This window comes from Enhydra lutris, unplaced genomic scaffold (genome assembly GCF_002288905.1).
Source record: "Enhydra lutris kenyoni isolate GAN:26980312 unplaced genomic scaffold, ASM228890v2 scaffoldscaffold30, whole genome shotgun sequence".
In the NCBI taxonomy this organism is placed as follows: Eukaryota; Metazoa; Chordata; class Mammalia; order Carnivora; family Mustelidae; genus Enhydra; species Enhydra lutris.
The window spans coordinates 19,359,661-19,638,787 of record NW_019154114.1 but is presented as its reverse complement, the minus strand read 5'-3'; the positions used below and the strand labels follow the sequence as shown (position 1 = coordinate 19,638,787).

Genomic DNA, 279,127 nt, shown 5'->3' with positions numbered 1-279,127 from the left:
GCGGGAAGCAGGGTACATACCAAGAATAAGTGGTGCGTGGCTTCAAGCAGAAAGTGGTGAGAGGTCCCCAGCTAACCCGGGAAGGCGGGCTAGGCTGCCTGGAGAAATGGACATGCAAGGAGTGACACAGTGGGTCAGCCGTGGTAATGGCAGGGGCAGGGGGGGGTGCGGGGAGGGGGACGTGAAGAGAGCTTTCAAGGCGCAGGGACCAGTGTGTACAAAGACCAGAGAAAGTGGGGTGGGAGGGGTGCTGCGGTGTAAAGAGACCAGGGACAGAGAGGGGTGAGCAGCAGATGGATTCCATCGTACAGCAGCTTGCAGATCGCGCGGAGAAGCTGGGGCGCCATCGTGAGGACAGGGAAGCCACTGGAGGAGAGCGGCACAGCTGGATTGGCGTCCCGAAGTGGTGGCTGCCGCAAGGAGACAGAGTGCGTAGGAGACCAGAGGCAGAGGCTGCCCACACTGAGTGCAGTGTGTGTGCAGATGGGACAGATCCGAGAGACCAGGAGGGAAAATCTACAGGACTCGGTGACTAGTCACGTGTGAACAGAGCGAGACGGAGACAAGGGAGACACCTTGGTGTCTCGTTTACACATTGGAAGACAGTGGTGCCGTTTAGTGAGGGAAAGTGAAGATGATCCAGTGTTGAACGTTGAAAATGGGTCTGGAGTTTAGAAGGTGAGGGGTTGGAGATGTAGACTGAGAATCGGTAGCTTCTCGGTGACCGCTGAAGCCGGGAGAGCAGGTTGTACAGGGCAGCGCGTGGAATGTGGGGGAGCTGTGCACAGAAGCATGGGAGCTGTCGCTTCTGCGGGGTGGATGGAAGAAGAGTTGGCCAGCTGGCCCAGGAGTAGCCAGAGGGGCGAGGTGTATTGCTTCAAATCCATTTAAAATCCTATCAGAGGGACACCTGGGTGGCTCAGTTGGTTGGGCAGCTGCCTTCGGCTGGGGTTGTGATCCCGGCGTCCTGGGATCGAGTCCCACATCGGGCTCCTTGCTCATCGGGGAGCCTGCTTCTCCCTCTGCCTCTGCCTGCCATTCTGTCTGCCTGTGCTTGCTCTCTCTCCCTCTCTCTCTCTCTGACAAATAAATAAATAAAATCTTTTAAAAAAAAAATCCTATCAGAAATAGCTAAGCATCTTAAAGACAAACTTGAGCCTCAGGTGGGATCGTCAAGTATTACTAGTGCTTTTCATTCTTAAGCAGCCTTCACGGGGTGAAAGCGTATGTTACTGTTAGAAGACGTAAACGCAGCCCTGGAGGGAATTAGACGGACAAACTATAGGCAACTGCCTTGGAGTCGCTTTATGTGAATTTTCCCCGAGGAGCAGAGCTGCCTCCCAAACCACTTACCCAGGGAGGGAAGATGCCCAGAGGAGGCCACGACTCTTGAAATAGCCGCTGCCGTCAGGCTGTCAGGAGGGAGAGGGGCACCGCATGAGGCCCTGTTTCGGCCTTGCTCCCGTGTCCCTCCACTTCGCCCTGACCCCCAGCTTGTAGCACTTCCCCCAGACATGCCCATCAGTGTTCAAGGCTCCCGTCCGGCAAAGTTAAGTCTAAACTAGATTCTCTGCAACAGCTTTTTTTTTTTTTTTTTTTTTTTTTTAAGTGAAGCCCAACTCAGGGCTTGAACTCACAACCCTGAGACCAGGACCTGAGCTGAGACAAAGGGTCAGACACGTAACCGACTGAGCCACCCAGGCGCGCCCTCTGAAAAATTTCTACTGGGCGAAGGTGTTTAGGTTTGTGCTGTTCAGCGTGCGACTTAGCAGCGCTATAACCTGACGGCAGTGAAGAATCTCGGCATGCGGAGCCGCACTTTATCAGTGTGTCAGCTGCGGCAGATGGGATTTTACTAAGGTTCTAAACCCATGAAACTATACAAGTGAGGCTTTATTCTCATGGCTTTTTTCTATTCAGGGAGTTTCATATTGTAGTTATTTTTAGTAAGTGGGAAAGACTCACCTGATATGCAGCCCATAAAGGGCAGCATCAGATTCCTTTGAAAAGCTTTTCATTATAATTTTCCACTTAAAATCCTTGCATTTCTGAGTGCTTTTCGTTTTGTTTTAAGTACTTATGCCTGTTATTTATCCTTATAACCCTTTGACGTAGGTAGTGATGGAATTATTTCTAATAGCAAAAATCCATAAAATGTTAGCAGGAAAATTAGCATAGATCTGCTGTTTCTGTAATCCCTTTTTGTCCTTTCCCCCCGTTGATTTCCCAGTTCTGTGGAGCCGCTTCTGATTACATTCTTCCGAGATGACTTTCTTATTTGCCATTTGGTCTGATCACCTTGATTTCGGCCCAGGATTCTTTCTGCTGCCTCCTTGCGTGCCTTCTCTGTGCTCATTTGCATGGGCTACTGTCCTCTAGCTCTTCCCTAGCCCTGTTTTCTCTCCAGAACGTTGACATTGACATGCTAGCCAGGGAGAGGGAGACGGCTGCTCGGGTCCTCGTTTCCGTTCTTCGCTCCGACTTCACCCTCTCCCTGTTGTCTTCAGAGCTCTTTCATGGCTTCAGCTCCTGCCCGGGCCATAGAAAAACCAGTCTCCCACTTGAGAAGGAGCTTTTCTTCTAGTGAATCTAGCCGGCCCCTCCTTGGCTCCCGAGACCTGCTTGCTGTGCAGACGGCGAGGCCCTCAGACACCCTCAGCTTATGAGTGGCACGTGCGGGAGGGACGCCCTCCTCCTCCGAGTGGCTCTTATCAGTTCTCTCTTACCTGCTTTGTGGCAATGGCATAGTCGTATGAGGTAGGTAATAGTACTCTGCAAATTACACGTGCAAATGCAGGCAAGTTTGCAGAGAGGAGCTGTTTTCTTTGTGCAGAGCTGAATGGGGAGTGAACGAGTAGGGCCCGGTGCCTTTCGCAGTTCTCCTGTGTACCCAAGATGAAGCAAGCCAGACAGGCATTGGGCAGAGGGTGGCAGGTTTGTGCACAGTAGAAGTGTCCTTCTTCCCTCTGGAAGGTGAAAGAAACTACAAAGCAAATGTGAAGTTAGTCCCTGTAGCAGTCAGTTGTAGTGAGTTGACATCAGGTTTCAGGGTGCTGTCCCGAACCGTGGTCTTCGTCTGGATCGTTCACAGGATGTGTGGCAGGAGAGCAGGGAACATGGGAAATGGATCTACAGAGAACAGAGGGACAGCTGCTCAGTTCCTTTGCCGTGACCTGTCCCACTTGGGCATGAACTGGCTTGACTGAGCAAGCTGCCTCTCAAACCCACTAAAGCTTTTCATTAATGAGCCATTTGGGCTTTCTGCAGGAGTCTGGAGCCCCTTGAGCCCTGCCCACCCCATCCTTGCCTCTCTCCGCTCACTCTGCTCGCTGTCTGGCCACCGACTTGTACCACACTCCAGGTCACTCTCACCCAATAAGGTCTGGCTCCGTTTCTGAAACCGCCAAAGAGAATGCTTCCATCTAGTTAAAAACTTGTTCACGCAACCTCTCTGCAGGCTCTGGTACCTGATGGGAGCCCTTAGTTCTACATGCACCCTTTGGTGTTTTCCATTTTTCATTTGTGCGTCTATCTGGACAGCTGTGGACAGGCCGTACGCGTCTTTTGGGGCACCTGGGTGCCTCAGTCATTGAGCCTCTGACTCTCGGTTTCAGCCCAGGTCATGATCTCATGGGTTAGGGGATCAAGCCCCACAGTTCCACACTCAGTGGGGAGTCTGCTTGGGGAGTCTCTCCCTCTGCCCCTCCCACTGCTCATGCGCGCTCGCTCACTGTCTCTCAAATAAATAAGTCTTTTAAAAAAAAAAAAAAAACTAAAATAAGCACCTTTACAGTTAACTTGGTTGTCCTTGTTTGAATCATTCAAAAGTTTTAAAACCAAGCCAGAGCTTTTATGACCTGGTTTGCTTTTAGGGCAGGCTCTTCAGAGAGTTCTCCTGGAAGTTCAAGGTCATGACGCCATTTTTCTGCTGGAATTGGTTAGGTCCTTATGTTTGTCACAAGAATCACCTTTACATCACGTACTTTGTGTGCTCCCTGAGGACAGATGCAGGGTGGTACCGTGTGCCTCTGCTGGGGGACAAGTCCCCTACTGTACCTCCCTCCCAGGAAGGGATCTAGGAGCAGCTTGGAGTGCTTACTAAAGACAGCTCCTGGAGTGGTCAGAACGGCAGCAGCAGCGAGTAATCCGCAGAGTAAATGTAGCTGCAGTCAGCCAGAAGTGGTCCCCCAACACGTCTGCATCTTAATGCTCGGAACCTGGGACTCTGCGACCTCACTTGGCAAAGGGACTTTGCAGATGAGATTAAAATAAGGACCCTGAGGCAGGGAGATGAACCTGGATTATATGATGGGCCCCTTCCTTCTTAGAAGGAAGCAGGAAAGGCAGGATCAGAGAAAGGAGATGTGACTAGGAAGCAGAGGTCAGAGTGATGCGGCCACCAGTCAAGGAATGTGGGTGACCTCTAGAGGGTGGACGAGACAAGGAGTGGATTCTCCCCTAGAGCTTCTAGAAGGAATCAGTCCTCCTGACTCGTTTATTTATTTATTTATTTTAAAGATTTTGTTTATTTGAGAGAGGGAGAGAGCACAAAAGAAAAAGCAGACTCCCTGCTGAGCAGAGAGCACCATGCTGGGCTTGATCCCAGCACCCTGAGATCAGGAACTGAACTGAAGGCAGACACGCTTAACGGACTGAGCCACCCAGATGCCCTTATGCTGACCCATTTTAGACTTATCTTTAGTTCTGACTCTGGATAAAGGTACAGGCCTCATCAGAGAGCCAGGAGAGGGATGCCCAAGTGGTCAGCGAGGACACACTCAAGAGGCTGGTCTTTGAGTAGAAGCAAAGGCTGAGAGGGCTACACTGAAGGGGAGGCTGATCTTTGGGGTTTGAGGTCAGGGAATGCGGCAGATGCCAAATTTTAGAGCCAGGCTATGCCCATTGGTGCTGCAAAGAGACAGGTTTAGAGGAAAAGGAAAGAAATTGCCACGGTAAGCAGCAAGAGAAAGTTTCTGGAACCTGTTCCTTTAAGAGGTGATGGAAGCAAAATGCAAGTGATTTGGAAGTAATTGGTAACAAAGTTACGGTGAAAGAGCCATTGTAAATATTGTGGAGACATAGCCCTAATCTTTTGGGTGGGTGACCAAAACCTGTAATTGGTTCAGTGAGCCTTGGTTTTGACCCAATATGGTAATTTGTGAGCTCTTAGGAGGCCAGAATTATTATTCTGATCCTTGTGTGAGCCAGGGAACCTTGGACTATAACCCTCTTGTGAAGTCTGCTGTTAGTCATAGGGAACACTTTGCCTGAGCCCCAAACTAGAATCGGAGAAAAAAAAATAATACAGCCATGTTTTTTGAAAAAGAAAAGTATTTTTAACTAGTTAATTTGCTCTGAAAAACGAGGATCAATTTTATTTTCTCTTCTGCAGACTGAGAATAGAATTTATCGCAGTATATTATTAAAATTCCATTATGGCAAAAACAGGATGACATTTTGTTGTTTTTAATAATGGCATTAGACCTGCAGGAAGTTAAATCTGATGCGGGAAGAGTGGCATTATAAAACAGACAAACGCTTTGACAGGGAGTTGAGTGGAAGAGAGTGTGTTTGTGCATGCCTGTGTACACACCCATGTACCCGTTTACCCCATACACTAACATGAAGTGTTTCTGTGGTTTGTTGCTAGGAACACAGAAATTTAAATACAACATAAAAAGACTTGGTTTGGGGCGCCTGGGTGGCTCAGTGGGTTAAGCCGCTGCCTTCAGCTCAGGTCATGATCTCAGGGTCCTGGGATTGAGTCCCGCATTGGGTTCTCTGCTCGGCGGAGATCCTGCTTCCCCCTCTCTCTCTCTCTCTGCCTGCCTCTCCATCACTTGTGATCTCTCTCTGTCAAATAAATAAATAAAATCTTTAAAAAAAAAAAAAAAAAAAAGACTTGGTTTCAAGAGACCAAGGTCCCCATTCTGGTTCTGCTCCGTGGCTATGCAAACTTAGGACACCTCTAGCTTTAGTTTGCTTATCTGTGGAGGCTTGACCCCAAGAGCACAAGGGCTGCTCAAGCCCCAGAATGCCTCCATTCTTTCTGTCTTAAGAGCAGGTGGGTAAAGATGGCCCCACCTCCCCACGGTGCCACACCTGCACAGTGTGTGTGGGCACCGCATCCCCCCAGTGAGGCCACACTCTCCTGTTTTCTGTGGCCTCCCACAGACCATAGACAAGCTGGTGTGACCTTTCTCCTGGAAAAGAGGACTCAGAGATTATACTGTCTCTTGTCCCAGCATTGGGGTTATGGGGGTGGGGCCAAGGTCTCCTGTGTTTATTAAGAGGTGACATTTAAGGGACGTCACTCATCTTTTCCTCCCAATTTCCGTTTCTCTTTCAGATTGATTCATGGTGCAAAGATAATAGCTACGTGATTGCCGGTTATTATCAAGCTAACGAACGAGTCAAGGATGCCAGGTATGTCCGTGCAAAAACCCTGTGGTCTGAGAGAATGATCGCGCGACAGACAGTCTCTGAGGTGCCTTTTGACCTTCTGTAGGTTCCGTGAGAACAAAACCCCTTCCCGCGTTCTGTGCTTGTTTCTGGTATTTGAGGGGAACTGTGTTGTGGATAATTCCAAATAACAGAAATCCTATCAGTTACATTAATTTGGGATTGTGTTTGTATCTTCTTTATTTTGCTTGCAGGGAGTTCATGCAATGAAGGCAACAGTCAGGGGCCTCTGATTCCTGTCCCAGCTAGGAATGGTGTAGGGCAGAACATTAGGAAAGAATACTGCTCTCTTTGGGGACAAATAAAAACTTTTAGATTTGGTGCTCTTGGGGTCTGATACTGTGAGGAAGATGTAATGGGGGCAGCTTCCTTCACATGGGCTTCTGGTTCTCACTGAGCAAGGCTGAGGACTTGGTGTGCTTTCTGCCTTAGTCTCTGTCTCACCGGAAAAACCGATGCCACACTGGAGTTCGGATGGCTTGGGAAGGGCTCCTCATTGGTTGTAACCTAAGGTCCGGCCGTATGCGCACACGGAGGGTAGTGGTGTGACAGAAGGCGGTACCATCCCCGGGCCCGAAGGGACAGGGAAGGAGGAGTGTGGCAAAGAAGTCCACATCAAAGGAAGCAGTGCCTCTTGGTTTAGGGCCACAGCCTGCAGCCAGCCTGCTGTGTATGACCTGTTAGGGAAAGCCCCAGAAGAGTCACTACCCTGACCTCCCTGGGATTTCCGCCAGCCGGAAGCCAGGAGCAGATAGGAGGTCCCCCGCATGGCACTCTCCTGCTCTCCCCACGTTGTCAGATAGCGCCGGCTGACTCCCGAGTCCGGGCGTCCAGGGGCTGCAGTGGAGGGTCCCAGACCAAAGCCCCATCTGGAGTTCTGCGCAGCTGCTTAGTGCGGGCGAGAGGGCGGACTCGGTAGTGTGTTTGGAAATACACGGTGAGCTGGTGCCTAAGTGCTGGTAAGGACGAGGAGCCGGTGCCCGGGGCAGAACTCGGAGGGAGGCAGGGTAGCTAGCGAGGTGCTGGGCTCTACATGGCCCCGTTAAAGCCCCTGCTTAGACGACCACACATGGGGCCTCTGTGGTCGCGGGACCCACCGCTCCCACTAGGACCTCTTCTCCGTTTGCTGCCATCCGCCTCCCATGTGTGGACGACTCCGTCTCTGACCTGGAGCCTATGCCCAGGGCCCTTGTCGGTGCTGGTCTTTGCTACACGGAAGACTGACCCCAGGCCAGGCTCTGCTGGGCAAAAGCTAAACACCGTTGGCCTTTGCCCTCAGGTTGCTGGAGGGACCATGAAAGATGCTGCCGGCCCAGCACTCTGCCGCCACGCAGGGCCACGTGCCCTGAGGCGGGTGCAGAGGCTGTGACAGCAAGCACAGTGAGGAAGTCCTCCCTTGGGACCACCAGAGAAGCCCTCAGGGAGGGCTGTCGTCTGAATGCCCAGGAGAGTCTTGTCGGGTGCCCGTGTGAGGAGCAGGAGGGAAGAGCGTCCGGAGAGGGGCTGCGTGCCGCGGACTCCGGGTGGACGTAGGAACGTCACTTCGTGTGTTTTTTTGGGTTTTGTTTTTTTTTTAAGATTTTATTTATTTATTTGACAGAGAACACAAGCAGGCAGAGAGGCAGGCAGAGAGAGAGGAGGAAGCAGGCTCCCCGCCGAGCAGAGAGCCCGATGCGGGGCTCGATCCCAGGACCCTGAGATCATGACCTGAGCCGAAGGCAGAGGCTTTAACCCCCTGAGCCACGCAGGCGCCCCAGGAGCGTCACTTTGTGAGCAGTGGGGAGCTGTCCTTGGAAGGAGGGTTCCCTGAGCCGAGCAGTTCTTAGCCGCTCTTGCAGAAAGACGAGCGGACCAGGCAGGAGGTAACGGCACCAGTTTGTCAGGTGTGATACCCCCCTTTCCACCCGCTTCTCCCCAAAGCCCCACCTCACATGGGCGCCCCAGACGTATGTGCGTGGCTCTCACGTGGGTGCCTCATTTGGCTCATGCTACTCCCATCTTCCTGCCTCTGTTCAGACCTCGTTCTAGCCCAGCCCAGAATTCTCCTACCCAGACAGCATTTTCGTGCTGCTCGGAACTTCTAGACTTTTCTGGTACCTTCAGCTGCTCTGCTCAGGAGCTTTTGCATTCCCCCATCACTTTGTTTATCTACCTACTAACAGCCCATTGCCAGGTCTGTAGGGGAATTAAACATGAGCTGGGGACAAGAGTGCCCGATCACCCTTGAGTCCCTTCTGGTGAGTCCCTGCTGGATGTAGGGGCTCAGTCCTCAGGACGTGTGGGCTGTTGCTGTGTTAGGATTTACTGGCGCTGTCCTGTCTAACCCTCCCAAGGACACTCAGGTGAAGAAAGTAGCCGGAGATGGTCACTGCACAAAGGCCACACAGCTCAGAAGCTCAGGAGCTGAGATTATACTAATTTCCTCCACTAGTACTATCTGCCTCTGCCTAGAAAACCTTCACTTCTCTCTTCAACCAGACTTGGCTAAAAATTTCCTCTTTTTTTAGAAATATCAGTTGATTGGGACGCCTGGGTGGCTCAGTCGGTTAAATGTCTGCTTTTAGCTCAGGCCATGATCCCAGAGTTCTGGAATCAAGCCTCGCATTGGGCTCCCTGCTCAGCAGGGAACCTGCTTCTCCCTCTCCCCACTACTCCCCCTGCTTGTGTGTGTGTGCACGCGCTCTGTCAAATAAATAAAATCTTTAAATATATATACATATATATTTATAAGTGAGACCTATAGATAGATAGATCAACTGATTAACAGTGTCTCATAGCATGAGCCTTAAAACCAGGTAGACTTGGATTCAAATCATAGGTGACTTACTAGTTTACCTCTTGGGCCTCAGTGGTCCTATCTGTGAAATGGTAGTAAAAGCCCATGCCTCAGAAGTTGGTCTTGAGGACAAAGTGAAGCAACATAAACCGTCTTTAGCTTCGTGCTTGGTTCAAAGTACAGGCTGGTACTATTACTAGTCCTGTGTATACTTTTTTCAAAAAAGGATCATTCAAACAAACTATTGGGACTACACCAAAATAAAAAGCTTTTGCCTGGCAAAGGGAACCATCATCAGAACAAAAAGGCAGGCTAGTAAGTGGGAGAAGATGTATGGAAATGATATATCCCATAAGGGGTCAGTATCCAAAATATATAAACGACTTAAACAACTCAACACACAAACAAACAAACAAAAATGGACAGAGGATCTGAATAGATGTTTTTCCAAAGAAGACATGCAGATAGCACAAGAGACTTGAGACAGGATGGTCAGCACCACTGATCATCAGGGAAGTACCTATCAAAACCACAATGAGATGTCACCTCCCTCCCGTCAGAATGGCTAGGGTCAAATGCACAAGAAATACCAAGCGTGGGTGAGGACGTGGAGAAAAATCATCTGCACTGATGGTGGGAATGCAGCCTCTGTGGGAAACAGTGTGGAGGGTCCCAAAAGTTAAAAATAGAAATACCCTATGATCTACTAATTCCACTAATAGATAATTAACCAAAGAAGATGAGAATGAAAACACTAATTAGGAAAAATATATACACCACGGTGTTCGTCGTAGCACTGTTTCTAACAGCCAAGACATGGAAGCAGCTCCTGTGTCCGTCCGTAGATGAATGGACCTGGAAGACACAGCGTGTGTTTATGTAGACTAGGACTCAGCTGTGAATCAGTAGGAGATCTGGCTGTCGTTTTCCAAAACACGGATGGACCTACAGGGCATTAAGCTAAGTGAAATAAGTCAGACAAGAGAAAGACAATACTGTATGATTTCCCTTACATGTGGAATCTAAAAAACAGAACAGTTCTTGGAGTGCCTGGCCAGCTCAGTCGGTGGAATGCACAGTCATGAGTTCGGGCCCCATGTTGAGTGTAGAGATTACTTAAAAATAAAAACCTTTGAGGGGCGCCTGGGTGGCTCAGTGGTTTAGAGCCTCTGCCTTCAGCTCAGGTCATGATCCCAGGTCTTGGGATCGAGCCCCACATGGAGCTCTCTGCTCAGCAAGGAGCCTTCCTCCTCTCTCTCTGCCTGCCTCTCTGCCTACTTGTGATCTCTGTCTGTCAAATAAATAAATAAATAAATAATCTTTTTAAAAAAATAAAATAAAAAATAAAAATAAAAACCTTTGAGGGGTGCCTGGGTGGCTCAGTGGGTTAAGCCTCTGCCTTTGGCTCAGGTCATGATCCCAGAGTCCTGGGATTGAGCCCCACATCGGGCTCTCTGCTCGGCGGGGAGCCTGCTTCCCCCTCTTTCTCTGCCTGCCTGTCTGCCTACTTGTGATCTCTCTGTCAAATAAATAAGTAAATAAAATCTTTTTTAAAAAATAAATAAAAGGGCGCCTCGGTGGCTCAGTTGGTTGAGCGACTGCCTTCGGCTCAGGTCATGATCCTGGAGTTCCGGGATCGAGTCCTGCATCGGGCTCCCAGCTCCACGGGGAGTCTGCTTCTCCCTCTGACCTTCTCCTCGCTCATGCTCTCTCTCACTGTCTCTCTCTCTCTCTCTCTCAAATAAATAAAATGTTTAAAATAAATAAATAAATAAATAAATAAATAAATAAAAAATAAAAATCTTTGAAATAGACATGAGAAATTCATTAAATTAAAAAGACTCTTAACTGCAGAGAACAACCTAGTGGTCGCCAGAGGGGAGGTGAGTGTGGCATGGGGGAAAATAGGTGAAGGGGATTAAGAGGTACAAACTTCCGCTACAGATGAGTCACAGAGATGAAAAGTACAGCATAAGAAACGTAGTTTTTAAAAAAAAAAAGGTCAGTGAGCTTTTTATGTTATAAAAAGAAATGTAAGGTGCTTGTAACAGTTTCGCTTGCTTGCTAAACTCTAGGTCATTGTGTCAAGTTTTATTGTAGCACTTCCTAATTGCGGGGTTTGCTTTGTGATTTGCATATCATGTGGGTGGATGTCAGTACCAGGCACAGCACCCTGGTCTGAAGTTAGATGCTCAGTAAAAAGCTTTTGGGTCAGGATTGGTCAAGCAAATGCCTCGCTTCGTGCTAGTTGGGAGGGGGAAATGGACAAAGCAGTCTCTGCCTCCAGGCGCCCTCAGTATTATTCGACCGCTGAGGCTTCACAGGAGCAGAGTTGATACAGCCTAGTAAGCAAAGTAGTGACCTTACTGTCATAACGTGACAGTCCTACATTAGGAATGCGGTTAGGATTGGGAGAGGCCAGTATTTGAGACAAAGTGCTTTAATACCAAAAAATGTAGACAAAATTGGCAGTTCTTTCAAATACTTTTTCAGTTTATTAACTATCTTATAAACTCTTTTCAAAAGAGTACATTTCAGGGGTGCCTGGGTGGCTTAGTTGGTTAAGCGTCTGCCTTCAGTTCAGTCATGATCCCAGGGTCCTGGGATAGAGCCCCAGGCAGGCTCCCTGCTCCGCGGGAAGCCTGCTTCTCCCTCTCCCACTCCCCCTGCCTGTGTTTCCTCTCTCACTTTGTCTCTCTCTGTCAAATAAATAAATAAAATCTTTAAAAAGGAAAAAAAAAAAAAAAAGAATACATTTTAGAGGTACCTGGGTGGCTCAGTCAGTTGAGCATCTATCTTCATCTCAGGTCATGATCCCAGGGTCCTGGGATAGAGCCCCACATTGGGCTCCCTGCTCAGCAGGGATCCTGCTTCTCCCTCTCCTTCTGTCCCTCCCCACACCTGCTCGTGTTCTCTCTTTCTCTCAAATAAATAAAATCGTTTTTAAAAATTTTAAATTTGAGTTCTTGGGCATCTAAAGTGGTAGTTCTTGTTTTTGATGAATGTTTCTTGACACCTTTCATGATAAAAGTCACTGGCTACCATAATCATCATAATGTTAGGATGATAGTTTTGTAAGTTTCTTTATGGCAGATGCTTTATGCAAATGCTGACTTCTTTTCCCTTTGCACCTGAGGTGTGAACGAGCTAGGGACAGGAGTATATGTTGTCCACATTTTGTGGAAGAATAGGTGGGCTCCAGTCCTGATTGTTGCCTTTGCCGTCTGAGCCGCGGGAACTGTGTGCCTCCCGGCTCCTGGGAAACACAGTGTAGCTCTGCTGTCTCTTGCACACCTTTCCATGGTGGCCTGGGGGACAGGAACCCCTGGGGCCCTTTCTCTTTGAAGCTGCTTTGTTGTTTCGTTTTTCCTAATCCTGTAGACTTACAATCAGCACATCACTACAGATTCTCAATTTTGAACATGAAAATAGAATACTTAGATAAAATAATTCTTTTTCATAAAACACTATTAATCTGCCCTTTTTTTTTCCAGCTCAGTCACTGCGTAATTGTATAGTGTGCTTCCTTAAGTAAACCCACAATTATCAATGTGTTTTTATGGCCGTTAAAATATACTTGGCTCAGTCCTTGCTTCAAAAAGCAGAGGCTCTCATTGTGCTGGGAAGATAAGATGCACGAAAAGTCAACTGTGTGCGGAGGAGTAGGTGTTAAAGCACTTTAGAAATAAACCGGGCTTAGAGACAGGACAAACGGGCCCCCTCGGGGGCAGTGTGGCAAGAGCTCCCACAGAGGACAGTGTTTTCTGGGCGTGAAAGATGGGAAGCGATGCAGTCAGCAGAGACCGATGTGGGAGGGCGCCCCAGCAGGGAACAGTGGCAGTGAGGGGAGGGGCGTGTGAGGGAGACCGTCTGTAGACCGGCCCCCGGAAATTAAAGACGCACAAGACTGCGTCTGTGAGCAGGGGCGGCGGCTAGGTCCGCAGGGAGACGGGCCTGGCTCTCCCAGGCTGAGACCATCACGAGCAGTGGAGGCCGGCAGGGAACAGGGTAGAAGCTTCATTTCAGGAAAATTGATCTAAAGAGAGTTTTCAGGATACATGAACTAAGAAGAGCCCAGAAATTGAGACCGGTTAGGAAGCCATTTTGGAACCCCAGGTATGGAGCGAACACCTGAACACAGCAGATGGCAGGGTGACCCGAGGAGGCTGAGGCAAGGAGCGGGTCTGCAGCCCCGCCGGTGTACGGCCCTGAGAGGGGCCAAAGACGAGTAGCAGATCCCAGAACCTACAGCAGCCCGGCCACAGGGGGCTCTGGGTGGGTGACCAGGGAGGGTGGGGGTGCTTGGCAGGCCTCCAGGGTACTGCCCCTCGAAGGTAAGGGGCAGGCGCCAGATTGCACAGTGCGGTGACCAAGTGGCGCCAAGGGACCAGACTGTCAGTGTATTGAAGTATATCAATAAAATATATTAATAATATTAATATATTAAAGTTTAATCAGAAACATGGTTGAGGGGCGCCTGGGTGGCTCAGTGGGTTAAAGCCTCTGCCTTCGGCTCAGGTCATGATCCCAGGGTCCTGGGATCCAGCCCCGCATCGGGCTCTCTGCTCGGCGGGGAGCCTGCTTCCTCCTCTCCTTCTGCCTCCCTCTCTGCCTACTTGTGATCTGTCTGTCAAATAAATAGATAAAATCTTTAAAAAAAAAAAAATGGTTGAAAGAAGAGAGATTGGACAGGGGCTAGAGGGAACCAGTTAAATAATGTTTTTCCTAAAAAGAGAAAGACTGGCTCAAAATTTAGCACCAGAGCAGGGGCCACTGGGAGGAGAGAACATAAAGGAGGCCCCCAAGGCGGAGGTGTGCATGAAGAGGCCTGTGGATGCCAGGAGGCCTCTGCCTGAGATGGATTGAAAAATAGCCGGTGGGAGGGGGGCCCCTGGGGGGCTCAGTCATTCAGCATCTGCCTTCGGCGCAGGTCATGATCCTGGGGTCCTGGGATTGAGTTCTGCATCGGGCTCTCTGCTCCGCACAAAGCGTGCTTCTCCCTCTCCCACTTCCCTGCTCGTATTCCTTTCTCTCTCTCTCTCTCTCTGTCAAGTAAATAAATAAAATCTTAGAAGAAAAATGGCTGGGGCGTGGGGTAGCACAGGGATGGTGTGTGAGCCTGTCTGGTTCACCTTAATGGACTTAAGGTAGCAAATCATTTATCGAGGTTGGGGTGGGCCAGAGCCTGTGATGGAGGGCTGGCGAGTGTGGAGAATATTTAGAATGGCCTAGGAATTTTCAAAATTAAAAGTCAGATGGCTTGATTGCCAACGGTTAAGAGGTGGACAGAGTCCCTTTGCCAAGTGTGCGATGGTGCAGGTGGTCCAAGAGGTGTCTAGCCTGGAGCTCAGAGTGGGAGTGTGCAGCGGGGAGCTGCGGCCTCGAGGGGTGCTCTCCATGGGGTGCAAGAGGCTTTCTGTTTAGAAGGTGCCTCTGCTGGGGGCACCTGTGGGGCTCAGTCGTTAAGCATCTGCCTTCGGCTCAAGTCATGGTCCCAGGGTCCTAGGATGGAGCCCTGCATCGGACTCCCTGCTTGGTGGGGGGCCTGCTTCTCCCTCTCCTACTCCCCCTGCTGTGTTCCCTCTTTCGCTATGTCTCTCTCTGTCAAATATAAATAAATAAATAAATAAATAAATAAAATCTTTTTTTAGAAAAGATGCCTCAGGGTGCCTGGGTGGGTTAAAGCCTCTGCCTTAGGCTGAGGTCATGATCTCAGGGTCCTGGCGTCAAGCCCCCCATCAGGCTCTCTGCTCAGCAGGGAGCCTGCTTCCTCCTCTCTCTCTGCCTGCTTCTCTGCCTACTTGTGATCTCTCTGTGTTAAATAAATAAATAAAATCTTTTTTAAAATTTTAAAAAATAAATAAACGAATAAAGATGCCTCTTCTGGAACACACTGACGTGCTTTGCACCATGCTTCCCGTCGCCCTTACGGCGTTCGCTTTCCTTGGCATAAGGTCACCTCTGACGGTCATGAGCGCACAGGTGAGGGGTGCCGCCCTTAGTGGCGGTGCCTGTGAGCCCCGCCCTGGGGAGACAGTGCAGGGCGGCCGAAGCTGGCTCGCAGTCCACTCACTGCCACGTCTTTTGCAGTCCAAACCAGGTCGCAGAAAAGGTGGCCTCCAGAATCGCCGAGGGCTTCAGCGATACGGCTCTCATCATGGTGAGTCCCTCTTGGGTGCGGTGGTGTTCTCAGTTGCCAGGACGGCTGCTGAGTGTCCGTCCTCTCGCTAACATGGAGCTTGAGCCCATGAGCCATCTTCTGTGCAGGGGCTCCGGCAGCCCAGTGCTGCCCTCTGTGGTCTCCCCGCTGCAGATCCGGGCTTGCTGAATCCCAGGCTCGCTCCATGTCTCCACGGCTGGGGGAGGGGTTCTGTGCCAGCCACATCAGCGCCGCTTGGGAACTTGTCAGAAGTGCAGATGCTCGGGTCCCAGCTGGCTGCTTCAGTAAGCTTCCAGATGATTCTGACGCACTCAAGCGCGAGGGCCACTGAATTAGCCGACCGCCCACAGGGAAGGAAGAAGTCAGGTAGACGGTAGCAGACATCAAAAGCCTTGTTAGACGGGCTCCGTTCAGACAGGATTCGAGCAGGGAGAGAAGTAGTACTGAGAAGCTCTGCTGTCGTGGAGACCCTGTAGCCCTGCGTGTGTGCTGCGTAGCGCACGGTTAGCCTCGGACCACACACATCAGATTTGCAGTGTCTGCGCCGCGGGGGTGCGTGCGGCCCTGCGGAGCCGGGCCGGCCGCTGGCTCTTTGTTAACCATGTTCACGAGTGCGTCCTCTGTCTTGTGCACAGGTAGACAACACTAAGTTCACGATGGACTGCGTGGTGCCTACGATCCACGTGTACGAACACCACGAAAACAGATGGCGGTGCAGGGACCCACACTAGTGAGTGCCACGTTCTTGCGATGACCTGTGTGCGGCATGGGGCTGGGGGGGGTGCTGTTCCCGGGTACCCAGCGCCCCCAGGAGGCTGGCCCTGGCCTTCTGCTTTTAAGTTGGCACATCCTCCGGGGCAGTGTACAAACTGCAGAAATCCTGCGTGCTCCCCGGCTCCTGAGAGAGCCTGAGTGTTACTCCCGGGGCTTCTGCTCCCCGCCCCGGGGCGCCACTCTCAGGCACTTGCTTTGGTCATGTATAATCACCACCGCCCTCCAACATCTCCAGATTTTCCTCTGGAGGGGGTCTCTTTCGTGTCTTAGCCGCGCTGCGTAGTCTGCATACACATCTGTGTGTTTGAAACCTGCGTGTTTGCTACCATTCGCGTTGTTCTCCGTTATACCACTGTGTGTGCGGCCGGTTTTCTGTTTCCTCTGTTGGAAAGCCGCCTGTTTTTCACTGAGAGGCTGATGGCTCCTGTTTCACCTCGTAGTGATTACTGTGAAGACTGGCCAGAGGCCCAGAGGATCTCCGCGTCACTCCTGGACAGCCGGTCCTACGAAACTCTTGTGGATTTCGATAACCACCTGGATGACATTCGGAATGACTGGACAAACCCAGAGATCAATAAAGCTGTTCTGCATCTGTGCTAGGGAGGGGTTTGGTGACTGCTCTCTGCATTTCCACTACACTGAAGAAGAAAGCTATTTTTAAATGTAAATAAGATCTCTCCTAGCCTGTGTGGAAAGCTGACAGTTTTCAGAGGTGGCACATGCCCTGACAGAGGGCAGACTGTCCATCAGCTGTCTTTTTAATGCAGAGTCTAGAAGAGGTGCAGACTGTCCCATCTGACCATCCCTGTGGAGTCCTTCCCACTTGTATGTTGCTCTGATCTCCAAATCAAAGCTGTTTCTGCTTGTCCAAGATTGTTCCTATTAAACAGTTTTAACTAACCTTTTACAATCTGGAGAGAATACTTTTTAAGGCTTATGAACTACATTTTAAAGAAAAAAAGGAAAAAGCCCAGATCTTATACTTGTGTGTGTGTTTGTGAGTTTTCATCCCATCGGGTTCGTGTCGTCCAGTCCTGGGCCTGGGTGTGCACGGCTGTGAACAGAGCCGCTCCGAGCCGGTAGGGCTCATGTAGCTGTCGCGACCACACAGTGGGAATAATGCCACTGTTGCCTGAGAAACCTTCATCGTTAAGGGTAGAAACAGCGCCGCTGGTAACAGAAACTTGGATGGGCACAGAGAGTAATGCTTCTCAGTCAACCAGAAAGCTTGTAAACCTGTGGAATCAAAACAGGGAAAACGGAATTGTGTTAAGATGGTCTTTAAAAGGCAAAAATCAGTCCCAGCTCCTAACTCACTTCATGCTTATCTTAAATGATTCTAACCTGTCCTCAGAATAATTTTTCTTCTGTATTTGAAGCAACAGAAGCCAAATAAAACTTAAGACTCCCCGAGTTTCACAGAGCACTCTGTAGTTTGTATGGTCGGAACCCTGGGTGAGGCTTTTAAACGCCCTCCTGGGAGATCATGGGGAGACTTGGTGGTTCTGCTGCATTTTTTCTTTCCTAGATGAGTCATTTCCTCCGCCCTTTCTTCAGATACGTCTTCCCCTTAATTTTTGAAGCTGGTGTTACTTTGTGTGCTGACACGGTTGGAGGGGTGACGGGTGGACGTGCTCTCTCTTCCTCACTCCCCGCCTTGGATGCCCGGCCCATTCCAGATGGAGCGTGGTGAGCGGTCTCGCTCCCACTGGGCTTGTGTGTGTTTCAGAAAGGGAGAAGGATGGCCTCCAGCCTTTACCTGGATTAAATGCTGTTTTCCTGGATTAAACCGATTAAACGAGCCTGTGCTCCCTGCAGCTCCTGGTCAAGGAACGGGCAGAGCCATTCCGAATGAAGGTGTGGCTAAGGCCAGTTTGCAGGCGTTGCGTTTTGAAGACCCACTCTTGTTTCCCCTCACTTTCACCTCTCCCCGGGATTCTTGTACTTGCTTGTCCCACACGCTTTCCAGGAGCGCTGTGCCACCCTCCGGTTCAGATTTCGGCCTAGAACCAGGCCCCCTTTCTGTGGCTGAGTCGGGCATACGTTTTCAGAAGAGCACGAGTTAAATATTCCAAAAGGAAGAATGTATCCTTAAAAAAAACAACAACCAGGGGCGCCTGGGTGGCTCAGTGGGTTAAAGCCTCTGCCTTCAGCTCAGGTCATGATCTCAGGGTCCTGGGATCGAGCCCCGCATCGGGCTCTCTGCTCCGCGGGGAGCCTGCTTCCTCCTCTCTCTCTGCCTACTTGTGATCTCTGTCAAATAAATAAATAAAATCTTTAAAAAAAAAAAAAAAAAAAAGACAACAACCAGATTTCCAAAGCGCGGATGCCACCTCCTATATCCTTGTGAAAACAGCAGAAGCCTGGGCTCCCTCCCGCTCACCTCCAGGGCCTCACTGTGGGGTCTCGGGGCCCTCAGGCTCCCCGGCCTTGAGAACCAGCTTCTTGTTTCCCTCCCAGGGATAAACGTGAGAATCTGCCAGGTAGCTGCGCATTCAGAGTCCTCCTCTGCCTTTTGATAGAAAAGACTTAAAGAACTGGCACAAAGTATATTCCTAAGTAGTTCTTTCCCACTTGAATCGAAGGGATGGGGTGGGGTGGGGGGTAGAACTGCCCCTTAGCCAGCCACATGCTTCACGTCATTTAGGTGGACCTTGTCTCTTCCACGACCCCCATCCAGTAAGAAATGAGAGGGACAGATAAATTATTAACGGATGTAAATGTCATTTCCATTTCTAATCACGGTGGCGTTTAAGAACGGAGGACACTGAAAGTGGAAAGTCGTGGAGGACTTCCCACATGACAAAAGCAGCCTGCTTGCTAGGGGGAAGTCAGCCTGGCTCATTCCGATTAAATTAGGTTGATTTAGAATGGAAAAGAACTTGAAGATCTTGAGCAATTTAAATGTTCAAGTCCGAGTTCCGGGGATCTGGTATTTTCAAGCCACCGTGGTGTAGAAAGTTCTCGTGTAATTAGCCGTGATTGAACAGCCTATTTCTTGGATATTCCTGGAAAGCCCGTTATTCCCGCATACGGTGACTCCTAGGTACAAAAGAAAAATACTGGCTTCTAAAACTGCCCCTTTTCGGTGCTGTGTCCGTCTTACCCCCGTGGCTCTTTCATAACATCGTGGCAGGTAAGACGCAAGAAAAGTCGTCACCAGCATCCGTCTCTGTACCCTGTGGACGTTTTAGCCGCTTCAGTGAGGAGAGCTGAGGCTAAAGGTAGACTTCTGTTTTACTGATCTGGCATTCCTTGACGCTCTGCATCAACTCCTGCCTCTTAAACACAGGATTGTTTTCTCCCAATTCCGGAGAAGGCCTGGCAGAAAATGGCTCTGCTCCCCCTGCCAGCTCTGAGATAGGCAGCGTAGTATCTGACTTCGCTTCCGTGTGCTTCAGATCCCAGGGGGTAACGCGAGTATTTTTATCTTCATAATTCTGACTTGTTTCTTCTTAAAATGCGTAAGAGACCTTCTGAATGGGACGCGAAACGTGATCGGCTTTGCCATTTCTCAGAATAAATAGCTATCTTCCAAGGATGCTTTTTTCCCTTAAGGATGAACATCATGGGGCCGATGTTTCCTTGCCGTGCGGTCCGAGGGTTCTTCCGCAGAATACGAGACCTCGTCGGCTTCAGAGCGGCGCACAGCTTTGTGCTTGGTCTTCCGCTTTCAAAGCAGTGTCACAGGAGCTGTCAGGGCATCCACCTGAATGGGACCGGAGGACACCTCTGGCCCGAACTGGTGTTGCCTTGCAAAGCAGAATAACGTCCTCTGCTCAGTGCTGTCCAAACAACGTTCCAGACACCACTAATAAGCCCGTAAGTAGCGGCATTTCAGAATGATGGCAAAGTCCCATGGCAAGGCTCTTGGCCTGGCCCGGCCCACAGTCGCCGGGGAGTCTGTCCCAAGGCAGGACACTGGCCGGTTTTCCAAGGGCCCTGGGTGCACCTCTGGCACTGGGGGTCCAGGGAAGCCCAAGGTAGACAGGATTCAGTGCCCTCTGGGTCCCCCGCTCCATAGCGGCCTCATTCCTGAAGAAGAGTTGCTCGTTTCTCAGCACTGGGTTTTCTCAAAAAGGGGAATCTTCCTGTAGCCTCCAGCAGTGCCTCCTCCCCGCTTCTCCGGTAACTCCAAAATGCAACGCGGGGAGAGGGGGGCGCTGATGGGAGGAGCTGGGGGGGGTCCCCGCTGATGGGAGGAGCTGTGCAGTAGGGAGTCGCCACCGGGGCCAGGTGTGAACGCCAGTGTCACCGCCTCAGCTCTGCGGCCGTGAGCGCATTGTCTCTCGTGTCTTGTCTGAAACAGGAGGTGATAATGCTTGTCTGCAGGAACGGCGTGAAGAGCGGAGGGAAGAACGCATGCGCTTGTGCTCCGGGCGGGAGGCGTTAGGGCTCCACCGGAGGGAGTTCTTCGCTGCTAATTTTGTAACCATTCCAGGCCAGCCCGAGAGGGAAGGAAGTGCTTACTTCTAGTAGACCTCCAGCGCATGGTCACTGAATGACGGAGTGAATGAATGAAAGCATCTCTTCTCAAAAGACAACCACAGCTTCCATCTCTGCAACCCCTTTCCTTTACATGCACCTGCCCGGCCACCCTGTGATGCCTCAGGGCCTCGTCTGCATTTTACAGGCGGGAACCGGGGCCCAGGCACACAGGAGCATCTACCTGAGACAGACCAGAGGGAAGGGGAGGGGAGGCAAGGGCTTCAGGTGCGGCCGCTCGCCTGGGAGACCCCTTTCCCAGTTCCCCTCGGCTTCCTGCCCCAGCCCCGGGGTTAACATTTTCCTCCTTACTGTGACGTCAGTGTTTGCTCCCAGCAGAAAATCAGGAAGAAATGTAATCACTCCCTTCCACCATCCTCCTGCCCCCGTCCCCTCCACAAAGGCTGGGCAGAAAGCAGTCTGATCTGCAGAGGTCACTTGGGCATCTTTAATGTTCTGGATGTTGAGATGAAAAGAACCTTAAAGGAGCTTTTAAGAGGTAGAACGTGTAAATACAAGTAAAATATTAGGAAATGTGTGCAGATCCCTGGCCCCAGACCCCCAAGCATTCTTTTTTTCTTTTTTTTTTAGGATTTTATTTATTTGAGAGAGAGCTAGCATAAGCAGGGGGGAGGGGGAGGGGGAGAGGGAGAAGTAGACTCCTCGCTGAGCAGGGAGCCCGATGATGTGGGGTCCCCCGATCCCAGAACCCCAGGATCATGACCTGAGCTGAAGGCAGACACTTCACCCACTGAGCCACCAGGCACCCCAACCGCAAGCATCCTAATTCATTGCGATTCCGAGCCCAGAAGCTGACATTTTTAGCCAGGAGATTCAGGCCATGGTTTTAAAAACCCTAGTCTCTGACCAAAACATGTGCTTTACCGAGAAGAGTTTCAGATCCCCAGGAATGCAGCGGTTCGTGCAGCGGTACCCAGGCAGCCGAGGCACGGGACCACGTGGCTGACCTCTGAAACTGCTGAATGGGGAGGGCGGACGCTGCGAGCCTCACTGCTCCACGGGGCTCAGGCTGGCTGAGCGGGGCTCCTGAGTGAACTCCGTCGCAGCAGGAGGCGCTTTGATTTTTTTCTCTTTTAAAATGTGCTGCACACGGAATGCACAAAATGTGCGCGTCACCTTTTTTTTTTTTTTTAAAGATTTTATTTATTTATTTGACAGAGAGATCACAAGTAGGCAGAGAGGCAGGCAGAGAGAGAGGAGGAAGCAGGCTCCCCGCTGAGCAGAGAGCCCGAGGCGGGCCTCGATCCCAGGAACCCGGGACCATGACCTGAGCCGAAGGCAGCGGCTTAACCCACGGAGCCCCCCAGGCGCCCACAAAGCGTGCGTGTCACTGAGCACTACAAAACAGATTGATGCGGGACTCCCAGCTTTTGAACAAGCTCAGAGCCTGAGACCCAGCGTGGTAGAGCAAGGTCAGTCTTCCGGTTCTGCCCTCTGAGGTGTCTTACACGTATTTAATTTTCCAAGCTTGGTCTTGAATCGGTCCTGCACTTCCCGCTTCAGGAGGCAGCTTCATAGCCTGTGCCCCAGGAGCCCTGTCCTGGTCCCCGCGGATCAGGACATGCCCACAGAGACCTGCTGTACAACAGCTCAAACAGTAAAAGGGACAAGCCGAGAAAGCAAAGTCATCTGAAGTCTCATCATTTTCTGAGTAGCCTTCTCATCACCTCTCCCTTGATGTCAGAGCTCTGTATTTTGGAATTCTGAAGCCCTAGATATAAATTTATTGAAAGAGATATGCCGTGAAACCCCTTTACAAGATTGTAAGTCATACTTTCCAGACTACTTAAACACTTCCTTTCTGGAACCCGTCCATTGCCCACTTACATTCGTGTGCTAAATCTTCTGTATCCCCATCTCAGACATACTTGGCAAGAGTTTTTTTTTCCAACATGACGTCTATTGAAGTACAATGTATACAGAAAAGAGTACAACTCACAAATGTGAGGCTCAGTGCATTTTCACAAAGTGAAAGAAGTAGACAGGCTCCTGTAACCACCACCAAGCTCAAAACATAGTCTCTCTCTTTTTTTTTTTTTTAAGATTTTTTTTTTCATTTGACAGAGAGAGAGAGAGAGAGAGAGAGAGTGGGAGAGGCAGAGGGAGAAGCAGGCTCCCCACCGAGCAGAGAGACCGATGTGGGGCTCTATCCCAGGACCCTGGGATCAGCACCTGAGCCGAAAGCAGACACTCAACCAACTGAGCCACCCAGACGCCCCTCAAAACATAGTCTCTTGGGGGCAGCCGTGGCTCAGTCAGTTGAGCGTCTGACTCTTGATTTCAGGTCAAGTCCAGTTCATGATCTCGGCATGGTGGGATCAAACCCCACATGGGGCTCTTCAGTCAACGCAGAGTCCGCTTGTCCCTCTCCCTCTGCTCCTTCCCCTGCTCACACCCTTTCTCAGATAAATAAAATCTTAAAATAGAGAGAGAGAGATATAGAGGGCGCCTGGGGGCTCAGTCAGTTAAGTGCCTGCCTTTGGCTCAGGTCCGGTCACGATCTCAGCGTTGTGGGATCGAGTCCTGCGTTGCTCTGCCTGCTTGTGTCTCTGTCAAATAAATAAATAAAATCTTTAAATATATGTATATAGATATAGAGACAGAGAGAGAGAGACTCTTTAGACCCTTACGGACACCCAGGAGTCCGTCCCTCGTGCCCGCGCTGGGGATTAGGACCGCCTGGTTTTTGAGCTTGGCAGAAATGCAAGTTGACTGTGCATATTCTGATTGTGTCAGATCCGCTCACATCGTTGTGTGCGGCAGTTTTCACCCATTTCTGTGTAAATAACAGTATCCAGGAAGCCACTGCAGATGCATTTCCCTGTTGAGGGACATTTGGGTCCTTCCACACTTCCTGATACAGACACGGCTGCTGACACTCTCGTGTGGGCCTTTCGCACGTGTGGGCGCACGTGTCTCTCGGATCACGCGTAGCGGCGAACCTGGCATCGGTGCGTGCCTGCTGCCTTCTAGGACGTTCCGCCTGTCAAGCAGCCTGTCCGCAGTGTGGGAGCAGTCCCCTTCCACCAACACGGGCTGTTGCCCGACTTCATTTTAGACATTTCCGTGGTATAGGCCGGTGTCTCCCGGATTATTGGTCTAAATATGAAAAGCAAAATAATACAGCTTCCAAGAGGTCACAGAAAAATAACTTCTGACCTGGGCTTGGCAAACCTGTTTAAACAAGACATACAAGTCAGTTGTACTGCATTGAAGTCAAGAATTTCTGTTCCAAAATCATCATCAGGGCAGTGAAAAGGGAAGCCCCAGGAGAAGATATATATAATACAGTCGCCGCACAAAAAAAGTTAATATATGCGTCCATATACACTAAAAATTACAGATCAGTTTTTTAAAATAGTTTGACAACCCAGACTGATCAGGCACTTCCCAAAAGAAGATCCCGAGGGGGCCAGTAAGCCTGTGAAAATGTGCTCAACCAGTGTCACCAAGAAGCAGATTGAAAGCACGAGAGCCCGTCTCTTAATGGGAAGAAAATGTCAGGAAGCAGAACCCTCTAGGAGTGCACAGGTCAGTTCCCCTGGCTGTCCCAGGACAAGCTCACACAGCCATGGCCCGGGGTCAGAAGCCGTCCAAAGACACAGCTACCTCCCGCTTCTTTGGTCCTGGGGTCACACACACTCAAGACTCAGCTTTTTTTTTTTTTTTTTTTTTTTAAGAATTTATTTATTTATTTGACAGAGAGAAATCACAAGCAGGCAGAGAGGCAGGCAGAGAGAGAGGAGGAAGCAGGCTCCCCGCTGAGCAGAAAGCCCGATGCGGGGCTTGAACCCAGGACCTGGGATCATGACCTGAGCCGAAGGCAGCGGCTTAACCCACTGAGCCACCCAGGCGCCCAAGACTCAGCTTTAATACGTCACCCAGGCAAACAGGGAGCGACAATGACAGGGTGCGGGCCTCAGCTGGGTTTCTGCTCCCGACATAGGATGTCTGCCTCTGCAGATCTTCAAGGAAGACTGCTTGTGCGGCCTCCCACCTCGTCCTGCCCCACAGCTCCAAGCTAGTCTTTCCAGAGTGGGATTGTTCTTTTAATCGCCTATAATGCCGGGAATTTACCCAGCGCCTGCCTTCTGAGGAGCTCAAAGTCATTTGCAGATCCTGCTGGTAAAATGGCTGTCCCGTGGTCAGGCTCTCCGCTAAATTACTTCTGTGCTAAGAGGTAGTTTTCACTGCAGCTCCTCGACAGTCCCAGAGACCTGGGGCGCCTTTATGAGCAGGCTCTGTGCTGGCTGGAGACCCAGGAGGAAGGCACTGTTCGTCCACGCTCTGCGGGGTTACCCAGGAGGGGTGGTGATCTCCATCATCACGGGAGCGAGCGTGGCGATCCAGGTGGGCTGGCACACCTGCAGACCCAGCCATGTGCGACGCCACTGCTCACGCCTGGGCAGAGGGAAACTGAGGCAGGGCTGATCCCAGGCGAATTCAGGGAGGCTGGAGGCAGAGAAGAGGCGGGTGTGTTTCGGTTGGGGACCGGGAGCATGAAGCAGATGGGGAGAAGCCCAAGACCCCAAAAGTAAGTTAGGACTTAGCTGCGTATTTTCTCCCTCTCAGCAAGGGATCCCATGGCTTCCTTGCCAATGCATCTCCCAAGCAGCCCCACGCAGGCAGGGCCTCGGGTTCCCTCCGGACCCCTCCCTTCCAGAGCCAACCCTCTGGGGAAGGTGGAAGCCACGGGCAGAGACATGTCCCTGGCGGATGCCCCCTGAGCAGGCAGCAGGGAGGGGCAGCCCCAGGAGTTTGGGCCCAGAGAAGCGGGGCAGGCATTGGTGAGTCAGGAGAAGGAAGCGTTCTTTCGTGCAGTTTCCCTCCGTGCTGGTGACCAAGAAGCTCCCTGTGGTAAGAGAAAATGTGGGATCTCTTCCTGCCCCCTCCCACTTGGTCTTTTATCTCCCAAGAAGCTGCCAGCAACCGCTCCAGCTTGCTGAACCCTGGGGCACCCAGACCCACTCCAGACCCCCCGAAATGCGGCAGGGAAGAAGCCTGGAAAAAATGCATCTCAGACAAGCCCCCCCGCCCCCCAGCAGAGCCTGGCTTTCTGCCTCAGTGTCCTTGGGTTAATTTGGAGATGGAGGAGCACCAGGTAAGCCTGAGCTGGATCAATCTTGTCATTTATTGTCCCCAGTCCCCCAGAGCCATCAGCTGGGGCAAGACCTCTGCAGCACCCCAGACAGCTCAGCCCAGGCTCTGGTTTGCTGAGCCACCGGGGAAGGAGCACCCCAGGCTGACAGCCACATGGTGGCTCACCCCCGCCACCACCGCCCCTGCCCCCGCACCCTCCCGGGACCAGGAGAACTGTTTGAGAGGTGGCACACTTAGCTTTCTTTAGGCAGAAACTTCCAGTGCCCCAGGGCAGGCAAAACCTCCCCAGCCTCCCTGTCAACTAAGAAGAGGAGGTGCGGCCACAGGGCCTTTCCTGGGGGCCTGGCTACCCAGCAACCCAGCCGCGGACAGGATACAAAAGCCCCAAACACAGGACCTCCTTCCGGTGGCGCCCATGCAGGAAGTATCTGGTCGCCGGTTAGCAAGCTGGGTCGGCGTTGGCTGGGCCTCCGCTGCCGCCGCCGTCCGGGGCTCCTAGGACAGCGACTTCCACCCCAGCTGAGGTCACGGGGGCCGAGGAGGCCGAGGCTGGGTTGGATGACCCTCCAGGCCTGACCGAGTCTGGGCGGTAGCCACCTTCCCCTGCCTCCTGTCGGGCCCCAGCAGGTGCTGGCCGCATCCTGGAGAAGACAGAATCCCAGAAGTCTGGACCAGTCTGGAGAACTGCCACAAGGCCGTGTCCCTCCTGTTCCAGAGACGCCTCGGGGCTCCCTCGAACCCCGAGGCCTTGGGTTCGACTTTGCATCAGCTCCTGTCCCCCAGGTCAGCTCTCTTATGCCTGATGTGGCCTGAAGCGTAGCAGAGAGAGCGGAGAATGAGCAGAGCCCAAGCCCAGCCATCGGCGGCATCTCCACCTGAGGAGGCCCAGCCCAGCGCGCCGTTTGCTGAAGCACCAGGACCGCAGGGCCCCCCACCACCACGGGGCGCCCGAGGGGCTCAGTCAGCTAAGTGGCTCCCTTCAGCTCAGGTCCTGATCCCAGGGTCACTCTTTCTCTCAAAAATACATACATACATACATACCTAAAATCTTTTTTTAAGATTTTACTTATTTTTTTGACTGAGAGGGAGAGTACAAGCGGGGAGAGTGGCAGAGGGAGAGGAGAAGCAGGCTCCCCGCTGAGCAGGGAGCCTGATGTGGGGCTCGTTCCCAGGACCCCTGGATCATGACCTGAGCTGAAGGCAGTCGCTTAACCGACTGAGCCACCCAGGCGCCCCATAAATAAAATCTTTAAAGAAAAAAAAAAAGGATTGCGGGGCCACTTGAGGAGCTCTAGGAAGGGAAAGTCACCAAGGCGCCCACAGCCCCCTCAGGGCCTGCCTGGACTGATTCACGGGTCCTCGAACACTGAGGCTTCCCATGGGTACCAGAAGACCCTCTGTCTGGCCCCTCTCCAGACCGATCTGCCTCTGTGTTTCTCAGCGTAGGGCTGGGGTCTGGGCCCTGGGCTGCGGAATGGGAGCACGCTGCCCGCCCCCGCAACAGCCCCCCCGCCCCCCGCCAGCCACTCCACTGCCTCGGGCTCTGGGGCTCATAGCGGCTTTAATTCCAGGAACGCTCTCCTCCTAAGGGCTCAGAGCCTTGTGGCGATGCCTCCATTCATACTCCAAACGGCTCAGCTAAGCGGCAGCCTGGGAAGCGCACTGGGAAAAGACACGTCTACTCACTGCCTTCCCAAAACTGGCATGGCAGGTGGGTTCGGCGCCCCGCAGGCCTGAGCAAGCGACCTTGGCTTGTCCTTGGCCACGGCTTCCTGGACATCCCTGCTCTCAGCCAGGCTGGTCTTCACTACCACTGGCCACAGCTGGGGGCCATGTATGAAGTCCTTGGGGCTCTGTGTTTCCACGCACTCATCTGCTCTCTACCCTGGCCTGTTTTGGGTCAAAGCCCCCAGGCCAGGATCAGGTTGCTCTCTCGCCCTGGCACTGCTTGTCCGGCATCTCCGGTGGCCATCCTTGGAGCCCACCACCATCTCCCACCCCACATCCAGGTCCCCCTCCCGCTGCCGGCTGTGTTCTGTGCTTCCTCCCTGAGCTCTGTGTGGCCCGTTTCCAAGTGCAGGCCCACAGGCAGCCTGCTCACGAGGAGAAACCCTCCCTTCTGGGCTGGCAAATCATGGGGTCAACCTTCGTGAACCAGTGTGGTTGATATACCCAGACTCGGGCACTCACTGGGCCCTGAGGCAACTCACCCCACTTCTGATTGCCAGAAATTTCCCCCTCTGTTATACATAAACCAGTCCCCTTCTAACCCCAGTGTCAGCCCCCAGGGCCCCACAAGAGTCCCAAAGCCACCTTCCCAGGAGAGCCTTTCAGAAATGGTGACATCCTCCACCTCCCCCCCCCACCCTTCCCCCATCGTGGTTTTGATTCCCTTCGCCACATGGGTTCTATCTTCAGTCGGTCCATCCCTCTATCCTTAAAGCCAGGAACTGGGGATAGGAGCCAGGGATTAATTGCACAGAGTAAGCTTCCGAAAGTCACGGGGGCCACTGGGAGGTCTGAGCTTAAAAATAATTTCCCTTCTCTGCAAAGTCCAGGCATTTAGTCCAAATGGGCAGAGTCAGGAGAGGGCCAGGCCAGCAGGGGACAGGGAGCAGCCACAGCCCAGATGGCCATCCCAGAAGAGCGAGCCGCTGTCCCCAGCCTGAGATGCAATACGGCCACTGATCTTTTCTCCTAGAGGTAAGGGGGGTGCTGCTGGGGGCCTTGCAAGGGGCTTGGAGGGAAACACAGCCTCGTCCCCCTGCCCCATCTCCAGACCTCTCCAGGTTTTGGAGAGGGCCCCTCTTTTGTCCTCACTCTGCAACTTCCCATCAGTATTTAACACCACCTTCTGGGTGCTGAGCAGTGTGCCAGGCACTTTCCTGGAGCTCTTCTCATGAATTTTTAAACCTGTGTTTTTATTTTCTTATAACGGAAGCCATATATATATATATACCCCTGGGTTTTGGGTTTTTGTTTTTTTTTTAAAGAAAAGATTACAGAAAGTTGTGCCAGAGAAAGAAGCCGGGGTGCCTCTCCTCTCACCCCAGCAATCCACAGTTCAGTGGTAGCCACCCCAACTTAAATTAAAGGAGACAGGAGTTCAGTGGCAGGCAGAAAAGAAAGTTTATTTTCCTCTCTCTGTCGGCTGACTGTGCCCCGGAAGGAAGACGATGCTCACTGTTTGCACGGACGCTTGGCTGGTAGAGGAGAGCCTGCTGCCTGGGGGGGGACCTCCAAGCCTTCCGAGTTTCGTCTTAAGGTGGCAGGGAGGGGGCACCTGGGTGGCTTAGTTGTTAAGTGTCTGCCTTCGGCTCAGGTCATGATCCCGGGGTCCTGGGTTCGAGCCCCACATCGGGCTCCCTGCTCAGCAGGAAGCCTGCTTCTCCCTCTCCCACTCTCCCTGCTGGTGTTCCCTCTCCCGCTGTCTCTCTCTGTCAAATAAATAAATAAAATCTTTAAAAAAGAAAAAAAAAAGGCTGCGGGGAAAGGTGACTCCCTTCCCACCCCAGTGAAGGCAGCCAGACCTTCCAGGGGCGTGAGCAGCTCTCTGGGGTCCCAGGGCACCTTGCAGGGGGACCCAGGACCCTCTGTGCACACCCTCATCCCGCTGAATATTCTTATGGCTGGGGACACACAGGTGGGGCCGCTGGTGGCCACGTCCTCAGCAGCGTTTAACTTGGTGTTAACTTGGTGCACACCTTTCAGCTCGGTGTGCTCGGAGGCCCCTAAAGTCTGCGGGCGGCTCTCCGGTCTCCAGGCTTGTGCGTTCCGGGGGAGTCATCGGCAGCCAGAGCGGGCACCACCTGCCACTCCAGGGCTTAGCCAAGGACCCCAGCCTGGGGCACGACGGGGCACCCGCAGACTTGAGAAATGGTTTCAGTCTCTGGAAAAGGAAAGTAAATCAGTGCTGACGAGAGGCAGTATGTGGGGGGGGGGGGGTGTGAAAAAGCCCAGCTTGAGAGTGGCAGGCTGAGCTCAAATCCCAGGTCCGCCGTGAACCAGCCGATACCGCTGGGCCACTCGGTGTCCTCACCTGTGAAATGTTCTCGTCCTTTGGCCAGGTCATTTTTTTAAAGATTTATTTATTTATTAGAGGGACAGCGTGCAGGTGAGCGTGGGCAGGGGAGGAGCAGAGGGAGAGAATCCTCAAGCACACAGCCCCGGCGCAGGGCCCGATCCCGGCACCCTGAGATCAGGACCTGAGCCGAAACCAGGAGTCGGCCACTCACCCGACTGAGCCACCCAGGGGGCCCTAGCCCGGTTTCTTAGTGCTGGGCACACAGCAAGCATTCGACGAACATTCACGACCTGTTGGTTCGCCTTCTGGCCACAGAGACATGGCCACACGTTTACTCCACCTGAGCTCGGGGACACGGGGACTCATACCCTCTTGGAGGTGTGGAGATGAAAGTGCAGGGAGGATGGGTGACCTTCGCAAGGCCATTCTTTAATTCACTCTCTAGTTCAGAGGGCTTCAATTCTTTATTATGAAATATCTGAACTACGGGGAACACGCTCTCGTGCACTCTTGTACTCAGCACATAGGAGCCTCTTGCTGTCTGCCGTTGCTGAATTTGTTAAGAGTTAAAATGTCGAGCTAAGTCCCCTCTGTCCTCCTCTACCCCTGTGGGACTCACCCACTCCTCTGAGGCTGGGGAGCGTCCTTCCCCGGAGCCCGCTCGCGTCGCCGTGTGAGCTTGTCTTTCCAAAGTGTCCCGGTCCACATCCCACCATCCCAGTTTGCGTCTCCCCGCTCAGTAAGCCTTCGAGTATTTCCCGCGTGGACGCCCCCAGGTCTGGTCCTTTCCACCTGGCCGCCGTGCGACCGCCCATCAAAGGAGCAGGTCGTTTGGGAACGTGCCGCAGACTGTCTATTCATTCTTCTGACAGACAGCAACTCCAGGGTCACAGTTTCACCTGCGACGCTAAGTGAACACCTTCATGCCTGCCTGCTGCCGCCCGCTCGTGTGGGTCTCCCAGGACACAGGCCCCCCCCAGGGCAGTGGCTGGGTGGCAGGGGACGAGCCTCCCCAGATATAAGTAAGGAAGCGTTCTCAGCGCTCCAGCCAGAACCAGCTCCTCCCAGTCGTCTGTCGGGCGGGCACGCGGTGGCGTCACCCTGTGGTCCAGTGTTTAAATGCTGGCCAGCACCTGCGGCTTGCCAGGGTCCAGGCATCATTACCAATGGACAGAGCAAGGACCAGAAACCCTGTTTCCTGAGCCCACATAGAACACTCTGGACTGACCATCTCTACCCTGGCAACCTGTAGCACCTCCCAGCTCTGATCTACATAATGGGCTCTTTACATCCCTCCGCCCCCTGCCCCCGCCACAATGCCACTGGGCCGTGAGCCCCTCAGGAGTGTGACTATTTGTTGTAGCTCTAGATCTGTGCTGTCCAACACAGCAACTGGCAGCCACGTGTGGCTCCCGAGGACTTAAAATGTGGCTCGTTTTTTTTTTGTTGTTTTTTCTTTGTTTTTTTTTTTTTTAAGTAGGCTCCATGCTTGGCATGGATCCCAGCACGGGGCTTGAACTCATGGCCCCGATATCAAGACCTGAGCTGAGATCAAGGGTCGGATGCTTAAGCGACTGAGCCACCCAGGCGTCCCTGAAATGTGACTGCTCTGAACGGAGACACACTCTAAGTGTTAAATACATTCCAGCTTTGGAAGACCAAGTACAGAAAGAGAGTAAAGCCCCTGATTAGTAGTTTGTGGATCGATGGTGCGGTGAGAGGGTCGTTTTCTGATAAACCGGCTTAAGTGAAATGAGTCCTTCAGACAGATGTTGCCTGTGTCTCTTTTACTGGTCCTGACAAGGCGCTGGGAAACCTGTAGATGGCAGCTCTGCTGTAAATGAGCTGTCGGGGTGTCAGAGAGACGGCCAGCCCTCCTGCGGGCGCCCAGGCGAGGCTGAGGAGTGAGTGCACCAAATCAGATGCTGTCTGTAGCCAAGCCCCCAGGTGCTCACACGGTGCAGAGGCTGGGTCCTTCCCTGAGCGCTCTCCCTTGCTCCCTGCCCCTCCTGCCCCCGGGAAGAGCGGAGCGGGCCCCAGGAGACCCACTGCCTGGGAGAGAAGCCTGGGCTCCGCTGGGCCAGTCTCCCCCAAGCAGCCAGGCCATGTGACAGCCCTACCCTGCTGGCACTGTTCCCAAGCCCACAGGAGGCCAGGACCACACTGTGGAGGGTTGCAAGCCAGCTGCTCCGCCTGCCCAAGACCTCACGAAAGAAGAATGCCCCTCGGCCCGGTGCCCAGGCCCTGCCCTCCATGGGACCACTTTGATGCCCTGAAAAGGTTAACTTTGAAGCTGCTGCTGGAAGGACCGAGCCAGGGGGTCTTGAACAAAGAGCCCTAAGGCTTCCAGCTCTGGGCTCCCTGCAGTTACCCCGAGTGATGGGGGGCCCTGCTCTGAATTGTCAGGGATTCCCCTCTCCTTCCAAAGATGTGCAGAAACCTCACCCATCTGGAATCTTTGGGAAGAAATCTATGTCCCTTGAACTTTCAGGGGACTGACTGCTACCCCGGTGGACACAGTGCTTACACATATTTTAATGGTTTTACGTGGGAAATATTTACCAATGACATTGATCCTTTTCTCTATGACAAATGGTGACCATTAGGTCCAAGGCTGGACAGCTGAATGGTGACACCCTCAGGCCCCACGAGCATGGAAGTCTGTCCTTCTGCTGTCCCCTGTGGCCACATTTCCTGGGCCCCCGTCTGCTTTCCAGAGTTCTTCTCTCTCCTCCTCTGCTGCCAGAGTCTCCGTCAGCTCCTGCTGTATCGGGCCATCTGCCGTCCGCATCCTTCCCTGACCTCACTCTGTCCCCCAGGCCGTCTAGATCCCCGTTGAAGTGACCCCGACCCCGCTAAGCTGGAAAAGCCGAACTTACTCATGTGTGTGTAAACTAGGGCCTCGATCTCACCTCTGGCCCCTGCGCGGTCTTCGGCACAGGGCTTTGGGGTGCGGACGGGCAAAGGCCCCAGACGTGCCCGCAAACGAGTGGCCTTACTGTCCTCGCCAGCACACACTGGTACATGAACTAGGGTGTCGGTCAGGAGCAACAGTTCCCTGCAGATGGCAAAGCGCCGTCCTTCTGTCTACCAGATGGTTCTCAGACCTGCTGTTTGCCTGAATCGGGCAAAATCAAAATCAGTTCAACAAAGCAAACTCACCTATGGGCTAGAGGAGGCACAAGACTGGGAGCTGTCCTTGATCCCTCTGTCCCCACCCGTCCACCGGCCACAGATCCTGTCCCCGTCCCTCACCCAGAGATGCCCCCCTGTCCCCACCTGTCCACCGGCCACAGATCCCATCCCCATCCTCCACCCAGGGACGCCCCCCTGTCCCCACCTGTCCACCAGCCACAGATCCCAACCCCGCCCTCCACCCAGGGACGCCACCTCTGTCCCCACCCTGTCCACTGGCCACAGATCCTGTTCCTATCCCCACCCAGGGACTCCTCCTCTGTCCCCCATCCACTGGCTACAGATCCCGTCCCTGCCCCCTCATCCAGGGACGCCCCCTTCTGTTTCTCCACACTCAGGACCTCAACCCCAGCCCGGGTTGGGGCCTCCAAACCTCCCACTTTATGAGGTTTCACCCCAGAGCCCAGTGTGCTGATGAAAATCTCCCCCGCACCCACCATCAAACACCATTGGCCCCGGAGGTTTGGTTTGGTTTGGTTTTTTTAAGATTTTATTTATTTACTTGAAAGAGAGAGAGTGAGAGAGCACAGGAGTGGGGTGAAGGGCAGAGGGAGAAGCAGGCTCCCCGCCAAGCAGGGAACCCACCACAGGGTTCGATCCCAGGACCCCGGAACCAGGACCAGAGTCGAAGGCAAAAGCTTAACCAACAGAGCCACAAGTGAACTTTTCTTACCCTCTATTTTGCAGCTTTTTCTTACGTTAGAACCTATGGGGTTTGGTTTTTTTTGACATTGAACCTTTGGACTGAGTCATCCGTTCTCCATTTTCAGTTTCAAAAGGGACTAAGGGTGTGAAGTGGAGAGGGTCCCAGGCCCTCACTGATGGCCAGCAGCCCTGGTCCCTGGAGTCCCTCCAGGTGCCTGGAGCTCGGCCAGACACAGGCAGAGCCACGTCCCCCGACCTCGCGAATGAAAGGACGGGGCACCCCTGGTCCTCGGCACCCGGAGAGACGTGAAGAGCGGGTCTCTGCTATGGCGGCAGAGGGACTGTACTGGTGGTGCTTTCTGTTCCCTTCCTCCCTGGACCCGCTCCTCAGTCCCGGGCCTCCCCACAGCCGAGCGCAGCCCGCCCCCCAGCACGCCTCTCTGACCCGTCCAGTCCCCTGCTGCACACTCCATTGTCAGGAACGCCATCCTCCCGGACACACCTCCAGGCCCCCACGGGGTCTGGCCCCTCCGACCTCTGGCCACAGCTCTGCTGCCCTCAGCCCCTCAGCTCCTCCCTGGGACTCCTGATGGCCTTCAAGGCGGGGCTGTCGCCCCGTCCCTGCCATCTTCCCACAGAACACCTTCTTGCCTTGTCCCTGGACCCTGCCATCTGCCCCTCCTCCCGTGAACTTGGCTCCTGTGCCCCCCATCACACGAGCCACCATGATGGCCGAGCTCTGCCCCACTGGCCCATGGTCTCCGTGAGGCAGGGGCTTCCTTGTTCCCCAGGGCACCGGCGCCTGTCAGAGGACGGCCTTACTGTGCGACACGCAGTAAGGAATGAGAGAACGAACGTGGCTAGAGTGTGGGCAACAGTAGACTTGATGCCAGATCCCACAAGTGTCCCTGGAGCCCGAGTCCTTGTCAGAGGGACTGTCTTCCGCAGACTCCCCAGGGTGCCGGGCAGTGCTCCTGCCTCCGGTCTGCAGTCCCCCACCTCCCCGTCCTTCCATTCCCCTTCCTCCCTCTCTACCCTCCTGCCTGTTCTTCTAGGGCCCACTCTCTGTCCTCTTGCCTCCTGCCCACTGGTGTGAGGGCCCCGGCCTCCCCTCTCCATCCTGCGGGGCCCTTACAAAAGCCTCAGAGCCCCACCACCGTTCTCAAACCTGCTGGCCGCCTGGTCATTCCAGGCCCCACGTTCCCAGGGGAGCGGGCTGCTGCCTCTTCCGAGGTGTTTCCGTGTCCTTGTGGCATTACAGGTAACGAGGCGTCACTTACATCCCAGAGAAGTCACCTGTTCCGGCATGCGGTTCCATAACCGTCAGTAAGTGTCCAGCCCTACCTGCCCAGCGGCAGCCCTCCTCATTCTCAGCCCAGCCCAGTCTGTGTCCTGTCTCTGCACACCTGCCTGCTCCGCACGACTCAGGTGAATGGACACACGCAACCGGAGCCCTTTCCTGTCTGGCCTCTCGCACCGGGCATCACGGTTCTGAAGTTCAAGCGCGTTGTGGTGTGAGTGGGCGCCTCCTCCCTCCCTGTCTTCGCTGTGCGCGGCCCCCCGACACTGGGAGGCCGCCTGGGCGGTTTCCACTTGTGCCTGCTGTGGATACAGCCTCTGGGGACCTGCGTGCACGGGTCTTTGCGTGGACGCAGGCTTTCGTCCCACCTCTCCGGAGGAGTCGGTGGGGTCTACGGTAGATGAACGTTTCAGTTTTTAAGAATCTTCCCAGATATTTTGCAGCGTGGCCGCGTCGTTTCACGTCCCCAGCAGTCCGGCCAGATCTCCTGCACGTCCTCACCAACATCCGACATCTGCCGTCTCCCTGTATTATCGTCACGGCAAACCTGGTGGCCCCTCCTCGGGGGTTTGACTGGCCTTTCCCTAACGACTCATGACCTTGAACTTTTTTCCAGGGCTTCCCATCCGTATGTATATCTTTGGTGGACTGTCTTTTCAAATCTTTTTTTAATTTGATTTTTTAACTTCAGCGTAAGTTCTTGAGTTCCTTGGCTCCTTGTTCCTGAGTCCAAACCCTTCTTTTTATGCTCAGTCCTTTCTCAGGTACGCGATTTGCAAATACGTCCTTCCCGTCTGTAGCTTGTCCACTCTTTATAACGGTGTCTCTTGAAGGTTCTGATTTTGGGGACGTGGCCATTGTTTCTCGTGACTTTCTGTCTCTGTGGCCGCCTGGGCTCTCGAAGGCCAGCTTTCTGCCCTGTCCCCGACGGGCAGTCACGATCATCCCTGGTTGGGAGGGGAGGGTGACAATTGTGCCCTCGTGGTGACTGTCACCCACAGCGTGCGTGGAGAGCAAAAGAGGGACACCTGACAGCCATGCACAAACCCGGGCTCTGCCACCCCCAACCCAAGACCTGGGGGGAGTGAGGCACTGGTACCCTCAGCCCCTCGCCTGGACGGGGTTGGGGGGGTGATTACAGTGTCTGTGTCAGACGGCCACTCGGCTTACCATGGTGCCCAGCACGCAGCCAGCACAAAGCATGCATTATCTCGGATTTGTCTGGTTCTCTCAGGTGTACAGCGGCCTTACGTGCACCCTCACGTTTGACCCTCCTGCAGGCCTGGGAGCCAGCGCTGCCCACCCCACCCGTCTCCTGCAGACCCGCTGCTTTGCTCCTGCGCCTGACAGCTAGCCATGGCCTCGTCAGGGCGACTCTCATCTACTCCCCCATCCACTGGGTGAATTCCAGAGGCCCCGTCCATCCGTTCCCGCGGCCCCCACGTCCAACATCCCGCCGCACCGTGCAAGCACACACGCACACAAAGCTCCTCCAGAGAGAAAGAACCACCCGCCGCCCCCTCTGTCCTGGAGGGTCCTGGTGCAGGGGGCCGGCCCTCCCGCTCTCCAGCCGGGCATCCCCAGCCCACCTCTCCGAACCCCGTTTCCTAATCTGTAAAGGGGGACGTCAGGGCCCGATGTCTGGGAAGGTGCCTTTGGAGGCAAGCCCGCGGAGGCAGAGGGGAACAGCAGGCAGGACACACAGCAGGGAGGGCCAGCCTCTGGCAGGTAGGGACGAGAACGAGGGTTGGGAGAGGGACACAGGGCCCCGACTATCTGTAGCACCAGCACCAGAAACTCGAGCAGATAAAGCGAGTTGTAGGTGTACATTTTCTCAGCCTGAATGCTTGGTTTGGGCCTTTGGGATAATCTGTCAATCGCAGCAGGCTGAAGCGAAGCTTACGGAAAGCAGGAGCCCAGATCGTGTCTGTCACTCGGTAGAAGCTTGTCTCTGCTCTCTGTTGCCGCGTAACAAAATGTCCCAAAACGAACCAGCTTAAAACAAAGCCACTTTATATCTCCTCCCAGTTCTGTGGGATGTGTGGGCTCGACCGGTTGGTTCTCAGGCAGCTCATGACACCGGCTGGGACTGCGGTCACCTGATGGGGATTTGCCTCTGTCTGGATGGTGACCAGATCCCTGCAAAGCCACCTGTGACCGGCTGGTGCTCCCAGCAGGCAGGACAGTTGGGCCATAGTGACGGGAAGGCCCGAGCTTTGTAGACCACGTGTGGGGTCTACTAGGAGGCCAGTCTGCAGGAAGCCCCACCGGCCCACCCTGCTGCCCCATCACAGGCTGTCCAGAATGGGAATGATGTCCATCCCTCCCTCCTCACCCCTGCTGATCCTCGGGCCTGCCCTGGTGTCTCTCCTGGACCAGAATGTGTCCAGGACGACCATCATGCCTGCTCTCCTCTTTGCTGCCTCTGGCCCCGTCTCCTGATGCGGCCCGATGTCCCCATTGCCACCGTCCTCACTCGACCTGCCACTTTATGACGGCAGAGGAGGGATGCAAACTAGCCAGGCCACGGAGACAGGGTTGGGCACAGGATCCTCAGAGAGATCCTGTCCCCTGCAGCTCCCCCAGGCCACTGTGCTGCTTTGGCATTATGGCAGAGGACTTCCCTGGGGGGGTGCTCCAGCATCTGCTTCTTTACTGAGGACTTGGGGTTCCTCAGTCACTCATTCGAACCCCGTCGGTTCTGAAGTGCGGAGCACTGCACTGGGCCCGGGATAGGACAGTCCGCAAAGCGGACCCGGTTTCGGCCCTCTGGGGCCTTACTTTCCAGAGACAGACAGACCTTCAGCGAGCTCGCCAGGGAGCCCAGGACAGGACGCCGGTCCAGGCGCCAAAGGGACACTTGCTCAGGGCTCTGAAAGTCAGGAGGGGTCTCTTGGGGCAAGGGCAGGGGGGGGAAGGAGACGTTTCAGGAGGAGGACGTTGTCTTACAACTCGGGTCTCTTTTCTGGTCCCGTGGCTGTTCTACATCCTCTGCGGACCAGCGGGTTCTGCACTGAGAAGGGAGGGCTTTGGGGGACAGGTGTCGGGGCCCTGACTTCCCCACAGACCCGCCGGGCCCACACCTAAGGAATCCACACGTGGCCCGCAGCACCTGCCTCTTCCCAAGGCTCCAGGTGATGCTGCGCTGCCCTGGCTTGGTCTCTGCGGGCTCACGGCCTCCAACCCTGTCTTCACCTGCTGTCAGGTGGGGGTGCAAGGTGAGCCCTCGGAGCCCGTCTCTCCTCCCAGAATCCCAAGGCCCCACCCACCAGCTTCCCATGACCCACCCCCACCCCCAAACCAAGTTCCTAGAAGTGGTCACCTCACTTGGCTGCCAGGAACACCATGTCCAAGTGGGCTCTCTCTCTTTTTTTAAAACAAAAAGGGGTTTTTGTTTGTTTGGAAAAATGTCTTTTTTCCAAGATTTATTTATTTAAGCAATCTCTACACTCAACGTGGGATTTGGGCTCATGACCCCAAGATCCACCAGCTGGGCCTGCCAGGCGCCCCTCTGTTGGAAAAGCGAACACACACAAGTAGAGAGTCTCCACGTGACATCGATAGTCACCCACATTTCCCATCACTGCTGTCTCTCTCCTCCCTCTCTCTTCCGTCTGTAAATTTTCCTGGACACTTTTTGTTTTCTAAGATTTTACTTATTTATGTGAGACAAAGAAAGAGAGTGAGTGCATGAGCTGGGAGGGGACAGAGGGAGAAGCAGACTCCCCGCTGAGCAGGGAGCCCGACACGGGTGATCCCAGGACCCTGTCATGACCTAAGCCGAAGTCAGACACTTCACCAACTGAGCCCCCCAGGCGCCCCCCAGAGAAAGGCTTTTAAAAGCATGACGATACCACTGTCACATCCGCTCAAATTAGTAATAATTTATGAATAGTATCTAATACCCAGACTGTGGCCCCTTTTCCGACATTACCTCACATGTACCTTTTCACAGTGCGTTTCTTCAAACCAGGACCTGTACACATTTCACCCCCTATACTCGGCTGATGTGTCCCCCACATCTCCAGTCTTCCATGTGGGCTCTGAACACTAGATTCGAGGTTCTCCGTGGGAACAGCCAATTAAGGCCACCTGGGAGTTTTTAATTAATTAATTAATTTGAGAGCAGGTGCATGCCAGGGGGAGGTGCCGAGGGGGAGGGAGAGAATCTCAAGCGGGCTCCATAGCCAGCACGGAGCTGATGGGGGACTCGATCTCATGACCCCTGAGATCATGACCTGAGCCAACATCGAGTGGGGCGCTTCACCGACGGAGTCACCCAGGCACCCCAGGGTCGCCTGGGAGCATTTGCAAAACACCCATTCCGGGGCTCTCCCTCGCTCTGGCCAGGTTGGGACCCCTGGGGTGAGCCTGGGCCTGAGCGTTTGCTCTCTGCATTTTCATTCACTTACTTGTTACGCTTCACCCCACCCCTCCCCGTGACCCCATCTGGGCCAGCTGCCAGGACTGGGAGCTACTGGAATACTTGCACCCCCAGCGGGTAGGTGGCAGTGACTGGTCGTCCCAGCTTGGGGAGGCGGGGGGATGCTAGTGGTCTCCAGTGGGTGAAAGCCAGGGGCGCTGTGGTAGCCCACAGCGCCCAGGACAGCCTCCACGACAACGAATGAGCCAGCCCCGGACAGCAAGCACAGACTCTGAGAAATCCTGACCTTGAAACACAGCCCCCACTGTTCTCAGCGGACTGAGGACTCCTGGGGGAGGAAGCGAGTTAGACAGGATTCTTTCCATCCCTCCATTCGTCATCTCAACCCATAGAGTTGTCACCTGGCTGCCTCCCATTGGCAGTCCCCCCCTCCCCCGCCAGCTCCTGAGATGGCGGCTCCACCATCCTCTGCCTGCTTGGGGCTGCCGAGCCCGCTGGCTGGGTGACCTCTGAGATCCCTATCCCCCAGGCTCCGGGAAGTGGACAAAATAGGTGTCTCCTCCTCGCAGGGCCGTCCTGAGCAGGTGGTAACATGGGGGTCACGTGCCTAGGGGGCACTCTCAGTGACAGCCCGCTTGCCACGGTACCCGGGCGTCTGGCACGGAGTAGGTGCTCAAAAAGCATGTGTAGAAACAACAAATCCCCATTTGTCCTGGCAGAAGCGGAAGCCCAGAAACAGGCTGATCTCACAACCAGCACCGAGCATTCGTTCGGCCTGCTGAGGACTTCTCTGCCTCCACAATGCCGGAACCAGAACCTGGGGGCTGTGCCCGCTGTGCCAGGGCCTTCCCCACCCCTCTACCACCACCATTAGAGGAGACGATTCAGAGCAACCCTGCCCCACAGCTCACAGCCAGGACGCAAGACCCTGGACAGTCCACCATCCCTCTGAGGGTGGGGAGTGGGGACCCTTGGAAGGAGCATCCGGTCCCTAACCCTGCCCCCTTTTGTCCTTCTTTTGGGAGGGAGGGGGGACATGACACATCTTCCACCTGTCACTCCTGACTTGATACAAAAGATTGGAACATTTTTAGGAATGACTCAGAGGGAGAACACACACATAGGGTGCTCACTCTATTTCCTGTAACTCAGTCCGTTCCTGCTTTGCCGAGGGAGTGCCACTGTCCTGCTCGGTGACTCGGTCTCCCCTTCCAAGCCTCCAGAATTACACACAGCACAGGGTGTGGAGACCTTGTGGGCGTGCGGGGTTTCCGACAATGACGCGAAGAACCGGCGGTGGGGGTCGTTCCCCCTGGCTAGCTGGGCGGCTGGAACCTGCGAGGTCCCTCCACACGCCCCTCTTGGTGCACCCGGGTTGACCTCCAGAAGTGGAGCTGAGGGCCAGACCCTAACACCAAGGAGGCTGCCTTTCAACCACGAAGGCCATCGGAAACCCCGCCACTCTCCCAAGACTGAGGGGTGGGGTGGGGGGCATGTTGCTTACTTTTCCCCAGGGCAAGCCCCCCACCCCGGCAGGGGATGATGGGGCCTCCCACTTCTGGCCTCCCCTCCCCGCAACCCAGCGATGGGGCCCTCTCATCATAGAACCCCGGCGCCCCTTCCCACCCCACCAGGGCTGGGGCGCACGGCCTCAGGGAGCCTGGCAGGCAGCCCCGGGGAGGGGCCCGAACTTTCCCCGGGCCCCACCCTCCACCTCCCCACTAGGCAGGGCGAGAGGAAACTGAGGCGGGAGGCCGGAGGCGCGGGCGCCGGGCGCGCCCCTGGCACGATCCCCGGGAGGCGGCGGGCGGGCCTGCTCCGCCCCCGCGCCCGGCCGGTGCAATCCAGCGCCCGCGGGCGGGGCGGGGCCGCTGGCAGCACCGCCCCGAGGGGCCGGGCGGGGGCGGCAGGAGGCGTGCGCGCGGCGGCGGCCCGGAGCGCCGGCCGGGGCGTAGCGGGGGCCCCGTGCACTGCCTGGCCCGGGCCATGACCCCCGCTGCTCTCTCTTGCAGGCTCGTCGCCCCGGCCCCCGGAGCCCGGCCGCCGCCGCCGCCGCCAGCGCCCGGGCGGGTCCCGTGCGCCCCGGGCGCGGCTCCGTAGTGAGCCCCCAGCAAGCGGTGAGTGCCCCGCGCCGCGCGCGCCCCGCTGCCCGGCCCGGCGCGGCCCGCCCACCCCTTCCAGAGGACGCCGCGCTCCCCGAGAGTCCGAGCAGGCGGCGTGCACGCCCCGCCGGTTCCGGCGGCGGGAAGGGCGCGCCCGGAGAGGCCAGGGCGTTCCGGGGGTGGCGGGACACCCTCGCGGGCCCGGGCGTCCCCCCAACTTCTCGCGGACTTTTCTGCCGAGAGGCGGATTTGGGGAAAGTTGGGCCCAGAGCCCCGGCTGTGTTGCGCCTTACCCGGGGCCGGTGGGGGTGTGTCCGCGCGTGGACGCCTCTGGTCCCCCACTCTCCACTCGGCGCCCCGCGCTGTCACGAGCTCCTCGGGAACGGGCCAGACCGCCATTCCTGAGAGCTGGAAAGGAGCCCGGCCGGGGTGGGGGCAGGGGGCCTCGAGAGGAACCATTTCCCCTCTATGGAGGCTTTCAAACTATATTATTCATGAGCCGCCTCACTTAGGAGCCCCCTGGCCTCCCAGGGCATCAAAGCAGGTTTGCAACCGCAAAGGGCGACCAGTGTGAACGCACGCGCGACTTCTCCCGGCCGGCTGAGCTCAGCGGAACTGGGGGAGGCTCTTGAGACCCGGGACCCGCCGGCCCGGCCGCGTGTGGGGCGGGGTCAAGGGCGGTCAGCCTCGGCGCCTCTGTTGGGCCGCGGTGGAACCGCGAGGAGAGTCAGTCCCCACTGCCTTAGCAGCCGGAGGGTCACGGAGGAAGGGCAGGTGGAGGCACTTCTGAGAGAGTGGAGCCTTTGTGGCACAACACCCTATCTTGCAGATGGGGAAACTGAGTCTCCGAGAAGCTGAGCTAGATTAGCAGGCCCTGGAGTTTCCTGCCCCACCGCCAGGAATGCCCTCGCCTATCCAGGCCACACCCACCTTGGGTTCTTTGTCCCACCCTGGGTACCGGTTCCGGATGGATGGATGGATGGATGGATGATTGGTTGGGAGGGAGGGAGGGAGGGTGGCCTGCCGTGTATTTATGGAAAGACTTAATCCCTTCCCAAGCCCCAAGGAGGCTGAAAGCTTCACCACCTAATCTCCTCTCCCTGGAAGCCCTTCCCTTGCTTGTGGGGTGCCACTCAGTGGGTACTGAGCCGGAGTTTAGGTCACCTCTGAGGCCTGGAGCTGGGAACTTGCCCTTGGTGGCCGTGGGAAGGGAGTGATGCTCTCTAATGTATCCCCAGCACCTGCGGTCCCTATCACCTGCCTGGCCCCTTTTCATCCTCTGACCAAGGAGTGGTGTTGTCCCCATTTTACAGATGAGGACACGGAGGCTTGTAAAAGTCATGGGGTGGGTAAGTGGCAAGGCCAGGCCTTGAACCCTAAACCCTGACAGTGAATTGCTCTGGAATATGGCAGGCCTCTGGGACCAGCAAGTGCAACACCTCCCCCCATTAAAGCTTTATGCACGTAACACATGGGACTATGTGCACATGAAGAGTGTACGGCAGATCCGGAAATAGGAAGTCCCCAGGAATGTCCTCCTGCCCCTCCCAGCAGCGGTCTCCCTCAGGTGCCAGCAGTGGGCCCCACGTCTCCCACAGGCCGTGCCACATCCAGAAACCCTCAGGGGGTGAGCTGGCGGGTTCTCTCTGACATGGGCTGGTAGTCTGTGGGTCCTATCGTCAAGGCTGCTGTGAAAAACAATTGCATGTTTTGGGGGACACCTGGCTGGCTCAGTCAGAAAAGCATGTGCCTCTTGAGCTCAGGGTGGTAAGTTCGAGACCCACATTGGGTGTGGAGCCTACTTTAAAAAATTTTTCTCGAAGATTTTATTTATTTGACAGAGAGAGAGAGATTGAGAACAAGCAGGGGGAGCAGCAGGGAGAGGGAGAAGCAGGTTCCCTGCTGAGCAGGGAGCCTGATACGGGGACTCGATCCCAGAACCCCGGGATCATGACCGAAGCCGAAGGCAGACGCTTAACTGACTGAGCCGCGCAGGCGCCCCAATTGCATATTTTTAAATTAACCCTGTGGAGAATTAATCGTTAACTTGCCCTCTAAGAGCATACCCCGTATTTTTAAATAAACATTTGTATGGACATAGAACACGAAAAGCTACACAAACCATAAGGTAAGCATCGAGCTTGATTATTACACAGAGGTTCAGAGCAGGCAGTGAGCAAGTATTTTGCTCAGAGTTACATGGTCAGTCACAGGGAGGCCAAAGCTGGACCTCAGGTGGCCCAGGCCCCTTCTCCAGGACACAAAAATAGGTGGGGATCTCACGGGGCGCCTTTGCCTCCCTGCCCCCCATCCTCTGTGACTTCCTGTTGGTGAGCCGCTGTGGGGGAAGCAGCTGTCCCCGCTTCCCCCCTCCCCTCCCTAGGAGCTGAGGAGCTCGCAGCCTCCTGCAGGTCCGTGGGCTAAGGTCAGGGAGATGCTCATGTTTGCACTCCGTGTACCCGGATGGGAGGCGTGTTAACACTTGTAGCATCTGTTCCCGGCACAGACCCTTTGGCTGGAATTGCAGGAATTCTAATCCTGTTACAAAAAGCAAGTGCCTTTTCTAAAAAAGGACGAAAACCAAGATGTTCCCTGTGCCGACTAGGAGCCCAGGGTGGCCAGCCCGTCAGAACCGTCTTCCCCCTGTTTGCAGTGAGGAAACAGGCGTGGAGAGCTGGCCCACGTCCCCCAGCTGCGAGTGGCACCTGGACCCATCCTCCCTTGGCCGGTCCACCCACCTAGGCCAACGGTCACATTCCTCAGTTCTGATTCTTCACCCCGGCCCTCTGCTTGGGCTCCAGTGAAGTCTTTGTTCTGTTCAGTGAGTCATGACCTCCAGGGGATCTTTCCGATTCCCTCTAGGACGGTACTCTGCAGAGATGGAGACCGGCTTCCAGCTGGACCCGGCCTTGCACTCACGGTCCCTCTCCGGGCCTCCCTGTCCTCATCTGGGAAGCCCACGTGAGCACCCAGACCACCGCTGTGGAGAGCTGCCGGATTTCGCAGATAAAATATAGGATGTACCTGGCATGCGACTCTCACTCTCGAGGTCGCGAGTTCAAGCCCCACATTGGGCGCAGAGATTACTTAAAAATAAAATATTTTTTAAAGATTTTATTTATTTATTTGACAGAGAGATCACAGGTAGGCAGAGAGACAGGCAGAGAGAGAGGGGGAAGCAGGCTCCCTGCTGAGCAGAGAGCCTGATGCAGGGCTCGATTCCAGGACCCTGAGATCACGATTGAGCTGAGGGCAGAGGCTTAACCCGCTGAACCACCCAGGCGCCCCGAAAATAAAATCTTAAAAAACAAACAAAACAGGAAGCTGGACACCCAGCTAAGTTTGAATTGTGGGTTCATGAAGGATTTGGGGGTCTTAGTATGTCCCATGCAGAAACTGGGCACTGGATATTTTATCTGGAGCCTTTTATCTCTGGCCCCCTCCAGCTCTAGACGCCTATGACTGCCTCCAAGAAAGACGGGCCCTCACACTCCAGAGCCCAGCCTCTCTGGTGCACAAAAGTAGTGCCTGAAGGGAGTCAGCCTGCCCCGGGGGCCAGCCTTCAAGAAGCCGGGTCTCCCCACCGTCCCTCGGTGGTTCTATGCCACGGACTGGGTACATCGCCGTTACTGTGTACTTAGTGCAGAGAATAGTTCGGCTTCCCTTTCTCTGCGCCGCAAACGTGTGGGAGGTGAGCTGGGGCACTCCCACCGCTGTGGGCTGGTGGTTCCTTCCCGAGTGCTCTGAAAACTGTCGCAGACAACTCAGCCGAGTGTGTCCCTCCCCTGGAGATGCTCAGGCTTTTAGAGAACGCGCGTGGTGTGCAAAGCAGCTGACGCGCGTCTCTCCCCCATCTCTCTCAGAGGCTCGGCAGGGAGGCAGACCCCGAGGGAGGAGGTGTGTGTCATTGCCCTCCCTGCCTCGGTAGGACCCCGCAGTGGCCCCTTGGCAGTAGGGGTGCAAGAAAGAACCTGTTCAACTTCAAGCTGTTGTGCAAATAATCAACAATCTGAGATTTCAAAGGGAACATCGAGGAAAGGGAGGTGTTTCACGCTCCCGCCCAAGTGTGAAAGAGGGAATGTTTATACCTGAGCTAGCGGTTCCCTGGGCCTGGCGGCGCTTGCCCGTCTAGCCACGCGAAGGGGGTGGACCCCTCCCACGAGATCGCTTCCCTCCCACTGACTCTCTTTTTCCTCATCGCAGAAACCTGTAAGTTCGTACCGAATGCGCCCTGCGCTGCCCGGGTCGAGCTTCCTGGCCCCCTCCGTCCCCCCGCCCCCGTCTGTAAAATGGGGAGGCAGCGGTGATGTCTCTCTCGGGACATTTTTAGGGTGGAGGGGAGTGATTTTTATAATAATCTCGGCCCAGGACTTGGCCTCTTAAAAGCCTCAGGGAGATGGATATCTGTGGGCTCTCACGGCTGTGATGCTGCCGGCGAGGGAGCTGGAAGTGGGAGCGGCCTCACTCCCCCCCAGTCAGGCCTCCATTCACCCAGCTGTAGAATCAGGCTTCGGGGACTCCCCTTCCGAAGGGCTCGCCCATTCATGGGGCCCTCCCCGCAGTCTCTGCCCAGGCTGGCCGCCTGCCGGTAGCCCCAGCAGGGAGGGTGTGGAGTGGATCACCTATGGGAGTGTCTCCTCCTGACCCAGCAGCCCAGAGCGGGGGCCCATGACGTGGGACACCCCTAAGGCAGTGCCTTCACAGGAGTGCTTGGGGACAGGACCGTCCCCCAGGCAGGGTGCCTAATATTTGACAGGTGAGGACACGGAACCTGGGGGACTGAACTTCAGCACCTCTGGCTCAGAGATGGCAGTGACTTGCCTGAGGTCACACAGCTCTTGGACCCTAGTTCTTCCTTGTTCCTCTGAGCCACTCCCCGCCTGCTGCCTCTGTCCTGTCCTGTGGGGAGGGAGAGGCAGGGTCAAGGCCTGTGTGCTGGGATGAGGAACGCCGGTTTGTGACAATTCTCCATTTGGGATTTTTAGGAAGCAGACACAGAGTCGCTGCACACCACATGACCCCTTGATGTGAGCTGGCCTGACCGCGCAGCTTCTTGTCCCTGTGTCCCCTGAACCCAGGCTGCAGCCAGTGCTGCTTCCTCCTCCTCCTCCTCCTCCTCCTCTCGCTTCCTTGATCCGTCTTCATTTTCTCTAAACCTCCCTCTCCCCTTCCTCCCTCCCTCCTTCCCCTTCCTCCCCCCATCCTTCCCCCCTTCTCCCTTCCTCCTTCCCCTTACTCCCCTTTCCGTCCCTCCTCCTTCCATCCTTCCCTCCTTCCCTTTGTCCCTCTCTCCTTCCCTCCTTGAATGTTCTGAAATGGGTATGTTTCAAGTCACGAGATAGCTTTACAGACAGCTGTCACTTCAGGACAACCCTTGGGGAGGTGGTGCTCCTGGCAGAGAATAGCCCAGCCTCCCCCCTTCCCCCTGGCCGCATCAGAGATGTCTCTAGGGAAATAGGGTCTGATGCACCAGACGGTGGTCTGGGCCACCACTGGGGAGGCGGTGGGGTCGGGCACAGAGGCTGCGGACCCCTGTTGCTGCCTGTGTCTGCTCTTCTTTCCTTGCGTGACTTCTCTTGAAGTAGTTTCAGGCTTCCAGAAAAGTCGCAGGAACACTGAGGGCTCCTCCAAGTCCTTTCCCAGAGATGAAGCTTAGCCACATTTGCCTTAGGGTCTCTGCGCCTGCACACACATATGTTGATTTCCTAGCTGACCTGTCCGAGTCGGGCTGCAGGCACAGTGGCCCTTGAGCCCAGACGGCTGGGCGTGTGTGTCGCAGGAGCCACAAAGGCCTCTCACAAACGCAGGCCGATGACTGAGATCCGAGCCCTGAAAGGTGACTGCATCCGGTCACCTCATAGACAGTTGTCTTTCTTTTGACTATTTTAGTATTAGTCTTTTTTTTTTTTTAAGATTTTACTTATTTTTTTGAGAGTGCAGATTAACTATCCTCCCTGCGCCTCTGTTTCCCCCTCTGTGGAATGGGGATGGGGAGGGTCCCAGCCTCTAGGGGCTGTTGTGAGCATTGACTGACCAGGAATCTCCGTCTGGGGCTGTGATGGGCACACAGTGAATGCTCAAGAGATAACACCGTTAGTCCTACGGGACTGGCCATGGGCTCTCTTTTCCTCCAGCCTGGCCCCTCCTCTCCCCCTGAAGATACCCCCTCCTTGGTATCGAATCCCGCCCATGATTAGGATCCCCTTGGGAGCTTTTAAAAAATCCCAGTGCTAGGCCCATACCCCAGGCCCATTAGCCTAGAGTCTCTGGAGTGGGACCCAGGCATCTGTATCTTTTTAAGGGCCCAGGCGAATTCGCGGGGTCATAGGAGACAGTGCTCAGGGTCGCTGCAGTGGTTATGGACAACCCCTGGGTCTTGTTTTGAGATGAAGGTGCCAAGCCTGCAGGTGGGGCGGGGCCTGCGACCCTGGCATCTCTCACAAGCTCCTGGTGGTCCCACGCTCCGGTCCCAGGACCACACTGCAAGGAGTACGCCCCTGGAGAAAGGCCCCAGCTGGAAACCACTGCCCGTCTTCCCTCTGTGGCTGGTGTAAATAATAGCATCGGACACTTCTCGGACTGGAGCTCTGTGCCCTCCTGATCGTTCCGTCATCCTGCTGCTGAGTGAGACTGCCAAGACCATCATCCCCATTTTATTTTTTTTTAAGATTTTTTTTACTTTGTTTTTTTTTTAATTTATTTGACAGACAGAGATCACAAGTAGGCAGAGAAGCAGTCAGAGAGAGAGAGAGGAAGGGAAGCAGGATCCCTGCTGAGCAGAGAGCCTGATGCGGGGCTCGATCCCAGGACCCTGAGACCATGACCAGAGCCGAAGGCAGAAGCTTAACCCACTGAAGCCACCCAGGCACCCCTAAGATTTTTTTTAAATTTACTCATTTGACACAGAGAGAGAACACAAGCAGGGGGCGTGGCAGAAGGAGAGGGAGAAGCAGGCTCCCCGCTGAGTAGGGAGCCCAATGTGGGGCTCCAGCCCAGGACCCTAGGATCATGACCTAAGCCAAAGGCAGAGGCTTAACCATCTGAGCCCCCCAGATCCCCCAGCATCATCCCCATTTTAAAGATGAGGCAAATGAAGCCTGGGTTGGTTGAACAGCCCATCCGTGGTTACCCGGCTAAGCCGGGCTCTGGTCCAGCCAGGAGGGCACTCAGCTCCATGGCCTGCAGGCAAGTCAAGAGACACCCCACACCGTCTGTCCCTCTCCTGCCCTGTCTCTCTCCCCTCCCACCTCCCACTCATTTGTGCTCTCTGCCTTGTCCCCAGTCCCCCAGCCCATCTCCTAAGAAATGCGTCCAGGCCCCTGCCTTCCTACCTGTCCCACAGACCCAGCCTGGGTAAAACTGGAGCCCTCACCCTGGGTTTCTCCAGGCCAGCCCCTCCTGGTCCCTCCAGCGCCCGAGCCTGTGTGCCTCCCAGACTCCCAGCTGCTTCTCCACACCCTCACTGTCCCCCCACCGCCCGCACTGCTCCCCTACCCCACACACCCCATCTTCCATCCTAAGGCTCCATAATTTCTGGCCCAGAATGCGCTTCTCCAACCTTAACAGACACACGACTCCCGGGGGGCCTTGTTAGAATACCGATTGTGGCTCAAGGCTTCTGGGTGTGCCTGAGATGTGGCATTGCTAACAAGCTCCCAGGGGGCCCGAGGCTGCCGGTCCAGCAGCACCGCCCGTGTATCGAGTTCCTGGGGGAACCCCAGCATTTCCTAGCCACAGATGCCGGCCTCTGGGCAGGACAAGGAGAGCACAACGTGGGGCCTCGCTCACACACCCATGGTGGAGATCCAAGGGGCTTCCCTCATGGCCACCCTCCTCGCCTCTCCCCCAGGCAGCCTGGCACACAGGCAGCTCCCTCCTCTTCCCCAGAAGGGTGTGCAGAGCCTCACAGGCCCCAGACCCGGGTTGGGGCAGCCCCGGGGTTGGAACCCCCGCTCTTTGAGCCTTGATTTCCTGTCTGTGAGTGAGTAGCACGTCCCGGGGCTGGAGCACACAGGTGCCAAACACTGTCAGCCTCGGCCCGTTTTATCCATCGCTCGGAACGCTCAGGGGGATCCCATTGCTGGCCGACTGTGGGGACAATTTTAACTCCCATGGACCGAGGCCTTAGTGCCCTTAATCGGTTAGATGTCCAAATGCATTTTTAAATGAGGGGCGGTGCCCTGATAGCAGGTGAGCTCACCACGTCCTCCTGCTCCTGCTTCTGAAGCCAGCCACCCCTGTGGCCCCAAAAGAAAAGGCCAGGTCAACCCCCGACCACACCCTCACCTCGACCGCACCCCACCCTCCAGATCTCCCGTTGATGCAGCTCTGAGGCGCCAGAAAGTTTTTTCCACCAGCACAGACTCATCTTTGAGCCAACTCAGCGCAGATGTAGTCAGCACGCACCCTGACCTCACCAGGCACTGGAGGCTTCTCTCCCCGCTATTTCCTGTTGTGTACCAGTGGGCGGGGGTGGGGCGGGGGCCAGCTGCACATGGCCAAGACCAACAGGCCCCCTCTCTCTCCACAGGCCCACAGAGGTGCCGCCATGGGGCTCAAGCTGTCCTGCCTGAAAGGTAAGGGGGAGAGCTTCCCCACCAGCATCTCTGGGGCTGGGAGAGGGGTGGGGAGGGGGAGGCATGAGGCTGGAGAGAGTAGGAGGATCCACCCTGGAGAGGGAGGGGGCCACCGCTTAAGGCAGCATCTGTATACAGCAGGTGCCTTATAAAGGCTTGCTCTGACTCTGAGCGCCCCTGCAGGCCTGCTACCACTGACATAGCAGGTCGGGCCTGCTGGGGACTGGGGAAGGCCAACAGGGAGAAGATCTAGAAGGACACCAGGTCACTGTGGAATGTGGTAGGTGTTGGCAGAGGGAGCCCAGACACCTGTCCTGTGCCCTAGACCCTCCTGGCCAGCGTCTAGATGACCCAGGGGCACTGCAGACCAACGTGGCCCCTACAGAGACCTCTCCCCTTGACGCCCATTATTCAGGGAGAAATGCTCCCTAGCTGGAAATCTGGGAGTCGTTCTGGTGGCCCCTCGCCCAGGTGTGGCATGCTGGCAGCGCTGACTCACCTCCTGGATGTTTGGGAGGTGCCCTGGCCCTGGCCCTTCGCTGCAGGAGGTCAGGGGCGCGGGAAGGTGCAGGCCAGAGTGAAGGACCACGCTGTGTCCCGCTGCTGGGATGGGTGAGCTCAGCAGAGGCCCGGTGGGCCCAGTTTACGGATTATGCCCCGCCCCCTTGGCCAGGGGGCGGGGCATCTTGATGGACAGTTCCTCCAAGACAACGCACGAGTGCGGGGCAGCGGTTCCCCTGGAGAAAATCAAGGTGTCGTGGGCAAGGTGGGGATGGGATGCTGGAGAGCCCTAGGCAGCCCACGCCCCTCCAGGGCCTGGCCCCTCTGAGGCCGCAGGCTGAGTCCCCACGGGAGTGGGGGCATTTGTTGGGCCGGCATCTGTGGGGGTGGAGGGCCTGCAGTTGCCTCTGGACGGAGCCCCTGGTGCTCCAGGACCCTCATCCCTTGGACTTCGCGGCCGGTTCTCCCCGGCGCTGGGCACAGAGTAGGCATTCAATACAAGCTTTTTGTTTTGGTTTTTAATCGTGGTGAGATATGTGTCACATAAAATTTGCTGTCTTTACCATTTTTAAGTGTACAGCCCCCAGACATTATGTACGTTCATGTTGTCGCCCAGAGGTCCCCAGTGGCCACCTCCAGACCTTCTCTACTGCCCCCGTCCCACACCAACGCTCCACCTGCCCCCCCGCCCCCCGCCAGCCCCACCTCCCTCGTCCTACCTTCCGTCTCTGCGAATTTGCCTACTCCAAGGGGCTCCCATGCGTGCAGTGATACAGTAACTGCCCTTTCGTGACGGGCTGATTTCACTCAGCATAACGTCCTCAGGGTCCGTCCCTGCTGTAGCAGGTGTCAGAACAGCCTTCCTCTCCAAGGCTGACGTCTGTTCCCCGAGTGTATGGACCTCCTGTGGTTGATCATTCACTCCCTGTGGACACGGGGCTGCCTCCACTTTTGGCTGCGGGGACGGGACGTCTTTGACGAGTCAGCCAAGGCCCTGGAGGAGCGAAGGGCTGGAATGTCGCTGGGGCAGCGAGGTTTGCTCACACGTTTGCACCGCAGCTCGTCAGGGCCTGTCCCCTGCCCTGGGCTGCCAGCCCTCTGCCCACACCAGCCTCACCCAGCCCTGGCCTCCGGAGGCCGCAGGTCTCTGGGGTGTGACAGGAAGGGGGAGGGAGTGGGGGAGCGCAGGGAACCGAGCACTGGACCTTCTCTCTGTGCTTCACCAAAACGACCCAGGCCCACCAGCCCAGAGCCCCAGACCCTCCTCCTCCTCCCAGAAGGGACAGGCCAGCTACAAAGGGCACAGTGCCCCACGGCCCGTTCCCTGCGCACTGCTGTCCACATTACCTTCTCGGCCCTCACGCCCGCAGGTGTGGTGTTTCCCCGCGGTGGGACTGTGACTGTCTGGGTGTCCCTGGTCTGTGTCTTTCCATGCTCTCTAACGCCTGTGTCCCATCCCGCCATGAGTGGGTCTCTGGGTGGTTTCCAGTTTGTTGCCTTTGTACATCGTGCCGTTTTGAACATCTTTGATTTCTGATTTGTTAAATTAGTATTTCTTTGGGATAAATCCCAGAAATCAGAAGGACCCAGTCAAGTTGTTAGAATACATGGTGAGTTCTTCCTGGGGTCTCAGCCGGGACAGGACCCTGTTCTGCGCCTATTCTGTGTGGATCCGTTCCCCTGTCTCCGCGACACCCAAGTGAGTCCCCCCAGGATCCCCAGTTTCTAGATGAGGACACTGAGGCACAGAGAGGCAGTGCCATTGGCCTGAGGCCACACAGCCGGGACCCGGTTTGATCTGAACCCCGGGTGGGCTCGTTCCAGAGGCCTTACTCCAACCACCATTGGTTTGGCCTCTGCAGAAGGTAACATTTTAAGTTGACATTTGAAACAGTTGCTGTAGCCAGAAACGTTATCAACACGTTCTCATTCAGCTTCACAGTCTAAGATGGTGTCAGAGTTTCCTGGAGCTGCTGTAACGAATTACCCCAAACTGAGGGGCTTCGAGCAACAGAAATGCGTTCCCCCACGGCCTGGAGGTTATGCGCTCTAACCACGCTGCCTCTCAAGGCTCTGAGCGAGGGTCCTCCCCGTCTCTCCCCGCTCCTGGGGACTCCGGGCGCTCCCAGGCATGTGGCCACGTCCTCCTGGGTCTGCCTCCGTCCTCACACGGCCTCTTCCCTGTGTCTCTCTGTGTCCTTTCTCTTAAGAAGACACCAGTCTTGAACTTACAGCCAGCCTTAAATCCAGGGTGATCTCATCCCCAGATTCTTTTTTTTTTTTTTTGTAAAGATTTTATTTATTTATTTGACAGAGATCACAAGTAGGCAGAGAGGCAGGCAGAGAGAGGAGGAAGCAGGCTCCCTGCTGAGCAGAGAGCCCAATGCGGGGCTCGATCCCAGGACCCTGAGATCATGACCTGAGCTGAAGGCAGAGGCTTTAACCCACTGAGCCACCCAGGCAACCTCATCCCCAGATTCTTAACGAATCACATCTGCAAAGACCTTATTTCCAAATAAGGCCACATTCTAAGGGTCTGTGTGGACGTGGATTTGGGGGGACACTCTTCAGCCCACCATGAATCCTTTCACCCCTGAGCCCCGCACAGGCAGAGTGGGAAGGTGCTTCTCTGGCCTGACAGCAAAGACAGCCTGAGGTGCGGACACGTGAGAGTGTGGCACGGAGCAGAGGAACACACTTGTGCCAAAATCTTTGTTTCTGGTCCCAAAGGGGAGCGGGCACAGCAGAGCACTGGGAGTGGGTCCTGCTGCCCAAGGGCCTGGCCGTGGCAGCTGGGACATGTGGGAGCGCTCTGCTGTCCAAAGAGCGCCTCTCCCGTGCCCTCTGGTGGTAGGGCTGGCGTGGGCCGGGCGTCGCTGGGAGCCAGGTGCTGCTCCCTCGATGTGCCTGTTTCGTGCTCGTTACAGCTGGACAGTGTAGGTGACTTGACAGTGGGGAGACCGAGGCACAGGGCTGCTCTCACCAGCCCTGCATCCCCTAGCCGGCCAGGAGGGGCTTGGCTCAGCGGGCAGGAGAGGGATGAGTGGTTTCCCGGTTTGTGGGTTCACGAGCATGTTCTCTCCAGGTCAGCAGCAGGCGGCACTGCCCCAGGGAGCAGCAGGGTCGGGCCCCCAGACCTGCGGCCTCCGCTTCACCTGGGAACTGGTCAGACGCGTGGGCCCCTCCCAGACCTACTGAGTCAGAAGCTCTGGGGGTTTTTAACAAACCCTCAGGGGGATTCCAGTGCCTGCTCAAGTCTGAGAACACTGGTGCCCAGGCTCCAGGGTCAGAAAGATCTGAGTTCAGATCCCGGGTATGTCCTGGCAATCTGCAACGTCGTACAAATCAGTTCATGTATCAAAGCCTCAACTTCCTCATCTGCAAAATGGAGTAACGAGTGGGGACATCTCCCGGGCCAGGCTTCGAGAGTTATCTGAGACTGGTGCTGTAGATGGACAGGGTTTCCTGTCTGCCCGGCCCTTTGTACCTTCCCATTCCAGTGGCAGCTGCAGGTGCAGGGGAACTCAATCTGGAGGTGTGGGCTTTCCTGTGGGGCTACCTCGGGGGCCGGTGTGGTCTCTGGGCTTCCCCTGAGGGCACCAGCGCCAGCCCCAGCCAATGACAGCTTCGCTGTGGAGACAGGCTCCTGGGCTGGGCTGGTCCCAGCGGACCGTACTTCTGGGGTGCCTGGGACCAGGTGGGAAGGCACCAGGAGATGGAGACTGGATCTGGGGTTGGTGCCTCGCTCATGTGTTCTAAGGACTATTTGTTAGGACCGTTTTAGATTTACAGAAAGTAGTTTCAGGTTCACGGTTTCCCCTCTAGTTAAAGCTTGCCTCGGCTGGGTCCCTGCCTCGAGGGCCCTGAATGCGCCCAGATACGTCATCGCCGGCGCGCTTCCGCTTTGTTCAGCTTTCCTGTTCTCCCCGCCAGCCCCTTCGCTGTCCCAGGAGCCACCTTACAATTCCTCGTCACGTCTCCTCAGGCTCCTCGGACCGTGTCAGTTTCTCAGAAGCTCCTGTCTTTGTGACCTTGACTGTCTTGAGGAGGACTGGCCGTCTGTTTGGGAGGACAGCCCACTGTTGGGGTCTGCCCAGTGCCGGTGGGGTCTTAAGTCTCTTGTGCCGAGCAGGTGACGATGGTGATGGTGGGGCCTGGGACATGGGTCCGCCCTCCCCTGCGCCCCTGATTGCCCAGGCATTTCTCCCACTTACCTCGCAGGGGGCTCAGAGCCTCTCCCTCCCTCCGGCCTGTACCCAGGCATGGGGTGGTTGGGGGCCGGCCGTCGCAGTGCCCGTTTCTCATTGGTGTCAGGGGGCCTGAGACCAGCCGCAGGTCACAGCGAAGATGAGCGTCACGATGCGGCGCGCCTTCTAGGGCCAAGTCCAGGTGTGAGCCGTCCGACGCTGCGGGCAGAGCTGGTCGAGAGACTGCCCGCTGCACCAACAGCGATCGTATCCCGACTGTGCGTGGATCCAGGGCCGGCTACGGGGCTTCACACATGAGCAAGGCAGCCGCGCGTCTTGACCGCGGGGAGCTGGGGGGGAGGGGGAGGCGAACGTTACTCAGAACAGCCCCCTGAGTGCCAGTTGCCACGTGACGGAAACCCGTGGCCGGGCCTCTGGGCAGGGGTGGCACCAGGGAAGCCAGCCGCCCTGGGAGAGCTGGTCTGGGAGACGGAGGGAGGAGAACAGCAGGTGGTCGAGGAGAAAAGCAGCCTGATTGGGGGGAGGCAGGGAATTCGGAGGTTACTCCAGTGGGGGCTGGGAGCTCCGTGGGAAGGGAGGGATCAAGGTACCCATCGGGCTAACACACTTTGAGCCATTCTTGGAATGTGTCAGGGCTTCATGCGTTTGAAAGGATGATGACATGGTGGGGCCCCGCATTGAGGTAGAATGTGGCCACGGTCAACATCTTAGTGTACTGAGCTTTCGTGTCCCCTTCTGGACTGTGAGCAGCAGCTTCCTGCCTGTGGGGGTCCTCGCTGTCTGCCCTGCACCCCCTCCCCGCAGGGTACAGAGCCCAGACCCGCGCCGTGTTCCCACGTGACCTCCCAGCTGCCCGGCAGGCAGCCCGCTGTTGGGCGTCTGCCCCAGGCCCCAGGGAAGGGCCTCGGATGGCTCAGAGCCCTGTCCCCACGCAGGAGAGGCAGAAACGAGGGTGTGAACATGAGACCCAGACCAGCGGATGGTGTGGCGACAGCAGAAAAGGGAATTGAAGTGGTGTCCCAGTGGGCACGAGACAGGCACAGGCCTCCTGCAGCCCTAGTATCAGAGCCAGCCGCACGGAGGCAGGGAGCAGTGCTCCAGGCCAAGGGAACAGCGGACACCAAGGCCCTGAGACAGGAACAAGTTTGTTGAGCTGAGGAGCAGCGAGGACAAGAGTGTGACAGGGACGAGGGCCGTGGGGCCAAGCCGGGGGAGCCAAGGTCCCTGGGGCAGGCAGGGCTGTGGCTGCTGAGGTGTGCTCCCGAGAGTTTCTTGTGTTAGTAGTAGGGAACACGGAATCAGGGCAGACCAGGGGTCTAAGTCTCCCACAGGGGAGGCTTTCAAGACCCGTGCAGCCCTGGCCCGCTCCCCAGAGGGCTGGGATTCAGTTACTGTGGCCGGGGGTCCTGGGTACTGGTGTGTTTCTGAGGCTTCCCAGCTGATTGTCCTGCCCATCCCAGGGTGAGAACCACTCTCCGAGGCCGGCATCCTTGCTTTTCACATGGAACCTGGGCTGGGGGCTGACTGCCCCAGGTGACAAGGTTGGCTTGGCTGGAAACCCAGGAGGCAGGGGCTCAGAGGACAAGGAGACCCCCACCTGCTCCAAGGAGGGGTGGATAATCAGAGACTATCTTAAATGCCAAAGCAGATGGTGCTTAACTTGGTTCCGCCCTGTCTCCCTGGGAGAACCAGCATGGCTCATGGCCCAGATTTAGCCCCGTGTCCTGCTTAGGCGAACCACCCCCCTGCCCCCACCTTGACCAGCGCCTGCTGTCCTGAGGAAGGAGGGAAGGACAGCCAAGAGGGTCACAGTCAGGTTGACTGGCTTGTGTGTCAAGCACTGGTGTGCTTGAGGACCTATACCCAGGGTAGGCTTGGGCTTCCATGCATGGGGGCTCTGGAGCAGAGATGGCCCTGGACAGCTGTTCCAGATCAAGGGGGACAGGCCTTTATCCTGCCCATCTCCTGGACATGCTGGAGAAGTGTTCCAGGAGGGGCATGACCTTGGGCAGGGACGAGATGAGGAGAGTGAGGGTGTGCCTGGCCCTGAGGAGGGGGCCCCCTTAAATTGTGTACCCTAAGTTCTTTGAGTGCCCCACTCAGTCCCTCCCAGGTTGGGGGCAGAGAGGTCCTGGGGGGCCATCGGCGAGCAGTGCTCAGGCCCACTGGGGACTAGCCTGGGGCATAACGCACAATGTCCACTCAGGCCATAGGTTCCAGTGGGGGACTGTGGGGCCAGGGGCTGTGGGCCAAAAAGGCACAGGCTCCGAGGACACCTGTCCTTTTGAGTCCTAACCTCCCCCCACAGCCAGCCTCAGCTCCTGACAGCCCACACTGGCGTCCTAGGCATGCGTTTCCCATGTGTCGGTCAGAAGGGGGGACCATGCTGGGGAGACCATGAAGGCATGAGAAAGGACAGGCAGCTCTGTCCAAACAGCTAGGGAGCCATGTCCCACGCGCACGGCTCCGCGAAAGGCAGAACGACAGGTCTAGCACTGCCACGCGTGTTGGAAAAAGGAAACAAATATGCCGAGGAGGGTGTTTGTATGTGGAGACAGAGAATGTTCTGGAAGGAGACACAGGAACAGTAGCCATGCCTGCCTCCCAGAGGAGAAGCCATGAAAAACAAGGTGGCTGTGGGTCGGCCAAGAGCAGGGCCAACAGGCTGGAGTCTTCAGCAGCCGATGTCTCTGGCCTGGAGGGACCAGCTGGGCCCAGTGTCCCACCCTCTGGGACTCTGGAGACTTCCCCGGGCCCGGTGACCACACACTGGGCCCCTCTCCCGAGAAGCAGGACTCCGAAACCCTGCCCTGCCTCTCTCTGCCTCTTCACTCTCTCACTTCTTCACCATGATCAGACCTCTCCTGCAGTGGCACAGCCCACCTTCCTCCTTCCTCCCTCCGCAGCCCGTCTGTCCATGTCGGCCCCCTTTCAGGAGATGTTTTATTGCTCCTTCTCGTCACTTTATTTTCTGAATACATAAAATATATATTCAGAAATATGTATATTAGATATTCAGTGGTACAGAATGTAAAATGTAGAAAAGAATACGTAGTGAAGACTCAGTCTGCCCCTGCTGCTCTCCTAGCCACCTGGTTGGAGGCAGCCCTAGTTAACTGCTTCTTTGGGTCTCCTTCCAGAATGCTCTACGTCTGCATGCCCAGACATGATCCTGGGCGTATCCCTTTCCTTTATCCAACGTGCATGGTGGCATTAGACCTGCCGTTCTGCCCTTTGTTCCTTCCCCGGGTCTGCAGGTGTCTGCAGGCGTGGGAACAGGCTCCCTCGCGGACCTGCTGTTTGCTCTTCTGCACAGCGGCAAGTAGTCCCTCATGCGGCCCGGCATCCTGGTCTCACCGTCCCCAGCCCATCTTTCACCTGCCAGGGATCCTGGCCGTGGGACATTCCCCGGAGTAGCCCTGCTGGGTCGGAACACGGGCACCCTTGTCTTCCTGAGAATTTTACCACATGACCTTAGGAGTCGCGCCCGAAGCCTCTGCATTCCCACGTGGGGAGTGACTAAGCTAACAGCAGTAACAGCCTTTTTTTTTTTTTTCCTTCATTCTTGCTGATCTCACGGGTGAAAGGTGCTATCTCGGAGAAGTTTGTTTCGTTTCTGCAGGAAAGTTTTGTGTCCTTGATGCGCGGCGCACGGGCAGAACAGGGTCGCAGGCTGTCGGGGAGCCGCTCCCTATGTCCTTGCACGCACCCACCAGCGTCCTCGCGGAGAAACAGACCCCCCCCCCCACCCCCACCAGCCCTGGTGGCTTTCTCCTGTCTCTGTCCTTTCCCTGCCCCCGACCTCTGGGTGTGTCACCTCTTTTGTTGAGAAAGTGCCCAAGCCCTCCGACCCTCCTCTGAAGTCACTGGGGAGACCCAGGGTGGAGGCAGGAACTTGTCCTGAGCCTCCGTTTCTGCACAGTGAGGGCTGGGATGCCCTGGGACAGAGCTCGGTGCACTTCCTGTCTGTCACCCTGGCACGTCATTTGTCACCAGATTTTTATAGCCGGCATGGTGCTGCCTCTGGGGCGACAGGGCGTGTGACCAGGGAGCTGGCCCGGGAGCCCACGGAAGGAGGTAACCAGTCCTCCCTGGAGGATTCCCTGGGGGAAACCACAGCCTCAGCTGTCCTTGGTGGCTCTTGCTTCCCAAATGCCAAATGCCCCCTTGGCCCGGGGCTTTTGATCTGCTCTGCTGTGTGGCCGCCCATCCGTGGGCCCTGTCCTGTGTCAGCTTCCCACAGCTGGGCACATCCTGGTCCTTGGGGCTCACAGTGTTGCTCAGGATGGCCCTGCCCATCTGCTGCCTCTGGTACCAGCTGGAAACTCCTTCCCGGGGCCCCTGGTGGCAGTGGTAACAGTCCCAGGCCCACTAAGTGCTGCTCTGGGCCAGGCTTCCCCAGACACCTTCCACTTAACCTCACACACCCTTAGCAGGGCCCTGCGGGTTACAGGTCACCCTCCAGGGTGAAAGTTCTTGATCCTAATAAGGGAGGAAAGGCGGATAGCCCCTCTCAGTCACCCCGTCTGTGAGTTTGCAAACAGAGGCTCAGAGAGGGTAAGAAAGTTGCTCAGCCCGCACAGCTGGCGGAAGGCAGAGTAGGGCCACTAGGGTCCTGTGACTCTTGGCTGTCCTCAGCCCGGTCTGGTGACTCCATCCCTGCCACAAGGGACAAAGGAAACCAGCAGCTCTCCGGGGTCTGCTCAGAAGGGCGGAGGTATCGGAGCGATTAGTAACAGCTGTGACCGTGGTTCTCGACTTCTTAACGGGGGGAGGGGGTGTTTTGCTCCCCACCCCCACCCCATTACCTAGAGTTGTCAGATTTCAGGGGGTGGGGAACAAAAAAACTGGATGCCTAGTTACATTTGGGAACTTAAAGTAAACAAGGAGTAACTGTGTAGTGTAAGTATGTGCCAGATGTTGCACGGGACTTCTACTAAAAAGTTACTTGTATTTTTTTTTTTTTTTTTTTTTTTTTAATTTGTATTTTATCTGGTAACTCCACCCCCCAGGAGCCGCTGGCCGCCTCTGGAGACATTCTTCGGTGTCACCGCCAGAGGGCGCTACAGCCTCTAGCGGTCAGGGACGGGACGTGGGGACCTCGGAGCCGCACTCAGCAGCATCTCCCGCAGGCCGGGCGCTGCTGTGCCTACTTTCTGTGACCTGGGGCCTACCTGCATGCTCAGCCCCCTGGCCGAGTCCCACAAAGCCTCCCAGAGAGGCTGGGGTCCGGAGCTGGGGCCAGGAGCCCACCAGGGTCCTCCCTGGTGCTCAGCAGCACAGGCGTGCAGGTGGGCCGCAGGGGGCACAGAAGGTGGGGGGGGGGCTTCACCCCTCCTTTTTTCTTTTTAAGATTTTATTTATTTGACAGAAATCACAGGTAGGCAGGCAGGCAGACAGAGAGGGGGCTCGATCCCAGGACCCTGAGATCATGACCTGAGCCGAAGGCAGAGGCTTAACCCACCGGGCCACCCAGGCGCCCCACCCTTCGCCCCTCCTTACGGCACCCCTCCCTCTCTCCGGCTCCTCCTCCCAGGCTCTTGCTCCAGCAGCTCATCCCTGACGCAAGCTGGGGCTTTTTCCTTAATTAAAAAGAGATTTAAAACATCCACTGCTGGCTCCACTGGGCCCAGGCTGCCTCCAAAAGGTAAAACCGCCCTCACTGCCTGGCCTGGTCCATAATAATGCAAAGCTTTCTGCTTAATTGGAATGAAAAAAAAAAAAAAAAGATTAAGTACATCTGAAACCCTTGGAGGCAGTTGTCGGCTTGTTTTTTGAAAGATCTACACTAAATCCGACATCCGGTCATTGCAAGGAGTTAGTGCTGGCACCAGCGCACCCTGTTCCCACCCCAGGGCCTTTGTGTCTCCTGCGGCTGACCCAAGTGCCCTCGCCTTCCCTCCATGTCTCCTGCCGCCCTCCAACTGGCCCTGCTGGGAACCCTTTTCAGACTCCCACCTCCTGACCCTGTCCTGCTGCTCCTTCTTACTACTGACCCAGGCTCTGGAAAGTGTCTGCTGGCCGGCCCTGGGAAGGCAGGCTCCATGTCCGTTCCCACATGACCCTGGGCACGGCCTGACTCCTCTGCGCCTCAGTGTGCCCCTCTGGAAGATGGGCTTCTCGTGCTGTCGGCCTCACTGGGAGGACCACCTGATGACTCCCCTCGATGAGCCTCACACACTCCCGACAGCGGCTTGAAACACCAGGGCCCTCTCTCTTTTTTTCCAGCTGATGCTGAGATCTTTGGGGCCTCGCTTCCACACTGGGGGCCCTGGAGGGTGGAGGAAGGCACGGTTTGGGGGGGAGGAGCGGAGAAACGTGCTGAGACTTTCCTCCTCTGCGGCGTCCCCAGAACCTGCAGTGACGCCAGGCACATAGTGGGCACTCACTGACCCCTGCCGACTGAGCACCTCTCCGGGGCCCGGCAAGGGAAGGGAGCGTTGGGTGAGAAGGCCGGGGCCAAGCGAGGCGGGGTCCCAGCCCGCTGGCAGTGCTGAAAATCAGGGTCCAGAGTCCCGGGAGCCTGGGGCTGGTCTGATCCAACCAGGAAAACGGGTCTCCGAGGGTTAAGTTGGAACCAGGAACATTTTGGGGGAGCTGCCCTCCCCCCAGCTGTCCCACAGCAAGGATGGGACCGGGTTCCTGACCTGTGCTCAGGGGGCTGGGAGTAACCCAGTAGGTGCTCAGTATTGGCTGAATCTGAGTAGGTGCTAAGGCCAGAATCTTGCGCTATTAATAACCACGTCCGCTTTCAGAGCACGCCCAGCAGGGCCAGCACATGCCCGTAGGACTTGCACTCCCCAACCCCCCACACCCCCACACCCCCAACCCCCAGCTAGGGTGTGGGCTTCAGCGCATCTTAGTCCCCCACAGCAGCCCTGGAGGTGGGGACGATGACTTACCTTTGGCCGGGGAGGAAACAAGGCCCAAGGGGGGGATCCCTGCCGGCTGTGTTGAAGTCCCGGTGTATGTTCCGGCGTCCACCACATGGTGAGCCCAACAGAGCCACTGCGTGTGTGACGGCGCCTTTGGGGAGATGGACACAGCCCCAGGGACATGGTCCCAGGCTGTCTCCAAGCCGGGCACCAGTCAGCGTGCCATTCTCAAAAAAAAAAAAAGCAGCAGAGGGCGCCCTTGAGCCACGAAGCCTGCCCTGGGCCACAGGTGTCGGTGGTGGTTGGGGAGTGGCCTGGGGGCAGCTGGGAGCCGCAAGGGGGAACCGAGGCACCCTGGGCATAGGCCTGGCTCCGGGCTTCTGAAGGATGAAAAGTGGTGGCGGATGCCAGGAGGGGCAGGGCGAGAGCTCAGGCCTGGAGCCACGGGGCTCCGTCCTCCCAGCACCTTGTTTCTCCGAGCCTCGGTTTTCTCAGCTGGACGACGGCGTGGGCCCAGGATCCACCCCCACGGGGTGGTGTGAGGAAGCGGCATGGTCCCCAACCCCGGTCTCCCCCAGGCGCCAGCCAGCGGCTCACCCTTGGCCGTGTCTCCCACGTCGACAGCCACATGCCCCATGCCTGGTACTTCCTGCCTGCAACACTGGTGTAACCCCTTTTGCAGCCAGAAGACAGGCGCAGAGTAGTGCCCTGTGTTCCCACGGTCACCCTAGCTCGCGGGTCCCCTGCCCCTGCTGGTGGAGTCACTTGGGTACTTTTAAAAATCGTGGCAGCCCCAGGGGGCCCGGGTGGCTCAGTCAGTTAAGCATCCGACCCTTAATCTCAGCTCATGTCTTGAGTTCGGGGTCATGAGTTCAATCCCCAAGTGGGACCTGGAACCCTTAAAAAAAAAAAAAAAAAAAAAAGAACAGTGAAACGAGGCGCTCTGGGGGTGGGGTCCTCCCCTGGTCATTTTCATACTTCCCACGTGATTCCCAGTGGGCAGCCAAGTTGGAAAGCCACGCCCCTCGAGGAAAGCCACGCCCCTCGAGCCGGGGGAAAAGGGCGGGGCCAGGTTCCGAGGAAGTCTGTTTGGCCTTGCCGCACAGCATCTCCCCATTTCACCCGCAGGGAAGGCCAGTCCTGGAGGCCAGGGTTTTGGCAGATGGGCCTGCTCTAGACCGGGGACCAAGAGCAGAGCGTGCCCCAGAGCAGGGCCCAGTCAAAGTTAGGTGACCTCCACCTGCTGGAAAGCCTCCCTGTGGCATCCCGAAATGTTTCAGTACTTCTGGGGCGCTGGACTCTGCTCCCCATCCCCTGCTTCCTTAGGGCCTGGCCCCCTGGAATCCCAGCCAAGCCCACCCCTTCAGGAAATGGGTTTTTAGTGGCCTGAGGCGGGGACATAATTAACAACTAACAATTCTGGCCTTAGCACAAGTGAGCTCCTTGTCTGGGGCAGGGTTGGCATTTGGTTTTAATCCCCAAAGTAGGCTTTATCTCCTGAGAGCTTTTTCCCTCTTGCTAGAGGCTGGGCAGCCCCCACCCTGGGAGGGGGATGGATTTGAGACACGCTGGAATCCTGCCCTCCTCCTTTCCTCCCTCCTCCCAACCCCCCTCCTTCCCTTTCCTCTCTCCTCTCCGCCTTGAGCATCTCTCCAGGGCCCACTGAGTGACCTGATGCTTCCTGATTAAGAATGTGGGCTTTGTCGCCAAGCTCCCAGAACCTGTTAAAATGCAAATGTGGGGCCGCGGGAGGAGTGTGGCTCTTCCCCATTAGCATTTTATTTTAGAATTTGGGAATATTCGAAGAGGAAGTGGCCTTGGAGAGGGAGCAGGGAGGCTCCCTCCCATTACAGATAACAATAATCAGAGCTTACTTTTGTGGCCAGCACTCCATGAGACGCTCTTTATGGACGATTATAGAGAAAGCTAATAGGGATTGAGCACCCTCTAGGCCCCTGGCTCGCTAGGCAAGTGCTTGACGTGAACTCATTCATTTCCTCAAGCCCAGCACCCCGATCTGAGGTAGGGATGGCCACTGACAACAGCAACCAGGGCTCGGATTTTGTACTTGTCTTTGGCGTTAAGCAGGCTCAGGATTTTCGGGTTCTGTTACTGCCTGTTAGGACCTCAGGCATGTTCCAGATCCACACTCCCTGACTTCCGGATGTTACAGAGCAGGGACTGGCGGCCCACAGCCCTTGGGCCCGCTGCTCATTTTTGTCAGTGAAGTTTTATTGGGCGGGGGCCCTGGTGGCTCCGTTGGTTTCAGCATCGCCTTCTTGGTATCAGCTCCGGTCTTGATCTCAGGGTGGTGCGTTCCAGCCCCATGTTGGGTCCCTGCAGTCTACTTTAAAAAAATAAAAGAAGAAAGGAAGCAAAAGAAAAAGTTTTATTGGAGCTCAGCCCCTCGCTCATTGGCCGACTGTCAGCGGCTGCTCTCCTGTGACGATGGCCAAGTGAAGCAGCAGGAGACTGCAGAGCCCCTAAAGTGAAAGTTCTTCCCGCCTGGCCCTTTCCAGGCAGTTCGCTGGCTCCATTGTGTAGCACCCTGGTTATGAGGAGCGCCAGCGGTCAGGGTCAGACAGACGCGCTGTCTGCAGAGCTGTTCAACTGAGGGCAAGCTCTTCTTCCCTCTGGTCCTCAGTCTCCACATCCATGAGATGGGTCTGCTTAGACTTCTCAGCTCAGTGGGAGCCGTGAAGACCGACGGAGAAAGCACCCGTCACGCGCCTGGCCTGCGGCGAGTGGCCCGTAAATGCGGCCGTGACAGGTGATCACAGGACAGCCTCCTCCGGCTTGTTTTCCTGGGCCTCACGTTCTGGCCGGTCCTTCTTTCCATCAGGTTGGCGGCCGCCTCCGTGGGTGCTCCCAAGGGGCGTGGAGTCTGGTGGGGGAGACACGGCCTCTTCTCGCAGAACTGACCGGCCTGGGTGTTTCAGGGTGCGCCACCCAGGGAGGAAGTAGGGTCGGGGTTCAGGGCGGGGCGGAGGCTGGGGCGTTGCCTGGGAAAGCCGGTCCAGGCTTGAGTTTGGTGTGAGCGAAGGAGGAAGCCGTGCAGGGAACGGCGGCTGAGTTCCCCGGAAGGGAGCAGGCCGTCCACCAGGCGCCGTGTCGTCCTCTCCCCGGCCCACAGACGTGGGTCCAGCCACCCCGTTTTGTCAGTGAAAACAGGAAGTGAGAGGGAACACAGTTCGGAGAACAGCCTCACTCCTGACAGCAGCTGAGGGCTCAGGGGTTCCGTGAGTCCCTAGAAAGACGCATAGAACTCGCTGGAAGTCCTTGTACTCGTGGTGATGATTTATTACAGGGAAGGGACACGGATTCCAATCGGCCAAACCGAGGAAGTGTGTAGGGCAGAGTCCAGCGAAGTTCCGGACAGAGCTCTCGTCCTCTCCGCAGAGTCCCAGACGTGTTACGCTCTTGGAGTAGACGTGTCACACACAGAGATACACACACACACACACACACAGTGGTGCCAACCAGGGAAGATCGCCTGAGCCTCAGTGTTCAGAGTTTTTACTGGGGTTTCTGGGCTGAACTGTGTCCCCCCAAATTCATATGTCGAAGTCCTAGCCCCCAGGACCCTAGCATGTGACCTTATTTGGAAATGGGGTTCCTGCAGATGTGACGAGTTAACAAGAGGACATCCTAGGTGAGGTAATAATCCAGCATGGATTATTATGGATTATAATCCATGACCCAATATGCCTGGTGTCCTTAGGAAGAGGGGACATTTGGGCAGAGACTCACACGCAGGGAGAAGCCGTGTGAAGACGAAGGCAGAAATTGGGAGATGTGTCTGTAAGCCAAAGGACACCAAACTTTGTCCACGAACCACCAAGAGCAGGGGGAGAGGCATGAGACCCGGGCTCGCTCGCGACCTCAGAAGGAGCCAGCTCTGGCGGCCCGGTGCTCTCGATGTCTGGCCTCCAGACTGGGGGAGAGTGAGGTCCTGTGGTTGGATCCCCACAGTCTGTGGTCCTCTGTCATGGCAGGCCAAAGGCACAAACACATTGGGACTTGATTACAAAGGCACAGTTGACTGCCCATGAGGCACGTCTGTCTCCAGTCCCTCTGGGTGTCACTCCGAGTCTGCGTGGCTGGACTGTCCAGTGTGACGAGGGCCCAGAGGCGAACAAAGGCTCTCCTGCCAGCATGGCAGCCCAGGGGCTTGGCCATGGCCTCCTGGAAGCCGAGCACGAGGCTCCTGACCATGCAGAGCAAGCAGCTGGCCTGCATTAGAGCCAGTGGGCTCACCACTGTGCCTGCTGCTGCCGTGGCGGCTTTTCCGAGCGCACAGCCTGGGTCACGCTGCGGATGGGCCAAGAAATTGGCCTGATTCCATTGCTTTAGGTCACCTGATGGTCATGCTTTTGTAGATTCGAACAGGCTGTCTTTGACAGTCCAGGCATGAGCTGCCCATCAGAGGAGCACCCCTTCGGGGACCAAAGGTCACCCCGAGAAGCCCCCTGTGATTTTCCCACAGCACAGCGGGTACGGCCTTCCCACTGTGCACCTGCTGTCCCTTCCTCCTCCTGTGGTCGGGGGCGAGCTCTGTGGCCTACATCAGCTTCCAATTCCATATGACAAATTACCCTCAAACTCAGTGGCTTGAACATATATTATCTCCGTGTCTGTGGCTTGGGAATTCAGGAGCAACTGCGCTGGGGGCCTCTGGCTCAGGGTCTCTTGTGGGGCGACATTTAAGCGGTCAGCCAGAGCTGCTGTGTCGTCCGAATGCTTGGCTGGGCTGGAGGACTCCCTGTCCTGGTGGCTCCCTCACAGGGCTGCTGGCAGGAAGCCTCAGTCCCTCATCACACACCCCCACGCCCAGCTGCTTGCTGGTCCCGCAGCATGGTGGCTGGCTTCCCCCAGAGCCAGAGGGCAAGGAGGAAGCGTCAGTCTTTTGTGACCTTGTCTTGGAAGTCCCACGCCATGATTTCTGTCATATGCTGTGCGCAGGAATCCATGCTGAGACCATCTACACGGGAGGGGAGGCAAATCAGACTCCACATCTAGGAGACAAGCTTGAGAACCACGACCCCTCCCCCAGGGGCCATCAAGGAGCCGCAGGAATGACAATCACCCCATTCCCCAGCTCCTGCTGGGACAGGGACCCAGATACCTGAGCGAATGTCATCCCAGTCCAGGGCTCTTTGGGGTGAAGAACAAAGAGGTGTGGGGTCTGGAGGCAAGGATTTAACACCCAGTTCAGCAGTGCCCGAAGGTGTTTCTCATTTCCTGTTGACAGTCCACCGCTTGCCCTCTCCCAGGCACTGTGTGGGCCCAAGGGAGACCAATGAGTGAGACACTGGCCGCCCTCTGTAAAGGGAAACAGAATTAAGAACTAATGTTTTGCTACAGTGTGATCAGTGCTGGAGGAAGATGGATGAGTGAATCAGGGTGGATGGACAAAGGAGGGAGGGATCGCATTTGCTGGGACAGCTTCCCCGAAGGAGAGCCTATTTTGCTGGGCATTGAAGGCTAAGTAGGGGCCCATTGCCCTGGCAAAGGAAGAAAGAGCATTCCAGGCAGAGAGAGTAGCACGGGCAAAGGCCCGAAGGCATGGGGAACTCAGGGTTTTGGGAAACTGTGAGCAGTTTGGGGAGTGCGGGCAAGTGGCAAGGAATGAAACTGCAGGTAGTTTGGGCCAGATTGTGAAGGCTGGCGTGATTCATGATCAGCGTTTCCCAAAATGTATTTCATAATTCATGATTCTGTGAGATGTTAACAGGCATCCCTTCCAAAACAGACCCTGAGGTAACTTAAGTTCAGGAAGCCCAGGGTTAAGCTCTATGAAAGCTGCTTCCCTGTTGCAGGACTTCTCAGAGCCTTTAATTCTCCAACATGCATGAGGATCTCTAAGACAAGGATAGATTAGATGGGATCCAGTCAACACTCAGATATGTGGTATTCCCAAACTTGTGTGATCATGGAACCCCCTTCCTGAGGGAGTCTCAGGGGGCCAGCGTTCCGGGGAACACACTTTGGAGCCACCGCTTATAGCTGAGTGGGCAGGAGGAAGTGAGGGTCCCACAGGTATGTGGTATGATCAGGTTTGCAGTTTCCTGCGGAGAGACTGTTTAGGGGCGTGGGAAGGGAGAGAGAAGGAGAGCAGAGATGCTGAGGGATGGCACCCGCGGGCTTGTCCCAGGTTAGGATGGCTCGGGGGTCGTAGGGTGAAGTAGAAAAGGGAGGCCTTGCGGCGGACACTCTGCTTTCTAGCGCATCGTGTTCCCCTGACTCAGGGAAGAATGGAGCGAGGCGTGTGGTGCGGGTCAGCGGGTGCCTTTCTGTCAGCTGGAGGTCTGTAACGGGGCGTGGCCGGGTCCCCTGAACCTCACTTGGGCAGCCCCAGGACCACAGATTCACCAACGGGGAGGGAATGGGCAGATTCCCGGGAAAGCACAGCTCGCCCAGACTGACACAGGAGGACACAGAACACCTGACCAGCCCCCCTTGTGGTCGCAGACATGGGGAGAGGTACTGGCGGGCAGGCCCACGTTTAGAGCCCTGTTCTGGGCGCCCGCCGCTCTGGGGCCACGTTAGTGAACAAAGCCGTGAAACTCAGTGCTCTGCCTGAATGAGGTAGGCGTGGACAGGTCATCCTGTGGCCCGTGCCTCAGCGACCCCTTGTGTGCAAAGCGGGAGCCAGCAGACCTCCCGGTCCTTCGAGAGGAGCGGCGCTGAGGGAGGGAGGCAGGCCACCCGCCCCGCCAGTCCCCAGCGCCCGCTGATGCTTGTCTCCCTGTTGTGTGTGTGCGTGTGTGTCCCATGGCCCGTCCCCCTCAGGCTTTAAAATGTGTGGCAGCAGCGGCGGGAGCAGCCGTGACGAGGCCCCCGTCCTGAGCGACAAGCACCTGGATGTACCCAACATCATCATCACGCCCCCGACCCCCACGGGCATGATGCTGCCGCGGGACTCCGGGCAGACAGGTGAGGCCGCCGGGCCGCCGCTGCCCAGCGTGTCTGGGGGCCTGGCTGGGGACAGCTCGCGGGGACCCCCCTCTTCGTGCTGGGGGGTCTGAGCTCACGTCCCCACCTGCCGGGGTGGGTTAAAAATTTATGCTCGGATCTGCGTCCGCTGCCCCGAGGGTCCCTCGCATGTGCCAGCCTCGGCGAGATGTGGCCTATCAAGTAATTCGCTCGACAGCCCCTGCCAGCAGCTGGGGCGCCTGATGGATGGGGCTGGGCGGGCCCAGCAAGGTAATGGATGGAGGTGCCTTCCCGGGCCAGCTGGGGACGGGGGCTCCGTCTTGCCGGCCACAGCAGCTCAGCTGGACAGGACAGCTCGGGAACACACCATGTCCGGGCCCAGCTGCTCCCCGGCCTTCGAGATGCTGCTCACGTCGGGGCGTGGGCAGGAGACAGACCGGTTCCCAGAGAGAGGCGCAGCCCCGGGCCCCAGCCTGGCGACACTGTGGACGCTGTTGGAGCCAGTGGGGTGACTTGTTTGTTCATCAGAGAGATTGATGGGGCCACGCCTGTGCTCAGTGCCGAGGCTGCCGCTGTGAGGAGTGAAAAGTACTGATGTTAGCGGTGGGCGGTTTCTCATTGAGTTCTCAGGGTAACTCCGGGCTAGGTCCCGTTTCCATCCCCGTTTTACAGGCGGGCAGAGTGAGGTTCAGAGAGGTGGAGACACTCGCCATATAGCTGGTCAGTGGCAGGGTTGGGAGTAAAGGCCGGCCATGTGATCTGGCGCTCGCCCTGTGGCGTCCTCCTGGCGCCCTCCCAGTGGCCAGCATCAGTCAACAACCAGCCAGGGTGGGGTAGACTCTTCTATAAGTCCTGACCTGCTCTACCAGGGCAGGTGATTGGGGAGAAGCCACTGGACCCCCTCGGGGCTGGGCCCTATGTAGGGACTGGTGCTGGGCCATTCTCAGTAATGACTCACCGTGGGTCACCTTCCTGTGTCACCTTCCCACGTGCCAGGTACCAGGCTGAAGACTTCTCACAATGTTTGTTCTCCTGCCAACACTGAGGGCTGTGAGTAATGCCCTTTTCTCTAGTTTACAGATGGGAACCCTGAGGTCCAGAGAGGGACAGTGACTCACCCAGGGGCACACAGCAAGGTGGGAGAAGAGCTGGTCTCTTGTTCCCGTGTCCAACTAGAGAGCTCAGTGCAGACAGCAGAGACTCAGGCCCTTTGCTCTGCCATTAGGCTCCCTGCCCTGCCAGCCTTGGTGTCCCCATCTGTAAAATGGGGTCATAACTACCTTCCTTGCCCCCAGGGCCAAGGTGAATGTGGGGAGACTTAGGGTTACTTTACTAGGTCAGAGTCCCTGAACTCAGAGGAATTCCAAAACCCCAGAAGGCCCCTTTGAGTGCAAGTAGCTCCAGGGCTGGGTCAGCGCAGAGAGCCTGTAGGGCCGTACCCTCCAGTCCTACCTGGCCGGGCCCCATCCCTCTGCCTTTCCCCTTTCAGAGAATGGAGGCATGGGACAAAGGGCGCAGACCTCGGGGTCAGAAGCCCTCACTTCGATCCCTGCTCTATGACGTAGCACCTAGTGACACTGAGCAAGAGGTACTATGTCCCTGAGGCTCGATTTTCCCATCTGTAAAATGGTGCCTCTGACAGGTTGGGAGGACCGGGGACAGGACAGACAGGGTCTGATGTCATGCCCTGCACAGAGGCTATGTTGTTCATGTTGTCACCAGTGGCATTTAGGGCAGGAGGAAACCACCAGACCTGGGTGACCCCTTATCCAGTGCTCCTGGCTCCAAGGGATTGTCAGAGACCTGGGCCTCCCCAGGCGGTGAGGGTTTGGGCCTCCCTGCCCGGCTTGGAGCAGGTCTCCGCACCCACCACTGGGCCTCAACTTCCCATCTCTAGGACAGGGGCATCGAGGTATGGACCTCCAGTGCAGCCCCGGTCTTGAAGGCACCTCCCTCCCAGGAGATGCTAAGCCAGGGATGGGGCCCAGGGGTACAATCCAAGGAACCTCGGCCAGGGCCGCGGGCGAGCTCTGCGTTGGGTGTGGGCTGAGGGTGCGTGGGGAGGACCCACGAGAGCCAGTGTCACGGGGTCGGCACCCTTACCTGCCTGTATGTGGGGGGAGCTCGAGGTGGTGGACAAAGCGGGGAGCCCAGAGGCTCTGGCCCTGGAGCTCTGTGGGGAAGGGAGCCGGAGGTGGTGAGTGCCCACCCAGATGCTGATTCCTCCTTTTCCTCCTAGTATGGCTGGAGGAGACGGGGTCGTCCCCAGAGGATGGAGAGATAGACCCCGAGGCCTGAGGAGGAGGCACAGGTCGGAGAGTGTCCTCACGCCCCGCTCCAGCCGCCCCAATCCACATGTCCCTGGGGCCGTGGCTGCCTGGGACCGATGCGCCGAGCCCACTGGACACTGGATGGGAGAATGAGGGATTCAGGAGCCCGACCGGTTGCGAGGTGGCAAATAGAGCACGGAATCCGCTGGCCCCAGGGCCATGTTTCCCAGGCCCCGCTGAGCGGACCAGACCAGACCCTTCACGCCGTGCGGTCATGGCAGCGGCTGCCCCGGGGGGCGGGGAGAGGCTTTCTTCTGGACAGAGTCCCCTCCCTGAGCCCTGGGCCACACCGACGGGTGTGCATGAGGCCAACACACACAAGAACTTGCCGAGCGGCCGCTCCATTTTTTACACGTTGTTTCACAGACTTCCAAGCCGTACAGAAGGTGATTCGTAATTCCTTTCTTGCGTTACGAATAAAGGTCGTCTGTCACCATCAGTGAACCCCACTTCTTGGGCCCGGCAGCGGCGATGGAGCGCACACAGGTGCAGAGGTGAAGAGAATCGCTTCCTGCAGAGGGAGGGGTGGGGCTGGCCGTTGGGGGGGGCTTCGGATAGTTGTGTCCCCCCCACTCCCGCCCCCAATTCGCACACGGCCACAGAAGCCTGTGGTCCAAGGCGTGGATTCTGAAGTCACGTGGGCTCGAGTCCCAGTTCCGTCCTCAACAGCTGTGGGATCCTAGTCATGATACATCTCTAGGACGGAGAGGCAGGGGGTCTGGGTTCAGTTTTGTCAAGAACATGAAACCACTGGTGTCCCGTTCCCCTTCTAGACGGTTCTGACGGTGGCCCCTGTGTCTGGCTTCCCTCAGAGGCTGTGTGGCTCCCCCTGAGTTGTCCCTTTCCCAAAGCAGCAGACCCTGGAGCAAAGGCTTATGGGGAAAGACTTTATCTGGAAGGTGATCCGGGGCCACACAGGGAGCAGGAGGGATCTGCGGTTCAGGAGGGACCCCAGGTCCACTCTTGGGTTCAGGAATTCACCAGAGGGACTCAGGACTCAGAAAAGCCACTCGGGCTGCTGTGTTTATGGTTTCCTACAGCGAAAGAATGTAGATGACAATCCTCAAAGGGCAGAGACGACAAGGGTAGGGCCCAGGAGAGAGCACACAGGGACGTCTCGCAGGCAGCATTTGGCTTTCCAGCCTCCGGGATGACGCACGCTCCGGGCAGCGCCAGCCAGGGCAGTGCCTTGAGGGTGGGGAGGGGGATCCGTGGTTTTCCCTGGGGGTTGGCCACGTAGACACGGCTGGCTGCCCACATGGTGACCTCAGTCCCCAACCCTTCTGTAAATCACACCATCAGCCTGTTCTGCGAGGTGGAGGCTCCAGGTAAACAAAGATAGTCTTATCAGGCAGGACATTCCTAGAGCCTTGAGGTCACCTAGCAGGAGCCCAGAGCAAAGGCCAAAACTCTCTGGGGGGGTCTGCTCGCTCCCTCTCCCCCCCCGCCCCTCCCCCAGTGCCTGCTCCCTCTAAATAAATAAATACATAAAATCTTTTAAAAAGCAAAGACAAGATTCCAGAAGGCAGTGACACCGTCGCATTGCCCGCATGTTCCCAGAGCTCACCCACGACAGGTGCACGAGGTTTCTGTGACTTCGCGCTGTTCTGAGCACATCGAACTCATAGGAGTCTCTTAGAGGAAACTCCTAGAGGTATTAGTCAACGTGCTTTTTTGCTTTGACATTGCTGTGTAACAAACAAGCCCCACTCGAGGCTGAATGTGTACCCACCCCCCACACTGGCATGTTGAGACCTAGTCCCCAGTGTGATGGGCGGGGGGAGCGGGGAGGTAACCAGGCCATGCGGCTGCAGCCCTCGGGAATGGAGTGGTGCCCTTACAAGAGAGACCTCCGAGACATCCCACCATGAGAGGTCATGGCCAGCTGCGTCCCGGGAAGAAGGCTGTCTCCAGACGCTGGAGTACTCGTGCCTCGATCTCAGACTTCCCAACCTCCGGAAACGTGAGAAAGAACATTTGTAGCAACCCAGAGAGACTCAGCGACACGTGCTCCCCAAACTCGGCTTAGGTTAGCGAACATCGATGGCCCGCGCCCTGGTGTTTGGGTGGGTGGCCGCGAGGAGCTGGGTTCACAGCGGCTTCGTGTGTCTCCTGTTGTGGCCAGCCCCTCCCCAGGGTGCTGTCCATGAGGGTGCTGTCCACACGAGTGTATTCACAGTTCCTGCTTATCACGTGGGGCCCTAGTCCCCCGCTTTGGGCACCAGGGGGTTGCTGGGCCTCAGGGCTGGGGCTGGGCATGAGCCCTGAAGACCGACTAGGTCCACAAGCCCGGGCGTGGCAGGAGCCCCACAGCTCCCCCCGGCACAGCTCGGAGACCTCCAGCCCACTCAGCAACCTGCTGTGGCTAATCCCGGCTTCATCCCAGGCTTTTAGTGCCCATGGCAACAGCAAGAGGGCTGCGAGCTAGAGCCCAGGCAGGAGGGGCTTGGTCAGAGGCCGCCCAGTCCCAGGAAGCTGGCTCCGGCTTTCTCGCAGGGCAGAGTGAGGTTCCTTGCTCTCACGGCGCCCAAGGTGTCCGTGCCAGTCCCTGGCTTTGTGCTTCTTGTAGCTAGGACCTCCTCCTCGGTGAAGCCAGCATCCTTAGTAACAGGAGAGAGACCTTTCCTGGGGACATCTGCATCCCCAAGCTGCAGCAAACACCATGACACGGCCCAGCACCCGTCCCTAAGCCTCTGCCTTCAAGCGTGCTCTGTGTCCCCACAAGGGAGGGCCGAGGCGGAGGGGGCTTGCTCAGTGCACGCTCTTGCCCTAGGAGGGCTTGCACGAAGGCAGCAGGCCCCCACTGCGGCTGTAGCATCCCCCATAGGAGCTGTCAGAAAGAAGGGGGGAGTGGGTACGAGCAAGGCTTTGGGGTCAGCAAGACTCACATTGTACTGTGTGACTTCGGAAAGTCACTCAACCTCTCTGAACCTTCTTTTCACCTGGAAAGTGCGGATAAGATGGGGAGATGAGGATTCAGTAAAACAGTCTCCGTAAAATCCCTCCTTGGCACCTGGCAGGGGTCAGACAGCCAGTCCGTGGTAGTCATTCCAATCAGGCTGGTCACCAACCCCTCTGGGCCTCCGTTCTCAGCTGGGGAGTGGAGACAATGCCCGGGGACCTGAGGATTACGTTGACACTGAAGGTATGAACGTGGAGTGGGCGGTGAGAGTGGGGTATCCAGAGCCATCCACCAGGGATATGTGTGGGGGAGCTAGGGAGCCCAGCGTGCACAACAAGCAACTGGGGCTTTCTTGGGAGTGGGAGCAGGCGGGCAGAGGACTCTCAAGGCCAGCTCGCCCTACCAGGGTACCCCCCCTTTGGATGGATGAGCACCCGCTACCTCCCCCTAGTGCCATGCACTCTGAGGAATGTTCCGGACTACACTAGTGCTTCTCACGCCTAAAGCTGCTCCCCGGTGGGCATCTGGTTCACACGCAGATTATGTTTTTGGAAGTCTGGGGCAGAGTCTGGGACTGACGGTGGATTCCTGCTTCCCAGCCTGAGCCCGGTCAGTCCCTGTGCCCCGTTTATCAGCAGGGGGCCTCGAACAGGTGCTCTGCGTCCCTGAGTCTCAGTTTCCTTGATCTCCAAGTGGGGATGATAACTAGGCTTTGGGGGAAGATTAAACGAGGGAACACGCCGAACCCAGACTAACATGTGGCATGGGACCCAGAGTCCTCCAGAATGTTTGCGGGGACGTTAGCACAGCCGCGTCGGAGAAGACCCACCAGGCCCCCCCATGCGGTCACAGCCACCTGCGTGGACTTGACCCTTCACGACGTAGCCCGGGGCGCAGGGAAGCAAGAGCGTCTGGTCCCGGCTCCCGGGCAGACCTCGCCGGCCACTCGCCGCTGACAAAACCCGCCGTGGTAGGAAAACAAGAAAGGAATTTATTTCAGTGAGGCCGACACCCAGAAGACAGGGGACTAGCAGCTCGAAGGCTGTCTCCAAAGTGCTGAAAATACTTCCAGTTTATCTAAGGAAAACATGGGGCAAAGGTCGGTGGGTGCGTGCTGGCCGGCAGTGAAGGTCAAATGCATTGTGGTCTCGGGTCAATCACGAGAGACCTCGCAGACGGAGGGCGGGCCTTATCGCTTGACGGGGGAGCGTCTGCTCCCATCACGGGATGCTGTGCCGGCAGGGTCTTCCACCGGAGCCCAGAGACGAGCTGGAGAGGAGAACCCAGACTAACACGCCGGAGGTCCGGGGCCCCCGGTTGACTCAGTCGCTGGAGCAGCAATTCCCGACCTTGGAGCTATGAGTTCAGGCCCCACGTTCAGTGTGGACATTACTTAAAAATAAAAACTTAAAAAATAAAAGTCTGCGGCCAGGATGGAGGCCGCCAAATTCCTTTTTCAATGAAAGGTCTTGGGGGGAGAGGGTGCTTATATAGGGGGTGGGGGTAGGGTGGGTGCCTCTTCAGGGCTGGTCTGGAATGATGACTTATGAGCCCAAAGCACGGCTCCCTGACTCCCCCTTCTTCAGTCCGCTCTTCCTTGAATACACCCTGGGAGAAACGGACACAGAGGTCTGCACTATATCTTTCATTTACTCTTAATGCCGAAGTCGTGCATACGATTAAAGGCAACCACAAAAGCGCGTTGTGAGTGACACCCCCTCTCCCCGACCCCCCCCCCCCGCCAAGTGTGGGTCTCGAGGTGTGGCTCGGAGCTGCTGGTCACTGGCGACGCGGAAGTAGACCAACCTTAGCAGGTCTGACCCCCGAGAAGGCCGGTTTGCCCCAGTCCTGGCGTGTCCCGGAGAAGCTCCCAGGTTCCAGGAGGCACGGGAGCGTTCCGGCCCACAAGACGAGGGATTCGTGCTGTGTGCCTCCAGCAGGGGAGGCTGGGAGGGGAGAAAAGTGTGAAAGCAGATGGAAATGTAATGTTTTAATGACAGCAGCAGATGGCAAAAAGACACAAGAGTGTATTCGCACCATGTCAGACCCATTTGAGATCACCCGCCTGGCTCCGCGGAGATGTGCGTGGGTGGCTGGTGGGAGGGCTGCCCCCACCCAACCCTGGAGCCCTGTGAGCTGCGGGGAGGGTCACACAGGCCTGCAGGAGGGGCGGCCGCCAGGAGCCACAGGTGGATGGGGAACTCCCTTGGCCACCTGGGGGCTGCCGGGCTTTTATGGGCCGTGGTGGACGTTTATGGGCTCTGGTTTCACACAGTCTCTACTCTGGGACCCCTGGGGCTGCCCGAGGCCAGGCCATGGCCAAGGCTCACCTGGGCTTCCGCTCACAGCCTTGTGCTGCTGGACCACAGCCCACGCCCACCGCGGCCACCAGAGTTCTTGTACCTAGAACGTGAGTCTATTCTTGTCACTCCCTGACCTGACCGGCATCCCCCAGAGGACCTCCCGTGGAGCTCACGATCCTGTTCACAGGCCCCGGAGAGCTGACCCCCCACCGGTCCTTCCCGCCTTGCTTGCCCAGCGCATTCTGCAGGGAGAACCGCACCTCGTCGTGGGCCGCCGCCAGAGAGGAGCCGTCCCTGGTCCGCCGTCCCAAGCAGCGGGGCCCAGTGGGCCGGAGTGACCACTGGCACATGAGGACATGGCTCCCGTGGCTGGGATGCAGACTGGGAGGTCAACTAATCAATGGCGGAATGAACACACTCTGCGGATTGGACCCCAGGTCCTGCCCCAACGTGCTCAGCCCAAGCCCCAGGACCCCAGACCCGACGCAGTGGCTGACACCTCAAATGCTGTTTCCACACGGGGCTAAGTGGCCCCCCACTGGATGGGGCGGCGGTAGGACACTTCTGGCATTGCAGAAAGGTCTGTCATTGACCTCTGTCATTGCGGCTTTAAGGTCTGAAGGCCAAGGTGCCCTTTCCACCCCGCCTAAATGCAGCTGTGACCAAAAGTACCACGGTGCCGACTGTCCTGAAGGGGGCGGTAGGTTCAACCATGGGAGTGCGTGGGGGCCTGCGGAAACCTGGAGGAGAGATTTTTCTTTTAAGTAATCTCTACACCCAACGTGGGGCTCGAAATCATGATCCCGAGATCAAGAGTCACATGTTCCACCAACAGAGCCAGCCAGGCACCCCAAGACTTTTTTTTAACAGACCTTTTTTTCCCCCCAGAATAGTTTTTTTTTTTTTTTTTAATTTATTTATTTGACAGGCGGAGATCAGAAGTAGGCAGAGAGGCAGGCAGAGAGAGAGGGGGAAGCAGGCTCCCTGCCGAGCAGAGAGCCCGATGCGGGGCTCAATCCCAGGACCCCGAGACCATGACCTGAGCTGAAGGCAGAGGCCTTAACCCACCCAGCCACCCAGGTGCCCCTTTCCCCAGAATAGCTTTAAATTTGAGGTGCCTGTGTGGCTCAGTCAGTTATGCATCTGACTTCAGCTCAGGTCACGATCTCAGGGTGCTGGGATGGAACACTGCGTCGGGCTCCTGTCAGCGCTGAGTCTGCTGGTCCCTCTCCCTCTGCCCCTCCCCCCACTCATGTGCATGCTCTCTCTCTCTCTCAAAAAAAATAAAATTTAAAAAAATGTTAAAAAGAATAGCTTTAGATTTATAGAAAAGTTGCAAAAATAGTACAGAGAGGGGTGCCTGCGTGGCTTAGTCGTTAGGCGTCTGCCTTCAGCTCAGGTCATGATCCCAGGGTCCTGGGATGGAGCCCCACATCAGGCTCCCTGCTCAGCGGGAAGTCTGCTTCTCCCTCTCCCACTCCCCCTCCTTGTGCTCCCTCTCTTGGTGTGTCTCTATCAAATAAATAAATAAAAATCTTTAAAAAAAAAAGAATCTTATAATAAAAAAATAATAATACAGAGGGTTCCCATACAGTGCCCACCCAGGTTCCCCTGCCCTTAATCTTACCTTCCTCTGGTCTGTTTGTCAAAATTAATGAACTGATTTTGATACACTATTATTTTTTTAGGCGCAAGACTCTTTTTTTTTTTTAAGATTTTATTTATTTATTTATTTATTTATTTATTTGACAGAGCTATAGAGAGAACCAGAGAGCACAAGGAGGAGAATGGTAGAGGGAGAGGGAGAGGCAGGCTCCCCGCCAAGCAGCGAGCCCCACGTGGGTCTCCATCCCAGGACCCCGGGATCATGACCCGAGCCGAAGGCAGGTGCCCAGCCAGCTGACGCCCCCTGGTGCCCCAGGTGCAGGACCCTTTCCTGTCCAGTTAACAGACAGTGCGGTGTTAGTTTCAGGTGCGCGACAGCGATTCAACACTTCCGCCCGTCACTCTGTCCTCCTCTAGACAAGGGCACCCCATCGTCCCCATCACCCATGCTACCCATCCCTTACCCTCCTCCCCGGCCCTGTGTTCTCCAGAGTTAAGAGTCTGTTTCTTGGTTTTTCGCTCTCTTTTCCCCTTTGCTCATTTGTTCTGTTTCTTAGATTACACGTACGAGTGAAATCATCAGTATTCGCTTTTCTCTGACTTATTTCACTTCACGGTATACTCTCTAGCTCCATCCGTGTCGCCGCAAATGGCAAGATTTCATTCTTTGCACGGCCGAGTAGTGTTCCGTTGTGTGTACACGCCACCGCCTCCTCATCCGCTCATTAGTCTCGTGGACACGTGGTTGGCTTCCACAGCTTGGCTATTGAGCACAATGCTGTTATAAATACATCCCTTCCAATTGGTGTTTTTGTATTCTTTGGGTAAATCGTAGTGTCATTGCTAGATCATATGGTAGTTCTATTTAAAAATTTTTTTAAATTAATTGATTTATTTAAGTAATCTCTACATCCAGTGCAGGACTTGAGCTCACAGCCCTGAGATCAAGAGTCACACGTTCTCCCAAATGAACCAGCCAGGCACCCCTCTATTTTTTATTTTTTTAAAAGATTTTATTTATTTATTCGACAGAGAGAGAGCACAAGCACAAGTAGGCAGAGAGACAGGCAGCAGGAAAGGGAGAAGCCCGCTCCCCGCTGAGCAGGGAGCCTGATGCAGGGCTTGATCCCGGGACTCCGGGCTCATGACCTGAGCTGAAGGCAGATGTTTAACCGACTGAGCCACCCAGGTGCTCCTATTTTTAATTTTTTAATAAGGATTTTATTGATTTATTTACTTACTTATTTGAGAAAGCAAGGGAGGGAGAGCATCAGCACGTGTGTGAGTGGGGGAGGGGCAGAGGGAGAGGCAGAGAGAATCCTTTTTATTTATAATTTTATTTATTTGACAGAGAGAGTGAGAGAACATGACCCAGTGAGGGGCGAGGGGTAGAGGGAGAGGGAGAAGCAGGCTCTCCACTGAGCAGGGAGTCCAACACAGGGGTTGGTCCCAGGACCCCGGGATTATGAGCTAAACCGAGGCAGACGCCTAATGGACAGGGTCCCCCAGGTGCCCCCTTTGTGTACTATGATTACCTAAAGTCCATTCCTCATTCACGTTTCCTCAGGCTTTCCCTCATGTCCTTTTTCTGTTCCCAGATCGCACATACACTCAGGCCTCATGTCTCGGGCTTCTCCGGGCTTTGGTAGTGTTTTAGACTCTGTTTTTGACGACTTCGACAGTTTTGAGACACGCTGGCCAGGAGCTTGGCAGAATGTCCTTCTGCTGGCACTGTCTGATGTGCTCCTCAGGACAGGACTGGGACTGTGGATTCTGGGAGGAAGGCTCAGGAGGTCAAGAGCCCTTCTCCTCCATTTTGCCGGGGGTGCATGCCCTCACCTTGACTTGTTGCTGCTGGTGGTAACCTTGGCCACCTGCCCAAGGTCGTGTTGGTCAGGTCTCTCCACTGTCAAGTTACTCTGTTTTTCTCCATTCCCGACCTGTCCTCTTTGGAAGGAAGTGGCTAAGGGCAGCCCATCCTTCAGAAGTAGGGAGTTACATGCCACATTCTTCTTCATTTTCATTTATTTATTTTAAAGATTTTATTTATTGGGCGCCTGGGTGGCTCAGTGGGTTAAAGCCTCTGCCTTCGGCTCAGGTCATGATCCCAGGGTCCTGGGATTGAGCCCCACATCGGGCTCTCTGCTCAGCAGGGAGCCTGCTTCCTCCTTTCTCTCTCTTTGCCTGCCTCTCTGCCTACTTGTGATCTCTGTCTGTCAAATAAATAAATAAATAATTAAATTTATAATTTAAAGATTAAAAAAAAATAAAATATCTTAAAAAAAGATTTTATTTATTTGACAGAGAGAGAGAGAGAGAGAGAGAGAGAGAGCAGGGGGAGCAGCAGGCAGAGGGAGAATCAGACTCCCCGCAGAGTGTGGAACCTGACATAGGGCTCAATCCCAGGACCCCGGGATCGTGACCTGAGCCCCAGGCAGACACTTATCCACTGAGCCACCCAGGCAGCCCCAGAGTCACTATTTTTTTTTAAGTAAACTCTACCCCCAACATGGGGCTCAAACTCAGGACCCCAACATCAAGAACTGCACGTGCCTCTGACTGGGTCACCTTTTGAGGTCAGAGTCTCTATGTGCGTCGTTTGTAAATCTTCTGCACAGTGAGGTCGTCCCTTCATCCCCACTTACTTCGTCTCCAGGTCTTAATTCATCACCGCGTGGGTCATTCCCTTCTTCTAGGGGAGGCGTTTCTTACAACGGGGGACAGTGGTGTGAGTGCTCTGACCACCTCGTCTGAAACAACAGCTCACCTCCACCACACCCCTCTGGGCTGGTCCTGTGCCCTTCATGTCCCCTCACCTGGGTCCTGCCTCCCCGACCTCCGGAGACCAGGCATGATGGGGGGCATGTGGAAGTCTTCTCTGGATCTCAAGTGTGGCTCACCGCTGGACCGGATTGGGACAAATCCCTTCAATCCCCAATTTTCCCAATTATAAAATCCTCCTGGGAGCCAGTTACATGTGTGTGGTCACTGAGTCAGAAAATCTAAATCTGGAGCTTAGGGAAGGGCATTTTACATGATAGCTTCATTGGGGAATAATTCACAAACTCACCCTTTTAAGGTCTACAAGTCAGTGTTTTTTAGTATATGTACAGAGCTGTGCAACACCAGCATTCTCTAGTTCCAAAACATTTCCATCACCCCTAAAAGAAACCCCATACCCCTGAACAGCTACTCCCCTCTCCCTGGCCTGGGCAACCAGGAATCTAGTTTCTTTCTTTCTTTCTTTTTTTAAAGATTTTATTTATTATTTGACAGAGAGAGAGAGAGAGAGATCACAAGTAGGCAGAGAGGCAGGCAGAGAGAGAGGAGGAAGCAGGCTCCCCGCTGAGCAGAGACCCCCCCCCCGCCCCCGATGCGGGCCTCGATCCCAGGACCCTGAGCCGAAGACAGAGGCTTAACCCACTGAGCCACCCAGGCGCCCCAGGAATCTAGTTTCTATCTCTACATCTCATCTAGTTTCTAGATCGTTCATATAAATGGACTCGTCATATGTGGTCTTCTGTGACTGGCTTCTTCCACGTAGCGTCATGTTTTCTGACCCATCCACACTGTAGCACGAATCCGCGCTTTGTCCCCATTTGTGGTGGGGTATATTCCGCACTGTGTGGAGACGGCATTTTGTTTATCCGTCCCACAACAGAGGGACATTTGAGTGGTTTGCGCCCTTCAGCTATTGTGAGTGACACCTCGGGGAATGGAAAGACATTTAACGAGCCTCCAGGTCCCCCTGACATTTGCTCTCGTTTGGGGCTCCAAGGCACCATCTTGTTGCAGTGTGCAACACTGCACACGTCTTGCTCTCTCAACAGCCCACAGAGGCAAGCAGCCACGCTGCCCCCACTTCACAGACAGGGACAAGGACACTCGGGTAATGTGGACACTGGGCTCGGCTAGTTCTCCTACTCATCCCACCACGCATGGCCTCTCGGAACCCGGGCTTTCCTACTAGCTCTTTTCGTTTGCTCTCTTCCGGGCTATGGAAAGCAGGGAGGCAAGCCTCGCCAATTCGGGAACACAAATATTTGCCAGTCAAGAAAACATTCCGCTATCAGTCAAAACCCAGACGAGCTGGCACACGTGGTCTACAGATGCTGGAGGGAGCTTCTATTTTAGGGGACACCAGGCTTGCAGCGTCTCCCCCTCCCCAGACAACCCAGGCTCCTTCTCATTCCTACCTCGTCTGCTGATGAGGAGACGGACGTTCAAAGTCATCACTGGCCCTCCGTCACACCGCATCCAGACGGACCTTTTCTTTCTTTTCCTTTTCTGTTTTCTTCACGTGATCTCCACACTCAATGAAGGGCTTGAACTCAGGATCCCAAGACCAAGAGCGGTTCCCTCCGGGGCGCCCCGCTGGCTCAGTTGGTAGAACATGTGACTCCTGATCTGGGGGCCATGAGTTAGAGACCCATGTTGGGTGGAGAGAGGACTTAAAACAGCCACTGGCTCCACGCACGGGGCTGGTGAGGCTTTATATTAGTCTTCATAAATGGCACACAATGAAGGTGATTTCCAGTTCAGATAAATAGCAGACATTGCCTTTCTAGGCCATGTGAGTGGGCAGAACTTAATTATGGCTTTATTTCATCTCTCCAACAGCCTTACAGGGGGGCAGGTTTCTGGGGGCTTAGGGAGGATGCATGGGGTGATCTGGGGTGGGCCAGCTTTCCTGTGGGGATTCAGAACCCTGGAATCCTCCATCTCCTGTGTTTTTTTCACAGGGCAGAATGATGAAGTGTTCAAATTCAGCCACTGCTTGTCCCTAACACGGAGCGGCTTCACGCCCAGGAAGCCTTCTGGCCCTGGTTAAAATTGTTTTCTGTCCTCGCCCCAGACCCCTGACTTAGAATTCTCCAGAAGTGTGCACGTTTCTTTCTTCTCTTTTTTAAAATTTTTATTTATTTGAGAGAGAGAGAGAGAGAGAGAGAGCACAAGCGGGTGGCGGGGCAGAGGGAGAAGTAGGCTCCATGCTGAGCAGGGGGCCCCATGATGTGGGAGTCGATCCCAGGACCCTGAGACAATGACCTGACTCAAAGGTAGAGGCTTAACCCCCTGAGCCACCCGGCGGTACGCATGTCAACGCCCACAGCCCGCGGGGGGCTCCGACCCAGGAGAGGGCGTGAGCCCCCCCCGAGTGGCGGGGCAGACAGAGCGGCGCATCAGCTGGCGCGGCAGCTCTGAGAACCTGCCCCTTCCTGAGCCAGCTGCGGGGCGGGCCAAACCACACACTCGGGGTTTGAATCGGAAGGGGTGCGTGGGGCGGGGTGTCTCTTTACAGACTCCAGCCAGGTGTACGGAGGCGAAGATGGCGAGGTTAAGGCAAGCAAGGCCTCCGCGGCCCTGACCTAAGCATAAATGCATTGACTCGTGGCCCGGTGCAGGACCCAGTGCCCACGTGCCCCGGACTGCACCCCCACCCTGACTCCGTGTAGGCGCCCGGGACTGGCGAAGGGACACGCAAGGGTGGAGACAGCGCCAGCCGGGCGGACAGCGCCAGGTGCACGGGGCGGTGCCCCGCCCACGAGAGGACCGCGGCGGGGGCGGGGCCGGGCCGCGGGAGGGGCGGGGCCCGGGCCTGTCGAGAGGAGGACCGAGAGCGGACGCTATGGGGCGTGGTCTGCTCGGCCTCGTTGACGTTTGCCAATCCGTGCGCTTGAAGAGGCCATGGTCCCCGCCTCCCGCCGCCACGGGGAGAGCGTCGCGTTGCTATTGGCTGGCCTGTGCGTCGGCCTGTTGCTATAGGCTTCTTCCGCCGGGCGGGGGCGGGCCGGCACGTTGGCGGGAAAGTTGCGGCGGCGGTGCCGACCCTCACGCCGCGGCTAGTGAGGGGCCGCCGGCGGCGACGGGTCCCGGGCGGGTCGCTGTGGCCGGCATGGACGCGGCGGAGGTGGAGTTTCTGGCCGAGAAGGAGCTGGTCACCGTAATCCCCAACTTCAGCCTAGACAAGATCTACCTCATCGGGGTGAGGGCAGGGGCCGGCCATTTGCCTCTCGCGGCCGGGCGCGGGGAGGCGGTCGTGGGGGGCGGGGACGTCCGCGGACCCCCGCCCGGCCTCTGACCCGCCGTGGGGTCGGGGTCGGGGGAGTCCCTGACGGGGGAGGCAGAGCGGTCGCTGGAGGGCTGGGGGGCGACCCCGAGTGGGGGGGTACGGGGAGGTCAGGGCGGTCGCGGAGCACGGGGTGGGGGCTGGGTGAGAACCGGGGGTGGAGACGCCGAGGGGGCGGGGGGCGGACGCGGGGAGGACCAGGTGGCCGGCGTCTCGGCGCTTCTCGGGGCGGGAAACAGGGCTCAGGTGGGCCGGCCAGGTGTGCGGTGAGGCCGGCTCGGGTCGGGACCGCGGGCTCTGGGCGGCCTCCCTGGGCCTGCGCCCGCGGCCGGACTTTGTTTTCCCTCGGGTCCAGCTCCCGCAGCGCCTGCCCCCGGTGGGACGGCCGCGGGGCCCGCAGGGCGTCTGGTCGCGTGTGGTCTCACCCGGACTGGGTTTCCCTTCCGCAGGGGGACCTGGGGCCTTTCCAGCCGGGCTTACCGGCGCGAGTGCCGCTGTGGCTGGCCATCAACCTGAAGCAGAGGCAGAAGTGTCGGCTGCTGCCGCCCGAGTGGATGGACGTGGGTGAGGACCGGGCTGGGCGGGCGCGTGACAGTCTCCCGGGGCGCGAGCCCGGCCTTTGGCGCTCCGCGTCACCCGCTGGTCCGCCGAAGGTCGGGGCGGCTGGAGCGTGACCTTAGTCTGCGCGCCACTGTGACTACGTCGTGTCGGTTTGAGGCGTCCGTACCAAATGTCGCTCAGATTTTGGTTTTAAGATATTCCAGCTTGCTTTAAAATCAAGAATATTGGGGCGCCTAGGTGGCTCGGTTGGTTAAGCGTCTGCCGTCCGGGGTCATGGTCCAGGGCCTGGGATGAGCCCCACGTTGGGCTCCCTGCTCTGCGCAGAGCCTGCCTCTCCTCCCTGCTCTTGCGCGCGCGCTCTCTCTCAAATAAAAATCTTTTTTTTTTTTTAAGATTTTAGTTGAAAGTGAGCAAGCAAGAGAGCACAAGCTGGAGGAGGGGCAGAGGGACAGGGAGCCCGTTCGGGGCTCGATCCCAGGACCCTGGGATCATGACCTGAGCCAAAGGCAGCCGCCTAACCCGCTGAGCCACCCAAGTGTCCCAAATAAAAATCTTTTGAAAAAAAATTAAAAAAATAAAATTAAGTGCATGTGGGGCACCTGGGTAGCCTAGTGGGTTAAGCATCTGCCTTTGGCTCAGATCATGACCCCAGGGTCCTGGGTTTGAGCCCACATGGGGGGGGTGTCCTTTCTCAGTAGGGAGCCTGCTTCTTCCTCTCCCTCTGCCTCCTGGTCATGCTTTCTCTCTCTCAGTCAAATAAATAAATAACATCTTAAAAATTAAAATAAAAATAAAATTAAAAATAGTGTAGGACTTTGAAGAAGCATTTTTTTTAACATTTAAAAATAATTATATCGGGGTGTCTGTCTGCCTCAGGACAGCACACAACCTTGGACCTTAGGGTCGTGAATGACCTCAGGGTTTTAAGTTTGAGCCCCATGTATAGCATGTTAAGGAGCAGAGCCTTCACAGTACGCAGAACACATGAAAGCAAGGCGTCATCCAAACCAGGGAGTACTAGTCAGCCGCGTGAAGAAATGACGTCCTGCCCGGGCTGCAGGTCAATGAACTTAGGACACGTGCTAAGTGAAAGAAAAGGCATGAAGATCACCTACGGCCCTGAGTGTACTAAGAACTATTGAACTGTACTTTTTTTTTTTTTTTTAAGATTTATTTATTTTAGAGGGAGCAAAAGCTGGGGGGACAGGGAATCTAAAGCAGACTCAGCAATGAGCTCGGAACCTGATGCAGGGCTCTGTCCCATGACTTTGAGATCATGACCTGAGCCGAAACCAAGAGTTGGATGCTTAATGGACCGTGCCTCCGAGGCACCCCTGAATTGTACATTTTATTTCTTTTATTTTTTAAAATATTTTATTTATTTGACAGAGAGAGACACAGCGAGAAGGAACACAAGCAAGGGGAGTGGGAGAGGGAGAAGCAGGCTTCTGGCCGAGCAGGGAGCCTGATGTGGGGATAGATCCCATGACCCGAGCCGAAGGTGGATGCTTAACGACTGAGCCCCCCAGGTGCCCCTGAATTGTACATTTTAAATGAGTGAATGGTATGGTGCATTAATTGGGCATCAGTAATAAAATGATGGCACCTGGGTAGCTCAGTTGGTTAAGTGTCTGTTTTTGGCTTAGGTCATGATCTCAGGGTCCTGGGATCAAACCCTAAGGTGGACTCAGTGCTGACCGGCAAGTCTGCTTCTCCCTCTAACTCTGCCTCTCCCCACCACTCCTGTGCACAAGGACTCTCTTAGATCTTTAAAATAGAAAATAATGTATCAGCAGTGCAGACAGACTTTATCCTGAGCCTTCCCAATCTTCCTATCTCGGAGACGAAAGTGGCTTATTATAGCAAAGGAACATTGATTTTACTAGGAATGGGGAGGGGAATGTAGCATTTGAAAAGCCTCTGAGTGATTTTGATGATCCACTCCCAACTGGGAATCTGCTGGGGGTACCTCTTCCCTGGAAGCAATGTCATTTTGGGACCCCTGGGTGGCTGAGTCCGTTAAGCGTCTGCCTTTGCCCAGGTCATCACCTCAGGGTCCTGTGATCGAGTCCTGTATCGGGCTCCCTGCTCAGCGAGCAGCGTGCTTCTCCCTCTGCCTGCAGATCCCTCTACCTGTGCTTTCTCTCTTTTTATCTCTCTCTCTTGCTCTCTATTAAATAAATGAAATCTCTAAGAAAAAAAAAAAAAGCAGGGACACTATGAACTAGGCCTTGAAATACAGTTTCAGAAGGACCGCTTGGGCATTTTCCCCTTCTGGTCCGAAAAGTGGTGGGCGGTGGCCCTGGCACGTCTGCAGCAAAGGGAAGCTCCCAGTCCTTTCGCTGAGGGGCTCTGGCAGGGAGCCCCGCCAGGTCTGGCTGTTAGCGCGACATCTCCTTCTGGCGGTTTGGCCCGTCCACGCTGAAGGTGATGGGGGCAAGAGCCTGTCTCCTCGCAGGTCAGTCAGAAAAGTGGGGAGAGCGAGCCCGAGCTTTCTCACGGCCAGGGTCACGCTGCGTGGGCAGTGCTGAAGCTTCACTGGCTGGTCTGTAGAGCGTGGCCGAGAGCCGGCCGCCCTCTGCTGTGCCAGGGGGCTCTGCCTGCTTTGGTCCTGTGAATGGAGTCACCTAGTAAGTCTGTTTTTGTCTCTTGACTTCTCTGACTCTGGTTTTTTGTTTGTTTGTTTTAAGATTTATTTATTTATTTGACAGAGATCACAAGCAGGCAGAGAGGCAGGTAGAGAGAGGGAGGAAGCAGGTTCCCGCTGAGCAGAGAGCCCGATGTGGGGCTCGATCCCAGGACCCTGGGATCATGACCTGAGCTGAGGGCAGAGGCTTAACCCACTGAGCCCCCCAGGTGCCCTGTTTTTAAGGATCTTACTTATTAGACAGCACAAGCAGGGGGAGCGACAGGGAGAGGGAGAGCAGACCCCACTGAGCAAGGGAGCCCAACTTGGGGCTCCATCCCAGGACCCTGGGGTCATGACTGGAGCTGAAGGCAGACACTTAACCAGCTGAACCACTCAGGCGTCCCTGGTTTGTTTTTGTATTTGTTTTTTTTTTTTTGTTAAGATTTGTGGATTTGGGGGAGTGCACCCTTGTGAGTGGGGGAAGGGCAGATGGAGAGGATCTCTAAGCAGACTCCCCACTGAGCGCGGAGCCCCCCACCCCATGACCCAGAGAACATGACCTGAGCTGAAATCACGGATCGGGTGCTCAACACTGAGCCCCCCAGAAGCAGCGCTGGCACTGGCTTTGGGATCATTCCTGTGGCTACAGGTAGCGCTACACAGTCTTCTGCCGCCCAGCGCCGTGTCACTCGCGGCGCCCTTCCCAGCCGAGTCACCCGTTCTTTGGCCTCCGGCTGCTTGACGGCTTCCCATTTCTGGCTGTGGCTAGTGAGGCTGTTGGGAACATTCCCGTCTAGGTCGGCTTGTGGATACTTGTTACTTCTAAAATATTTTATTTATTTATTGACATAGAGAGAGAAGCAAGAGCGAGCACAGGCAGACAGAGTGGCAGGTAGAGGCAGAGGGAGAAGCAGGCTCCCTGCCAAGCAAGGAGCCCGATGTGGGACTCGATCCCAGGACGCTGGGATCATAACCTGAGCCGAAGGCAGCCGCTTAACCAACTGAGCCACCCAGGCGTCCCGATACTTGTTACTTCTCTTGGGTAAATACGCCGGGTCATAGGGCAGACCGTGCTTGGCTGTGTAAGGACTGCCTCCCGGCCCTCCAGAGTGGATGAGCTATTCTGATCCCGCTGGAGACGTGGGAGAGCTCCCAGTTGCACATCTGGCCTGTGCGGGTGACATCAGTCTGTTGGATTCATCGCAGGCGCTGTTTCATGCTCTGACTTAGATGCTAGGAAGGAACCTGCCAACTGTGTGGAGAAGGTGTGTGTGGGGAGAGGGCAGCGGGGAGTTTCCAGGCCGCGAGTAGTGTGACCGGCTGCTGGAGGATGGCTCCCATGATTGGAGTCTCAGTGTGTTATTGTTGGTTTGTTTGTTTTAAAGATTTTGTTTATTTGGCAGAGATTACAAGTAGGCAGAGAGGCAGGGAGAGAGAGAGAGAGGAGGAAGCATGCTCCCGGCTGAGCAGAGAGCCTGATGTGGGGCTCGATCCCAGGACCCTGAGATCATGACCCGAGCCGAAGACAGAGGCTTAACCTGCTGAGCCACCCAGGCGCCCCATCTCGGTGTGTTTTGAAGGGAGAATCCGCAGGATTTGCTGAAGGACAGACCATGGGATCTGAGAGGAGACTGAAGAGTGACAGGCGGGGTCGCTGGCCTGAACTGTGGAAAGACACAGAGTTGCTGCCTCCTGGGCCGGGGAGGCTGTAGGAGCATGAGGGCTGGGGGAGGGACCAGAAGCTGGGGTTTGGCCCTGTCACCCCGGAGGTGCCTAGCAGATACCCGGGTGGAAGGGGCGTGGGCCGGAGTGTTTGGTCAGGAAGTCGGTGAAGGGGCTTACTTGGGGACATGCAAGTGTGAAGTCCTCACGAGTGCGCTGATGGTATTGAAATGAAGCGGGAGGACATCGCGTGGGGTGTGGGTTTAGGCGGTAAAGCGGGCGGGGTCTGAGCTCTGTACCACAGTGCTGAGCACAGTCAGGACGGCCCAGAGGTATCCAGGTGAGAACTCAGGGTGGCGTTCCGGAAATCAAGTGATAGATATCCTCCAAGGAGTCATCTTTTTGAGGTCAAGGACGAATGGTTATGGTCGAGGAGAGATGGAACCACTGGGCGTGGCTGAGCAGAGGTTGTGGGCCCTGGCGTTGACTGGCGTGGGTCAGGGGGATGGACAGACACCCACTCGAGTGGTCGAAGAAAGGAAGTTAACTTTTGAAAAAATGGTTTGGGGGCATCTGGGTGGCTCCCATCGTTGAGCATCTGCCTTTGGCTCGGGTCATGATCCTGGGGTCCTGGGATCGAGCCCTGCATTGAGCTCCCTGTTCAGCGGGAGGCCTGCTTCTGCCTCTCCCACTTCCCCTGCTTGTGTTCCCTCTCTCGCTGGGTCTCTGTCAAATATATAAATAAAATCTTTAAAAAATGATGATTTGGTAGCTGGCATTGGGAGGTTTTTTTTTTTAAGATTTTATTTTTTAGGGAAACCTGGGTGGCTCAGTTGGTTGAGCGACTACCTGCGGCTTGGGTCATGGTCCTGGAGTCCTGGAATCGAGCCCCATATCAGGCTCCCTGTTGGCGGGCAGTCTGCTTCTCCCTCTGACCCTCCCCCTTCTCAGACTCTCTCTCTCTCTCTCTCTCTCTCTCTCGTTCTTTCTCTCTCAAAAAAATCTTTAAAATTTTTATTTTTTAAATCTAAAAAATTTTTTATCTAAACTCAGTTAATTAACATAGTGTAGTAGTAGCTTCCGAGGTAGAGGTCGGTGTTCATCAGGCGCGTGGAACACCCAGTGCTCATCTATCCTGTGGCCTCCTCACTGCCCATCACCCCGTCCCCACACCCACCTCCTCTCCAGCAGCCCGCAGTTTGTTTCCTGTAGCTAAGAGTCTTAAGGTTTGTCTCACCCTCTGATTTCGTCTTACTTTACTTTCCCTTCCCTATGATCCTCTGTTTTGTTTCTTAAATTCCACATATGAGTAAAATCATATGACCTTTGTCTTTCTCTGACATGTTTTACTTAGTAAGGTTTTATTTATTTATTTATATTTATTTAAGCAGTTTTTTTAAAAGATTTTATTCACTCATTTGTCAGGACACAAGTAGGGGGAGCAGCAGGCTCCCCACTGAGCAAGGCCGCCCCCACCATGTGGGACTTGATACCAGGACCCTGGGATGATGACTTGAGGTGAAGGCAGATGCTTAACCGACTGAGCCACCCAAGTGTCCCTTATTTATTTATTTTAATGATTTTATTTATTGAGGGGCACCTGAGTGGCTCCGTTGTTGAGCATCTGCCTTCAGCTCAGGTCATGATCCTGGGGTCCTGGGATCCAGCCCCACATCAGGCTCCTGCTCAGTGGGAAGCCTGCTTCTCCCTCTCCCACTTTCCCTGCTTGTGTTCCCTCTCTCGTGGTCTCTCTCTGTCCAATAAATGAATAAAATCTTTAAAAAAATATGTGTTTATTGAGAAGGAGACAGCAGAGTGAGCGTGAGCTGGTGGGGAGGGGCAGTGGGAGAGGGAGAAGCAGGCTGCCCACTGAGCAGAGAGCCCGATGCGGGGCTGGATCCCAGGACCCTGGGATCATGACCTGAGCCAAAGGCAGGTGCTTAGCCAACTGATTCACCCAGGCACCCATATTTATTTATTTTTTATTTTTTTAAAGATTTTATTTATTTGAGAGACCGAGTGAGCAAGGGAGAGAGCACATGAACCAGGGGCAGAGGGAGAGAAGACGACTCGCTGCTTATTGGGGATCCTGACTCGGGGCTGGATTCTAGGCCCCTGAGATCATGACCTGAGCTGAAATCAAGAGTCAGGCGCTCAACCGACTGAGCCAGGTGCCCCTAGGATTTTCTTCAGGTGGAAGACGTTGCAGGGAGCTGATGGGACGGTTAAGTACTGAGGCACAACCAGCTCGAGTGAGAGACAGCTGCTGGGGTGGTGTTCTTTGCTGGTCGGAGAGGAGTTCCAGAACACACCTGGAGGGGTGTCCATTGCGCACGGGGACAAGTGTGGAGGTGCGGTGTTCTGGCAGCTGGCAGGGGCGTGCAGGCTCTCAGAAGGGCATCGGGTAAGAGCGGGAGCGTGAATGGAGCAGGGCAGTAGGTTGGGTTTGGCATGGCACCAAGGGCCCCTGAGGAGGGGGCCCAGCGCTGAAAGCCTGCTCCCCCCACCCCCAGCACGGTTGTGTGTGTGTCCCTCAGCTTCGGTGGCCAGTCCAGATCCAGGACTTTCTCAGACCCATGAGACAAGGAGAGAGAGAGAGGGGACCTGCTGCTGGATGGAATTGGGACTCCACTGCAGGGTTCTAGATGCTGGGCTCAGGCCCTCTGTGATCCGTGTCTCACCCACAGGCTAGAGGGGCTGCGGTTTATGTCCTCTTGCTTCCCTCTGAACAAGGGTTCAGGGGTGTATAAGTAAATTTCTTCAGTCACTGGTTACTTTCATCACCTTTTGTATCAAAGAGAGAATGCTGTCTCTTTCCCCTAGAAAAGAACTTCTGACTCCGACACAGTTTCTCCAGTAATATATCCTGCAGGCCAGAGCAGCAACACAACTAGAATTTTTTTTTTTAAGATTTTATTTATTTATTTGACAGAGATCACAAGTAGGCAGAGAGGCAGGCAGAGAGAGAGAGAGGAGGAAGCAGGCTCCCTGCGGAGCAGAGAGCCCGATGCAGGGCTCGATCCCAGGACCCTGAGATCATGACCTGAGCTGAAGGCAGAGGCTTAACCCACTGAGCCACCCAGGCACACCAATGCCAACAAGAAATTACCAACTTCTATAAGCAAAACTTTTTTTTTTTTTAAGATTTTATTTATTTATTGGACAGAGAGAGCACAAGCAGGCAGAGCGGCAGGCAGAGAGGGAGAACCAGGCCCCCCGCTGAGCAGGGAGCCCGATGCAGGACCCTGAGATCATGACCCAAGCCGAAGGCAGACGTCTCACCAACTGAGCCACCCAGGTGCCCCCCCAATAAGAGAAACTTTTGAGGAAATCGGCCCTGAATCATCTAGTGATATGTTATTCCAAAAAAGTGTTTTCTCTTGGGGTGCCTGCATGGCTCAGTGGGTTAAGCCTCTGCTTTCAGCTCAGGTCATGATCTCAGGGTCCTGGGATCGAGTCCCGAATCGGGCTCTGCTCAGCGGGGAACCTGCTTCCTCCTCTATCTCTGCCTGCCTCTCTGCCTGCTTGTGATCTCTGTCAAATAAATAAATAAAATTTTAAAAAAGAAAAGAGTTAAAAAAAGTGTTTTCTCTTTGATTAGTTAGTTGATCCAATAGGTAATAGAGACACTTGGTAAATCTGGAAAGCTTCAACAAATATTTGGGTGTGGTGATAGTAAAATGTATACATTTCTCAATTTCAGAGAAGTTGGAGAAGATCAGGGATCATGAACGACAGGAAGAAACCTTCACCCCCATGCCCAGCCCTTACTACATGGAACTTACCAAACTCCTGCTGAATCAGTAAGTGCATCCCCTCCGCAGAGCCACGTGGGAGGTAGAGCTCCTGACACTCATCCCTGACCCTGTCTCTCCTTCCTGTTCCATGTTCAACTCCAAGGTGAGGGCTGTCCCGGCCCCCAGCTCCTGGGTCGGTAACCCGGGAGGCGCTCGTGCGCTCGCACCCTTTTGCCTGGGCTCTCCCATCTGTCCTTCCCTTCCCAGCCCTCCTGCTCCTAGGGAATTCCTCGCCGCTCTATTGCTTGACCCTGGACAGTGGTGAGTCTCCGTTATCCTCTCTAACCTTCTGCTTAACCGCAGCTCTGTTTCACTGGCGAGGCTTTACCCTCTGGTCTTCGCTATGCGCATGTGAGTTCTGGCATGTGTTTCACAGGAAAGGCCAGAGGCTCACACTTGCTCCGAGCCCTGGCCGTGATGAAAGCCCATGGTGGCAGCACGTGTGGGGCAGCAGTGTCCTGCTTCCCCGTGTTCAGTTCGGGCTCCCCACTGGCTTTGATTCCTCCTCCACGTTGCAGCCAGAGTGGACTTTTAAAGATGGGGCTGCCACGTGGCTCATCTGTTCCTTGGAGCCTGTGCAGGGTCATGGCCGTGGTCCTCATGGCGGCATGCGGGGCTCTGCCTAGCCGGACTCCCTCTGCCTTTCTCTGTGGCTCCGACGGGTTTTCCCCCTGCCGCTCTGGGTTCCAGGGCCACATCGGCCTCTTCCCCTTCCACATACCAGGGTCCTCCAGGCTTTCATACACTGTGTCCTCTGTCCAGTTTGTCCATCTGTTGTCTGTTCGTCCTTTGGCTCTGCCTGACTGGAGCTCTGTCACAGGTTAAGGGTGCCTGTCCTCCTGGGAGCTCTGTAGCCCCCGCGCCTTTTGTCACCAGTAATCTTCTAATCACTAGTCGGGCTGCCCGCACCACCCCCCCCAAGTTCTAAAGGGCGTGGACTGGCGCGCCTGGGTGGCTCAGTCGGTGAAGTGTCTGATTCTTGATTTTTGGCTCAGGTCATGGTCTCGGGCTTGTGCACTTGAGCCCTGTGTCAGCGTCCATGCTGGGCACGAAGCCTGCTTGAGCTTCTCTGTGTCCCCGCTGTTAGGTCATGTCGGGATGCAGCCCTAGTGCCTGACGGTGTCATTGAAGGGATCCCGGGCTTGGAGGAGGGAAGATTCACCACAGAAGAGGACACTGTGGGGAGAAGTGGGGACGCGTGAACGGGCACACATGTTTGGGCGAGCAGAGCGGTTGGGGTTGATGTAGGCCAGGTAGGGCGTCAGGGAGCTGAGGCTGTTGCTCTGCGGCTGCGTGTCCTGGGGACGGTGGCTGGCTGGGGCGTGTCGTTGGACGAAGCGGAGAGCCTTCTGTGGCGGCGGGACTTGGAAGGGAAGACGTGGCGGCAGAGGTGCGGGGCCTGTTCACCTTCAGTTTTGGGGGTTCAGGATCTTACGCGTGCAGTTCCTGTCGGAACTTCGGTTTTGTGATCCTTTGTAGCTCCTTTGGCCGAGGGACCCACGTTCACCTTTGTCCTGCGTGTCAGTTAACAAATCGACGGTCCTTCGTTCCTGAGCGTGCTGTTCAGAGTATCAGACGCAAATGTTTGGATCCTAAGTATAACCCGCTACGTAGCTCCTAAGTATAACCGCCATGTAGCTTGTAGCCCTGGACTCCCTGCTGCTCAGCACGAGCTGTTCTCACAGGGAGAGAGGCCGTTTCCGCTCTCCCAGCGTGCCCGGCGATGGGCCATGTTAGCTTCTGCTTTCATCTTGGGTTTTGTCTTTTCCTTCAAAGCTTAGTTGAACGGCTCAGTCCGCTGCGCGTCTGACTCTTGGTTTCAGCTCAGGTCTTGACCTCCGGGTTATGAGTTCAAGCCCCACACTGGGTTCCACGCTGGGTGTGAGCTTCCTTCAAAACAAAACAAAACACTAGAATGGCCTAGAAGGATCCAAAACGCAGCTCACCACAGGACGGCTGTCGCACTGACCCTCGTGGACTCCTGTTCAGACTTTTACCCAGAATTCACTGGGTGGTGGGACGCTCGGTTTATACTAATTTGCAGTTTAGCCTGTGGTTTCTGTAAGTGGACCTTTGTTTCCTCTGCGGAATGACGTGGTACTTCCTTCAGAGTGTGCTGGGAGCATAGAAGTGCCCTGAATGCGGAGCTCAGAGCCCGGCACGGAGCTGTTGTCTTTCCCCGTGGGGTGTAAGCCCTTGGGTCAATGACAGAGCAACGGCAATCGTGACCTCCTAGCCAGCCCTTGGAGCAGGTTCCTTCAAGATGGAGATTCTGCAGCACAGAACACTCGGTCACCCCGGGAGGAGGATGTCCGATTCCGTGCTTGTCCTCTGAAGTTGGCGTCGTGGCTGCCGTGAGCTGCTTAATGTGAGCGCAGACGGCGGTGTGCATCGTGGCAGAGTTGTTTTGGTTTTTTAGGATTTTATTCATTTGAGAGAGCGAGATAGCCACAGACCTAGCAAGAGAGCACAAGTGTGGGGGAGAGGGAGACGCCGACTCCCTGCTGAGCAGGGAGCCCCGTGCAGGCCTCGGTCCCGGGACTGCAGGGCTCAGTCACGCTCCCCGCTGAAGGCAGCCGTCCAACCGATAGAGACACGCAGGCGTCCCCGCGGCTGAGTTTCCTTGGCAGCAAGCTTAACTGCTGGAAATTTTTACATTTTAAAATTGAAAACAAAGGAAAACACATTTTGCTTGTGTTTCCAAAAGTCCAAAAGAGCGGAGGGCTCCTGGCTGGCTTGGCCAGAGGAGGCTGCGACCCCTGACCTCGGGGCTGCGAGTCTGGGCTCCACCTTCGCTGCGGGACCTGCTGACACCAGCATACTTCCCCCTGGTTGTCGCTTTACTTTACCAAGTGCCCCCCCATGTGATCTGTCGCCCTGCTCTTGCTTCTGTAGCGCTTCGGACAATATCCCCAAAGCAGATGAAATCCGGACCCTGGTGAAGGACGTGTGGGACACTCGCATGGCCAAGTTGCGGGTGTCCGCCGACAGCTTCGTGAGGCAGCAGGAGGCACATGCCAAGGTAGGCGCGCGCGGGGCAGGGGCTCGGGCCTCCTGTGGCAGCTGGCCCTCCCCATGTGCGTGCGAAGCCTGGGGCCACCGGTGGGAGCCAGCGAGTGGTCCCCGCGCCCCGTCTGCTCGGACGGCTGCCATCAGGGATTCCCAGCTGTGCCTGGCCTGCGTGACCAAACCCAAACCAAAACAGCCCCATTATTTATTGGCTACTTACTTTTATTCCGTAGATCGTACATTTTGTCAAATCAGACCCTCAGTCGGGTTGGTCTTCTCTTGTGTTTCAGCTGGACAACCTGACCTTGATGGAGATCAACACGAGCGGGGCTTTCCTCACACGAGCGCTCGATCACATGTACAAACTCCGCACGAACCTGCAGCCTGCTCAGGGCGCGCCGTCCCAGGACTTCTAGAGAAGGGCCCGGCCCGTGGCGAAGGCTGGGCGCTTGCGCCTGTGCGCCTGCCGGCCGGAGGCTTCCAGGCGCCATGTGAGCGCGAGACCCGACAGAGGTACTGTGAGCTTCGGAGTTCTAGAACCCTTTCTGAATGTACAAAAAGCTGTCATGAAACAAGGAGTGGTTCATAACGTTGCTGGAAAGCAACAGGTTTGTGCTTGGTCCTTGAGACAGTCTCGTCCCAGCTCTGTCTGTGGGAGCCGCGTTTGTTTATGGGGAAGGAACGCAGCTTTGGCAAAATGAGTTACTTTCCCGGCAGAGCCTGCGGTCTCCTGTGAGGTGTCATCCTGTGGGGGAAGTCAGTGACCTCGAGGGGTGTTTTCTGAGAGAGAGAGACAGTGGGAGTGGCGAGGTGGCTCGGGGCTTTTTCCCCTTTTCTGATCCTGATCCCTTGGGCTAAATTCGGACTCTCCCGGAGTTCATTCACGCACAGAAGGACGGCAGATGAGTGGCAGGACGTTGACCGGGTTTGCCATCAGACCCCCCCAAAGACGGACCCCCCAGACCTTGTGTGGGGTTTTCTCCCCTGCACTACCGCCGAGGGAAGGGAGCGAGTCCCGTGGCTGGAATGGTCTGACTGACCACATGGGGAAGTGTGGCAGGAAGGGGTGCCCTTTAGACTGACACTGGGGGCACCTCTCGTCTCTGGGCTGCTGTGGGTCAGGGTGTAGTGGTTTCTGTCAGGAGGAAAGGCGGGAACCCCCAGCTGCTTCACGCACAGCCGCCAGCACGGGCAGCACCGTAACTGGCCAGACGGGGAAGTTCATGACCAACTGGCCTCCTTCAGTGGAAACAGATGGTCACCGATGTTCCTCACCCCGGGAAGGCGACGCTGCCTTCTCTGAGAGAAATGCCGGGGAAACTAGCCGCAACGGGCAAGTCACCACACCAGCTGTCACCTTTGTATTTGGATTCAGAACCCATTTGCTGGTGGCAGGACGACTGGCAGGACTCAGGGCTCCTTGGGTTATGCAAAGGGAAAACAGACCCAAACACTGACATGCGAACAGCCTCTGAGGAGAAAGACCCTAGGAGAGCAGCAGAAGGAACCCCAGAGAATGAAGGAGTCATGGGGACTGCAGAAGCCTAGGCTGGCGCCGGCGAACAGCTCGGGACCGGGAGTCGGGGACGAAGATTCCGCAGGGACCCGACCTGTGCGACTGTAGAGCTCTCCCGTTCATAACACCTAGAGAAAGGCCGGAGACCAGCAGACTGCACGGTCCGGGCTGTGTGAGGCTGGAGTCCGGCTGCTGGGAGGGGACATCGGGCCCGTAGCGTGGCTCTTGAGGGACGGACGGGGGAGACCTGGCTGGAGGCAGCAGCGTCTCAACGGAGGGTCCGTTCCCAGGAGAAGCACTTCTCAGTCGTAGTGGTTGGAATTGCCCTGGAAGTGACCTGACCTTGACAGTGGGAACGACTGTCTAGAGTCCTAGAGGGACAGAAGCGCTGGCGGCCCACGGGTCTGACAGTGGCACCGAGCACGTCCCCTCTCCGCAGTGAGCGCGCGGTCACCTGAGCCTCGGGGCAGCTTCCGGCTTTTGCCCTTCGGTGTTCAAAGCCCAGCTCCCCCGCCGCGCTCCGCAGGCGCGTTTTCTCGGTCCCAGGCGGCCAGGCCGCCGTCCCTCCGGAAACGGCTGGGGTCGTTATTTGAACACCGAGGGGCCAGACACGAGCACCTGGTCCCTGTCATGTAAGGGGACGGTTCTAGAGGTTCGCTTTTGGATGGTGGGACTTGCCTTTCCACCTGGGGACTCTGCCAGAATGAAACCACATGGCACGGAGGAGGTCCGGGGACCCTCGAGCTCCCCCACCTCAAACCCTTGTGCTCCTGAAACCCGGTGAAGCCGGCGGACCTCGTGTCTGACAGGTGAGGCTCCGCGGCGGAGCTCTTCTCCCCTGCCCGCCACTGTGGCCGTGTCAGAACAAAGATTTTCCTCTTAACGTGATTTAGGAAGATTTTATTTTTTTGGATGTTGTCAGAAATTACAGGAATATATTCATAAATATCTAATTACTACATTCAACAAATAATATTACAATACAGTTAATTCAAACAAGTACACTTAGAACAGGTTTAATTTCACAGCATCTAAACCGCCCCCAGGGTGACCGAGGCTTTCCTCTTCCCTCCCGTGTGCTGGTTCTGCTGCTGTCCCTCAAGCACAGGGCACACACCAAGTGACAACCAGTTAGCGCGGTCTTCCTTGGGTCAAGGCAGAGATCAGAGTCTCGCTCAAGCGCTGGGTCAGACAGCTGGGACAGACAGACCACGGCGGGTGGGGAGGAAGCCAGAGCTGGTTTCCTCGGGGAGCGCGGGGATGGCTGCTAAGCGGCTAATGCGCACCTAAGGGGACAGGATGGGCTTGTGCTGACCCTCCATCTTGTGGGAGATCCTTGGAATTTCCTACTTAAAACCGCTCGGAGGGTCTGGGGTGGACGTCGGGTTTTTGAGATTTGGCAGTGCCACGGAGCTACTTGAGGCGAACACCGTCCCTCACACGAACTTGAGGTCTGTCGTAGTTCTCGGCCGCTGCCCGTGTGCGCGCCGTTTCCTATTCCTGGAACTTCCTCACGGACGGTCGCTGTTGGACTCTCAACGCCAAGTAGGTGCTGAGCCTGTGCTTTCTGCAGGCGAGAACGGGCAGGTCCCTTCTCGCCACTTGTCTGGGACAGTGGACCGGGACCCTGTTTTAGGTCCATTTGGCTCTAATTATGCGAAACAGAACATTTCCAAGGGAGGTTCTGTAGCGCCGAGTGTGGGGGGCTCTGGTCTGCTTCTAGTGACCTGACTGCGCGTGGAGCCCCACACCGGGGCTTCGCGGGGTGCCCTTCGGGAGAGACAGCAGGGGTGGCAGGCGGGCGGGGCCGCGAGGCAGGAGCTCACAGAGCATGGACGGGCGGCACGGCCACTCTGGAGTGAGCATGCTGTGCCGCTCCGCCTCGTCTCCTAAGCCCTGTGTGAATGGGCCTCACAGAAAGCTCCAGAGAGTGTGCGTGTCAGATTGCACACCTGAACCGCAGAGGCTCGGGTGCCGCTGTGCGGTCCGCGTCGTCGGAGAATGACCACGCGGACACTGTGGCTGGGCGCCAGGTCTTAGTGGGACACTCTAGTTTTCTAAAGATGCTTCCTTGCCTTTCTCTGCGTTTCTTCACGCTACCTGACGGGTTATATTCTGATTGTCTTATTACAGATCAAGAGCGGGAGGCAGAGGGACGGAAGCAGGAGGGCAGGGGCAAGGTGGCGGTTTCCGTCGGAAGGGACAGGGGCAGTGCTGGCTCAGGGACACGGCGTGTGCCCGCGCGCACAGACCTCCCAGGTGCTTCCTCCCTTTACCCCAGGACCTCGCCCAGTGCGGAGAACCTCCGCGTCCCCTGGCTGGTGAAGGGCTCGGCTGTGCTCCCTGTTCGCTCTGGCCATTGCCACGCTGATGAGCAGGGCTTCCAGGCCTTTCCTGGGCCGGTTGGGGACAGAGTGAGGCGCTGAGATCGGACTCTCCAGTGGCGGACTGGCAGTAGCGAGCCGCCTCGAGACTCAGTAATTGCTTCCCCTGCCTGACGGCTGCAGCGCTCCCTGTGCACGCCTGTCCCCACCTGTGCAACTGCTGCTCTCCCTGTCCTTGCCGGGGAGGAGGCCCCCAGAACAGGCCTTCGTTCTCTCCAAGTCATTTTTGTGGCGAGGAAGGCGCTTGTTTGCTGCTGATACTGGCGGCACTCTCGTCTGAGTTTGCTAATAACTGGAAGGTTCTTGGCAGACGCACAAAGCAAACGGTGTGGGGACAGATAGAGCAACACAGTGCCATCTGCCAGCAAGCTGTTCTGCACAGCTGAGGGCTGGGGCTGGGGGCGCGGCTGATGATCGCGGCGCAGAGCCTTCCTGAAGGTCGGCCAGTCCGTCCCCTGACCCAGGGTGAAGGGGACAGCGGCCATGAGGATTCTTGCCTCCACCCCCATCCCCGATAGACCGGCTGCTGGCTGCGCTGGCCTCTGGCTTGGGCTGGATTCCCTGCCGGAGCGACTAGACACTGCCTGAGTGAGCCGAAGCGGGGTCGGGGGGACATGCTGCTCTGCACGGAGATGGCAGTGCCACTTATTAGCCGCTCCTGCGCTCCTGACAGAGCTCAGGAGGAGAAGTTCAGCTCAGATGTGGTTTACCCTACTTTTAGGCTTTTACAAAGCTTTGCATCTAGATAAAGCTTCTAAAGTTTCTACTTTGCACCTGTTCTCAGACTGCTGTAGGACACCCTACAGGGAGCTGTAGGCTCCCTCCCTGACCGGGCCTTTCAACAGAGCCGCATGTGCACGTGCACGCACACGCGCACATGCGTGGCCCTGCTCGCCCCCGCCTGGGGCTGAGCCCCTCTTCAGCAGCACTGGGCGCTTCTTGCTGCCCGGAGCCGGGGGTGGGGACAGAAGCACCTCACCTTCCCGTGTGACTCAAAATGAAGTGAGCGGTAGGCGCCAGTGGTAAGCTCTTTTACTTTTCTTCTTCTTTAATTTTTAAAAACACTTCAATATTTTAATGTCCTGACCAGCAGCAGTACAAACACTAAAAGCAAGTTTTTTTGCCCAGAAAAATGAAAGCAAAAAAACAAAACCCCCAAACAGGAAAACAAAAATCCCCCCGGACCACATATTAAAAATGGCAGGCTTTTTATAACAATAAAGTAATAAAAACATACAAAACTTTGTTTTTTAATATATATACACAGTACAAGGCTGAAGCACCTTTGACTTTTCTCTCAAAATTTGCGTCTGTATGAAAACACAGCCCCGTGCAGGAGCGGCCGGCGAGCGCGTGTGCACGGGGCTCTGCGCGTCCCCGTTCGCCAACGTGCGCTGTAGACGAGCTGTTCTGGGGAGAAGCCTGTGCGTGAGGCTTCGGGACTGCTGCTCTGTGCGCTCCCAGGACCCGCTGCTTCAGAAATTTCGCAGAAAATTAACAAACAGATAAGCCCTTTACCGGAGACGTGGCCCACCTTCTTCCCACTGAAGCGGGTCTCGGTCCTGGGGAGGAGCGAGGCCGAGCGGGGTCTCGGGGCGCGTGGGCCGGCCACACCAGGGACGGACGCGCTCCATCTCACCCACTCGGGCGCCCGGGGCTTAGTGTTGGTACGGGAGCCTTCGCTTTCAGATCCAGAAAGAATGCTGGGGGAAGGGTGAAACCACCTCTAGGAGAAAGAACTAGGGGCGTCCTACGTCGGTGGCTTGCTGGCGGACAAAGGTGACTCAGCTGCATCGAAGTCAAGGCGAGTCCGTTCTTCTGGAGCCTGGGACCCTTTGCTTCATGCATGGCACATTCTCGTGTTTGTTTTTTAAGCTTCAAACCTCCCAGTGAAAAATATTAAATATTCAAGGTAATAAAATAGATAATATTTCTATACTATAGGTTCGGCCTAGTGTAAGGGAAACCGTCACCTAGGATATCCCTTAAAGTAGCCTCTAGGCCAGTGCATGGCAGGCAACGCAAGGCACTTCCTCAAGTGGTCCAGTTCGGCCTGGAGCCGCTCCCTCTCCGACACGACCTTCTGCTTCTGGCTCCTCAGCTCCTGCACAGGGAGATTCGGGTCAGACGTTCCCTCCGCAGCAGGGGTGGGGGTGGGGCAGGCGTGTTCTGGGGGCCGTGAGGGAAGGCACACCTTCCGGGCTCCAGAAACACCCCCCCCCCCCCCGGCCCACCGGGCTGCGGCCACGGCTCTGGCCCAGGTCTCCGGTGTAAGCTCCGCCCAAAGCCTTGGCTCCTCACAAGGCCCCGCTCGCTCACACCCCTGCGAGTTGACACGATGGGACTTTTGCTGCTCTGCAGCGGCCCAGATCGGCAGGCCAGGACGGCAGGGAGCGGCTCGTGCTAGTGCCACGGGCATGGACAGGGCAACAGGGCCGGCTTCGCTCCGGTACCCTCTGCTCCCGTCCTCAGCAAGCGCCGCAGGGGAGACGCACACGGGTCCGAGCTGCCCCGGGGGGTGTGCACACCGCCCCCCGCCGCCCCGCAGCTACAGCTTGGAGTGCCGACGGGCTGACCTCCCCGCTCGGACGGTTCCGAGCTGCAGTCTACAAAGCAGCACCACCCTCGCGACTCCGGTGCGTGTGAGGAACACAGGCTTGAAAGGTGCCAGAGCACAGGGGGTTTGAAGACCACCCCGCTCCCCGGCTGCTTTCCAGGCCCCTCCCCGGCACGTGGGGGCCGGGACTCACCGCCATGCTGTGGGAGAGCTGCTCGGCCGTGAGGCTGAGGCTGTAGTGCTGGGCCTCCAGCCTGCGGCACTGCGTCTGCAGCACCTGCCGCTCCAGGTTTTGCTCTGAAAAGACAAGACGCGTCAGGATGTTTTCCGGCTCAGGGGCCCCGCGCAGGGCTGCCCTTCTCTCCAGGCGGCCAGACTTGTCCTCCGGACCACAGTGGCCCCTGGCCCTCTGCACCGCACAGGAAATCCAGCCCTGCGGCGGGAGGACACAAAGGTCCTAGTGTCAAAAGGCTATTTAAGACGCACAGGTTAGGAAGTCATTAAGGGTAAATTCACGGTCTTAAAATGCATTTTTCAAAAGAAAGCTTAGGTATGAAAGCTTTTAATAAGGTGCTTAGAAAAAAAAAAAAAAGGCCAGAGTAAACCTGGACACTGAAAGTGATTTTAATTAGGATGATCGCTGCCTTTCCCAAAGGTCCTGGGCCTGGTTTTCACAGGAGCGACCTCAGACTTTCGGGGACCAATCTGTGCCTTCTATGAAGTGCTTCTGGGCTGAAGCCTTTCCTGTTGGTGCAACACAACGGCTCTCCCTGCGCCAGTCCCAGATGCCTGCACACCCTACCCGGAGGGCAGCTGTCCTGGCGAGTCCCGCAGTCCTCTGGTGGGCTTGATGGGAACGAGAAGTGACTTTTTTTTTTTTTTGGTGGTAGCTTAACAAGGGCAGTGAAGGCCAGGAGAGGCTGACTGAGTTACAGAAGCAGGAACAACTGACAGCGGATGCAGGGCAGTGAGATGCGTCTCTGGCCACTTAAGGATAGAGATGCAAAATGTTAAAAGCGCTAACAAATTCAGCAAGGAGCAGGCCACGTCAGAAAACACCAAAGGGGAACAAACCAAGGCTGTCACTTCCACGGGCCTAGGCGCCCCATGAACTCTGACGGTCTCCAACAAGAACCTTTATTTCTTCCCAGTCTCATAAACCAGAGAAGAGCCCCGTTAGTGCCGTGCTGTTTGGTAGCTCAGAGGCCGGTCCGAGGCAGGGCAGTGGGACAGAGTAAAAACTCAAAAGAACTAACTTTGGTTTACGGAAGATCTGACCGGCTAAGACCATGTAAGGAATAAGGAAAAACAGAAACTAAAAGTCCATGACAACCCCACTGATGCCTACAACTCAGTATAATAAAAGGACGTTGTTTATGGCAAAAAAAGGGGTGGGGTGGGGTGGGAAATGGTTTAATGCAATTTAATACAATAATCATAGAGGAAATGGCATTGCTATCAAAAATACTAACTCTCCCCAAATCTGTAAATTCAGTGCAACTGCAAATTCTAACAAGAATTTTCTGCAACAAACAAGGTGACCCTAAAATCCATGGGGGGACCCCAAGGGCCAAGAGCAGCGGAGCTGCCAGAGAAGTGCAGATCCCAGTGTTCCCTGCAGACAGCAGCCAGTGGCAGAGCTCGTGCCCCCACAGGGTGGCCTAGGGATGGCCACGCAGAGCGGGACACCACGGCTCGCCCTGGGCACAGGTGGGGGGTGAAAACCGCACCCCATAAACCACCAGGGTAACGGGCTATTCAGGGGGGGGAAGACCAAGTTGAATTTCTGCCTAGTCCAGCATGGAAATGAATTCTAGGCCTAACAAAATCAGAGCCTGAAGAATTTCAGAAGACTACGGACAGAATCATGTCCTCAGGGCAGGGAAGGATTCCCCACGAGGCACCAAGATCCTAACCCCACAGGACAGACACGCTTCACTCTGACAAAACGTCCCGTAACTGGTTCTGGACACACGGGTTCACTTGGAAACACCATGGACCGAGCGAGCAATTCAGTTCAAAACAGGGTTCCTCCCGGAGGAGGAAGCGGGCACAAGGGCAGACAGGCTGTGTGCGGCCACACAAGCAGGCATTCCTTTTCTCAGTGCTTTAAAACGGCTTTTCAAAGGATTTGTAACGATCAGGACATTCCATAATCAAATGCACAAGAGGGCTCCCACTCCCTGCTCAAAACGAAAGCCCCTCTGTGGCTGGTAAGGCCCGAGTCCGGGAGGCCCTGACCCCGCGCTCCGCTCAACCCGCCCTTCCACCGAAGTCACAGCACCGCCGCCTCCGAGCCAGATGCCTCTCGAAACGGAGGACCAGAGAAAGGAGCCAGCATGCTAGAAGCACAAGGACAGGACGTGGACCCTGGGACCCCTACCCAGAGCCCCTCACCCTGAAGCACTAGGCCCCAGGAGGAGAGGGGTGCAGCGGCTACGCCGAGGGCTGGCCCTCCTGCACAAAGCACTAGCCCAGCACGCAGGCGGGGGCAGTGACCAGGCCTCACTACTTAGGGCTCAGCTAAATTCACAAACCTTCCATTTTCAGGACCCTGGTGTGTAGCCACAGTCCGGACCACCAGGGCATTTAGAAGCGCGGCGGCAGACAGCAAGCACGGAGAGCGTGGCCCAGGTCCATGCTGTCCCACTGAGTGGTAGCCACTGGTACTTAAGTTCCTCCAGGGACCATGTCCTCCAGTCTATAAACTGGGGCACCCGCAGAAGCCCAAGGAACAGTTTTGGAAACAGGCGGGGCAGTGGACGAAAATTACCTAGTTGTGCCCCAGGAACGCAGAGTGTCTGTGCCACCATGTAGAGTCCCCGTAGTTGGCAGGGAGAGCCCGCACAGATGGGTCCAGTCCGCTTCCTTTTACTTTCTTTCCCACGGCCCTCGGCCCTCCCCCAGGTACCTTCTATATGTTCCTGGTAAGCCTCGAAGATTGCCCTCGGCCCCTCCCCCATGGCCCTCGGCCCCTCCCCCAGGTACCTTCTATATGTTCCTGGTAAGCCTCGAAGATTGCCTCGATCCCTTGCCACTTGCGCCTGGGGGGTTCGTCGTCCTCCTCCTCTCCGTCGTCTTCGTCCTCCTCGGAGTCCTGGTCCATCTCTTGCGTGAGGGGGCCCTTCCTCCCGGGGGGGGACCTCCTGCCCGTTGTGCTGGGGCGGAGGGAGCCGGCTGGAGGACTGCAGCTCCGGAATGTTGTAGTGGACGGACGCGTCGACTTTGTGGCTCTGCTCGGCAGACAGCACGGCCGCGCCCCCTGCGGGGAGAGAGCAGCTCGTGACGGGCCGCTGGGACTCTGCGCGACAGCGGTTCTGCTAAGGGAGGACGGAGAGGCCCGTACCCTCCAGAGGTCAAACGTGGCAACCAAGGGCAAGGTCGGAGAGCCACAACGACCCCAACAGACCTGTGTCTCCTCCACTCAGTCCCAACGGGCGTGTGGTCTCAGCCACGCCGATCCCCGAGCGACACGGCACTCCGTGTCCTGTCTTAGGAAACGGGGCTTGAGGTCTGTAGCTGGCCCTCGTGGACACCAGTCAGTGCCCTCTCAGGGAGCGCAGTCCTGTGGGCTGCGGGCAGGACCCGGTTCGATGAGGCCGGCACTGCCCCGTGGCACGACCCTGCACGGCCCGGACTGGCAGGAGACGGAAGGCTTTAAAGTCCTCAGGAGGGGGACGCCTGGGTGGCTCAGTTGGTTAAGCAGCTGCCTTCGGCTCAGGTCATGATTCTGGCGTCCTGGGATCGAGTCCCGCATCGGGCTCCTTGCTTGGCAGGGAGCCTGCTTCTCCCTCTGCCTCTGCCTGCCATTCCGTCTGCCTGTGCTCGCTCTCTCTCCCTCTCCCTCTCTGACAAATAAATAAAATCTTTAAAAAAAAAAAAAACCTAATAAAATCCTCAGGAGGGGGCGCCCGGGGGGCACAGCTGTTGGAACGTCCGACTCTCGGATTCAGTTCAGGTTGTAGACGCCGGGCCTCTGGGATGAAGGCCCGTGTGGGGCTCTGTTCCGGGCTGGCTTCTTGCTCTCCCTCTCCCCTGAGCCTTGTGTGTCGCTCTCTAAAGTAAGTGAATGCGGGCGCCTGGGGGGCTCTGTCAGGGTCTGCCACAGGCTCAGGTGGTGATCCGGGGTCCTGCTGAGCAGGAAGCCTGCCTCTCCCTCTACCCCTGCCTCTCTCTTTTTTTTTTTTTTAAAAAAACTTAAAAAAAAAAAAAAAAAAGCCCTGAAAAAACAGTCTAGTGTACTGTCAGGAAAGGGTTGGTGTAAAACAAGGCAGGAAAAACGTGTCCTAGGTCCACAGAAAAGCCTGCGACGTGTGTCGGAGAGGGCAGGGGTATTTAACCTGGTCCCCTAGTCAAAATATTTTCTCCCTGAAAAACCAGACTCGTTCAAGTACATCCACGACAAACACCCAGTCAAGAAAACTCCTGATTCTGACCGTGACCACCACCGCCCTTTAGCCCGTTACTTCCTCCTGGCTACTGGCGCACATGGAACGTCACCCTCGGTTGTTACTGAAGCACCAGGCGTTCTCCCATCGGGCCGTTTCAACCTTTGACTCAGCGAGAACGAGCTGTAGCGACCCCTGTTCTCCCACCTTTGGGGACTTCCACGTGGGTCTGGGGCCCCGAGTGTCCCACAAAGTGCCCTCGGAGGCTGCTGGAACGAACAGCGCTGGTCCGGGTGTCCGAGCGGGGAGACGCAGGGGTGCGTGCGCGGGAACGCTGGGAACGCTGGCGCTACGGAAGGAACAGAGCCTCCCTATGCCTGAGACCGGCCTTGCGGAAAGCAAGGGCTTCTACAACTCAGAGGACGTCCCTTGCTAACTTTTCCTGAACTGGGGTCGGCAGGCCAGTGGCAGCAGCGGCACCTCGGCACCTGTCAGCCACGGAGCGTTCTCGGCACCTCGTGCACACCGACGTTTGAGGGCGACCTGGATGCAGCTGGGTGCTCCGGGAAGCCCCGCCGGCCGCTCTGGGGACACGGGAGTGGGACAGGGACAGGGAGCCTCAGTACCTTTATGTTTCTGCAGGGCCTTCTGGGTGGACTGCAGCACAGACTCGTGGAACTGGTGCGCGAACTCCTCCGCCAGGAAGGGCTCCCACGGCTTGCTCTTCCCGTTGATGCTGTGGGACAGCGGCACGGGGACGTCCTTGGGCGTGGGGCCGCGGATGTGATGAAGCAGGCTCAGGCTCTTCTTGCCCCCGGGGGCCTCGCTCAGCCTGGCCTTCTCGCCGCTGGGCGCTGCTGGCTCCTGGACCTGCGACAGCTCCTGGGGCCGGAGCTGCTCCAGTCTCCCGGGCTCCGTGGCCTTGGCGACGTCAGACAAGGAAGCAGCGACACCCACAGGCTTCTCTGTCTCGAGAGAGGCTTGCTGCGTGGCTGGTTCTTTCGGAGAGAGAAAGCGAGGACAACGGTGAGAGCGGCACCTGAACGGGCAGGCGCTGACCTCTAGAGCTGATGTGTAATAAAGACCCAGCACAGAGAACCACGACCCAGGGGGCCGTTCAGCTCAGCGTCCGTGAGTGCACGCGGTCGGGGGGGGGGGGCTGCGTTCCGCAGCGAGTCCCTCCTTGAGCGGCGCCCCGGGAAGGCAGCTGGGAAGAAAGAGAATCTGAAGGAAGCAGCAAGTCGCTTCAAGTCACCCACAAGGGAGGTGGTAACGCGCCCCAACCCGGTAAGAGAGACGGCGTTAGGATCTGGGAACAGGGCCGGACCACAGAGATTGCCGGTTCCACTGAGCAGCGCAGTGAGATGTGACCGAAGCGGGGAGAGAGAGAGAGAGAAGAGGCGTGAAAGCAAGTGTCGGAGAGGCCTGCAGGGCAGAACACGCGAGACGGAGATGCCAGAGCGCGCCAGCTCGGGGCCGGCCGGAGCCGCAGGGCGGGAGCAGCAGGCACCGGGATCCGGGGCTCGGGGCTTCTGAGGCCCGGCCAGGTGGCCATGACGTCACCGAACGACCGCAGACAGCCCTTCGAAGCCGGGACCCTCCCCGGCGGCTCCCGGCCCTGCTCTCCCGCGGTCCTGCTCTGTCCCGAGGACCGCGCACCCAGCCGTGCGGGCGGCTTGTGAAAGAGCAAGACGGAGAGGAACGCCCTGCCTCCGGGAGGAAAGATTCCTGACGAAGAAGACCTTGAGGGGTTGCCTCTGACCTCGGGCAGCCCTCAGGACAGTCCCAGGCGGCCGCGGAGGAAGGGGCTGTCCTTCCCGCCCTGGGCCTTACCGCTCAGGGAGACAGCAGGACTGTCCCTCGGAGAGCTCCTGAGTGGGTCTGCCGCTGCTGCGGACAGTGCCTTCTGCTTCAGGGCACGGAGCATTTCAGCAAGTTTCTCTTTGTCTATGAGAAAAGCAGCCTAAGGTTAACACCACGGGGGGGTTGCTGGGGAGCAGGCTCTGCCCGGGCCCGGGCTGGCAGGCGGGAGCCCTTCAAAGCAGGAGCGACGAAGCGAGCACCGAGGGGCCAGGCTGTGCTGGAAGGAGGAAGCCTGCCTTTCAGAGCGAGCCCAGATTCCGCTCAGCTCTTACTGCAGAGCCTTCCAGACCCGCTCCGAAAACAACGGCGTGTGCACCGCGAAGTAACGGGTTCGGACTCCCCACGCGGCGTTCGTGTTTAAGGCTCACGCGCACGAGAGGGCCCCACACAAAGTGGCAGCCCGGGAAGCACAGGCTCCAGGCGCATCCTCCGCCCCCCCATGCCCGGCCCACGAGCACACGTCCCCGGGTGGCTGCCGTTGACCGAAACGGGCCGGACCCTCCGTGACGCCCAGCGTGGCGAGTTCCCGTGGCGGTGACCCTCGTTCCTGACCCCGAGTGCCTGCATCACTGTGGCTTCCTCTAGGGCTTAAGTCAGGCAAAAAGACGCTGGTTACAGACCGACCACGACTCTTCCTGGGCGCCAGCGTGGGCGACTGACACGTCCCTGCCTCATGGGCGCACGGGTCCCACTAGACCGGCTAAAGGCTGAATGCAAACGGCTCCAGCCCGCTAACGCCGCCAGCGGATCAAGCCCGGGACCAGTCAGAGCTCCCGCCTTCATCCAAATTCCTTTCGGAGAGAAGCGACCGCCTCGGTGTGCAAAGCTGCACCTGGAAGTGTGCACGGAGCACCCAGACCGGCCAAGTCCTCACCCGAACGCAGACACCACGCGAGCGTGCGGAGCGCACGGAAGAGCAGGATGCCCGACGCGCTCGGAGCACGCCAGTCCCGCGCCAGTCCCGCCCTGCGGCTCCTGCCCCAAGGTGCGGCCCGGGTGCGGCCCCAGTGGCCTCAGGGCCCCAGAAGCACCTGCCAGGGCAAACTCAGCTGCCCCGGGCCTCCTGCCGTGGCAACATGAAGTGCCCTGGGCCACGCCGGCCCCAAGAGGAAAGTGGCTACCACGGGAGGGTGTGACGCGCCCCTGCGCCGGGGGTTGCTCCGCTGGCCGCGCAGGTGCCGGGAGGTCTGACAAGTGACGAGAGTAGTGGAAGCAGAGGCCACCGAAGCGAGAGAAATGCACTCCAAGGAGGGGCGCTGCATTTGGAACGGGGAGTCGATACCAGAGAGACACGGGGGCAGGCCTGTGACAGCAAAGCGGCCGCCTCGCGGGGGGCCAGACGGAGCGAAGAGAGCCCCAGACGAAGCGCCTTCCGATCGCGCCGGGAGCCCACGGCCCTGCCGCTCTAGAAGCCTGTGGCCGTGGAGCGACCCCAGCCCGCGAGGCCCGCACCAGGCCGTACCTTTCCTCTTCTCAGCGCTGATGTGGGTCAAGTTGAAGATGGTCAGGAACTGCTTCTTCTCTTCAAAGTTGGGGCTGTTGTTCATCTCGTCGGGGCTGTAGCGGGTGGACAGCGCCAGCCTCGGGGAGGGCGTCTGCCGCTTGTTCTGCATCGTCGGGGGCGACGGGCTTCTCTCCCTCAGCATCCGCCGCCGTTTCCTCCGCTTCTGGGTCAGCAATTCCTCCTTCTGCTGTTGGGTGGTCAAGCCAAAAAGTTGCAAAAACTCTAGCTTCTAGATTGGGAAAGAGAACAAATAAGTTTGAAACCTTGGGCAGTGGCATGCTTCCACGGTCCCAGGGGCCCCTCCTCGGGTCCGTGCAGCCCGTGTGCCGTGGCCCACTCGGCACCGGGCCACAGAGCAGGAGCCCGACGGCCAGCACACCCAGACAGCGGCCGCCAGCAAAAGAGAGGCGCACAGGGAGTCGCAGCGAGGGCGGGGCTGCCCGGGACAGCGGGAGGGAAGCCAGGAAGCAGGCGCTGATGGGGGCACCGGGAGCCCAGCCCACAGCCCCAGGCAGCAGAGACCAGGTTCCAATACCTCGGAGGACGTGTCCAGCTTGAGCGGTGGCTGCTCAGCCACACAACGGAGGTGGGCCCTGACCTCCTCCTCGTCGCTCTCATCATAGGAGTCATCTAGGTCGTAGTAGTACCCTGGGGGCGAAAACGATTTATTTGGCTGGGCAAGGGGCCTCATCCTGCAGCGGGGCACACATGGGGCCCCCCGACTTGCGTACAGATGCTCCTGTCAGACCAGGCCCGGCCTCTCTGAGCACCCTGAAGCCCGGATTCCTCTCAGCCCCGGTGGAGATGTGCACTGACTCCCAGTCCTAGGGTTTTCATGCTGGACAGGGACAAGGGCTGGGCTGGGGCATGGAGGCCGCAGGAGGCAGATGCTGGGTTTCCTCTGGACCCCAAGTGACCAGGCTGAGACAGCCCGAAAGGACAGTGATCTCTCTGCAGGGAATCCTTCGTCCCACAGGCCTGGGCTGTGTCCACGCAACCCAAGGCTGTGCGTGTGCACCCACCCCTCCTACTGTGGCCATCTGGGTCCCTTACCCAGGAGGGGGCAGGCGGACTCAGGTCCCTAAGGCATGGAGCACGCACAAAAACTCAGATGCAGAGGCCCGCAGAACCCCTGCACCAAGGGCACCGGAGTATCCCCTCTTCCCTCCTCACGAGGCAAGTGGAGATGAAAAATACTTGTCGGCCCTGAGTCTGGCCTAGAGCAACCTGGGAAGACCTGGCCTTGGCCGCAGCTTCCGGCTGAGAGACTGAGTTCAACAGGAGAAAAGCTCTGTGCTGGGGTAGCCCCCAGGGCCTTGCCCCACGCCCAGCCGCCGCCCACCCCTCCCCAAGGATGACAGCCCCCATGAGGAGCCCCCACTGGGCCCAGGCCTGTTCTCTCAGCAGCTTCCTGCCCTGTCATGCTTCACTACCAGCATGTAAGACCACTTTATTAGTCAGCTCTGTTCACCACCTATCAATCGTGCCTGTCTGTGGAACCGTCCTCCCAGAGAGCTCAGGTTTGGCTTTTTGGCCGATCTGTGCTGTAGCAGGACCGACAGGGACTGCAGGTCCGTCTCCCCAGCAGAGGAGTCAGAGAGCGACACAGGAGCCAGCAAACCTGCTCCCTGGGCGGCTGGCAGCGTGGCCGGGGCGGGGGGGGGGCGGGGGCGCTGGGACCACTGTCCCCCACCCCCGCCCCAGGAAGTCCGAGCGGCCGGGGAGCCACACCTTTCTCCTGGGCCTCTCGCCGCCGGCGCTCCTCCAGGTCCAGCTTGCTGACCAGCCGCCGCCGCTGCTGCAGGAGCTCGTCGTAGATGTAGGCCGGGTCGGGGCCCCGTGGCGCGGGCGGCCGGTAGGGCGAGCCCGGCTTCAGCGGCCCGGCCAGCTCGGCGAAGGGGGCGGGCTGAGGGAGGGCGGCCCGCTGCTGGCCCAGGAGCGTCTGGGTGGACTTCTCGAGCTCGGCCAGGAAGGGCCCGGGCCCGTGAGGAAAGGCCTGGTGCTCCAGGCCCGCCGCCTCCCTCGGGGGTGGCTGGTACTTGTCCAGGGCAGCGGCCTCGCGCTTCCGGGGCCCGTCCTCCGCCTTCTCCTGGCAGTACACGCGCTCCACCTTCACCAGTGGGACAGCGGCCTGGCGGCTGGGCTCGAACGGGGCGGGGTGGCCGTGCAGAGGGTGGCTCTCCGGGGCCCGCCGCGGCTCCAGGCTGCTGTCCATCAGGGACACCGGGTTCCAGAGGCCCGTGGGCACAGAGTGGTGCTGGGGCTTGGGCGAGATGAGCGGCGGGGGCCCGCCAAAGTGCTGCGGGGGGTCTCGGCTGCCCGGCTCTGGGCGGTTTGGTCCCGGCCTGGGGAAGGAGCAGAGCAGGCCGTCGGTCACGACAACAGCCGCCCAGGCACAGCTAGAAGGGCGCCCAGGCCGCCACCTCTGAGACCCCTTGACAGGCTGCCGCCCAGGGACCCCTGCTCGCCTGCCACAGCTAGAGGCAGGGAGGCGTCGACTTCTGAGAGAACACGGAGGCTCGGAGGTGAACGCTGCTCGTGGACAGAGACGGTCTCGGGCCGGACCCGTTTCTGCTCCCGTTCCCCAGCACCCCCCAACCTCACCCACAGCGAGCTCTGTACGAGGACAGACCTTTGCTCCCCGCAGGGAGACCCCCTGCGGAGAGGACACGTCTCTGACGGCAGAGGTGTGGCCCTGTCACTGGCACCTCCGTGTGTGCCAAGCAGTGGACAGACACGGGGCAGGGCAGCCTTCCCAGGGGCCGCTCTTCTCTCCTAGGTGTCTGCCCAGCCAGTGGGGCAGGGACACCTGCTTCTGAGGTGGCCGTCACAGCTAGGGAGGCTCTGTGCTCTTGCCGAACCCCAGCGGTCCCCATCAGAACAGCAGCAGCTGGGACGCCTGGGTCCCTGATCCTGGGCTCAGTGGGCTAAGTGTGTGCCTTTGGCTCGGGTCCTAGGATGAGCCCCACGCTGGGCTCCCTGCTCTGCGGGAGTCTGCTTCTCCCTCTCCTCCTTCCTCTTCCTCTCTCAAATAAACAGTTTTGGGAGGGGAAGAAGGCCAACAACCCCACCTGGCCCCAAGGCAGCAGCTACACCCAAAGAGTCCCCTGGAGCCAAGCCACTGGGTGGGGTGCGGCGCGGTGCTGCGCGGCACACTCGGGCGGGAGCCGGAGGGCGCCGTCCATTGGGTAAGTCGCTTCGCCTCTATCCTAGCTTCCAGAGCAGCCCCCACCTGGCCAAGGGGCGGGCACCGAACCACAGCCACGAAGTTACTACCAAATGCAGGCTGGGAGAACGCCCCCGAAGGCCACTGCACCGCTGACCAGCAGAGATAAAAGGCCACCGTATCAAGAAGCCACAGGCCCTTAAGTAAACGGTCAAAGAGCGAAAGCCGTCAGCAGAGTAAGTACGTCCTGCACCACAGCCGAGCACGGGGTGGTTTTCTAGCTCGGAACACGCGGGCCCGTCGAGGTCAGGTTCACACTGCTGTGAGGGCAAGCGTGCGGCCAGCTGCTGTGGGGACCACGGAGGTGGGGAGAGGGCAGCTGGGGGCCAGATCCCGCCCCCCACCCCAGTGCCCCGGCCCGCCTGAGGCTGCTACGTCCGGAGGCAGAGGCTGCCCTACTGGAGACAGCAGTGCCAGGCTCCTGGGCCTTGGGCAGAGAAAGAATCCCGTGGAGCCAGGATACCCAGATGTTATCAGGCTGGCCGGGCTGTGCCGGCTGCTCTCCCAGGCCCCCGGGCGCGAGGAGATGGGAGGAGCAAAGGTCAGCTCACAGGCAGACAAGACCTCGCCTCTAAGAGGCCTCAGAGAAGCAGAGGAACGGTCAGCAGCAGAGACGCCCTCGCTGCGGCCACGGTGGGCAGTGCCACCTGCCGGCGTGGGGACACCACCTCAGAGCAAATTAGCCAAGCGAATCCCCACCGCTGCCCTTCCCAGCGGACGCCGCTCAGGGCGGTGGACCAGGCCAGCAGCGCCCGGCACAGTTGGCCGAAGGCTAAAGGAAAGAGGCGATAAGCACGTGGACGTTGGAAAAGCCTCCACCAGGCAGCGTCCTAGCCACGGAGATCTTCCTGCCTGGCCTCCCTCGTGCACAACTGGGGAAACTGAGGTCAACATCCCCTGTCCCTGAGACATGGCCAGGCAGAGAGGGATGGACTGTGGGGTAGGGACGCTATAGGTGACAGCCAGACCACCAGGTGGCAGTGGGGAGGCTCAGGCACAGCTGTTAAGTGGAGGACGGGGCCCAAGGACGGGCACAAAGGCCTCCCGGGGGATCCCAGAATGCGGCTGGGAAACGGGTATTATTGCAACAGCAATAAACTTAATTTTCTATTTGAACGAAAATTAAACGTAGCCCCGACTCTTATTAAAGAAACGTTTCGGCTTGAAAGCAGAGGCCCACAGCGAGAGCGGGTGTAAGGAGCAAAGCCTTTCTCGCCCCCGCCAGGCGCCTCGACGGTCCCTGTGCAGACGCAGCCAGGCTGTGCGGGAAGGCCCTGGCTCTGGCTGGCGCCGTCACCGAGGGACAAGCACCTCTGTGGGCCTCACCGGTCAGAGGCAGAGCCCGTGGTAGCAAGTGAAAGCACTCAGGAGGCGGTGCAAACTGCAGGCGCCCCATAAATGCTGGCTGGCTCTGAGCCCATCCAAGCATGCAGACCCCCTCCCTCCCGGGCCTCCCCCGGCGCTCCCCGACCCCGCCGAGCCCCACCTGGCGCTGTCCGGCCTGTGCTCCGCCTCCGTGGGCGCCGGGGGCCGGCCCATGTCCAGGTGCTGCTCCAGCACCTGCTGCCGGAACTCCGACACCTGCGACTGCCGGTCCTCCTTCTCCTGCCGCAGCCGCCGCTGCCGCGCCAGCCACTTCTCTTCCTCGTTGGTGCGCTGGATGAGCAGGGCCGTGGCAGCGCTGCTGCCCGGCAGCGAGAAGATGCTGTGGTTGGACAGGAGGCCGGGCACGGCGTGGTGCGCAGCGGGCGCCGGGTGCAGGGGGTGCTGCACGGGCTTCGGGGCCTGCAGGCCGGCCTCCTTCAGCTTCTCTGTGGGGACAGACGGCCGCCGCCGCCCCTCAGCGCCCGCGCCCGGCTGCCTGCCCCCGGGGGCCCCAGGGAGCGCACATGGTTCCCTGGGGTCCCGCCAGCCGGTCAACAAGCCGGCGCTAAGCCTGACTGCGATGCGCTCGCGGTGAAACGAGGTATGTTTAAGGCAAAGGGAAAAAAACACTCAAAACTCTTCCCTCCCTTCCTAAAGCGCTCACTGCCCTTGGCCATCATGCACAGCGGCCTTGGCGGACCCACCGTCCCCACTCCCGGCCGTGGACGCCCGGGCCCCGCAGTACCTGGGCGTGTTGGGGTCAGCTGCTCCGAGGGCTTGCCGCGCTCCTCGCCGGCGTGGCTCCGCAGCCCGTGCAGCTCGGCCACGGGCAGGAAGGCCGGCTCCAGCGCCTTGGCCGCCAGCAGCTCCTTCTCACGGGCCCGCTGCTCCCGCTGGCGCTCCAGCTCCCGCTCCCGCTCCTTCTCCCGCTCGCGCTCCAGCTCCTTCTCCCGCTCACGCTCCTTCTCCCGCTCCCGCTCCTTCTCCCGCTCGCGATCTGCCTCCCGCTCCCGCTCGCGCCTCAGCTCCTCATCCAGCTGGAGCCTGCGGGCGAGGGGAAGGAGGCGGTGACGACCGACGTGCTGCTGCTGGGGGACCAGCACCGTCACTGGCACCGCGACAGCAGACACACAGGCCTCCACGTGGACTAAGTCACCGAGAGACTCCAAAGCCGAGAGACCGAAAGCCGCCACCCGCTCCCTGAGCCTCACCCGCACGCTCGCGCCAGGAGGCAGGCGACGGACCATGGAGCTGCTGGGCACCAGCCGTGCCCCACCTCCCGGGTGAGCAGACAGAGGCCCCGGGGGCCAGCCTGACCCCGCGCCGCACCCCGTGAGCAGGCCCAGGCCCAGGACGCGGCTTACCTCTCGGCGCTGAGGCTGGACATCCGCTCCGAGTGCAGCGCAGCCAAGGACGAGTGGGAGAGCTCAGGGGGATAGCGGACGCCCGAGAGATGGAGGTGCATGGCCGACGGGTGCAGGGGGGGCAGGGAGCCGGGGGTGGGGATGGGGTAGAAGGGGGACCGTAGGGCTGACAAGCAGTACGAGTCATCCATCCTGTGCAGAGAAGATCGGGCCCAGTGAGACCCAAAGTGAAAGAACACCATGACCAGGCCCCTCCGAAGGTGCCACGCAGCCACGGCAGAAAGGCGGGGAGCCGCCCCCAGGGGCCTGCGGACAGAGGCCGCGCCACGGCCAGCCCCCAAATCCAGCCAGGACGCTCTCAGGCTTGACCGCAGGCGCCCCGGGAGCAGCAGCCCATGGTCCACAGACGCATCGGGCCAGGACTGGCAGGGCCCCTGCACAGGGCAGAGGTGGGGACACGCTTCCCCTGGGGCTTCCCAGCGACGCAGCCGAACAGATGGCCGCTGTGGGCGTGGGGGACGGGGCTCCCGCCAGGGGTGAACCCCTTGCGGCTAACTCGGAAGGCCGGGGCTGCTCGAGGCACGGAGCCTGGCCCCAGAAAGCCAGGCTGACTCAGTGGCGGGCCTCACCTGAAGGCCGGGTGGGGGAACGGGTGCGGGGCCAGGTAGCTGGGGTGGTAGTAGGCGGCGGCGGCGGCGGCTGGGTCCAGGCCAAGCGGAGGCAGGGAGGACATGCGCAGGTCCTCAGTGGTGTGGTAGGGCCGGAAGCTCCTCAGGTAGTCTTCGGTCACGGTGCTGGGGGGCACCACGTGGTGCACAGGCCGCTGCAGGCTGCGGTGGGGACGGACGGATACGAGGGGACGGACGGACACGGGGAGGGCTGCGGTGAGCAGGGCTCCCGCACCGGGCTGGCAATGGGCCAGTCCTCCCGCACGCCCCCGCCAGCATGGAGGGGCTCCGGGGACAGGTGATGTGCAGAAACAAGAGGTGGGCTGCGATGGCTCCTCAGGCCCCCCCACAGCCCAGAGGCACCCCTGGCTCCAAGAGCCCCGACCGGAGCTTAGGCAGTGGGGAGAGCCACCTAGCACCTCAGTGTGGACGTGGGCAGCAGGCACAGCCGGGACCGTGGGCCTGGGGCTCCGCCACCGTCTGGGGCTCCCAGCCTCGGCTAGTGCGGCCTCCGGGATCCGGACCCCCCGGTACACGCACCCCCACTCCTGACCTGCAGACTTACTTGAGCGGTGGGAAGCGTGAGTCCTGCACCACAGAGCTGGGGGAGATGCCAAAAGGGTAAGGGGTGCTGAGCAGGTGTGAGGGGATGGCTGGGCCCCCCGCCTTCTCCTGGGGCAGTGGGGGCTCCACGATGAGGCGCTCCCGCCCACTGCTGCTGCCCCGAGAGCCGGTGTCCTGCTGGGGGACAGAGAGCACCAGCTCAGGCCCAGGGTGCAGGGCAGGGTCCTCCTCCAGACCCAGGGAGGCTCATGTTTTGGGGCGTGGTCTAAGATACACTTTCCTAACAGGTTTGCACCCCATCCCCGTGGGGCATGTGGGAGGCAGTGCCCCCACTTCCGGGAGGACACAGGCTCTCGTGGCAGGAAGGCTGCGTGGAAACCCATCTTGTTGCAGGGGCCACGAAAGCAAGTGCCCGTGAGCAGACGCGGAACGGAGCGGGGACCCCCTCGCCCTTCCCACGGGGTCACCGGCGCGGGGAGGTCGGTGCTGTGGCAGCAAGCGCAGGAAGTGAGTTCCACTCTGCAGCAGGGAGCAGCGAAGCCGGCCGGGCCCCCCACCGTCCACGGATCACCGCGCAGGCACAGGCCACCCCCAGGGGCCGAAGCGGCAGCTGTGCTGACAGCTGCCAGCGCACATCACAGACCCCTCGGCCCCCTGGCGCCCGCAGAGTCACAGCCGACAAGCTGGCACGGCCCCCGGGCAGAATGCGCTGGTCTCAGCCCGCTGCCAACCCCCAGGGGTGGTCCTGGCACCGGCCACGGCAGGCAGCTGTGGGACCCTGACTGGCCGGACCCGTCTGGGGCCACCTTTGCACACACGGTTGGTGGGCTGGGGTCCAGCGGGGAGGCAGACCCTGGGAAACCGGAGGAGGGGCTTGCTCAAGGCGGGATGGGGGAGAAGAGGAGCCCCGCCCAAGGGCAGAGCCTGCCATGTGTAGCCACACGGAGGGACCACAGAGGGAACGCACCCCACCCACACTCGTGACTGCTCTTGTCATGCCCGCGGCTGAAGGGAGCCGAGCAGCCAGCCTCAGAGGACATCCACGGCAGTCGGGGGCTCCTGACATCTATTCAGAATCTTCTGGATTCTGGAGCAGCTGGGGGCAGGGGAGGAGCCTCCACCATCGAGACAGCCCTTCCCAGCCCAAGCGAGGTCACTACCAGCCCAGGCCTGGCCTCAGCCACGGGGGTTCTGAGGCCATGGCTACGGGCTCCCCCAGGCCCCAGCAGCTCCTCGACCAGGCCCTTCCTTCTCCTGGCTGGACCGCGCCGCCAGCCCCCCGCCCCTGCCCCTCCCCCAGCGAGCGGAGAGCAACCCGGGGCCGCAGGAAAGCAGGGGGCACTCGGGGGCTCAAACCCGGCCTGTCCACCCTGAATCCACGGTGTTCCCACCATGACACACCAAGCACCCCCTGAAGACAAGGGGGGACCACGACCCTTAGACGGTCTCCTCAGGGAGGCCCAGGCTGAGGAACACCGGACATGTGGCGGCTGAGCCCGGTCCCCGGAGGAGACACCCTGCTCCCTACTCGCCACCCCGCGTCCCAGGCTCTGCCGGGTCCAAGGCCGCCCGGCAAGGCTGGGAGGAAGGGGGGACAGCAGAGATGCCGTGGCCGCACCCCTGACCCCCCCACGACCCCAGCAGCAGCCACAGGCCCGTGGACCAGGCGGGGTGGGCCCTGGGGGCAACTGAGGAGGGCCTGGCCGGTGCCGCCGCCGCGTCCTCCCCGGCCTTCCAGGAGACACATCCGTGATAATTAACTGAAGGAGACAGGCCGCTGGTTGGACTTTTTAACGAGCGGCCACATCTGCTCCCGCCCGCAGCCTGGCACGGCCCTGCTGCTCACGGCGGGGTCCTCGCAGGTTCACGAGCTCTGGCTTGTCCTTCCCTGAAGGGGCGTTCGCGGGGCAGGCGTCAGGGGGCACATGCACGTGCACCAACAGCCTGCCTGGGTCAGAGCAAGCCGCCCAGAACTCTCACATCACTGTTCCAGAGAGTTCTATACAAGGGCCCATGCCTGGCCTCGGGTCCCGCAGATGCCTGTGTGGACAGCAGGGCGAGCTCCTATCCGGTCCTGGAGACCCTAGAGGAGACCCACTGCTGCCTCGTGCCTCAGTTTCTCCATCTGTCAAGGGGGCCAGTCACAGCCCCAGCTCCTGGTGTGACAGGGACAGACACGCACAGCAAGGGGAAGCAGGCAGAGAACCAGCACGTGGCCCGCCCACGCGAGCGTCTTAGGGGCTGTGTGCAGGCCGGGGCTTGCTGGGTCTTTCCACGGGGCTATCAGCTGGCGCGCGGGCCCCACGCCACCTGGCGGCAGCGCCCTGCTCCCCACAGGGTCCACCGTGGGATGGAGAAGGCCCCGTGGCTGTGGCCTGGGATGGACGCAACAGGGCGCACCCTGGACAGGGACAGTAGCCAAGGAGACCATGAACCCAGGGTGGCCGAACCCCCGGTCGGAGTCCTTGCCCCGAGGACCCCATCTGGGGAGGCGCTCCACCCAGGCAGCCCATGGCACACCAGGTCCCGGCCTGGTCGCATGCGCTCCAGGTGCAGAATCCCCGTGCAAGGCCAAGACCCCAGGGCAGCCACTGGCACGTAGGAGGCCCCCAAGGGCACCGTCCTGAGAAGCCCCTTCTCCCCTCAGTGGGACAAAGCCCAGCTTGAAGGCGGCTGGGCCAGATGGCACTTTGCCGCCAGCAGAGGAAAAACACGGTGCGGCAGGACCTGGGGGAGGGGCAGGCGGACTGGCGGGGGCCGAGGGGTGGGGGGGGGTTCAATGGGCCGGACCCACGCGCCTTCCGTCTGGCTGGAGGCCTGCCAGGCTCGTGGCAGGCCGCTGGGCACGAGGTCACCCTCTGGGGGCGCACAGAGGCTGCCCGGACTGGCTCGGTCACCCCGGGGCCCCCCAAGAGTGCGACAGGCTCCCACCGTCCCGGCAGAGAGCTGCGCGTCAAGGAGCATCTGGGGGCGGCTTCCCCTCCTGAGCAGCGGCGGCTGCAGGCCGCAGGCCCAGCGGTGCAGGCCCAGCGGTGCAGACTACGCAGGACGAGGGGGAGGAGGGGAGGGAGGAGGGGAGGGAGGAGGGGAGGGAGGAGGGGAGGGAGGAGGGGAGGGAGGAGAATCCTTCATTCTCCGGTGCCTGGAGAGAGAGTTCCGGTCAGGCGGGCGGGACAAGCCCTGTTAGCTTGAAAATAAACCATTTGCCATCTCTGCTGTCGTCTGTGGCCCCCCCGACCTGGGAAACAGGACCCTGGCGACTGGGGGATGGCCAGGCCCAGAGCCCCACCCCTACGAGTCCCCACCTGGCGGGGGAGTGAGGGACCCATCCCCTCCCCGCCTTCACGCCTCTTGCCAGCCCCGCTGCCCAGAAGGATCACATTCTCCACTGAGCCTTTGTGCCGCGCTGATGAGCCATACATCATCTGCTAATCCAGTTCCCTGCCCGCCGCCCTCCCTGGCGGCGCGAGTGTTTCAGTCACCGCCGCGGTGGTACGCGGGAGCAGATCGATCACGCCCTGTCCTCGGGGGTGACTAAATGCTTCGGAGGCAGGCAGGACCCTCGGAGGAGACCCTGGGAGGAGTCCCGCCGCGCGGGCGAGCGAGGAGGGTGATATGTGGGAGGCACCCTGGTCGGGGCCGATCAAGGGGGAAGGGAGCCGCCCTGGGGCTGGGCAAAGGGGACAGGCCGGGCCCCTGCAGCTGTCACAGCAGCCAGTGCTGAGCCTGGGACAGGCAGGCAGGACCCAGGAACCACCCCCCTCCCCCCACCCTGGGAGCCCTAAGGTCAAGACGGATCGCCAGGTGGCTGACAGCAAGACGCAGCGCACCCCTCCCAAGGCAAAATCCCCGGGGAAGACCCTTCGTCCTCCCTCAACCCAGGGCCAGCTCCGGGGTCTGCAAACCCCTCTGTGGCTGGAGTCTGGCCACCAGGCCCCACCTGGGCTCTCCTGGCCTCAAACTGCACACAGAGCACAACGACCAAAGCCAAGGGCCCAGACGGCAGCTCGAGACGCGCACGGCCCCAGGAGGGCCCCAGCCCACAGTTGTTCCTAGGAATTCAGGGATCCTGGGTGGGTTCCTCGTGGATCCTCACCTGGGGCCAGGGCCTGCCTGACGACCACCCTCTCTGTGGACAGAGGCTGGCTACCCCCGTCCCCCAGGGCAGAGAAAGAAGAGACAGACCCACCAAGAGGATGGGGGTGTGTGCATGGTGGGGCTGGGGACGGCCTTTGTGCCCACCTGCGTCTCCGCTTCCAGCGTTCTTGTGGTTTCATTGGTATTTCCCAGTACTGCACCCCCCATGCCCGGCCTGGAGCTTGGTAGGAAAACCCAGGAGGGAAGCCCAGTGTTCCCAGCCTCCTGACCCCGCTACTGGGATTCCCGGGGAACTGCTGGAGGGGTGGAGGTGGGAAGGGGGGCACGCAGCCGGGGCAGGGCTGAAGAACCGCTCCCAGGGCCTTCTGCAGGGCAAGCTGCCGCACGGGGGAGCCCCAGGTACCAGGGGGCGGCTCTGGAAGCTACAACGGAAGCCGGAAGCCGGAAGCGCCTTCCCTGCTCGGGTCCTGACTGGGGCGGCGATCCCAGCAGCTACCGCTCCCCAAGGGCCAGGACGTGCTTCCCAGGGGGCTATGCGTGGAACCACAACCCCCACCGCCAGTTCTCATGTCGGGGTGCGGACCCCCAGGGCCTCAGAGCGGGAGCGTGCTGGGAGGGCTTTCAAAGGGTCACGGAGGTCGGCCGTGATCCAACATGACCCGTGTCGTCAAGAAAAATGAGAACACAGACGTGCACAGAGGGAGCGCCCGGTGAGGACAGAGGGAGAAGGCGGTCTACACGCCCGGGAGAGGCCTCAGACCCCCAAAGAATAAGTGTGCCGTGGGAGCGAGCCCTGGCCCAGTGCTTGGCTGTGGCCGCCCGACCGGCACCGTCTCGTTTTCTTCCAACACACGGACCCTCCAGGCGAGCGTCGCGCTTCCCGCACGCACCCGCGCGCCCCGCGCTCACCTGCCGGCTCTCGCTCCTCCACACGCCGTTGACGGTCTTGGTGGGGGCGATCGTCACCACGGGGGGCGTGCTGGGCACACTGTGGCCCCCAGGGGGGACGATGATGGGGCCCATGGGCACGCGCTTCGGCGTGCTGGCCGGGGAGCTGTGGTTGGTGGCCGGCGAGGACACGGGGGACGACTCGCTGCTCAGTGAAGACCCTGCGGGAGAAGGAAGGGCAGAGCAGCGTGAACGGGGGTCACACCCACGAGGGCTCTGGCTGAGCCCAGCCAACCGGGCGCGGGCCGCACCCCGTCTCTGGCTTCCCTGGCCCCCTGGCCTCCAGGGACCAGCAGGGGCACAAGGTGCGGGGTCCCAGCGCCGCTCACTGGAGCCCTGAACCCTGATGTGAGGGTGAGAGGAGCTGGGAGCACGAGCAGGACGGGCAGGAAGGGTGACCCCTCCCCATGTTGATGGAGACCTGAGCCCCGGGCTCCGAACAGGGCAGGGACCGGGAGCAGTGGCCATAGGAGACTCATCTTTTTCCTTAGGTGTCAACTGTGATCGATTTAAGTTTTAAAAACCGAGCTTTAATTCACCACTGAAACCATAAAGGTCACTGGTTTCCAGCACATTCTGAGTCGTACAACCATCACCACTACCTGGCTCACTTCCGTGGCCCCATAAAGACCCGGAGCCCAGCCTCACTCCCACCTGCTGTCTGCTCCCCTGGAGGCGGGTGCGCAGGGCCTGGGGCGGGGAGGGAAGGGCTCTGGGGCTCCCGAGCGCAGCCAAGCCAGCCAGCTGCTCGGGTCAGTGGCTGCCGCCCCTGCGACGGGCACGGCGTGAACAAGGCAGGCACACTGGGCTCCCCAGGTCCGGACCCCCGGTGGGCATCCGGCACTGTCCAGGTCCTCCAGAGCCCTGCCCGGGCCTGGCTAAGTCCACAGCACACACCCACCCGCCCACCCCGCACTCCGGGTGGGGGGGAAGGAGACCCCCTCCGTGACCACACCGTGGTGGGTCCGCAAACATCGGCTCAAGCAGCCCAATCCGCCGTCCCAGACCGGCGCGGACCCCGGGGGACCCCACTTCAACTGGAAGCATGAGAGCAGTTACGGTCGCGGGCGAGGAACACACGCTTGGTTACAGTCACGGCGGGGGGATGGGGAGGTCCAGGGGCTCCGGCCAAGCTGGATGACAAGCAGTGGCTTGGAGATGCCCCGTTGAAGGGCAAACGCTGCCCCTTCTGAAAGGTCCCTACAGGCACCTTCTGTCAGCCAGAGCCCCCCGTGGGCGGGGGCAAAGGAAGCAGGGTCAGCAAAGACAACCCCCACGGGAGGAGAAGCCCACCGACATGCAGGCATGGCCCCGGATTTTGCTCCCTGGGGCCGAGGGACCCTCACCGTGCCTCCACACCACCTCCAGGGGCCACACTCACGCTACCGGGTGGATCCTGTGTGTGGAAGGGGCCACCGATAGCCCCTCACCCCGGCGGCCAAGGCGTCGTCAGGGCGGGCCCCCATCCTTCCTGCCCCAGGGCCCTGGCCAGCCAAGCGTGGCTCAGCAGAGTCGCCGGGGAGCAAAGTGGCTGCACGTGGAGGCCCAGGGACATGGACAGAGACTTGACCTGGGCGAGGCCCTCTTGTCCAGGACTCTTCAACAGGACTCCCTAGGCTTGTCCACCGCGTGTACAACTGCACAAGGCAGCCCCATGGAGACACCCAGTCCCAACCCCACAGGGGAAACCCCGGAGCAACCCAGCAGCATGTTCTGCTCTTAGTATCAGCAATATCAAGGAGGAAGGGGTGTCCCTCAGGGAACTGCTCAAGGGCTTCTGTGACCCCCAAGTCCCCAGGTTAGACAGCAAGAACGGCCGCCACCCCAAGAATTCTGCCACCCCACGTCGGTGGCTAGCTGCCCGCTAGCTTGGGTGCGGTCTGAAGCTCCTGGTCAGAGATCATTACTGCCAGGGGAGGACCAACGGCCCTGAGACAAGCTACATGTGGCCAAGCTGGTGACGACGCCATTCCGCACCCAAAGCCGGTTTCTGGTCCCCTGCAGCCGGGGCAGGGGTGGGGGGCTGTCACAGGCGGATCCAGCCAGTCCGTGAGCAGACCTGACCTCCCCTGGAAAATGACCTCCCTGAGGTTCCAGCATGGCCCTTGGGGGCTGGGGGACTGTGCCCACACTGACCGGCTGACACAGCACTGGGTGTTGAGTCCTGTACCCTCGCCCAGGTCTGTGCAACTCTGCAAACCGGTGGCACCTTCTCCAGGCCCGCAGCCCTGGTGCAGCGAACGCACCCAGCAACACGGGGCCAACGCCCACCAGAGACAGGGCAGCCAGCAAGGGGGCTGCCTGGGCAGCAGAGACCACCCAGAGCCGGTTCCCAGGCCGCAGCGCTCCCTGCGGGGGGGGGGGGGGGGTGTCACACCAGCACAGAGGGGCAAAGACAGAAGGAGGAGGCAGACTGGTCGGAATGCCGCCCGTCCCACCCACCAGGGGCTGAGTGACAGCGGGGGCCGTCTCCTGATCACGGAGAGCCTGACCCCTGCAGGCCAACGTCCCTGCGCCATCCTGGAGATTATCTGGATTTTGATAAAAGTTCCACTTTGCCTTTTTGGAAAAAAAAAAGAAAAAAAAAAAAAAAAAACCCGAAACACAAAACACAACAACACACCAGATAAGGGAACTTTTTCCTAAAAGAGCATTTCTACAGAAGCTCTGCGGCCCTCCTTTCTGGGTGGCAGTGGCTTCGCGGAGGCGATCCCTGCATGACAAAATGCCCCACCGCGAGAGGGCGACTCACTGGCCCCGGCCAATTCACGGAGGGGTGGCCATCACCCCGAAAAGGAGGCCGTACCCCAGCCCTCAGTCCACGGATGTTGCCCTAAACGATCCCACCGGACGTGACCTTCAGCACCAGCAGCTGCTCACTCAGTTGGTTTTTATGGCGCGTCCGCGTGGTCCTGGGCGTCAGGACTCCCCCTCCTTTCTACAGCCGGCAGCCCTCCGTTGTATGTGAGATGCATTTCGTTTCGTGTGATCCCCACCCCCTGCCACCCGGCTCTGTGAGGGCTGCTGTGTCTCCTGCACTCACAGCTTGTCTCCCACTTAACCTCACGCTCGGCCGCCAGGCCCACACCCTGGGAGGCCCCTCTGCCCATGGGGGCGGAGAGGACTGTATGTGTGTTCTGGAGCCAGAACAGGAAGGAAGGAAGCGCACACAGGCCAAGAGCACCCAGGGTCAAGGCAGAGGCCACCAAGAGCCTGGAGGAAAAGCTGGGGTCAAAGGCCAAGCAGGCTCGCGGCCTCTAGACACTGGGCAGATGGACCGGGCGGCCCACACAGCTCGGAGCCCTGCGGTGCAACAGCCCTGGGGGGCCTCGCAAGCCGGAGCAGCTGACAGCACCAGGCCCCCCCAAGGGGCCCCGCCTCACGCCGTTAACTCGCCTTTCCAGATTAACCTCATTTCTAATCACCAGGCCAGGTGGCGGGGGGAGCTTGGGGGCCCAGGTGCACTCGGACGGGGAGGCCATCGGCAATTAGCAACCTCATCCCCCGGGGTGGGGGCGGCATCACTGGCCGGCCAGAGCCCGTAATCGATCCCTGACCACGCACCCACAATTAGCACGCGGCCACCGCGACCCCGCTCCTGTGACCGCCCTAATTAACCGGAGGCACACGGCAGGAGCCCGTCCGCGGGCACAGGCGGCGCGGGGTGACAGGAGGCGTCCCACGCCGTCACCTCTGCTGTCTGCCTTGGAGGGTTAGCGCCGAGGCCGCCGGGCACGTGTAATTAGCAGCTGAGACCCCAGACTCGGGAGACGGGAGCGGGGGAGCCTGGAAACCAAACTGCAAACCTTCCACGCCGTCCGCTCTCCCTGACACACATGCAGTTGGCCACCAACACAAGGACCTGCCGCCCGCTGGACGCTGCCGTGGGAACCTCCGTGCCAGGCTGCGGGAACCTCCGTGCCAGGCTGCGGGAACCCCCAACCCACCCCTCCAGCCCACCACAGCGGCCGGGGTCTCTGGGCCTCACCCTGCACCCGGTTAGTGTTCTCAGCACTGATGACAGGGAGGACATGAGGGGACAGTCTCCCTAGAAAGGGACCCTCAGGATGATTTCCTGGGAGGCCCCCTTCCGGGGCCGGGCCACCCAAGCCTGGTGGGGTTGGAAGGGGCAGTACCCCAGGGACGGACTTGTGCAGGAGAGTACGAGGGGCCCGGCCCCAGCGCCAGCAAGGGTTTTCCTGGCTTCCACCAGGGCAGGCATCCACCAGGCCCCACGGCACAACCAGGGCGGGGCGGGGGCCCCCCGAGGGCCCCATGTGCACCTGCTTGCCAGGGCCCTCTGCTCGCCCCTGTAGTCTGTCCCGTCCCAGGTCCATCTCGGGAGGACCCTGGGCAGGCTGCTGTACTCCAGAGGACGGCCAGCCTCCAGCGCCCCACAGCCCTGGGGTGCCCTGCCCTCCCCCTCCTCTCCTCCCCCAGGCCTGGCAGGCAAACACCATTTGCACCCAGAAAGCAGGCTGGCCGACAGCACGACGCGCTCTGCTCGCTGAGGCTGAGGGGCTGAGGGGCCGTGGGGCCCGCAGGAAGCCTGCCGGCTGGCGGTCACCCAGCACCACTCCCTGGACAGTCGCAAAGTCAGCCTCCCTGGGACGTGCCCAATGGAACAGCCACAGCGTGAGCCTTTTGGGAAGCTAAGTGTGTAGGTGACAGAGACCAAATGCCATCGAAGGCAGGGGCGTCCTGTAGCCCGGCACAGTGGGGACAGTAGGGGTGTGGGGGGGCACAGGCAGTCCTTGCCCAGCTGAGGGCCATGGTTCCGACAACCCATGGGTCTGGGCAGAAGGGGCTGGGAAAGAGGCCCCGCACACCTGCTTCCAGGCCGGGGGTCTCCCCACCTGCCCACCAGCCGGGGTCCTCACCCCGCCTCACGGCTGCCAGCCACCAGCACGGTCCTGGGCCCAGCCTTGCACACACGACGGTCCGTAAACCCAAATCAGCAAAGACAAGGCGTCGGTCTTTCTTATGAGCCACGTTTCCAGGGCCCTGTTACTGGCCGACGGGGGAACTGGGGCTGGCGAGGACGACGGGCTCGGACAGCTGGGGGGCGAGGAGCACCGAGGCAGAGGGAGCCCTGGGAAGGCGACAGGGCCAAGTTGGTGCTGTGTCACCACGGCCAGGGGAAGCCTGCCATGCGAAATGCCCCCGGGCTGGGCATCGCCCCCTGGTCCATTGCTCTGGTCAGACCCATCTTGCCCACCCAAGCCTTCCCCCTTTCCCCCCCACATCTCTGCGTCGGGGCACACGCGGCTTCTCCAGCTCCAGCCTCCCGGGCCCTCCAGCTCTTGCCTCCAGAACCCCAAGGGCCCACGGTCAGCAGAGAAGGTCCCCCCACCGCAAACTCACACCTGTGCTTGGAGACAGACGGGGCCACAGACACCCGTGGGGAAATGCCGGCGCACGGGTGACACACCGCGGGGCGCGCCAGGCCAGATCCTGCCTTCCTTGGTTTGGCTGTTTTCTTTGAAAGAAAGAGATTTCGGGGGGCAGCAGGGAAGCGCCGCCCTGCTCCACCGGGCCAGCCGTGTGGCGGCAACGCTGGGGGGCAGAGTCCCGCCCCGCCTCCCTGGGACTCGGGGACAAGCCCCGGGCTCCGGCAGCTCCCGAGGCCTGGCAGGAACCAGACCTGCCTGCCAAGCCGGCGACAAGACGAGGCAGAAAGCCAAGAAGCGCGAGGGAAGGAAGCCAGGCAGGGGCGCCCGTGGTGTTTGGGGCCCTGGACCTGGAGTGTTAGAAATTCACACCCCACTGCCCCCGCCCGAGGCCAGTGCTCTCGGCAGATACCCCCTCGGGAAGGCCGCTCCACCACCCCATGGGGTCCAGGGTGGCCACACTACGCGCCTGACACACTTTGTAGAGAGAGGAATAGGTCCCAGAGGCTTCGGGGCCCACCACGCTTCCTCTGCCCAGCCGGGGCCCCCAGGCCACGCAGGGACAGCCCAGAGACACCTGCCTGGACAGAGGCACGGAGTGTGCACTGTGCAAGGCACAAAAGGTGGGCCGGCCGCGCACCTGAGTTAGGACCCTCCAGGTGGGCTCACGGGGTGGGGTCCGGGGAGACGCACAGCCCCAGGGACCTGGCAGGCTCCCCACACCACTGCCCCTGCCTGGCCCTGGGCAGATGGGCGCTGCAGCCCTGCGGGAGGCGAGATCGCCCCACAACCAGTCACAGCCAGCACCTGGCAGCGGCCCCTGCTGCGTCATGCTCCGGCCGGCAGGGGTGCAGGCGCCCAGGCTCGCCCTCTGCAGGGAACTCAGGGGAAGGGTTAGGGCCGCTGGGGGGCTGCTGTCACACTCCAGGCGAGGCCTTTCCTGACTCGCGCCCTCACTGAGGCATTCACAAGCACCTCCCTGCCCACAGAAAGCCGGGGTCCCAGCAAGCCCTGCAGGGCAGGCCTCGGAGGCTGGGACACTCTGGGGGTCGGTGCAGTCTTGGGGTTCCCTAGGCTGGGGCTCATTCCAAGACTAAAACTGGGGCTTCCAATGCCAATGGAGGAGGTGTGTGTGTGGGGGGGTACAGTCTCTGCCCAGAAGAGGCTCTGGCGTGGGGACAGGCAGGGACGAGGCAGCCAGGCCGGTGCTGGAGCTGGATGAGCAGCGAGGGGACAGAGGGCCAAGTGGCCCAGGAGGACATCCTTTCTGTGGCCAGAGACACGGGAGGAGCCCCACGCGAGCTGCCTCAACAGGGCGCGCCCCAGGCCGTCATGGAGAAAGAGTCTCCTGGATATGACCGGGACCAAAGGTGGCTTAGACCCCGAGCCCCTCCCAGAACGATGTGCCGTGTGGGTGCCATCACTCCCCGGGCACCCTTTATCCCAAGGGGTGAAGAGGAGGGACCCGGAGACAGACAGACGCAGCGGCAGCAGCTGACCCCCGCGTGGATGGGTGGGGCCCGCGGGTCCAAGCCCGCCCTCTTCCCATGGACACCCTCTCCTTTCCAGGACCCTCCCAGGGGCAAGCCTCCACCCCTCCCTGCACAGTGGTCAGAGGTAGGGGAGGAGGGCACGGGCGGCCCCCGCCGGGTGCGCGCAGCTGCTATCTGCCTGGCCCTCGTGTGTTCTCTCTGAATCAAAACCCAGGACGACGAGATCGCTAAGGAAAGAGAGAAGCCCAGAGAGGTCAAGCGAGGTGCCTGGGACACACAGCAAGGATGTGAGCCAGGGCACGAGGCAGGTCCAGGCCCTCGTGGCACCCACAGCCCCACCCGGAGCAGCGGGCACCTCCACTCCACACGCCCCCCCGCCCCAGGGCAGTCTGGCTGCCACTAGGCATCTCCAAGCCTCGGTGCGGAGAGAATTCCCCACCAAAGGGCCGATTTCTCAGTTCTCATCCTTTCTCTCAAGGTAGAGCAAAGCACGCAGCGGAGATGACTTCCTTTGAACTGAGGGTTTCAACTGTACCCTCGGGGCACGACAACGTGAGCAAAGACATTTTGCGGAGGGGAGAACGTGGGCCAGAGCTCGGCCTACATGGGCGCTTCACAGCAAGGCAGGGGTGGCGGGGGAGAGGGTCCCAGGTGACCGGAGACACACCAGGGTGCACGTGGACGGCAGGACGGGCCCTGCCTCTCCCACGGCCCCTACGGTCCTCACCCCACGAACAGGCCAGGGAGGGGCCAGAGGCTGTGGGGTCTCGGGACCCGAGTCTGTGGCTTCCAAATTCCCCTCCACTGTTGACGATGAGGGACTCCTGTCCTCCAGCCCCGTGACGGTGGGGGGGTTCACTCCTGTCCTCCAGCCCCGTGACGGTGGGGGGGTTCACACATGTCCGTGACAGACGTGGGGCGCCAGCTGGCCCTGGAACATCAGGTCGAGCGCGGGAAGCCAATCACACGTGCTCAGTGTCCCCACCCCCACCCAGCCTATTGTGGCTCCCTGGGCGGGGGTGGAGGGGGAGCACGCGGACAGGCACGGCGCTTCCGCAGGGGCAAGGACACGGTCTGGGAGTTGGGTCACGCCTGCACGACTCTGGACACCATACATGACATCATCTTACTGCTTCAGAAGGGGGGGGGGGTCGCATGGCCCTGAACGAATCTGTAAAATTTCACAAGTATCCGGCTCCTTCCCAGACCACCAAGCCCACCAAAGCCCCCTCCCACCCCCCAACCCCCCGGCGGGTCTCTGGTTCCAGGGGAAAAGGCAGGGCCGAAGCCCTGGGACCTCCTGGCTCCCTCTTCATGCCCCCACTGACCCGAGGCTTCCGGAAGCCGACAGCCCCCATCACCCACGAGCCTCCACCCTGCACCACCAAGGTGGGTCCAGGGGCAAGGGGCTGCCGTCCTAACCCCAGCTCTGCGAGCCCGCTTCGACAGGTCTCAGCACCAGCGAGGGGCAGAGGCACATCCGCACAGGGTGGGCACCTCGGGCTCACAGCTGGACCTCTCTGAGCCTCGGCCTGGCCATCTGTACACCGGGCCGCTCTGGGCTGTGACCCCTTCTACTGATGGGCGGAGGAGACGGCAAGGTCACCCTGAGGGCGACCAAGTGAGATAAAGGAGACCAGGCACGGGCTGCAGCCCAGAGACGCTCCCCGAGAGGGACAGCACCTCCTGGTTTCTCAAACAGAGGCCTGACAGGGCAAACAGAGCTCACAGTCCCAGCTCCAATGCTCCGAACTTTCCCAACTTGGCCTTCGGCCTCCAGAAACCCCTCAGCTCTCGAGATACAGCGTGACGAGGGCCCAGAAGCACCCACGGTGGACCCCAAGCGAGGGGCGGCCCGGATTCCAACACGCTCCACGGACGCTGAGCCCCCCAAGCCCCAGCCCCACCCACATCTGAAGGACGGGTGCCCGCACACCAGCCAGCCGCAGAGGCCGTGCTCCCGTGACAGTAGGAGCTCCAGCCCGTGTGGCTGGTGCCCAGCTTCCCTCTCCCGGCCTCTCCCCGCCAAGTCACTCTTCTCAGGACAGCAAAGGAGAACGCCCAGGTCACAGCTGTGAACTGGGCCCCGTGGCCACGGGACCGGCCTCTGCCAGCAGCACACTTTGTTCCCGGCCCCTTCCCACCCAGAAGCCTCTGGCGTGTTGACTGCCGCTGGCCCATCTGCCCATCCGCACACCGAGGGCAGGCTAGGGCCGCAGAGAGCAGACAGGGCCATCGAGGCAGGCTCCTGCCCTGTGCCCTCGCGTGACCCCCAGCCTCAGACCTCCCCTGCCTGCCTCCACAAGGAGGAAAAGGGCCCTTCCATGGCTGCGTCCTCTGCCGCGGTGAGGTGTCACCCCAGGACGAGCCCAGTGAGCCAGAAGGATGGCCGGGGAGGACTCAGCACAGGCACAATCAGCATCTTCCCATGGGCCAACACTTGCCTTCTGAACGCTGGGAAAGGACAAGGCCAGAGCAGGGAGCTGCAGGGTGAACTCAGCCACGGGGCTGGCCTGTCCCCTCCCAGGGGACGATGGAGTCTCAACCACTCCATCCCGCCGTGCGTCCCCCTCCAGGTCGGCTGGTCTGGGGGCCTCCACGGGCCCAGGCAGGGAGCTCTCGGCCTCCTGCGGGCCATGTGTGCCCCAAGCGCGTGGTGCGCCGTTGCTGCGAGTGGTAGGCCCTCCTGCACGTGGCCAGGGAGTGCGCCCCGCGGGTGTGGAAGGCTCCGGGGGGCGTGGAAGGCGAGGAGGGCTGTGGGTGTCTACCAGGAGCCACGCTCTGCCCAGGCGGACCCAATGGCCCCACGGCAGGCGGACGCACAACCAGGCCCCAGCAGTCTGGTCTCCCGGGCCGCGGTCTGCTCGTTCCCCTTACACGTGCCCCTCAGCCCAATGACCCGGAAGAGGGGAGATTCAGAACTTAGAAGACCCCCCCCCCCAGCCAGTCCCCGTCAGGGCCAATGTCCCCTCTGCTGAGCCCTGAACCTCTGGGGCAAGACGGATCCCCAGGTCCCTGCTTCCTCTGCCCACGTCCGAGCAGCAAGTCCAGAGATCGGCCGGGGTCTCCCGGAGGCCCCAGCCGCAAACTGCCTCCTACCCCACTGTCCAACCAGCAGTCCAAGACCCGGGCTGACATGGGCACCTGGGTAGTGGTCCCCACGAGCGCCTGAAGCTGGGGACCCCGAGAGCCCCCAAATCAAGACCAAAATGCAGAGAGGGTCAGTGTTCACCTAAAGCCACACAGCATGTCACTGCCCACGTGACCCCAGAAGCCAGGGCTCCGAACCTTGGGGGGACACCCATCCACGCCAGCACGTGATCCCTGCCTTGGGGAGTTAGGTAGTCATGGGGGGTGCGGTCCCAAAGACACCCCCACTCTGAGACCAACAGGTTTCTGGAGACCGTGGCCGCCCCCGCAGCAGCTCCCGGAGCCGAGGCCAGAGGCGGCAGAGAGGCAGAAGCAAAGCGCAGGTACCAGGACGGGGCGGGCTCGGCGGCCGGGCGGGGGTCCCGGAGGGTCTGACCAGAACCAGGCAGCGTGGCAGACCTGGGAGCGGCGGGGGCCGGGCGCGGGGTCCTGTGAGTGCGGCTCCCGGTGGCGGGGAACGGCCGTCTCTCGGCCGCGCACCTGCTCCCCCCAGGAGCCCACGAGGCCCGGGAGGAGGGGGCTGCGCTCGCTCTCCCCCCCTCGGGCTGCAGCCCGGCGGGCGCGCCTCTTACCTCTGGGCTCCTCCGCCTGTTTGGCGAGCTTGCGCAGCGCGGCGGCAAAGCTGGAGGACGGCGCGGCCTGGGCCGACAGCGCGCTGCTGCTGGCGGGGCTGCCGCTGGGCACCAGGGCGCCATTGAGCGGCGAGGGGGTGAGGGGGTTGACGGTGGCGGTGGTCCTGGTCGCGGTGGAAAGCATCCCTAGTGAAGGGGACTTGGGCTCATGGCTCATGCCTGAAACAGGAAAAGAAGAACCAGAGGTCACCCAGAGAGTAGGAGGGCCCAGCACCAGAGCGGGGGTCCGCGGGGCACCAGCGAGGAGCATGCAGGGACAGGGACAGGAGCAGACGCGGGTGGCCCCGGCAGGACAGGCAAGACAGAGGACAGACAGCGGCGCAGAGAGAGCAGGGCCGCGGGACCCCCTGCCCCGCCGACCCATGGTCAGAGCCTCAAGTGCACACGGCATCCCGTGACCATGGACGCCAGACGGCATCTCCGGCCACATGCGGGAGGGGCGACAAGGTGTGGGCTGTGTCCTCACAGCAACAAGGACCGGGCGGGAGGAAGAGGCCCGGCAGCAGGAAGGAAGACGGCCGCAGAGCTACTCCCCACTAAGGCCTCTGCCACCGGCCCGCCCCCCCGGCCTCCCACCCCCACAGGGGAGGCCGGCACTGCTCCTGCCCCCGTTCTAGAGAAAACAGACTCGGGTTCTGCCCCAGGGGGGCCGGCCGGGGATGCTGGCAAGTCCCTACGGACACAGGTGCCTCAGGGAACGGCCCCATGGGCAGCTGTGCCAGCCATGGCGGGGGAGAACGCGGCCGCCCCGTACACCCTGCCTGCAGATCGAACCCATCGGGGGGCAGCCCGCCCTGCCCGCTGGGGGCCGGGTTCAGGCCTCACTGACGGAGGAGCTGCTGCCCGCCAGGGGGACACCAGGTGCCATGGGCGGGGGACACACACAGCCATCTTCCCACAGGCCTTTCCTGTCCTGTCCAAGTGTCAACGAGGAGGCTGAACGGCCTCCCGAGAGCCCGATCAAGAAAGGCCCAGCTCCGTCAGGCAGCCGAGGGCGTCGCGCCATAAATAAGTTTTCCATTAACATCCCTGCCCTCTCGGGGCCACCTGCATGGCCCGGCCTCACTCCCCGCCCTGGCCGTGGGCGCGTTCCAGGGGCATAAATCAAGCCCGATGGCCTTGCGGCGGGCAGGGGCTGTGGGTCACATGAAGGGAGAAGCAAATCGACTTCCAAACCCCCCGACGGACACCCAGGAGGGGCAGGCATCCGGGAAGGGTCCCTGGGAGTCACGGGTGATGGAGCACGATGGGAGAGCACTCAACACGACAGGGCAAAGAACACATACTTCTCGCAGGGTGGCGGCAAGGGGCGCCCCCAGGCAGCAGCCTACAACCCAAGAGGCTCTCTGGGGCCCCCAGAGTCCCCCTCGCCTCCCCTGGGTTCTGTGCTGAGCCTAAAAGAGTCTAACTAGAACTGGCTTCCACATCCAGCTCCGTGGGCCGGCAGGCGAGAAGGGGGAGCCCCCCAGGGGGTCAGGCGCCGACCTGCTGCCCCCCCGACCCCGAACTAGCCAGGAGAGGCAGTGGGCCCGCACGCACATGTTCTTAAGCCTGAGTCCCAGAGCACCAGGCAAGGCAGGAAGACCCATCCTCGGGGGTGGGGGCTTGTGCTGGGGAACAAAGGACCCCCACCATGCCCACAGCCTGCCTGCGGGCCTCCCAGCTGCAGGGCAGGCCACGTGGGCGGCCACCACACTGGGCAGCTCCACTGAGCAGCTGAGACAGCGCCGACCCCCGGCTGACCCACATGTCCTCCTCCTTCTGGAGCAGCGGGGGCAGGGGGTGAACCCCAGGAGAGAAACCCGAAAATCCAGGGGGTGTCGGGGGGTCCCTTCCCCAGCAGGCTGATGGCCAGAAAACGCAGGTCTCAGGCCCGGGTCATTCCTGGTCAACTCAGCACCGGGCCAGGCCCCAGAGGACCACTGAGCAAGACGGAAGCTGGAGCTCTGGGAGTGCGGCCCCAGGCCACGACCAGCACCCTCTCCTCCTCCCGCGGACAGCACGGACAGACCGCGCAGGAGGGGTGGCCAAGGTCACGGAGTGAGGAAGTGGGGGTCCGAAGGTCAACCTTAGCATCCCTTGGGGGCCAGGTACCTGGGCCGCGAATCCCGCTCTGCAGCCTCAAAGCCATGTGACCTCAGGCAAGTCACAGCCTCTCTGGGCCTGTCTCCTCGTCTAGGAAATGCAGTTAAGGACAAAGTCTACCTTGCAGGTTCATCTAGACAGGCTTCAAGGAACTAATTTACACAAGGGGCTTTGGCGTGTGCCCGGCGCACACCAGGGGCCACTGATGGAACCACCAGCCCACGGAGGGGCAGAAACACAGGTCTGGATGAGCAAGGCGGCCACACCGGTCGGCCTCCGCAAACCAGGACACAACACACGCTTCCAGAACTGGGCTTCCCGCCCCACCCGGGGGATTCAGGCGATGTGGGGTCACAAGTCCACGTGCTGCTGGGGGTGGCCCCCGCGGCCCCCCGCAGCCCGGCATGCACGCCACAGTAGCTGCTGCGGGTGGCCCAGAAGTCCTCCAGGGAGCGCTGAGCACCCACAGCTGGGGCGGCGACGGCTGTTGGGGGGGGGGGGGCGCAGACAGCGCTCGGAGATACCGTGTGGTGAAACGGAGACACAGGGTTGAGGCCCACCGGTCCAGGCCAAACGCTCAGGGGAAGGCGTGGCTACAAAGGGCAGCTGGCAAGCTGCCTGAGAAGAGACCCCGGGTTCTCTCCCACTGGGGACATCAGTTAGGCACGGCCAGGTCACCTCCCCAGATGCCTCAGGACAGACCTGGGGGAGGCCAGCAGAGCATTGCGGAGGGGAGGGGGAGACACACAGGCCAGGAGCTGTTCACAGTCCAGTCCTGGTCACACGCACAGCGCAAGGCCACATAGCCTGGCTACACGCCCAGGACTCGCACCCCATCTCCAGGCCCCCCACGGCATCCCTGCGCACCCTACACCTCTGTCCGCTCCGAGGCCTCAACAGGATGCTCGACCAGGAAAAGATGGACGAGCGCGCACACGCACGGCTGAAATACGTGTCACCATAGGGTCTTAAAAACACGCCCACCAAATCTTCGTTCCTCAAGCCCTTCCAGGGACGGAGATGAGTTCCCCCTGACAGGGGCCAGACTTATGGACTCACTTCTGATGAACAGCACAGCAGAAGCAACAGCGTGACTTCCAAGAAGAGACCATCAGAGGCACGGTGGCCACTGTCTCGCCTCCCCTCAGTGGAGCTGCTCAAGAGGCCGGGGACAGTCCCAGCTTTCCTGCCACCTCCAGACAGAAGCCTTGTCCCAACCCCCGCCCGGCCGAGCCTTCAGATGAGACCACCGCCCCCGCTGCCAGCTGGACCACAGCCTTCCCGGAGCCCCAAAAGTTCGATCATCTCTAAATACTCTATTGCCTTTACCAAGTCTCCAAAATGGGCCCCCTTGACACCATCGGGGACCATCAGCCACACCCTCCGTGTTTCCTCATTCCTTAGAGAGCCAGCCGCCTCTCTTTAATCCCCAATTCTGTGAGAAAGGTGCCAGTGTGCCCATTTTACAGATGGGGCAGGAAAGCCTCGGATCCCGGGCCCGACAGAAGGCCAAGAGCAGGGCTGAGATTACCAGAACAAAAACCCCGCACCCTCTTTATGCGAAAGTGGTCAGGGCCCTGATCCAGACCCCTCCTGCCCACAGCGCACACGGAGCTAAGAGATGGGGACAAGGAGCGGGGAAGGGAGGTAGGCAATGCGGTCACTGCACCTCGCAGTGACCAGTCCCCAAGGCCCAGGAGCTGATGGGAGGCCACTGCCCAGTGGCCATGTGACAGGCCGGCCAGCTGGTGACCTGGGCAGACCTGCTGTGGCTGCCAGCTGACAGTGGGCCAGGGTGGCACAGGACAAATCCCAGGCCAGACCCCAAGGATCACAGACCCCTTAAGGTGTGGGCGGGTGTCTTCCCCGAGCGGCAGCAAAAGGAACAAAGGTCTCCCTTCCGTCCTTGTGTCTATGCCGTAACTTCCCTGCACTCAACCAGGCTTTCACAGAGGCGGGATCATGGGGGCACCCGCGTGGCTCAGTTGGTTCAAGCGTTTGCCTTCGGCTCAGGTCATGGTCTTGGGGTCCTGGGATGGAGCCCCATGTGGGGCTCCCTGCTCGGCGGGGAGTCTGCTTCTCCCTCTCCCTCTCCCCCTGCTCATGTGTGTGCGTTCTCTAACATGTGAAATCTTAGTAAGTAAATGGGTAAGGGGGGGCGGGGCAGGGTCATCAAAGAGACGGAGACTCAGCAGCGTGAAGCTGGCCGCCAACAGAGGCCCCAGGAACGCCCCTCGGGCCAGGGCCTCCCCTGCTGGAACTCAAACCCAAAGCCTTACCTACTGCTCCCCAACCTGGCCTGGTGACGAGGGTCTTTAGGGATCAGCTATCCTGTGAACATCACGGTCACACTCCTGCTGACCCCGAGTAACCTCCCCTCCCGCCCAAGTCTCCCCTCAGGCAAAGCCCAGCACCAGCTCCCTGGGCTCTGGCCAGAGCCCTCTGGGTTCCTGGGGGTCCCGCAAAGCCACTGTCTCTGCCGTGGTGGCAGCTGTGGGCTCCAGAGGCGTTGCAAGCCAGGAAAGCTGCCGCCGCTGTCAGGTCACTTAAAATAGAATCTCCACCAGCCACTTCATTAAAGAGCTAAAATTAGCAGCACTCCCGCAGCCTGCGTGCCGGGAGGGCGGGCTGGGGGACCACCAGCAGCCGGGGCGGCAGTGCCCTGGCACCCATGACGGAGAGCCACAGGCCAAGCTCACGGGACCCCGATGCCTGGCAAAGGGTCACCCCGGACCTACTCTGACTCAACGCAGCCTTGGGTGGGGCCCCCCTTGCCCCCTAAGCCCTGCCCCGGGGAAGCAGATGCGGGCCTCGGCCTCCCCCACGCACGTGCCCTCTGGCCAAGTCCATGGCGGTTGCTGCCACGACCTCGGAGCCCACAGGGGTGGGCTGAGGGGAGACAGGGCCTTGGGGTGGCCCCCGCACACCCTCAGGAGGCCCCAGGGGAACAGGGAGCGCCTGCTCCCCGTGCCCTCGTTAGAAAAGGTATTTATTAACTTCTGTGCTCCTGGCCGTTGACTGAATTCTTGTCTACATTATCAGCTCATGTAAATTCATTATCCTAACAGCTGCGAATAGGCTCGGCGGCGTGAAGGCCGGTGATGGATGAGAGCTGGGGGACCGGGGGCAGTGTGGGCTCCCTCCGCACCGCGCCGTCCCAGCTCTCCCGCCATGTGCCACTCGGGGCGGGCGGCCTCCCGGCCTTGTCATTTACATCACGTTCAGCTGTCCTCCTCGGGCCGGGGCTCCTGCCACCGCTGGCGGCCACACAGCCTCCCCAGAGCAAAAAGCCACCGCGGCCAGAAGCCTGGGGGTGAGATCCCACCGCTCCCGAGCCCCCTTGTGGAGAGGCCAGGATGTCCCCGGGGCCCCCCGGGGCCGGCTCTGAGCCGAGAGCCCACTGCCCTGCCAGGGGCTCAGAGCAAACCCACTGGGCTGCCCCCTTCACGGACGGTGCTCTGGGGCTCGCCACTCCCGCGGCTCCTCCTCCCCAATGTGGCATCTTTAATCAATACTTTTCCTCTTCTGCCTCTGCTTCTAATGTGGCCAGAAGCAGCACAAAGCTTTAAAAAAAGGTGGGGGGGGCAAAAAGAAGGAAAACCAAGTGCAGGGCTGGCCTGGCGGTCAGGGCGGCTGCAGTTCCCTGCTCTCCGGAAACCTTGTCCTGGTTCTCCAGAACGTACCCCATGCTCCGATCAGCAGGATTTAAATGGGGGGGGGGGGCAACACGCCGTGAACTGTGGTCCCGGCCCCCTCCCTCTTGTCGTATTAATCAGCACGCGGGCCTCCCACCCGGCCTCCCGCAGACCCTGTAATTACCGCTTCCTTTCATGGGTTCTGCCCGGCACCAGACCTCGGGCCTGCTCCCTCCATGCTCTCTAATTACAAGCTAATGGCTGAGATGAATTTTCTGCTGGCTCCTGGTTCAAGCACCCGTCTGCCCCTTCCCCCACAGCGGCCCCCCCACCCCGGAGTAATTACACCCCGCGGGGCCAGCCCGGTGGGGGCCTCCCTGTGCAGCCCAGCGTGCACAGTCTGGACTGGGATTCTCGCCCTCACCCCCTGGTGAATTTTCATTACCACGGGAAGAAATGTTTGTGAGCAAATACAGCAGGTCCCTGGGCTCAGGACCCTCCCCCCGCGCCTCCCGCTCAGTGACCCCCGTGCCCCTCGAAGGGGGTGCCCCTGCAGCCCTGACAAGGCCAGGGTGACCCCGCCGCGGAGACTGGGCGGGTGGCGGTGGCGTGGGGTGCCACGTGATCCTGGGAGCCCAAGAAGCTTCATAATAAATTCATTATTATATTTGCCTTTGGCGTGTTCTGAGCTCACTCGCATGAAGCAATTTTTCTTGGGGGTGGGGGCTGGGAGAGTCAGGAAGGCCTTCCTGCTCCGGTGCACCGGCTGGCCTGCTTAGGCCTCATGTCCTTTCTTGACTGAGGACAGCCCCTCAGGTCGTAGGCTGCTAAGGGGACCGGGGCCACTTGTTCCCCAAGGACCTGCTCCCCAAGACTACGGCGGCAAGTGCTGGCCAAAGCCACAGCGGGCCTGGCCGTGGAGCAGGGAAAGGCCCCAGCAGATGGCCTGGGTCCTGACCTGGAACCAGGGAGAAGAGCAGAGACGGTAGGGAGGGAGAGAGGAAGGGCAGAGGCCAGCCTGCATGTCCACAGGAGACCCCGGCCAGGCCCGAAATGAGTACCATGCGGCTGCCACCCTCCCCTGCGTATACCTGTCACTCAGCAGCATTAAGGCACCAGGGAGCCCAAGACAGGAACCGCGGAGAGGGTCCCCCAGAAACAGTCAATGAGAGCGGAGCCCACCCCCATCCAAAGCCAATTTCCAGGGTCAGCTGACAGCCACTGCAACCCCGGAGCAGGTCCAGCCCAGGTCACACAATGCTCACGCCATGAACGGTGCTCAACAGTGGGAGGCCCTCAGGGAGACCAAATCCAAGTTCTAAGGAAAACAAGAGAGGAATGTTCAGGAGAGACCCCTACACACATCACTACAGGCCCACGGGGGCCAGGGGGTCTGAGAGGGTCCCAGGAAGGATGCCCTCTCCCAGCAGGAGCCACAAGACGGGTGAAAAGCAGAGCAGGTGTGGGGCGGCATCCTGGGGAGCCCCCCCATGCCAGAGCTGGCCAAGGACAGCCTAGGGGTTGAGATTCAAGGCTGCCGATGGTGGGGACTGGCTGAGGCCACGGGTGGAGGCAAAGGACAGCAGTAAGGCGGCAGATGGCAGCGATATTTGACAGTGTAATTACTCTGAGCGGCTGCTGCGTCTACAGAAGCTGGACGGACAGATGAGGACAGATGAACAGCAGGGGCGGGGGGGGGGGGGGGCAGCCGTCCTGAGGGGGCGGGAGAGGCAGCAACCGCAGCACAGGGAAGCAAGAGAAGGCCAAGAGACAGGGTCGGGCTGCAGCCCGGAGTCCGGGACCCGGGGAGGCGTTCCCCAACGACGCGCCGCCATGGATGCACAGACCGCTTTGCCCGGAGCATCAGAGTAACTCTGTGAACAGACCTCAGCTGGCAGTGAGGTCAGGGAGGCCCCCCCAGAGTCACAGTGCAGGGCAGAGCCGCAGCGAGAGCCAGGGACGCCCCCAGCCAGGCTGATTCCGCCTACCCCACGCCCGCGGTTTCCGCACACCGCTGCCTCCTGGAGGTGGACGGCTACCGGGAGTCTCAGGGCCAGTGACTCTCCCACCGCAAATGATCCCAAGGGGCCTTGCCTCTTCCGCCCCCCGTACAGATGGGCAAATGGAGGCGGGGAAGAGAGTGGTGCCCTCGTCCAGGGCTGCATGCGGAGCTGCTAGAACCCTCTCCCTTGCTGCTGTGCTGGGAACCAAGGTGGAAAAATTCCAGGAGGGCCACTCCCTGGGGTCACCTCGCTTTCCGCAGACCCCAGTCCTAGGACAGCACCCACCAGACCCGTTTTCCACTTAGCATACAAGCCAGGAGGAGGAGGAGGATCTGACTGCGGGACCTCACCTCCCCACAGCTCCTGGCCGGAGGGCATCCACCCTGGGGCCGCCTCAGGGTCCAGGTGACAAGCCAGATCTGGGACCCTTTCATGTGCCCAACGGCACCCGAGCCAACCAGGCCACCTCCGAGCCACGTCTGGCTCACAAAAGGGCCCTTTCAGTGGACTCCCAGAGGCACGGGGTGCAGGAAACGGGTGGGGGTCCAACGGGTCCGATGGAGAGGACAGGTCCCCAAGGCAAGAAACGCAACCCCACCAGGAGGCGGGACTAAAACTCCCCAACTTTCCGTGCAGAAGCAGGTGAGGAGACAGACCAGCAGGGCAGGGGTCAAGGCTATGTCCTGAAACCCATTAAACCTGACTGGGGGTGGGGAGAGACATTGAGAAGCAGTGGGAAGAGGAAGCAGGGGCCACTTCCTGGCCAGCCTAGACCCCGCTTCCCGCTCCCTCATTGCCGTCAGCCCAGGGCTGGGAAGTCTGGGTATTTCAGTGGCTCCCGCCTTACCCCTCCGGTGAGGGAGGGACAGAGAATGTCAGAGCGCTGTCCCTCCAACACAGCGTGGGTGTTGCCAAAAGCTGTCCAGTGCGAGGCAGACTTGGTCCCCGCTGCAGTCCCACCCCTAAGGACACTGGCTAGGTCCTCAGCCAACAGAACAGGGATGGAAGTACACCAGCCACACCCTCCCAGGGGCTCAGCCCGCCAGACCTGATGGGGAAGACGGTGGTGCCTCACATCCCTGCTCAGGCAGGGGACTGGACTGTTGGAGAACTAGCCAGAGGACCAGGTCCAGGTATGGCTCCCATCCCACTTCTCAGTAGGACCCTGCCACATCCAAACCTCCGTTTCCCCATCAGTGATGGGATGGGGTGGGGGAACGAGACTCACGGGGGCAGAGGCGAAGCAGGCCTCCTCCGACCCTCCACCTGCCTTTACTTGGCTTGATGTCAAGCCGTGTTGCTTAAAAGTGAATGAATCCACTTTGAAAACGGGAGACTGCAAGTCAAAATGAAGATTCCAGTTTCTCAAATAAAGTTAAAGTCACCAAAAGCCATCAACCTGGGAAGGGCAATTGTCCCAAGTCCCCACCCCTCCCTACTGTCTCAGGCCGGTCTGCCTGCTGGATACAGGGGTGAGTCTCACCAGGTCCGAAACTACCTGGGCTCAGGCAGTGGATGGTATCTGTGGGAGCTTAGAGCTCGCCGTGCACGTGGCCGGGACCCTCAGCCCAGATGTCACCAACACCTTAACTCCATCCCGACTCAGCAGGTAGAGACTGACCCCTCCACACGCTCAGATGTGGGGGTGAGGGCCCATCAGGAAGGAGGCCGTGACCCTGGCATAAGCAAGCGAGCCTTGCTTAGCTCAAAGCCAGCACCTTCCGCAAATTATAAAAAAGATTTTCGCTTTTGTAAAAAGGTCCACTATCATCACGGTCAAAAGAGAAGACCAGACCCTCTCCTACTGAAAACATACTTACTGAATTCCGTAACGGGATGTGCCAAGTTCAGAGACCCCCTGTATGTATAGCATCCACGAACATGGGTCATAGACCCCCAGGGCACAGCACGCTTTATGAAGTATGGGAGCCCCGAGAATTAACACCTGTTCCCAGTGTGACACACCAGGGGCCAAAAGAATATGGGGTATCAAAGGAAAGTTCTAAGGGTACTTCCTACTGGGCTCATCTATCATCTGCAAAGCCCTGTGTGCTATGCCCAGACACCAGCAAATGTTCCCACCCCCCCCACCACCAAGAAATCCAACTACCTTGTGGCCAAAGTGGGACCTTGAACAGGGCCCCCGGGGAAAGGTTCACCACGAGCCATGAGCTCCCAGGGTGAACCCTGCCACAGGCCAGTCCCCTTCTGTCCACAGCTGTCCTCCAGCAACTGCTGGGAAGCGAACTGTCCAGGCCTGAGGCATCCTTCACCTCCTAAACATGAATCCCTCCAAGCCTGCAACTGCGAACCTGGAAGGTTCCTGCAACCCGAGCAGGACGCAGAGGCCCAGAACTGGCTCTCACAGGCACCGGGCTTCACCCTCGGGGTTTTCCAGCTCTTCTGGGTCACACGGTGAGAAGCGGCCCAGTCTACCCTGGAGACCCACTGGGGTGGGGGGCAACGAAGGCTCTGAGGGACAGGTGTTGGCTACACTAAGGGGTTTCTTGCCCCCTCGGGGACCAAGGGCAGAGGGGTGCAGAGGGGAGCTGGCTGAGCCAGAAGCGGGTCAACAGAGGTCTGGGTTGCTGCTGGTGGACGGAAGCGCCATCCTGACCCCAACTCCTAGACGTCAGATCTTTACACTTCACCTTTCCCTTCCCAGCACCCATTCCCCCACACATTCCCCCCCCTCCTCCCCACCCCCCCCCACCCCCGCCCCACCGCCAGTCACGGCACTGGAAACCAACTATCAGGTTAAAATGCACCACCTGTGCCCAGGGAACAGGCTCCCAGGGGCCGGCATCCCCAGTAAGGGAGCCCTCAGTCAGGCAAAATCCTGTAAGACCTTACAGGCAAAAACTGCACGATGCAGAAAGTCTACGTGCCCAGAAGGGCAAGTCCCGGACATCCGTCTGATCTCAAACACAGCATCTCAGCCCATGCCCCTGATCCCCCTGGGAGCTCGAGCAGCGGTGATCAGGCGGCCTCTGGAAGGGACCATCTACCCAAACGGGACCCAGAGGCCAAGGAGGGGCCAAGCATTCCATGGGGGTGGATTCTGAGCTTAGTTTTCTCCCAAGTTACTGGGGAGGGGGCACGGGACCTCCCCCCTACTCCGGAGGTGGCAGGGAGCGATCACACAGCCCCCACAGCCTCCCTAAGCTCCAAGGATGCCGGAGTCCTGCTGAGAACCAGAGCTTTACTTACTCGACTTTGTATCTTCCTGTCCAGCGAATGAACAGCACGTGTAAGATGGTAACAAAGACGCAAAGATAATGCACTTGGCAATTTCTCTACCAAGAACCTGCTTCCCAGCGGGCAGGCAGGCACAGCCCCCCCCCCCCCCGTGGAGGGCCCCCATTTCTCCTGGACGATGGTCAAACGAGGATAATCCCTACCTCACAGTCAAGGCCCTCCTCAAGGACAACATGGCCCCTGTCCCACGAAGGCATCCGCATGCTCCCCTCCCACCACGGGCTGGGTGGCACACTGGCGGGTGCCCCCAGCTCTGGCTCAGCCCAGTAGAGAACACTGGGGGTCAGCACGAGGGAGGCCCCTGCCCACCTCGCTTGGACGCCTGGTCCTGCTCAGTCTGACACACAGACTTTCCTCCGGGACGGCTTTACCTATCCGACCTCGATACCGCCCTGACCAAAAGCTCACCCGTTCCTTTTATTGCTGCCTGTGGCCACACCCCACCATCTGAGCACAGGAAGGGCCACTGGGGGAGGGGTCCTAAGTCGGCTGAGAAGAGGGATGCCCGCACACGCGTGGTTTCCAGACTGGGGCGGGGGGCAGCTGGTGAGACTCCAGGAGGAGCGTCTGGCGGCACCGGAGGGTCAGTCTCGGTGGGAGGAGAGGCCGCAGCCCCTCCCACATGTGGCAGGCATGGCCCCGGACGGAACAGAGCTTTCAAGTTTTCACGAACTAAAACTCCAGGCATACTGGGGTCACCCAAAAAGGCGGCGATGTGGTGTGTTTTCTTGGACAAACCCGCACCCAAGAGCCCTCTGCGCCAGGCACCGCCCTGAGCTTTTCAGGAGAAAGCGTTTGACCTCCAACTGTCTGAAGGCACAGGTGCCCCCGTTCGTCCCCCCATTTTACAGATGAGAAAAGCAGAGCTAGAGGTCAAATGCACAGAATCACACGGGTGGAGATGGGGATGCCAGGGCCCTTGGCAGGAGCGGTCAGAGGGATAGCAGATGCCCGCGGGGGGCTCCCCTCATGCCTACAAGGTAGCCAGCTCCTCTGTCCTCTGGGCTGTTGGCCACTCAGGGTGTGGGGCATCCGTGTCCCCTAAACCCTCAGCCTGAGGGAGGCCTCTGCAGCCCACGGTACAGACGAGACACAGCTGGAGGGATGCCCCACACCTGGCGGGCTCTGGCAGCCCCCCGCCCCCCGCCCCCCGCCACTACAACGTGCAACTCCTCACACACATGTCAAGTTCTCCAGCTGGAGGAACCGGTTCCAGGACTGGAAGGCTTGGCAGCCCATCCAAACGCAACTCTGCATGCGAGGGCCCCCTCAGGAGAAGCTCGCGGCTCACCCGGGGGCCAGGTAAGGACAGTCACCTTTAGGACCTCATCCCAGGTGAACACAGCGCCCAGAGCCATCCAACAACCCCGTGACGGGGTCGACCCCCGACAGGCGAGGGCTTACGGCTCCCTAGGTTGCCTCATCCAACTCTGGGGCAAAAGGGGACAGACTCTGGTTTCCCGGGTAAGACCCCCGTTCTCCTTAAAAAGCATCAGTCCGGGGCGCCTGGGTGGCTCAGTGGGTTAAGCCACTGCCTTCGGCTCAGGTCATGATCTCAGAGTCCTGGGATCGGGCCCCGCATCGGGCTCTCTGCTCTCTAGGGGAGCCTGCTTCCTCCTCTCTCTCTGCCTGCTTGTGATCTCTCTGTCAAATAAATAAATAAAATCTTAAAAAAAAAAAAAAAAAAAAAAAAAAAAAAAAAGCATCAGTCCACCCGCCCCAAGGGGAGAAGTCCCTTTCCCGCTCCCCTGGCAGCGGAAGGCACTCCTGGCTCAGTGCTGGGTCCACGGTCACCTGGGCTGAGGGAGGGGGCGGGCGCTTATAAAATACAGATGTCCGGGTCCCGCTTCTAGGGACTGGGCTTTGTTGGCCACAGGTCGGCCTGGGTGTTTTAGAGTTCCCCAGGCGATTCTAAAGTGTGGCCAAAAGTGACCCCGACACCTGAAGGCTTCCTGCTTCCCCCAACCTCCTTCAACTAAGTCACTCCCCCAAATTCCCGAATCCCACGGGGGCCCCCAGAGCCTCAAGTTCAACCAGATCTTCTCTCTTGCACAGATGCTCACAAGGCCGCAGATCCCTCCCCCTCATCCACAGGCCTCCCCCGGCCACCTCACCGGCCACCTCACCGTCCCCGGAGCTGCTTTCACTTCCCCTGGCCCCACAGCTGCTTCCCCTCTGCACTTGAGAACACGCTTAAGGCATGAAGAAGGGCAGAGCAGGGGCCTGGCCTCAGGGATCCCGGGGTGGTTTGGAGCTGCCTGGAGAATCCCAGGCAGGGGGCAGCCTGCGCACACACAGCGGCCGAGCACAGAGGCCGCGTGGTGTGGTCCCGCGGAGCCGAGGCCCAGAGCCCAGCGGCTGGTGGAGGGGAGAAGCTGCGGAGAGCAGATTAAAAGGCCCCCGGTGCGCGTTTTGGCAGGCGTGCAAAGGGCGGCTCTGGACGCGCTCCTGCGTTATCTGTCCCTACACCTCCCAGCAGCCAGCCCCGGCTGGGTTCACAGGAGACGCTCAATAAATTCTCATTGACAGGAACACTCTGCAACGTCACCTCCCGCCTGTGGCCTCGGCTGGGAGAAGGGCCAGCATGGGGAAGTGCGGCCGGCAGCGCGGGGCCCCCCACACTGCACTCCCAGAGAGGGAGAAATGAAAGCAAGACGGACGGTCTCCGGCGCAGCGGCCTGGCTGAAATGTCGCCCGTCCCACGGATCCCTGCAGGTTCCCAACCAGCTCCCCCGGCACACCGGGGACGGGCGGCGGGCGGCCTGACGAAGCCCTGTGGTTTGGAGGCTCCCTGTGTTGCCATAACAGAGATAATTACCGTGCTACCACCCAACCCCAGCCCAGCGTGGACTTCGAGTAACCCAAGCTGGGAATTCCAAACCTTCAGATGGGGCCAGGAAAAACCGGCCTTGCTGGCTGACTCCACAAGCCCCTGCGAGTCCCTGGGGCGAGGAGAGAGGCAGCAGCCAGGTCTCACTCGCCTGCATTCTTCCGGAAAAGTAGGAGCCACCAGCACCCACCCGTCGGGTAGGGGCGCAGAGCACAGCCGCCCCTCCTTCTCCAGGGCAGGGAGGGGAGGGCCTCACCACCTGCCCAAGGGTCAAGGGCAGTTAGGAGCGACCGGAGGTGGGGAGGGCTCAAGCTTGGAGGTGCAGGACTCATATCAGCCACCGAGTGGCGCTGTGTAGATGTCACTCCAGTGCCCCAGGTGGGAGATGCTGACCCAGGGGGCAGGCGCCTTCTGCTTTGAAAACACAAGGCTCTCTGGGCGCTTCCCAGGGACAAGGAAGATACTGGCAGCCAGACGACCGCCTGAGGGGACGGTTTTGAGAAGCTCCCTGGAGCTTCCAGAAGGATCCCCTTCTGGATGTCAGCTCTGGTGTTGCCCACCATGCCCCTGAGTCTCTTTGCCTGCCCATTAGGCGACTGATTCCCAGCCCCGGTCTGGATATTAGGATCACCTAGGGTGTGTGTGGTGGCGGGGGGTGAGGGGGGTGGTGCTTCAAGCATTCTCTAGTCTACGGCCAGGAACCCAGACGCTATGGCTTCACTGGGTCTGGGGAGACCAGGCCACTAGCCGTGTTAGAAAACCAACCTTGGGAATCTATAAACCCTTTTCAACTTTGACAAGCCAGGATTCTGAAAGCTGTCCCCAACAGGTCAGGACCTGCACCAGAGGCCAGCCTGTGGCCTTGTCTGGAGCCTGGCCCCACAGATAGGCCACTGCCTGGAAGCAGGATGGGCTTCCAGGCTTCCCCTCCCAAAGCGGGGCTGACCCTGCTCGTACCCCAGCCCCTCACCAGCTCCAGACTCACAGGCTCCCAAGGTTCACGGAAAGAAACCCTCCAAGTGTCAAAACCTGGCCGGCCCTAGCTGCCCCCACCTTCCCCCTTCCTTGCTGAGCTGTCGTGACCAAGTGACAAAGACCAACCCAGCACCGGCCATCAGGCGCCTCCCCACCCCTTCACCCAGGGGTCAGGCCCGAGCTGATTCAGGCGCTCAGATCTAGCAGTGCAGCTGCTCTGGCTTCCTGGTCCACCCGGCGGGGTGGAGACTCCTCGGGGCGGCAGGCGGCCGCCGGGATGACACACACGCAGCCTGCCCGTCGGAGCCTGCGCCCAGGGGCCCTTCACCTGTGGCGTGGCCCGGCTGAGTCAGGCGGCAGCCTGGGCATCGGGTTCCGCCATCCCTGTGGGTGGGGGGGGGGCCTGTAAACACAGGGTGAGCAACTTTTACGTGCCAGAGCTTAAGTAACATCGTAGGAGATCCAGACACAGGCTCATCACCAAAGGTTTCCCACCCCCTGCTCTCCCATCCTTGGCCGGGACGGCCCAGAACCCCAGGCGGAGAGGAGCCAAGCACCCCACCAGGACCTTCTGGCCCACCGTCCCCGCCTCCTAGAAATCCGCTTAGGCCGGGAGGTTCCCACTCAGAGTAGCCGGGCCTTTTGTTCCGGCGCCTTCACAAAAGCAGTCCCTTTGTTTCCTCTGGTGGTCTTGCTTTTTGTCTCCAAACCCCAACCTGTATGGCCCAGATAAGGCACCGCAGGGGTTAACAAGGTTTTAATGTATTTTAGGTGCACTTTGCAGACAAAGGCTAGTTTACAAAACAACAGCCAAATGGACTCCACTTGGGGCTGGTAGCCACCAACCCAGCTGGGGGCAGCAGGTGCTTCCCCACCGAGCACACGGCCCTTCAAACTTGGAGCAGGCGCTCTGGCCAGGGGCCCCCAGACCCACCAAGTGGGGTGGAGGAGGGCTCGAGGCATCTCTTCCCCCCCCAACCCAGAGAACCCCCTCCTTCCCAGGTCCTGGCCCGGCAGCCTCCGTTGCACACTTCTAAGTGGTCCCCTTGTCCCCACCCGGAGCTGCGGAGGGCCAGCCCAACTCCCGCTCCGCCTCCACGGAGGGAATTTAATTAGCCTGCCGGAGAGGCGGCCGGCCGACGAGGTGTCTCTGGTGCTGCAATGTAATTGAATCGGCTCCACTCGGTCGGGCCACTCGCCGCCCATCAGCGCGGCCGCGGGCCCGGGAGGGCTGGGGGCGGGGAGGCGCATCCAGGCGGAGCAGGAAGGGCTGGGGAGGGAAAAGGGCAGCGCGAGTGGGGGGCGGCAGATGCAATCACCCTCCCACCTCCGAGGCTGGGGCAGCCATCTTCGGCAGGAGGAGGGGCAGGGGCACCAATCCAACGGGGGGAGAGGCTGGGGGAGAGGCGGGAGGAGAGCAGCAGCGGAGCCCCGGGCGCGCCCTTGGGAAGCAGGGCGTGGGGGTCGGATACCCGGGAGCCTGCAGCCCCACCCTCCCCGCGGTCTACCCCGCTTCGAGGGGAGGGGGAGGGGAGCAAGACAAAAACCCGAACCGCGCGCCCCCCGCCGGCGAGCTCCGCCGCGGGCCACCCCCTCCCCCGCCTGCCACCCCCTCCCCCGCCTGCCCCAGCCGCCGCCAGCACCTGCCGCCGGGGTGCACGGCCGCCCCCTCGCTCCCGCCTCCGCCGCAAAGTTTTTGCCCCGGCTCCGGAGTGCCGACAGCTAGCCCAGAGCCCCCCCCAGCTTCCCACTGCCCCCCCCACGGCCGCACTTACACGCCCCTCGCTGGACGCGGCCACCGAGCCCGAGCCCCGCGGCGGCCTGTGTCCCCACCCCGGGCCAGGCCGCCCCGGCTGCGACCCGTGAGGGCGGGAGGGGGGGCTTTGGTTACCCGCCCGCTCGGCTCTTATCGCCGCTCGCACTCCGGGGGAAGTTGCCCGGGAGCCGTTGGCGGCCGCCCCCGCCGGAACCCGCGAACTTGGACGAGGACGCGGCGCGGTGGACGTGGGGGGGGGGGTACGAAGACCACCCCCCCAGCCCCCGCCCGGCGCGGCGCGCTCACCTTTCATGCCAGGGCCCCGCAGCTCCGCCTCGGCTGACACATGCTGGAGCCACCGTCGCCCAGTGTTTGTCTAAACTGCTTATCTCACCCGGGGCTGCGCGGCGGCGGCGGCTCGGGCCCGCTGGGGAGGTGGAGCTTCCGGGGCCCCGGCCAAGAAACACCTGCTGCTGTCGCCGCCGCCGAGGACACACCCAAGCGCAACGCCGCCCACTCCCGGGCCACTGGCTCGCTCCCGGCTCCCTGACCTCAGCCAGCAGGAGGTGTCGGGTTTCAGCCGCAAACACACACGCGCGCGCGCACGGACGGGCGCCCGGGTACACCCGCGCGGGCACACGCCCCTCCCCAGCCCGGTCGGCCAGGTGAGCCGAGGACACCAGCAGGTAGGGGAAATGTCACCCTCACGTTCCTGGGGGCCCCTGGCTGGACTGTTCAGGGGTCCCAGGTACAATGGCGCCCACGACCGTCCACTTAATTCCCAAAGTAGGGAGCAGTGACTTCCAACACGACCGCCAGGCGAGCGGAGCCCTGTAAGGTCTCGTGACCGCCGCGTCCCAGGTGCCTACAACAGTGTCTGGCCCAAAGAAGACCCCGTAAAGAGCGGATAAACTCACATGTCCTAGAGGCCTTCGGGAGGTAACTTTTTTGGGGGGCTGGTGTGCGTGTCAGCGGGGCGCGCGCGCGGGGGGGGGGCAACTCAAGACTGGCTGTGTCCATTTATCCTCCCGACCCCGCCGCACAAGATTCGTGACCTTACCGCCCCAACTTGAAAGGGCCGAACGTGAAAAAGTCGAGCCTCCGCGTCTTCCTGCTAAAATTCTAGGAACTACCCCCTCCCGTTGTTCTAAGTAACTTTTGGGAAGGCCACATGCAGGGGGCAGGGGGGGTAGTTCTCTAAAGAACCCACGTCTCAGAGACGGCAGAGTCCACGGAGGCGCCGCTCCACCAGGGGGGTCATTAAGTAGCTGGGGTTGCGGTCAGAGGCGAGGCCGCCCGCCTCCAGAAACTGGCACGACCCACTGGGCCTCCGGCCCCAGCGCAGCGCCTCCCCATTCCTGGCACCCCCCACCCTACCTCACCCAGGCACTTGACAGACTGGAATGACTCAGGGAGCGTCCTGAAATTCCTGGGCACCCACAGGCGGCAAGGCGAAGGACTGCGCGCCCCAGCCCTCCTCCCCCCACCACCCCCGCTCCGCCCCGCCCCCACCGGCGGCGGGCGCCGACTGCCAGCCTGGAGCCCACCCCCTGCGCCGCCTGCGTCTCCAGGAAGCGCCGGGTTAATGGGGCACGCCTCGCCCGACGCCCCTGGCCTCGAAGCATTCCGGCGCCCCGGGGTCTGACCCCGCGCGCGTCCCAAGCTGCTGGCTGTGTTGCGATGCCCCAGGGTCTCTCCCTGTAGATTCTCTTTTGAAAACGCTCTAATCCACAGCTTTCATACTTTTGAGCCTGGAGGCAAACCAGTACCCCCACCCCCAGAGCGGCCGCCCCAGCGCCACGCTGCGGGTTTCAACTTTCGGACCCAGGTGCCAGCCCGCGCTTCTGCCAGCCCCAACCCTGCCCCGGGACATGCCCGCGCCGCGCTTGGCAGGCGCGCACGCTGCCGTCCCCGCGGGCCCAGCCTCCCCCGCCTTCCTCCCTCCCTCTCCCTCCCTCCCCGCGCCAGCCCGGATTGCGATGGGAGGGAGCGCTGGGCGCCTGCCACCCCCCATCCATCTGTTCCAGATGACGCTGGCGGGCCTGGAGCATTCGGGGCCCGCGCCAGCAGGGAGCCGAACCCGCCTATGTGCCCGCTGCGGGGCGAGGGGCAGGGCCCCGAGGGCGCCCCCAAGCCACCCTCTCCCCTGGTCCACCTTCGACCTACCGCCAGCTGGGGCACACGGAGTGGGGGCGCATGCGGGTCGCCGCCCCCGCCTTGCACAAGGCTCCTGGCCGACCACAAACGAAAAGGGAAACGGACCCGCGAGGCCCGGCCAGGGGCCGTTACTGGCTCCTACCTGCGGGCGCCGGCCGGCCCTGACACCAGGCGGGAGGGGCGCTTCCCCTTCGCCACCCGCCTCCGCGGGGCTGTGCCTCCCTCCTGCGGGCCTCAGCCCTGGCACGACACTTCAGGCCCCGCACGGAGTCTCCGCAGCGAGGCCTCCCCTAATTTACACCCAGCAGCGACCGACAGATTCACCGCGGCCCAGGCCGCCGGGACGCAGGGGAGGGGAAGCCTCCATCCCCGCCAGGACACCCTGGCGGGGGCAGGGGAAGGAGGAGTCAGGAGGGAACTCACCAACAGGCCTAGGGCCTTAAAAACAAAATTAAAAACCTCTGGGGCGGTTCCAACCCTTTCCCACCTGAATCTCGGGCGGCGGGCAGGGAGGGGAGGGGAGGGGAACAATATGCAAATGAGCAATCGCACCTGGCCCGGAGTCTCCTCCCAGCTTGGACTTTAGGTCCTCCAAGGCCTGCCGCCGGCCAAGGAACCTCCCACCAGGACTGACACCAAGCTCCCACTTCTTTCCCTCCAACCCTGGGAGACCCTCGTAAGGGAAGGGGGGGGGTCAGGTTCTTCCACCTCTGTGCAGAGGACCATACGGCTACACAGAAATTGCTGAGATGGCCACGACCACCATGCAAATTTGGCTAATTTTTAGAGCTGGCCGACCCATCCCTGGTGGACGTCGGGCCCCATCGGATTGCCAGACGGGTGGTCTACTCCCATTTCACAGATGAGGAAGCTGAGGCCAGAGTCGCTCAAGGTCACGTGGGCATTGCTGCCATGGGAGCCGCGCCTGGAGCTGCTCACACCTGCAGTCGTGCCTGCCTGGCTCCGCCGCGGAGGCGAGCGGGCGCGCTGCAGGAAACCACGGCGACCACCGGGGGGCAGCAGCGAGCCGGCGGAGTGGTGGTGCCGGCGGCCGCCAGGCGGGCTGGCACGGGGGAGATAGATGACACTCCCTGTCAGTGCGCCCAGCTCGAGGAAATTAGTAATCCGGGAGCACGGCCTCCGAGTCTAAGGGTGGGAATTGCTCTCCTGCAGCCCGCGCTCCTCGCTAACGAGGTTTGTAGCTTGACTCCTAATTTCCCGCCACCGGGGGCTCGGGCTGGCAGGCCTCCATTTCCCTCCAGGCGCGTTCTTTCTCTTTCCTCCTCAGCAGCTCCCACCGCACAGCCTTCCTGAACCTCCTCTCCCTCGTGCCCATTTGCCCGGCAACAGAAGGCAGAGACAAAAGGTTCAGGGTAAAAGGGCACGATGCCAGAGCCAGTCCTACAGGGACGATGTGGGGACGCCTCCAGGAGCTGGGACATCCGCCCGGACCCTGTGTACCATGGGGAACAGGAGGCAGATACCTGCTTGCCTGCACCCTTGCGCCCCCGCCAAGCGGCAGCCGTCACCTGGCTCTGAACACCTACTCACACGGATCCCTGCAAATCCAGCCCAGGCTCCCGGAGCCTGGGACCTGAGAAAGCCGCAGAGCCGAGATCGAAGAGCCAACAGTCAAGGAGAAGTTCTAAGTTCGAGGGGCTCCCTTAAACCGACCCACCCCCAGGCTAGCAACTGAGAAGGGGGTTCATGATGGACCCCGAAGGGATCCGCTGGAAAGAAAGGGAGGCCTCTAACCACGAAGGTGGGGCATTCAGTCAGCAAACGCGCCGAGCCCAGGCCCTGCTGCACTGACCTTCCCAGATCCAGAGCAGAAAATGCCAGCCCCACCGCTCTCAGCCTGTGGCCTCAGAGCCCAGGCAGCAGACACCAGTGCAAGGTGCGGACAGAGGGGGCTTCAAGGACGCCAAGGATCTGGGAAGCCACCAGGGCGGGTTGGCCACTTAGCCCACCACCACCGTGTGGACCTACTTGAGGGGAGGTTCCCAGGCATCTAGGCTCCGAGTCCCAACACAGGGGCAGCACCTGGTCTGTGACAGCCCCCTGAGGCCGTGGAGGGAGCCCCGCGTCCTTCTGGGGTCCTTCTGTACCTAGGAGGTACAAGTAGTTTACCAGTGCCCTCGGCCCTGATGGGGGCTCCCAGTCCACAGGGACACCACCGCCATCACCCCGCCCACAGACCCCTCATGCGGCATCTGAATCAGCGCCCAAGCAGCAGGGACCTGGACGGCGTTGTGGGTGAAAAGGAGTGTGGCTTTTGCCATTCACCAAACCCCAACATGTGCCAGGACAGCCCAGCCTGGGTCTTGCAACGTGGGCCGCGTGAACCCCATTGCAAAGCCGGGGCTAGGAGACCAGAGGTTAATCACTTGCCTAGGATACACAAATTCGATCCAAGCATGATCCAGAGCCCGGCCGTCTGCCTCTACCTGGCAGCCTGTGTGCAGACGCACCTGGGGGCAGGGGTACCCGTCACCCAGAGCCTGACACCTGGGGATTTGGGCAAGCCCTTCAACAGGAGTGGTCCACCCTCCCCAAGGCCACCAGGCCAGGAGTGTCACGTGCATAGGCCCCAGACCCCCAGCACCAAGGGCTGCTGGGCAGGGGGTCTGCCCTGGCGCCCCTCCACCTACAGCCTGCCCTGTGGCCACACTTACCCCCCTCCCCAACTTAGATACCAAAGTCTTCTTTCTCTTTCCAGCCACCACTGCCCAGGAACCTCTCCCTTCTTCAAAGCCAGGCTCAAATCTTATCTCTTCCAAGGCTTTTCCCATCCCCGCCTCTGGAATTCATCCCTCCAGGCACTGGGTCCCACAGTGCAGTGGGCCTTAGATAAAGGGGCGGGGGTGTCTGTGTGCGAGGCAGATTCCCCAGGCCACCCTACAGAGCTCCCGTCTGGGCCAGGAGGGAGCATCCTTAACAGGCTGGGAGAGGGGGTGTCGGCCTCCGGGGAGGGGGGGCTGGCGCCCCAAGCTCTCTTCCCGGCCGCCCCCTCCTCCCCTGGCAAGGCAAGCCCAGGGGGCTGAGGCACTCCATGTAGCGGTGACACGGCTCCAGCAGCCAGGCACACTCCAGCCCTCAGACTTCACGCAGATAAGCTGAATGGGTAAATGAAGGCAAAGAACTGCGACAGAGGACGGTGGGGGTAGGAAGCACGCCTGAGACACCCCTGGGGGGGGGGGCGACCCAGCCCCCACACCCTCTCCACCGGCTCCCCGAGGCCCAAGGTCACCTGCCGGGGAGCAGCAACGGTTAAGGCCGGGTGGGCTCCCTTGGCCGAGGTGACAGGAGTTTGCCTCTTAACCCCGGGCTGCCCCAGCACTTCCTGCCCTTCCGCCAGCCTCCGAGCCGCACCCGGCACACAGCTGCGCTCCCTTACAATCAGTTAACAGCTGTTTTGCATAGATTTTCAATTCTAATTGCCTCGCTTTGTGAGCCCCGGTGAATGGGGAAGCCGCCGCGCGGCGAGGAAGCAGGCGGGGAGGGGACACTCGACGGGGACTAAAAGGAAGCCAGTGTGTGCGGGGCGGGTGGCTTTTATTTCTGTTAAATAAGAAAAGAACACCCCCCGCCCCGGACGGCCCCCGCCCCGGCCCCTGCCTCTCCCGCCCCAGCCTGGGAGTCTGAAAGGGCCCCCCAGCCCCAGCCCGGGTCCCCTGGGGGCGGCTCCCGGCCCCGCCCCTCGGCAGGAGCCGCACCCCTCCCCCAGCCTCCAGGCTCCCCGGTACCCAGATATGGGAAGCTAATTGGACAATAAAGTTGAGCTGCAAGCAAACGCGCTCTCTGGAGACAGCTGGCATCTATAACAGAGAAATATTTGCATTTAAAACCTTTAAACTTTATACGGCGGGGCCAGGCCAAGGCGGGAGGGGGAGGAGGTGGTCGAGGGAGGGGGGCAGCGACGCTAGGGGGTCCAAAGAGGCTTTTCTGCCACCGCTGACCCCCCACTCCCACCCTGAGCCCACAGCCTGCAAGATGTCAGTCGCCTGGGTGGCCGAGCGGCGGGGTGAAGCACGGACCCTCCTCGCTTGCCCTGATGCCCCCTGGGGGAGCTACGGGGGAGGGGGGGCAGGGTCCCCCACCTTCCGCGTGGGCCTGAACCGCTGCCCATCCCCCAGCCACCTGGGCAGAGCATCAGGCCGCGCTCCACAACCTGTCCCTCCCCCTGGCCGCTGGAGGAGGGAGGGAAGCGGTCCCCCTAGCTGAGCTTCCGGCAAGACTCTTGGCAACAAGGGGCCCCGAGGGGGCACAGCTGCGAGAGGGCACTTGACCCCTTCCGCATTCAGAGCCCTCTGGGCTGGCGCCACCTCACCGGCCGGATGAGGAAATGGAGGCACAGAGACATCACCCCGCTTTCCGAGGGTGCCCCGGGCATCTCATCCTCCTCACTGCTCGGGGGGGTGCGCGGGGAGCTGGGCTTCATTTTCTGACTCACCTACTTCCCATTTTTCATATTTGAGAGAAACCTGGCCACATTTCCCTACTGTCAACATTCGTGATGTAGAGCAGGAGAGACGAGGTCCCTGAGTGGTCTTGCTTTATTTCACAGGCTTTTAGGAAATCACAGAGCACTCAGGATCCCCAGCTCAAGTGTGACTCCCTGGCAGGCCTGAGTGCCGTGGGACAGGCTGCCAGGCTCTCCTTCCAGGGCAGCCGCAGAAGCTTCCGGGGTGGGGACGGCCCCAGAACAGTGGCCAATGATGTCAGCGAAGCCGAAACCCCACCAGAAACATGTCCCCTGTCCTGTTGACAGCGGCGCAGGGAGGAGCGTTCTCCTCTCAACCTCTGTTCCCCCCAGGAGCAGCGCCGTCTGGACTCCTGGGCCATCAGTGTCCAGGCTGGGCATTCCAGGCCCCAGATCATGGGTCTTTCCAGTGTCCCCTCCCTCTTGAGCCCCCTACCTGCTTCCACACCCCCAGCAGGTTTCTCCGCTCTCTCCTCCTAAACATAAGCTCCTGGGCATCTTTTGCGTGTTAACCTCGTTCAACGACCACCCCAGGAGTGAAATGTTGAGGGTCTGAGACCCTGAGGCCAGATGCATGGGCCTCAGTAAGCCTGCAGGGCCACAGGCCACCTCCCCCTGCACTCATGTAGCCTGCGGTCCACCAGCGAGCATTTCCCACCGCCTTAGTAGGCCTCAACGGGATAATAAACTAGAGGGGGCCTTGCACAGTGCCTGGGACACAGCTGCAGCGCAACAGAACGCTCGCATTGGCTGTGAGGGGGAAACGGGTGGAAAGGCAACTGCAAAGGAGAAGTCTTAGGAGGAACCGCTTCTCAGACGGGGCTGGGGGCGGGCCGGGGGCAGGCGGGCCGGCCCGACGGGGAAGCGGCACTGGCTCTCTCTTACAGGTCCTAGCAGGAACGGCCCTCCCTTTGCCCACATGCAGGAAGAGGCCTTCGGGAGACCACCACGGCCCCCCGCCCCGCTATCGGCACTTCCTTCCCAGAGACATGCATCTTTCAACCCCCCTGAACCAGGCGCCTGGGTGGCTCCGTGAGTTAAGCATCCGCCTTCGGCTCAGGTCGTGACCTTGGGGTTCTGGGATGGAGCCCTGCATCAGGCTCCCTGCTTGGCGGGGAGTCTGCTTCTCCCTCTGCACCCCACTCTTGCTTGCTCACTCAAACAAAATCTTTAACAGATTAATTAAAAAAAAAAACCCTGCCCCCCCCAAATGCCCCCCAACCCCCCCCCACACAGATGAGTGGCTGAACAAACATGGTCTAGCCACACAGAGGGGTATTATCCGGCCACAAAAAGGAGCGGAGTCCAGACACAGGCCACAGCAGGGTGTCTCCTGGGAAGGGGGCAAACACAGGTCTGCCCCACGCTGGACACGAATATCGGGGGCAGCGTGGTTCACCAGTGGCCAGAAAGTGCAAACGATCGAAAACATCCATCAAAAGACGAGTGGGTATTAAAGCCCATGGGCTGTCCACAGCCTGGAATATTCCTTGGCCATGCAAGGGAAGACAGAGGGACACGCGGGCCCAGAGGGTGCGCCTTGAAGGCAGCATGCTGGCGACAGAAGGCGGTCCCAAAGGGCCCCATCTCGGATGACTGCAGCCCCAGGAAATCCAGAAGAGGTAAAGACACAGGGACACAAAGTCCAATGCTCATCACCAGGGGCTGTGGCACAGGGAACGGGGAGTGTGTGCTCCCGGGGACAGGGTTTCCTTTTGGGGAGAAAAAAAACAAGTTTTGGACCAAGACAGAGATGGCGGTTACCCCAACTTGGGAATGTAGTCAATGCCTCTGAAGGGTTCACTTTAAAATGGTTAATTCTTGGGTGCCTGGGTGGCTCCGTGGGTTAAAGCCTCTGCCTTCGGCTCAGGTCATGATCTCAGGGTCCTGGGATCGAGCCCTGCATCGGGCTCTCTGCTCAGCAGGGAGCCTGCTTCCTCCTCTCTCTCTGCCTGCCTCTCTGCCTACTTGTGATCTCTGTCAAATAAATAAATAAAATCTTAAAAATAAAATAAAATGGTTAATTCTACCTCAAAAAAAAAAAAAAAGACCCCCCTCGCTTGTCCCAGGGGTGGGGGGGATTGGGGGCAGGGAGTCCACAGGGCAGGACCTCCGTTTGCCGAAAGCCCCCAAGCAGATGCCGCGTGGAGACCGGCCTCCCTGTGAAAATCCCTTCCCCGCAGTGATTCCAGAGAAACCAAGACTGTTCAAGCTTACTTCCTTCCGCGGCATTTTCCCAGCCCCGGCTGGCCCCTCACACACACAGACGCGTTCAGTGCGGTCTCTGCAGACCCGACCTCCGAGCCCTGCGGGTGCCGGGCGCACAGGGCTCTGTTTGGCCTTATCGATAGTTCTGGGCTCCAGGGGGAGGCCAGGCCTTGCCCACGCGCTGAGCAGCTGGAGGTCAGGACAGGGAAGGGCACACACCTGAGAGCAGGCTCCTGCCACCAGGCCCCACCTGGCTGGAGAGCTGCCAGCTGTAATCTGGGCACGGCCTGGGGGACCAGGGAAGCTAGACCCGTTGTGGGTCTGGTGGGATGCCCTCTAGTCCTAGAGCCCTGACCTGAGGCCAGCATGGGCCCTTCCCGTGGGGACGGGGCGGGGGGGGCGCAAGAGCGCTGCCATAAACCCACACACACACACTGGCCCTGTGTCACCTCCTGGGCCCGGAAGCCCAGTGGACACAGAAATCTGGGTGGTTTCCTCAACAGCTTCTCAGGAACAGCCCTTCTCTGTAAAAATTAACCAGCCACCCTTGCGCTGGCTGAGGGGTTTTCCTCTCCTTGGGCAGTCGGCTCACTGGACAACACACCTGGACCCCCACCCAGCCCTCCTCCCCCACCATGCAGGCAGGCCACAGGCCCAGGGGAGCGCTGGGAGAGGGGCCCTGGGATCTCGAGTCACCCTGAGTCCCAGACAGATCTGGGTGGGCCCAGCCACTTGACCTTGCTCAGCAACAGACTGGGAGATGTCCTAGGACCGAGTTCCGCAGGGTTTCCAGTAAAACCCACACCCACTCCTAAGGGATCTTCAGAAACTTCAGGGGATCCATTCCCCAATCTTCTCTGCATGTCCGAAAGCCTTAAAGTTTTTTAAGGATCAAATGGCCATGAAGAAGCGACATTTGCACACAGGTGGGCAGCGCTCCTGCCCCATCTCCGGGGGCCTTCAACCCTCCCCCTCAGTGTGGGGTGGGGGACGGGGGGTCTGCTACCCGCCTGGTCTAGGGTCCCCCGAGTGCCTCCCGCGTGCCAAGCGTGCTGCTCTTGGGGCAGGAGGCTGAGCAGGGGTGAACCCTGCAGCCTCCCCTTGGACTGCTCTGCACTCCCCCCACCTCCAAACCTTTCAGGATGTCAGTGCCTGACAAATTTCTGGATTAATTTGCCGCCTGTCACTAAAATCCCAAGCTGTCACCAGGACAGTAAGATCCCAGTTGCCCTTACCGTCCGCCAACTGGACAAGCAACTCGTACAGACACCAAGACCTGACGTGAACAGAGGGCGCACGCTCCCGGGCCTCGGCCCCCCCCGCTGGAGGCCACTGCAGGGGTGGGCCGTGGGCCTGGGACAACAGGTCAACGCCAGGCCTGGTACTGCTGGATTCAATTCTTGCTGCACTGATGTCTTTATAATTCGGTCTCCCAAATGGAAATAACCAAAAGAAAAAGGGTCACACTGGACTTGCCATTTTCACAGCTAGAAGTTGCTGGTGCTGAGCCCCAGGGCACAGGCCTTGGCTGTGGCCAGTTCCAGACGCCTCTGGGTGTTCAAAGGCCACCTGCCCCGCAGAAGGTGGGAGGTGCCACTGCACTGTGCTCCCCTCTGAATTACCTGCGGGCGCCAAGAAGGGCCTTCGCATTCCCTCCTGCGCGGGGGGGCCCTTCCAGCCTCGGTCTGCAGTGCTCCCAGCCTGGGACACCCAGTTCCCAAGCTCCAGGCTCCCACCTGGGCCTCCACCTGCACCCCACGGCCACTCTGCACCCGCCTCCCAGCCTCTGCTGCCTCCCCCCACTCTCAACCCGGGCATCCCACTGTGACCCAGCACCCTCCCCCCAACCTCCTCCAGCAGTCCCTCCTGGGCTCCCCCCACACCCCACCATCGGGCCCTGCCTCTCCAGGCTTTGGGTCTCCATCTTCACCTTCACCTTCAAGACCCCAGGCTTCCATCTTGGCGGTGGCAACTTGCAGACCCACACCCCACCTTTCTGACCTCCCGCCGACAGGTACCTCTTCAGACACACCTGCCCCCCACCTGCCTGCCCTCCCCAGACAGGGGAACGTGGTCGAAGAGCATCTCTGACCTTGGCTCTGGCGGCCCCCCGCTGCGAGGCAGGCCCTCCCCAGCCCTTCCCCAGCCCTTCCCCAGTCTCGCCAGGGTGCTGCTTACCTCTTCCCTCAGGCCCTGGCTTAGATCCGCCTCCTCCAGTAGCCTTCCAGGATGTGACTCTAACCCCCTATGGAAGCCGGCCTTCCCCTACCCGGGGTGACTTGAGTGTTCTGTGGCCTGCCCTGCGCTCAGGACAGGACCAGCCACTGGAGAGGAAAGGGGCCTTACTCATTTCTGGGCCTTCACGAGCTCTTAAATAAACACTTGCTGTATTGATGCAGAAGAAATGAGGAAGCCCCTGGGAGGACAGAAACCCTTACCAGCCACAAATGCCGCCCGCATCCCTCCTGCCCCAAAATAAATCCAGCCAAAAACAGAACACGGGGAACCTCCTGGAACACACGCACGGAGCCCTCTCTTTCCAGAATGCTGAGTGCCTTCCCAGAGCTGATGAGCATGGGTTTTTTTCCATTGGCGCCTACAGAGTCCCCATCTTCGATGCCACACCAATCCCTCCCCCTAAGAGGAGCTAGGACATTCTGCAGAGTCCCCAGGAAACAAATGCTGGATTACTGGGTTTGGGGTTTTTGGTTTTTGTTTTTTAAACACTCCCTGATGATCTTAAAAGAAATACGCAAACAGGCACACCACGGCGGCCTTCCCAGCTACGAACTGCCATCCCCACTCAACGCCAACCTCTGGCCCAGAGCTCCAACCAGCCTCCTCTCGCAGGAATGACGGCGACACCGGAGAAGGCTCTGGCCTTCCCCGTCCACAGGGGATGGCGGCTCCCGGCCCCTCCCCGTGGCCCACATACAGGGCTCGTGGCGGGCGGCTCCCCGCGGCTCCCCGCACAGACCTGCCTGGCTAGCAACTTGAGCCCGGGGTTGGCACGGCCCAGCTCAGGAGGTCTATTCCTGGCTCAGCCGGCAAATTGCTCCGTGACCTTGGGAAAGTCCCCACGCCGCCTGACCCCATCGGTAAGCACCGCCTTTGCTGCGTGCTACCAACCGGCCCGGCTGGAGGCCACGCTGTTGGAGGTGACCCCGGTGTCACCAGCCAGCTGCGCAGAGCTGGGGGAGGAGTGCCTTCTGCACCACACCTAGAGGGCCTCCCGGGGCACAGCGGCAAGCAGGACCCAGGTCACGGCCTCAGATGCTGCCCGGACCTCTGTCACAGCCGGACAGCTGCTACCTTCCTGCTACGTCTCGGGGCTCTGACCATGGCTAGCGGGCATCTAAAGGACGGAGGAGGAGGGGAAGAGGGAGGGGCCCCCAGAGCGTTTCTCCCAGCCCTGGCATCTCTTCTGGGGATGCAGAGCGGCCAGACAGGTGAAGTGGAGACACCTGTTGTCCCAGTTGGCCTGCCTGCACAGGAGATGGCCCTCAAGACCCCGGGGATGACTCCATAACCTTTGACCTCCGAACTCCACACACCCACACCCCTCCCTTATGTTCTGATTGGGGCTGGGTCTGGATTGGGGCCCAGGAACCTACATTCTCGGCAGGTAAGCCCCCCCCACTCTGGGACTCACCCTTCCAGAACCTCCCTGTCTGCCTTTCCGGCTTGCTTTGTCTTCGGACTCGTGGCGTGATCCTCTTTTAAAAATTAATTTTAATTTATTTCTTCCCCGCCTCTCTTCCCCCCAAAGAATTCAAAGCAGCAATGCCAGCCTCTGATACGGAGACGTGTTTATTATTTTTACTCCAGTTTCTCCAGGAAGCTCCCCGGAACTCGAAGGGGAATTATATTCAGAGAAAATTGGGTCCCCAGCGTAAGTAAACATTATTCATTTAACAACTCCTATCAACGCATGGAGATGTGCGCGGGGCCGTCTCCTGTGGTTGCTGTGAGATTTAATTCACAACATCCAAGAAAAATAATTAGGGGGAGTGGGAGAGAGAAGGGCGTGGGGAGCGCCCACGGCCCTGTCACCCCGATCCGCCCAGGGGCTCTGTCACTCTGTGGCCCCAGCTCCACCCACTCAGGGACTCCACACACAAACCAGGGGGCCCCCGGCTGCACAGGACTTTGGGAGCATGGATTTCCAAGCTCGGACCAGCCAAACCACCCTCCCCAGCGCTCAGCTGTTGGGGGAACAGCCCCAGCCCAGAGCGTCTACTTGGAGGGCCCTGCCCCAGGAGCCCCTTCCCTGCCTGCTAGCCGGCTACCCAGCTCCCCTGGCCTTGGCTTGGACCCTCAGAGATGGCTAAGGGACCCTGGAGTTGGGGGGCTTCAGTGTCCCCACTCAGCTCTTTGGAGGGCTGGTGCTTTCATTAGCACCTGTAAATTGTCCCGGCAATTCCTGAAAAATGGAAGTTGTTTTCGTTGTGCACGTCTGGAGGTGGGACACAGAGCTACCAAGTCGGGCTCTCTGGGAGGGGGTGTGGGCACTGCTGTTGAGACCAGTGACTGGAGGGGAGAAAGCCAGGCAGGGGGCACGCTCGCCCCTCCCCATGTGACCAGGCCAGCACTGCTCTCCCGGGGCAGGAGGGGTGGGGTGGGTAGCCCACGCTGCGGACGCGGCTGAGCGCAGCCCACCGGGTGGGACACAGAAGGCAGGAGTCTGCAGCAGACAGCCTCGGGAGGCCTGGTCCAGCCTTCTCTCTCAGAGCTGACATCGTGAGCACACAGGAGACAGGACATGGGCCCAGAAGAGAAAGGAAAACACCTTTCCTTGCAGACAGTCCCTGCAGAAGAGGTAAACGCTCTCCCTGAGACCGTCCAGAGTTCAGGCGAGAGAGAGGAGCCACATCTCCCCACTTTTATGTTTTTATGCTCTTAACAAGCCCATCCTCTCCAAGCCCCAGGAGCACTCCACATCCAAGCCAGCCCCTGTCTCGCTTTCCTCTCTACCATTCCAAAAGACAGCAGGGACACCCCCTCCTCCAAATGCCCCCCACATCTGACCTCTAAAGGCCAGAGAGGTTCGGTGATCGGATCCAAGGGACACAGCCCCAGAGACAGAATAAAAATTCGTATCTGATTCCCAGCTCAGACCTCCCCTCCTCATGGGAGAATACAGGAAGTTCTAACCCAAAACCAGTTAACAGTCAAGGATAGCCTATCTTTTTGGTTAAGACTCTGCATATATGAATGCTTAGAACAGGGCTGCCCCCACCCGGAACTTTCTGGAAGACTGAAATGTTCTCTGAGCTGTCCCATCCGGTTGTCACCAGCCATGGGTGGCTGCTGAGCACTTGAAATGTGGCCAGTAAAGCCGAAGGATGCGAAGGTTTAATTTTAACTAATTTATTTAATTTTTTTTTTTAAAGTAGGCTCTACACCCGGTGCAGAGCCCAACGCCGTGTGAGCCCAACTCATAACCCTGAGATCAAGACCTGAGCTGAGATCACGAGTCAGAGGCTTAACCAACGGAACCACCCAGGCGCCCTGATTTTAACTAATTTAAAAGGCGAAATTTAAATGTAACTAGCCACGCGTGACTAGTGGCTACTATACTAGACAGCAGAGAATATTAACAATAACCCCTTTTCTGAGTCACAGACTGATACTCAGTCCAAGAGGTACATGGGGGGCTCATGGAGAAAATCATCCGAATATCTGAACTCGGGGCTTCCAGAAGAATGGGACATGGAGGGGCGCCTGGGTGGCTCAGTGGGTCAAGCCTCTGCCTTTGGCTTGGGTCATGATCTCAGGGTCCTGGGATAGAGCCCTGCATCAGGCTCTCTGCTCCACGGGGAGCCTGCTTCCCCCCATCTCCCTGCCGGTCTCTCTGCCTGCTTGTGATCTCTCTCTGCCAAATAAATAAATAAAATCTTAAAAAAAAAAAAAGAGTGGGACATGGAGCTACGCTGGGTTCAGACCCCCATCCCCCGTCTGGCCTCGAGGGGGTCTCCTGGAAAGCCACACTACAGAGACATCACAGGAGATGGAGAACTCTCCTCTCTGGGAAAATGCCTTGAGGTCTCATTTCCCGAGTGAGCGAGGGGTCTGCGGCTGAGGCTGCCCCCCTCCCTTTAGGGGGGACACATCAGGATGGAGTCAGAGGAGCAGATTCAGGCTTCCTGTGGGACACAGCAGCGGAATGGGCAGCCCAGGCCGCCGGAGAGGAGAGCCCACTTGGGGAATGGAGAATGAGGATTCTGGATCAAGGGGCAGGTGGATGGAAGGAAACAAGAAGGAAGGTGGTTAATGGATGTGTGGATGGACAGAAACCAGGAAACATCTGACGTCCAAAGTCCCAGCCACACAGACCATGTCTAGCGCTCTCCCAACAGGCCTCAGTGACTTTTCAGGAAGCAAGACACCAGTGTCTTCTAGTCAGTAAGGTCGCGACACTTGAGAGCGAGAACGAGAACCCAAGTGGGCAAATTCGCCCCGGGGCTCCTGGTGGCCAGGAGGCATATCACTCTCCCCTGGGCTAGGCCTCTGTCTGGGGAAAAGGGGCCTCGAGCAATCAGGAGCCTTCTGTCAGGCTGACAACTGGAAGCCAAGACCCCCAGAGAAAGGATGCTTGGCCTGTCTGATGCAGGGTGCGTGCGTGAGCCCAGTAGGGCCAGCTGGCGAGGCCCGGGAAAGGCCTTCCAGGGACAGTGCTGTCCCCAGAGGGGGCCGCAGGGGCCTGGGAGGGGGTAAGGCGGCTCCTGCACTGGTCTGACCCCACAGATGTCCTGGACGCAGGGACAGCAGGCCTGGCCAGCCCGCCCACCCTTGCCTTTCTTCCCTGCAAGCCCCCTGGGTTCCTTCCCCAGGCCCCCTCCTGTCCTGGGTCCTTCCTACCGCACGGCCTCCTGTCCCGGGATTGCTAGCAGAGGGCAGCACCTGTGCTGTCCCCTTCCATGGCAAGGTGTCACGTCATGCCCCTCGGTGGCCACAAGGACTTAGGGCAGCTGGACTTCATCCCTCTCGTGTCCTCTGATGCTCCCGGCAAGCCAGCAGGCAGCAACACGGACGGCCCCATTCTACAGAGGAAGCAACAGCCACAAAACGTGCTCACGTCCCACAGCAAGGGGGACCCCGTGGGTACATCTAGAACCCAGACTCAGAACACAGGGAAACGCTCACCCCATGTCTGCTGGATGAAAGTGCGCACGGATGAATGAGCGAACAAAGGACTGTTGGAAGCAGCTCCCCACGGTCTGGGGGACCAAGGCTCGGGGAAAGAGATGTGTGCAAGGCAGGCAGCCCTTGCAGAAGGCCCCGGCCAGATGACCTGGCCAGCCCAGGCTCCCCGATTCCCCCGGAGACTCCCGGGCTCACAGATGGGACCTGCAGCATGGAAAATAAAAACACGCCTCCAGCAAAGAGCAGATGGAGAAGCTGCCTGCGGTGGGCAGAGATCTGAGGGCTCTGACCTCTGCCCACCTGCCCCTGCTGGCGCCCCAGGATCCGCGGCCCCGGCCCTCCACAGTGGGCCTCCTGCCCTGGCTGTCAGAGCCGGGCGCAGACCGCGGGCAGGCCAGGCCTTGGGCGGCCCCCACGGGTCTCTCCCTTCCCCAGGCCTCCCTCCTCCCTCCCTTTCCTGCAAAGAAGTCAAATTTGCCACTCAGATGCATTAACCAAGCCGGGTAATGAATGGCGAACGAGAGAGACGCAGGCCAGGCGCAGGCCCCAGCAACCGGGCAATTTTCCAGGCTGTGCTTCCGAGCCCCTCCACTCAGCCCACTCCCCCCCACCGCCCGCCCTCCCCAGCCCCCCGCCCCCCCGTACGAGAGAAGCAGCATGCTTCTGTCATCAGAACCGCATTGTTCCGGCCAGAAGAAAAAGCGGGTCCAGCAGATGGCAGGTGTAACAAAAGCAGCTTGCTGTGGCCAAAGCAATTATTTATGTAATTATGATTTACCACTTAACCACATGATCTTTCCGCAGAGTCGTGGGCAATTAAAACCAGGGTGACTGTGTGGATTATGCAAATGGCTGGAGCCCAGCGAATAAAACTGGAGATTAGACATTCACACAGGCAGGAGCTGGCACAGGGCAGCCCCCGGGGTGGGGGGGGAGCAGAGGGGCCTGTGGGGAGGGGAGGCCAAGGGGCCGGGCTACGGTGGGGGGAACAGGAGGGGGAGAGAGAGAGAGAGAGAGAGAGAGAGAGAGAGAAGGGGGGGGAAGGGGCTGGGCGAGCAGGGGAGGGAAGGAGGATCTGGCTGTGGGAACAGCACCTCCCTGCTCGGGCCCCCAGGCTGCCCTGAGGGATGACATCAGGCCCTGGGAGAGGAGAGTCAAGGCAGCTGGGCCGCCAGGCATGGCTGGGCCCCATGGGGAGGCACCCCAGGATGATCTGCAGGCCAGGCTAGACCAGACATGCTGACTCCAAGGACCAAGGCCACTGGCACTCAGGCTCCAGGGGCTGTGAGGGCGGCTGGGGGCTCTGGAGGGGTGCAGGGACAGGAGGGGACCTGGGCACCTCCGTCCAAGGCCCTAGAATACCGGTGACTCCGTGGGGTCCCCTGAAGCTGCAGCCCTGCCCCGGCTCGGCACTCTAGTATGAATCATTTCACCTGCTCTTCCCCATCCCGGGGGCGCGGTACCAGTGGCCCCATTTCACAGGGTAGGAAACTGAGGCTTAGTGAGGTTCAAGTACTTGCCCGAGTGGCCTTCCCGAGAGGCTGAGGGGCCAGATGTGGCCAGGCCAGCTCCCTTCCTGGAGGGCAGGGCATTCGCTCTCTTCTCTGGGGCCTGTCCTCGGAGCGACTGCCCTACAGGGAGCGGCTGCTAACAGGAGGCTCCCAACAGGTCTGTTCGGGTGAGTGACACCCAGCAACAGTGACCTGCTTGTCCGGAACGTGGGACTCCCAGGATGGGCCCCAACTCTGGGACTGGTCAAACAGCCGCGTGACCCCAGCCAGGTCACTGTCCTCTCTGGGCTCAGCTTCCGAACCAAGGGACAAGAAATGAGAAATGAGTCCTCCGTTCCTCACGGCTCTAAAACTGGAGGGGCCGTGGATACCCAAACATGACTCAGGTCTCCTCAGGATGGCTGAGCAGAGGAAGGAGGGACCCGGAGAGAAATGAGCAGCTGCTGGAAAGGCCTGGGGACCACCACTCGGGGCTGGCTTCCTCTATTACGGACAGAAGCAGCATCTAAAAGCACCTACACTGGGCCCTGCCACACCGCACTCCACAGGCTGGGGCGTCTCCCCCTCCATAAGCCTCCTGACAACCCTGTGAAGTAGTTTATTGTTACTGTCACGGACGGAAGCACAGAGAGGTTAAGCAACTCGCTCACGGTCACACAGCCAGCAGATGGCCACGCTGGGACTGTCATGCACCCGTTTCCGCCTGCGTTCTCGCACAGTATCAGCAGCCCCGAAATGCCAAGCTCGGGACTAGAAGTGAAACACAGAAACCAACCTACGAGACGGTCCCCCACCTCAGGAAGCGGGGTTCTGCTGGAGCCCATCTGCTGCGATTAAGGCAAACCCCCCCGTCCCCGCAGACGCTCCCGGAAGGTTCTGAGACACGGGAAGGGGGTCTGGAAAGGAAGACTCAGTAGAAACCTGTTCCTGCTGTGAGTTTTCTCGCACTCGATCAGCGCCCCGTCCAGCGGCCGGGAGGCCTTGGGCCACAGGTGGAACATCGAAATAAATCAGAAGTAAATAAAAGGAAAGCTCCGCTCCTCGTCGAGGGAGGCACATTTCAAGTCGGTGGTGCTCTCCAACCGTGCATCGAATCCCTAGAACATTCCGCCACCGTCCAATGTGCCACCGGACAGCGCTGGCCTGGAAGGTCAGCTGTGGGAGGCCAGGAATTTCTGTTTTGTTCGTGGACGAATCCCCCGCACCTGGACAGAGCAGCCTGGCTGTTCGCTTCTGCTGAGACCGAACGAGTGGCGAGTGTCTCCTGGGAACACGGTGTCGGCGAGAAAAAGGAGCGGATGGGAGTCCTGGTGAGGCCTGAGCCCTGACCGCAGGGCCTGCTGACCAGGGAGACAGCGCGCGCCACCGGCCGCAGCCTGCAGTCCGGGGCGAGGTTTGGGGCACAAAGCTCCCACCAGCTCGGGAGACAACTCCCCCACAGCTGCCAACACCTGGTGACTCTCTCCAGGAGCCTCTCCGCTACCCCAAGTCAGACAGAGGAGGAGGGGGTGGCTCTCTAGAAGCCCATTCCCTGCCAACCCAGAGTCCCCAGGAAAAGGGGGAGTGGAGGGAGGACGCCTGGGCTCCCAGACCTCCCGTCTCATAGTCTAAAGCGGCCGTCCTCGCCTCCTCCCTACCGGGGTTGGGGGTCTCAGCTCCAGCATCGGGGGCTGGAGGGAGCAAGGTCACAGAAAATTCCGCCTTAATAATCCAGTGCCCGGGGTCTCTTCAGGAGCCCCGGGATAAAGCAGGTGCGGCCTGGAGGGGACCCCATGCCTTGGGGTCAGGTGTTCTCTCTGATGACGTCAGTGGACGCTCCCCTCAAAGACTGTCAGGAGAACCCCTCATGTCACATCGCCAGGGGGATGCCCTACCGCATCTTCACGTGCTGGGGAGAACAAGGCATAAGGCAACACCCACATCTGGCCTCCCGGAGATGGAAAGGGCAGGTGGCCTGGGCCCTCCTCCAGCTGGGTCTCAGGTGGCCTCTGGGTCTGTCCCACAGGCACCCGGCCACACGCCATCCCCAGTCCAGTTCTAGAGCCTGTCCTGTCCCCCAAGAATGCTGTCCTTAATCCCACAGACCACCAGGCCACTCTGTACGCACAGCACTGTCCCATGGATCCCCCTGCTGAAACTTGGGGACGTTCTGCGAGCCGGAAACAGGTTCCAAGAGTAGGACCCGGGCCTGACCGCAAAGGCCGGCCTCCTTCCACCAAGGAGTGGCCAGACTCCTCCACACCTGCTGTGTTCCCCACACCCCCGACACGCTGTCTCACACACCCCCGCTCCCGGTCTCACACGTGCGCGTGCGGGCTCACTCACACTGTTGCTAACACGCTCACAAGAAACGCTTCCTAAATGCTATTCCTTTGAGGAATTAACTGGTGATATAAAAAAGGCGGGATCCACCCCTTTCCAGAGACACCAGGGAAACTCCAACCAAGGCCTGGGCCTGTCCAACTGCACCCAGCTCAGCCTCTGATTGGTGGTGGGTCTGCAGCTCAGGGGGCACCGGTGCGCACCCACTCACCCACCCCTGCCGCCGAGCAATGGACCCGCCAGACCTCCAGCCACCCTGCAGGCCCGGGACGGCATTTCTGGGCATGATGCCTCCCATGCAAACACGCACTCCAGAGATGAAACCCGGCCAAGCGCTCTTCCTGCTCTGGCTAGGAGGGTGGGGGCAGGGGAAGGGCAGGTGGGGGGATGGGCAGGCGGGGGCTGAAGTCAGGACAGTCGGGACAGCCAGGCGCAGAGCCGGGCTGGGGGCAGACAGGCCGCAGGCCCCCACCCCCAGCAGCCTGCACCCCGCTCAACGGAGGCCGGCCTCCCTCCAGGAAAGCACTCTGCCGCCTGCCTGAGTTGATAGGAGATTTATGCAGCCCGCAAAGTCGGGAAATACAGAGGTATTCCTGATAATACTTGTCCTAGCAAAGGGCACGGGCAGGGCCCATCAATCCCGCGAAATAAAAAAGAAGGTCCTGGTTTTGCTTGTTCTTCAGAGAAGGAGGAGAAGAGCCTTTTAATCGCCTCATTTGGAGAGCTGGCTGGGGCTGTATGTCATCCGAATTACAGATTCAGCATCAATTGACCAGATGTGGGGGGCTCTCTCAGGGCCCCAGAGGACCATAAAGCCGTTCCCACACTGGTAATTAGCAGACAGAGCGGCCCGGCTGGGCCCGGGTCCCCCAGGGCACGCTGTGGGAAGGAGGGGGGAGCACCAGTCATCCCTGGGCACGGGCAGTGCCTGCTCCAGGTTTAGGGGCCTGAGGGGCTCAAAGGTCCAACCTCAACAGCTGGACTGAGAGCACATAGGGGACATCACATCGGAAAAGCAGGTGCGCCCAAGGCTCCCTTCTCCCCAGCAGGCACGGTGGATGTGTCCCGGGGGTCGGCCCAGTACTGCTCTCCTGCAGGGTGGACTGAGTGGGATGCCAGAAGTCAGGGGCGGGTGGGGGAAACCAAAGCTGCTGAGGACGCTGTTCCTACCCCCAGAAGGGTGGCCTTACCAGTTAAGCTCCTGGCAACTGGGAAGGGCTGGAGATAGCCAGGAGGAGGACCGCAGGGAGGTTATAGGGGTAGGACCCCAGCAAGGCTAGAGGCTGAAGCAGGGGTCCGTCCGGGGCCGCCTGTCCTGCAAAGACTGAACACTCTTCTTGCCCAGACATGGGAGGCTCTGAGGCTGGAGGCGGTGGTTGGGACGGGGAGACAGGGACCACCAGCTCTGCTAGCACCGACTCCCTGGGGACAACTGGGGGCAGCAGTGGGTTCTCATGTGGGAGAACTTCCCAGGGGGTCCTAACAGGCTCCCCCACCCCCCTCAACCCAGGGCTCTACTCCGTGAAGCCACCACGGGACCCGGGTGCACACCTCCAGGGCCCCGCGCTGAAGGTGGGAAGCCGAGGGCACGTCCCCAGGACCCCAGCAGGTGCATCTGCGTCCCCCGCGCCCCCCTTGGCGCCCGACCACCCGGAGCCCCACATGCACACTGCCACTCCGTTGGTTCTGCTGTGATGTATTTTATGAACGTGCAGATGGCATGGCTAGGGCCAGGGGGAAGGTTTTACCTTGGGATAAGAAATTAACACTGGCAAATAGCAAATTTACTGCATGTATTTTCATTTTCCTAATACCAGCACCATCTGCTAGCAATTGGGGCTCCACATCGCCGTTTTCCCCCCTTATTTCTCCTGCCCGCTCTTATTTATTTTTTTCATTTTACGCAGTCGGCCCTCCAGACTCCTGCCCGTGGGAGTGGGGGTTTCAATCCTCCCACCAGAGTGTCCAGGCGGCGTCCAGCGGCCGGAGGCCAAGGGCCACCCTGTTTGTGCTTCTCCAGGCTGTTGAAGGAATGGAGGTGCCCCCACCCACATTCCATGCCTCGGAGGGGCGACGGCACTCCCCGTGAGACAGACAGACATCAACCAGCCCACACTCCCAACTGAGGTTGCTCCGTAAAAACCAACTACAGGAAGACCCCTGGCAACCGCGGGCACATCTCTCTCCCTCGTTACTTGCTGCAATTATTGAAAATTAAAAAGTCAGCCAGCATTGGGTTCCGCACGCACGCTCCCCCCACAACCCGCTCCGAGGGCAGGAGGTGTGATGTGGGCTGGGACACCTTTCAGGCCCAGCTCACGCTTTAGAGCTGGAAGCATCCCTGGGTCTGAGGCCATGCTCAGCTGAGCTCGGCACTGAACGGTGTCCCCCCCCCCGCTTCCCCCAAAGTCCCAGGTTAGGAGCTCTGATCCCAGGACCTGAGACTGGGACCTCATGTGGAAACAGGGTCATTGCAGATGTCCTTTAATTAGCTCACATGAGGTCACAGGAGCAGAGGGAGCCCCTAATGCAATGGGGCTGGCGTCATTTTAAAATGTGGACCCAGAGACAGACGCACACGGGGCAGATGCTGCGAGGAGAATTTTGGGGGAAAAGGTGGCCGTCTACAGGCTGGGGGAAGGGAGCCTGGGACAGATCGGAAGGACCTCAGAAGGACCAGCCCTGCCAACAGCCACCTTGATTTCGGACTCCAGGACCCCAGAGCTGGGTGAGGATACCCGCGTGCTGTCTCCGCCACGAAGCTGGGGGTCCTCGGCCACGACGGCCCTGGGACACTCATAGCTCATCAGCCCTTTCTTGGACATCTGATATGGAACAAGTCACTACTTTGGTAAGCCTCAGACGACATCATTACTGTCCTACCTCCTAGGTAACGGACAGAAAATTTATCAGTGTAATAATGGCAGCCTGCCATTCTGGGTACTTAATGTTTAATCCCGGCAAAGCCCCACGTCTTACCATGAGGTAGATTCTTCTGCTACCCCCATTTTACGAGGGAGGGAACGGAGGCCCAGAGAGGTTAAGTGTTTTGCCCAAGGTCACACAGCTGGTAAGTAGCAGAGTCAGGAAGCGGAGGCAGGCGGGCCAGCTCTGAGTGCTCGCTCCTCCCGGGAGCCATGTTGTACCTTCGGGCCCTTAGAGGTGAGACTGGGGGTGGTGGGTGTGGGGGCAGGAGACCTGGCTCAGTGTCTCGCCTGAAATCTCGAAGGACCCTTGCGAGCGTCATCGCCACCAGGCTGACAAGGTTGGTAACTGAGGCACAGAGAAAGGAGGTGATTTGCCCAAGACCATGTCCCAGGACCGGGCTGCAAACCCAGGGGAGGAATCCGAACTCAAGCTGGGACGGAGCAGGAAACCCTCTTTGCATCCCAGCCCAAATAGAGGTACAGCCAGGCAGAAAGACAGCCCCCAACAAAGACACGCCAAAGCAAGAGGTGAGAGAAACGGCGAGCAATGCCGGAGACGCCCGCTGTGGTTGGCGTCCCCGAGGCTGCGCAGGGCGGCTGCCGAAAGGGGTGAGAGGAGAAACCAAGCCCAGGCAGAGCCATCGGCCAGAGTGTGGAGCATCCAGACAGGCCCGTGGGGCCAGGCAGGGAGAGACCTCTGGGCTCCAGGAGGCCAGAGCCACGCAGGCTCGGCACCAAAGCTGCAGAGGCCAGTGCCTGGAGGCCAAGCATGTTCTCTTGGCCCATCCTCCCGGCCTGCTCCTGAGACAACAGCAGGTGGACGCCTATGGCTGTCCCCTCTCTTCCCTCTCCCTGCAAACTGCCCACAGTTCATCACGCCTTTTGGTGAGTTTTTCTCCTCCCCCCGACCTTTTAAAAATTGCCCTGGCAGCTCTTTCCCATCAGCAAAAGGGAGGAGGAGGACTTCCAGCCCCCTGCCATGGGATCTGGCCCTGGAACGGTCCCCCCGGTCCATCCTGGGTGGGCCCGTCACTGGTCACGGTCCAGACCGTGCAGTCCCCACTGGCTATTCCGCAAGGGCTTGGGAGGAGGCTGTACGGGCAGTGGGGGTGGGGTGGCCTCAGGCAACCTTCGCGTGGGCATAGGCGCTCCGCTCCACCGGAACCGGCCCCCTTGAGCCCCTGCTTGGCCCCCACTGCCCCCGCCAACTTTTCCGGCCAGAGGGAAGCAGAGCACGAGATTGGAGGATAAAATTTGATTTGAAAGAATTTTATCGCTCAGCCCAATGATGGCTTTAAATATTAAAGAGGCATAAAACGGAGGGGGAACGGAAAAGCAGTACCAAGTACCAGCCTCAGATGGCTTTTGCCAAACACGCTGCCATCTGAGTAAGGAGGGCGGGGAGAGAGGAAGGCTGCGGGCGGGGGGGCGGGGGGGGGGGGTGGTGGTGGTGGTGGGGGTGGTGGTGGTGGTGGTGGTGGTGGTGGTGGTGGTGGTGTGTGTGTGTGTGTGTGTGTGTGTGTGTGTGCGCGCGCGCACGCGCGCGCGCAGCAGGGAGGGGAGCTCCCTCTGCCTCCCCAACCTGCTGTTTCAGAGCAGCATCCCGGATCCCCCAAACCTTACCCGGAGACAGGTAATACATTCATTATTGATGGATCAGTACCCGGAGAGTGTAAATTACTGAAACAAACACGGCATAATTAGGGCATCAGAGGGAGCGTGGAGGGAGGCAGGGCGAGGCTTTCATCTTCGCAGGTGTTCCTCTCGGCGGCAGCCAGCGCCGGGCCTGCTTACCATATGCGCATCCCGGCTAGCCAGTTCTCAGCTGGGAGGTCCGCTGGGAACTCCCTCCTGCCCAAAAAGAGGGCCCCCCCACAACCAGCCAGGCATCTTGGGGAGCGAGCAGAGGGGACGAGGCAGGTCTCCAAGCACATGCTCGCGCGCGCACACACAGCCAAGCACGCGCGAGAGCGCGCGCGCGCGCACACACACACACACACACACACACACACACACACACACAGGCACGCACACAAAGACCCAAGGCCAGCGTTCGGGGCCGTGCAGCTGGCGAGCCTGTGTCCCCGTCCCCATGCGTGCCCTCAGGATTTCATGACAAGAATGAAACTGATCAGGCAGCCTCCAGTTCCATAATTAGGGCCAATTGAAGGAGACAAAGAAATCTGCGGAGATCACAGTGGGAAGTGGTGGTGATGAGCGCTGGCTTTGAAACAGCATTTTGTACTCACTGGACCATCACTGTCTTGACATAAAAGCGGCCTGCCTCCTTTCTCTCGCTCCCTCCCCCGGGGCAGGGGCGGCCGGGGAGGCAGGCTCCAGACAGCCCCCTCCACCAATTGCCTTTTCTGGGTCAGGCCTCATTTTGGGGTTTTTGTGTGTGTGTGTTTTGGCAGTGGGAGAAGACAAAAGACAGGCGCAGAGAGCAGACTGTCTCCCAGATGCGTCTGAATCACAGGGAACTCGGGAAGGTGACGAACTTGCTGGCTCTCTGGGGCAGGACCGTGGGTGCGCACACGTGTGTGACTGAGCATGCACCCACACGCTGGCATGTGAATGCGGGCGGGTGTGCGAATGTGTGGGTCGTGGCGGGGGGGGGGGACCCGAGAGCCTGGGCGTCGGAGGGGTCCACGGGACTTTCCTCCACCTCACTTCACCTCCTCAAAAGTTAGAGGACGACAAAACCAGCCCTGTGCCCAGGCCCGGAAGCCGTCGACTCTGGGGGACCCCAGATCAGGCAAAGAAAGGCGAGACTCAGGGGGCAAAGGAGGCACCAGTCGAACAGAGCGTGGGGCACACACACTCACTCGGAGTCCAGCCACCTGGCCCTCCGCTGGCAGAGAGGCGCGTGGGGGTGCCGGAAGCCTGGGCCGGCCTCGCTCACCACTGGCTTCTAGAATCCCACCCAGAGACCCCCAGGACAACGCCCCCCTGCGGCAGGTGGCCACTGGGCCTCAGGGCCACGTCCCATTGGGAGAAAGGCGGGGGCGGGGGGGCCCAGGAAGCATCCCAGCTGGCATCCCCGCGGCTGTGCCAACCTGCTCACGCGCGCCTGTGTGGCTTCCCTTCTCGTGCCCCCAGTAATCCTCTGACTTTACAGCAAATTATTAAAACTCACTTATATTTAATCTGTCTTCTGGAATTAATTGAATTTTTACGCTCAGCAAATGCCACAGTTTGTGCTGCTTCCCGATCGCTGGCTTGGAACAGCTAAATGACAGGGCGGCCGACCAACTGCGGGCTCCGCAGACGGGCACTGGGAGTGAAAAGGCATTAAGAGGGGAGGGGGGTGCACAGGACGGCCCGGCCCCACCCCTGACGCCTTGAACCGGGGAGAAAAGCAGCTCAATTTACCAACACAGGGAGGCCCCAGCTCGGGGTGCCCCGGGGCAGGGTACCGGCTGGAGGGCTCGGGGGAGGCCACTATGCTCCAGAGGGCACCCGGGGGCAAGAGAAAGCCAGGAGGGACCCCTCCCCTTGGCGAGGGGGTTCTCTTGCTGATCTGGGGCCAAGGAGGCTCTGTCCTCTCCCAAGCGACGGGGCTCTGGCCGGCTCCCAGAAAGGCCCCGAGAACACCCTCTCCTTTCCCGCGCTTGGCATCGCCAGCACACGGGGGCCTCCTGAGCCCCCCTGACAGCCAACGACTGTCGCCGCCTCCCACCCCGGACGCACTGAGGATCCGAGGTCACGCGGAATCTTGGCACGCTCCCTTCTTGCCGGGACACATTAATCCGCGGGTGCTGACGCCTCCAGGGAGGAGGGCAATGTTTGCAGAGCCCTGTTTGGGGTGCTAAGTGCATCCTTTTACATCTGCCAGGTTTAGAGTTCTAAGTGAGATGACACCAGGGTTCACGCAGAAGCGGCTGCGTGTGCCCCCCACGCCCTCCCCCCGCGTCTGCGCCCCTCACAGCAGGCCGGGCGCTGAGGCTCCACGAAGCCCGCCCTACTCTGGGGGTTCAGACCCCCCCCACACGCCTGCACTGCGGGTACCTGCTTCCTGAATCTGACGGGCCGTCCGGGTGGGGTGAGGGGACTCTGAGAAGCGCAGACCCCCGGGCTCTAGCCCAGGTCCCCTGAACCAGAGTCACTGGCTGGGGCTGGGAAGCTACAGCCATGGGGCATGCTGAACGCAGGCTGGAGGTCAGCCTGATGCGCCGAGTCAAGCGTGGAAAGTTCCAGGCAGCTGCCAGCGGTGCCGCGTAGACTACCACTCGATCCCTAGGATCAGAGACGGGAGGTAAAGCAAGGCTCAGTGCCCACTGGCCAGCCAAGTCACCGGACCAAGCCTGTCCCTGTCCCCTTCTCGTCCCTGTCCCCTGCTTTTGCACACGCCTCTGCGGAGTCAGGGAGCCAGGACCCAGGAGGACCAGATTCCCCAGGGGCCTGCCTCAGGGTCCTACCGCTCGACAGTGGCACAGAAACAGGACAGGTCTGTCAACTCTAAGCTCCCCAGCTCCCCCAAATCCTAAGCCCAGGAGCACGCCCCCAGGGTTTATTGTGGCAACGGAGCTCCCAGGACGTAAGTTCTGCACGGCACTGACCTTGTCAGGCCTTATCCCGGGACACGCTGAGCATCCTGGACCCCAGCAACCTGCTCCCCGCGGCCTGACCTCAAAGTCTATCTCCCTGCCTCCCCCTTCCCTCTTCAGAACTACCACTTGCCTCACTCCCAGCATGGAAGGGAGAGGGAAAGTGGTTTCTTTGTCCCTGCCAGAGCACTGCCCACCACCCCCCCACCCCACTCAGGGAGCCCCTTTCCTAGATTCTACCCCAAACCCTTATTAAAGCCACTCACCAGGTCAAGCCCAGGGCTTGGCCCTCATGCCGGCAGGTCGGCCAAGCTGCCAGGCTCACATAGCGCCTGGCAGGCCAGGGACACCATGCCTGGGGTTAGATCATGGCCTCAGTGACTGTCATGATCCCCGCTTGGGCCACGGAGCAAAACAGCACAGACGGAGCGGCTCCAACAACAGGTTTTTTACTTGCTCGTTTACAGGTCTGGAAGCTGGGGTGGAAGACCGAGGCGCTGCCAGGGTGAGTGTCGGGTGAGAACTTTCTGGGCAGGGTGCACGTGACCTACGACCTCACGTGACTGAGACAGAGAGCTCGCCGGTCTGTTCTCACTAAAACCCCAATCCTACCAGAACACGGCTCCTCCCATGGCCTCACTGAACCTTAATTACGTCCTCAGAGGTCCTTTGTCAGAACACAGCCACACGGGGGGGCTGGGGGGGGGGACTAGCGCTTTAACTTAGGGATTTGGGGGGCACGGCACAAGCATTCCATTCCTAACAGCGATCCCTGCCCACCCCCCCAACGTAGGTCAGCCACCGCGGCCAGGCTGCTTGGGCCAGCAAGACACGTGACCTCCTGGGGGTCAGATGGGGCCTGGATTGAATGGAGCTGAATGTGTCCCCTCAGCTGAGGGAGGAAGGGGTCAGATGAGGCTTGACAGGCTCCTCTGTGTCCCCACAGAGGAAAGACACCAGCCCTGCCCTCCTGTCCTGGGGTTCAGCCTCTGCTCAGTTCTCGAGCTCACCACCTGCTGCCCCCGGCCTATGGCTTCTCCAGGAAGAGCACTCCCACACTCACTTCTCCCCCACTCACCCTCTCTCCGAGCCATCGCTTTTCCCGTCACCACCGACTTTCCCACCGCAGGGCAAGAATACCTGTCCAACCCAGAGTCCCCTCTTGATCTCGTACGCCTTCCCCCACGGTTTGCAGGAGCTCCGTGAACGTTGACAGAGCAGACGTTTAGAGCTGGGGGACCGAGGAGCAACATTCCAGCCACAGGGCCTTTGCACATGCCATTCCCTTGGTTTGGTGTCTCTTCCCCTAGAAATCTCCCGCGCTGGCTCCCTCACTCCCATCGAGGCTATTACTCAATAAGGCTCACCCTGGCCTTTCCACCTGAAAACCCCACCTTGCCCTCGCCTCCGCACCGCCATCCCCTTTCCTTCGTAACAGTCTGAGGTACACCTAACTTACCCTGTCTGCCGTCTGCCGCCCTAACTTCTAAGTCTGGTCCAGGGGTTCAGGAATTTTTGTCTGCTTAGTTTAGTCCTGGAACCCTGGTGCTCAACACAGAGTAAATGCTCCAAAGATGTTGGCTGAATGGAATAAGTGTCACATCTGTGAATTCAAACCCGGCCTGGATGATCTTTTAGGGCTGGTTCTCACTTAAGACTTGATAGGTAATGACCTTCCTCCTAGCCTGGACCACAAAGAGCTCTGCCATAGAACCCGTGGGCCAGGTGCTAAGATGGGGCTCCTTGGAGGGGCCACTGTACTCAGACGAGGGCAGGTTAGGGACCACACCACAAAGAAACCCTGAGTGGGGGCTCCCCCCACACTTGGGTAAAGGGAAATCCCCCAAGCCCCAGCCCAAGTCCCTCAGGAGTGTCGCAGCCAATCCTGCTGCCCCCAGACCCCCAGGACATGTCGCTTTGACCCCAGCCACCCTGCCACAGCAGGCCCAGGCTCCCAGCTGACACAGGCTGCCCAGCAACGGGGCCAGGCTGGATTATCATACATTACGACATAATTACTCGGTGGAAATTTACAATACAAAGCGGCCTCCCCAACAAGTTGGCAATAGAAGGATCCCAAGGATACAAAGCGAGCTGTGTGTGTGTGACTGACCCCCGCCCCCAGCTGGCCCCAGCCAGAATTTCAAAAGAAGTGGGTGGGTTGGATGGTGCAGAAAGCCCTGGTGCACCCCAAGGCAGAAGTCCTGGCCAGGGGAGGGCCCCACTCTGTCCCCCCACCCCTGCCCCGAAGCCCACTCTGGTTCCCCGCCCCCCACCCCAGCTCAAGAGTTGGCATCACTAGGGTCCCCTCTGCCGAGGCTGCCTAAGGACAGAGAACCACAGATCCTGAGCCACAGACTGGCTGTGACCTGCACTGAGATGGAGCTTCCAACTACCAGGCATTCGTGAGCATCTCCTGCATGCCAGGCACTCTGTCAGCACAGGGTACGTCTGTGAACAAGACAAACCAGCTCTCTCTCTCCCCCCTGCTCTGGCAGAGCTGACAGTCCAGCTGGGGTGATAAACAGTAAAATACACAGGAAATGCATGTCAGGTGCACGAAAAGCACTGGCAGGGCCATGAGCAGCGGGGTGTGCAAAGGCCCTGGGGTGGGACCATGTGTGGTAAGGGAGCACCAGGCACAGCACAACCAACAGTGCTGCTAAGATCACTGGCTTTTATTCTCAGGGGGTTTCTGAGCAGGGGATCCACCTGAAGGGACCACTCAGCCCACTGCGTGGGGAACAGCAGGCCCAGGTTCCAATCGCCCTCTTAGGCTTTCTCCTGGGCAGCGTAAGACCAGGAACAGCTACCCCATTCTTGCTGCAGAAGAACAAGAGAGAATATAAGCAAAGGGCCAGGCACACAAGCTGGGTGGTGGGAAAAAGTTCTCCAAGCCTTCGCTGGCCCACCTGTAAAAGGGGTACAGCCCTGGACCAGGGGCACAGAGAAGGCTGAGGGACCCATGCTTTTATCAACTGGGAGCCCAAGTGCATCAGGCTGTGGCCACACCCATTGCAGGTCACAGCACCAGCCCTGAGTGAGGCCCCTACCCCCGGTCCACACTGGGTCCCAGCAGCCATGCTATCGCTATCAGTGTTATTAGGGGCATTAAGGTGGAAACGCTGACAAGGGGTTACTTATCCTCTGACCATAAAACCCAGGGCCGGCCATGTGGTGGCGGCTGTCCAGCACCGCCATCCCAGGGGCCCCCACACAGCATCTGGGGCTGCTCTGGCAGTCCCAGAACGGGGGGGAGGGCTGCTGCCAATCACCAAAGCCCCCGCAGGCCAGCAGGAGGGTGTGGGAGGAGCCAGCCCAATCGGAAGAAGCCCAAGGCGCTCCCAAGAACGAAGGCCAGCCAGCAGCCTCGCAGCATCAGGTGGCCGGCAGCCACAAGGTTCAGACAGGGACGGTACCTGCCTAGAGCCACACAGCACCAGCCACTGCTCTGCCATCCATGCTCCGCTGTGGCGGCCAAGCCCAGTCTCTCCTCTGCTCTGCAGAAGGCAACCAAGACAAGGAGGGCAAAACCCCACCTTCCTGTCCTGAGGAGCCAGCCCACCAGGTGTCTGACCAAGTGAAGACTTGGCGTCTTGACCATCTGAGAATCACAAAATCCCGAAGACCTGGGGAGCTGCAGGGCGGGCTGGGACAACCTTGATTCAGGGCCTGTCTCTCTCCTGCTGCCAGATCACCTTGACTTGTCCCGGAAACTCTTGCAAAGGTGGAAAGAATCCTTAGGCACAAGGGACAGGTTGTGCCTGCCACTGCAACTCTTTGGAGCCACTGATCTGACCCACCCAGCCACCCCAGACCTCCGTGCCACTGTCACACCCTGGATGGGGGACTCCCTCTCCAGGCTCTGCTGCCTCCTCTGAGCAATGGGAGGGTAGGAGGACTCAGAGGACTAAGGCAGGCACAGCTGGGCTGGGGTGCAGGACAGGAACTCAGAGGTCCCTGCTGCAGGACAGTGGGGTTCCTGTCGGGCAGAGCCCCCTTGCCCACTCTGGCTGGCTCCGAATCACTCCCTCCGTCACCCTCAGCAGGGCCGGTGGGCCCTTGGACACAGCAGCTGAAAACAAAGTACATGGAACGCACAGTCCACTTCTCAGCAAGAACTTCCCCAGGGTCCCCCGAGCACTTATACTGGGGTGGGGGGGCCTGCATCCCTGCTCCCTCCTTCCAGAAGGTCACCCACCCCGTGGCTGCCTCCACACCTGGCTCAGCCTAGCTCAGCTCTGGGAAGCTGCCAGGGGCAGGTCATCCCACCTCTAGGAGGACACGGGGAGGGGGGATATAAAGGCGGCCTTCAAGTTCTGCCACCGGGGAGGGCCCTGCCTTGTGCAGGGAGCCTGGGCAGGACAACCCCGGGGCCTGCGGAAGATCCCCCGCGGTTGGCAGAGGCCAGGCAGATGCATGAGGTGCCCAAGGTCACCTCGCGCATGGCCAGGGGAGCACCTGCCCAGCTCCCGGGCAGTCTCTCCTGGACCTCGTAGGAAGGACACAGGCTACAAACTCTACATCGGGCATAAAACTGTCACCATACCCGGCACACACCCCTGCCCTCGGGAGGACTGAGTTTCTAGGAAGACAGGGAACTTAGCTCTGGGAGTGTGGGCAGAAGAGACTCCAGGAGGCTGCTCTCAGGGCTCTGCTCTGGGACACCGCACAGCCCCCAAGCCTGGGAAGAGGTGGGGGGCTCACGGAGGGGCAGCGCCTGGCTCCCGCTGGCTTTTCAAGGGTAACCCCGGAAAACTCTGCACTCATTCCAAGTCCTGTTTGGAAAGATAAACTCTCCCCTCTCGGATTCTGCAAAACCTTCTATTTCCAATGTCCAGTTACATCCGAGACCATGTCCCTTGATGTGTGCCTTTCTCTTCAGAATCCACGCAACTCCGAAGCATTTGGTAATCCTGTGTATTAAGGACACGCCATAAAAATAAATTGCATTGTAAAAGGGGCCTCTTAACAGACAACCTTGGCTCTAGGGTTAAATGCCTAATTTCACACTATTATCCACAGTGGGATCAGATAAATCAGAGGGCGCCTGGGATTCCCAGGCCTGCTCCTGTAAGGACTCAGCCTGGCGCAGAGTGGGTTAAACCGGCGGGGCGGGGGGGGGGGGGACCTCTTCCAGGTAACGCTCCGGAGAGCTGCTTTAATACCAGAAGATTCCTCGGGACCAAATGCTCCCAAAGACAGCTGTCAGACACATTAAAAAACAGGAAGGAAAAAAAACACACACACACAAAAATGAGACAGCGTACCAAATGCCAAAATATCATGAAAATTCAAGCAGCTAAAACAAATATAACCATAAAAAGACTGGAATTCTAGAAAAGCGATCTCTGCAATTAAGCAGTTTTCTGCTATATAGTGATAATCACCTAATTATACTATTAATGACAGTTCAACCTGCTTTGGAATAAAAGGACATTCTTCCATAACAGGATGCCAGCTGTTAGTTACAGATGTCAGACGTCTTTAAAGCATTATTATTAAAGGGGGAAAAAAAACCCTATAAAATGAACACATCCATATTTCGCTCCCCCCCCGCAACGTGGGAAAAAAAATTCACCATGAGCCACGTTGCGCCCAAGCGAAAAAAGTGAAAACAGAATGCCACAGCCCGAGTGGGAAATCGGAAGTGGGGAGACGGGGCGGGGGAGGGGGTTACCCCAACCTCTCCGGGGCCTGTGCTCCTGTGTTGGGCAGGGTGGAGGGAATGCAGCCACGTTCTGGGGTGGACTGAGCACCCCAGAAGAAAACGCAAGGAGGATCGTATATATTCTAAGGCATCTTTAATTCCTTCCAATGAAATAATCTCCGGAACCAGGATGTTTATGCCAGATAATAGAGCTCCCGGCGATCCTGCCAGAGGGAGCCTGGTAAACACACGTTGTCAGACTCGTGGTGGGGAAAGCACTGCGCGGTGGCCAGCCCGGGAGGAAGCGCTCGCAGGTCAGCCGAGGTGGCAGCGGCCGGCCGGCCCGCCCACCGTGGACCCTGCAGACATCTGCGGGCCGGTCCTCCCCGCCAGGGTTTCTTCCAACTGTGCGCGTCTTTGACGTTCAGGAGTGCCAAGGTGTAATAAACATCCAGCTTTGTCATCCGACAATCGGCGGCCACGTTTAATTAACTGGAGTGTTAAAAAAAAAAAAACGGGGAGGGAGGGGAGGGGGTGCAGGGAGCAGCAGCCACTGGAGGGGGATGACCCTTTTCAGTACGCCGCTGGCCGGGCAAGGGGAGAGCACAGAAGCAAGCTTGATGAAGCCGGGTCCCAGCGGTTACATCCCGCCCCCCCACCCCTGGACAGCAGACTCTGATAATCCTGGAGGGCTTCCTCAAAGGCCACCCCCCACCCCCGCCGCCAAGCGTCCAAGATGGCAGGGCCAGGCTGCAGACGAGTGAGGAGACCCAGCCTCCAGAAGCACAAGAGAAACCCACCCAAATCTCGGCAGGGCTGGTAGGAGGGCCGCCCGGCTCTGTGCTTTCTGGAAAGAACACCTGCCACATTCCCAGAACGGCTCCCCTGTGGCTCCTGGCCTGGTGGCTGGGGAGCCCTTCAGAGGCGGGCTGGAGGTGCCCAGAAGGCACACTTCTGTAAGGTCACTCCAGTGGCCCCCTGACCCCGGGGCCTTGTCAAGCAGAGAAGGCGGCAGCTCTGTGGAGTCCCGCTCCCGCTGACCCTCGGGGGCTAAGCCTCCGGTTTTAATGGGATAGAAAAGGTTGTGTCAGAGGCCAACAGAGGATTTCAGGGCTGCTGAAAGGCACCTTCCCAGCTCAGCCTGAACTTGCTGTGTGACCCAGGCCAGCCACGCTCCCTCTCTGGGCGGCAGCTGCCGAACGAACACGGGGATTTTCCCAGGCCAGATCCTCACTGCAGAGCTAAGGAAAAGCATCCTGGAGGGCCATTTATGCAGTTTACAACTCCCACGGCTGGCCCTCAATAGCTTCCTTTCTGTCCCACAAGAGCACCAGGGCCAAGCCAGCTCTGCACCAGTTGGACGCCCTCCAAGAAAAACTCAGGCTCCAGGGGCTGCCTGTCAGAGGCCGAGGGGCCCCTCCCCCCAAGCAGGGGGACTGGGCCTCTCCCAAATCCGGCCTCCAGAACCCAGCACAGGCTGTCCCGCTTCGGCCCCGGCCAAGGAAGCAGTACCTGCTCAAATTCTCCAGAAAACCCCCAGAGGAGGGTAGTGGAGGTCACCCACATGTAACAGCATTTTATCCCTTTTCTATGGTACTGGGCTTTGGAGAAATCTCTCCCAAATTCCCAGTAAGTTTCCCAGAAACACTTGACAGCCACTCATGTGCCATGGGTCAGTTCCGAGGGCCGAGGGCCTCCCGGCTCTGCCCTCACCCCTGGGGTGAGGGAACAGCAGCAAAGGCCACCATTCGGCTCCGGAGAGTCTCCAAGTAACGCGCGTCACTGACCCAGCAAAGCAGCAGGTCCCAGGACACTGCTCCCCTTTCCAGCCGGGAAAACGGAGGCCCGGGGAAAAGCGTGCCGCTCCTGACGAGCCTCCGCGGGGAGCCAGCACGGGACCGAGCACCCCCGCTCCGCAGGACACAGGAACCCCCGGGCCTGCGCAAACCCGCGTCCACGGACTTACACGGCAGCGTGACTCGAACAGCCGGGAAACGGGAAGGGCCCAGACATCTGTCCACGGAGGAGCAGACACAGCGGATGCGGTCCGCCGCACGACGGGGTTCGAGGCGGTCGTGGAGCCGTGACGCACCCGCCACAGCCGATGAACGTCACGGGCACGATGCTCGTGGAAGACGCCGGTCACAGAAGACCACATGGCGCGGGACTCCACATGGACGGGCAGGTCCCCGGAGACACACAACCAATGAGCAGCTTCCTGGGGTGCGGAGGACGGAGTGAATTGGGGGTGACTGCCAACGGAGGCAGGGGTTTCCGTGGGGTGAAAAATATTCCAGGCCCCAACGGAGGTGGTGGCTGGCCAACTTTGGGAATGGGTTAAAAACCACGGAATGGCACACTTCATAACAGAGGCTGGAAAGCGGGGGTCGTTACCGCTTCCGGAAATGGAACGCTGAGGTTCAAACCTTGGCTCCATCACTTCCTGGCTGTGTGACTTTGGGCAAGTCCCTTAACCTCTCTGTGCCTCAAGGTCCTTCTGCCTCTGCCAGTGGGGCTGGTGATAACGGTACCTGCCTGACAGGGAAGGTGACAGCTGCATGGACCAGTCCAGGGAGGCCCCTCAAATCCCTTGCCCACGGTTTCAGGTACCCCTGTAAACAGGTTCCTCCATGCCCAGGAACCCACCAGTCCAAATTCACCTGACACCCAGGCCTTTGCCCACTCATGTGGGATGTCCTGATATAATAGATGGAGGCCCCCCACCGCTTCCAGGCAGCCCTCACAGCTGATTCAAGATCTCCCTTCTCCGGGACCCTCTCCAGCACCTGGAGGAGGTCCCTGAGATCCTGCAGCTGCAGGGGCCCTGAGGGCTGGGGAGGGTCCCCACGAACACCGAGGAAGGACAGCTGGGATCCAGAATCCTCTGTTTCCAGATCTGTGCTCCTCGTGTGACACGTCCCCTGCTCTGGAGAGTAAAGGCACAGCGACCGGTCCTCACCGACGTGCCCGGGATGGAGCGAGGAGGAAGCGGACACACGTGTGTGTGAGAGAGAACCAGCCTGGAGGCCTTGTAGAGACACCCCTGGGACCATGTATGCGTTCATACGGACATGTAGACACGTGTACACCCGACCCCCAAATCTCTAGGCTTGTTCCCCAAGGCCCCAGCCAGCCTGCAGGTCCAGCACCGCCTGACAATAGAAACTACCCCTTCATCACCAAACGGTCACTTGGTGGTTTCTGTCCCCAGCCCTGTCCAACTCACTTCCCCATGTCACGGCCCTCACTCCCACCTCCACGCTCTTGTCCCCCACACGCAACATAGCCAGCCTGATGTCCGTCATGGCCCTGGCCCCCGCCTCCCTCATGTGGGCTCTGGTTAGCTCGGAACTGTCCCCAGGCTTCTGTCTCTCCAGTGCTTAATGTCACAGGTAGGTCACTTCCCTGCCCCCCGAGTTCCCTATGGCCCCCAAACACAGCAAAGGCCCCACTCTGGGCTCCCAGGGCCCTCCTGCTCCCCTCCAGGCATCTCCCCAGGTCACGAGCCCAGCGTCGTCCATGGGAACTTCCTGTGACAACAGAGATGTTCTCTTCCTCCGCTGTCCCACATGGTGGCCACCAGCCCCACACAGGCTATCAAGTACTTGAAATGCGGCTGGTGTGACAGTTTTGATTTTGTTTCATTTTAATGAATTTACGTTTCCATGGTCACATGCAGCGAGGTCAAAGCGTGGCCCAGGGACCAGCCACAGGGGTGCCACCTGGGCCTGGGGACAATCCAATGACCATGGGGGCTGTTTCCTCTGCAACACCCACTGCTTCTTCAAAATCTGCTTCCAACACTGCCTCCTGCAGGAAGCCCTCCCAGATCACTCCAGCCCCAAGGGAACTTTCCGTCCTCACAGCCCCTGCAGCCGTCCACATCCCTAAAAGCGCAAAAGCTTGCAGCTCAGTCCCAGCCAAGTCCCTCCCTCCTCAGGTGGCCAGGAGGGCCCTGCAGGCACGACCTGTGACTCACTTTCGATCCTGCCCTCCGCCCCTCTCAGGCCTGGCACCCAGCAGGTGCTCGGGAACTACCCCAGCAGCTGCAGCCGCGAGACCAGCAGCTCTTTCCAAAGCAGGGCAGGCAGAACAGAGTTGGTTGCGGGCTATTTGCTTTATTACTCCTTGCACTCAGCTCGCCCCACCGGTCTGGCCCGCTGACTGCCTCTCTGAGCAGAGCACCTGGGAGGGGACAGAGCCCTGAGTCAAAGGCATCAAAACCAGGATGAAAAGCAGGCAGGTGGAGTTATTGGTTTCAATAAGCCAAATAAAACCTCACACGCTTTTCATGAACCTCTCTGCAGGCCGCGATCGAGTGGCAAGGCTTTGTCACCCAGCAGGTGTCCGTCCTCGCAGAGCCCGCCAGCAGCCCACCTGCAGACCCCGAGGGCCGCCCCCCCCCCGCAAAGAAACACTGCCAGAGGCTGGGGGGGTAGGAAAGGGCGAGGTCTTCACTCCCCCTGCTCCCCCCCACGTTCCCTCTTACAACCACACACTTGGCAGCCTCCCACACACTCTGGGCTCCGAGCATCTCCCCCGATGCCAGGGCCGCGGAGGCTCCCGCTGACCCAGGGCCAAGACTGCCCACAGCTCCCCTGTCCTGGCAGAAGTCCCCAGAAGCCGCCTGGGAGCCTGGGGTTCAGACAGGCGACATTTAATCCCATCCCACTGCTCAGCCTGCACTCGGCCCCCCCGGCCGCCTCCACAGCCCCTGAGCCGCTGCTCTGGAAACTTGCTGCAGGAGCGTCTGTCCCAGCCTGGGAACCCGGAGGCGCGCTTCACATCTTGGCTCTAACCCCGGAAGCTGCCAGAAACCTCACTTTTCCGTGTCCTCTTCTGCCAGGCAGAGGATCGAAACCCCCACCCTCACCGCCCCCCCCCCCCCCCCCCCGCCCAGAGCTCAGCAGGAAGTGGCCTCAGCCCCACGCAGAGGCGGTCCCCAAGGGCGACCATACGGATGGGCCTATCCAGGCTGGGGGCAGGCGCAGGGGCCCCAGGGAGGGCCACCAAAACCCACACACGTCTAATGCAGCCCTGAGGCCTCCCCAGAGGCACGTCACACCGGTTCCCAAGAAGCAGGGAAAACACACGTTAACACGAGACCCCAGTCGCAGGCCGGTGCCCTCTGTGCCTCTGCACCAAGCCAGGGAGGCTGGGAGCGCTGAGCCCCGGAGCGCCCATCCCAGCCCGAAATGGGACGATGGTGCCAGTGCCGACGGCCGGGCAGTACCCCAAGGACCACGCGGCCTGCCCCGAGAAGCACTTGAAACATACAGACCCTTTCACTTGTCACGGCCAGCTTGGGAAGGATCCTCCCGCACATCTGCTGCACGTGCACGCCGCGGCACGGAAGCCCCGAGTCCCGTCCCGGAGCACAGATTCGAACGCTGGCCGCCTCGCTTCCGCGTCCCTGAGCTCCAGAGCTCCACTAGCCCTCGAGGCCGCCGTATGAATAAGGAGCTACCTCGGAGGCCACTCCTGCTGGTGACAAGCTGGGAGCACAGAAGGAGGAGGAGCCCGTCCCCAGGGGTGAGGCCAGACAGGCTCGCAGACTCCAGGCAGCAGGCAGGGAAGGGCGGGCGGGACAGACGGGCAGGGGAGCCCCGAGAGGCCTTGCCTCCACGCTGGGAAGTCGGGCTGCTGAGGACGTGCAGACCCGGGGAACTGGTCCCATGGAACCAATCTGGAGAGGGGATGATCCTGGAGAGGTGACATACCGTGAGGTTGGAATACGGAGAAGGGAGGGCCTCTTCCCTGCCACTCGAGCTCGGAGGTGGACTTAGCGGCACAAACCGCACTTATACCCCAGGACCAGAGGGTGCCCGTCGGAGGGGACTGTCATTTTTATGGGCTCTGCAGCACGGAGCCCCGGGAGACCCTAAGACAGGCCAAGGCAGGAGACATCTCTCAGGGTCACCCTCATTGGTGCCTGTTGTACAACTCGGTGCGGAGGGGGGGGGTGTCAGGAACCCTCTGACTCAAGCTTCTTTCTGCCGAGCGGGTCCCGGCTGGTCTGGCTACAACCGTGCGGATGAGCTGGGAGTTGCCAGCCCCATCGACGGGCCGAGAAACTGAGGGACAAGGGCACACAGTCTCCCACGGGCCTCCTCCCCACAGAGCCCACCCCGTACCTGGGTCAGGAGTCCGGCCGGCTGCCCTAGCCATAGACCAACCCCGGCGTGCTAACGTCAAGGATGAATATTGATGAGCCTCTCCAGTTCTACACTTTCATTTCTGGCCCAAATTAATAATTTACCACAGTGTTTCATTAAAACCAGGCAGAGCTCATCAGCAGCCCCCCACAAGGCCCCCTAGCCGTCCCACGGACACCAGTGAGGGGGTGAGGGGCTGGTCTTTCCTCTGGGATGAGGAATGACCCCCCTCCGCCGCCCCCGTCTCAGGAGACAGCCCTTCTCTGTATGGGGCTGGTGAACCTGCAGTGGGGGACCCCCTCTGCCACGAAGGGGGCCCCCGTCGGCGCGCCAAGGCCTCTGCTCCAAGCATCTTCAGGACACATTAGCAGCCGACTCCAGAAGAGAGCGAACTCTTCTCCCCTGGTGAAGGGAGAAGGCAGAGCCACCACCTGCCTGGTCGTGGGGACCGCAGGTGGGCAGCGTGTATGGAACAGACAGTTTCCCAAGGAGGCAGGGTCCACACCCGCGTCCCGCATACCCCCTCAAGAGCCAGAGCCTTGCCCCCTCCAAACGAAGCCAGGATGCCCGTCCCTCCTAAGGGACACGGTGTGACCCCCTCCTCCCGGGACTGGAGCCCAAAAAGCCAGGCAGTTCACCCTCGTGAGCCGGGACGTGAGCCTCTGGAGCCCCGAGCAGCCACGTACAAAGCAGAGCTTTCCCGAAGCCGCCAGGCTGTGAGGGAGCCCCGGCCACACTTATGGGCCACGTGGAGGTACTCAGAGGGGCAGCCCCCTCCCCACAGAGGCCCAGGCCACAGCCAGGGCCGACCAGGCAGATACCAGGGAGACGGGCTTTCAGATGATGATTCCAGGGTCCGGCCACCGAAACCCCTCCGAAACCCCTCCAGCACCCAGGGTTCCCTGCTGAGGCCCCAGGAGCCATGGGCCAGAGGCCAGTGCACCCCACCATGTCCGTTCTGAGAACTCCTGGCGACTCCACCCATGAGCACAATAAAACGAGGTCGTTTCAGAACCACACCTGGACTCAGGAAGACATCCTCCGTCCCAGGGCATCCCGGCGCCCTGCAGGCGACCCCCCCCCGCCCCCCGCCGCTCCCCCAGCTGCGGGGCTGGCCTGCCCACCCTGGGCCTGGCGTCCCATGTGTTGTGTCGCGCTGGGGTAGAGACAGCCTGAAATCTGTCTGTGAAACTTCCCAAAAGGGAAACGGGGAAGGGAGGGGAGAGGAAGGGGGAGTGACACCTTTGTCCCTGGGCCCAGAAGACCTAAGATGAAGGCTGCTGGTAGTCCTGACACACATTCCCAGAAGGGGGGAGCTGGGAGCCGGTGTGAACCGCCCCCCATGCAGCTGCCGTCCTGCCCTGCCCACCCCACGCGTTACTCCAACTGCTCCCCAGCAAGCAGCCCGCCTGCTGGGCCCCTCCTGTGAGCTCAATTAAGACCCAGGCATTGTCTCCTCCCCCCTTCCTTTATGTTCCCCGACGGCCCCCCTTCCTCTTGTCAGATAATCACGGGAAACCAGCAAACGGTTGACACAGTTACCAAGACAACAGAAGTTAGGACTGGCGAGGAGGTCTGAAAGCTAATCCTAAATGAATTATAGGGCAAGAGTGACAAGGGGGTGGGGACCAGTGTCGACCAGCTTCAAAGAGGGCCCAGCGCAGGAGACAAGGTGCCGTGGGCCTCTGGCCACTGGCCGTGGGCTCCACCATCCTCTTGAGAGTGACGCGGGGGGGTGGGGAGGTCGAGGAAGGAATTCAATAACGGGAAATTCTCCACTCAACATGGGATGGCACCAACATCCTTCAACCAGGAAGATGCAGGGTCTGGGGCACCCCCAGTACAGCTTTTCTGATGGGGGGGGTAGTGGGCAAAGAGCAGGGATGATCTGATCGAGGCGATTCTGTTTCCTCTTTACTTATTCAGAACTTGCCATCTTGTGACCAGGGCGCTGAGCACGCCCCGGCTGGCCGACAGCCATTTCGGGAGCCTGAGCACGGGCGCCCCGAACTCGTCGCTGGCCCTCCCATGCCCGTGGGGGCCGACCAGCGATGCCATCCCTGCCCCGGCCGGTGGCCCTGTGGTGAACGCCTCAGCTGGGTCTCTCGGGAAGGGCCGGCTTCTCTGACACCAGCTCAGCACAGGCAGCAGGAGGCCCACGCGGGCGGCCGCAGCTGACAGTTCCAGAGCTTGGGGCACGATGACCTCCTGGAACGCTCAGACCCACCCCGCTGGTGCCATTTAAACAAACGGAGCAAGTGAGGCCCAGAGAAGGTAAGGAACCTGCCCAGAGCCACACAGCCAGATGGGAGTGAAGGCAGGATGGAAACCAGGGCTCTCTGCCTGGCGTGCTCATCTTACCCAGTGCTCCAGCATCAGAAAAGTCTGCCAGCCCTGAGCCGCACGGGCCCTGCCACGCCCCTGCCCTGCCACGCCCCTGCCCTGCCACGCAGAGCCTGCCAACAGCCTCAGCTCTCCATCGGTCAACAGCCACCCCCTCTGGAAGGCCACCCTGAAAGACAGGATACCCCTCCCTCCGGATTCCTCCACACCCCCTCTCCCCAGCCCTCCAGGCTTTCACTCAGGCAGGACTCCCCTCCAAGGGAGCTACAGCCCCATTCTCAAACTTCCGGGGGACTCCGTCACCCAGCTCAGTTTCCGTAATCAGGATAGTGTCAGGCCTGTGCACACACTTGAGCGAGCATGAGAACCCCCTGGAGGGTTGGTGAGCCCACAGACTGCCAAACCCCGCCAGCATTTCTGCCTCAGGAGGCCTCGAGGAGGGAGGAAGGGTGTCTCCCCTCAGGAGAACCTGTACCTCTAACAGCTCCCAGGTGGGGGCCAGGGCTGCCGGCCCGGGAACCTCACTTCGAGAACTGCCAAGATCTTAGCCCAGCTCAGCCTCCACTCTCTGTACTGTGACCTCCACTTGCAGACCCTATACCCAGAGGGCCCCAGCCCGCCCCACCTCCCGCAGGACCCCAGTACTGTAAGGAAAGCCTCTGCTGACTGCTGGAGCCATCTTCCCAAAACAGATGGGCCCAAGGCGTGCCGCCATCCAATCTGTCTCCACCTCCAGACTCTCCCCCACCTCTCAGCGCCTCCACACTGCCAACACAGTCTAGCCTGCCACCTGTCTCTCGCCTGGGGCCATGGCAGTCCCTCCATGCTGGTCTCCCCACTGCCCTGTGACCGCCTGGAGTCTCCCTGAGGCCTGCAGCCAGCGGGGAGCTGAAGGCCAAGTCCTATGACCCCTCCTCTCACCTTTACCCTGCTCCCCAAGGGCAAGCGCCCTGTGGCCACACACACATCCCTGGGGCCCCAGGGCCTTTGCACAGGCATGACCCTTTGCCTGGGCCCTTGTCCCTCAGGTTTCGCCAGGGCTAACCCCTCCCTTTCTGGCCACTCAGATAAAGCAGCCCGCACCCACACTCTAGCCCCCCCCCCGCCCTTCCCCTGCTCCCTTGCGTCATGGGGCACCATGCAATGTGCTCACGGCTGGAACAGGCCCTCCAGGCGGGCGCGCCCTTGGGGGCTCCTTGGCCGCGTAGCCCTGTACCTGGACCAGGGCCTGGCATGTTGGAAACATGTACTGAATGTACAGAAAAAACCCCGCTGCTTTTAAGGCCTGAAATCACCACCCCCAGCCCCACTTGTAACAGAATCAACTGAGCTCACGCGTTGCTGGCCTGCTGACATCAAGGCCTTCCAGAATGTGGTTCCAACTCACCCCAGGGGGTCACTTCCCACCACCCAGCTTTATCCCTCCTCACCAAGCTCTCTCCCTTCCCTCTGAAACTATCGTTCCTGGGAGGCACGCAGTGGGGGAGGGGAGCAGCCCAGCCCCCTGGCAGGGTCAGCTCCGCCTCCACCAGCTGGGCCTGTCTGCCCTGCCCCCACTCTGAGGGCAAGAGCGGGTCCCAATGCATCTGTCTGGCTTCCAGGGTCTGGCACCTGCGGGACCAGAGCCCACGGCTACCGGCGGCCAAAGAGGCCCTCCTGCCTGCTCACTCTCTTCCCCCACGCCTTGGGTCCAGGACCCCCATTCTGGAAGGTGCTGCACTGGACACCACCAGGGAAGGGGTCCCCACTGTTCTCGGAAGGCTACACAGGCTTCAGAGCCCCGCCACTAGATGGCACTGCTGAGAAGCAGGGTAGGAGACAGGGCCTTCCCTCTCAACCGGTGGACAGGTGTGGGGGCTGGGTTTGCCCTGTGAGAAGGGCCAGCTCCCATCACCTCCTCCCTGTGGCCTCTCAGAAAGTGCCTCCACCCCCACCTTAGTCCCAGTAGGTGCCTCCCCTGCACTCCCAGAAAATTCTGCACACACGAGCATTCGTCCCCCTGGATTTCTCAACCCGCCTGTCTGCCACCACCACCGCAGCAGGAACGGCCCAGCGTGTGTCCTCAGCCTGCCCAAAGTGCACTGAACATGCTGAGTATTTTAAGAACAGCTTCCCTATTCTTGTTCATCCTTCCTCACTGTACCAGTCTCCTTCCACTCAGCCTCACTCCCTCTGTGTTCCTCACTTCCAAAGCCTGCCTTCAATGCCGCTTCTTCCAGGGAGCCTTCCTGGATTTCCTCCCTCAGGGTGATCCCAGATTCTGGCCTTGTTCCTGAAGCAACCGGGAGATAAGACACAGACCTCTTTCGCTGCTCCTGCCTCCATACCTCAACACAACACAGGGCCTGGCTCCATGGCAAGGGGTTAGAGAGGGGGTGGGCAGGCCTTGTTCAGCAGGGGTAGGGGCAGATTCTAAAAGGACACAGACCTGTTCTGTGCCCCTCAAAGGCAGAACTGGGTCAAATGCACACACAGTGTGTTCTGTGTGAAAAGCAACATTCTAACAACCCACAGTGGCGAAGCATTCTCTCTATCAGGAACAGGACCCTGACGAGACCACTAAAAGGAGAAAAGGGAGGGTTTGGGCCATATGACCTCTGAGGTCCCTTCCAAGTCCAATGTTCTGTGACTTCCCAACCCCACAGGCCATTAAGCAAGTGGCCAAATGCCCACTGGGCAGCGGTCCAGGCCTGGTCAGAGGGCGCTTCCTGTCTCTCTGCAGGAGGAAGACAGGGCAGCCGTGGATCCTTCGAGGCCGAGGCCGGGGGCTTCCGGTACGGGGTAGGCTCTGGCTCTGGGGGCGAGACGTGGGCCTGTCTTCAAGCAAACCCAGCCCCCCACCCCCCAGTGCCCCTCTGCTTCCAGCATGCCTGAGATCTGGGCTGAAGGGTAACCACCAACCCCAAGTGAGAACTGCGGAGGGCCTGGCATCAGTGGGAAAAAAGCCGGAAAAACGCATTTTCCCCTAAAGACTTGTAAAAAAAAGTCTCACTGATTTTTTTTCCCTTTTACCCCAAGCCTTCACAGCTCTAAATATGCCACACTTAGTAATTTTACGAGCAAACCAAGCTATACATCACACGGTTTTATGTTCCTAAATTAACAAAAGGACTTTAAATCTATATGGAGCTCTTAAAAACACACAAAAAAGCACGCCATCTATTTTTATTCCCTCACCCCCATATTCCCTCTTCCCTTCTAATGCACTCCCCCTCGCCCCCCACCCAGTGGCTGCGAAATTCCAGCTAATCCTGCAGCCAGACCACCAAGGAAAGACAATTCCGATTACGGCCGAAGACCTCTTTGCTGAGAACCCCAAACACAGGGGTTCCACTGCCCTTTGGGAAAGGCTACTTTAGGGGTTCCAAAAGCCTGATTCCCCCCTCTGCAAAGTAGATTATCATAGGGTGTCCCCTTGCAAATGAAGACGCCCCATCTCTCAACCCACTTTCAACGGAAAGTCTCAGGACAGTTACAAGTGTGCAGGTCCTACAAAGGCTCCTGACCGCTCGTCTTCTCAGCTGCAAAATGCCAGGCAGAGCAGATGACTGCAGGGCCCATCCGCACTTGCCACTGGAGGGAGGAAGCACGGGGACACGGGGACACACACACACACACACGTCCACATCCAGGGGGAAGAGGGACAAGGAACAGGGAGCACTAGACTGGGAACAGAAACCCAACTCCAGACGCTTCATCCCACTGCTGACTGTCCCTGGGAGCTGGGTGGCCCTGGCCAGCTGCGCCTCTAGCCTTCTTCGGTTCCTCCTGAACAGAAGGAAGAGAATCCTCTTGCCCTGGTCTAGGGCAGGAATCCAGGTATGATCATGACTGGCTCCAAGAGCATAAAGGAAAACTTTTCCTGACTTTCAGAGTCAAGAGATAAGAAGAGAGTTTCCAGTGGGGCTCTATCAGATTCCCACCCATGGAGTAAGAACAACACATTTAGGCAAGAAAAAAAAACTTAATGAGAACCAAATTGAGCAGGGGGGTGGGAACCAACCCAGGCCCCTCTGAGAAGGGCTGGACCACAGCTGGGACAAAAGGGCCCCTGGCTTTCCCCGCCCGACAGATGGAAATGTGGCAGCCCCTCCCCAGTTCTCAGGGGTATCAGAAGATTAATTAGTGGCTGCCTGGAAAGTGCTAGATGGGAGCCGAAATGCCTGTCCCCGCTGAGTTTCGGAGCTGTAAATAAGCAGCTTTCTCAATCGCCACTGAAATAGCAATGCTGTCCTTTTATCTGACTCAGATCCCTCGGAGCAAGCCTTGGGTGGTTCCTGAGCCCGCCCCGAAGCCACGGCTTTGCTTAGGACCCAGCCAGAAGCCAGGTCTGAGCTCCATCACCCCTCCCTGGGCGGCATCTGAGTGGGCACCTGAGGACGGGGAGCTGGGGGCCTGCCCTCCCCACCAACCCCCTCCCTCGACCCAGGTGGGCCTGGGCAGAGACCCGCACCCAGCCTCCCACACTGGGGGCTTCTGGCGGCAGGCGAGGGGAGAAAGAGAAATCCAGGCAGCCCGCCACAGGCGGCCCGGGCACCCTCAGCTCCCCCAAGGCAGCTGGACAGGCCCACGTCTCTGGCAAGCCTGTCGGAGGCTGACCTTGGAAAGGGGGTGGTGGTGGCAGCTAGGGGCAAGGAGATGTCAGACTGCCTGACAGCAACCGCCAGCACGCTGTGTGGCTTGGGGCCAAGCCCCAGCCGTCTCTGGACCTCAGTTTCTTCGCCGGAGTTTGGAGTGTCCTTCCCAGCAGTGGCCAGTAAATCCTGAGGGGCAGCCGGGGTCACCCAGAGTTCAGCATGGGGCCAGGGCGGGGTGAGCTGACAGCTGCCCGGTCCTCCCTCCGTGAACTCCAGGAACAAGATAAGGGGGCCGGCAGGGCGCCACCGCCGACACCAACGGCCAACTCCCTCCCTCACTCTCCTTCAACAAATATTTATTAAGCTGGGACTCCGGAGCCGCGCTGCCTGGGGTCAGAGCCCGGCTGGGCCGCTGGCGTCCTGTGTGACCACGGCCTTGCCGTGCCTCAGTTTCTTTCGCTGGCCAGTGGGATTCGGTGTACACCACAGTGGGCACGGAGCGGGTGCCCCGTAAGAAGTGGCCGCCACCGCCTCGTCCTCGGTGTTCTATTATGGCTGGGAGGGTCTGGCACTGAGCTGGGCACGAAGTAAACGCACGGTCCCCTCCGGCCTGGCGCTTGCAGGCTGGCCGAGCTCGGGAAAGAGGGTAGCTGGGCGCAGGAGCACACGGAAAGGAAGTCTTCCAAGAAGCATTAGAGAGCCCACCCATCCACCAGTCCCCAGCTCCCATCCCACATGCCCACGCCTCCTCCTCTGGGCATGAGGAGCGTCCCTCTGCTGGGTACCAGCCCTCCCCCTGCACCCCGCCAGCGAAGGAGCATGCAGAAGCCAGCTACATTGTCATGGGGTCCAGGGGGTCTGGCCGAAAGACCTGAGTTCAAGTTCTAGTTCAACTACTAAGCAGCCCGGTGATTTTCTGCAAATAATTCCACCTTAATAACAATGTGTGTGCACGGGGTGAGGGGGGCTGGCTGGCTGAGTCAGTAGAGCATGTGACTCTTGATCTCGGGGTCGTGACTTTAAGCCCTATGTTGGGTGCAGAGCTTACTCGAAAAAAATCATTTTTATCCTAGCTATAGCTTGCTAATTGTTAACTTTGTAGCAGCCTCGTAGGCCTGTCCTCACACCAGATGTAGCAAACACAGTACACAGCTGAAATATTTGCCTCGTTACAAATGGTCAGCACTGCTATTGTAGCCCCAAAGCTTACCACAGACCACAGAGCAGGTGTGGCCATGTGCCAATAAAACTTTATTTACAAACACAGGGGGTGGGCCAGGGATCGACAGCCCCTGCCTCATACCATACTGAAGGAGATACCATTACAGATCCCACTTCAAAAATGGGAAAATCTGGGGCGCCTGGGTGGCTCAGTGGGTTAAAGCCTCTGCCTTCGGCTCAGGTCATGATCCCAGGAACCTGGGCTCGAGCCCCGCATCGGGCTCTCTGCTCCGCGGGGAGCCTGCTTCCTCCTCTCTCTCTGCCTGCCTCTCTGCCTACTTGTAATCTCTGTCTGTCAAATAAATAAATAAAATCTTTAAAAAAAAAAAAATGGGAAAATCAAGGCCCAGAGAGCTCAAGTCACCCGCCCAAGGTCCCAGCTTGTAAGAGGTGGAGCAGGACCCTTTGCTGCTTGGCCTCAGTCCTGTCACCTGTCAAGGAGGAGCAGCAGTTGGGACTGTGAACTGCCTCGGGGTGAGGGCTGGACAGGCAGGTTCTGGGCCCTGGCTCCCTGCACTTACAGACGCAGCCTGGGGATCTAGCTGTGGGGCCAGAACCAGGTCCCAAGGCTCCAGAGCATTGGTGTCAGGCCTCCAGAGGCCAGGAAGGCTGTGCCTCTTCTCTAAGGGGTGCCTCTAGGCCTCTCCTTCCTGGAGCAGGGTGGCGGGCAGCAGCCGGTTCCACATCCCAGCTCTGGCCAAATCACTAGCCCCTCTGAGCCCCCCTTTCCTCATCTGTGAAATGGGCAGCCACATGCACAGACCTTGGAGATGGGAGAGACTCCTGCAAAGCACTCCCAAAGGGGCCTGACAGTGGTCAAGAGAACTAGGCCACTGCCTACTCTGAGCTCATAGAAGCCCAGGGAAGCAAAGCCGCCGGGCCACGGTTCTCCCCCACAAAGCCGCTAAACTGTCACAGCAAAATCATGAAGTACAAAACCCTAGTGGGGGAGTTAAAAAAGAGAAAACTAGAAGAGAGCAAGAGAGAGAACTCGAGTGCGTGACAAACCTCCCTCCACAGGCTGAGAAATGACTTGTGCCCTGACCTCCCCCGGGGGCCAGACGGGCAGCCCTTCCCCGCACCCCCTCCTGCCCCTGGGCTTAACACCAGCCAGAGCTGATTTTCCTTAATTGCTCTGAATTTCCCAGCCTGACACTTCCTCCTTTTCTTTCTGAACGCTCCAAGTGTAAATAGAAAACCGGTCACCTGACGAAGAGTAAGTACCAGCAGCCACCCAATGGCAGGTGAAGTGGGGTGTAGATTACAAACACCTGTGCTTTTAAGACGCCCTGTACTTAAGAAGATTCATTCTTGCCACAAACATGCACTGAGTGTCTATGAGGGAGGGGGGGGAGCTCCAAACAGGGAAGAACTCTCCCTGCTTTCCTGCAGCTCCGGGTGCAGGGGGAGGCCCACAGGAAGAGCAGCTGGGATTCCAAGAGCTCCCATGCATCTCGCCAGCTCTCGGCTACCTATGGGGGAGATGGCTCCCCACCCCTCCCCCAGCAGCCCTGTGCTAAAACGCAACCCTTTTGCAAACTGGGGGTTCCTGGTTCTAATTTGGATCAGATCCTTCAAGGGCAGTGTGGAGGGAGGGGAAGCGCTGGATTTGCATTTCTGGTCGTGGCAAAGAGACCAAGAATACAAGAGCAGACCCTGAAAAACACACTTCTACAAAAGCGGTGTAGACACCAAGCATTAAATGCAGACCTTGTCAGTTCCTGGGAAGGGCTGGGGACCTAAAACAGCCACAAAGACACTCAGAAGGAGAAACTACAGATTTCATCCAGAACCCATTAGTCTTTCCTACTTTTCTTTTTTTTTTTTTTTTAAGTCTAGTGGCCTCTTGGACCACCTCCTCCCCTTGTACAGGTTCACCGTGGCAAGTGCCAGATCCAGCAGGGCTGGGTCCCGTCCAGGCCATTTGTGGCACCCACGTTCCTCCCATGGGCTGTGGGGCTTCTGTGGGAGCCTCAGCCAAAGTGACAGGAGCTTCTTCTGAACGTACAGTAAAAAACACACACACACACACACACACAAAAAAACAACACAAAAAAAACACACCCAAACCCAACACCCAGCCACCTGCACCTTCCCCCAGCAAACCAGGGCAGAAATTACCCTCCACAGGCAGCCTCTTATGCAGAATTTTAGAAGCCCCAGTGTGAGCCCAGGAACTCCCTCTCCCCCCTACAGCCCCCCCCCCCCCCCCCCCCCCAGATCCATGGACCCCCCCCCCCCCCAACTTCCACAGGAACTGTGTTCACTCCCAGGGCAGATCAAACTCTCAGAGGAAAGAAGGGAGGAGAAAAGCAGCGGTTGCAGGCTGCCCTGTGTTCCTGACCGGCGGGTCCTCGGCCCACAGAGGGCAGGCCTAGTCAGTTACTCCCCACCCCAGGGACACTAGAAGGGGGTGACAAGGAGGCAGCTAGAAGGGCCCCAGGGATCACCGAGGTCCCTACCTCCTTCGCCAGGAACCCCTGGCTTCCCAGCCTCCCCTCAACCGACATGTCCTTATTTTTCAGGTTTCAAAGTCCAAACAAGGTGAACTCAAGAGGGGCTCCCCAAACCTCCAGCTGTCACCCCCCCCCTCCCCGCCCCTCCACTCTGGGTTGCAAGCACGACTTGCCCCGAAACAGAAAGTTACACGGCAGGCGGCTGTCAGCGCGCAGGAAGGTTAAGGAAACAGGAAGCCACGCCACAACCACCCTCCGGAGCTTCCCCCGGCCCCCTCCTCCGACCTCGGCAGGAACAAAACCTTCCAGGGAAACCCGGGCAGGAAGGGGGGCGGTGGGCAGGCGCGCCACGCTCGCCCGGAGACGGCGCAGGGGACTGGCTGGAGGCAGAGGAAAATAAGCCCCAGGCTGGGGGCGGGAGGGGGGCGCAAGCCACCGATCGGGGCGGCGTGCAGCAAAGTAACTTCACACCCGGGGCTTAATTCACCTTGGAAGGCAGCGTGCCCCGGACGCTCGCCGCGCTGCCGCGGCGGAGCCGGCTCCGGGCAGACAAAAGGAGCGAGACGCGCAACCCCCGGCGGCGGCGCGGTGGGGGCGGCGGGCAGGGTGGGCGCTCCCCGCCGCACGTCGCGCACACACCGCCCGCTGGACCGCAGCGGGAGCCGCCGGGTCGCGCGCGCCCGCCCGCCCGCGAGGTGGGGGGTGGGGGTCTCGGCCGACCCGCCGCCCCGACCCAGGCTGCGGGTCTGGGGGATGGGGGCGGGGGGGGGGCGCCGGGACGGGCCGGCGCCGCGCGGGACCCGGGGAGGCGCGCACCGCTCGCTTACCTGGTAAGTAATACAGAGGCGGCTTCAATCCAAACATGATTCAAATTAGAATTCCATAGTGGCCAGAGAGGGGTGATTTAGGGGAAAAAAAATTTTTTTTAAACCCAGCAATGAAACAAAAAGAGCCGTCCGAGCCAAGGCGCTCAAAAATGTCCAAAACAATAAAATAGAAGAGCGATTCCGAGAGCGACGGAGAAAAATGTCTTTTCTTTTTTTTTTTTCCCCCCTCCCTAAGATGATGGAAGGGCTCTCTCCTGGGCCAGCGCCCGGACAGTTGGGTCGGCCACCTCGGCCCCGGGGCAGATCCACAAGGAGGTGACTGACGACCGAAGACGGGCCGGAGCCTCCACGGCTGCCCGGTGTCTCCGCCGCCGCGTGTGTATTTTCTGCCTTTTGGACTTGAGATGCAAATAAAAAAAGGAGGGGGGCGCACAGCGGAGGGAAGCAGGCGGGAGCGCGGAGAGGAGCGCGAGAAAAATAAAGGGGGGAGGTGAGGGTGATGAAATTGGGGGGTTGAGATCTTCAGGGATTACTCATTTGAAAGAAAAAAAGGAGCGAGAGAGACAGAGAGGGAGAGAGGGGGGGAAAAAAAAGGAGCCCCAAGACGTGCGAGTAGCAATCTCTCCTCCATTCAGCCATTTGAATGTCAAGGGCGAGGGTCAAGGGACCTGTTTCCAACAGGGTTTCACGTTCAGAACCAGAAGGAAAAAGGAAGGGGGGGCGGCGGGAGGGGGTATCTCTTGTTGCCAAGGAGAAATCGGCTTTGTTTTCGTTTCCCCTTAGCTACTGGGTGAGGAGGGGCGGGGTGGGGGAGAGGAGGAGGGGGCGAGCGGGAGAGGGGAGAGGAGAAAATTAATACCCAAACAGCCAAGAAGTACCGAGGGGGAGATTTCTTCTCGTAAATAAGAGGCAGCGATTGCAAACAAGTCTCCGGCAGGAGAAAGCAGGCCGGAGAGCCGGCTCCCCTCCCCCTCTCGCCACCAACAACCCCCACCTTTTTCTTTCTTTTCTCTCTCTCTTTTTTTTTTTTTTTTTTTTTTTTTTTTTGTTATCTCCCCGGGCCGGCGTCCCACCACTGACTCAGAGAGCAGGGGTGGGGGAAGGAAGAGAAAGAACTCGCGGGGGCTCAGGCGCCCGGGCAGAAGGAGCAGGAGGAGAGCGGGGAGGCGAGAGCGCGCGGCGGTGGAGAGCCCCTCGATCAATTTTCATGCAAGAATCATTATCGGTAAATTGGAAAGCTGGCTGCCTGACAGCAGATTTGTCTCCCCTAATGAAAGCGAAAGGGTAGGGGCGCAGCGGCGGGCGGCTGCAGGCTCCTTCCGTCTCTACGCGGCATCTTCCAAGAGCTGCATGCTTTGCAGAGCGATAATAATAGTTTCACTTGCGAGCTTCTCCCCGCGCGGCTGCCGAGCCGGGCAGCCGATCCGTGCGGACTGGGATCGGGGCGCAAGACAGCCGGGCTCCCCTCTCCGAACGCGGGCAGGGTGCCGCTGCTGGCGGCGGGGCGCTCCGCTCTGCCCCAAAGCGGGGCCGTTTGCAAACAGTGGGCGGCCGCGGACGCCGCCGGGCCCCCCTCGGCTGCCCAACTCCGCGCTCTGGCCGCCCGCCCGCCCTCCCCTCCCACGGCTGACAGCTGCGGGAGCCGGAGTTCACCCGCCGCCGGGGCCTAGGAGGAGAATCCCCAAACCGTGTCCCGGGAGGCTCTGGCCAGCCTTTGGCGAACCCACGCGGGACTGCGGAAACGCACACGCCGCCCAGCCCGGGGGGAGCTCCAAAGGCGAGCAGCTCCTTTCTCTCCTTTCTCTTCCTCGCGCCCCGCACCCCACCCTTAAAAATCCGTGTTGTAAGTGTAATCAAATGCTTGATACCATCTTCCACACTCTCCCTGCACCGGTGCATTATCAGATCCGGGAAGGCATGCTTCCAGGCAAATAGACCTAATAAATGCTATTACTGGGATTCTGCAAGCCGCGGCTGCACCATAGTAACGAGCGCCCTGGCTAATTTGGTTTAAGAGAACGATCAACTGCACCCAGTGTGAGTGTGGAGTCTGTATCTCTCCTCCCCACGCCGCCTCTCTTTCACACCAGCTCAAGAAGGCCCCATGTGATAATTCCCCAAATCGAAGGGGAAAAAACCCTGCCGCCAAACCACATCCTGTGCGCTCATTGTCCAGCCCAGCGATTTTAAAGAGACAGACTCCCTCTCCCCACGCCCCCACACACTCTGGAGCGCGCGCTGCAACGCCGCCTCTTGACGTGACGGCTTATGTTCAAGCCCTTTTTCCTTCTGAAGGGCCCCTCGGTGGCCCAACGAGCCGGAGTCGCGGCCGGGTGACACTAAGGGGTCACCTTTTGACCCCACAGACAACCAGCCTGCTTTGAGGAGCAGACCTGAGCCCGCAGGTAGCAGGGCGGGGCCCCGCGAGCTCGCTAAACTTAAGTTCCTGCCACGCTCCCCAGCCCCTGCGTAAATCAGGGGTCCCCCGCGGCAGCCCCGGGGTCCCTGCTAAACGCCGGGGCTTCAGATGACAACTGAACTCCCGGAATACGATACTCTAGAGGCGAGCTCCGGAGGGCAAACTGGAGGAGGTGGGGGCACCAGGCGTGCCTCCGGACCCCTCTAGGCCACTCACGCGCGCCCCCACCCCCGCGCCGCCCACCCCGCCAGAAGACTCAGATGGGCTGGGCGGAGCGCTCGGAGCCGCGGGAGCGAGGTGGCGCTCCTCCCCGCCGCCACCAACGGCTGGGTGGGTGCCGCACGCCGGCGGCCGCCTGCTCTGCCGGCTGGGTGCGAGGCGCGTCTTTTAGTCCCCCGGCCGCGCCCCGCCCGGCGCCTCTCCCCGTGGGCGGCCGGGCGCGCGCGGTCACCCGGGGCAGCGCCGGGGCCGCTGACCTGGAGGAAACGGGCCGCGCGGGGCCGCCGGCGCCCGCCGCCGGCATCTGGCCGCTCCGCCCAGGGCTGACCCCGGAGGTCGCGCCCGGCCCTTGGCGGCGGCGGCCCTTTGTTTCCGGGGCTGCGTGGCGGCGCGCTCGGTGCTCCCCGCGCCTCCCCCTGCGCTCGCCGCCGCTGGCGGCGTGGCGAGGGAGACAACGGTCCCGGCGCGGCGGGGTCAGGGTCCAGCACCTGCCCGCCCCCACCCCCGTCCCCGGCTCGGCTCGGCCTGGCCTCGACTTGGACCCCAGCTTTCGCCTCCCGCCCATTTATCACCCACTTATCACCCGCACGCTTGATAATCTGCGCCCCTCTGGGAGTGGGGGGTAACAGGGCGCGCGGGGGGGGGGCGTGGGAGCTGCCGCCTACGCGCCCCTCCAGGTCCCTCATAGGCTTTGAAGATCTCTGATCCTACTTGGGGGGGGGAATTAAACTATTTTTAAAAGACCCTAAACTATCAGTTTCTGTTGTCATTCTTTTATTGGTTTTTAATTCTCCAGGATTACATGAACAACAGTAGTAATTAATACTAAACCTTCCTCTACTGTATATGCTAATGGCAGGAGCCATAAAAATTAATTTGCAAACATGTCATTACACAATAGCTATACAGGCAATAAACCTGTAATTACGGGCCAATCACAGGCAGGGGGTACAGAGGGAGAGATGGTCCCCCAATCTGTTGGGTGCCCCCCCTCCCCTGCTAAAATGGGGAAGATGATGCCAGCAAGGAGCTTGCCTTCTGAGAGCCACCTGTAGAGAATGCTCCCAGCTCCAGGGGACGGCAAAAGGGTCTCCGGCCTCGAGCTCCAAAAAGCCCGGCTTCGGTGCAGGACCCCCTGGAGAGAGCCACTCCCCAGCCCACCAGGACCGATATAAGGCGGAAAGGAGAAGCCAAGAGCTCCCCGCCGAGCCGGCAGGTGGGGGGCTGAGCAGTAAGAGGGTAGAAAGCCCCACTCCGGAGGGCCAGCCCCGGCCTCCCTGCTCCCCAGTCAGAGGCAAACATCTCTCCCTATAAGCATTTGAATGCCTGCATTGAATTATCTCTAGACGCTCCGGCCAACCCCTAATGGCTTTTGGCCACTCCCTCAGGGAAGAAGGTGAGCAGCGAGGTTCTAAGCGAAACCCAAGCCTTCTTCGGGCCTGGGTTTGGGCGGCTCGGAGTAGGTTGGTGACATTTCCTGGTGACAGGGACGTTTGGAAGGGAGGAAAGGAGGAGACCCACTGTGAGAGCACGGCTGCACCACGGCTCCTGACCTGAAGCCAAAACAGCTGAAAAATAGAAAGCCACCCCCGCCGTGCCAAGCAGCCTGCTTAGTGGGCCGACTCTCCACTGAATGGCTCGGTTGTTTGCCATAATGTGGCTGAGCGAGGAGCTGGAAGGATTTTCCCTTTCCCACTGGCCCTTGTGGCTTGGCTGGCGTCTTTGGAACGCCTCACTGTGGCCATTCATTCCCAGGGGAGCCATCCCAGCTCGGAGGGTGGCGATGGCCTGGCTGGCCCGGGGGGGCGGAGGAGGGGGTGGCGAGAGGGACAGCCAGCCCTGGCCACACCTGGCCCAGGTGAGAAGGGCAGCACTCTCCTGGGAGTGTCACTTCGGTGGGATTCTGTGCAAGGACAGGATGTCTCTCTCCACCCCCTCTTCTCTCTCAGACGCAGGTCATGGCCATAACCCTCCCCCCATCTCGGTCAGATCACCTCTGGGGGGAGGGGGGAGGAGGGATTTCTAGAAAAGAGGCAGGAAATGGGATAGGCTGAGCCTCCAGTGCCCCTCCAGTCGGGGCCACCGCAGGGCAAAGTCGCCCCCCTCCCGCACCCCCCCCCACTGCCACCTCCCTGAAAGAGCCCTGTCCACACTGCAAGCTGACCCGGGGTCAGAGGGCGGCTCTGGGCCATGTCCTGGGCAGGGCGGAAAGAGAAGAAAAGCGCTTCGTCGTCTCTCAATGGGAAAGCAGGCTGGGGGCCGGCTGCCTCCCTGGAACCTGCATGGAGCCCCCCAGAATCCCACTCTGAAGCAACGAGGTCCCCCCCCCCCGCTGCTCCTTCAAAATGGAGGGGCCCGAGACTCCCCCTAGCGGGGCTGCCGTTGCCAAAGCACAGAGACAGCCCAGCCGGCCAAGAGCGTCAGCTGAACGCAGTAAAAATAGCCTTCCTGCACGTGCTGAGGACCCGGGCTGCAGCAGGGGTCTGGAGAGCACAGCCGGAGAAGGGGGGACGGGGGCGGGGGGGACACTTGCAGCCGGGCCTGCCAGCTCTGCATGCCCACTGCACCCTGCTGGCCGCCCGGGCCAGGCCCAGCTGCCACCAGGCCACCAAGGCATGCCCCCCAGGGATCTGAGGAGAGGGGGCAGAGGCCATGCTGGGAGCGTGGCTAGCCCGAAATGGCCCGTTGGGTCTGCCCCTCCACTTCCCTCTTTGGGATAATCACGCCAGCGGATGTTCCCTGAACGCTCAGTCTGTGCCAGCTGCTGTTCTAAGCACTTTTCACAGGGAACTGACTGGATCCTCATGACAATGCTGTTCAAGGTCACCATGAGGAGTTTCATTTTCTAGATGAGGCACAGAGAGGTCAAGGACCTCACCCAGGGACACACAGTCGGGGAAGTGGCAGGGCTGAGATCCGAACCCAAACTTGTTCCAGAGTCCAGGTTGGAGCTGGACCTACCAGAGTTCAAGTCTCAGCTGGGCCCCCACCCACCACAGGCCCTCAAGGCCATGACATCACCATCTGGAGACCTGGTGTCGTCACCAGGAAAATGGGATGAAATCGCTCCCGCATTCCAGCGAGAGGCGGGTGTGGAACCAGCCTGGAGCCTGGCACAGGGTTAAGGACTCCATAAACAGACGTGTAACGACTCCCGTGTGACAGGACGGCTACCCACCGGGGCTCAGCATACCCAGTCCTCCCGGTGGCGTGCTTGGCTCAGAGAGCTATCTTATCCGGAACCTGCCTCCGCCCTGGGAGGCAGACCTGCAGACCTACAGAGATGAACCCATTTCCTACCCGAGCACCCTGAGGCCGGAAGAGGTGAAGTCACTCGCCCAAGGGCACGCAGGACTCGGACATGTGCTTTCTCCCTCGGGCCAGCTCCTGCCCTTAGGTGACCGGTTCCGAGTCTCAAGACAACAAGTAAGTCTGAGAGGTCAGAAGAGAAAAGGGGAACCTCTGTCCAGGCAGCCCTGGCGGTGATACTTGCAAACCCAGGTCAGTTTCCATCTTTGCGTGCTTTGTGTGCTCGCCTCTGCCTGCCTGCTACCCAGCAGCTCCAGCAAGCCCCCCATCCAGACTGTGCCATCCTGTCTTGGGGGATGGGGGGTGTCTAGGCGGGTCTCCTGGGGCCCCTCCCCCTGCCGCAGTGTCGCGGTTTGAATGGGTCCCACCGAAATGCATGTCCACCCAGAAGCGGTGATGGTGACCTTATCTGGGAAAGGAGTCTGTGCAGATGTCATTAAGGATCTTGAGATAAGGTCATCCTGGATTATCAGAGTGGGCCCTAAATCTGACGACAAGTGTCCTTATAAAAAGAGCAGACCAGAGAAGACACAGGGAGGAGGCTATGTGAGGACAGAGGCAGACACCGGACAGAAGATGGGACCACGGCCCCCAGGAGCACCTGGAGCCCCCAGGAGCTGGAGGAGGCAGGGAGGATCCTCCCCTCGAGCCTTTCGTGGGATCGTGGTGACCTTTCTGGCCTCCAGAACTGGGAGAAAGGAAGGTATCTGATGTTTCAAGCCACCCAGTTTGTAATAATTTGTTACAGCAGCCACGGGAAACTAATACGTCCTGTCGCTTCTGCAGGAACAAATGCTCCCTCTGTGCTGTCACCCCAGGGAGGCCCTGGGTGTTGTCCGAGGCCGCACACCGTGGACCTCGGGCCAGCGGAGTCCATGTCTCCCACAGGTCTGCAGCAAGGGCCTGGATGAAGGGTCCAGGGCCCCTGGCAGCGGGCAGCGTGTGCATAGTCGCCCGTCCTCCGTGAGGCCGCAGTCAACACTGCACCGGGATGGGGAGGCTCTCGAGAGGCCTGCGCACCCCGTGCTCTCCTCCCTGGGAACCCACATTCCCCGCCTGGGGTTTGGGTGGCAGCTAGCCTGTAAGAGATCAGCGGGTGTGGCCATATGCCTGGAAAGGGGGGGGGGGACCGCCAACCAGCCTTGCCAGAGGAACCTAGGAAGAAGGGCTCAGCTGGCCTTCTGCTTCCCAGCGGCCCGTGGGGCCTGGGGGAACGATAACCAACCAGGAGCCCTGGTGGCCGGCTTTCCACCCAGTCTGCTTCCCTTCCCCGCCCCGGGCTCACACCCCAGGCCAGACTGCTCAGGCTCGCGCGTAGGAGCAGGGACTGGATGACCCAGAGGTGGTGGACTGAACGTGGTGGGGGAATAACCCACCAGTCCCAGGCCTGGCCCGGCCCCGCGGAGCCTCCCACTGGAGCCTCCAGGTTCCCCTTCTGCGTCTGCCCACCAGACGCCCGCTCCCAGGATGAGCCTGAACCCACAGATGGGAGGTGCGGCGGCGCGGAGACCCCCCCGTCCCCCCGCGGTTGTTAAGAGCAGGCGGCCTCCCACGACTGTATGTTAACGTGGGCACGTGTTTGAGAATGATCTCCTGTGTGCCTCCCGCTTCGAGGGCTGCAACATGTCACTGCCAGTGTGAGGAGACCCGGGGACGCCCGGACCCTTCGTCACAGCAGCTCCTGTTAGCTTAGCACGTGACCAAGAGACAGCCCCCCACCCCCACCCCCGGCCCAGACATTTACTCAATACCTCGCGCGAAGTCGCATGCTTTAAGGGCATGACCGTGTTTCGCCCCCGCGGCAAAAATAAGTCTCTCGTTACCTCCATTTTGCAGGTGAGAAAACTAAGGCCCAGAGATATAAAGTGACCTCGTTTTTAAAAGACTGTGCTCTAAGGAACCCCCTGCGTCAGCCTCTGGTAGGACCCGGTAAAGAGGCTGGAGCCCAGATACCCATTTGTTTAATGAAAAGCAAAACAAACAAAAAACCAGAAGGGCAAGGACCGCGCACGCTGCGGTCTGCCCCCGGAACTGGGCGTCGGACCTCCAGCTCGGGCCTGCGGGTGGAGCTCGGGACTGGGGGACTCTTTAAGATCTTGGCTTGAGGAGCCATATGCAGCGGCTGGGCCAAAGCCCACCCTTCTTGTGGCTGCGAGGATGTCAGAGAAATCAGCCAGAGCCCATGTCTGGGGCTGCTGGGGCCACACAGCTCATCCCTGACAAGGTCCCCCCCCACCACCTCCGCCCCCGCCCGCCTGTCCTCATGCGACTGCGACAGGCTGGCCGCTTCTGGAAGCACTCCATTCATAATCCAAGACAGCTCTGGTCGTGAACACGGGCCTGGTCACCGAGGGAGGTCTCCGGGAGAGGGATCCTGTCGGTGCGAAACCCGACGGGCACCTTCTGGGGACCCCACGACAGCCCATGGGCGGCCTGCCCCCAGACAATAAGGCTTTCTTCTCTGTACCCGAGCCTGCACCCGGGGACCAGGCACTCGCCTGTTCAAGGCGGAGAAGCATCTGTGAGCAGCCGTCCCCCTACCTCCTGCTGGGGAAGAAGGGCAGGGGGCGACGTAATTGCCCGTCTGGGGAGAACACGCAGCTCTCCCCGTGCACCCCTGGGTCTGACCGCTTCAGGTCTATGCAGCCCTCACAAAGCATGGATGTGGCATGGGGCTCCCCACCTCCGCCACACTAAGGGGGCTGGAGAATTCTTGGCTGGGGGCGGCAGTGTGCCCTCTGGGATGTTTGGCAGCACACCTGGCCCCACCTACCAGATGCCAGGAGCACACTCTAGTTGTGACAGTGAAAATCTCTCCAGAATGGACACGTTTCTCCCAGGGGGGATGGACAGAGGCACAAAATTACCCCAACTGACAGCCATCAATGTAGCCTAAGGGGTCCAGCCAGTATAATGAGCAACCTGAGCTTTTTAGTTCTGCTGTCAGCCTTGGACAAACAATGGTCCTCTCTTGGCCCTAATTTGGCAACATAAAAAATTCGAGGGGCTGAATGGGGTCTTCTAGCTACCTCTGATTCTCTGGTGCTGCTTAGAAGCAATGGTTCCAAAGTGGGGACAAGCTTGTGACTCAGGAAACAGGATCAGAAGGGAAGGAGTCCAGTGATCAAGGGCTCGTACAGAAACAAGGGGGTGAATGGACCCATGGGTTATGTGGGCGACCCTGGTGCCTTGGGCCTTTCCATGTTTCCCCCTTTCCTCCACAGACCTCCTTCTTGCCAACCTAAGGAACACCTGCTCGGGGGAGGAAAAAAAAAAAAGTATCTGCTATCAGTCATTTACGCTCTAGTATGATTTAGCCCCACCTCTACTCTCTTCACAGAACCAAGCTGTGGGCCTGGTTAGAGCCACCTCATTACTAACTAGAACAGCTGTAGCATGTGTTGGGAAAAGGCAGGACAAAGAGCTATTCTGCCCACTTGGGTCAATGGTGGTTTCAATTTCATAACATCATGTGATGAGATGAACTTCCGGGTGCCCTGTGTTAGAGTCTGTTTCAACAGCTGCCACTGGGGGAGAGGGAAGAGACTCAGCCAAGTGCTCGGCTTGGGAGGACCTACGTGGCTCAGAGGAATTGCGATAAAGAGGTGGGCCCAGCAGGGACCCCCCACAAATCAGGTCCTCGGGGCTTCGCGACCGTATCTCCCGCCCGCTCCCGGCCAACATGAGCTCGTGCGGCGTCGCACGGTGCGCCAAGGCCGGAACATTCTCGGTTGGCAAGCGCCATCCTGACCCATGTGTCCCAAAGGCAGGATTTCCGGTTGTTTGTGGGGGTGGATTATCCCAGAATCAGCTTGGCTTCAGCTTTTAATTGGGAGGTAGGATGGCTGTTCCTGAGGCGGGGGGGAGCATACACCTGTTTGGTTCCACAAAGTGGGAGGCATGTGGGGGCATGGGAGGGGCGGTCTGGGCCCAGCACGGCTCAGCCCCCATCACAGGTGCAGGGTGGCTCTGGCCTTCTCTGGCCTTCAGTCTCCTCCTCGGTAGGACGCACGGACTAAATGATCCCCCAGGCCTTCCAGCTCCATGAGCCCATGATTAATAAAACTCAGACACACCATCTGCTCACTCTGACATTTAAGAAACGGAACGGGTTTCCAAAGAGAAGGCCGCCCGGTGCGACTTGCTGGCAACTCGCTTCTCCTCCTTCGCCTGCTGATCGCGTGTGGGTTCACACCCTCCCCACGTCCCAGCCCCGACTTGGAAAATCCCGACATGCGCATACCCAAGCACACACAGAGCTGTGTCCCCCATCCCTCCCCTGAGGTCAGACACGGAGGAGTCGGCTGGTGACAGAGGCCTGCCCTGGGAACACTCTGAGCCAGCCCCCTTCTGGGGACTGCACCCCTTGACAAGGCCTTTGCCGGCCCCAGAGCCAGGCATACGTCTCGCCACCATGTCCCCAAACTTCACAACTGTTACCACTGACTCATCTAGCCCACGTGTTCGGCTCCTCCTCGGTGTCGGAGAGGGAGAATGGCTGCCCCCTTTACGGAGGGAAAACCGAGCTTGAAAAGTGAAGGGTCAGGCCCAAGGTCACACAAATGACAGGCAGCAGGGCATGACCGTATCCTGATCCAAAGGGATAAAGAAACAGGGTCTCGGGCCCACTCCGTGCCATGCCCGTGGCCCTGCCGTGGCCTCTGACTGCAGGCTGGGAAGCCCAGAAGAAGAGAAAGCAGTGGCAGGGGAAAGGGGACACATTCTGGACGGGTGAGACCTTCCCCACCAGCCAAACTCCAGAAGTGGTTTTAACTTAGCCCAAGAGCTGAGCGAGGGCAGTAGGAGCGTGGTTGGACATGGCACCTGCGTGGCAGCCCGGTGTCTGGATGGGCCTGCTCTGCGGCTTCTGCCAACGGCCCAGGTTCTCGCCCTGGCTGGGCCCCACAGACGAAAGCCCTGGGGCCGCCCCTGGCTGGGGATCTAGGATTCTCCGTCGGCTGAATCTCCGCAGACCCCACCTGGCTGCCCCTTTGCTGCTCTTGGTCCTCAAGGGGTTCCCTGGGGGTCCTCCGGTCTTCGGACTCTCTGCTGCTGTCCTTCCGAACACCGGATTTGGCTGCCTGCTCCTCCCCTGACCAGTGTGGACACCTGCCCCTCTCTGCCATGCTCCACACTGAGCACAGCCCTGAACACCCCTCTGGGGCTCTGTCCACTGTCCCCACCCCCTCCCCACGGCACCCCCAAACCACCCGACTTAGAGAAGTGCCCTGGACTTCCCGTTTCTCATAACGACCCACAAAATCAACCCTAAAAGCTGCATAAAAATAGTCCCGCAGTTTCTTAAAAGCACCCAAGGGCTGGCAAGACGGTAAGGAATTACCAGGTCAGAGGGACAGGGAAATTGGAAGCTGGAGCTGACCTGCTCCAGAGGCCATGTTGGCCCCGAGGGCATCTGAAATCCTGCAAAGTCCGAAGGTCTGGTTTTACGGCTTTAAAGAACAAGGGGTCAGAAAGCAAAGCCTGGGGCCTCTGCACAAGTTGGAGCGCTAATAGAAGACCCTCCCCCTAACAAGGCAGGACCCCAGGGAACGACCCGCTCAGGGTGAGAGCCAAGGGGAAGCTGGCCAGGGAGGCCCCGTGCAGAAGTGCCATGGGACTGCAGCGACTTGTGCCGTCCCGCGGTCCTCAAACCCTGAACTTGACTACGGAAGTTGCGACGCAGTAGGGTCTCCGGGCATCGGCTGGAGACAGATACCGTTTCTCCTAAAGGAAAGCACTTTCATCTCAGCCTTCAAATTAGACCTGCGTTTCTTTCTTTCTTTTTCTCTCAGCTGTGACGGCCAGCACTCAGCCAAAGGCGACGAGGCACAGCAGAAACCCGCACGTCCGGGCTGCGAGTCCGCAGCAAGGACCCCCGAGACAAACAGGTCCGCCGTCCCCCAGAGGCTGCCGCTGCGAAACCTGTCGGCCTGCCGCAGGGACAGAGAAGTAACCGACGAGCCTCTCGGGATCCGCGGAGAAGGAGAGTCCGGAACAAGAGAAGCCCACGGGCTAACGTCACCCCAGACGGCGGAGCCCCCCCCCGCCAGGCTCCGCCGCCTCACCCATGCCCGGCTCACAGCGGGGGCTCAGACGGCCGCTGCGGACTCGTCAGGCACCCACCCTGGACGGGAGACCCTCGGGGCTTGAAGCAGCCACCACCCGTCTGTTCCAGGGGAGCCTGGTGACACGTTCCACCGGCCGACAGGCGGAGGAGGTGATTAACCCCCGCTTCCCTTCTGGGTGACGTTTCTGTGTGTGAAGGCAGGTACCGATGATAAACCCAGCCACAGAGCAGCCTCCACAGTGGAAAAAGCAGCCCAGAGGTGTAACGGCTGCTGCAAACAGCCGAATCCTTCAGGCCCGACCAGCACCCCCTACCGCTATAATTCCGAGTTATCCGTTCTTTATTACAACTCGCGGCTTGGCTCCCAAAGCATCGACCGGGGATTCTTTCTGTGGGGGCAATTTTGGTGCCTGCAATTAAGCTGAACAGGCGTCTTTTGTACCCGCTGTAGCACTCAACTGCAGGTGTAATTAGGTCCCCTCACCCCCGAAATCTGCAGAGAACCGCCCGCCTTGACTAACTGCACCCACAATTAAGTGCTTACGGGCATGCGGCTGGAGCCGGCAAACATGTGCACGCGGCTAATAGCGGGGGCACCGAGCGGGCTTTCAAAAATAGACACTGTGTTGGAGAAACCCAGCCTTTTTGCATTTGTTGTTCAAACGGCTCTGTCCAGCTGGGAATAATGAGGAAAGACAAACACGCCAATTAGACTAGGTCCATACATAAATAAACTGCACAGCTCCTTAATTAAGCCACTTACGGGAGTGGGCAAGGCTGCGAGGGGAAGGGGAAGGAGGGCGGCGGCCCCGCGGGGAGCGTGGCATCGGGGGCATCCGGCTCACACAGGCTCGGACCCCCCCAGGATCACGTTGTTGGCTGCCTGGGGTGGGGCGGGGCTGGGGGGAGGACAGGTGGGAGCGGGCAGGAGGGAGGCTGGGTGCGGGAAGGAGGAAAAGGTGGCCTGAATCCCGCGTCAGGTGGACAGCAGTGTCAGAGGAGGGCCTGCCTCCCCTGCCCTTTCCCACAAGCTGGCTCTGCCTTGCGGAGGGCCTCTTCCCTGAGCACCTCCACATCTGTTCTTTCCGCCTCTGCCTCCACCTCGCTGGGGCCTCAGAAGGGTGGCAAAGCCCAGAGCAAACCACCCGCCTGCTTCCTGGGTCGCTCCCTCAAGATGCCTTTAGCTGAGACCCTAGGCCCCCGCCGAGCCTCCCTGCTGCCCGCTGCCCCCACACAAGGCACACGCACAGCTCAACAACGAAGGACACGTGTGGCCTGGGACAGGGCCGGGGATGCCAGGGGATGCCAGGGGATGCGTGGCTATTAGCAATGGCGGGCGGCTCTGCCCCCCTTCCTGCCACATCCACTTTCTGAACCCCCTGCCACGTCGCCGTATTGTTTACGAACAATAACACCGAGCAGATTATACGCGCTGTAATCAGACAAGGGAGAGAAGCTTCCCGCGCCCCCAAGCAGAGCTGCTGAAAGTGATTTGCCTTTTGCGGAGCACAGCAGTCCCAGCTGGAAGCAAAGGGCAGAGGCAATATTTAGATAATTAAAAACCTACTGCTGATGGGCCAGCCGGGGGACCACAGGTGGCTTCAGGGTGGATGAGCGATGGGTCGGAATGGCCACCATGCCTTTTTTCTTCCCCCTCCAGCCACGACTGAGGGAGGCAGACAGGTGACCACTGGGAATTCTGCCCAGACAGGAATCAGCCTCCAGCCTGGGAGGCTGGTTCCATGGTCCCTGTAACACTTAGAAGACATAACCTTGGCCCTGCCTTACCTCTACTCTGGCAGCACCCATCTCCCAAACCCCTTCCGGCCTCAGGACCTTTGCACCGGCTGTGCCCTCTGCCTGGGACGCTCTTCCCCCAGCTATCCACAAGGCTCCCTCCCTCCCTCCCTCTGCTCAGGTCTGCTCTGGGGCTCTGCCCTCTCAAAAGGAGCTTCATAGCCTCACCCCCGTTGCCCCATCCCCTCACTCTTCTGTGGGGTTTCAGCAGCACATCATCCCTGAATTTTTACCTAATGGTTTTTGTCATCTTGTCTCTCTCTGGGACTTGACCAGGCTTCTTCACCCCCAGGTCAATGGCACCGAGCAAGGTGCCCGGCACATAGTGGGGTCTCGGTCCTGAATAAGCAAGCGGAAACAAAGCGACAGAGGGCACGGCCTCAGAACAGGGGCTTGCCTCTAACCTGGATTGGGACTGGGGTTCCGGAAGCTTCCGAGGAGTATGGGGCCCTGCTCCGAAGGAGCTGGAGCTGGGAGGCTGCAGTCCTGCCCGAGTGCTCGGTCCCTGGGCAGCCGCGGGCCACAAAGGTGACCACCAAGTCATTCTGGCTGTGCAGCCCTGTGTCTCCTCCTTTAGCCTTTGAATTTTTAAAAGCTTGACTTGGTGCCAAGAATCACTGAGCTCCCGGGAGTGGAGCCTCGCTCCTCCGTCTGACCCTCTTCCTGCTCACCCCTGCCCAAGCAGACGCCTGTGAAAATCAAAATCAAGATCGACTCCTCTTTACAGCAGCCAGACCTGGATTTTCTACTGTCTTTGGGGCAGTAGGAGCTTGAAACCCTGCAGCACACAGATAACCCAAAGCCCGAGAGTTTCAGGCCCTGCGATGGCCGCCGGCCTCCTGGTCAAACGTGGCCTAGAGCGCCCGATGAACCACCAAAGGGACAGCTTGCGTTTCATGCCCTCCCTTCCTCCCCACCGACCCTGGGGACTTCCCGGGCGGGTGCCTGGCCCCACCTGTCCAGCTCTCGCTGCCTCAGACCATCTGCCTCTCCCCTCCTCCACCCTGCAGGGACACCCCTGCAGTGTGTCCCATGCACCATGCAATCCGTCCCTTGTCCCTCGCCGGCCCCAGGGCCATGCCAGGAGTCGAGTTTCTAGAGCCTTCCCCTTTGGGGGCAAATGAGCAGTCCCGTCTAGGTCTGCCTCTCCTTGAAGGCCCTCCCTTCCCCACCACCCTTGCACTCCTGCCCTGCTTTTCCCAGCGGGTCATGTCCCGGATGCAGGGAACAGGCCCGGCAGCCCTTCCTGCCCAGGCAGCGCCCCCCCACTCCCGCCACCCCGGGGGTGAGAGCCCAGGGCCTGGACAGGCTGTGTTCCAACCCACCTGCTACCCGTGGCCTGTGACCTTTCTGTACCTCAGATTCCTACCAGCAGTGAGTGTGGATCAAAGACCTATGATCTGGAAAGTGCAGAACCTCCTGGGCCCCCAGGGAGGCTAGCACATTCCACTACCCGAGAAGCTTGGCTAAGTCCCCGTGTCACAGACGGGTCCCTGCCTGTAGCCGCTGTCAGTACCGAAGGGGGGGATCGTAGAGGCAGACGCCTTGGAGACCCTCCCTGTCTGGCCCTGGCTTCCCGAAGGGCCCCCGCCTCTTCCACACTCTGTACACAACCAAGGGTGGCCCTACTTCTCCTTTTCCAAAGAAGCCCTGATCCAAACCTGAGCGTCAGGTCACTTCCCTAGAGGAAACAAGCCTGTGAGGCCCCACAGAAAACCCAGAACTTCTGGCCTTTAGTCAAACCCGCAGAAGCTTGGCTGCTGAGCTGACCCGCCCTGCTACGGCTCAGGACCTTGCCAGGCCTCCCTTATTGGGACACTTCTCCCGTAGATGTCCTCTCCATGTTGTCCCCGGACCTCCCTTTCATGGAACCTTGGGGTCTACACTGTCACACGGCATCTTCCGATTCGGAATCCCAAAGCCCAGGCCTAGGGCCTGTATATAGCAGGTGCTCAGCGCATGCACATCTGAGGACCACATGAAGGAGAGGCAGGGCTGGGCCCAGAGGCCACATCTGAGGGCATCTGGAAAGCTGATCCTTCAGGCACAACCTCCAAGCAGAGCTGGGCTAGGGGAGAACATACTGATCCCAGGGGAATCTGGGTGAAGGGCTGATCCGGTGTGGCCCCTGACACTGGTGCTGGGGTCTGGGCCACAGGCATCTCCAGATTAGCAAGGGGCCCACCCACTTCTGCTTTGAGCGCCTCATCCCAAACCACCAGCCAGCCTTCCTCTTATCAGCAAACCGTCAGGCCCAGAGGGCTGTGGGCGGCTTTGTTTTTTTTATTCTTCCCTCCAGGGAGGCCAGATAAGGCAGCCAACCTTTACCCTCTAACACTTCCCCTCCTGGGCCGGGAAAGCGTCCCCATTACGGGAGGGGTGGGCCTGGGGCTTCCACAGGATTGTTCCACTCCCCCCCCCCAACCCCAGTCTCAGCAGCGGGAGAAGGAAGCCCCCAGGGCAGGACGGAGGTCCCCCAGGTGACCTTGCTGGGGCCCCAGGCTGGAGGAGGTGAAGACGGGAGTGTGGCCCCCCCAGGGCCCTCGGGGCAGACTCAGTGGGTGGTCTCAGTACTGGAGCCCCTGGGGCCAGGCAGCATCTCACGTCCATCAGCCCCCAGCCCTGAGCCCTAGGGCCAGCTCACCCCGTAGAGGGGCAGGCCACAGAGGGGCAAGCCGTACACAGGCCCGCTCTGAGACACAGATGCGGCACCCCTGACTCTTCACTCCCAGACAGCCCCGAGTGGCTGTCCCTCAGCCAAAGAACCGCCCACCCCCATGCTGAATACCACAGAGGAACATCGAGCGGCAACCAAGAGAGCACTGGACAGACACACACGGCGACCTGGACAGGCATCTCAGAGGGCAGGTGGAACAGAGGCGGCCAGACGGAAGGGCCCACAGCTCCGTGTACCTGAGCTCCCCGATCCCGTGGGACCCCCCACCCCCAACCCCAGAGACACCCAGGAGAGATGTAATCTGTGCAGGCTCGCCACAGCATGACCCACAGCGTCCGGAGTGTGGACGCCAGCCAGGTGTGCGGCATGGAGGCAGGGATGCGGGACACGAGTGACCACCCCCCCTCCACTGACGTTATGATCCGCAGAGGGGGCCGATCACAAAAGGACAAGCCCTGTGGGATCTCGCAGGACCTCCTACAGCGGCCAGACGCGCAGAGACTGAGCAGCTGCGCAGGGGAACCGCTGTGGTCGGAGTCCTGGTGTGGGACCATGGAAACACTCTGGAAGGGGGAAGGTGACCACAACAGTGCCACATCGAAAATGTACTCCGTGCCCTTGAACTGAACACTTAGAAATGGTTAAGATGCAAACTTTTGCTTTGTGTAATTTACCACCATTTGACACCTAATGCAGAGTGAAGGAAAACTATCGTCGGGGTGAAGACAGGGAAGGAACCTTCCAGAATGAGAGCCACGTGCTGCCTGAGGGCTGGGGTGGTGGGTCCGCAGATGGACACCTGTGTCAGAAGCCAGTGAGCAGAGCTCTTCCGATGGCTGGACTGTGGGGTGCCTGGGTGGCTCAGTCGTTAAGCGTCTACCTTTGGCTCCAGTTATGATCCCGGAGGTCTGGGATCGAGTCCCGCATCGGGCTCCTTGCTCAGCAGAGCATCTGCTTCATCCTCTCTCTCTCCCTTTGTGTGCTCTCTCTCTCTCTCCATAAATAAGTAAAATCTTCTTAAAAAATTAGACAAAGAGTTCTGGTATATTCTTGCATTGCTGTGTCCCCTGCTTTTGGAGGACAGGGGTCAAGGTGGGCTGTGTGAGGGCCTGTTTCGGGGCACATGGGGAACGTTCCGGGGGAAATCGCCAGCCCCTGAAGTCTGTTGATGATAACCACAAACCTCAAGGCCACAGGTGCACGACTTGCAGGGGAGACCAGCCCTGTGCCACACATCTCTCTCCCTGTCACATGTAAAAGAACAGATGTGACCCTCCCCCTCCTCCAGCCAAATATTAACGGTGGGGGTGGGGGGCAGGTGCAGCAGAATTCTCCAGGGAGTGCAGAGTCCCAGACCAGAGGGACGGTTGTATCCTACCCGCCCCCACCCCGGGGGGCCTCAGCCTCTGCCTAAGGTCGCCCTGGGGAGGGGGTAGTCCCAGACAGTGAATGCGGGGGCGGGGAGAGCCCAGCTTCCAAGTCTGGCGGGGGGGGGGGGGGCAGTGGTTATTAATGAGGGGTTGGAGCAAGAGCACCAGGTTCAAATCCCGCTCCACCACTGTCTAGCTAGGTGGCCTTGGGCACATTCCTCCGTGCCTCAGTATCCCCATACGTAAAGTGAGGGCGGCACACCCTGTGGGGTAGTTGCAGGAAGGAAGAGCGAACACAGGCGGCCTTCAGAGTGAACCAGGGGCTCTCCACTGGCGTCCCTTTCTCTGGACACCACCTCCAGCTCCTGCCCACACCCACTCTGGCCACATCTCCCCTGGGTTCCACGGCGGAGTCTGCCAACCTCTCTGCAGCCCAAGTTCACGTCCATGGGCGGGTCTGTGTTTATCCTTAAGTCGTCCTTTTCCTGCCCTGGGCCTAGCACCTGCCCCCTCCCTGGCCCATTGTCTCAAGACCCAGGGCCATCCGGTCCATCCTAGGGGGGGGGCAAGGGAGCCCCCCACCCCCATTTCCTTACAACAGTTCGGACTCCAAGTCCCTGACCCAGCCCTTGGCCGAATAAACACAAGTGCACACAAAAGACATCCCAGCAGGGCTGTGAGGGGCAGCGGGAGGGCGGCTGGGGCAGGTGGGGACACAGCTCCCAGGGTCTTCTGCTGAAGATGGCAGAAGCCCTGTCCTCACGTTCAGGGGTGTCTCCCGCCCAGCAGCCCTCAGGTCCTGGGGGAGTTGGAGCCCGCCCAGAATGGGTCTTTTAGCAGAGGTCCTCCCTCTCTCCCACCTGACCCTTGCAAAGGCCTCAGCCGTCCCGTTCTGCCCTGAGCGCTCTGATCTCAGGCCGGCTGGGATCCCACAGTCTGTGCTCACCTGTGCATCCAGGCAGGGGCCTCCCACTCCCCTTAGGAGCAGGCAAGAGACAGACACAGTTGTTGAAGCATCAGAGCTCCCCACCCGCAGGCCCTGCACGACTCACCCCTGTAGCGAGGCAGTGTATGGCGCACCTGATGCTCTCTGCCCCTGGGACCCTGAGGACAATGGAGAAGTGTCCCCACCACCTGTCGGGGGTTCCCAGCAAGGCCAAGCTCCAGCCGCCCACAGCAGGCTCAGGGACGCCCACTCGATGAGCTCCTCCTTCTCCCATTTTCTCTCCTCAACCACATCTCCCAGGATCACCTCCCAAAGAAAACCCCTGGAACCCAAGTCCTTGCTCCAGGCAACCAAACCCTCTAGCCAGAGGCCAGAGTGTTCCAGGAGTACGGCTGTGTGGGGGTCTGGCAGGGTGACAAAGACCGCAGTGCCCAGCGATGGTTTATGCCCCACAGACAGTGCGGTGGGCTGGGGTCTCAGCCTGGGACAGAGGACAGGAAAACAATCATCCCTGCTTGGACCTCAAAGCTTCTCTCTGCCTCTGACGAGTCTGGATTTTCCCTCCCTAGTTAGACCCCACTATCTCCAAAGGAATGGCCGTGCTGGTGGCTGTAATTGTTTCCTCCGTGTTCGATCCATTAGCGGGAACTCAGATCCATGGGCTAGCTGCTCGCTGAGGCTTCAGGTAGCAATTTTCCATTTGTGTTTCAAATTTTAATGAACGTGCCTGTCCCCTGGGCCCACAACACGGGGCTATAATCCTCGCAGAGTGGGTCGCGGGCGCACCACCCAAGGCTGAGGCCCCAGAGGGATTTCTAAGAGGGCTTGATTTCTCCAGGGAATAGCTCCAACGAAAAATGGTCCTCGCGGCAGCCTCCCCGGCCCCCACCATCCCTCCCAGCTGGCTCAGTGTCGAGCAGGCTGCAAATCGTAAGATGATTATTTCTTTCCGACATCCCCAAAGTATCCTATATCCCAAGATGGAGAGTAAAGTTCAGCTCTGATAAGATTGCATCACCGGGGAAAAGATACATTCTCACCCCTGCTCCCTCTGCCTCCGGCTAACATAATTCCTTTCTGATCTTACCCAGGGCATCCAGTCAGGCTGGGAGGCAAACGGGATAATCCATTTTAGAGAGATTGATCAATATCGTTCGGAGCCTTTTAATGGTTCCCGAGGCTTCAAGGAGCCCAAGCAGACGCGGAGCTGGAAACTGGGGGGCCAGGGGTGACAGGAGGGCAGGCACGACTCGCAGAGATTTCCTGACAAGCCTCTCATTTCCTACTAGACTTGAAGAGCAGGTTCCAGTCAGGGCAGACAGGCCAGATACATGTGGGCAGGTTGTGCACTGCACAAGAGGTTGGGCCAAGAGGTGGATCCACAGGCTGAAGCCTATAGTATCCTGCATTCAGGACACTGGTGTCTGGAGGAAACAGAAGGACACATGCCCCTCCCAGCACAAGCAGGGGCAGTTCCTACCAACAGGTGCCCAAGCTGGAAGGCAGACCCAGCGTAAAGAGAGCTTCAGGCTTTTTAAAGAGAAGCTAAAAATCTGGGGTTAAAAAAATTTCCTTTATTTTCGAAAATGTTTTTTAAAGTATGGGTTTGCGATTCATTTTCGAAAATAAATAAGACGCTGCGTGGGAAGCAAGTAAAACATAGCTGCAGGCCAGATATCGGGCCGTCCTAGGTCTTCCACCAGCCCCAACCAGGAGGATCGGCTTCTCCTCCAGGACTCCCTACCCACCTGCTACTGAGCCGCCCACGCACACTGGCTCATGCTGCTTCTCCACTGAAAATCTTCCAACAGTCCTATCCCCTTTGCTCTCACACCCCCAACACGATCCAACGCCCGTCAGCTTCTTTCAAACGTGGAGTAGGACTCCTCTCACCAAGAGACCTCACTCTGCCTGGACCAGTGCAGTACCTTCTCCCCGGCTGCCGCTGCCCCCTGCGCCCCCTGCAGTCTACCCTTGGTACAGCAGCCAGAGGAGGCCCGTTACACCAAAGTCAGATGCAACTGCACAGAATCACCCGTGGCTCCCGTCTCACGTTGAGCGAGAGACAAGCCATCACAACACTCTCTGGGCCCTTGTGCTATCCTCTGCTCATCTCTCTACCCCTCAATGGCCTCCTGGCTCTCACTCCTGTTTCAGGGCCTTGGCCCTTGGCCCTCCCTCCATGTAACCCCTCTCATCTCTCCCAGACATCCGCAGCACCGCGAAGGGGTTCTGTTAACGATCTCTCTGGAGGACCAGGCACACGCTGGGGCTGCTTGCGGCAAACAAGCATCTCCATCACTCTTCGCTCCTCCTGGGCTCTGCTGAAGTGTCCGAAAGGCCTCCCTGAGCACCCCATAAAAAGCCGGCAGTCTCTGCCCTGCTGCTTAGATGCCCCCAGCCCGGCACGCTGTCTCCACACCACTTTGCACCATCAAACCTAGTGCTTACTTATCTGTTTTTTGGTTTCTTACCTACGGCCTCGGTCTGATTCTACGCTCCCTTGAGGGCAGGGGGTTTGTGGGTGGCTCCCCAGTGGCTGTGTGCCCAGGTTAGCGCAGCAGTAAATGGACAAACATCTCCCCCACAGCCTTCAGGGGCCCTGCGAGCTGCTTAGCACCATGTTCAAGCCCCCTCAGCTCCCTGTCTCTCCAGCCACACCCCCAATCATCTCCCTCCCTGCCTACCATGTGCTCAGCACCAGCTCTTCTCTCTGTTCTCAGAACGCCCTTCTTCTCCCCGTCTAGCAGCCGAACTCCTAGTCATCCTTCAAAACCCGGGAAGGAAATCCCCTACTTTAAGAAACGCCCCTGACTGTCCCCGCCCCCCATCTCCGTTAATCTCTCCTTCCACTGTCCCTCTCATGTGTGCTCAGGGACGTGTGTGCAGCCTTCTGTGGCCATCCCGGAGGGCAGGGCCGGCTGCTGTCCTCCAGATTCTCTGTGCCCGTACCTGGTCACTTGAAGCTCTCCATCCCTCCCCACCTGGGGCCGGTGCACTGTTGCCATGATCCCTTCACAGGGCACCTCGATTTGGGGGTGCAAGAACCACCTCCTGGAGCACGTCTGAGCTCCCCAGCATAGAGTGACCCCCGTCTCTGATGACCAGCGCTGCTGAGACGCTGCGGCCCTGGTCCTCCCCGCTAGCCACCTAAGCGCCCGGAGCCAGCTCATCTCTCCGTCCCCCATGGAGGGTCCTGACTCTCTGGCCGGGCTCCCTTCCGATGGCTCCTTTCTGCTGCCCTCCCCATGACAGGGGCAGCACTTCCCCGAGACCATCAGCCGGAGGGGCTGGCCTCTGCCACGGCCGTCCACGTGCCGCAGCATGCGCGTGGCACAGAGGCCGGGGGCCAGGCAGGGGGAGACGGACAGCTCCTCCCAAGAAGCGCATCTGTCGCATCTGTCCTGGCTACAGCGTGCCCGCTGGAAGGGACTCCGGCAGCTCTGGGCGGGCAGGTGAGGCATGGGTCAGGGCACCAGGGCGCGAGCTGCTCGGAGGTGGGAGGGGCCAGCCGCACTCCTCCCCAAATCCGCGCGCCACCGACGGTATTTTTATAACACTGTTTTGGCACGTCTGCTGCAAAGGTAATTTAACATCCACATTGCTGCTACTTAATTAAATAGATGAACTCATTCTACATTTACAAGTCTTAATTCATCCTGAACAAAATTGGCCATGCTTAGTTCTTTCTACTCCAGCAGCTCTCTGGAACAAATGGTGGCCTTTCCGAGTTAACGGCAGGGACAGGTTAAAAGCTAATTATCGGCTCTGGTCGCCTGTGTGAGAAAGAGCGGATGTCTTTATCCATCATCGGAAGGGAGCTGAGGGGCCACCAGGTTCCCTCTTCTCCAGCTGGGGGCAACCGGGGGCGGCAGCCCCCCACCCCAAGGCTCCCTGGGTCTCCCGTCTCAGGGACGGGTGGGTAGACTCCTTCCTCTGTCCCCCAGAGGACTCTGCCTCTCACAGAACAAATGGAACCTCCGGAGGGGCGTTACTGTGTCCGGGCTCCGTCTGGAACCCTGACTCTCAGGTACGTGGGCAGTGCCCCACACCACAAGGAGCTGGCCCCCCAGAGGAGAGCTGGCTGACCTGACATGGGCACCGTACACAGGGCAGGAGGGGGCCAAACCACGAAACAAAGAAGTGTGGCTACCTCCCTCCTTCTCAGGCCCCAGGACACTGCTAAGGAGATAGCAGGGACGGCAGGCCTTCCTACAAAGCCATCCTGCCTTCTAGCCGAGCTGCCTGCCACTCTCTTCCCCGGTCCTTTCGGGCCTCTGCCAATGAAGACTTATGAGTAGGACAGGGGAGCTGACCCCAGTGGAGGGGCTATCTGTGCCCCCAAAGCAGGCATCCCACCAGCCCGGGGGATTGAGGGGTCCAGCTGTGGGCAGGGGTGCCTGGCTCCCCCAGGCCAAGTAAGGCCACCACGTTGCCCAAAGGCTGCTGCCCGGCCCGCTGGCCCTGGGCTCCACACGGAGGCCTGGAAGCAGTGAAGCCCCATGGGCCAGTGGGCCTTGGTGACGCAAGCCCCAGGGCCATTTGCAGCACAAGAACCGGTCACCCTGGGGAGACAGTTCTTTGTCGGGAGGGGGGAGCTGGTGATGGGGGAGCACTCATTAGCTTTAATCCTGCTGTGAATTCACTAAGGGCTGCCTCCGCGGCCACAGGGGGCTGGTGGGCGAGCCCAGAAATGCACACAGGAGGCTTCAGCTGCCCTGGGCAAGTCCCGTGAGCTGGCTGCCTCCGTTTCCCCAGTGCGTAAATGTCCCATCCTGTCCTGTCTCCTGTGCACACAGGATGCCAGGAGGCCGTCGGAAGCTGGCTGGCCCCTCTGCCCTCTTCTCCTGGTGATCACAGGCCTGGCCCCAGCTTCCCAGCATGGGGATGTGAAGAGGCTGGAACAATACCCAGCTTCCTGGATCCCGGGAGCCAGGGCAGGGACGCCCCACCCTGGTCTCTTGGCCTCAGCCATGGCTGCCCAAACCACTGCCAGACACACCTACCTCCAGTTCTCCCGCCCAGGCCATGAGGCTGTCTCCAACAGGTGCCCCAGGCGGCCTCAGCACCCCTGGGGCCTCCTCCCGGGAACCCGGCCCCCTCTGCCCGCCCCCACGATACCTGTGGCCATGCTAGTGTTTGCGAGGGCCTCCAGTCTGCCGGAAGCATCTACACCTCCACGCCACTCGTCCCGGGCTTCACAAGCTGCTCCCATGTCTGGATGAGGAAACAGAAGCCCAGAGAGGCTGAGTTCCTTTCCCAAAGCCACAGAGCCCTCCAGAGACAAGAGCACAGCGGGATCCCAGCTGAATCGGGTGTCGAGGCTGGAGCTCTAACCACGCTCCCCTCTCCCATCACCTGAGCTGATGTCCAAGAACAAAACCCACGGGCCCACGCTCCCACCAACCAGAGAGGGCATGCCGCCTCCAGGCCGTGCTGGCATCAGAGAGTGGAGAGGCTCAGAAATGTGGGCACCACACCCTCCCCAGAACAGGGCCCAGATTGGCAGGAAATCTGGATGCCGGGGGAGTTCTGGTGGGGTCCCCACCGTGGGGTCACCCCTACAATGCCACTTTCCAAAAGTTCCAGCCTCCATCCTCGGGAGAAACTGAGCAAGAAATGGAGTCAGCGGCCTGGCTCCCCCGCACCGCCCGGGCTCTGTCCAGGGCTGTTTACACCCTTCCCCGGGTCCTGAAGACCCCTGACCAGTGTGCTTGTCTCCCCAGCCGTCAACAGCTGGCTGGAGAGGGGATGAGCGCTTCCCTGGGGGTTGGAGGACACAGAGATGGGACCTTGGGATTTCTCTATTCTCCCAGTGCCCAGGGAGCCTTTGTGGGGTGACCCCTGGGACCTGTGGAAGGTTCTCGGGCACAAATGGCTAAGAGGGAGGGGCCCCATCCCCTGGCCTGTTTCCTCCCTTTGCAGATGCATCCGCTCCAGCCCCCGGAGCTGGGGGCCACGGCGGGGGTGAGGGGGGGTGGCAACCAGGGTCCCCCAGCCCCACCTCCTTCAGTCCCTAGAGACCTCCACCACCAGCTCCCCTGCCCCAGAGCCTGTTTCATCAGTCGGTCAACAAATATTTACCTGCAACCTCCCGAGTGTGCAGAGATCAGGGACAAGATTTCAACAAAAGCAGAAGACAGAGAAGTGGCAGAGAACTGGGGCAGGCTCGAACACGGGCGCATGCAAACGTGTGGCCTGTGGTGGGGGGCAGGCATGGCCCCTTCTCCATTCCCAGCTGACCATCCCTGGGCAAGTCAGTTTGCCTGGTGCCTCAGTTTCCCCATCTGCAGGATGAGAGGACTCGCCCACCCCACTGTGACCAGTAAATGAGTTCGCACACTCAGGACAGCAGCTGCCCAGGGCCCCAGGGGCCCGCGTGGCCATGCTGGACACACAGTGACGCGGGCAGAGGAAGCTGAGGGGGAGGGCGTGGCCCTGACCAAGGATGCCAAGTGGGTAGGGCCTGGCCAGGCAGAGAGGGGAGGCAGGGCTGCACCCTCGGGGGCACTGGGATTTGGGTGGGCCTCGGGCCGGGCTCATCTTTTACACAGCCCTGAGCCCGTCCTGACCACAGACCCCGGGCAGGCGTGGGGGAGGGCACCCCTATCACACTGACCTCAACAATGGGGGAGAGAGACAAGACGGGTAACACAGGAACTGCCTCCTGGCAAATCCCACAGTTCATCGGGGGCCTACAGGAGGCAGCGGGCAGATGCTCCTTCATGAAGTGGGGCGTGGGGGACTGGCAGCTGCCTGGTGAGGTCCTTCCAGCAGCGCCCCTCCCCATCCGGGTTCAGGTGGGGAAACAGGGAAGCAAGCTCGGAGAAGGCGCGGCCGCCTGGCTGGCAGTGCCCGGCCTGGCTCCAAATGCCCTCTTCTGGGGAGGGCTCCTGGGATTTCGAGGAGTCCCTGGAGAGGGTCCATAGGAAGGCGGCCAAGGGGCCCGCTCCTCCGCCGTCGCGAGCTAGGAGATGCCACTGGCTTCCATGAGTGGTGCCCAGTTTCTTGTTGGCACGCACAGCCACGGGAACACTCGGCATTGCCAGGGCCCTCATTAGCAGAGGATCTTAAAACAGTATGTGGAAACCCTTCAAGACCCCCTGGGCTGAGCGCCAGCACGCTCCGGGTTTTACGGGGTAAGAACACTGAGACAGAGAGGCTGGCTGCTCTGGGGGCAGCTCTAGCCCATAACCAGGCCCCTGCTCCCACCACACAGCCTCCCTCACTTTTGCCGAGGTGGGGCTGGACACCCCTTCCCACCCCCTTGGATGCGGAAGAATGGAGAGGCTGCACAGGCACGGTCTTGAGCGCAAGGAAGGATGCCCGGGCAGGAAGCAGATCTGGGGACAGGACTACGTAGAAGAAACCGAGGTCCACGGAAGACACACACATGCCCAGAGCCGGTCTACAGAAGGCGACACTAACCCTCCTGAGGCCCACAGGCCCAGCCCTGGACAGGACTCTGCACCGGGCAGCACAGAGGGCCCAGGCTGCCCAGGGAGGCTGCCGGGGGAACGCAGGGCTGGGAGGGCAGTGGAGGACCTAGAAGCAGGAAGCCTGGGACCCACTCCCAGCCATATCACAAACTCACTCGGGGCTCCAGCTCCTCATCCAAGAGGGCAAGTTCGAAGTGAGGCGTAGGTGAGGCTCATTCTTCAGTTTACATGTCTAAGTCTGGAAAGAAGACCCGCTTCCAGACCTGGGCCCTGGGCCCTCTGCACCCTAACCTGGTACCCCAGTTAGCATCACTGACCTGCAGCCAGAAGTTGGGATATCAGACACCTCCCGGCGCTGGGCAGGGTAGAGGGGCAGCCCCACGCTCAGAGTTTCTGCAGCAACTGTGTGAATCCCGAGATCTTCCGGGAGACCCCAGACTCACTTCTCAAGCCTCCCAACCCTGGAGCAAAGAAGACCTGTTGACCCTCCTCCCGGCTACGTGGCTGGAGAGCGGAGCGGGGGTCCTACAGCAGACAACACCCTGCTCCCTCTCCCACCAAGGTCCCAGACATTGTTACCGCAGAGTCTTAGTTCCTGGCATGGAATGAGAAGAACGGAGCGGGGGAGGGGCTCTTAGCCTCCAAAAGGTTGGAAGTGACAACAGGAGTGTGGTCCAGAAGAGTCTTCAGAGGCAGAGTTCTTCTGGAAACCACCCCCCACCATTGTCTTCTCTTGGCGGCGGTGGGGGGGGTTCCTAGTCTCCCTGTGCAACTAGAGAGGTCAGAGGACAAAGCATTCCGGATCACCAGGTACCCTTCCCTGAGTCCAGGACATGGCCCTTCCCCACACCTTGTCCACACCCAGGCTTCTGGAGCCCCAGACCACCAGCCTCAGGGAGGACAGCGTTCTCCAGGGCTCTGCAGTCGTGAGTGAGGAGACCGATGTGGATGAAGGTCAAAGCTGAAAATAGGGACAGAATGCCCTGAACCTGCCTTGACCGGCGGTGCTGGGACTCGGGGAGCTCAGCAAGCTTCCCGACAACCCCCCATGGCAGTGGCTTCATTGTCCCAAATGCCCAGAGGGGAAACTGAGGCCCACAAAGGGAGAGGGTCTGTGGTCACACACAGTGGGGGAAGGGCCGGGATCTCCACCCAGGCAGCGAGTTGTGCCAAGGGGAGACCCGGCCCGGACCCGGCCCATACCCAGGAGCCACTAGCCACACGTGGACACTCCCTTTTCCAGCAGTTAGCACAAGTGACATCACCGGTTCAGGCCCTGGATTGTCTGAGCCACGTTTCAAGTGATCAATAACCACACGTGACTGGGAGCTATCCTACTGCACGGTACAGATCTAGAACATTCCATGGTGGCAGAAAGGACTGCTGGACGGAGCTGGTCTAAGGGCTCTTTCGAGGGGGGTCAGGCAGGGGGAACAGAGCTGTATGGGGGGCTCTCACGTGAGTTTCCAGACCCCATCTTGGCCTCTGGTTGGGAACCGAAACTAGCATTTCCTCAGGGTCTATGTGACCCATCCTCACGCCACAACCTGGGTCCTCTCTTGTCAGCACCGCCGGGCTGGGCCGGGCAGACCCATGGTTGGGTGTCATGTGTGCCCTTCGTTACGACCCACGGAGCTCCCGGAGACTGAGGCACAGACCAATGGAGAGCGGGGAGACAAGACAGAGGTCCCCCCCGCCCGCGGGGCTTCTCACACAGACCCGGGCGAGTCTGGAGTTCATCACAACAGGTCCCTTTTACACCATGTGGGCCCTAAACACGCACCAAACGGTGTCCGCACGCGAAGTGTCCCCTGCACACCAGGGGACGTGTCCTCCAAGGACTAGCGTTACGACGGATTCTGAACCTCATCGCCGCAAGGTGCCTCATCCCTTCACCGTGGGGGACACGGAGTCTTGGAGAGGGCAGCAGAGGCCCGGGGTAGATCTGGGACTGGAACCCGAGGGCGGCCGCCTGGAGCTTTCCTGGGCAGCCCACCTCGCTCTCTGGGCCTTCTTCCCCCCCCCCACCCCGGAGGCAAATGCTGACCATCACCACCCCGCCTGCCGCCCAGTTAAGGACCAATGCAGCAGTCCCCGCCTCAGACTCAGCGGCCCCCTCCCTGACCCACGCCTGCGGCTGGCCTGTCCCTTCTGCAGGGAGCATCTCCCGGCTCTCTCTGGCCCCAGCACCCCGGGAGAACTGGCCTGCACCTGCCCAGGGCCGCCGCCACGGGGTGCTCGGGCTCAGGCCGCCCAGAGGCCCTGCAGGGGTAAGATAAGCAGCCAACGGCCCAGTCCCCCCAACCCCGCCCCGCGAGGGGTCCCCCACCACCACCGCGCCGGGCCGGGAGGCGGCAGGAAGTGACAGAGAGGCAGAGCCAGGGGACGGCCCCTCACAAAGAGTGCGTCCTCTGTAAGTGGAGATAAACCTCAGGCGGGAGGAAGGGGACGCTAAATCAGTTGTCGCCTGATGTCCCACATGCTGACAGGGCAAGTGTGAGGCCTTTCACGGCCACGCGGCTTTCATCTGCCGTTATTCAAGCGGGAGCCGCGCTTTATCTCCCTCACATTATGTGAGCCCACGAGGCAGACACTTGCTCTGGCGCGCACGGGGCTCCCTCGGAAAATATTAATATGTAAATGTCACTCTCCGCGGCCCAGAAATGAAATGGGACGACCGGCTGGAAGGCGCGCTGCGGGCAAGATAGAAAAAAAAAACAGAAGAAAGGGAGAGAAAGCCGCTCAGGGCTCCGGCGACCGGCGTGGGCAAGGAGGGCCCACAGGAGCGTGGCACCGGGGGTCAGCCTCGCCTGCCACGGCCTCTCCCTAGGCGGGGGTCCCTGGCGGGAGACCAGGGAGCAGGGAGGCAGCCCCACCTGCCTGCTCCTGCTTCCAAGAGAAATTACACAGATGCTGCTGGGGGACTGGGCTGTCACTGTGCACCAGGGACCTTCTGGAGAATTTACGAGCAAGGCCTGGTTTGGCCACTGACACCCCGATGGCCCCATTTCACAGATGAGGACACCATGGCACATGGAGATTCAGGGGCCGGACCAAAGACGTGCAGCCCCGTTCTGTCCCCTGCCTCAAGGGCCTCCGCTTCCTCCAGGCCCCCGGGACTGAGCATGTCATGGGCCCGGCACCCCACCAGGCTCCGGCACAGCAGTCTGTCCACAGGCAAGGACCACGATGTGTGGGGCGCAGGGAGGCGCCTAGGTGAAGACATGTGAGCCCACAGGGACGGCGGCCCGTGGGGGCTCCCCTTCCTGCCTTGCCTGTGGCCAGGAACTGCGCACCGCCCCCTTCCTGCACTCTTCTCCACATCCAGGTCCTGCTCCCCTGCCCCGGGTGCCCAAGGGTGAGAAAGCTGGGCCAGGAGTGGCGTCCTGGGGCGGAGTGGGGTGCTCACGAGCAGCAGACCCAGCAGGCAGGACATGAACCCTCTCCCCAATGATCTGTAGTATGCTGAGAGAGCTGCTGGGGCTCCCACCGTCCCCTGCCTCATGCCGCCGTGTCCTCCCACCCCGGCCCTGCACAGCTGGCCATGGGGGGCCTCGATGAACATGGGGACATCTCCAACCCCCAACACCCCCCATGTGCTCAGGTGGTCTCCCCATTCACAGAAAATACCGCCTCTAGGCCCCAGGAAAACTCAGGAGTGGGCCGGGGACCTGTGGCCCCTCTTTCTGAGGCTGCTGCCTCCTCTCTGTCCCTACCCCCGGGGGCTGCCAGAGCTCACCGGTGGACTCCAGGGTAACCCCATCCAGCAGGAGCCCACGTGCGCCCTGAGACCAGGCTGCTCTTGCCCCCAGGGCCCCCCCCCCCCGCCCGCCCCGGATGGAGCGCAGGCCCCTGGGGACAGGGACAAGCCAGAGCAGAGGTGGGGCGGCGCCTGCAGATGGAAACTGACTTCAGAGAGCTGGAATGCTTCTTGGGAAACAGCAGTGCTCGTTCATCAACGGGAGGCATGCTGGGAGCAGGAGGGCGGCCCCCGGGCTCCCCCCAAGACGGGGTGTGCACGTACACACGCACACCCGTGCAAGCTAACTTGTGCTCACGTGCACGCACACACACAGGCAGGCACACACGTGTGTACACACGCGCCCACACCCACACGTGTACACGTGTGCACAGACACGCGTGTGTACGCACACTGGTGCACACACGCACAAACACGTGTGTGCACATGCACGCACATATCCCGACCGAGCCTCCGACTCCCCAGGCCTGACCTCGGCTCCCAGGACCTCTGCAGGCCTCGGGGCAGACACAGGCCAGGGAGGGGAGTGGAGCAGCTGCCTGGCAGCAGCGGGGGGCTCCGGAACCCGAACCCAAGGGATGGGGCGTAGGGGGCACTCATGGCCGGGCCTTGTGGTCTGGACTTGAGAAATCTCCCTCTGGCAATAGGGCCTTCCCCAGAACAATGGGCTGCAGAGTCTGAGCTGGGCGGGCGCCTGTGGGTGAGAAACGGGGCTTGGCAGCCTTTCAGGGGCTGAGCCAAACCTCCAGCGGGTCTGTGCTCCCCAGCGGGGCTGGGCCTGGGGGCCACAAAGCCAGGACGGCCCACCCCTGCCTGGGTGGGTCTCAATGCTTTCTCCTCTCCTCCGGGAAAGCTGTCCTGGCTAGGGGGAGCGCAGGTGGGGGACACCCCGGGGCCGGGATTCACAGGCACAAGGGAGGGGAGGGGACTGGGCACAGCAGATCTGGTCTGTTTCCAGGGAAGCCCTAGGCTAGTAGGCTACAGGACACAGTGGGAGCCTGGGTCCCTGATCCTCCTCTGACACTGACCTGCTGGGAGGAGAAGACAGGAGGGGGCAGGGGCGGAGCCAGGAGAGATGAAAGAGGAGAAGGGGGAGGAAGAGAGAGGAGAGGGGAGAGAGCCCAGGAGAAGGGCTGCAGAGGCAGAGGGCTCCTCCGGGAAGCGAGCCCCTGCTGCCTCCAGTCTCAGCTCTCAGCGCTTCCGGAGGCCCTAACCAAAGCCTGGAATCCCCTGGGGGAGCTGAGGGTCTTTTGTTTGCCCAGGGGTCCCTGGTTCTCAAAGCGGGGTTCCCACACATCAGCAGCATCACCTGGGGCCAGACGTGCAGATTTCCACTCGTGTTTTCACCACGCCGCCCGGCTAGGGTGTCCGGGGGATTCTGGTGCTTGGTGGAGGGTGGGCCAGACTCCGTCCCTGCCTGAGGTGTGTACTCAGGGGGCCTCCAAGAGCCAGCTGCTTTCAGGAAAAGTGCCAGGCCTGGGGAGCTGTGGAGGGCCCTCCTGTTTCCCAGAGGAGGGTGGGGCTGAGGCCAGAGGCAGCAGACGTCCCCAGTCCTTCTGGAAGTTGGGCAGACAAGGGACGGGGAGGCCAGCAATGGGGAGGCCCACGGTCGCTTAGGGATATGTTCAGTCAGAGGAGCAGGAGAGAGGGGAGAAGAGAAAAGTTTCTCATCAGTGGGGTGAGGTTGGGGACCTTAGGAGGTGCCCCAACATGGGGGCAGGAGAGGCTAAATAAGTGGCCGGAGGTCACCCAGCCGCAAAGGGCTGAACCAGAGGGAAGAAGACTGGCATCTCAACTGCTCCCCCTGCAGACAGGAGGAGGGAGGGGCAGACCGGAAGGTGACAGGAGTCAGGGAGCAGCAGGGAGTCCCGGCTGCGTGATGCCCAGGAGTGGCCCCCACATGGGCCCACAGACCACAGCACAGAACCACAGAGCAGCCACGTCCCGAGCAAGCAGAGGTCGGGGCAGAAGAGTGTTTCAAAGGCTTCCAAGGCCCCCAAGGTGACCTGAATGCCAAATGCTGGGGTTGGGGGTCAGAAGTATGGGAAGGACCTTCGAAGGCCGGGCCAGTGACCTGCCCAGCTGTCCCCATGCTCAGGCGGGGGACGAGCAGGTGAAACTGGGGTTCTTGGACCTCTTGCCGATTTGCAATTAAATAGCATTTTGTCTCCTGAGCTCTCACACAAAGCTAAGGAGCCCTGCCCTTTGGGGCCCGGGGGCTGGGAGGGCTCTGATACAAGGCCGGACGGGAGTGCGCGCGGTGCGAGGGACCCTGAATTTATTACGTGCTGGTAATTGATGCTTATATAAAGTAGCTCTCACAGCTACTCAAAGTACAAGATGAAAAGCAATCAATCAGCCATTCGCCTCAAAAGAGAGAGAAAACACCACGCCTATCGAAAGTACCCCTCCCCCCAAAATTACTGGGCAGGGGTTGGATCTGCATGTCAGTGGCTCGAAGCCTGGGGTTCCAACCACACAGACAAGACAGGGAGAGTCAGCAGCAGGTTGCCTGCCAGGCTCAGAGCCGGGCGGGCCTGGGGTCCCTGCTGAAGAACCCAGGCTGCAGGGTGCTGGGTGCTAGGTGCTGTTGCCCGACCCTCCCACCCGCTCTGACTCCTCCCCAGCCACCTGTTCTGCTCCCTGTGGGCCCCAGCTCTAAGGAATGTGGCTGGAGGCCCCAGCACATCATGAGGGGGCCCCAATGAGCCTGAGGGTGACCCCAAGGCTGAGCGAGACCCCCGGGCCCCAGGTTCCCAGCTAAGGTTTAACGATCCCCACCCGCGTATCACATCTACCCTCTCCATTACTCCCACCCCAAAGCAGCTCAATCCAGCAGCTTCCGGCACACCCAGAGACCCAGACTCGGAGCAGCTCGGGGAGGCCTGCTTTCGGGGAGAGCGTGAGCCCCCAGATGCACGTGCCGCCCTCGCCGCGCCGCCGGAGCGGACTTCCGTGTTGTGTGGAGTCGTGCTAGGTGCTGCCCTCGCGTCCCGCGGCTGCCACGGGACCGTCCCTGCACTCGGTGGATTAAAACACCCACTTGTTCGCCACAGTTCTGGAGGTCAGAAGGGGGACGCTGGTGTCACGGGGCTGAAGTCACGGTGTCGGTGAGGCCAGGCTCCATTCAGAAGCTCTCCCCAGCTTTTGATGGCGGCCGGCACTCTGGGGCTCGGCACTCCAGGCTCACATGCCTCCTCCGCTTCTGGGTCCCTGCTCTTTGTCGGCGCCCCTTGTAGGGACACACCCCGAATGGCCCGGGATCCTACGGCCTCACCACCCCTAACTCCATCACATCTGCAAACGACTCTTCCAAGTCAGTTACAACAGGTTCCAGGAATGAAGACACGCACTTTGGTGGGGGGGGGGGCACTTTTCAGCCTCCCGTACACAGAAAGCAAAAATCAAGCCAGGTTCCTGCTTCCTTACGTCCTACTCAGACGGCCACGGAAGCCAATCCACTCACACAGAAATGACCTCGTCGGGCAACTACTTCCCGAGAGCCAGGCTCTGTTCTCAGTGTTGGGGATACGGCAGCGAGGAAAACCGAGAGCAATCCCTCGTCTTCGTGGAGCTTACGTGTGCACACAGCTTAAGAGGGACTAATACAAAGGGAAACCGGGACAGGAGGGGAATTCAGGGTTACGTTTCAACACGGTGGTCGGGGCTGAGCAGCTGACTTTTTTTTTTTTTTTAATTTATTTGACAGACAGATCACAAGTAGGCAGAGAGGCAGGCAGAGAGAGACAGGAGGAGGAGGCAGACTCCCTGCTAAGCAGAGAGCCCGATGCAGGACTCGATCCCAGGACCCTGAGATCATGACCTGAGCCAAAGGCAGAGGCTTTAACCACTGAGCCACCCAGGCGCCCCGAGCAGCTGATTTTTGAAGGAGCCAAGAGCATGAGCAGCGTGGCGATCTCAGGAGAACTTTCCAGGCAGAGGCAACCACAGGTGCAAAGGCCCTGTGGCTGCAGCGTGCCTGGCACGTTCACCTAATAGCAAGGGGGCCGGTGTGGCTGGAGTGAAGCGGATGACGAGGGAGTCAGAGTTGGATGTGTTCTGCCCCCGCTCCTTTCTAGTACTTTCTTTCGGTGGTGACCATCAGAAGCAGCCCCGAGGCTTTACTGAGTATGCAGTCCAGAAGCCTGTGCTCAAGCACACACCCAGCAGCGGGCACCGTGCAAGGCTCCAGCTACAGCGTGTGTCCTGGCCGAGGCAGGAGGTGCAGGCCGCACACACACACACACGCTGGGGTGCCAGTCCCGGGCTGGGGGTGAGCCGTGGGTGGCATCGTGCTTGCTGAAGCTGCAGCCTCCATTAAGAATTTATCAGCCCAGAGGGAAGCGTCTTTAGCTCTGGGTCTCCCATGGTGGGGTTCTTGCAGCAGCAAAACTTTGCTTCTGGGAATAGAATGGAAATTCAGTCCCCGGAGGACAATGAAAAGCCGGCTCACAAAACATTTCCCTTTGAGCTGGGCCGAGGGGCCCCCTAATGACGACGGGAGGACTGGGGGGCACACGCCCCTCCTCCCCAGCAAGGATGCGAGATGGCAGCCGTGCTGGAGGCTCCCGGCCCCCAGGGTCCCACCTGCTCGGCGCCGCCGGCCCCTAATAAACCCTTTCTCTTTGGAGTCACATCTGATGCAGTTCCAACAGGGAGCCATACGTCACCAAATCCAGCAAAAATTTGTGCTAAATTGAATCAATCCATCTTGGAAATGGCTCTTGTCAGGTTCTGTCAGAGAGACCGTCTGCAGGGGACGGAGAGATCAGGAGGGGCCCTCGTGATGTGGGGGCTGGGGGTATGGGTCTCAGCACCTCAAAGCCTCCCACAGCCTCTGGTGGGGGGCTGCCGTCGCTGTCACTGTTGTGAGCGAGGCTCCTGGAGGATAGGCGGGCTTGGGGGGGGGGGTTCAGTCCAGTTAGCAGCAGCCCCTCCCTGCAGTCTGCCACTGTACTACCTTCCACGGAGACTTCTCGTGGCTCAGTTCGAGAAAGATCTAGAATCACAAGGTGCTTACTCATTGCCAAGTACGCTAATGGCGGAAGGCCAGGTCCAGGCCAGCCAAGCGGACAGAACTCAGACGGGGCCAGGGCACTCCACGGTCCAGAGAGCAGCTGGAGGCTGGGGTGTAGGTGTCCCGAGGGGAGGGCAGCGAGGAAGACGCCCCCTCCGCCAGCAGCTGGCTTGAGAGGCTCCTCTGCGGGGGACACGGGCTGCGCCCTGGGCACAGGGTTCAGGTTGTGGGCAGCAGACTTTATGTCCGGAGCTCCAGGCTCCCAGGAGAAACCAGGCACTGCCCAGCTGCTCTGGGTGAGGCCCCAGCAGCCCAGGGGGGAGCCCCCGCAAGGATGGCCGCCCCCCAACCAGAATGTCACTCCTGCCTTTCAAAATTCTGGTTCTCAAAGTTGTCCCCATCACAGATACAACCCTTCTGGCCGGCTTGGCTTCTGCATGTGCTCACACAAACCCGCGCTCTGGCCACACGGGCAGCACCCTCCCAACCCGGCACGAGCAGCCTGCCTGGTCCCGGTTTGCAGTCCTTATCTGTGCCATGCCCTTCCCTAGATGAGCCTTCTGTCCAATCCTGAGATCATCCCCACCTCCCCTTCTGGTGGGCCCCTGCCCTCACCACCTCCTTAAACTCCGTCCGCACCGTGGGGATCCCCAATCCTGCCGCCACACTCCGAGGGTCAGCTCCTCGAGGACACACCGCCAACAAGCTCACGTCCTTCCCAGAGGACACACACGGTGCTGGGCACGCACGCGTTTCTGAATGTCTGGTTCACGGGCGCCAGGACGCAGGTAAAGAACAAAAAGCACTATGAAGTTCTTGAGAGTTTCACTGTGTGATACGAACAAGCCAAGAAACCAACGTCCCCCCCAGCACACCAACTTCCCCGGGCATCTACCTCCCCCCAGCCCATGTTTCACGAGCCCATGAAACAGCTGCAGGACCCTGGGCACTGGCCAGGCCCACCCGGAGACATGCCTGGGGCATGGTCATGGGAACAGCTGCATCACGTCTCCTCCCACCGCCTGGCCCCCTCCGCCTCTCCCCTATCTCATCACCATCACCCCCCTCCCGCCGTGGTACGAGGCAGCTAGATCCAAGTGACCAAACATACGTCCCCTGGGAACAGCACCCATTCTGAAAAATTATCTCATGGGCTTGGTTCTCAGGGCGGCGGCCTCCCCAGGAGACAGTGGCTAACCACGAGCCTGAGGGGGCTTCTGGGAGCTGGCTGGGCTCTGTCTGTTTTGTATCCGGGTGCTGGATACACGGTGAGTTCAGCTCGGAAGCCCGCACGATGGGGACATCGACACACACTTTTCTGACGAATGTCCTCCTTCGCGGAGGCTATAAAGGGAAACGCAGGCTGAATCGCAGCCCCTGGAACTCCTGCGTTCAGGCCCAGCAGCTCGGATGGTGACTGTGTTTGCACCAGGGTCTTCAGAGCGATCTTTCATAACCTGGGGCCATCGGGGCGGGCTCTGGTCCACCATGACCAGAGTCCCTCCAAGGCGAGATCAGGATGCAGATGCTCACGGAAGGAGGACCGGCTGAGGCCGCGGGGAGAAGGCGGCCGTCTACAGGCCCAGGACAGAGACCTCAGGGGACAGCAGCCCTGCCCACACCTCCACCTGGATTTCTAGCCTCCAGCAGCACGAGAAAATAGATCTCCGCCACTCAAGTCACCGGGCCTGTGGGGCCTGGTGATGCCCAGTGGTGACAAAGCCCACTGGGGAGCAGGGGTAACCCGAGGTCGGACCGGGAAGGCCGGCCCCCTGCAGGGGGTGGGGGAAGAGAAAGCCTTCTTCGGCTGCCGGGGCTGCTGTCCCTCAGTCCCCGCAGCCCCCAACTCCATTTCCAAACCGGAGAGTGACGAAGCTGGAGGCTGCGGCCACAGATCTGCGGGAGGACTCGTCAGCAGGCGGAGGAAGACAAAAGCAATCCCGCCTAACACTAATGTAGACGGATACGCGCACTGGAAACCCGCAGACCGGCGGATTAAAACGTGGGTCAGGCTGGAAGCGGAGGACGCCGGCTGATGGATCTCCCCCGCCAGACGTCCCGGCCCACCACGTATGTCACCCGACATGCTCTCGAGAAATGGTGCCCCCCACGCGGACCGCTGAGGGAGGGTTGGAGGAGGCTGTGTCTGCGGCCGGCAGGCCCGCAGGGCCATGGACCCCAGGGCGGGAGACAGTGCACTAGGCACAGCTGGCCCGTGACTCTGGGGAAGAGGAGGTGTCGGCTGGGAGAACGTGGGCCGTGGGGACATGGCTTCCGCTGCTCGGTCTCCTCCTGGGGCCACGAGGCTCAGCGTGTCCGGGGCTGGCTCTCCCAGCAAGCTGTGGGGCCTCTCAGAACAGCTGATGCACGCATGCATGGACGGACGGACGGACGGACGGCAGGCAGGCACAATGACTGAGGTGCTCCGCACAGCGCCGGGAGCACGACTCGTCAACGTGAGCCAGCCTTCCTGACCTTCCCTCGCCAGCACCGCCTCCCAGGCTCGAACCGCCCCGACGGGGATGGTCTCTGCTTACCAGCCCAGGCACAGCCCCCGGGGACGGCGCTCCCCACTCGGCCCCATCCGGGCCGCCTCGCTGTCCCGCCCTTCCAGCTGGCTCTACACCCACCACTCTGGAAGTCTCCGCAAGGCCCTGGCAGGCCCTGTCCCTTCGAGCTCCTCCCTTGGCCAGCCCCGTCCCCTTTTCCGGGAGCAATCCAACCTCCTTCCTCGGGCAGGTCCCTCCTCCTGGGCAGGGCGGAGCAGGGACCCCAGCCACTTATAAAAGTCTTCCCTCCAGGCCTGCCTCCTCGCAAGTGTCCCCGCAGAACTGTGTCCTGGGGGGCAGCCGCATGTGGCTGTTTATGGCCAAGTATTAATGTGGAAGGAAAAGGGACCATCAGTTTCTGGGTCTCCCTGGCCCCATTTCAAGGGTTCAAGAGCCACAAGTGGTTGGCGGCGACAGTTCTGACAGCGGGGACATCCTCCCCCCCCCCCGCAGGAAGTGCTGCTGGAGGGGGCTGGTGTCGCATGTTCTGCTACGGGATGGCCGGAAGCGGGTCCCTCCTTGGGGGCGGTGGGCACCCCCCAGCCCCGGTCTGGTTCATCAGTGAGCCCCTCTCAGAGCCTGGCATACAAGAAGGGATCCAAACTTGTACCCTGGATTGGAGACACCTAGGGATATCCTGGACACCACCTTTGTTTACCTTCTATTGTCTGATTCTCAGAAGGCACAGTTTCTGCAAGGTTCTGGGGCTAATGACCATGGCAACGTATTATGTGCGTCTGTGTGCCGGACTCCAAGCAGGGGCTTCTCACGGGTCACCTCGTTCACACCCTGCCAAGAACACTGCCCCGTTTGGTGACCAAGGCTGAGGGCACACTGGGTAGCAGAGCTGACTTTGAAACAGATGGTTCTGCCTGACTCCAGAGCGGCACCCTTGAACTGTCTGGTCTCAATTCAGCAGGTCCTCTCCTCCATCGGAGGGGACACAGCGAGGACAGGGCCCCCCAGGCAGAGTCCTGGGCATTCACAGGCCTCATGGGCATTTGCTGTATGTGACAGATGTGGCAGGGTGACAGCCTCAAAGACGGGGGAGACCTAGGCCAGGTTCCAAGACTCATGGGGGGTTGGGCAGGACGTGGCCGTGGGTCACCCAGGCCGCAGAAGCCCGTGCTCCACGCCCCCACGTAATGCTGCTCCCTCACGCCCCAGCCCCAAGGCGCCACTCTCCTGTCCTGGGTGCCTTTCCTGGTGTGGCACACAGCTCACGGGGTTCGCTCAGGCCTGCACTGCAGCGAGAAAGGTCCAGACACCAGGACAGAGGGGGGTGCAGACCAAGCATTTAGCAAACACCAGAATCCAAACTGGAGAAGGTGTGCGTGTGCGGGCGTGTGCGGGCGTGTGCGTAAGAGCACAAGCACGTGTGCCAGTAGGCGTGCAGGCGACGGCGTGGTGCGTGCACGGTGTGCGGGCTGTGTGGACAGCTGGGGACGTGGGGAATCCTCTGTCCAGGGGGTGACTTCTTGCCAGAACTTCAACTTCTTAGATTCTTCATTTATGTGACGACCGAGCCCGAGGATGTCACCCACCGAGGGCAGAGCCAGGCCGAGGCTCCGGGCCTGGAGCCCACCTGACCTCCCTCTCCATCCCTCGCTCTGGGACATCAGAATCCCTGACTGTTTGAGCTGGTTCAGGTCAGGCTTTCTGTTACTCAAGGACCCAGGCATCCTGGCAGCTGGACTGACTTCATGTTTGTCTAAGTAGCCTCACTCACTGATGGACCGTCGTCCTGGGCCCGGACCCCCAGACCCCACAGGCTTCCTAGGCTCACCGTGCGTTCTCAGGACACATGTCCGAACAGAAGTCGGACCCCCCACGAGTTTGCGGGCACACATCTGTGCGCCATCCGTGACCCAGTTCTGAGGACAAGGGGAGGAACAGAGCATCGGGAATCTGGAGAGCACTTGGGCAAGACAGGCTTTCCAAACTGTAGAGGGCCACGCTCCCCGTCCACCCTTCCAGAGCCTGCGCTGGGAGCGTACTCCTTCCACAGGGAGGACCCAGGCCCCCTCCCAGGAGACACCCTCTGCCAAACAGGGTGTCTGCTCCTCCCCCCGCCCTCTGCCCAGGGGTGAGCACACATTGGGTCTCCTGGAACCCTGCCGCCGAGTCGGGATTGGCGGTCTCGGTGGCCTGGAAGCGACATCTGGGCAGCCGATGAGGACGGAGGGGCGCGTGGGTGGGGGAGGCAGAGCTTTCTGCTCGGTCAGCAGCTCGGGTCCCTTCCACGACCACGGCCACGCCGGACCCTCGCTCCTAATGAAGGAAGAGAGAAGGTGACCGACCATCCATCTTTCGCACTGCGGGTCCTAATTAAGCGTCAGCGAATTCCCCAACCTGCCGGCTTTCCGTCCCCGGCATAATATGTTATTTACCTGCAGCTAATAGGTTCACGGGTAATGATAGTCTTGTATCAAATGACGGCCGTTTGGCTTCTGACAGTTTTAAAGACCAGTCTCGGGGACACTACAGTTTCTAATTGCGGGTCTGTCACCGGCGATGTTCGTTCACCACCACTCCTTCTCCCGCCGGTGATACTTCTGTCCAGATAGGAAATTTAAGCTCGGCTGTGACAGTTAAGGTTAAAAATACTGCTCGGGAAGAGGCAAGGGATCATAATTTGGGTTGCTGCCGTGTTTAATTAATTGGACTGTGGCAATCAGCACTCCGTGGGCCGTAATTACAGGCGGGGTGAGAGGCCCCGCGCCCCCCTCGCCGTGTCTTACAGCTGTAATTTCGCGGGGGCTCTGACCTGGCTCAGAGCAAGGGGCCCTGGAGCTCTTTCAAGGCGCGCAGCACTTCATTAGGTGGCCGTGATTTGTGAGCGGGAGAGGGGAGCGAGCCCGCGGAGGCTGGGGAGGCGAGGCAGGACGGACCGCACCTGCCCTTGCCCTTCTCAGCTGCAGGCTGCCCCCCTCCCACGCCTCTCGTCATTCATGACAAAGACCAGCGATCCCCGATCCCCGGATGCCGGAGAAAGCCACCAGGAAGAGAGAATCGGGCTCCTGCATTGGCGGTATCCATGCCTCGCTCTTCTGCAAACAGGCCAGACCAGCTCAGACCAGAGGGCCTTTGCCCATGTTCCTCCCTCCGCCCTGACGACCTTCCCTCGATGCCAACTTGGTTTGCTCCCCTCTCTTCGATCAGATGCCAGCTCAGTCTCCTTGGCAGTGAGGGAACCGGGGGGGGGGGTCCCCCTCCCTGCCTCCTGCCTCTTCCCTCTTCCCTCTGATAACCTTCCCCACCATCGGAGACCATGTTTTTGCTGTATGTTCCAGTCTGTGTCTCAGAATGAGTGCTCTTTGCCGCCCCACTTGCCGCCCGGTCTGCTGGGGCCACTGCTTGTCTCTGTTCAAGGCTCATCTTGTTTAAGCTTCGAGGAGGGTCCCTCCCACCGACACCGGCAAGTCAGACTGGATGCAGCCCTTCCCCCTCCAAGAACACCTGCGTGGCTCCTGCTTCCGGACGGTGACCCCAGGCGTTTGGTCTGGTCTGTGGGTCAGGAGTGGCCTCGGCTCCATCACTCAGCATCCCGTCCCCATCTGTAGTGTTTGTGGCACACACATGGCCTGGAGGACAAGGGACTCACACTCAGGACACCAGACAGGCTGAGAAGCTGGACCACAGCTCTTGAGACCTGGGCTGGGGCCTGGCCCCAGTGCTGACCAGTGTAGGGAAGGCAGTTCCCCTGGGACTCTCTCTCCATGTCCCCGGGCACAACCGTGAATGGCAGGGACTCTCGAGGCAGACCGCTCTCTTGCTGGGATGTCAAGTGCTGTGACTCGGCCCAACCCCAGTTTTCTTCATCTGTGAAATGGGCGGTCCTACTTCCTCTCACATGGGGGCAGGGGAGCAGGTCTGAGGAGTGGATGAGCTGAAACACGGGAGACGCTTAGCAAGGGGGGTGCAGGGCAGACTCCAAGATGCTCCAGCTCATGTCACCTGGGAACTCGGGAGGGGTCAGGCTGACCTCCCCTGGCAGCGGCTGGGGTCTGAGCTGAAGGTGCACGTCCACGTTCTCGAAACAAAGGGCTTGAGCCTTCAGCAGCGTTTTAGAACCTCAGCCCCTGGTTGCCACGCCCACACGCTCACCTGCCCTTCTGGCTGGGCCCTGAACCCGGCACTGGGGGCCTAAGTTTACCCTACTGCGGGCGGACGTCCCTCAAGCTTAGTGCCTGCAGGGTATACACCCCCTTCCCATGGTCCCCCACGGAGCCTCCCCCATCGCACACCTGCCAGAGATTCCCTTTGGCCCCCAGCTCCCCCGCTGGGCCTCCCAAAATGAGCACAGAGCCAGAACTCGGCTCAGGATGACTTTTCCGCACATTGAACAGGGCCTGCACCAGGAGCTCTCTCACCACTAACCTCGCTGTCCCTACCCTCTGCCACCCCCACAGTGATGGCAGGAGAGCTTTGTCAGGACCCGATGGGAATCCAGGAATGACGTGACTCATCCGGAGTGGACTCGTCCCCGAACGGGAGGGGAACAGACAGGGTCACTGGGCTCCCGGTGTACCACGTGGGGGAAGGGCTCCCATTCCAAATCCACAGGCAGAGGGGCCGCATCTGTCAGCAGGCAGCCTGCCCCTCGAGGTGCTCACTCAGAAGGGCGTGTGGTGGATTGAACTACGTACCCCCAGAAAGACATACCAGAGCCCCGCCCTCCAGGACCTCCTGATGCAGCCTCATATGGACATGTCACTAACACATCATGAACACGTGATTATGTCATTAATATATAAGCTAAGACGGGCTCGTGCTAGAGTGGGGGTCATTCCAACATGGCATTCCGTTATTCCCCAGTGGGAGAAGGCCACGTGGCCACAGAGGCAGAGACAGGAGGGATGTGGCCACAAGCCGAGGGACACGGAGGAGGCCCTGGCCACCCACGGAAGCTAGGAGAGGCAAGGGTCCTCCCTGGAGCCTTTGGAGGACGCATGCCCTCCGTCTTCTGCCTCCAGATGGAGAACAGAGCTCTTGTCCATGCCCCCTGTTTGGGGACTGTGTAATGTAGCCCCAGGACACGGCCACGGCGATCACAGGAGAGGACAGGCCGAGTGGCGTGGCTGACCGACTCCCTGACACACCAGACACTGGTGACCTCTGCAGGGTGACCCAGTCCATCACGGCCAGGCCATGCCCCTCCTCCCGGACGCTGGCCTTGCAGTTCCCATGGAGCTCGGGGACCCGGGGGGTGGGGGACGAGCACGCCTGTTTATTAATCGAAGGCTGGGCTGCTCGCATCTCAGTGGAGAGCTGCTTTTGAAGTGCTGAGTGATTTATTTTAGCCAATTACGGGTTCGCTTCCCCTTCCAAGGACCCCACGTAATTGATTGAAACCTATTGAAAACAAATTAGCCACCACCAGGATGCAGATCTGTTTATCGCTCCTCCGGAGGTCTGCGGGGAACCCACGTGAACTGCGAAACCCATTCCCGCTTGTCTTTCCCTTCCCCGGAAGGATAGGAGGAGAAAAAGGCACAGACCTTTCTCCACGCTGCACGGGGCCCCTCTGTGCACTGGGCCGCCTGCCCTTTGCCAACGCCCACAGGGGCTGGAAGGACCCCGGGGAGGCCGCCCCGACTCCCAGCGTGCAAGGGTCAGCGCCCGGGGCTGGGGTGTTCGGGGCGGCCCCGGGTTTCCGCCGCAACAACCCACACCTGCCCTCTGTGTTGTTGCCTCGCTTCCTGAGAACGGACCCCTGTGTGGGGCCTTGGGCGGCCGCGTGCAGGTGCACGCCCGTGGGTCTGGCCACAGCCCGGCCTTTTCGCTTTTCCAAAGGGGCTCGTCCCCTGGGCCAGCCGCACATGTGGTGCTGCGTTCCCTCCGGGAGCTGACGCAGCAGGTATCAGGTGTCACTGGGAGAGGACTTAAGACGCATTTTTAGGTGAATTAGAAGCATTATCTTTAATCGTGGTAAGACACATAAAACTGACCACCTTCACCGTTCTTAACTGTACAGAGTTCAGTGGTAGTAAGTGTACCCACGTTACGGAGCATTAAAAATTTTTTTCTCACTTTTGTGACCCTCACTCAGGGACGGCGGCTGGCGTTCTCTCCCTGGTGCCGATCTGACCTGGCCAGCACTTGGCCTATCCTTCCCTTGCCAGGCCCGCCGCCCCTGCCCAGGCCTACCTCTGAGGAGTCAGCGGCTGGCATGTCCCAGCCCCACCTCCACACGGTGCCTAGAAAGGGGGGGTCCCTCCCCGCTGAAAACCCTGCAGGGTCCACCCCGACGACCCCATCAGGCCTCAATTTTTTCTAGAAAATCTCCATTCTCCCCGCGCCCCTGACAGCAGGGGCCCAGCTCCCCTCCAAAGAAGCCATTTTCTTCCCAATCCATTTCTGCCCTCAACCTGTCAATGGCTCCCCAGACCCGTTCGCCTCCCTGCTGACACCGAGCTTCCAAGTGCTGGAGCTGGTGCGGTCCCCCTGCCCGGTGACAACTGCCACTCCCAGCCCTGAGACTTCAGGAAAGAGCGACGGCAGATCCCCAGGCCTCAGCTCCCCCCATCTGCAATCAGGGATAACCAGAGCACTGCCCTCACAGGGAGGTCACAGAGACAAACCATTACCACGGCGGGGGCCGAACCATGCAGCCCCACCAGGCCCTCCAGGGACCCCGCACGCTTCCCAAGGCTCCCAGCCCTGTGACCTGAGCCAGGCAGCAGCCAGCTGTGTGGACGTGCTAGCCCCTGGCATCAGCAACGGGGACCTTATGTGGGGTCTGGGGCTGCGTAGCCGTGGTGTAGATGTGAGTTAAGAAGCAGAGTTCCCTAGCACACGAGGCTGGGCACTGCCAGCACGTGAATGCATGCTTGAACTAGAAATACAGACTTGAAAACTCCTGCAAGATGCCTTCCAGGGACGTCCTGCCGACCCTGTGCCAGGCAGTGGGCCCAGGAATTCACACCCCTGATCTCTTCATTTAATATCCATGCCCCTATGGGATAGCTCCATGGCCCCATTTTACAGATGGGGAAACTGAGGCCCAGGGCTGAAGCCTCTGGCTCCGATGACACAGCTACAGTGATTCTGGGATCCCTGGTGTCAGCCACAGTGGGCTGGGGAGGAAGGGGCTTGGAGGCCAGAACTGTGCCGACTGCCCATGGGGCCACGCTAAGTGACAGCTTCATTGGCACTAGGCAGGTGCAGACACAAGGGGGCCATGAAAACACCCCACCGCAAGGCTCTCCTGAACCCCCAGCCAGCCTGAGAGACAGGCAGCCAGTGGGGGACGTTTCCCAGCAACGCTGTCCTGAGTCTTGGTGACAGTTTCCTCCCTCCCTCTCCTGCATCCAGCCGCTCACACACCCTCCAGGGAAGCTGGCCTTGGAGGACACATTCGGAATCCTCCCAACACTCCCACTCTGCTATTTGCCACGGACAGCAGGGGCCCGGCTCCCCTCCAAAGAAGCCAATTTCTCCCCAATTCCATTTCTGCCCTCAACCTGTCAAAGCCGCCCAGCACTTCGGCTGCCTCCAGACCCACGGGTGCACGCACGCTGCGAGCCTCCCAGAGCCCCGGGGTGGTCTCGCCAGCAGCCTCTGTGGCCTGGCTGGAAGCCTCCTGCAGTATTTATGGCTTTGGTCTCCGTGAGCCTGTCTGTGGGGCTGCCAGTGCTGGTGGCGCCCAGTGTCAGCGGAGCAAACACCATCACTCACGCGGCATAAACCCGTTGTAGCAATTCCCGGTCGGGGCCCACGAGAGGCACTGCTCACTCATCCCCGACGCCCGCACGGGGAGGGGCGGGGCGGCGGGAGATGGATGGTTCTGGGAATTAGTGCCGGCTGCCAAGTGGGGGCCTTTCACCTCCGGGGAGCGGGGTCAAGTCGCTGTCACCGTGGGCCCAGACCCTGGGGAAATGAAGCAGAGACCCCTGCTCTGGGTCGCGCCCCCACTCCCCGCCAGATGCAAGCATTTGCCCAGATCCACGTGGGATCCAACTCCAGGCCCAGAACGATCGATTCACGGGACCCCCGATGGCGCCCCGAGGCAGAGCTGCTTGCGGCTTGTGACAATGAGGAAACGGACATTGCAGGATGTTGGGCGAACTGTCCCAGGTCCCCGGGCACCAGCATCCTTCCCAGCAGGATAAAGCCCACCTCCCAGCCCCTTGCTGGGTTTCAGACTCAGCCCCTCCCCCAGCCTCCCAGAGGCCTTCATTAGGCCTGAACTCCCTGTTCCCCAGTTTAAAGATTTCAAAGCACATTCTCATTTGAGCCTCAAAACCCAGTGGGACATGGCTACCTTTTATCAGCCGTCTGAGAGCCAAGGGTCCAGAGGCCCTGAGGGCTTGAGCTACATGCCAGGATAAGACAGGGGCCTGGACGCCAGCTCCGGGGCTCTCTCCTCCCCGGGGGGCACACCCTGACTCAGGACAGGTGTGGGAGCACCTCCCAAATGCACTTGAGGATGCCATCCAGGACGGTTTCCCTTCTCCCCCCAGGAGGGCCACAGAACACTGGAACGGCCACATTGGAAATACTGCGGTGTGGGAAGGAGTCCTGCGGGAGCACAGCCCGGAGGAAAGCCCCCCGGCCTGACCGAGACGCTCCGGGGCCAGGCCGAGCCAGGCTGGGCCCTGGGCCTCCTCGCTCTCAGAGAGAGGGTCTCCTTGCTGAGCCCTAATGCTCCTCCTGCCAAGGAGGGTCTGTTGTGGGGCGAAGAGTGTCCACCAAGTACGACTACCCAGAACCTCAGGTGACCTCATCTGGAAGTGGGATCTCTGTGGATGGAGTCAGCTTAGGATGGGCTGCAAATCTGATGTGTCTGTGTCCCTCCAAGAAGACAGAGGGGACAGAAACAGCATCAGAGTGATGCAGGCTGAGGGACACCCAGAGTGCCAACGACACCTCCTCAGGGTCTTGGGACAGAGCACAGCACGGCCCCCTGCCTGATTCCAAACATCTGGCCTCCAGACTGGGAGAGAACCCTCTTCTGCTGCTTTAAGACCCCAGTTCTGACGAGCAGGAGCAAGACATTCCGGGACCCTGGCCAAGCCCATCTGGCATGGGCCCCTGAGGGGTGGCCAGCAGTGGCCAGCTCTCTGGGCCTGGCTGCCTGCCCAGGGTCACCTCCCTGACCCCTCAGTGGTACCTAGGGGGCTAGGGCACCCAGAGCAAGTCTTGAGACCCAACTGGGCACAAGGAGGGAAGGCAGAAAGCACCTCTTGTCCACATGGGCCAGAGGCCACAATCGCCACCATCACAATCACACGGAGGCAGGGACTGCGTCCCCCATGTAAGGGACACTGTCCAGGCTGCATGCCCCCACCTCCCGTCCAGATGCTGTGTCCCTGCTCGGCCCACCCATGCTTTCAGGGGTCCCCTCTCGGCCCAGGGCACCACTCCGCCCCCCTCTGACGGAGTCCCACTGTCCTCTTCCTCACCTGCCCCCTTGCCACGTGTCCCTGCTTCTGCCCCCTCACAATAGCCAGAGGGGCTCTGCCTGGCCCGTTCATGCCTTCCAAGAATGCCCTGTGGCCCCTCAGTGCACCCGCCCCCGGGTCTGCACCCTCGCTCTCTCCACATCACACACAGGCCCCGTAGGTCCCTCTGCCTGGAGCCCCTTCTCTCGGACGTCTGGGTGACTCCCTGTGGCCTGCAAGGCCTCACTCAGATACCAGCTCAGATACCCAACTGCTTCTAAATTCTGCTACCTGCCCCCTGCCCCAGAGAACCCACGCTTCCAACCTCCACTTCTACTGACATACTGGGTTTGCGGACAGCTCTGAGGCCACAGATCTATCTGTGTGGTTCCCGTGTGTCCCCAGTGCTCCACAGACAGAAGGACACGGATCCCGTGTCCCTTGTCCCTTCCCCTGGCCCCCGGGACGCAGCCAGAAGAGGCCCCAGTTGAGGTGCAGATGAGGCTGGGGCAGCCCGCCCAAGACTGCCCGTGGTGAGGGCGTGGGCCGGGAGGCGCCAGACAGAGCGGCGGGAGAAGCTGCTGGAAAAGTGCTTTCCAACTGCACACACGCTGCCCCTGGGGTGATGGGTGCGTGCGGAGCCCAGCTACACCTCCTTCTCCTCCTCTGGGCAGCCACAGGAACCACCGGGAGCACAGCTGAGGGGTCCCCGGGAGGGTGGCGTGAGGAGCAGAGACATCCACCCTGCGGTCGGGGTCCAGGGCGCGCCCCCCCCCAGCAGCGGCCGAGGCAGGAGCTAATGGCTGCGCCCGCATCCAGCAGACTTGGCGGGCATTAATTTGACCGTATATACACACGCTAATCAGCTGTGACCGTGGCACCCAGCTCAATTCAAATTGATTTACTGAGCCTGGAAATGGATACAAATGTGATTAAAGGCTTTTTATTTTACATAGGTTCTCTATAAAATGATTTAAATCAATTGCCCGGCAGGCCCCACGCTATTACTGCACAGAGCCTCCTCTCACATTGATGGATACGTGGCTCGGAGCTAGAGCTGGGGTGTCAGCAGCTCTCCCGCCCGGCCCCGCGACCAGAGCCGGGGCGGCCGGCCAGAGGGTCGTGGGCCCGCCTCCATGCGGGGTGACCCTCTGCGGAGTAAGGGGCGGGCGGGGCTGGGAGAAGGTTGCTGTCACCACAGCAACGGCCTCCAGGGCCACCTCCCCACCTGCTGGCCTCTGGTCTGGGATGTTCATCTCCAGGGCTGACCCGGAGTCCGGGAGGTCAGTTTCATAACCTAAGCCTCCGAGGACAGCACTGGGATGGCCGCTCCCGCAGACGTCACCCGCCCTGCCCTGGGGTCCCTTTGCCCAGATGAGAAGACTGAGGCCAAGGGGCAGCGGGCGGCAAAACAACGTCTCAGAGATACCAGTCGGAGTGTGGAACGGGCGTGGTGGTTCTGCAGCGTGCGTCTCGTCCAGGTAAGACAGAAGATATGCGGGGAGTGCTCAGCATGGAGCTATGGGCACAGCCCAGCACCCAGGACGCCCGGCAAGGGGACACCAGTGCCACCAGGCCTGACATGTGCTGTCTGGGGCCACCCACCAGGAGCTTCAAACACAAGTTCATTCTCTCACGTTCTGGAAGCCAGACGTCTGAAGCTGACGTGCCTGCAGGGCCGTACTCCCTCCAGAGGCTCCAGGGGAAGATCGCACCTGCCGGTGGCAGCTCCTAGGGGCTCTGGGTGTCGCCGGGCTGTGGCTGCGTCCCTCCACCTCTGCCTCCCTCCTCACACGGCCTTCCTCGTGCGTCTCTCCTCTGCTCCGAGGCAATCACCACATTCAGGCCCACCCTGATCCAGCATCTTAACCCCAACCCATCTGCAAACATCCTATTTCCAAATAAGGTCCCATTCTGAGGTTGCGGGTGGAGGTATGCAATGCGACCGCTATGAACAGACCCTGAGCCACCGCACCAGGGACACAGCCATGAAGGATCCGTCCTGTTCTAAAGAAAACTTTGGGCCATTCAGTCACTGACCAGAGAAGTGAGGCTCACAGCGGGCGGGGTGTGCTAGACCACGTGCCACGCCAGGTCCGTGGCTGCGTGGTCCCTGCTCCAGAATGATCACCCCAGCCCCGCTGAAAGCCCACCAAGACACAGGGGACGGGGCGCTGGGGGCAGGGAGTGGGCTTTCTTTGTACCCTGGAGCCCTGCTGCCCAGTACAGTAACCACTAGCCACAGGCGATAATTGAAATTCAAAGTCAAACTAATTGGAATTAAATACAATTTACAATTCCATTCCTCGGGCTCGGGAGCCACATGTGCCTCATGGCGGCCACGAGGGTGGGACCGTGCAGCTGGGAGGCGTTCTACGGGACAGCCTCTCTACACCGTTTTTTCTTGTCTTTGGCACCATGGGCAAAAGGGACCAATGCTAAGGTTAAAAGTAAAAATAAAAGTATGAAAAGCATATAGGACATTGATTTCTGGTCACACCCAATCAGACCCCCCGGGGGGGCGGGGCTTGGAGTCTGCCTGAGGCCACTGCCTCATCAGCTGACCTCCCATTGCTGACCAAACCGTGCACCTCCCTCCAGAGTCCAGCCCTGTCTCGGCTCCAAGAGGTCGTCCACCACCTCTCCTCACTCTTGCCTAATTCTTGGCCTCGTCTGATCCTCTGGTGTGCTCCAGCTCTTCCCAGAGGCCCCGCGAGGGTTTCAAACACTCCATCCTCTCTTCCTGACCTCACAGACTCCTAGGCATCCTTCAAAACCCCAGGCCAACTTCCTGGCCCCTGGGACTCCTCTCCTGCAGCATCTCGTTCCCCTCTCTCGTGGCGTTTCCTGCCAGGAACCGAGTTGCTTACGCATGTCTTTCCCTCCCTGGCTATGAGCATGTTGTAACCAAATGGGTCAGCTGGAGACTTGGCAGGGGACAGGGAATCTGGATACGCTGTGGAAGAGAGAAGCCAGAATTGTCTCTCAACCTGACCTTGAGTTTCCTAGAGAAGAGAAGAATAGAGAAGAACACTGGGCCCAGAGTGCTGGAGGCTCTGACAGGTGCCGGCATCATGAACACATGAGTGAGAGACAGAGACCAGGGGTCAGGTCTTAGACCTTCCCCCCCACACTCTGAGTACACATGTAAGCACACAGTAGGAGCTTAAATGGGGGGGGGTAGGTGAGCCGAATTACATGGAGGAACAGCAAGAGCACGAGGATATCTGGTGTGGACGTGATACCCTCCAGGGAGGTGGGCAGCCGGGTGTCCCCCTGGGAGGACAGACTCCGCCCTCGAGAACCCAGCCCCTCTATTTGGATTTGCCTCTGCAGAAAGCCCTCCCTGGGGTCTGTGGGGGTGGGCCTGGCTCCCTGCACGATTTTAGGCCACTCTCCCAGGCCCCCGACTCACCTGCTCGTGCTAGAAGTCTCCACGGCTGGGAGGGCACTGCCGCTACCTGTTGCCCGTCTCGCGCAGCCCCGCAGAGCACTGAGCTGAGGGACCAGAGACATGGAGGGCCCCAGTGATACGTCACTGCAGCCCGATCAGACCTTCCCAAGGCTGGGGACTGGCCTAATGGAGCCCCAAAGGGCGTTTAACTGTCCAGGGTCTCAAAGACCCTGCCTGTCTCCCGCAGGCCGTGCTTCTGTCCCCACTCCGGGGCTGTCGTGCTCGCCAACTAAATGGAAACGGTTCCTCTGCTCACAACCCTTCAGACACCACGCAGGGGGCTTTCTGCAGCATAGGGTCCTCCGCTGTGCGACAGGAACTGCCTGGAGCCTGCTCCCTCCCACGTGGCCACAGCCCTGACCTCAGACACCAGCCACAGGCCCCGGCCATGGCTGTCGGGATCCTTCCCGGGTTCCACGATTTGCTCAAACAGCTCACCGAACTCGGGCAAACGCTGGGCTTTGGTTTGCTGGTTTATTATAAAGGCTCCCACCGAGGAACAGCCAGATGGAAGAGAGGCCTAGAGCGAGGCACGGGGGTGGTGCGGTGTTCCTGGCCCTCCGCCCTGGGGCACACCACCCTCCCAGCCTCTGCCCTCCTGGCAGCCTGATAGCTCTGTGACCCCCGGGCTTGAGCCATGTCTGGGGAGGCTGCGTGGGACAGGAACTCGGTCCCCGGCCCCTCCTCCCTCCCAGGAAAACGAGAGATCCTCTTCTAACTGTGGCTTGGCCCTTCTGGTGACCAGCCCCATGTTGAAGCCCACCAGAGTCACCTCGTCAGAACAAAACACGCCCCTACCTCCCAGGACAGTCCAAGGGCGTGAGGAGTTACATGTCAGGAACTGGGGCAGAGACCAGATATGCATTCCTTATCCTGTCACCCCTCCTCCGCCCTCGTCTCTCTCCTCTCGCAAGACCACAGCCCTGGCCCAGAAGCACCCAGCTCCCCACTTTCTTCTCCTCTAAGGCAGCAGGCAGAGGAGTCCCATGTCAACCCTGTGTTCAAAACCTGGCCCGTCATTCCTAGTTGGATGACCTGCACCAGTCACCTAGCTTCTCTCTGCCTCAGTTTCCCCACAGGTAATATGTAGATAAAAACGGACTCACAAGGCGGCCAGAAGAGGTAAATGCGTTTCTTTCCGTCTGCCTCGCTCACAAGGAGCCTAACGTGGGTGTTGGTCAGGTCGGTTTGCCCGGGGTGCAAACACCGACAGGCCTCTAAGACACGACCCCGCCCCAGCGGCTCCTCTATCTCTTCCCAAGTGGACCAGGGAGCAGAAGCAGCATCTGGAACCCTCTGGAATGTTCAGAACGTGTTCCTGCCAGCACAGCTCAAGCATCCCTGTGTTGAAATCCCTGAGCGCTTATCAGCACTGAGTGGACCCCCTGGGTCCCTCGGACGCCTATGCCAAGTGAAAACCAGGGTCCTCTGCTCCTCCCCTTGGGGAGGACATGGCCCTAGGCATGTGAGAAACTGGTAAAACACATTCTGTTCCAGGTTTAATTCAGCGGCCTCCATCCAGCCGTGCCTAAACTCATTCCTACAAACGCACACTGGGACGCTGGCCCTTGGAACCCAAATGCAGACAGGGAGTGTCCGGGTCTTTTCTCACGTCCGGCATAGAGAACGGCAGGCCTGGTGGTAAAGGCGGTGACGGGGTTGGGGGGTGAGGATGGGGGAGGAGGGGAGGGAGGGCTGCAGAGGGGCGGGCCCCGTGTGCGGGTCGGGAGAGGGGCCCGCCGGCCATGGGGAGGACATGGCGCAGAGGCCAGGCCACGCCGGGTGAGAACCGGCTCACCTTCCCGAACGGAGCCGCGTGGCACTGCCTCTGGCACGGGCAGCACCACAGGGTCTCCCCGGGGCCCACGCGCCGACATGGAGCGCACGCCGGCTGCGTGTGCACAGCAGTGCCGAGGGGGAGGGTCGTGTCCCTGGGAGGCTCGTGGGCACGCGTGCACGGGCACGTGTGAGAGCAGGTGCGGGGCGCAGCGGGCACGGGCTTCTGAGGAGCGGATCACTGCATGTGGGGCCGCGGAGGGCAGCGCGTGCGGGGGTGTGCGGGCTACGGGCGAGCATACACGCGGGAGCCTGTGAGACGGCAGGCGCGACACGCATGTGCACCCAGGCGCACGAGACGGCGGGTGGCCTGATCCCGCGCGTGCACACGTGCGTGTGACAACGAGAGCTGCGTGTGTGGACTGGGCGCAGGAGGACCCCCGCGAGGGCAGCCCAGGCCAGGCCGGCTCCCCTCACTGCCCTGAGGCACCTGAACGGTCCCATCTGTACTAAAGACCAGGACAAGAATGGGGGCTCTGCGGCGGGGAGGCACCCCCAGCCCAGCCTCGGGTTAGGGGGCGCTGGTGTTGGAGGGGCAGGAGGGCCCGGAGGGGCAGGGCTGGGGGAGGCCCGGGGGCAGCTCCCACCGGCCGGCCGTCCCCGGGGAGGCTGGCATCAGGCTCCCAATTACAGGAACAATTAGGGCACAGTGATGCCCAGCCAGGCGCCGCGGCACCACCGCGAGAGTGACAGGCCGGCCCCGGCGGGCTGTGCGCCGGCTTTAATCCCGAGAAGGCTCTCGAGTGTTAATGGCGCAAGCAGCCTCATTAGCTGTAATCCAGCTGTCCTTAACGCGGCTGGCGGCGCAGGTCTGCGGGATGAAGGCTGCCCTCCCGGGGACGGCGGGCGGGCGCGGCACTCCCTCCCTCCTCCCCTGCTCCGAAAAATGAAATAAAGGCAGGGGGAAGGCACAGAGGGGAGGAAGGGAGGACGCAGCTCTCCACTCCCCACTGCTTGGAGAACAGGCTGTGCCAAGGCTGGACCCGGGGCCTGGCCCCACCCTGCGGTGTGACTGCGGCCAAGACGCTCTCTGTCTCTGGGCCTATGCTGTCCTCTGGGAAAAGGCAGGGGCTGGAATGGGTGCCTCTGGGTGCAGGAAACCTGGGGTGGCTGGGCCTGAGGGGCCTCCTTCTTGGCTCAGGCTGCCCCATCCCTTGTCTGGGGAGATGCAGTTGGCGTGAACGGGGCCTGGAATATTCCATGTGGTTTTCTTTTTCTTTCTTTTTTTTTTTTTTAATATTTTTACTTATGTATTTGAGAGAGAGAGATCACAAGCAGGCAGAGAGGCAGGCAGAGAGAGAGGGGGAAGCAGGCTCCCTGCTGAGCAGAGAGCCCGACGCGGGGCTCGATCCCAGGACCCTGAGATCATGACCCGAGCTGAAGGCAGAGGCTTAACCCACTGAGCCACCCAGACGCCCCTCCATGTGGTTTTCTGACGACTATAAATCCTGCCTTTGTCTGTGGTGGCGGAAGGGACCCTACCACACCATCTGGGCAGTGGGTGACATGGCCCGGCGCCAAGGACAGGTGTGGGGGGTCAAGGTTGAATACAGGCACCCCAGGCTCAGCTCAGGTGCGGCTGTGCCCAGGACAGCTGTAGGTGTCTTAGACCTGTGGGGTGGGCACAGGGGAGGAGCCCCTCCTCTGCCACGTGTTGTCTGGGGACAGCAAAGGCCATGAGCTGGAGGGGCTGCCCAGACAGACAGGAGGGCAGGAGAGCTGGCTGCAAAGAGAGCGGGGACTCGGGGACGGGCTGCCTGGGTGTGAGTCCCAGCTCCACTATGTAATATAGGAGGTCACTTGGCCTCTCTGTGCCTCTGTTTCCCCATCTGCAAGATGAAGGGAAGGAACAGCCCTCTCTCAAGGGTTAGGAGGAAGGGGCGCACAGAGCCACTCATGAGACCTCCGTGTTACAGCCTCTCTGCGGCGTGTCACTCGAGGGCCACTTGGGATTGCCACCGCGCCTGCTCCCGTGTTATTTACCATCTTTGAATCGGCTGGTTGTTCAAGTTTCTGGAGGGGCCATTCACATCAGCTAAGTTTTTGGAAAACCAATTTATATCCAGAAGGAAGCCGTCAGTCACAAGCAGGAACGGAGGTGCGCACCCCTTCCCTGAGCCCTCCCGGGGCCTGCGGGCTGGAGCCTGCTCCCCTTGTTCCAACGGGATTCACGGACGCAGGGGCTGTGTGGGGCCCTGGCACTGCAGATCGGAAAGCCCAGACCAGGGAAAGCACGGCTCAGCCTTCCTCTCGAGGATACCCCCGCGTGACGGAACACGGCCGGGAGTGCCCCCCAGAGTGGCGGGAAGCCAGAGCCCGCTCCGCCAGGCTCAGAACGCAGCCCCTAGCCACTCCCTCTGCCCCTTTGCCACCGTGGCCTTGGTTTCCCAATCTGGAAAATGGGGGCACTCGATCAAAAGCCCTGATGGTCACCGGAGCGGGGTCTAGCCGGCACCCAGGTCTGAAAGGCCCCCGGTGCTGTGGGCGGAGGGGTCGTGGGCAGCACGGGGCTGCGGGCAGGGACGGACGTGGTGCCGAGAGCGGCTGTTTCCCTGATGCTCTTCAATTATTCAGACCAGAGCCGTACCCTTATTTAAAGTCTAGTCTTGCACCCGCGGCATCCGGCAGCGGGCACCGGAGCCTGCTGCTAGATTTACACGGGGACGGGCTCCCCTCGCAAAGTCAATTAATTAAGCAAACACTCCTGCCAGCGGGTTCTCAGGTGTGCGCGGGGAGATCCGCCGGTCTCAGCCCGCCGCCTCCGGGACACTCGATCCCGCGGAACGGCCGGGTGGGCCGGGAGGGTGGCCCCGGGCTGGGCATGGCCAGTCCAAGAGCAGGGCGCCTATGGCGGGCGGCCGGGGCCAGCCCCTTCTCACCCCAGCTACAGACAGGGAAACTGAGGCACAGAGAGGGGATTTAACTCCAGACACGGCCCGGCGCCCACACGCTTCTGTTCTCCCTTGCCCGCCCCCCTCCCCCAAGCCAGGAAGCAAGAGCAGCTACTCCACAGCATTTCCAGCGGGGTCCGGCATCTACTGCACGCCTCCCAGCCTTGTCACTCGTGTCTGGCTTCAGGTGGACCCCGCAGGTGAGGACCACAGGGCCCGTATTTTATGGAGGCGAAACGGAGGCATGGAGCGGGTGACTGACTCCCTCAAATTCACACACGTGGTAAGGAAAAGCGTGGGAGACTTGAGCCCAGGCCGCCAGGGCCCTGATCCCTGCCCCCAGAGCCGAGCCTCAGTCTCGTCACCTTGCCAGGCCCCGCTCACAGTCCATCCCCTCTGCCAGAGGCACAGGGGTGCCTGTTCTCCGTCTCTTGCACCTGGCAGAACAGGGCACCCACCAGGGCGCCCCAGGTGACGTGCAGCCCGCCCACTGGTGGACGTTCTGGAATGTTCCGGTGGTTTGTGGCACTGGCCCAGTCCCCGTCCCGACTATCTGCTGCTTTTCCCCGGATAACGACAAGAGCCAGCCCGAGGAGGGCACTTGGCTTGGAAAGACCCTTCACAAACACCTCCCGGGTGAGGACATGAAATCGAGGTGAGACGACGCAGGCCAGGTCTCCAGCTGGGCAGGGCCTCGCTGGGCAGGGCCAGCCTGTTCCACACAGATGCAGAGCACGACGGCGAAGGGGTCATGCTGGGGCGGAGGGCAGGTCTGTGTTCCGCCTGTCCCTTCCCAGCCGTTCACCAAGCAATGGCTCCAGGTCTCAGTTTCCTCCTCTGTAAAATGGTGATGGAAATAGAAGCACCTCCTCGTTCCAGCCGCAAGAAGTTAAGGCAAAGGGAAGCACGTAGGGCTGGCCGTCTTGTGTCCCTTGTCCCAACTCCCCCGGTGGAGGGCACAGAGCGGGGTCCTCCAGAGTACCCCACCTGCTCCCGCAGAGGAACGGGGGGCATCGGGATAAAGTTGCTGGCCCCGGTCTGCACCGGCCCAGCGTCTCTGCTCCGGGAAACCGAGCACACCGGGCACCCTAAGCAAACAGACTGTCCAAACCCTGGCACGTGTACGGGACAGGGGATGTCCGCTCAAATCAAATCACCCCGGTAATGTCCCACTTGGAAGGAGGAGGGGTGCATCTACAAAGGGGACGGACTTCAACAGCTTGTCTGGGAGCCTCCTTTACCTGGAGCACCCTCCTGCCTGCTCCTCGCCCATCTAGCAAACTTGGACACCTTCAGAAGCCTTCTCAAGGGGTGCCTGGGTGGCTCAGTGGGTTAAAGCCTCTGCCTTCGGCTCAGGTCATGGTCTCAGGGTCCTGGGATCGAGCCCCGCATCGGGCTCTCTGCTCCGCGGGGAGCCTGCTTCCTCCTCTCTCTCTGCCTGCCTCTCTGCCTACTTGTGATCTCTGTCTGGCAAATAAATAAATAAAATATTAAAAAAAAAAGAAGGCTTCTCAAGCGACCTGCCCTCTGCACCCCAGAGCTAACCACTGCCTCCCTCCCACCCCCTGTCGTCTGGGAGCCAGGAGGACGCCTCTCCCCCCACGGAGACCACCGAGAGCTGGACACGCACTGAACACCCCATGGGCTTGAGTGTGCGTTCTCCTTCAAAAAGGGGGAGACCGTTGTTTCCCGTCACAGATCGGGAGACTGAGGCCCAGAGCAGCCGGGCCACACTGAGGCCGCACAGGTGGCCAGCAGCAGAGCCTGGACTCGAGCCCGGGAGGTCTGGCCCCCACCTCAGCGAGGCTTGGCTGTGGTGGGAAGCGCAGGTGTCGGGATTGGCGGAGACCGGTGGCCGGCAAGGGGACATCGCCAAAGCTCCAGGCAGGAGGGCATTCAGCCCAGGGAGGGAGGGAGCCAGGCGTAGCTTAAAAACCAAACTGAAACGTGAGCAAAGGCAACACATGCCGTCCCGGGAGGGGTGGCGGGACCCGAGGTTTCTGCACACGCTGCTCCCTGGGGGGCCTGCCCGCCACACTCCACGTGAAACCCAGCTGCTTGGGGACGAGTAGTTTCAGGCATGGAGGGAGGTGGGGTGGAGGGCTCGGGGCCACAGGGCAGAACATCAGGGAGCAGGTGCTGGGGTGCCAAGCAGAAGAGTCAGACTGGGGGGACCGGGACCCCCTCCCTGGCATTGCCGGCCACCCAGTCTGACCCCCCAGCTTTTCCGGGGAGCCTTGTCTGGCCCCACTGCTCGCCACACCTGCTGTGAAAATGACACCCCTCAGTGGGTGGTCGTTGCTCTGTCCCCTGGGAGGGCAATGCGACACCTGGAGCAGAGCAGGGACAGGCCGCTGGGGGTGGCTGGGGAGCCGGGCAGGGGCTCTGCTGGGCCTCCCAGGAGTGGCAAGGCCTGAGGAGGGGAGCTCAGGAATGGGTGGGGGGGGGAGGCAGGAGGGCTCCCCAGGGATCTGGGAGCAGACAGCGGGGAGGGAACGGAGGCTCACAGAGGTCCCAAATTGTCCCAGTCACATGACCAGTAAGAAGCAGAGACACAGAAGGCTCTGAACAACCGTCTCACCTCGCCCAGGGACGCCCAGAATGTGCCCTCGTTCCCAAGCGGACGTCTGCCTCTTACCCAGATGGCACAGTGTTGGGGTTGAGGCAGTAGAATCTGAGGCCGAACTGCCCGAGTCCCACTCTGGCCCTGACATCTAAGGCCAATGACCAAGGCTGTGTGGACTTGGAATCTTGTGCCTCAGTTTCCTCATCTATCAAGTGGGAATGGTACCAGTCCACACTTCACAGGGGAGGGGTGCTGTTAGAATCCGAAGGTTTCAGACAGGCATTCAGGCGCAGCCAGGACCCAGGAGCCGCTGGAGGAACAGCCTCACTGCTACACCGCTCCCCGCCGGGCCATCTCCAGCACCCCGCCGCCCTTGAGCTCTGCGTCAGCTGGTATGGAAACAGCCTGGAGAGCTTCCTGGAGGAGGCAAACCCTGACACTGCAGCCAGACACAGGTGCACCCAAGCCTCAGTTTCCCCACTGTGTACCACTGCGTATGGAGGCTGAGGCCTCTGTGCACACCTGGGGCCGGCGCCCAGGCACTTCATGACACGCGAGAAATGGTCACTCCACCGCGACAGTGACACCCCAGCTGTCCCCACAATCCATAGGAAGTCCACAGCACGGGGAGGGGCGGGAGCCCAGAGAACTGAAAACACATCCGCACGGGAACTCACACAAACAGGTTCACAGCAGCACCGTTCCCAACAGCCGAAATGGGGAAACCACCCAGACGTGCATCAACGGATGAAAGTGGCCACCAAACGTGGTCCATCCGCACTCTGGAATATTACTCAGCCGTGAAGCAGAAGGCAGTCCTGTGGGACAGCTCAGTGAGAGGCGCCAGACACACAAGTCCCCACTTGGCAATTCCACAGACGCGAAATGTCCAGAACAGGTAAATCCACAGAGACGGAGCAGATCCATGGTTTTCGGGGGCTGGGGGAGGGAGAACTAGGGACGGACAGCGAAGGAGTGCAGGGTTTCTCTATGGGGTGCGGAGAACATTCTAGAAGGACACAGTGGCCATACCGGTACCATCTGCAAAAATATAAAGCCCACTGACTTGTACGCTTTAAGGGGAGAGGAATCGTATGTGAACCACATCTCAATAAAACAGCTAAATCAACTAAAACCCTTGAAGCCTGTCCCGTGTCCAGCAGGAGGCCTGGGGCACATCCGAGGACAGAGGCTGAGTGTCCACGTGGGGAGTGGCCTGACCAGGTGGAAGTCGGCCCTGGCCACATCGCTCACAAGCAGGCAGCACATGCAGGAAAGTCTCTCAGTTTCAGCTCTGGCTATAGAGTCAGGAAACACATAAAACATTTACCCACAATCATTATTGGGCATCTCCTGCATACATGGGCCAGGCCCTGGGGCCAGGCTCTTGAGCCTAAAAGCTGACCCTGCCCTTGTCCTGGTGCAGCCCAGCTTAGCGGGCTGACACACAGCCTCAGGAAGGCGTGCAAGTACATCCGCACGGAGCATGCCAAGATGTTCTACGCGAGGGAGAAGCTGGGGTCAGTAAGGAACAGCATGAAGAAAGTGGGAACAGCAGGTGCAAAGGCCATGAGACAGAAAGGAGCATAAGGAACTAAAAACGGCTGGTGAGGCTGGGCCCAAGAACAAAAGGCAGGAATGCCGGTGGCAAGGACGTCTGTCTGGGATGACGGAAATCTCCCTGCTCCATTCCGTACCCCAAATGCTTAAGATGCCCCCACTAGGCTGTGACAATGTGGGGCTTCAAAAGCAACATGCTTTCCCAGGATGTACCGGCCTGCCTGATTTGGAACCTTCTGAAGTGTGTGGGAGAGTGGATTAGAAGGTGCGAGGGCGTCCCGCCATCCCTACCTGCTCCCATCCCAACTTAGGTGGCTTTCTCTGAAATACCAAGGAACCCCCTCCCGGAGGCCCAGGCCCTCAGGGGGCCTGTTGTGTTCTTAGACAGGAGCCCTCGCAGCCCTCAAGCTCTTCTTTCTCAGCAAGATGCCCCACTTCCTCCTGAGAGAGCTTCCTGCCCGGAAAGTCACAGGGTCCAGCAGCCACGGACAGACGAGAGTCTGTAAGGCGCGGACCCGCCCGCCACGGTGCACAGAGCCATGGCACCTTGGAAATAACATTACCTCTGAAGGTCGGAGATGGTATTACTACAAGTCACGCCCCCCCACGCATAACAATGGGCACAGAGACAGAGGTCTGTCTCTACCTCAGTTTGACCAGGCTGAGCAGACAGGCATCCCATGCTCCAGTGCTTACCTGCTACGGGACACCTTCCAGCATCCCACGGGGCAGCTGGTGGCCCAGCCTTCCAGGGGTTTGGATGCGGCCAGACACAGTCCACCAACTTGCAGGAAGAGCTCTGCCTGTACGTGGTCTCGTGACCCCCAACCCGCTGGCCGCCAGGGGGAAGGCAGCTCCCAGCCAAGGATGAAAGATTTAGCAAGACAAGGCTCCACTCACACCTCCCTGTAAATCCACGGCTTGGGCTGCCCCAGGGGTGGGGACCTGGCTGCGAGGGGAAGAGATACGGGGAAGGAGACAGAAAGAAAAGTTGGGATTCTATAGTGGGGGGAGGCGCAAGACAGGGTTCTGGGGGCCCCGGAATGAATGGATTAATCCATGGGCAATGCTCCCGCAGGTCACATTATACGGTCCCTGGGCCACAAAGAGCTGTGGCCTGGAGAGTGTGGGGTTGCCCCAACAGATTCAGGAGATGGACTAGAGCCATCTGGAGAACAGGACCAGCAGAATTCAGACACTGAGGCCCAAGTCTCGAATCCATCAGCACCATAGAGTTCATCCGATAAACTCGAGAGCATAAGGACTGAAGGATGCGGCATTAAAAGCAACATTCGTTTTGGAAACTGGCATGAGGACATCACAGCCTCCCTCTCTCCCAGCGCTGGAGGGTGGCTGGAAGCCTAGCTTCCAGGCAGAGGGCAGCTTGGAGGAGGGGGGCGCACACATGGGGAGATGGGGATGGGGTTCCCGGGGGGAAGGAAGCGCTTTCCCTGAAGCCCTAAGAGGCCATCAGCACGAGGCACTCAGGTTTAATTGTGGGAAATGCTGCAGTGAGAGAAATGAAATGTGACCCCCTGCCCAGGCTGGCACAGCCTCTTCAGGGTCCCTGCTGCCCGGGTTCCCTGCCCCACCTCCCTCCCTGCAACTCCAGCTGTTCTCCCTGCTCCCACTGACTACAGCTGCCGACACAGCAGGGTGGGGAGGAGGCCACGGAGGGAGGCAGCTGTGGTGGGGCTGGATGTTTGGGAAAATGAGACCATCAGAAATCCTTAACCCATCAGAGAACAGGCTGTCCCCACCACCCCCTCCAGCCCCATCGGCAGCCGCACTGAGATGCTCTCTTCCCCAGATTAGAGCCCACACTGATACCTCTCCTTTCCTTCCCCACCCAAACCTCCCTGAGCCTCTCGCCTGGACTGGTGCAGTAGCCAACTCATGGGTCCCCCTGCTTCTGCCCTGGCCCTGAGCTCCACCCTCCATGTGATGCCCACCAGAGCTCCACCCTCCATGTGATGCCCACCCTCCATGTGATGCCTACGAGAAGGGAGGTTGACTCACGTCCCGCCCTCTGCCCTAAACCTCCCAGGCCTCCCAACTGGATCCCAGTGAGGGCTATGTCCTCGGTACCACAGCCCACACACCCTCATTCTTCTCCTCCTATCCTGCAGCACTGCCCATTAGTATAGACAGAGATCACAATAGGCAGAGAGGTAGGCTGGGGGGCGGGGGGGAAGCAGGTTCTCCGCCGAGCAGAGAGCCTAATGTGGGGCTCGATCCCAGGACCCTGAGATCATGACCTGAGCCGAAGGCAGAGGCTTAACCCACTGAGCCACCCAGGCGCCCCATCCTTGCCATGTCTTAAACATTTCAGGCGTGTTCCCCACTCAGGGCTCTCCCCCTCGGGCATCTGTGGGACCAGCTCTGGCACGAGTCACTCGGAGGGGTCTCCCCTCACCCCACTGCAGGGCACTGAACGGCCCACATCCTAAGCCCTGGAATCCTGGAACGGGACTTTCTCAGGCAACAGGGCCTCTGCCGACGTAACTGAGGATCCCTAAATACGACCATTGGATGGGCCAGGTGGGTCTCAAATCCAGCACTGAGCCGTCCTCAATCAGAGGAGGAGAAGGCCACGTGAAGATGGGGCAGAGAATGGGGGTCCCAAGCCAAGGCAGGCCAGCAGCGGCCAGGGCTGTAAGGGAGAAGGGAGGCTTCTTCCCAGGAGCCCCTGAAAGGGAGCACAGCCCTTCTGGTTCTGGGACTTCTGGTCTCCAGAAGGGCCAGAGAATCGATGTCATTGAAGCCCCGTGTTCGTGATCCTGCTACAGCAGCCCCAGGACGCTAGTCACCTCCCGTTTCTCACCCCGTCCTACCGTGGTCCCCATAGCCTCTGCACCCTTAGGCAGCTCGCGTTTTGTCAGCCCCGCGCCTTCATACTAACGTCTGTGGCTTCGAAGTACTCCAGCCCGCTCTCTTGCAAAGTGGTGGGGCCGGGGTGAGGCCCGGGGCAGGGGGTGGCAGGCAGCTCAGAGCCGCCGGGGGGCAGGCAGAGCTGCCTTCGCCTCAGTTCCTGGCCAGATGCTCCTCAAAGTTGCCTCGCCTGGCCTGTGCAATGGCCCCTGGCTTTGGAAACGTCACCCTTCGCAGTCAGGTCCCTGCTCCGGAGAGGAGCTCACACTTTTCCTGGCTGGATGTATTCTCAGAAGTTTCTCTCTCCCTTTCCAGCCCAGTGTGACCCCCTGGCCACCCCTGAACAACACGGTACTCGGGCTGCCTCTCCTGTCCTGTGCCTCACCCCTCCCCACCCAGTGTGGGTGGCCCCCCCCGGGGAAGCAGGCATCCTGAGAGGGTGACCTTCCCTTCTCTTCCCCGGTTTGGCCTCCCCGCAAAGAATCCTGGGGAAACACAACACTGCCCAGGTGGGCGAGGGAGACCAACATCCTCCGTTCCCCTTGGAAGGTGGGGGGGTCAGGCTCCTGGGGCTGACACGGCGCACTTCCCCATGCGGGGAACTCAACACGTGGCCACCGAGGCTCCCCCAGTTCTTCGGGCCAGAAGCCCGCCATCAAGGTCCACGCTCCCTCTGAAGGCTCTGGGCGACAGTCCTTCCCGCCTCTTCCAGCTCCCACTGGAGCCGCCATCGATGGCCTTCCTCGCTTGTGGACGCACCCCTGCAGTCTCTGCCGGTGGCCACATTCCATCTGAACGTCTGTCACTGTGTGTGTGACACCAGTCCTTGGGTTACGGCCTGTCATTACCCAATGGGACCTCATCTTAACCCTATCACATCTGGAAAGGCACGTGAACGGGTAGCAGGCGTTTGGACGTGAATGCATCTCTTGGGGGGGACAAAATTCAACCCCCACGGGGTGGGGACCAAACACCAGGTGAGAGGCCCGGCCCTTGACAGCTGCCTGGGACTGAATCCTGGTGGCTGAGCCCGCCCCAGGGGGAGGAAGTGCCTGGACCCATGCCCCCCACCCAAGTTCTGTAAACACAGCAGGAAGCCTTAGGGAGGCCCCCAACCCGTGACTCATGTTCCGGCTCCATAAAATGGGTTTGCTGATATCCTACCTCTTTAGACAGGCACGGGGAGCACCGGCAACAGAGGGCATCTGCCGGCACCTTCTCTTGGGGTGAACCAGGGTCTTCGACTTCAGGTCAAAGCCATTCCCTGGACAGAACCTACCCACCCACCCCCAGGCTGCCTGGAGCCCATCCCATATGTTTCCCTTCACTGACGCACTGCTGTGTTGCTGTGTGGGTTCAATGGTGTCCCCCAAAGTGCACGATGTCCTCCTGCAACCTCCGAAAGGGGCCTCATTCACACATTCAAGTCTTGGCGGGTGTGACCGAGATACGATGAGGTCATGCGGGGTTAGAGCAGCCCCACGCGCAATGACTGGTGTCCTTCCAGGGTGAGGGACTTTGAACACAACAGCAGAGAAGGACACACGCACACACATACACAAAGGGAGGAGGCCGGAGGCAGAGGCAGAAGGATGCGGCCACAAGCCAAGGGACGCCTGGAGTTCCCCGGAGCCTCCAGGGGGAGGGTGGCCCTGGGGGACACCTTGATTCAGAACTCTGGCCTCTGGAGCTGGGAGACAACGATTTTAAGTCCTCAGTTTGTGATGATTTTTTATGGCAGCTCCAGGAAACTCATCCCCGTACCTCAAGCTACCTCCGGGGGACCCCGGGTAACGTCTGGAAACATATCTGGAAGTCACAATGGTGGGCTGTGACAGGCGTACAGTGGGTTGAGGCCAAGGAGGCTGCCAATGTCCTGGGACTCACAGAAAGCCCGTGATAAGAAAGCATCCAGCCCAAAACACCAATAGAGCCCAGCTGCTTTAACAGGTAACCAGCCCCAGGTGCTGGGTGGCCAGGGCGTTCAGCGTCCAACCCTGGACCTCAGCTCAGGTCTCCATCCCCGGCTCCTGAGTTCAAGCCCCACTCTGGGCTCCATGCTGGGTGTGGAGCCTAGGTTAAAAAAAAAAAGTAACCACTCCTTTGGACGTTAAGTGATGGAGGTGACAAACTTTCCACCCTGGAGCTGGATATCCAAGACATCTCCGGGGAATGCCCGAGGGACTGGCACGCGGTATGGGTCAGGAATGCCACCGCAGCTGGGCAGACCCATGCCACCAGCAGGCTCTGATGGGGGCCTTGCTCCTGGCCAGAAACATCGGGAGCCCACCCTCTCTGTTCAGATCAGCTGGGGGGGGGGGGTGTCCCCACAGGAGGGTCTAGGCGAAGAAAGCCCAGGAGGGCGGGTGAGGCCAGCCGGCGTGGCCTAGGGAGGGAGGGGGGCCCCCGGCTACAGGCCACCAGCAGGACCCCCGTGCAGCCCCCTCCCTCCCACTGCCCCCACTGCCCCCAGCATCAAGCTTCACTGGGCTTGTGTGTCTGCCAGATGGCCACGCGCTATGTGTCAGGAGATAATCGCTATTAAAAATTCACTGGGTTTTATTTTATCTTTTTTTTTTTTTTTTAAGGTTCTGTTTGGGCTCTTTGCTCCCTCCTGCAGAAGCTTCCACACCGCTACCCATTACACCACTTTAATTGTCTCTAATTAAAAGAAACATTGACTGGGTCACTGGGGTTTCTCCACTTGGGTGGCTGGAGGGGGCAGGGCTGGCTCCCCCCAGGACAGCTCCACGGCTGGGGTCCACCAGCAGCTTAGCCACCACCAGGAGCAGAGTGAGGCCCTGCAGCACTCCCCAGGGGCAGTACCTGGTCCTCCTGACCCCGTTCCCCTACCCTGTCCCCCCACCGCTCCCCTCCTGACCCGGCATAACTGCTTTTCTGCCCCGAGGGGCTTCAGTGACACAGGCTGTGGGTCACCGCGTGAGTGCTGAGTTTCCCATCCCAACAAGAGGCACCAAGGAAAAATCCAGAGACAAAGAGGTCAAACACAGTGTCTGGAAGCCCCCAGGACACAGTGGCCAGGTTTGGTCACATCCCACGTGGCCACGTCGCCTGGCAAAGACTCGGATCCCAGCTCTGCCCCTGCTTGCCCGGGGCCTCAGACAGGCCCTGACCTGCTCTGGGCCTCAGTTGCCCTGTCTGCCCAGTGGCAGTGAGGTTCGTCTGATGGCCGCCGAGCACCCCAGCATGCGGGGCTGGAGGTGCAGGGCTGTCAGGAAAGGCAAGGGAGGCAGCTGCCCTGCTGGCCTCACAGGCCCTTGCAAGCCCGCTGGACCCGTTCCAGCACGTTCTGGGAGCTGGAACACAGCAGAGAGCAGACCAGCTGGCTCAGGTTGCCGGCCTCCCAGGAGGGGGTGAAACGGATAAATAACCACACAATATGGACGAGGCTCCTGCTGGGTGGACCTCAGCTCCCAAAAGCCACGTGCCTCAGCCAAGAGTGAGGCCAACTCCGGGGGGGGGGGGGGGCGACGACCTGGGGGCAGAGGGAGCGGCAGCGTCTCAGGCCGGGGATGACTGAGAGTGACAGCCCTCTGCACCGCCCCCGCCACTGGAGACGACGGCGAGGACAGGGTCCCAGGGTACCCCACGACCTGGCCAGAGTCTCCGACAGGAAAGGCCCAGGCGCCCCTCTCCACCGCGTGTCCAGCCTCTGGGGTCCCTCACCTCCCACAGTGACAAGTGATGGCTAAGGTGTCTAGCGGGGCCAGGGCTGGCCTTAGAGCACTCAAGTCAGACTGGGGAGGCCTTCCTGTCACACCAGCCTGTTTCTCCCGCCTGAGATGGGGACCCGAGACAGTGACGTCCCAGCCTCCTGGGTCCCTGAAGCCAGGGCCGTCTGTACACTCAGCCACCCCACAATCCTGGGGGCCTCAGTCGGCGACGAGTACTGGAAGGTATTCCCAGCCACTTCGTATTTTTTAAATATATAAAAGGAAGGGAATGAGAATGTGTGTGTGTCCTGGGGTTGCAGTAAAAAATAACCACAAACTTGGCGGCTTAAAACAACAGAATTTACTCTCCCACTTCTGGAGGCCAGAAGTCTGAGATCCAGGTGTGGGCAGGACGGAGCTTCCGCCAGAGGCTCTGGGGAGGGGAGATCTTTCCCGCCCCTTATAGCTCCTGGGGCTCCAGGCCCTTGTCTGGAGCCCCGTCCCCACCTGGCCTCCTCCCTGTCCGCTTTCTTATAAGGACATCGGTCACGCGACTTCAGGCCACCCTGACCCAGAATGATCCCATCTCCGATCCTTCACTGCGTATTTCCAAATAAGGTGCCATCCTGGGGTTCTGGGTAGACATGACTTTCGGGGGACACTATTCCCCCAGTAACTATCACCAACAAGGTCACCAACCCCCCAATGCTGGCATTACTCCATTTCCTTCCAGAGCTCAGACTCTCAGACATCAAGAGAAAAGACGGCCACTCTTGCCAACTTCTGTTGCCAGTGACCCCTGGCGGGGGGACACACAGCAGCCCTCCCTGTCCCAGGGCTCTCCGAGGTGAGGTGCTGCCTGAGGCCGGGGTCCTCACCTGCCCTCCCAATCTGAGTCAGTCACTGAGCCCCAGGAAGCAAGGACCCAAGAAGCTGGGCCTGCCCTTCCTTGCCCAGTGAGACAGAGGCCCAAGAAGCCAAGTGCTTGCCCGAGGTCACACATTCGCTTCCAGATTCTTCCCTGCTGCACCAGGTCCATTTCCCCATGCTCATGGCACAAGGATCCCTACGTTCATACACATCAGAGACCCCCCAGGTGAGAGGCAGCCCACCAGGAGGGCCTATCAAGGGTTTCCAGGGGGGCAGTGGTGCCCAGAAGGCTGGGGAGTCAGGCAAAAAGGTGGAGGGTGCACTTGAAAGGCCAAGGGTCACTAAAAACAAGGGGATGGGCCAAGAGAGAACCGAACACGGAGCCGGTGGGCATGCAACCCCAGCCCCTTCCACGCCCATCTTCCAGCCCCCCATGTCCCTTAAGGTGCTAAGAATTTCTCTGGGACCCACGTTCAAGGAGCACTAACATTTACTAGGTTCTCTCCAAGTCCCGAGTACCATTTCCACCCGTCAACCGAGTAGCCCAACAGCCCTAGGAGCTACGAGGGGGTTCTGAGACGTGTCTGCAAATTGTGACCCCCAGAAGAGAAGGTAGCAGAAGCTACCACGTAGCTCTGAGGCTGGGTGAGCAAAGGCAGGGAGTCCCAGCAGCTTCCCCGCGTCTGCAACCGCACGCCGCGCCCAGGTTCACGGGCGAACTCCGCGCTGGTTGTTGCTTCCAGCAAGGGGTTGGGATGGTCTCTGGCGCACCCACGGCCACCGGTGACAAGATGCTGCTTTACGATCTCCCGTCGTTGATGGAAGAAACAGACACAGAGTCTGAGTCTCGCTCAAAGGCACACAGCCAGTAAGGCAGATCCAGGAACCGAATCTTAGTCGTCGGCTCCAGACTGGCCCTCCTGCCCGGTAGGCCAGGGGATGCAGAGCCTCAGGGGCCTCAGGCTAATAACCAAGGGTCTGGCCTTCCCAGGTGGCAGCCGCAACCTCAGCTGAGCCCTGGACCAACAGGAGAACCACAGGGTTCAGACGGCCCCTGCCAGCGCCACGGGGGTGCCCCAGGACTCTGCTTTAGGAACAACCCCAAAACCAAGGCTGCATCCTGGCTTCCCCAGCTCTCACTCCAACACGCAAGGACAGAGCCCCCAAGGGCCCAGCCACTTGCAGACTGGCAGGCAGCTGGGGGGCCCCAACCTGGCTTTGGGGGCGATCCACCCCACACCCTCTCAACAATGGACCATGGGGCCCACGTGGCATTCCCCAGAGCTGTCTGGATGCGAGCCTGCCCTCCGGGCTCGGAGGAGGTGTCCCCAGAGAACCCGCATGGACGTCGGACATCACTCCAGCATTTGTCAAGGCCAAGCACATGGCATGAACCCAGAGGGAGTGACAGGCCTGCCGCAAAACAGTCGCCCTCTGTTCACTCAATAATCCTTTATGGGACACCCATACACGCTCCACACCTTGGGGGGGCTCTGAGGACAGAACGGAAAGGATCTTTCCTTGGGAAACCACTGCCTGAGAGGAGAAAGAAAACGGGCACAAAGCTATGCAGTCCCCAGAGGGAAAAGTATGGCTGCGAGGACAGAAGGAGGCAGGAGGGATGGCTTAAGGCTAGGCGGACACCAGAAGGCTTCTCAGAGGAGGTGGCATTCAAGGTGGCCTTAAGGTACAGGAGACTGCGGGAGGAGGTGAGAAGGGCGTTCCAGGCGGAAGACAAAGGAATAGCAGCTGACCTTTATTAACCGGACAGCCTGCAGCTGCTCTTATTAACTGGCCTGGTATGTTTGTTTCTGGGAGGGCAGAACCACGCCCCTACTACAGGCAGAGACTACAGCACAGAGAGGTTAGGTCACCTGCCCAAAGTCATACAGCAAGGCCCTCCAGGGTCTGGCACGCAGCCCTTATGCTATGTGCCTCCGCGGTGGACATAGAGGTCCACCTCTATGGACAGACACAGAGCTCAGCTGGCTGGGGACAGACTCTGATGGCAGGCGGGGGCAGGCCACAGAGCAGCCCTCACTCGGCCCCCAACAGAGGCTGCCCACTTGCTACAGACCAAGAGACTGATCTGTCCGGCCAGGGGCATGGTGCTGGGGTAGGACGGCCTGGCCTCCATCGTCTCTCCCCTTACCACCTCACAAGCTGTGTGACCCTGAGTAGTGAGTTGAACCTCTCTGAGCCTCCTTTCCCTCAGCTGCAGAAGCAAGAAGACACAAAGACAGTGCATGTTTCCTGAAGCTACCGCGCGGCCAGGCGCCAGGAAACGGTGGTTTCTGCGCATGCCCAGCCTGAGGTCCGTGAGGGGCTGTTCTGAGATCCCGGGATGCTGACCCAGCCCTTCCCCATACAGGCTCCTTCCGCCAGCGCTGTCCTCGCTGCCCCATAGCTGGGGTTCAGGAATTGGGCGGGGGTGGGGGAAAGGGGCCGTTGCAAGTCCCAAGAGGCTGGCTTGACACTGGCGTGCGGGGAAGCCTGGGATCTGCCCACTGCCCCCTGGAGGCCAACGCGCCAGGCAGCTGGCCCTAGGGAAACTGGGCGCCTTTGACCTGGCCAAGGGCACACAGCTGGTCTGGGGCCTGCTGGGTCTCCTGAGGTCCCACGGCCCCAGGAAGAAGGGCCAGCAGAGGGGAGAGCTGTTCAGACACTAAGAGGGAGTTTGGTAGGCTCATTTCGCGGAGAGGAAAGGAGCCTCGTCCACCTTGGTCTGAGATGCTGCCCCCCCCCCCCGCGCCCCGGGGAGCACTGGAAACCACCTAAGCCGACATCTGATGGATGGGGATTTGTTTTAAGCTCTTTCTACCCACTGGACTATAATCACCAACTGTTCACGACCTCTCCACAAGCGATTCCTGCCCCCCTCTGAGTTTTCAAAAGGCAAAAAAGCTTTAAAAGCTGCAGTTCAAACAGGCGAAGAGGCCCACTGGAGGAGATGCAAGGCTGGAAGGAGGAGGGCGCCGGGGAGACCCCCACCCCCTGCTGTGTGAGCCAGGGGCTGGGGTGAGAGGAGGGGCACCCTGGGGCCAGGCAGCTTCCACTAGCCACCGCCCTCCCCTCCCACTGGCTCACCTGGAAGAGGAGGCCATCAGGGGAGGCACCTGGAGGTTGAGATGCCCCACCTGTCACAGGCACGGAGAGCTGAGCGATGCCATCATCCCACCCGCTGTCACCCTACCCGAAGCAACCTCAGTAACCCGAGTTCCTGTCCACAGCCGCTTTCTCGCCATCACCCTGCTCCACCTGCCTCTCCAGCCACCAAACTGGGGGCTGGGCCTGCCTGCCCAACGCCACCTTCCCACCATGAGCCTGTAGGGGTGCCCCCTGGGCCTCCAAGTCGTGCTCAGAGGGCTCCCTGACATTTGTGACCCTCCTGCGGCCTCACTAGCACACCAGCCATCAGGGTCACAGCCCTGCCCACTGGGATGGGCCGAGAGGGGCACAGGGTGACCCTACTGCGGCTTGGGAAGGGGGCAAGTTGTGCCAAAACAAAACTGAAGCCACACAGCCCTCTCTTGGTCCCCACCTGTGTGCAAGTAAAGAGGGGGAGACCCCCCCCACACATTGTGCTCCTGGATCTGGTTTCCCGTAGGCACAAAGGGGCCCAGCCAGGGCTGACGGCTGGCAGCCCAGCTTGCTAACTAGCGTGATAAGGCAGGCCCCTGGACAGCCCTAAGGCTGGTGCAGGCCTGCAGATCTCGCCTGGACAAAATCTAGAGATTCTCCACGCTTCTCACGCCCCAGACCCCGGACCCGCCAGATCAGCAAGCAGATGGGGCTTTTCTACTTTAAAAAAATAAATCGATTGGCTTCTTTCCCGAGTTGACAGGATGAGGAGGCAGCGGGAAGCATCCCTGGGGAGCACGTGCATGAACCTGGAGGTAATCCCGGGTCGCAGGGCCAGGCGGGGTGGGCGGTGCGCCCCAGAAAGTTCCACCCCGGACCCTCCCCCTGTCCCTCCCCGCGCGGCAAGCCCAGCACTTACTGAGGTTCTGAAGCAGGTTCGACCAGGTCTTCATGCCGAGCATGGTGTCGGGGGACTCTAGGAGGGGCTTCCCGGCATAGCGGGCGGCGTGGGCGCGGGGGGGTCACCGAGCTGCCGGGGGAGCCCGAGCGCGCCGTGCGCTCCTCCTGCCCGCTGCGCGCCGGGGGCTCCAAACCCGGGAGGTGCCAAGGGGATCAGCGGGTCACAGGACAGCCAGGGATGTCCCCAGAAGGGAGCAGGGAACCGGGGGGACGGGTGGAGCCCCGGGACTCCTGGGGGGTCAGAAGCAGCGGGGGGCGTCCGCCAGCCTCGCGCGCCCCGTGCGCCCTCGTCTGCCTGCTGCAGGGACCCGGGGGAGGTGCCGTGGCGCCCGGGGGGCCAGAACAGCTGGTCACGCGGCCCCTGGGAGCGCCCCGCGCCCTCTCGCCCGCGCCCCCGCCGGAGGCTTCACGCACCAGCAGCCGTGGCTGCGCGGCCGCCTCGCAGCCACCATTTTATTCCCTTCCCGCTCGGCCGGGGCCGCGCGCCTCCTCCCCGCCACCTCCCGCGCGCCGCGGCGCCCCCGTCGTCCTCCCCCTCCCGGCGGCCCCGCCCGCTCCCCGGGCAGCCCCCGCTCCCCTGCACTTGATAACGCGCTTGTCAGGACTGCTGAGTTGTTCCTGACCTCTCCCCCGCCGCTGCTAATTAAGGCTCCGCCGTGACAGTTCAAGTGCCGAGCATCAAGTTTGCAGAACCAAAGCCTCTAATTGGGGCCGCTTTTCATTTCTCCATCCCGCGGGCTGGGGCTCCCCAGACTTGGGCACTGGCGCATTTTCCTTTTGTATTTTTCATCAGTGAGAAGGAGGGGTGGGGGGACGGGCACCGGGAGAGGAGGGCAGGCAAACAACCAAAAAGCTAGGGGTGGGGGGCCCTCCTCCGCCCTCCACTCGTCAGCCAGCCGCCGCAGGACACCTCCCTCTGGACCCACCCGACACGTCTCCTGACCCAGGGTCACTGAGCTCCCCGACTTAGGGCTGCAAGGAGCCCAGATCCACCCGCAGGAGGCGACTGCAGGGGCAACCCCTGCCCCCTCCCCCGTCCCCCCTCTCCAACGCGGGGTGTGGCCGGGAGAGGCGGCCCCTGGGGTGGGGGTGCCAGGAGCCCTAGGTGCCCACGACCAGGCTGAGCGCTCAGCTTAAGGCGGCCTTGCCACGCCCCCTCCCCGACGGAGAGGTGTGTTCCTTTACGCCCCAGCTCCCTCCCCGGGGCTGCCGGCCTTTCCTTTCCAGATAAGTGCTGGCGAGCATCATCGGAGCTCTTAGTGACTCTTCAAGCTGCCTTTCTCCTCCAACGCCTACTAAATCAAGCCGGCGCTGAGAGCCACCGGCTGGGAGGAGCGCAGGGAGGAGGGGCGGGCTGCCGGCAGGCTCTCCAGAGCTGGCAGAGGGGTGGGGGTGGGGGGCTGGGATAAAGTCACAGGGGAGGAGAAGGTGGGGGAGGCCAGCAGCAGGCCCAGACCCCAGGACTGGAGAGGAGAGAGGGGAGGGCTGCAGGGAGGGAACCCAGCGGGAGGCACTGGAGGTCCTAGCCGGGGCCTTTCTGCTCAGAATCCTGGAGGCTCCCGCCACAAGGGGCTCCCGGAAACGCGGCGGTTCCCACACTTGCCTGAGCCTCACAATTCCAGGTGATTCTAATTAAACTGGGAGGCATTACTTGGAGCCGGCACCCAGGTGATTCTTACCATGACTCAAGTTTGAGAAACAGTCTACCCCAGGGGTTCTCAAACGCTGCGGCATATTAGAACCACCTGGGGCAATTTTACCCCCCACCCCCCCCCCCCCCCGTTTGTCTGGGCCTCACCCAGACCAATGACATCAACCTCTGGGCGCGGACCCAGGCATCGTTAAAGTGCCCAGGGGATTCCCGAATGCAGTCGGGGTAAAGAGCCATTGTTCTAGTGAGCGGTTCTCAGTGGGGGGGGGGTGTTCTGTCCCCCCCAGGGTATATTTGGCAAGGTCTACTGACTTCAGTGGTTGTCACAACTGGGGGGGGCGGCCCACCGAAGGAACCGCCAGCCCCCAAAATCTGCAGGGCCCAGATGTAGGAACCTGGGCCACGCCAGTCCCAGGAGCAGGAAAAAGGCCCTTGGAAGCGCTCTCCCAAGAAAGCCCGGCTCAGCACTGGACTCAGCAGCCTCCCAGTGGGTCCCTGGCTCTCCCTCCCACCCTGGAGCCCCTCCTCCCCAGGACGCTGGCATCAAGCCGGGTGGAAATCTCCTGAGGGCCGGCCCTGGGCAAGCCCCGCCCCATCTGTCAGCAGACCCCAACCCCTTACCCACTTGCCGCCCACACGCACCCACCCTCCAGCGGACTCTCCCCACCGCGCGATTTCCTCAGCTCATTTCCCATCACAGTCCCAGGTTCTGGAATGTTCCTTGGTTTGTGGCCATCTTCCTGAAAGTTCAGGGGTGCAGGACCACGACTGTGCATGTGTCCCACCTCTCAGGGCTCCACAGGGGACATCCCTGACTCTTCACCAGTCAGGTTACCCATCCTCTGCTTGTTTGCTTTTTGAAACTAAACGCTGGCCTCTAGCTACCTGCACTGCTTTTGATCAAGTGGTTGTTCAGCGAATCAGCCAACAACTCGGTTTCCGGTGTAGTCTGGTGTCCCTCCCTTGTGTGTGGGTGTCTGTGGGACGGTGGTTCTCCTCTCTGCCAGACATGCCGATCAGCTGGAGAGTCTGAGAAGCACCGGGCGGGGCCCCACTGCCGACAGAGACATCGGAGTCTCTGGGGACAGGGCCCACCGGTCAGTGTTTCTACCACGCGGTGTTTCTGGATTTCAGGCGGTTCTAGAGTGCAGCCAAGACCGAGAGGAGCCGCTGTAAGCATTAGGGACACACACTGTCCCCCACCAGCCCAGCTGACCTTGAACACACTTGGGTTTTCAGGTGACACTGGCTGTAGGGAAGTATCTTTCTTACCTGGTGCTGGGACATGGGCTGGGTGCAGCCTGTGTCTCCCCTAAAGGTCAGGCAGGACTCCCGGCAGCCAGGACAGCACCCACCACCACCAAGGCCACCCTCGCCTTGTTGCTGGCAAGAGAGGCGCCCTGGCTTATCCCCAAGAGCACCCATGGGGAAAGCCAGCCGGGAACTGGGAGAAGGTGCATCCTGTGGGAGGTCCTGGAAGCCCCTTGGCTTCATCCCACTGGGAAGAGATCATGGGAACTGTGGGGGCTGGTGCCTGGTGGGAACTCTTTGAGAAGCTCCTGGGAGGAGACAGGAGTGTAGGCTCCAACTGCACCATTAGCTCACTGTGTGAGCTTGGGCAAAGTGCCCTCCTCTGTAGAGGACGGTAAACATTTCCTCAGCTGTGCATATGGCCAAGTATGTAACACATGGGCAAAGGGACCAACCCAGGCAGTGGAAATGAGTATGCTGCTCTCTCTGGGGGAAAGGACTCCTGCGTGATACTAGATTTGTGCTGAGCCCCTAGCAGCCAAATGGGGGTGGTGATGATGGAACTCAGTGGGAGCCCAGGGAATAGTGTGGCTAAGCACAGTTGTCCAGGTTGTTCACTGCACAAGAGCCCTTAGATGAAATGGCACATGTGAGCTGAAACTCAGCCCTCACCCTGCTCATCAACATTCACCTTAGCACGTGTTATGTCTGCTTAGAGGAGACATGTACCTGTATGGGCTGGTCATGGTGCTGCCGGAAAGGCCTGCTGCTTCCCAAACCCTGACCGCCTTTTTCTAAATCCCTTTCCGAGAAACAGTCTTCCCTCCCTCTCTGAGAGCACTGACTGTGTCCAGGAAGGACACAGGCTCTGAACACCATGCAAAGGGGTAAATGATGGGACATTCACCTGTTCTGGGTACAGGTGTAATCAGAACAAAAGAGGGCACAAGGCGGTGTTCAGGGTGGGCATGGCTAACACCCTGCGTACACTCTGCCTGCCTCCTGCCTTGGCCCCCATGCCATGTTCAGGGTGAACGAGTGCAGGCATCACCAGAAACCACCAACCGGAGGCGCCTGGGTGGCTCAGTTGTTAAGCGTCTGCCTTGGGCTCAGGTCCTGATCCCAGAACCTGATCCCAGGATTCTGGGATCAGGCCCCACATCGGGCTCCCTGCTCAGCTGTAAGCCTGTTTCTCCTCCCACTCCCCGCCCCCCCACTGTCTCTCTGTCAAATACATAAAATCTTTAAAAAAAAAAGAAAGAAAGAAACCATCAGCCGAGGAGACGGGGTGAGGTCACTGACAGCAGAACCCCGGAAGCCTCCGGAACCCCCCAGGCCTGAGGACTAAAACGACCCAGGCAAACCTGAGCACCGCCCGGCTTGGAGACACGACACAGTGCAGGGATATCCTCCTCTGTCCTGGGAGAGCATGAGGCTGTGTCCACTCGGCCTCCAGAACCGGGCCAGGCACGCAGTGAGCTCAGCAGAAATGTCAGTCGCTCTTCTGTTGTTCTTGGCTGGTCTGGGGTCATAGTCTCTGCACTCACGTCAGCTCCCTCGCCCTGTCTGTCCCTCTGCCAGGCCGTGCTGAAGCCAGACACCTGAGGCTGAGGTGGACTCATCCTCGGTCTCATTCCTGGGGTGTGTGGCCCTCCCTGCTCCGCTGCCAGGGAGCTCCTAGGACAGCTCCTGTCCGTGCCTTGATCCTGCTCCCACATGCCAAGAGCTTAGGACTCCCAGGTCCTGGCTGTTGACACGTTTCATAGGCGTGAGAGATAGATCAGAGGAGAAGCCTCGATGACCTGTTTCTTCTTCCCAAGTCAGAGCTGGCCTCCCCCTGGGGCTGTCAGATTCCTGGGATGGGTGGCCAGGCCCACAGGGGAGGGCCCTGGGCTCAGATCCTTCCCCAGGATTCCATGAGCCCAGAAGGAGGAGGCAGCCACAGGCTTTCATGTGGGAAGAGACCTCTTGGGGTGGGCTGGCCCGGGCCCCTGCTTCTGGGTTCAGGATGGAGATTCACACTCTCCTCCTCCTGCCCTCTTGTCTGGCCCACTCTGGGGGCCTGACCTTTTCCAGATAAGCCCCACAGGGCCTCTAACCACTTTCTCCTCTCCCCACCCTATCTGCCTGCTGGCCATCCGATCCCAGCAGCCCTGGGGCCGACCAGCTGCCCTTTCTGGGGGACGGCAAAGAGTAGGGGACTAGGAGCCTGCTGGCTCACCTCCTCAGCCATCCCGGCTGGCAGCAAGCCTAGGACACCAACTTCTGAGGCTCATTTACCGGAAGATGTCTTAGGGCCCAACTGGCAGTTGCTCCAACTGCAGAAGTCCCGGTCAGCTTTTCTGGGTGCCACGTCACCTCTGGGAGGGGCTCCTTGTGATTCAGCGGGAACAGGCCTGTTTCTGTCCTCATGTGGTGTATGGTGGAGTGGCAGAGTCTCCCCCTTTTTTTTTTTTTAATTTATTTATTTGACAGACAAGAGATCACAAGTAGGCGGAGTGGTAGGCAGAGAGAGAGGAAGGGAAGCAGGCTCCCTGCTGAGCAGAGAGCCCAACGCGGGGCTCGATCCCAGGACCCTGGGATCATGACCTGAGCAGAAGGCAGAGGCTTCAACCCACTGAGCCACCCAGGCGCCCCTCCCTATTTTTTTTTTAAGATTTATTTATTTTTGAGTGGAAGAGAGAGTGAGCGCAAGCCAAGGGATGGGCGGAGGGAGAGAGAATCCTGGAGGAGACTCCAAGCTGAGTGGTGAGCCCAATGAGGGGCTCTCAACCCCAGGACCCTGAGATCTTGACCAGAGCTGAAATCAAGAGTGGGCTGCTAACAACTGAGCCTCCCCAAACAGCCCCCCAGCAAAATCCTTTTTTTTTTTAAGAGTATTTTCTTTTTTTTTTAAGATTTTATTTATTTATTTGACAGAGATCACAAGTAGGCAGAGTAACAGGCAGAGAGAGAAGAGGAAGCAGGCTCCCTGCTGAGCAGAGAGCCCGATGTGGGGCTCGATCCCAGAACCCGGGGATCATGACCAGAGCCAAAGGCAGAGGCCTTAACCCACTGAGCCACCCAGGCGCCCCAGCAAAATCTTTTGAAAGCACAGCTTGCCCGTGGTCTCTCCTAAAGGGGGATTCAGGCCTGCTTCTCCTGTCCAGAGCCCCCGTGCTCACCAGCTGCACCATTCCCTACCTGTGGATGCTGGACTAGTCTTCTTCTTCTTCTTCTTTTTTTTTTTTAAAGATTTTATTTATTTATTTGACAGACAGAGATCACAAGTAGGCAGAGAGACAGGCAGAGAGAGAGGAGGAAGCAGGCTCCCCGCTGAGCAGAGAGCCCGATGCGGGGCTCGATCCCAGGACCCTGGGATCATGACCTGAGCTGAAGGCAGAGGCTTAACCCACTGAGCCACCCAGGCGCCCCTGGACTAGTCTTCTTAAACACCACTTGGCTGTCGTGAGTCCTTACGCACACGCGCACACACGTGCACACACACAGTGAGGCAGGAGAAAGACCAGCCTTTCCTCCATGGCACTGTGAAATGGGTGGCTGTACGCGGCTGGGAGTGTGGCCACCAGGAGTGTGGAAATTCTAGAGCACAGTGGGAAGTAGAGGGTGGCACGGATGGCTGAGTCCCACCTCCGAGCCCTTTGTCTCGGAATCCCTCCCTCCTGACCCCACCTCCCCTGGGCCTGCTCCCCCAGCTCCGAAGCCGGACTGTGAGTGTGCTGGCCCCATGTACTGCCCGTAACACCATGGAACGGGCACGCAGCGCCCATCGGCACACCACCTGCCCTCTGGGGCCCCTCCTCTAGGCCACGACTGTGTTCATTCAGGGAGACGCCCAGCTCTTCTGGACCAGGCCAGGGGGAGGAGCCGTGGCAGGAAGGCAAGCAGGCACCCAGGTTCAAATCCCACCCAGGTAAATCATTAGCTTCTCTCGGCTTTGGGTTCCTCCTCTGGAAGACGGGAACACCACCAGCACCTTCTCCCAGGATTATAGTGGGGATGAGCCAAGTTCATGCGTGTTTGGGAATGACTCTCAAAGAGTCAAGGCCTGACTCTAGGGGGGCCCTGGGAGGGAAGGGCGTTGCAGCCCAGGGTGGGGGCGGGGGACAGGACTCAGCAGTGAGCTGCCCAGGAAGGTGTCTAGGCTTCAGATGGGGGTTCCTGGGGCTGCCTTGAGAGTTCTGAGGGGCAAGATGGCTTTGGAGAGGGGCACGGAGCAGGTGGGGCTGGCACTGGCCTTCCTTGGTCACATGAGCATCTGGAAGGTCTTTCCAGACTGGGGTGGAATGCGACCTTCCCCTGCAGATGGGGAAACTGAGGCTGGGAGGGCAAAGCGCATGGGCGGGGTCACTTCCAGGAAAGGGGAGGGCCGCCCCTTACCCAGCCCCCTGGGCTCTGGACCCCAGACTAGGCACTGTCCCATCTGAGCCCGGCTTTGGGGGCTGTCTCCTGGGCTGAGGGACACAGGCCCACCCCAGCCCTCAGCAGCATCTGATGTCACCCCTGGGTCACCACCTAATGGGACCTGCCCCACCCCCACCCACAGACTTCCCCCTAATTAAGGGGGTCCAGCCCTCAGCAAGCAGCCCCATGGCCCCTACCACCGCACGCACGGCTGGCGCTGGGCTGCCCTGCGGCCTCTCTGTTCCTGATGAACCACACTTCTCAAACACCTGTCGCACCCAGCGCCCAGCCTTCTCGAGTGCACACGCTCACATGGCGCCCCGCACAGCCTCCAACAAGGCACGGTGGGAAAGAAGGGGGGCCGAGGGCTTGGCCAGCTGGCCTGGGATCCCCTGGCCCCTGGTATCTTCACCGTAGAGCTCCCCAGAGCGGCTCCCTTCACAACCCCATCAGCTGTGCCTACACAAAAATCTAGACCCCTTGCCCAGCGTGGGAATAGAAAGTGTGCTTTGGGGTTGGTAACCCACTGCCCCTATTTAACCGAGGAGATCTGTGCCTTATCCCAGGGCCTGCGCTGGGGTCTGTGTCTGTGCCGGTATGCCCAGGACGGAGCCGCCAGGGACGGGGCACCTCTTGGGTGGGGAGCACGTAGGCAAGGGGGGGTCACTACTGCCAAAACACACTCCCAGGGCAGGCAAGCTCCCCGGCCCAGACTCTTGGTGCTCCCAGGGAGAGGGTGGAGGAAAGAGCAGCCCCCAAGCCCCCAGGCAGGCGCCCCCCTACGAGCGGGACGTCTGGCAGAAAGGAGGTGCTCAATCAATGTTTGTTAACAAAGTAAACCGGGAGAGAAAACGCCGACAGCCTGCCTAGAAAAGACACCCAGAGTCCCGCCCACCAGATGTTTTTCTCTGGCAATGTCTCCAGTGAGGGTCCCTGGGCTCGGATCCTTCTCCAGGATTCCGGGAGCTGTAAGGGGGAGACAACCACAAGCTCTCGCGTGGGAACAGCCTGTGCCCATAGGAGCCGGGGGAGTCCAAGAAGGAGGGCAGCACCAGATCTGGGATTCTAGAAGGATCCCTGTGCTCTAGACCAGGGGCTGTCAGTCACACCTGGGGGAACTTTGAAAGATCCCAGGGGCCTGGCAACAGTCCCAGATCGGCTGCTCAGAACCCCCACACGAGAGGGCCTGGTGGCAGCCTCCTTAACATCTTGTGGCGATGCCCTCCTGAGCCTCGAGGCCAGGGCTGGGAGCTCCGGAGGCAGGGGAGAGGTGGGCGGCCGGAGCGGGAACACGCAGGGCCCGGCCAGCCTCACCACCCCGGCCCCTCTAGCATGTCTCAGCTCGTGAAAGTTGGGGAAATAAAGCAACCGCCACACGGGCGAGGCCGTCAAGCTCCACCAAATTAGGGATGTCGAGTCAGACAGCTTGACTCTCGAGACATAATCAGTTTAATTGCGAGGCCTTGGCGCGGGCCAGGGTGGCAAACTGCTCCCGCACTCCCATCCGTTTTATTAAATTCCAATTACTTGCG

The 279,127-nt window shown here is 59.7% G+C and overlaps 4 protein-coding genes across 5 annotated transcripts in view; 3 read left to right on the top strand and 1 right to left on the bottom strand.

Annotated features, from left to right (window-relative positions):
• Nucleotides 1-17,077, top strand: part of LOC111153042 (ER membrane protein complex subunit 8) — an 18,966-nt gene extending 1,889 nt beyond the window's left edge. The window contains exons 2-5 of the mRNA XM_022511851.1: nt 6,350-6,426; nt 15,329-15,398; nt 16,034-16,128; nt 16,613-17,077. Coding sequence (XP_022367559.1) covers nt 6,350-6,426; nt 15,329-15,398; nt 16,034-16,128; nt 16,613-16,772 — 402 coding nt within the window. The 3' untranslated portion in view covers nt 16,773-17,077. The remainder of the gene's footprint in view (nt 1-6,349; nt 6,427-15,328; nt 15,399-16,033; nt 16,129-16,612) is intronic.
• Nucleotides 17,078-49,922: 32,845 nt separating this feature from the next.
• Nucleotides 49,923-71,293, top strand: LOC111152975 (chromosome unknown C16orf74 homolog). Its single transcript, XM_022511755.1, has 3 exons — nt 49,923-50,004; nt 68,381-68,524; nt 70,764-71,293. Exons 1-3 carry the CDS (start codon nt 49,923-49,925, stop codon nt 70,820-70,822), a joined length of 285 nt encoding a protein of 94 aa, XP_022367463.1. The 3' UTR covers nt 70,823-71,293.
• A 12,191-nt stretch (nt 71,294-83,484) lies between these two features.
• LOC111152767 (GINS complex subunit 2) lies at nt 83,485-113,155 on the top strand. 2 transcript variants are annotated; one of them, XR_002640944.1, is made up of 6 exons: nt 83,485-83,647; nt 84,181-84,295; nt 92,287-92,386; nt 95,276-95,402; nt 95,680-95,902; nt 112,815-113,155. XR_002640944.1 is itself a non-coding variant. In XM_022511390.1 (5 exons), the coding sequence occupies exons 1-5, from the start codon at nt 83,558-83,560 to the stop codon at nt 95,803-95,805; spliced, it is 558 nt and encodes a 185-aa protein (XP_022367098.1). In that variant the 5' UTR covers nt 83,485-83,557; the 3' UTR covers nt 95,806-95,981. The 2 variants fall into 2 exon arrangements, 1 of the variants encoding a protein (XP_022367098.1); XM_022511390.1 differs by lacking the exon at nt 112,815-113,155 and having other exon boundaries at nt 95,680-95,981.
• LOC111152765 (Gse1 coiled-coil protein) lies at nt 97,868-200,270 on the bottom strand. The gene is given in 17 exon segments (XM_022511389.1): nt 97,868-101,393; nt 102,040-102,143; nt 104,835-104,980; nt 104,982-105,108; nt 106,861-107,232; nt 108,068-108,181; nt 109,560-109,830; nt 110,137-110,249; nt 111,333-111,946; nt 114,314-114,638; nt 114,938-115,236; nt 115,557-115,748; nt 116,186-116,386; nt 116,790-116,962; nt 121,796-121,995; nt 132,440-132,658; nt 199,572-200,270. Coding segments are annotated over 17 exon segments (3,642 nt in total). The 5' UTR covers nt 199,609-200,270; the 3' UTR covers nt 97,868-101,258.
• Between the last annotated feature and the right edge of the window lie 78,857 nt (nt 200,271-279,127).

What these genes read in the sequence shown, in the direction of transcription:
- LOC111152767 (XM_022511390.1), top strand. Translation starts at nt 83,558, where the DNA reads ATGGACGCGGCGGAGGTGGAGTTTCTGGCCGAGAAGGAGCTGGTCACC. An exon ending in ACAAGATCTACCTCATCGGG is followed by an intron (nt 83,648 to 84,180) that starts GTGAGGGCAGGG and finishes TCCCTTCCGCAG; the next exon opens with GGGGACCTGGGGCCTTTCCA. An exon ending in AGCAGGAGGCACATGCCAAG is followed by an intron (nt 95,403 to 95,679) that starts GTAGGCGCGCGC and finishes CTTGTGTTTCAG; the next exon opens with CTGGACAACCTGACCTTGAT.
- LOC111152975 (XM_022511755.1), top strand. Translation starts at nt 49,923, where the DNA reads ATGGCCAAGACCAACAGGCCCCCTCTCTCTCCACAGGCCCACAGAGGT. An exon ending in CAAGCTGTCCTGCCTGAAAG is followed by an intron (nt 50,005 to 68,380) that starts GTAAGGGGGAGA and finishes CGTCCCCCTCAG; the next exon opens with GCTTTAAAATGTGTGGCAGC. An exon ending in GCGGGACTCCGGGCAGACAG is followed by an intron (nt 68,525 to 70,763) that starts GTGAGGCCGCCG and finishes TTTTCCTCCTAG; the next exon opens with TATGGCTGGAGGAGACGGGG.